The sequence below is a fragment of the Anser brachyrhynchus genome, assembly GCF_964034855.1.
Source record: "Anser brachyrhynchus genome assembly, chromosome: 2".
NCBI lineage: Eukaryota > Metazoa > Chordata > Aves > Anseriformes > Anatidae > Anser > Anser brachyrhynchus.
In genome coordinates, this window is record NC_137695.1 from 31,110,307 (window position 1) to 31,333,813 (window position 223,507).

Genomic DNA, 223,507 nt, shown 5'->3' on the forward strand with positions numbered 1-223,507 from the left:
AGCATCCAGTGAGAAAAAGTAAAAGTCAGCAACATCCAATACTGATTGCCACAGCACAGCAAAATCATTAACATTATTCTATTGATCAGATCTTCTCAAACATTTGGAATTCAGAGTTTTATATAGCTTATAGCTCCATCCGTAGCTCTGAAAAGCTGAGGAGGAAAAAGGTTGATGGGACATCCAATGCAAAGTTAAAAATATATATATATATTTTCTCCACACAAGCAAATTGCAGAAAGAATTAAATATATATATATATATATCTCAATTCTCTCTAATCAGAAGCTACTTTCTAGAGGAATAGAGTGCAAGAGGAACCCATGTAATATTATTATTTTGCACCTTTTTAACCTTTGTGTCTGCTGCATATGCAGTCAGTAATAACTTGCAGGTTATAACTGCAGTTACCCAGAAATACTAGAGAGTAGTCAAAAAAATATATGACTATGCCTCCTGGAAAACACAAAAATGTATTTACATATCCTATTCTGTGTGAATTCAGACATAAATCTCCACATTTTAGAGACCAAATATGTGTCTTCTAACCAGACATGCTCAAGGTCTCAGGCACTAATAATTCTGTTGCTCTGAAATCTCCCTAACAGGAAAATGGGTCTTATAGTTGAGTATTTTCCACAGAATATATTTAGACTACATAACTACATTTTCCATAAGTTCCAGAAAATCTTCCAGAAAAAACAAAAACATCCCAGAGCACATTTTTGGCAATTTTTACTGAGCTCAAACTGTGCAACTGAATTTGAAGTGTTGAGTTACTTTTACTAATATTAATAATACAGTGATCAATATTTTCTAGCTCTTATTAACAATACAATTGGTTATCAATGCTGTTTCCCCTTAAAATCTGACGGCAAGTCACCTCTGAATTTCTTCAACATACTGATAAAAATTAACAGTTACTTTTGGTTACGCTGCCTACAACTATACTATTTGTGGAACAGTATCTAGAGGAAATACTATTTTAACATTTTTTTCTTTCTGAAAAAAAAAGAGAAAAAAAAAAGATTGTTTTAAATACTCTACCTCTGCATGTATCAGCCAGAAGCAATTTCTGCTGATGATTTACAAGCCCTGTATACGAACCTGCACACACATTCTGTTAAATAGGAGAATTATGGTAGGCAATGTACTCATAAAGCACTTTAAATTGACATTGTTTATATCAGTTTCATTGGCCAGTGCTACATCTTGCGTAATCTCATTATCTTCCTTATAAGTGCAACAGAACCTGACAGGACCATGAAGACATGCATTGCAAATACATCACACATGCTCAAATCCACCAGCATACCATTTCATCTTGTTCATTAAATTTTTCATAGAAAAATCCCTGGTATGTATTAGAAGATCCATGTGCTTTATACTTACCTAAGGTATAGTGTAATGGAGAACTTGAACCAACTTCTTGAAACCGAGTGAAAGAAAATAAAAATAAAAAGTATAAATATAAATATAAATAATAAATCAATTGGGTGATTTCTTCAGACAGCCTCATGGTGATGAAAAAAAAGAATGATGGCATATGAAATGGCCAAAGGATTGCTTGCAGACCATCTTCTCTGGTGTACCTTTTCTTTCAAACTACTTTTGAATGAAAAAAAAAAAAAAAGATAAAAATGGCTTAGTGCTATTAATTTCTGTGCGTTATAGACTTGGAACTGCCAACCTTCTGCTACATTCCCTGCCACAGCTTGCTTGTCTTCTGCCCCAACGGGAGCCTGCTGTAACCTGTGTTTTTTACCTCACTCTGCTACTCTCAATGCCCAAGTCCACCTCAGCTTCCTCACCTGAAAACACTGAAGAAGGGAGACTGAACACCTTATCTTGCTTAGGCTGCTTGCTGTGGTTAAGAACCATCTCTATGAATGCTCAGATGCCTCCCAGCCACACTCAGAGATGAGTTATTTTTCATGTAACATTGTAAGAGTTTGTGATTCCTCAGGGAAAATATTACAGGCTTCCACAAAGAGCTGTGAAGAGGGAGCTATTACTAGTGTACAGGAAGTTTCCATAGTCCTATAATACTCAGGACTATGCTAACTAAATCCTAACACAGGGCTCCCTTGCATGAAGAAATCCTAGAATAAAAAATTAATTGAGCAATAATTCTACTTCCATTGCACAAACCATTGTTCTTTGCTCTTCATTAACAAAGGCCATTTACACACATACTGCAGTCTAACTCCCAGTATGTGCTTCACTGTCAGTAGCTTTCTCTCCTGTATGAATGCTCAAATGCAGGAAGGATTAAAAAAAAAAAAAAAAAAAAAAAAAGACTGATGCATCCTCCAAGCTGGACAGCTGATTTTCATGTTCTTGTTTTCCTTGGGTGGCATGAACCCAAGGATGAGGACTGTATGAAATCTCTCCATTGTTAAAACCATCAGAAAACTGCAGGTGGAAAGCATGGTCCTTCAGTTTTGGGCTGGCCATTTGAAGTTTGAATTTCACCTTGCTAAAGAAGGACATTAGGTAAAATCTGTCCTAGCAGGTTCTCTATATTTCTGAAATGATCTCTACTTCCTAAATGGTATGGTGGTATGTACGCTAGAAATAACATAGGCATGAAGGTCCTCTTAGATTTTTCTCATGAATAACAGAAATACTGCTGACAAGGAAAAAAACTAAAATATATATTTCATGATTATCTATGAAGATATGAATATATTACTCCTCTCTAATGCTGTATTTCAGGGGAAATTTCTTATATAAAAGAAAATAGGATCCTACTGGACAAAATGTCCACCATACAGCTAAATAAAAACATCATACGATGGGTGAGCAATTGGCTAACGGGCAGGGCCCAAAGGGTTATGGTAAATGGGGCTGCGTCAGGCTGGCGGGCGGTCACCCGTGGGGTCCCTCAAGGCTCCATTTTAGGGCCGGTACTTTTCAATATTTTTATAAACAATCTGGATGTAGGAATAGAAGGTATTTTGAGCAAGTTTGCTGATGACACCAAACTTGGAGGAGTTGTGGACTCGAATGAGGGTGGAAAGGCCTTGCAGAGGGATCTGGATAGGTTGGAGAGCTGGGCGATCGCCAACCGCATGAAGTTCAATAAGAGCAAGTGCCGGGTCCTGCACCTGGGACGGGGAAACCCTGGCTGCACGTACAGACTGGGCGATGAGACGCTAGAGAGCAGCCTAGAAGAGAGGGATCTGGGGATCGTGGTAGACAGCAAGTTGAATATGAGCCAGCAGTGTGCCCTGGCGGCCAGGAGGGCCAACCGTGTCCTGGGGTGCATCAAGCACGGCATCGCTAGTAGGTCAAGGGAGGTGATTGTCCCGCTCTACTCTGCGCTGGTGCGGCCTCACCTCGAGTACTGTGTGCAGTTCTGGGCACCACAGTATAAAAAGGACATGAAACTGTTGGAGAGTGTACAGAGGAGGGCTACGAAGATGGTGAAAGGCCTGGAGGGGAAGACGTACGAGGAACGGCTGAGGTCACTGTGCCTGTTCAGCCTGGAGAAGAGGAGGCTGAGGGGAGACCTCATCACAGTCTACAACTTCCTCGTAAGGGGGTGTCGAGAGGCAGGAGACCTTTTCTCCATTAACACCAGTGACAGGACCCGCGGGAACGGGGTTAAGCTGAGGCAGGGGAAATTTAGGCTCGACATCAGGAGGGGGTTCTTCACAGAGAGGGTGGTTGCACACTGGAACAGGCTCCCCAGGGAAGTGGTCACTGCACCGAGCCTGTCTGAATTTAAGAGATTGGACTGTGCACTTAGTCACATGGTCTGAACTTTTGGGTAGACCTGTGCGGTATCAAGAGTTGGACTTGATGATCCTTAAGGGTCCCTTCCAACTCAGGATATTCTATGATTCTATGATTCTATGAAAATCAAAGGTGATCTGACTTCCAATGGCAAATATTGCTGTTAGAATCTCAGAAACATCCCTTTCATTTCTTCCACCAGTCCCTGATCACCAGGCTTCCCTCTGTTAGACATCACTGTGAAATCCAGTTTGTGGCAATGGATAGGGAACTGGGAGTGTTTACAGTTTTCCAAAAGTAATCGTGTTGCTACCTACGCTGCTGCAATATTCACAGATTCACAGATTTCTCTAGGTTGGAAGAGACCTCAAGATCATCGAGTCCAACCTCCGACCTAACACTAAGTACTCCACTAAACCATATCCCTAAGCTCTACATCTAAACGTCTTTTAAAGACCTCCAGGGATGGTGACTCCACCACCTCCCTGGGCAGCCCGTTCCAATGCTTAATAACCCTTTCGGTAAAGAAGTACTTCCTAACATCCAACCTAAAACTCCCCTGTCGCAACTTTAGCCCATTCCCCCTCGTCCTGTCACTAGGCACGTGGGAGAATAGACCAACCCCCACCTCTCTACAGCCTCCTTTCAGGTAACTGTAGAGAGCGATGAGGTCGCCCCTGAGCCTCCTCTTCTCCAGGCTGAACAAGCCCAGCTCCCTCAGCTGCTCCTCGTAAGACTTGTTCTCCAGACCCCTCACCAGCTTGGTCGCCCTTCTCTGGACTCGCTCGAGCACGTCCATGTCCTTCCTGTAGCGAGGGGCCCAAAACTGAACACAGTACTCGAGGTGCGGCCTCACCAGAGCCGAGTACAGGGGCACAATCACTTCCCTCGACCTGCTGGCCAAAAGTAATCGTGTTGCTACCTACGCTGCTGCAATATGTAACACCTTACCCTTTTTCAAAGCATTTTCTTGCTCTGTGATTAAAAGAAAAATAAAATCAGTGTTTTCAAAATGATTAATGGTAATGACTCAGCCATGAGTCATGAGTGGAGAGAAGGCAAAGGACTGTTAGATCTGAAATCACAAAAGCTAGTACTTGAAGCAAAGAAGTTATACTATTATCTTCAAATATCAGGCTCGTGACCCCAATTCAGATAGACATCCAATAAAAGACATGATCACACAGTCAAGTTAATAGGTTATTCTTCAATCTAAAAAGTGTAGTTCAATTGTCTTCATACAGTTTTTTTCTTTCTTGGCAAATATTTCTATAATGGCAATTTATGTGCTGATAAAGTACTTCAAGGTTTATGGAAAAATTTAAGTAGCAGAATCATCGCAAGTTCCATAGTGTTTGAAATGTTCCATGATCTTCTTTATTCATTTAATCTCTTTTTAATCAAACATTATTGCTACTGGGCTGCCTTTTTCTGCTATAGTAAAATCAGCAGGCTAAAATATAGTGCATAAAAAACCACAGCAGCACATCCTAAGGCAGAGACAGCCAGTGACAGCTAAAGCACATCACCGAAGGGACAAAAAGTAGCTAGAAGGAATTAATACAAATAAAATAAAATAAAATAAAATAAAATAAAATAAAATAAAATAAAATAAAATAAAATAAATAAAATAAAAGGAGTAGAAACTGGGGAAAGGACAGTGCTGCTGCTGGAGTGGAAATAGGTAATGAACCATTCGAGGAAACTAGGCAGACACACATGAAATAAATTAATGTAACATTAACAATGTATGAGCAATGTATTTTGTGTCTTGCTAGAACATAGTGGTGATGGAAAAGAACAGTTATGAAACTAATCACCTTTAGATAACTATGTTTGGATCTCACCTGTGAGAAATATCACTTCTCTGTGGGTATGAAATGTACTTTTAGGTACCTCTAAATGTTAAAAAAAAAAATAAAAAGATAAAATAATAATAATAAAAAAGCAGGAGACTTTTCTTTTGCAATGATAAATAAACGAGAGAGAGAGGCAGAAAAACTGGAAGAACAAAGGAGGAAGCATTAAAAATATAGAAAGGGGAGGGAGGAGAGGGTTCATTTTGTATCATTTTTCTTTGCCAAACCATAAACACAAGGACGCTCAGCAGTTCATTCTTACTCAATGTTTCCACATTTTTCTGCTGTTTTCCATAGGTGGGGCAAAAACGACAAAGGACCAAGCCAAGTTTTCCATTGGCCCTGATATTAATATGGAAGTGCTGCTCCAATATGTGAGATATCTTATATTTGCTTTACCTTGCGGTTTGTATCTGAGTTTCAAACTCATTATTTTTTCTCGTTTCCTTTTTAGAAACACAAAACCCTGAAGTCCATAGTATGTCTCTTGTTTGCTTTGACCAGAACTGCTGAGAGGGAGAGGTAACACTATGACTTAGTTCTGCATGTGCAGAGAATTACTGAGGGTAGTTGGCCCTTCGAGTGCCTGTTCTGTCGCATAGCACTGGCTTTTGTGTTAATCCCAAACTAAACACAAGCCAAACAGGCCAAACACAAGCAGGGAATCAGGAAACCCAGGAAAACTCTGCCTCATGGTCATTATATATTCTTATACTAAGACCAGAGGATTTATGGAAAAAGGAGAGACCAATACTTTTTTCCCATGCAGCATTAGCTGTCCCAAGAGTTAAAAATCATTAGTCAATCCTCATGTAATTACTAGGGTGGTTTAAAAGAGAAAATATTTTAAAATATTACCTCTTAAAATCTTATTATTTGCATCTTAGATTTTGAAACTTCCATGGCTCTTGTTTTCAATGGTTAGAAACATTTGTTAATGAATGTAGGTAATTAACATAAAATAAAATAAAATAAAATAAATAAAATAAAATAAAATAAAATAAAATAAAATAAAATAAAATAAAATAAAATAAAAGCAACATTTATAAGATTCCAGGAGGCAGAGTTTTAAGAAACACTATGGGTAACATAGTTTGCATAACACAGCAAGATGCAGCAATGCTTTGAGTGTTCTCTGAAAGTTATTACTTTCCTTGATGAACTCCATGTCTGAGCCACAACTCTTTTTACCAGAAGTTAAAGAGCAAAGAAGAAAAGTCTGAACAACTCTTACCCTTCAGTGCCACTCAGCCTACTAGTGTCTAATCACATAACATTAAATCCTGAACGATCACAGAAATCTGTTTGCCTGTAAAGAGGAAACTTCAGAATAAGTGATCTGATCATCTCCTTTCTTTTAGATAATGGTTTAGGTAACAATGTCCATACTCCCACAGACTTGAGTGAAAACTAGAAACAGGAAAGACAAGAGAGAGGGATTCAAGTCCTGAGTATCTGGTATGTATAGCTTGCAGCTGTAACTTCCTCTGTCACTTTATCAATCAAAGGGCTCTGATTTTAACATAACACAAAGAACACCATCTTAGCAGTTTACAGGAACAAGTCATTGTGCAACTACACTGCTTTTAATTAATGCACTGTACCAAAGCTTGAGTTGCAGTGAATATTGCATCATTCTTGTTTCCATACAGGGAATGATCTGATCCTGAGGTCAGAAGCAAGATTTTTGGTGACTTGAATGGCACTGGGTCAGGACTCAAGTGAATACAGGATTCAGCTGTTTACTTCTGAATTTTCAGTGACTTGATATTGTTCTGTATATAGTTTGGGATGTGCATGCATATTCCATGCATAGGGATGTGACCTTACAACAGCTGGAAAGAGTAGGGGAAATCACTCTTGCTGAAAGGGAAAAAAAAAAAAAAAAGAAAAAGAAAAGAAAAAAGCATCTCTATTTATCTATGGTTCTCTCCAGAGATGTGTGCCACCAGGGAGTTTAATGACAAACAAAACCAAAAGGAAGTCTTGAGCAATACTGCAAATACTACAATTGTGATTGATGGGGTTTCTCACTTGGACATGGGGTTTATACTAGGGTTTTAGCCTGCAGGTTATTTGTGTTTCCAAAGAACAATGGCTCTCTAAAACAAAAAGTTACTTGCACAACACCTGTTAATTAAATATATATACATATTTCACTAATACATATATTCACTAATACCCTCACATAAGTCATTATAAGAAGGACATCAAGGCCCTGAAACGGGTCCAGAGAAGGGCTACGAAGCTGGTGAAGGGCCTGGAGCACAAGTCCTATGAGGAGCAGCTGAGGGAACTGGGGTTGTTTAGTCTGGAGAAGAGGAAGGCTCAGGGGAGACCTTATTGCTCTCTACAACTACCTGAAAGGAAGGTGTGGGGAGCTGGGGGTCGGCCTCTTCTTGCAGATAACTAGCAATAGGACTAGAGGGAATGTCTTCAAGTTGCACCAGGGGAAGTTTAGGTTGGAAATTAGGACACATTTCTTCTCAGAACAAGTAGTTGGGCATTGGAACGGGTTACCCAGGGAAGTGGTGGAGTCACCTCCCTGGGGGTGTTCAAGGAAAGGTTGGACCTGGTGCTTAGGGACATGGTTCAGTGGGTGACATTGGTAGTCGTACGATGGTTGGACCAGATGATCTCGAAGGTCTTTTCCAACCTTAATGATTCTATGATTTGACCCCATACAATTGTTCAAACTTCACAACATGGTCAAACACCAAATAAATAAGCAATGAAATCTTACAAATGTGAGGGGAGAAGTGTGGATTACCAAAATGCCACTAATATATTCCATTGATAAGCACTGTTTGTAGTTAGCATTTAATTCATTCAATTAACTGTATGTAATATATAATGATGTCTAATTTAATTCATTGTCCACCTAGCCTACAGAGCCTCCTGATTACTCAAAAACAGAGACCTTTAAAATGACTGTTTCAAACTATGTTGCGTCTATAAAGACAGTATAACTAGATCCAGTACTGGTATTAGGTGCCTAAAAAATTAAATAGTTTCTATTAAAAAATCATGATAAGCAACTTGACAGGCATATAGATACCTATCACGTCGTTAGTAGGAGAATGATGCAGTCAAGAGTGTTCCTATGAACCTCTCCATGAAACTTTCTCTTCTCTGGGAAAGGCAAACACCAGCTTCTATTCTGCAGCCAAAGATTTGCTTATACATACCTGGTAGATGTTACTATAAAATACAGGAGTCTGGGACACCCACTAGAGGACAAGGCTCTTTGAGTCTTCAGCCAGAGGAGTCACCCTCTCTGAGTCTTGTGTTGTCCAGTATGCAACGGGAAGAATATTGTTTCTTTTGTGCACCTTGCTTTCAAATAACATACACAATGGCAGCAGTCATTGGAAGTAGGAAAATGGCGTTTGAAATACCTTTAAAAGAGGAAATGTATTGGGCCTCTGTTTTAATGACTAAGTTGCCTTCACCACCAATTTTTTATAAGGTATGCAGTCCTGTTAGATATGTCAGATGTTCCCAGTGATAGATTCCCCCACAAAATTTGGACAAATTGGGGTGCCAAACAAACTGAAGAATGTTTCATTTCCAGATTCTCATCAAGCTGAGATATGAGACACTTTTAAGGTAGGAGAGTAAAGTTTCTGTAGAGCTCTGTCTCCCTAAGTAGGCTGTAGCAATGATACATTTAGATTATACTTCATGCCTGTATTTTATATATTTCATATGTTAGAATTGATCCCATAAAAGTGCAACTGTATTCTCTGGAATAATACATTAGTTAAACTAGTGTTCCTTTTGTATTTGTCACTAGCTTATCTATGTATTTTTATTTATTTATTTATTTGTAGGCAACTGATAGTAACTAGAGCAAGAAAACAGTGTTTTATGTAGTAGAATAGATCTATTAGAATAGGATCATTCTAAGGTCTAGGAAGAGAGTTTCAAAGATCATCTAGTCCAGCTGCCTGACCTCTTCAGGACTAATTAAGTATTAAAGCATATTAATGCATATTAATGCAGCCTCACCTCAAGTACTGTGTGCAGTTCTGGGCACTACATTACAAAAAGGACATCAAACTGTTGGAGAGTGTCCAGAGGAGGGCGACGAAGATGGTGAAGGATCTAGAGGGGAAGACATATGGGGAGCGGCTGAGGTCACTGGGCCTTTTCAGCCTGGAGAAGAGGAGGCTGAGGGGGGACCTCATCGCAGTCTACAACCTCCTCGCGAGGGGAAGTGGAGGGGCAGGGGACCTATTCTCTGTTATCACCAGTGATAGGACCCACGGGAACAGTGTTAAGCTGAGGCAGGGGAAGTTTAGGCTGGACATCAGGAAGAGGTTTGTCACCAAGAGGGTGGTTGCACACTGGAACAGGCTCCCCAGGGAAGTAGTCACTGCACCAAGCCTGTCTGAATTTAAGAAGCGATTGGACTGTGCACTTAGTCAGATGGTCTAAACTTTTGGGTAGACCTGTGCGGTGCCAGGAGTTGGACTTGATGATCCTTATAGGTCCCTTCCAACTCAGGATATTCTATGATTCTATTATTCTAATGAGGTCATTGTCCAAATACCTCCTGAACACTGACAGGCATACGATATTTACATCTTAATCTGAATTTACCTTTAAAATCACATTACTTTAATTACTTCATGTAAAAAAATGGCATTCATTGGGATATCTTTATAATTAATTTAATTCAGATCCTCATTATTATAATTTAAAGACCAGAATTTTAAATGCAGATTTTCTGTATATTCAATACATTTGGTAACACAGAATGTTGAAAGTCCACTGCAGGAAGTGATACAGAGACATATAGAGCTTTACTTTAGCTGACCAACTAACAGGCAGAAGATGCTAACTCATTATCCTGTTCCTGTCTCTTTGAAGAATTTATTGTGGTAAGAAAACTGACTTTCGGTATGATTCTTCATTATAGTACTCAGTCATGATATTAAATCGACCTCAAAATATTCCTGTGATGTTGCTATCATTATTACAAAATTTGAAAGCAGAGGTACACTAACTGATGGAGTAAATTAAACAGTTAGTTGATCATGTTGTGATGTTTGGAATCATATTCTGGAATTTTCTTAAATATCCTATAATAATTTTGTAAGGAAAAGATTCTAGATGTTGTACTTTGATTATGGTGAGAGACATGATCAGTATTGATATCACCCCCATTCCACAGATGGGGAAATTGAAGCAAAGAGATAGTAAGTTTTGTGGTGTGTTAATCAGAAGATTATACTTCCACTATTAGTCCCAGAGGTATATAATTGTATTTATCCACTGGAAGGCATTGGAAGCTTACCATGTTATGTGTAAATGGTTGAATTAAACTTTTGAACAAGTATTTAAAATCTGATTTCTTCTAGGGCTTTCAAGGGCTATTTTTTTTTTTTTCATCTTATTATATAAAGTGAAGATCTACAAGTAAATATTTATACATACTGTTGGTTTAGGAAGGTATGATCCTTACTTTGCAGGTATTAGTACTTCTAATAGAACAAACACTTGCTTTCTCAGTTAAATATTTCAAGTTCTTTGAGAAAAATGCAAAGCAGAAGTCACTTGATCTAAAAATGGAGTAACTTAAAACTTGGGTTTTAAAGTAAGAATTTATATAAAATTAGGCTGATATTATCACTAGACATTGGATCAATTTCATTTATACAACATCAATGCCTTTCTGATTATTTATTGGAAATATCCAATTATGTAGATAACGACATCTGTTACAGCTAAAGACTGAAAATATGGGTTAATTAAAAATAGGATGGCTACATCTGAGAACACTGTTAGCATGCCATTAATATTCTAAAGGAAAATGGAATGGGAAAAAAATAATTCAGGTATTATTACTAGTTTGAAGCATGCAAGACAGCCTACATTTTTTAGCTACTTGACTTTAAGCACTTCTAAAAGTCTTGGAGCCAAATAGAAGTTGGAACAGTGTGAGGAAAGAAAAACAACCCAGCTCCAGTATTTTTGCCAGTCCTGCTGTTTGGAGACTCCCTTTACCATTTATATTTAATTTTCCTATCTTAGTAGAAACCATCTTTCCAGCAGCTCCTGAAAGACGTGCATCTCCCCTGAGATCACCTCAGCAGGAAATTACCAGAAATTAAGGGCCCAGCCTTGCAAATATTTTGTCACGAGTAACATTTGTCAATGGGATACTCATGTGCAAGTGCTGGCTCAATCAGTGTCTAAAGTTGGCAACTGCAGGTGTAGTCCTTAAATAATTCAGTCTAAACTGAAAGTCTGCATTATACAATGCATATATCAGCCAATTTTTCTGAAGATGTTTCAATTCATACTACTCTGAGTTATTTTATCATGCTGTTTTTATTCATTTTCTTGCCCCGACTATCCCCATGTAGCCGCATGTTATGAACACTGAATTGGGCATGACACTGAGATTCTAGTCTACTCCAATCATTATGGAAAAACTGACATTCACATATTTTTATGTTTAGGCTCAACAGAGAGACAGTCAGTTGTTTTATATCAGGTTGCTAAAAACATGATTTTAGTTATTCCTATTGTGAAAAATACTTTTCATATATGATTTAATACTAATAAAATTACTGTAAAACGTCATTAGTTTCACATGGTTTCTAAGACTTTTTGATCCCTTGAATGAAAAAAATATGCTGTGAAAGAAAATTTTATTTAAATTGGGGGGTAAATTAAATATTTTTAAAACCCAGAAATAAATGCACTTTCCAATGAATCTTTCAAACCTTCATATAAAATCACAAACCTCTCTTATCATATGTGAAATGACTGCAATTCAGTAAGAGTCATAGCTGATTAATTCCAAGGAACTTAGAAGGTTATTCCAAAGTGCTGTATCCATAATTAAAGTGATGTTAGTTCTGTTCTTTCACGGATGTTTATCTTTGGAAGAAGTGATCCGTTTCATAACTTGGATTCCCCAGAATGCAGCGCAGAGGGAAAACAAGACCTATAATACAGAATTCAAAATGAGAAACATTGCATAACACTTTAAAAATATTTATCTGTAAACACAAATGGGTGAAAACACAGAAGTCTCAAGAGGAAAAATTACACAAGTTTTCTAGGCATACTTATAAATTCACTTCAGGAATATATGCTTTTTTTTATATTACCTTCTATTGTGTATATTCTTGTTTTAATTTGTTCTTTCTGAATGGTACTAAAATAAGATAACTTGCAAAGTCTGCATGACCTTTCCTATTTTGTAATTGGGTCTGGATTTGGAGTACTCAGAGTCACTTAAAATAAGACAGGGGAATAACACCAGCTGTGGTAGAAAGAGGTAGGTGCAAAAATTTTTTGTTTGTATATTTGTTCATTTGTTTTTTCAAGTCACGCCTGAAGATTGCTAACACTGCAAGTTGCATGGTAGTGTACAAATATCCAAAGTAATCTTAAATATTGTTATGGTTTTGGCTGGAATAGAGTTAATTTTCTTCATAGCGGCTCACACACTGCTGTGTTTTGGATTTTTGATGAAAACAGTTGTGATAATACACCAACGCTTTTAGTTGTTGCAGAGCAGTGCTTACATAGAAACAAGGACTTTCCTTGCGCTGCCTTGCCAGCGAGGCGGGTGGGAGTGCACAAGTTGCTGGGAGAGGACACAACCAGGACAGATGACATGGGCTGATCAAAGGAACATCCCACACCATATAGCATCATGCTCAGAAATAAAAGCTGTGGTGAAGAAAGAGGAAGGAGGGGGGAACATTCAGCAATAGCATTTGTGTTCCCAAGAAACCATTACACATGATGAGCCCTGCTTTCCTGGTAGTGGCTGAACACCTGCCTGCCAATGGGAAGCAGTGAATGAATTCCTTGGTTTGCTTTGCTTGCATGCATGGCTTTTGTTTTACCTAATAAACTGTCTTTATCTCAACCCATAAGTTCTTGCACTTTTACTTTTCTGATTCTCTCCCTCATCCCACCTGGGGACAGTGAGCAAACAGTTGCATGCTGCTTAGCTGCTAGGTTAAACCACAACAATATGGCAAATGAAGTGTTCTAGCTGCAGTACTGTAGACAGGCACTTATTACCCAACCTACTATTTATGTCAAGATACAAAGTAGATTTGAAATAACTTAAAGACTTAATACTGTTTTCCTTGTCCTCGGCTCCATGCATCTTTTTTGTTAGTCAATGAATTTTAATAAGAGATTTATTATTTATTATTATTATCATCATTATTAATTTGTTTGTCCCAAATTACTTTGGGATAAGTACAAATGTTTGCAGGGCTGAATCTAATTCAGGTAACAGTTTTGTCTAAAAAAAAAAATCTAAAAAAAATAAATAAATAACAGGATAAAAACTATTTGTGTGCATGTATGTATGTAAAATGTTTCACTTTAATGTTTTTCAATGAAACTTCTTAATTTCACATTTGGAATAAAGTTCTCACTCAGAAAATTGCAAAAGTATGACAACTGTGTTTTACCGAAGTAAATGTGAATTAAAAAAAACATTGCTCCCCTCCACTATGCCTTTGTGAGGCCCCACTTGGAGTACTGCATCTAGGTCTGGGGCCACCAGCACAAGAAGGACCCATTAGAGCGGGTCCAGAGAAGGGCCGTGAAAATGATCAGAGCACCTCGTCTATGAAGAATAGCTGAGAGAGCTGGAGATGTTCAGCCTGGAGACGGCTCTGGGGAGATCTCATTGCAGTTTTTCAATACTTAAAAGGGGCTTATAAAAAAAGATGGAAAGCAAAATTTTTCATGAGCAGATAATGGTAGGACAAGGGGGAATTGTATTAAAATGAAAGAGGGGAGATTTAGATTAGATGTTAGGAGGAACTTCTTCACTCAGAGGCACTGGAACAGGTTGCTCAGAGAAGGTGTGGATGCCCCCATCCCTGAAGGTGTTCAAGACCAGGTTGGATGAGACCCTGGGCAACCTGATCTACTGGGTGGCAGGGGGGTTGGAACTAGGTGATCTTTGAGGTCCCTTCCAACCCAAGCCATTCTATAATTCTATGATTCCATTTGTCCTGGAAGATATTTTTTGAAGTGATTTTTTTGTTTGTTTGTTTTGTTTGTTCGCTTCTTTGAAGGGACAGAGAAAATTTAAAATCAAAGGAATTTGGGGATCGAGTTATAATAATCCTTTTTTTCAGGTTTATCTGCAATCAAAAGGTATTGACTAGGACAGCTCCAATTTTAACATTAACATCATTTAACAGTCAACATTCAAAAATGCATGGCCCAAAAATCTACTACTGTGCTCATCCGCACTCATCAAAGTACATGAGATCTGAATGTCCAAAATAAATAATAGATGACCATAATATCTAAAAGGTACTAATTCTGCATTCATTGAAGGCAATGTGATGGGATGAGATCTGATCCCCCTCACAACCTATTTGGGACAGGTACAGCCTTCACATAATCTGTACAGTACATACTTAGTAGCACGAGATGGAAGTAACACAAAATAACAACTAATCACAATTCCATCAAATAAAATTAAATTCCCATTCAAACTTGATCAAGACAAATTCCCTTCAACTTCTCTAATTGAAGGTTTTAATTCTACTTGACCAAGGGTAGGCCAAGCAGTAAATGCTGTCTTTAAAACTTCTGATGACACTGTCAGTGCTCATTTGTGGTCTCATTTTTAAGAAAGGCTCACAGAACTCTCACCAAAAGACTTGTTTATAAGAGTTTCAGACCTTCAGATATGAAAGATTTAACATTTATTTTTCCATATATTATTGCAAGCACCTTGTAAAATTTGAGTAAAACACTGCGTGGTTCAATTTTTCATGTATGGAATGGAGAAACTTTTAAGTAGTGCTTCAGGCACATACTCTCCATGTTTTGTGAGATGCTTTATTTCTATACTGTGGTGCCCCTGTAGAGAAAAGCAATTACAAATAACTATCTGTATTTCTGATTTGTCTGTTATGTAACTAGGATCTGTGTGAATTTTCATCTAGATAAAATGACTTATATATAGCATATTCTGACTGTAGAAAAATTCTTTGTTGTGCTATCTCTAGAAGCAGATCTTATCTATTTGTCATAATTAGTACTTCTCTGAACCACTACTGAAGTCCTTTCATTCCTCACCTCAGAAAGATCACTCCTATCCCTGAAAGATGTATTAAATTTAGAAGTATTTCATTTTTCAGAAGAAGCACATTTAAGCACATTTAATGACTGAGGCACAGGGCATTTGTAGGGGATTAATGACTGCTGGGAGATGATGATCACCTGAAAAAGCACAGCCATGGGCCATTAAGCCCAAGGAAATATCCTCAGCTAAAGATGGTTATTGCTATTAAATACTGAAAATGAAACAAAATAATAATAATAATAATAAAACAACATCTTGGGTGAATTGTTGTTTTAAAGACAGAGTTAGGCAACTTCTTCTTCTTTAATTAAATTTCTCATTGAGAATTTCTTAAAGTATGCAATCAGTGCCTGTGGGGGCATATTTCAAACTGCAGTTGTTATATCCAGAATGAAAAACCACATACTGCACACTGGATCTGCAGAACTAGTTTGGCTTCATGATTCTATAAAAGTATTGATTCACTGCCTATCAATGTCAGGACTGCCAGTACTCGATGGAAAGTAATGTATTCATGAAACTATAATTCTGTAAGGTAGAGGGGGGTGGAGGAGCGGAACATCAGGGAAAAAAATTAAGGGGCCCCATCCTCCCTCACATGACAGCAGTTCTGGCCAGCTCTACTGCTATAATGCTGACCTGTAGTGAGCAGAGCCAGCTGTACGGAGCTACCAGGCAGAAACTTTCTGTGGAGGTTGGAGTTCAGTTTCTTCTGATTGCTGCTACATAATTTAGAGTTGCAAGGTTTGAACCACTTGAATAAATGGTGCAATCACATGACGTCAGTAATGGAAAGTCAAGCTAACACATGCCAGAATTTTGAGCAGACAGGAGTGTGGGCAGCAGGAAGCAGCAGAAGAGCATTCCACCAGACAACCTGAACTATTTGTGTATTATTTTTTTTTTAAATGCACTAGGCAAACCATAGATCCTGAACCCTATATGCAGGTATTTCGAATTTCCCAGTTCAACATTCTGGCATCCTAACTGCGGTCTTTGTTTGTTTTTCCTTTAGAGTTATCTAAATTATTGTCACAGAAATTCTCTTTCTTTCCCATACTGTCCAAATCCACTAGTATTTGCCTCTTGAAAAAAGTATTTATATATCAGTTTCCCAATTTAGACAGTTTTGAAACTAAAAAGATAGAATTAAATAGTATACAGTCTTCTGTTTTTACAATGAGAAAAGTTCCCCCACAAATATTATTCCATAACAGCAATAGTATATGGAACGATTAAGCTTGAATGCAGAATTTATCACAAGCGTATATCCAGGAAAGTTAAGCTCATAATGCAAGCTTTTTACCACCTTAATGCAAGCACTTATTGCCTTTACCTCTTCAAGTAACTACAAATTAATGATAGACTGTCCTTTAGGCTGCTGGAAGAGGGCAGTCCTCTTTAAAATATTTACATCACCTCCTTTCATACAGTTGTTCTGTTTCCGGACAGAAATAGAAATAATACTATTCACAAGAATAAAGATACCTTAGTTAATGGACTGACTGCAGGACTGAGTCTGCTGTTCACAGGAAATCCCCACTGGAATGATGTAAGTTTATTAAGCTGTAAACTACTTTAAAATAATTATCTAAATTCAGGCACTCACTTCCATGTGACTAGCTTTGCTGATAATCACTAATGCTATTTTCTGCCATTTTCTCTTTGGTAATGGCTTTTGCAGATGAGTTGCCTTGACAGTGTTTTTGTTTGTTTGTTTGTTTGTTTTTTATCTTGCAGATTTCATCTGGATAGAAGACTTCAGATATTAGTCAAGAAATACAGACAAGTGTCCAAAGATAACCTTGCATTAGGGAGGGGCTGAGGCTTTAACCACAAGACCTCAGAGATCCCTTCCAACCTAAATCATTCAATGTGTCTCTGACACTTCTCTGATTCTACCCAGACATGTTCACTTCAAATTTCACTGCAGAGACAGTTTGCACCTGTCTGCACCTGCCCAACAAGTTGACTGTATTGGGGGTACATGACTTGTGAACAGACATGTTAATGAAATTGAATTATCTGAACACCTCTGTGTTTGGTAAACTATTCCTAGCTCTGGAAAGGGGTCAGGAAAATCAGCACATCCACATCATTAGGTTGACTGATAGCATCAAAAAACGGACCTGGTACTGGCAAATGTGATAAATGATGAGCCCTATCAAGCTGATGCTGCCAACTGTTTAACTGACACTGAAAATTAAACAAGACTAAGGTTATTTTTATATTATTTACCTACAAATACAATCATGGCTTCTTCAAAGGCACTAGAAATAATTTTAATGAAAATTAAAAATTATTTTTAGGCTGAGACTGTTTCTGTGCTGAAATACACAAAGGAGATGGAAAATACGTGTCTCAGAAGTGGGGGAAGAGGTTCACTATTTCTAGATGTTTGGATTTGGGTGCGTACATCTTCATTCTCAGTGCCATGTTTTGAAATGAGCAATCTGACGCTAGTAGAGAAATGCTATGGTATTAGCAGCAGATCCAGAAATCACTTGTCTTGTAGAGTGCACAGATCAAGAACATGGCACTTACAAAAAAAGTTGTAATAACAATATTTGGAAAGGGAAAAAACTAAGAGCTGGGCTGCCTTTTTTTTTTTTTTTTTTTTTTTTTTTTTTTGTGAGGGAACTATGTATAGAAGGCATCTGCAGTAGCTTCACGGCATTCATTCAAGATTCCTGCAAAAGTAGCAGGATGTCAGGAAATTCTCCACAAGGGTTCATCATACACATTTAGATTGTTGGTGCAGCACACGTCTCAGATTCAACATGTCCCAGACATAGAACAGGGTGTGTATCAATAGATTGCTAGCAGACACATGATTAAGCCAAGTATCTCCAACCCCCACAAAAGCATATTGACAGTGGACTCATGGACTGGTTTCTTGCTAGTATGATATACCTCTTTAGTTTTACACTTCATTATTAGCAGATGATGAGAAAATAGTAGGAAAGCAATATATACATCTCATATCTATTCCGTTAAATGTTTTAATCATACTTCTTTTATTAAAATATGGTTTGAGACTCTAAAGCTAGATGATGCCTGAAAACGTAGGCTGCAAATCTCCCATACCTGAAAAGGATTATGTTATATACTCAGGAAAGACAAAGAAAGATATGAAGACAGGATATTCTTCAGTTGCTTTCACAGCTGAGCACATCCTCACAATGAAATGAAATACACTGCAGAGATGCCTGAGTTAGCAAGGACATTCTAACTGTTAAGTGTCTCTCAGCACAGCACCAGGTTGTCAGGCGCCAGGCTGACAGACTCTCCTGGCACTGCACCTGAGCTGGTAAATTGTATCCCTCAGCTAAACACATGGGGATTTTCACACAGGCAGAGCTATTGCAGTTCTATTTAGACCTGAGGCAGTTTATGTGCATCCAGCACGATATCTTGAATCCCACCACCACACTGCCTCTCAAAATATTTGTGTGTGTATCCTATTGAATTGCTACCTATTATATTCCTTCCCTGGGTCAAAGAATAATCCACAGTCTATGCACTAGGATTAAGAAGGTTTTATCTCATTCCTGAAGAGACAAAACCAATAGCAAAACAAAATCCCAAAACCAGGAAGCTCTGCTGTCAGTCGTGAATAGGAACTTCAAAGCGTGTTAATAATCATTAAACCCTCACCTTACATTGAGCTAATGCAAGCTAGAGATAGTATCAACATTATACTCATTAACATATATATAAACTCTCTGCATGCTCTTCAGTACAAAAGTTGCCAAAATGTTTTACTGAAATATCTGAGAATACTGCCCACACTAAGTTACCTAATTCCACCCATAAATTCCTACATCATTGTAAAACATTTAGACTTTCTGAGTTGTTCTCTAAAGAACTCTGATAAACAAAATAAATCTTTCTAGATGTTCAACAAATTTTTTAAAACAACTTCTGCACCAAGTGTGTTTCATTGTTTTTTAAAATGAATTCTAAGAAAATTTCCACAGTAATTATAAATTTTTGATCATCCTTTGAGCTTAAAAATCTCATAAAAGATGCGAACATATTATATCATTACACATTCCAGGTCATAGTATTATTTTATAATTTCTGTTTTGCATTCTTTTATATTGCTTTAGTTTCTAGGAAAAAAAAATAAAGAAAGGATAATCTTAGTTCACAGTTTTATTCCCATGGTTCCCAACTTTGCCACTAAACATTGAATCGTACCATCACATTGTTATTTCATATTTAACTTTTCAAATGATTAATTCTAGCAAACCACAACTTGCTCTCACTGTATTTGCTAGTCTTTATCATAAATTAATTCTCAGCTCTATCTACTTATTAATTCTATCTTTATGTCCAGATGCATGTCAGAACAGCTAGTGGCTTCATAATATTCCTAAAACCAAAACTGTCAAAATCACATGAAAAACATATCACCTAAAAACATATGTCTGAAAACTGCATTTTGTAATTCTTTGCTTTTGCTTTCTGATTTTACTTGTAGTGGTTAGATTTCTTGTTTTCAAGGTTTTTAAATTAAAAATTGTGTGCTGATATACGAATCTGTGAGCTTCAGTTTCAAAAACATGACAACTAACAGCCCTGCTCACCCTAGAAACTTCTACCAATAACTAAACTTTTGCTAGAGAGTCCAGACACTGTGCCATCACTGAGGGAACTCCAGTACATACTCTGAACCCCTCTTGGCTGCTGCCATGTCAGCATTCAGCTCCACATTTGTTCCTGATGAACAAGAGCGATGAGCATTAGCAGAATGGCTCAGTCTCTGGTGTTCTAATACTACCTAGATTTATCACACTAGACTAGGTTGAAGGGAGCACCGCTAGAAGGAAAATTAGTGAAATAATGCTTTTTATATTTTTAACAATACAGTACCAAAAAAACAAGTTCACAGATCAACAGTTTTAGAACTTAATTCAGACTTTCACCTTTTTCTATTTCTGTTTTTTCAGCTTTTTTTTTCCCTCAAATTTGAGAAACAACAGGTATAGAAATAATTTTGTTAATTACTGTATTTTAAATGAAGAAACTAAGCTTTCATAAAATTAAGAAGACAAATGTTAGAAATAACTCAATCCATAAATATACTGGTTTAATGTTTTGAAGGCCAATATGTCAAATGAGATTGAAATATTTATTAATAGCTGTTCATTGCAGAAGCAAAATATTTAAAATAGTCCCGTCTCAGTTTAGCAAAAGTTGTTGAGTTTATTTTTTTTAAAAAATTTAAACAGGAAGTACACCCATTGAGATGAAATATCTCATTTACTTTTATGCCTGTCAGCTGCTGTGGCATAATTACATACACCCCACTGCATCATTTATAGCTCAAACACAAGTTGGAGTGTAAAAGAGATATCTGCAAAGAACTATTTCCTTTTATAAAATGTTATCTAAATTATATGTAAGGAGCAGTTTTTCCTCCCTCACTGAAGAAACATGGATCTCATTCTCCTTTAATCAGCAGTTTACAGCAGATATCTTATATTTAATCAATTTTAAAGTGTTCTCTTTAGGCTTAAAAAAATGAATGCTTTTAAATTCAATACTCTATATAAGAAAGACTGGACATGTATATTGCTGTACATGATAAGAGTAAGGGTATTGTTTTTATACAGTCATAGGTTTAAGAAAAGTTAATATTAAAGTTAATAAAGGTAATAAAGTTAAAAGTTAATACTGCTTAATCCTTCAGTGGAATATTTTTTTTTCTTTACTTAAAACATGGGGCAAATTAATTTGAAAGAGCCTGTGCAGGATGGACCTGTCCTTTATGCCTGCATCCTCACTTGAAAATACGGGAAAATTACAGCTACAACACAAAATGATTGTAGTTTGGACATAGAAGAAAAATTGATAATCATAACATTTCAAAATTTGGATCACCTATTACCTAGCTGTGTAATATTTACCTAATAAGTACCTACAAGGATAACTAAATCCGTGCAAGCCCTTCATTTTTATGTCAGTTTAATACTCCTTGACCTTGCAGGAAGAAGATTGTGTCTAATCTCTCCATCATTAGCAGGCATAAAATATTCTATGTTTCTATACAGATGGTGTCATTTCAGAGTGTAGATATTGTGCATAAGTGCCTTGGTGTGGTGGTGAACAAGACCAAGAGCACTCTATCAAACTTTAGAGATCTGACAAAGGTGTCTGCAAAGTGGGAGAGTGGGAGATCTCTTAGTATACTAAATGTGTTCTTGAGAGAAAGTTGACTAGGTACAAGCTCGGAAGTGGGAATACATCCGCTGTGTGAAAAATGAAAAGAAAAAAAAAAAAAAGGAAAGAAATCTTTGCCCACAGACATTAGATCACTGACGGGAAAACTTTGCTGCAGATGTTGAAAAGAAGCGATGGGGAAGAGCTGGCTACTGTGACTAATGGCAAATATGAAAGAAAGGAGTAAGAATGTGCAGAGAGGGATAAAAAAATTGAGTGACAAGCAGAAGGGATTTCCAGTACAGTGGGAAAAAAAAAAAAAAAAAAAGTATTCAAGGAAGACTGAGAGAGATCAAGGCAAAAAGTCATTTGAGACAAAGACTGTTCTGAAAGCCAATACACTGTAAACAGAAAGTAATCCCTTCACTGAAACAATGGAGAGCATAGAAGGCTGTTCTCAGCATTTAAAAAGAAAAAAAAAGAAAAAAAAAAAACTTCTTTTGAGCAAAGGAAATATATTAATTGATACCCTAAAGGAAAAATCTCTTCACAGAAGATACATTTTCAAGTTAAAGATAGACAGAACACACCCATCTTGCTGGCCAACCGTCTTTTGAGGCCAAAAACAGTAAAATGTGACAGTTTTTAAGTTCCAAGGAAAAGATAAATGTTCTGAGGTCAGTCCAGCCCTCTGTCCATCACTGTACAAGGAAAACCAGATCTTCTGACTGTGTGTCACTTTCTTGCCATACTCTCAACACACTCTTTCTGTGTTCTGGCTTGTTGCTTCTATTTTTGTCTGGAAAATTTCCATTCCCAAATCTCACTATCTTTTTTGATAATGTAAAAGTTGCTGTTCTTGTTATTAACCACAACTATATTCAAATGGCCCAAGTCATTCACTTCAGTAATGCAGAGAGGATCTTCCTACTCATTATGTCAAGCCATTGCAGTTGTGTTATTTAATTAGTCTATTAATAATAATAATAAAATGAATTGAATTGATTATTGTGCAGGAAAATCCATATGACTTTCCACTAGGAAAACTAGGGGAATACAAGAAATGAAACTTCTACATAGAAGGTACAGAACTGACTGGAAGAAAAGATCTCCACGAAAGTAAGAATCAATTAATCAATTATTATATCACAAAATGAAAAGATTTAAGTTAAAAAATAGGCCCTTATATAACATTTCTAACATTAAAAAGCTATGGAAATATCCGTGTTTTTTTTTTCTATTTCTTTCTGAAGCAAATGTGTAATTTAATAGAAATGAAAGGTACTATAATTAAGAAGAAGAAACCAAATGCACAAATATGAATGACAAATAATGGATAGTCAAGAACAAATCAGAAAAAAAATAATAACGGAGATTTGGAGCAGCTCACAAACAAAACATCTCAACCATAAAGTGCTGATGCAAAAATATGCCAGTATCAGTGTGGAAGATACTAACAGGAGTGTTTCATGTTACACACAGTAATTGTTCCAGCCTACTCAAAGCTGATGAAGTCTTTAAGGAAAACCTAGATAAATTGGACATAGTCCTGAGGTAGAAGACAAAAATGATAAAACATTTAGAACAGTTGACCTGTAGGAAAGCTTGAAGAAATTCTACTGTGCATCTTTGAAATAAAATAAAACTCAGGAGAAGCCAAATCTTCTGAAATATACAAGAGTAATACAGAAAGAAAAGATAAGAAGCTACTGCTCAAGGTAATAAAAACAAACAAAAAAAATCTTTTTGAACTAAGGTTTTCATACATAATAGCTAAAGCCCTACTGCCTGGAAGGATGGTATAGCATTGGAATCAGCTATGTAAGGAACCTGTGAAAGGTATATAAATGACAAGATAGGCATATGTTTATGGTGTAGCTGTACTTGATCCTTCTTTCAGTGCAGACTCCCTGCCAGACCAGTATTTCTGTTTATTCACAGTGAATATAAAGGAACTCTTCATCTCAAACTAACATTTGCTAAGACTATCTACTTTGCCAACAGCAGTTGAGACTGCTTAGTGCACAGAGCAACCATTACTTAGTAAACATTTTTGCAATAATCAACCTTGTGCAAGACTTCACTGATTTAATTCTCAGATGTCATTGTTGCTTTAATAAGGGGATGAAAAGCAAAATCTGCTTTCTGATTTTGGATAGGTTTGAACCTGCCATATCAGAGGATCATAGGATTATTACATTTAGAAATCATTTTGCATTGGCTTTTCAAATATTAGCTGCAAAGACTGGTGGCAGAAGCATGAGTTTGCTCACTCCTATTTTATACACAGCATAGTCTCTGCACTAAAAATATGGGACTGCATAGTGAAAATCATCTGCTTCTAAGACTCTCAAAGAGTCCAGGTATTATAGTGAAAGCCTGGGATGCTGGGATATTCAGTTTGCATTCTTTGAAAACATGATCCAGACATGTTTAGACATCTTATAGCAAGACTCAGTCTTCACAGCTTCTTAGCTGCAAAACAGAGACAGTATTTCTATCTCCCTCCAAATAAGTACTTTCCAGTCCCTGTCCTACTAAAAACTAAGAGTTTCATGAGTGAACTAGAGTAATGCTGAGAGGATAAAGACATATCAAAAAGACATAGATTTGGCACTTCATGATTTTTTTTCTGTGACAAGCTTTATATAAATAATTCTGAATCTATAGTATTTTTTTTCCTCAACAATTATGTGCTTGAATAAACACAATGGACATCTTTAAAAATCAGATAATTGAGTGTATTTCTTATATGGCTCCAGCTATTGAGCAATCTTAGTTCCATAACTCATGGTGCTGACCACATGAAGAGCTAAAAATGGTGTGAGAAATTGTTTCCATCTCATGATTACGTTGTTTTAAAAAAGTCTCAAGTCACTGTATCATGAAGAATTGCACAATGTTGAAAAAATATCAATCCAGACTTCAGTTCTATAGAAATATATCATTTTCTTAATCTAAGGATTTGTTGTGTCCCCCCTCCCCCCAATGTTGAATCCTATATTAAGAAGGATGTTGTGCCCTAAATATGATTCTGTCTTGGAAAGGCTACTTGGTATTGTTTTATTTGTATGTCAAAGGGAGGACTGAAGTCTCAACAATTGTTAACCTCTCCCATGGTGTGCTAATAAAAGGTCAGAGGCTCACATGTGGCTTGCAGCCTGGGGGATTTCTCTCAATGTTCTGCCAGGGATGGGACCGCCCGAACAGATTCTCTCATAAGTTTTAAGCCATAAACTGCATCCTACTTGGCTCACTGTGCCAAAACTGGACCCAGGGGTATCCAAAGTCTTGGCTGATGGGAAAAAATGAGTGCTTCCTATGAAAGCCACAGCTGTTTTCCTGAGAGAGAGAGTGCACAGATGCTCAAGTATTTCTCTGCTTTTCGTTTCTGACTACCTGTTCTGGCAGCAGTTCCAAGAAAGGGGGAGGACAGAGGCAGGCATCCAGCTGCTTTCAGTAAGCCCTGGCAGCACAGGTACTGATTACCTAAACACTAAAAATGTTCAAAAAGCTTCTTTTTCTTTTTTTTTTTTTTTTTGTTTGTTTGTTTGGAGGGGAGGGGTGGGGAGGATTTCAAACTGTGAAATAGGTGAGAGCATGCACTAATGTTCCCAGCTTCCCCTCTTGAGCAGAAATTTAGTGATCAGGATAAAGACCTTAATTATTAAAGCAGAGACTATTTAAGGAAAAAAAAAAAGTGGTGATGTATTTTATTGAAAAGACATTACTTAGAAGTGGGTATTTTATATATATCTATAAATATATATATATACAAAGGGAAATTCAAAGGTACATAGAAAATACATGTATCCTATGTATTTTCTAGAAAGATTAGTGTCCTCAGACTGTAGGCTGAATGCCATAATATAGATTTTATCTTGAACTGTAGGGTGATATTTACCTTGAGTGTAACTCTCTGAAGTCAAAAAAAATACATATGCAAAGTTAGATTTTGAAATGATTTTGCCCAGGATTGTATATAACATCACCTACCTCATAAATTCAATTGAAATCACATTACATAGTGATGTACATATAGTAACTGTTTAGTAATTATCCTTATCTTTTTTTTTATATTTATTTTTTGTGCATACATATTGACGGTCAATGACTTTTTCTTATATATAGTAGGTCAAATGTCTATCCTTTTCTTCTGAACAGGTTGCAGATATGTTTTGTAGCCATTATAATGACTCCCTTCAACATTTTTCTCTAGTAGCACCTTTTGAAGTATTATATGTTTCTTAACTGGATAAATCTCCCAATTAAAGCACAGTTAATTAATTTACATCAAATGGAGTAGTATATAGTTTTAGCTGATACGTAAAGAGTAGAACAGCACATAAATGTGTTCCTGGATTTAATGATTAGCCACTGCTCAGTGAATCAACAGAATCACTACCAGTTAAGCTTACAGTTCACCAGATCATTTGCTTTTAAGGACAGCTTTGTCATTCTCATGCACGGCTGCATCTCTTTTCTACCTTCAGTGCTCAGTGAGTGCCTGCTCCTTCTGTCACAACGTCTATGAAATGAAGAAACATCTGTCTGTCAACAGTGGAAACTAGCAGATGATCAAGGTTTTCTGTAAAAAGATGAAAATTTCTCTGGGAAAGAGCAGCTCTATAAAAGTGGTAATTCTTATCAGACAATCAAAAAGACATTCTTCCATAAGTCATCTGAATGATGTTTGCTTAAAGATTCACAGCAGGCTACTTGAACAGGTATGGACCAATCTTCCTAAGGGCCTTCCCTCTCCTTCTCATTATTCATCAATACTTTTTCATTTACATTCAGTCCCAACATTTTTTTTTATGCTTTCGTTGACTTGATCACCACCCAGACAGCAGACACTTCAAGTCAGTCATCAAACCATGTTCTTGTACTAATGGCTAAACTGCTCTCTTAGCCAGTGCATTTCCCAGACACAGAAATAGCTTTGGTTTGACAATTTCCTCCAAAGTATTCTTTAAGTGATTTTCTGAGCTCTTACTTCAGACCAGAGGAGCTTTAAAGCTGATGAAGTCAAATCCAGCGTGGTAGATACACTATTTCTAAACCATAAGGATAAGAAGTTAGATCCACTCTGAGTGGTGATCTCACAGCTCAGCCATGCAGGCTGTTGCTCCCCCCTTAGAGGTGGAAACCACTTGGCGAGATGGATCATGTACGAATTCTAGGAACAGAATAAGACTAAGAAAGTGTTTTCACCTGACCGAACTATGAGAAGTCAGTGAGTCTGAGCTGGTTAGAAAGTCACAAATTCAGTAAAAAAGTTACTGTACTTGAGCCACACATTGCCCAAAATTGTTCACATGGGGAAAGAGCTATGGGAATTTTGCTGCGTGTATCACTAACTTGAGTCTGTCCTGTCTCTCTTTCTCCTTTGCAACTCATTTATTGCACTTCCAAATGGATCAGTGTCTTTTTGTTTTCTTGTCCAAGCCTTTATAACACAGCATCTGTGTTGTAAAGCACTTAAAAGAGAGCAATTACCCTTTTTTTTCTCCAAACTAAATGACGGAGGTCTTCAAAATGTCGGGTGGTTTCACACAATATAAAGTGTCCCTGTGTGACAATAAGAATCAATGCCCTGCTACCTATTTAAATAAGAATGTCATAATTTTCAGTTGTTTATTCAGGATCAAACAGGTTTTGTTGAAAACTAACTAACGTAGGCAATAATATATGCTTATCTCTAGTTTTAGTTTAGTTATTTGCAATATTTTTGCTGTGCTAGCTTTTTCAATTATTTTTCTATCCTTCACCTGACTAATAATGAATTGTTCCAATTTTTATTGAAAGTATCTTATTTTTTCTTTCAAGCACTGTCAGAATAAGTCTTTTGCAGTTATGCATTTATCAGTCAAATCATACTTTCAGCAGCACTATAAAAACACAACACTACTTTTCTTTTTTGTTGAAAGCCAGTATACTGAATTCCTGAATCATACAAAAAACATGGAAAATAAATGTGTTATCATAAAAATCATTAAAGCAGGAGAATGAAAGGGGACAGGGTTATAGAAGCATAGACATATTTCTAACAAATTCATACATATGTGACATATGATCTAATCTTGCAACCTTTATTCACAAAAGTAATCTTACTGAAGTCTATAGGAGTACTCACATAAAAAAAAATAAAAATACAGGATTAACCCTGAAATTCTGAAAGAAATCTACTTGTTTTTTTTTTTCTGCTGTAAGAACAAATATTGCATCATAAAACAAATGATGTCCAGATGAGTAAAATAGCTTAGCAACAGGATAATCTTATATAAGACTTACAGGCACATCCATAGTGATGACAGATAATAGAACCTGAAGAGAGACTATCAGAGACAATTTGGAGTGTAGCATCGGAGTCTCCTCCCAGTTGTTAAAGACAGTATTGTCAGATCCTTCAGGAAGATTAGTCTGTATCTAAAGGGATTTACTACTGATATTATAATATTACCATCAGAGAGAATTGATTTTTGGAATAAAGGAGAAAATAAAATCATTTAAAAAGTGACTTAAAAGCACCTCTAGCTGCCACTAGTAAGAGAAAATGAAATGAATGAGCTTATTACAGGCTGCTGTATTATGTAAATACATCCAGAAAAGAAGAACATGAAGAACCAAACATGTTTGGACACATTTTTGAATAAATAAACATGAGTTTTTCATTTGCTAAGCCCACACAATGATTTAATTTTAAACAGATAGGTTTGTTCTATCTGTAAGCTTTCCGTGGGACCATATTACAGGGCTGATTCTGATCTGGATCAACATGCTTAACTGTGCTCATCAGGCCATAAGCCATGGTGAAATAGTGGGCAAATGCAGCATAGGGTTGGCTCCCAGGGGATCTCTGCATCCACTCAGGGTGAGCTGGACCTGACATCTTCCACAGGCTGCTATTGAGGTGTGGCAAAGGCCACTTTGCAATGATATGCCTATGTACAGTTTTCCAAAACTATCCATGAAAGGCTTAATTGTAAAGTTCTTCTCCCTGACACATATATAACAAGGACCAGAAATAACTGCAAAATGGAAAATATATTTTTACTGTTTTTGTAATTTTGTCCAATGTTTTCTTAATCTTATGAATTCAAAGTCTGATGATTCCTCTGTGTATTTGTATTCAGTAGTGCAGTATGAGCAGCTGAAAAATATTAGATAAAGAAATAACTTTTATATATCTTTGACATAGATGATTATGTTTTATTTTTTTGTTTTGTTTTTACTCTAGAATTGGTGAGAAAACTATACAAACCATATCAGACCTATATTAATGATTTTATCTCCACAGTTCCACAATCCCTTTATGAAGCGTTCCACTGGGATATATTCATTTAAAGAACAAATCAAATATTCCAACCTGATGGTGTAAAAAACATAACCAGGGAGTTGGGCAGAAGGTGTGGTTGATTAAAAAGGAACCAAATGCGTAGTATGTCGAGTATCTGGAAGTGGGAAATAAGGATAAATGTAGAATTATCATTATTCTGTCAAAACATACTGAAGTTTACACATAGGATTGATCTGGCTGGAGCTTATTACGGACATGAGGAGCAGGGGACAATAATTTATTGATCCAAAAAATATAACTATGGATTAGAGTCTGTTTTCTTCTTTTTGCATTGAAAAAATGCATTTGAAGCTGTTTGTTATGTTTGCAATGAAAAGTTAGCTATGTTTCTGAGGTATGTTTAGATTCATTTTCAGAAGAAATAATTTATTCAACAAATTTCAGCTCTTCTGTTATACACAAATTTTATGGGACCAGAATGACCTCACAATAGATTTATTAATCAAAATTATTATTACCACCTTATTGTGGTGGTGTACTCCTCCTGCCCTGCTCCAACCTGACCTTTCACCCATACCCTTGCTTGGGGAATAACCATCGGTGGTAGCCGTGATAAATGCATATGGTTGTTATAGCAGAACCGGACTCAAGGTGGATTTGAGGAAGATAGATCCAAGGGCTAATGGTGCATGCACCAACCAAATATGGCTGATATACAAATATGACGTGATACTAATCAATCATCTTAGCCCATAAATAGGGGACAGCCCAGAGCCCACTGAGCTCTCCTGTACTGCAGCGGGCTTCATGACAGGATCTTCCCCTTGAGCATGGACCCCTCTCAAGGTTACTTCTTGAGATCAAGAGATTCCTTACCTGAGACAGATACTTGGTAAGTGACCAATAACTAGCTTGCTGAAACTTTGCAAGTAATTTGCTAAGCATGCTGAAACTTTGTAATCTTTGCTAAGTGATAAGATAAGGATTGATTTGATATAATCCTTTAGGCATAAACTGTTGAGTCTGGGATTGGGATAGGATCTGGTCACATCTAGACTCCTTGGAATTTGGATGGCAAAAGGGACTACTCCATTCTGAACCACATGACTCAATGTAAGGGGTCTTCCTGACACTTTCAATCTGAACCTGTCCTCTACTCAGTAAATAATTAAGTGACCTTGCCATCAAAAATCTTGTTAATGCTGCGTTTACCATAAGAACTTTCTAAAATATCTGTTTTATTCTTGATTAATCTTTGCTAAATCACTATTTTCTTCAATAAATATATTGCTGCTTCCCTTTTACAAGTGAAGTGCATAATTACTTTTGTGACACTTATGAATTCTTTTCCTACAGATCAGTCCTGGTTTATTACAAATAGTTGATGTGTCTGCACCATATTATTAACTCTTTTTTCTATTATATCTATGTTAAAAATATGTCTAACCTTGTATGAAGATATCCCGTTGTATTCTAGCCATCTACCATGTGCAAGTTTGAAAAAGTGCTTGAAAATTTTTGGAAAGGCAGTCTCCAAGTAACCTCAAGGACTGCCTCTCGTCTCGAGTCCAGTTGAGAATATGTGGTGCATCAAGTCTAATACAACAACTTTTATAGCCAGTGACAACTAGGTAAAAGCATGCAGAGCCTTAACGGTATCCAACCACCCTGATTCTCCAGCTGAAATAATCAGACATTTGCAGCTTTGTTGACTGGGAACAATCTTTGGCATAAAGATATAACAAGACTTGAATTCCTATTTCTGAAGACATTGTAAACAGGTAATCCACTCTACTCTTATTGCTCTTTCACATAAAGCCTAGATGGGAGCAGCATCCTAGCATTGTCTGCATCTATGAGTTTATGTTTGTAGATATCCCATGTTAAGCTTACAAAAGTAGGAACAAAAAAACAGGCTCTTGGGACACATCACAAATAAACATATAAAGCCCAGTGAACACTTGCCTCATAGCAACATAGCAGCAATAGAACTCTCATAACTTCATGTTTGCAGCTCTCCCAAAGAAAATGCTCCTTATTTTATAGCTCCAGGGTTTTTGTTTTGTTCTTGTTGGTTGTTTTTTTACCTTTTTTTTTTTTTCACTGTTGTATTCACCATCTTGCTACGACACCACCAATAAAAATAAACAGTAAAAAACTGCTGTTTTCAGCTCTCCCTTCTCCAATCATTTTATCTTGTCTCTCTCTCTTTAACCAGAGCAGCCTGCCTCAATCTCTGCTGATACTCATGTACCAATGTTTTGCCTGGCATCCCACCTGCAGTAGGAGCCACATGAATGGTTTTTTCATATAACAACCCATTCCCTCTCATGCACCCAATTCCCATCCTGGACAGCATCCCATAAATACATAGATGGTAATAGAATATCAGAATTAATCATAAGGCAAAAGGTCAGAATGGATTTTAGCCTATGGAAATAGTATTAAAATTTATATACTCATAATGATCAGAGCTGACAGCTGGACTTTTCTTAGAGTACAAGAGCTCTCTATCCCCATTTGTAAGAAAACAAGCAGGGAAGGCAGAAAGCATGGCTGAGTCTGCTGGTCAAACTGAGATGTAAGAAGGAAATGCACAAGCAGTGGAAGCAGGGACACGTGGCCTGGAAAGAGTACAGGGATGCTGTCTGGATGTGTGTGGATGGGATCAGGAAAGCCAAGGCACATATATAACTGAATTTGGCAAGGGATATGATGATTGACATGAAAAGATTCTGTTGGTACACTGGCCAGAAAAGAAAGGCCAAGGAGTGTGTACCCCTTCTGATAAAGAAGAAGAGAGGACTGGTAACAGCAGACATAGAGAAGGCTGAGAAACTCAACAACTGCTTTGCCTCAGTCTTCACTTCCAGTCAGGCTCCCCACAACTCTCATTTCCCTGAACATGTAGATGAAGGCTAGGGGAGCAAAGTTCCTCCCACTATAAGTGAAGAGCAGGTTTGAGGCCACTTGATGAAACTGAACAAATCTATGGGGCCTGATGACGTGCATCCCAGGGTCCTGAGGGAACTGGCTGATGTAGCTGTCAAGCCATTCTCCATCATATTTGAAAAACTCTGGCAGTCAAGTGAAGTCCCTGCTGACTGGAAAAAGTGAAACATCTTTTTTTTTTTTTTTTTTTTTTTTAATGTAGGAAGGAAGATCTGGGAACTACAGACCAGTGAGCATCACCTCTGTGCCTGGAAAGGTCATGGAACATATCCTCCTGGAAACAAAGTTAAGTCACATGCAAGACAGGGACATGACATGAGACAGCCAGCTTCACCAAGGGGAAATCATGTCTGACCAGCCTGGTGCCCTTCTATGATGGAGTGACTGCATCAGTTGTCAAGGGAAGACTGTCCAGTGTTATCTAACTGGACTTCTGCAAGGCCTTTGACGTGGTCCCACACAACATCCTTATCTCTAAATTAGAGATGGATTTAAAGGGTGGACCATCTACTGGATAAGGAATTGGCTGGATGGCCACATCCAGAGATTTGCAGTCAATGGCTCTATGTCCAGGTGGAGGCCAGTGATGAGTGGTGTCCCTTAGGGGATCCATCCTGGGACCAGAACTGATATCTCTATCAATGAGATAGACAGTGGGATTAAGCGCACCCTCAGCAAGCTTGCAGATGATGCCAAGCTGAGTGGTGCAGTAGATACAACAGAGGGAAGGGATGCCATCCTAAGGGACCTGGACATGCTTCAGAAGTGGTCTCATGTGAACTTAATGAGGTTCAATAAGTCCAAGTGCAAGGTGCTGCACCTGTGTCAGGGCAATCCCAGATGGGAGTACAGACTGGGTGGATAACTCATTGAGAGCAGCCCTGCAGAGAAGGGCTTGGGGGTTCTGGTGGATGAAAACCTTGAAAAGAGCCAGCAGTGCGTGCTTGTAGCCCAGAAGGCCAACTGCATCCTGGGCTGCATCAAGAGAAGAATGGCTAGTAGGTCAAGGGAGGGGATTGTGCCCATCTACTCTGCCCTTGTGAGGCCTCAATTAGAGTGCTGTGTCCAGGCCTGGGGACCCCAGCACAAGAAGGATGTGGATCTGTTAGAATGGGTCCAGAGGAGAACCACAAAAATGATCAGAGGGCTGGAGGGTCTTTCCTATGAAGACAGGTTGAGTGATCTGGGGTTGTTCAGCCTGAAGAAGAGAAGGCTCTGGGGAGACCTCATTGCAGCCTTTCAGTACTTAAAAGGGGCTTATAAAAAAGATGGAAAGTGGCTTTTTTACACTGACAGACGGGTAGAACGAGGGGAAATTGTTTTAAATTAAAAGAGGCAAGATTTAGTTCAGAAAAATTCTTCACTCAGATGTAGTGAGGCACTAGAACAGGTTGCCCAGTGAAGGTGTTGTCTCCCCATCCCTGGAGGTGTTCAAGGCCAGGCTGGATGAGGCCCAGGGCAACCTGATCTAGTGGGTGGCATGGGGGTTGGAACTAGGTGATCTTTAAGGTCGCTTCCAACCCAAGCCATTCTAAGAATATTACTAAACTTCTTCCTAAGTGGCGTGTTCTCTTTGAATATGGAAATTTCTTTGTATTGGTATGTCATTAAAGACCTGGAGAAAAAATGGCTAAACAGAACATTATAAATAAATATGCATACAATATAAATACATTACATACATCAATTCCACAATCTGAAACTCAAATTTACAGAAGTTACAGGGGATATGGGTATTAGAAACATATGGTTGGAAGAAGTTTCTGTATCGTCAATTTCAGTTCCCACAATGATAAGAAACCATATAAATAAATATTTTGTGCGGGCAAACGTATGGAACATAACACAAGCTAAAAATATTTCCCCAAATGCTTTGCTAAACTTTAATCTGTAATAAAATCACAAAATCTATAACCGTCATAGAACAAAAATATCAGGAAAGCCATTGTCACATGCTAAGAAGCACACAGAGTGGAACTACAGATCCTCAAATTCCTGGTTGTCAGAACCAGCTTTTACTCTTCACGCTCTGGCTAAAATCTAACAACACATTACAGAACAGAGATATATTTTCCACACCAGAGTGTCTTAAGTGACTAATGTAGCTTTGGAATTTTCTGGGAGGAACATGTTATAAATTACATAGCATTATAGTAATTCACATCATTAATTTTTATGTTTATTAATTCACATAAATTAATTAATTATCCCTCAGAGTATTTTTGTGGTTTCTGTAAATAATTGTGTGGCCTGCTAATCCATCACAAAAGATTTACTGTGTAGGTTTATTTGTGGAATGCTTAGCTGAAGCAGCACTCGATATCATAGTGACAAATGCAGAAAAAACAATACCCTTCAAAAAAAGCGTGTTAGAAACATTTCCTTTAAGTTTTCTGTACAGATAAAATAGTAATGCGTAACAGAACTACAAGTAAAATAAAATAATAGTAATTTGCATAAACAGGTACAACATTTCAACAAAAAATGCATATAATAAACTTCAGGTATTAATCCTAAATCTTTTATCTTATGAGAAAAAAAAAATTATGCTAGTCATCTGAATGGCCAATTTAAAATGAGAAATTTGTTCCTTTCACATAATAAACCGGTATTGTGGTTCAAACTGATGACGGATCAGGTTGAAAAAAAAATGTTTAGAAAATCAGATATCATTTCATGAAACTGCAGAGGACTTTCTTTTCTAAAAAAAAAAAGAAAAAAATGTTTATAGATGGCTTAAAATAGGTGCATCTGGTAATGAAGTCCTTTTGGGAAGGTTAAATTCCGTTTACAGTTCCTTTCCCTGACAAATCAATCTTGCCTGCTTGGCACTTTATAGAGTGGGTACTGTATTTTTTAAAGTACGTGAGAGTGGCATGCTGCAAAAGGTGATCACCTTTTCACATAATCACATAAACTAATCATTATGTAAGTCAGTTCCTGCAGGTTGGCACTTGAAGCTTGTTTTCATTTTGGGTTGCAGTTGAAACCTCTCTGTAACAAGTATAGAGAAAAATCTTATTTAAGTCTTTCCTGAATCTTAGGTTGGAAATCCTAGTATTCTACTCTTAAGAGTTTAGTTTTGGTTTAATGGTGAGCAACAGTTTATGAGTGAGAATATGGAAAATCTTGCCACTAGTCAGACTTTTTAGATACCTAACTAATCATTTGTGAAATGTAAGCACAGTGAAATTAATTGTCTGGAAATCTCATCTGAACATATTAGCTGCTTTTTATTTCCAGATGGTTAAAACTGTTAAATCATTTAGAATTTGCATCTTCATCTCATTTGTCTATATGTACATAAACATGTGTATCTTGTATGTAGATATTACTATACACATATCTTTAGCTTTGTAAAATCGGTACAAATTATGTAAAATCATAATAGCAATGTTTTGCATGAATTCCACAAGGGATAAATGGCAACAAATACACACAACTGTGGAGAATTAAGCACCAATAATGAAAAATAAACAGTGATTAATTTTAGTGGTTTCAGCTGTAATTATTTTATTTATTTGTTTTAAAATTAAAAATCTTCCTTCTAATCTTAGCTATGATCTAAATAATGATGTTAATGGGATTGCATAAATCAAATTTATCCCTCATTTTATTCCCAATTCTCATTTACATGAACTCGGAAGTCCTGCCAGAATGACGAACATTTTATATTAAACACAATCAAAATGACCACTTTGGTAATGTAAACTTTCAAATGTTCTCAGTTCTGTATTTTTAAACATGCTCTGACCTGTTAGTTTGTCTGCATTGCCACCTGGAGGACCTCATGGCAAAATCAGGTCGATTTCCTTGGGTGAGATTCTGTGTTAAGGCTCTGGGAGTTCAAGCAGTCTCATACTGCAGAAAGAGACCCTCTCTGGTTCCCTGCTGCCCCTGCCTGCGGGAGAACTGAAACACTCCAAAGAGAGCCTTGAACATGTCTACCTAGCCATGCAGGTTAGCGGTAAACCATGTAGACAGGAGATAACCTTCTCAATTCCCCTCCCCTCTGCACTGTCTCTTTTCTTGTACTTGTTGGATTACTAATTGTTATATTACTATACACATTAGTATTTATATTATGTTAGTTGTCTTAATTATATAGGTCTGATAGTAGCTTGCAATTAGCTACAATTTATGCATGTGAAAGCTGCTGAAAGTAAAAATGAGAAGTTAAGGTCTCCAGTCCAGCTGGAACTACCTAACATAATGAAAATTAACTAGAAAAATTCAGTCAAGAAATTGGTTCTCTGGAAAAAAAAATAATAAAAAATGAGAAAAACAAACAAACAAAAACCACAACACAACCTGAGGGAGGCTGACAAATGGTTGCCTTTTGAAACTGGTGCTTAGTGTGAGGCCTTAGACTTACATAACAACCTAGAACAAGTGAGCACACTATCCAAGAGCATCAGTGATTTGAAAAATTTTGCATCTCTAGGCAAAATGAAACTTCAAAAACAGACTGCAGAACACACTCAGGTAAGATGTCATATTTGAGAAGGAAAATAAGATTATGCTACTTTGAATGACTGTAAAGCCAAATCCTACATAAAGCTAAAGCAAAATGTTTACTCAAAAATAATGCAAATAGAAGGACTTCACAGAAAGTTAGAGATGTGATAACAAGAGACAAACTTTTTTCTTTTCTTTTTTTTTTTCTCACCAAAACTGCCATATTTGCAAAAAGCAAAGCATTTCAGAAAAGTCTTTTTCTATATGTCCCCTGAAAGAATGTAATACTCCAGACATATTTTGGTTGAACAAGCTTAGCTGGTCAAGATAGGTGTGAATCAGGGCAGATCAGTCACCCCACAGATCCAAGCCATGCTGTATTTGTGAAAGGAGTAGATGCTACCCAACACTCTGAGACAAGGCTGCTGCAATAGGGAAGAAAGTGTTTCAGGAGGAGGAGGAGGATCAGTACAAGTGAAAAATTCTCCATCAGAATTCTCCAGGAGATAACTACAACTAGTGGTGGAGTTGTAGTCACTGAAACCAGTTGCCCAGAGAGGCTGTGGAGTCTCCTTCTCTGAAGATATTCAAAACCTGCCTGGATGCCATCCTGCACAATGTGCTCTAGGTGATCCTGCTCGGCAGGGGAGTTGGACTAGATGATCTTCAGAGGTCCAACCTCCACAATTCTGTGATTTTGAGTATTACTGTGAATAAAGAAAACTCTTATTAACCTTAAGCTGGACACTTGTACATAGTGTGATACCAAACGTCTGGAAGGAAAAAATTAGTCTTATTGAACATGGATTTAGACCTCGTGCTATATACTGTGGGTGACTGTGAACTAGATGAAACAGAGAGCAAAATCTTGGAAAGTCAGAACAGAAGTCTTCAGCAGAAAACAGACAACCTGTTATAAGTAGGAAAACATGTCACACCCTAGGTAGCATTGAAAGTTTCAGAAGAATAATTGGGAGAAAGGAAGTGAGACAGGAGGTGAGACAGGAAAAATCATGAAGGTATTAAAATAACAAGAAAGCTTTATCTCCAAAATGTGGAGAGACAAAAGAAATTACTAACAGAGTGTTACTATGGAAGTTACCTCTTCTGCAAGAGGGCATTGTTTTGGCTGCCTTTCAAAGTGTCTGTGCATGAAGAACCTCCCTGTGGCCTGGTGAGAAGCCTGTAAGGACACTTTCTGTTGCTCTTAACCAGAGTGGAGTATCTTTGGTTCTTGATCCTACCTCTTTTCCAAAACTAACAGGGACAGATACTGATATGGCCAAAACCTGGTGCCTGCATTGGAGTGCATAGGTTACATCTACACCAGTTCTCTTGGGAGACAAACACTAGTTGGAAGTGAGTGCTGCCAAGCTCCTCATGTTTCCACTATGTTTAAGGAAGAGAGAATTAATTTGGACGTAAAAGTTTGTATCAAATACTTAGCTAATTAATTGCCAGTGTAAGCATACCATTTCTTTGTAGCAAAGACTCAGATTGACGGATGTGGAAGAAATTCTTGTCAAATATTCTATAGTCTTAAAGGACGATGGATACAATATAAAACATGAAGAATATAAAATAAGAAAACCTCCATGCTCTGACAGAAAGAAAAAAAAAAAAAAGAATTCAGACGATGGAGGTGAACAGGAGAGATGTAGCACAGAATAAAGATTACAGCCTCCATGAAACAGTAAGAGACAAACCTAGTTTAGCATTCTTTAGTTTCCTGTAACTACTAATCTGGTTTAGTATTATGCTGGATCCTCCTTATATTTCTTCTACAGATTTCTACACAGGAAATTAAAGTCTGTACTTACTGTATGTCTTTTTCTTAACCGTAACTGTCAGGATTCTGTTAAATTCTCTTTCTTTAGCAAAAGAGTGATAAAAAATAACAAATCAATAAGCTGTTTGAGACAGATGTGGTGAAGTATTGATTTGGAGGCCAGAGATTGTTACCTACTGACAGGAACAACCTTTTTTTTTTTTTTTTTTTAAAGTAGTGTACAGTAAGGGGACAGAGAAGCGGAGTTGGGAGGATCCCTGAGAAAAGCTTATACACTGGCTAGAGAGAGAGGAGACAATAATGGGGAAGGGGAAAAAAGGAAGAAAAGGAAAACAGAAAGCAGACAGAAGAGAGGCTACATGGGATGAACAACAAATAAAAAGACAAATAGATAAAAGGAAGGAAAATTAAGAAAAGAAGAAATAATAATGGAGAAATAAAATAGAAAATGGAAGATGATGAGAGAACTAAAAAAAAAAAGTAATGGTTCATTCTAAAGGTGTGCATCTATTGAACAATAAGTAGATTAAAATGGAAAAAAGAAAATAGAGATACTATCTTTATGTAGTGTGCATATATTTCTGCTGTTACCCTTCCAGAATAAGGGGTTTACTGGTGTTTAATAAGGCACAGGTGTACTATGTGGCTATGCGATCACCCAGCAGCAGATGTAGTCACTATTAGTGCTGTCCTGCTGCCTGCATATGGGTTACCGCAGGATGCTCTAACCTGTTTTGTTTGTTTGTTTGTTTTTGCAAAGGCAGCAGTTTGTCTGCCATTTCATAAAACAAATTTCATTTGCTAGAAAAAGGGTTAAATTTAATGCAGTTAGACAGCTGAGCAGCTGCTTTCATGATTTAAATAAAAACAAGCTGAAATCCTTGCTGTCAGCTCAGTGATATATGACTTGTAATGGGATGTTTCCAACCTTTTCTTCCATATGGTCGCCTACGTTAGGTAATACACACAGCCTACAGTGCAACCAGCTTTCCAGAAAACATCTGGGGCCCATTCCTGCTCTGTTAGCTTCAGTGTTGCCTCCCACAAACACAGATGATTCATAGGACAACATCCCTTTGGTTAAGGATCAAATTAGGACGTTTCATTGATAATTTTATCATGTGTCCCAACTGGAGTTATGGGAAAATGGAACTCATTCAAAAAAAGAGTTTCTCCACACATATCTTCACTCTCCTATCTGTAGTTGATAAAGTTAAGATTTCAGAAACAGATTTTAATCACTGTTTAGGAAGAGGGGAAGAAAAAAAAAAAAGGAAAAAAAAAAGGACTAGCCTATCTCCTGTGAGGAATGCATTTCCGTTTGATTTCATTTTCTCTCTTGCCTAATTTTAGAGCATTCTCCCCTCCCCCTTAAAAATGTGTTTGCTGACAGGAAAATCATAACATAATACTTTTTTTTCTGGAAGCTGAAATCAAAACCAATTTCTTCTATTGATAAGAGATTAGGATCTGCTGTAAGAAAATTATTTCATGTGTTAAAAAATATAATGGAATAAAGAGAAAATGGACAGCCTGCCCTGGAACTCATGCAGTGATACAGGTTTAATGCTAGAGGTCCTGTTAAGAAAAGACAAAATTGGTAAATACCAACCTACAACTTCTCTGGATTAAGTCCTCCAGACAGTCATTCAGTAAACTGTTTAATTATCTGTTTTTGAGAATTAATGCCTTGGTTGGTATCTATTAGTTCAGTTTTTGTGGTCATACTTTTGAACATAAATGACTGACAATGCTGGTATTTATGCAGTAATTCATTGATTTGCACAGCTGGTTGCCCACACCAATCAGTGGTCTTGTGTGAACATCTTTAAATCATATTTTCCAAAACAGTTCAAATTCAATATGAGTTGCTTTGGTGTGATGCATCACCCCGTTATTATGAATTACAACAACATTTAAAAAAAAAAAAAAAAAAAACAAGAAAAAACAATACATCTGAGGCATGACACTTTCTCTCTAATCAGATTTCAAAATGTTATTTTTCCTCAGAATTTTAGTGAGTGACATAATGCGCATAAGAAAGATAATTTAATTAGTTATTATTAAATATTAAGACAGCGGCTTGCAAATGCATAGCTAGCTTCATTTAATATTGAAGCTTAATACTATTGTTTCAGATAAGTCAAAATGATACAAAAATGACCAACAGAAATGAAGAACTTCTCAGAATGACTCTTTTTTTTTTTCTTTTCTTTAGCACATTTATATTCTGCCTGGGTACTAATATACCATTAAAATATTTAAAAGAAAGGATCAGATTTTTGTCCGCTCCTTATCCCAGAGATAAAATAACATAAAGCATAAAATGACAATATTTTCCCAGGGACAGAATCACACAAACGCAGTCCTACGTTGTGTTTCAAGAATCACACAGCTACTTTAGGATAGTACCGGGCCACTGACATATATATCAGGACAATCTGCTAGCACTGTGGAGATGCTGGGTCATGATCCTGCCCATAAGGAAACAAGAGACTGACTACTATAAGGCAGAGTGGATGTAACTAGAGACAGGCCTCCGTAACCCGAGCCTTTCAAGACTTTCTAAATCATGCTGGGACTGGCGATGCTGGTGCCGGTGCAGACCAGAGTCAGTGCTAAAAAAGACTTACAGCTGCCCATGTCCCAGCTGCCAGTTCCATGATGTGCTCAAAGGATATGCAGCACACATTCTCACCCAGTGTGTAACTAGGATTTACAGAAAGAAAAATCAAGGGCTGCCTTTGTTTCAGAAAGTCTGGTTGCATTTTTTTGTGCAAAGAGCTGCTGGTGCTTTTGTTTTACTGACACTTAGAAATTGCTGAACAGCTCAAATTGTGATTGGTTGTGCTATAGAATCTGCCATCTGACACCACGGGATGTTCTGGAGTGGTAAAAAAAAAAAAAAAAAACGTACATGAAAGAACAGATGGAAGGTTTGTTAGAAAGCTGTTACTTTTACTTGTAATTTACTTAAGTCATTTTTCCTCCCATTGGCTCACACAAACTCAATGCTTGACTCACTCTTCTGTGAACTCAAACAATGTTATGTTGACTTGTTGGCAAACAGAGAAACTCAGATTTACCAACTCATAATCAGCAGCTCAATAAATTGTCTCAAAGGATGTTGACTAATGATAGGTATTATAGGCAAGCTCTTTTCAGGTTTAAGAAAAAGTGTATCAGAATTTTTCATGTCATTTAGACTGCTGCAAGTAGTAGTATTCATGGCAGTCCTTTACCTTCCATCTCTGAAGATATTTCACTTTCTCTCTAATAAATCATTCACTATCGAGGACTAAATGTAATTTAAATCATTTAATCTTTTTCTGTATGCGATGTTAATTTTTAGCTCTTCATGGATGCACCTTTCATACTAATAAAACACAATATTATAGAAAAAAAGCGTAAAAATATAAAGTTTAAGTGTTTGTTATCAAATTCTAGCACTCATGCTACTGAGATAAGTATTATCTCCACCAGAAGTGATTTATCATATGGAATGTCAACATCTTATGATGCACAGAGAAATTCTTCCCAGTGAGTGTATCCTCCAGTGCATCAAATGTAAGGCTCCTGTATCTGGAGAACTAAAGTGGTAGAGATAGAAAGCAGAGTGACCATACCATTAGCAGTGGAAGTACTAAAAAGAAACTGATCAACTTTCACAGTATATGAGGAGACCTGAGTCAATGCTCATTCCTACATTGCTGATGCTTGGGAACAGAAAATCCCTTAAAATTCCACAGAAAGAAAGTGGTTGGACCAAGGCAAAGAGGTCTTGGGTGAAAAGAAAGTGTGATCTCAGAAAAGATAGGTCAAAAACCTCTTTCTTTTGTTCTTTGAGTCTCTGTCTCAAAAAGCATAGAGGACAAATAAGATACATGATAAATACTAATCTACCTGCTGAAAGTCAGATATGCTTACACTAAGCCCCAATATATTTGTGGCCATCATCTTCAGCTTGCTTTACAGCTGCCTCAGTGACTGAAAAGCTTTATGGTGAACATCATGCCATTTCATGTCACTTCTACTTTAAGAACCTGAGTAAAATAATATTAACCTAAAGTTTAGATAAAATCTAAATCTAAAATATTTCTCCTTTGCATCTTTTCACTTATTGTTATATTATTTCATTATTCCTAGGAATCAGCCATGACAGAAGGTCAGAAGAAATACAAAAATTAAATTAAAAGAGAGAAACAAACAGCAACAAAAAAACACCAGAATGATGAAATAATGAACAATGAAAGCACAGATACGAACTTTTCTAATGGTGCTTAATGGTAAAAAGCCAAGACAGTGGAACTGCATATAAAGCACAAAAACATGCATTCAGGTAACTGAATGTATACAAAGCAAAAAGCATAACAATAAGACCTACTTTATTTTCCACATAAGAGGATATGTAAAGTACCATATACACAGAACTTTTCTAAGTTTCTAAATTTCTAAGACAATTTAACCTATTTTACCAATGACATAGCTTGAATGAAGAAATACTCTCATGAGGCAGAAGGCTTTTCCATGAAGAAAAATATCTATCTGAAGGATATCTGAAAGACCATTTAACTCAAAGAGGAATGATAACCATGTCTTTCTCAGAAATATACATACATCTGCAATTCTTTAAGATTCAGCTACATGCACATAAGCACATGCAAAACTTGAAGCAGATGACAGATTTAGAATGTACGAAAGTAACCAGAAGGACCAGCAAACTAGAGAAAAATCCCTTTCTCTCTTGTGAAAATTAGTATGTTCCACCGGACTAAACCCTGAACTGACTCATGTCTGTAGTCCCACGCTCCTTACTGATACAATTCAAAGAGGTAACAGGGGACCAGGAACAGCAGCTTCTGAACACTCTTATTAATTTCTTGCTATTGTACACTGAGGTAAGCAACTGAAGTGAAGAAATGTAAAAATATTCTTCTCCTAGAATAACGAGTTCCAGCAACTTTTTTTCATCTGCTTAACAGAGACTATGGTGCAAGAAACTTTGGCAGGAAGAGAGTTACCTAATCTGAAACATTCTGTTCCTGACTGAAATGATTATCAGGATACTCACAGGCTATATTCCTTCATTTCTAATCCTTGAGATAATTATTTTCTTCATAAGAACAGATTTATTTTTTTTGAAGGCAAAGATCTATTTAGTGTGATTTGTCATATCACTAACAAAGCTCTCAGACTTTATATAGAATATAGATATTTTTCATAGTTTAAAGAATTTCAGAGATAACCATAACTCACTGCATTAACCTTTGGACTTCCCAGCCCTGAAGAGTAATTTATGAAACACCCAGGGCCACAGTAACTTCACTGTCCCATAAACTGCTCTCAAAAGGTATATGTACAGCCAGTTAAAAAGAATGTAGTTCAAGACATGCTGGCTACATTCCCTTCTCTTTGATCACCACATCTTCATTATCAGGGTTGAGGTTTTGAAGGTGACCTTGAGTCATTTGCATTAGTCTATGATTCAATACATTTTTTCACTGATGTTTTATTTGCGCTGGTGAAGTTTGAAAAAGTAGCAATTTTCAGTAAACATTCAAAAGTTAATTACTCTGTTGTACTTAAGTTCATTATAACAGCCTAATTATCAGATAGATTCTTTATTTTCCCCATCTTACTTTTTCCCTCCCAATATAGATATTTTCTTTCTGATGCCTTTCAACATATAATATTGCAACCAAAATCCAGAGTACATAATGGATTTTCCTTAGCGAGGTTAAGCATAATGATTCTTATTTCAAGGGAAAAAAAAAAAAGCAATAGAAAATATTACCATAAAAATGCTATTCACTAATAATATATATTAATATTGTTAAACTACCTGCCTGGTAACTAAGTAAATGACACACAGAGTACGTATCCTGAAGCCTGGGAGTTCATAGCACTGTTGGGTGGAGAGACCAGGATACTTATGGGAGGTAACAGAGTCAGGAGTGTAGGAGATAATTCATGTCTGGGGATGAGATGTACAGGATTTTTTATTTTTGGAAGATTTCTTGAGGATGGGAAAAGACTTCAGCAACAGGAAGGTCAGAAGGAAACAGCTGGCAGATAGGTATGGAATAATATTCTTGAAGAAGGCTTATGCAACAGATCCAGGATTGATCAAGTTAGAAGTTAAGGTCGTAGGCCTGCCAGAAATAATATGCTTTAGCGAGAGGAAATGAACAGAAGACATGGGCACTTTTCTCCGGTGCCTCAGAGAACCTTAACAATTACAACTGGGCATAAACAAACAAACAAAATCTTTTAAACATTTTTTGATTTTTTAAATAATAGAGTTCTGCCTTGCATGGACAACAATGGGAACTAGGAGCCAAACACCTGAAGCCATTTACACCCTCAGATACCCTGCCTGAGTTGTTCAGATTCCATAAGAAACACACGAATGTCTAAAAGTATCAAAGCAAAACAAACAAACAAACAAAAACAACATTCATTAGAACAGACAGAGGTGAGAGACACGTAAGCTGCTTGGTAGAGACTTCGTCTTTCTTCTTAAAGATATAAAAGCAAAGGAAAATCCTTCTTAATCTTAACACTTTCAACTCTGAACTCTCTTACGGATCTGAGTGCCTAAAAAAGGCTACTCACCTTAAACAAAGAGTTGGAGATTATTGTACCTTCTTTGTGTTGTATCTGAACGTGACTGGTATGCATTTAAAAGCTGAAATGTTGGTACATTAGCCACCTCCCCAGGTGGCCAACTCCTAAGCTTTATGGACAGCTGTCCTCACAACATTAAGCATGATCAAGGGCTGAGGGCAAGTGAAGAGTTTTGTTCTAATGCAGAAGCTGGATTTGGTTGCATGAAAAGTAGTCAGTTTCTTAAGTCTATTTGTAAAAATATTTCTGGTGATATTGTGTACATGAACATATTTAAATACATTTAGACATCTGATAAAAATATCTTGAAGTTAGCGTAATACCTTTCCACACATTATATTTCCTTAAATTGAAAAGAGAACTAGTCATTTAGAAAGCAGTGACACTTACGCAGATTACTCTAGCAACCAAAATTTACCACATATGCATGCTCATCTGTCTAGAAGTTAATTTGAAATCTTTTAAGTGCATTTTAGAGAAAAAAAAAATCAGGGAGTGATTTGGTGGGGTGGAGGGGGGTGAGAAAAAAAAAATCATAGGCTTAATTAAGCACAATAATTTGTTGAAAATAAAACAAATACAAGCAAACATCTTGTGTAAAGAAAAGATGTTAGTCAACTTTGAGTTGATTGAATTTTTGCAAACCAATTAAAAGTTTAATGTTTTTAAAAGCCTAAGACTGGAAGTAGATTTACTATTTCATTTTAAGCAGTGGTAATTTCTGTAGCTCAGGAGTAATGACGAGGTAGCTAGTGTAACTCAAATTTGAACGCAAAATGTATTGTAGAAGCTCTATTTTGCATTCAAGACACTAAAATAATATAAACTGTATGACTGTAACATGGTGGAATTTGGCTCAGAATTTAAAAAAGAAACTCTCTCCATAATATGCAGTAAAGGATATCATATTTAAATAAGTTTAAGATGTTTCCAGTCTATTCTATTTTACTCAAGAAAGCATTTTTTCTCCAACACAACAGAAAGAACTATATTTAAATAAGTTTAAGATGTCAGCCAGTCCATTCTGTTTTCCTTTAAAAAAAATATAATTCAACTGTCAATAAAGACAATTATAATGTTTCTCAAAGTTCCCATCAATGAGAATAATGAAAATACTGTTCCTACAAGACCTATCCAAACAGAGAGGAAAAAAACCTACATTCTAACATGATAGACAGACAAAATTGCCTGTAAGAGTAAAATTAAAGGAGGAAGCAATATGATAGCTTCACAGGTTTTACACCATAATTAAATGCCAAATCAAATACATCTCATACTTTTTCAACCTGCCATTTTCAGATACCTAGAATAATATGACTCAGCAGTGTCACCTTTAGCATTTAAAAAAAGTTAAAAAAAATCTATTAACTCCTCCACACTCTCTCCCACACAATATTTTTTCTGTACCTTCCTTGTTAGTAGCTAATCACGATTTGAAATCACAGTGCATTTTGTTACTCTGCCTGTCATGAGAATCTTATCATTCCCTGTATCATAGACTCTTGTAAGATTAAAACACCCCCTCCCCACAATAAAATAAAATAATTCTTCTAAGATATAGGATATTCTTATAACAACTTAATACCTCATAAGGCATCTTGCATTTTATATTCACATCCTACACTTCACATACCTTAAATTAATATCATGATACTTTTAGGCTACAGCCTAAAACTTTTAGATACTTTTAGGCTCTACCTTTTAGAGCACTGAGGTGCTTTCTAAGAAAAAAGGATATGTTCTAAAGGCACAAAATTAGTTCTAAAGAAAGCAGAATATCCGAACCTGGGGAGAACCCATCACAGCTGCTAATGTCAGCCACATGAACTCAACAGATCATCATCATCTCCCTCTCATTCACTGCCATCTCTTCTTTTAAAGCCTAGCCACAAACCACCCCTAATCTTTCATATGCACAATGAAATCAGCCTTTGACCTTCCTTTACTTGCTTGCAAGGTGTATGTCCTATGCAGTACTTTCACTTTGTGATATGCACACAATGCAACATCAGGTAACCTAAATATTCAATAGTCCTCTGGATTATTATTATTTTTTTTAATTTTTAGCTTTAGCAGAAACAGCATTTGCAACATTTCTTTCTCCTCAGGCCTCTGAGTACAAAAAGAGTTGTCATAATGCAGCAAGAAACCATGAGAGAGCAGTGGACTAAGATATGAGTCTCATAAAAAACAATCAAACAGAGTATTCTCAACAAGAAGAAGAAAAAAAAAAAAAAGAAAAGCAAGTTTTAGAGGAAAGGTTCTTTTTAGTGAAATGAATCTAAATCCTAAAGAACTGTTTTACTATCTCCATGCCTTGTGACTAAGTGCTTTTTACCTTGATTCTGGTGAGTGGGGAGGAAAAAAAAAGCAACTGATTACTAAATATTTTTTTTTATCTGTGAGACTGAGTGAATATAGACATACATTGTAAGAATTTATGGTGGTTGTGTGCTAACCTAAACAGCGTAGGCAATAATTTTTTCCTGACATGAAAGAAATTGATTTAGGTGCTCTGTCAATGCCACTGGACATGATAGTACTGTAAGTTGGTGATTAGCGACAATCCTGATGATTCTGAATAAATATTACTTCAGAACGGGCATGTACAGATGCTTTGAGACTTACACAGAAGAATATGTCTGAATTAAAATGCAGAAACCCTCCCTACAAAACAAACAAAACAAAACAAAAAAAAAAAAAAAAAGAAAGGAAATTCTGCAGGCAGTTAGGGTGTCTGCAGTTCATGGTTTAAGAAACTATATACACTTTTCTCATCTTCAGATTAAGGAATGCTTTATAGGCATCTTTATAAACCAGAATGAACAAGGAAATTCAAAGGATTATATTAAAAAAATCCACCATCCCAGAAGAGGTATGGGACCTTCTGCTGCACTGCTAGAACTCCGGTCATTTGGAAATAGTTTGATAGACTGAATGATGTATTAGAAAGAAACATGGATTTATTTCATGCTCCTGCAGTGCTGAAACAGAGAATGGTTTTGTTAAGTAGGTGATTTTTCTACTCTAAAAGCCCAGTTTCATACCAAAAAAGGACCCATTTATGAACTCAGTTATACAGTCACAGACTCATTTCCTGTCTTTATATTTCCAGTTTGCTTTCAAAGTTATTCCCTTCTGCAATTTGCCTTTTAAAGGAATAAACTGCTATTGAAATTGTGGGGGCAGAAAAAAAAAATCACATTTCCTCCAATGCACTTGTGAATTTCATTATATGTGAAAAGCAGTTTTTAGCTGCAGAAGCCAATATTGCTTAGAGGAAGTCGAGTAGAGGGGCAGCTGGAGGTGAAAGGCTAGTGTATACTTTCCGTGACCTGTCAAGCTGAAGCATACGCATGTGATGTAGGCCACTTGCAACGGAGTGAACCTAAAAAAGGTGGGAAGTTCTCCTGGTGTCAAGGGAAAAGCCTTAGAGAATGAGCTGAAAACATTTGCAACAAATTGGCAAAGTCATTTGAGTTCGATTTATGTCTTGTGTTTCAAAGTGGGTCAAGAATTCCCTACACCCCGTACATCTAATTTCCTTTCTCTTTAACTAAAAAAGGGCATTGATAGGAGTGTGAGGGAAGAGGAACTAAGTAGGAGGCAGTGAGTTTTTTGAAGGTAGAAAAGTGTATCCACTAGAAAAGAGAAAGCCTTCCCAAATACAGAATTTGTGGATGATAATTCAGACCACCAAAATTCAAACAAAAATAACATTCCCCCAAAAAGACTTTTTTACAGAATCCTAAAGTTCAAAAATATTAAATTTTCAAATTATTCCACTGGTACTAAATTCACTGCCAAAATATCAGGGATTAAATTTTATATCAGAAAGCAAAGAAACAGCATCCTAAATTTCCACAAAATCTTCAATTTTTTTTTTTTTTATTATTGCAAGAAGTATGTGGCAAATTATAATTAGCAGCATTGCCTTTTATTCTACTTCATTTGGAACAGGAGAATTAGGGTAACATATTTTATTTGTTTTATTCAGTGTGCTTTGATTGACCTTTTATTGATAGATTGATATTTCCCTAATGACTGCCACAGATTCTTAAAGGCAAATTGTCAAATTTTCTATTTTTTTTCTCTGCATGAGGAGTACATAAAATGCCTTAATGATCTTCAATTTGCAAAGGTGTGCATCTTATCCTGCAGATACAGTTTCTCGTCATGATATTTTCATTTCAGTTAATTTTAAAGAATAAGTTAAACACAAGTTAATTGAGAGTAAAAACAAGTCCTGTCTCCTCTTTATCATTATAACTCTATAGATAGCTCTACCTGAAATAAACAATACAGCTTCTTCTGTGTTTCAGCTGTGTGTATACTGATTTTCTTTGGTTTCCAAAATCATTTCTGAAACGCTTCATGCATACAACCTTAGGAAGAAATTCTCAAAAAATATATCGAAATAGGAACTCAAGTCTGCAAATTTCAAAGTTTAGATTTGTATTTGCACCATCTTGATTTTTTAATGCATATATTGTTTGCAGAGCAAGTATAGAAACCAGCAGATAAGAGACCTCCCTTAGCACATATGTTTTCACAATGAATCATACTTGATAGCTTCGACAAAGCTAGTTGTATTTTGACAAACTTCACCCACAGATACAGGTTCAGTGCATTTTATTTGTGACAAAATTGGACCATTTCTATTTGATTGATTATAACTATTATTAATGCTCAAATGTATGTCTGCAAATTATACGAACATTTTTTTCCACTCAGAAGCAATGTTCAGGTGCCCAGAAAACTGGTGGGGGTGAAACAAAGGCTACTCCTTGTAAACATCAGCATTTTGGAGAAGTTCAGGGTTGTTTTATTAATTAAGATGAAATACTCATAAGAGATGGGAATGTCCATAGTAGAGCCAGCTCAACCACTTGTTTATTGACATATCCCCAGAGACAGTGAAGTTGAGTTTGGGGAACTGCTTCATAATGCATTTAGCGATATGCAAAAGATGCTAAGCAAATATAGTATCAGATTCCAACCTTAGAGAAAAAGAAAATCTGAGTCCTATACACACAAGAAAATAAAAAAGAGCATAAAAATCTTGAAAATAGGGCCAAAAGTGTCAGGTAATAGAGCAGCAACATGCTTTCACAGATCTCTGACTACCATAGTCTTGGCCTAACTCCCAGCTTCAGAAGTTGGATCAAACTAACCGTCATTTTGCCAAAGCTGATGGAAGCTCTAAAAATGTAAATCTGAGCTGCAGTATAAAAGTGAAAGAATATTTCTTGCCGTATACAATTTTTTCAAAGCACATAAATCTTAAAATTAAATGCTGGTACTCTTTGCTCTGTTTGGGCTATGCAGCAGCCAAAATAGGTTACCAAAATTAATGGAAATAGGGCAGTAAGCTTTTTCAGGATTATAATGTGATGCAAGTGTTGGGTGGAGTGATGACAAGTCTACTGCTCCTCTAGATATCTATTTCATTTTTCTGCACTCAGAAGTTGCACATAGTTGTTCCATCTACAGAAACCAACAAATTCATGCATCTAGATTTTCATGAAACACAACAATTTGTCAATCTACTCCAGCACTAATTATCATTTACTAAATCCTCACAACCAATCTTGTTTATATATATATATATATAATGTTGTATATGCATTAAAATATTAGGAAGCATAGTTTATGAAGGTAAATATCTTCTAAATTAGAGGCTATTGGTAAGCATGTGCAACCCAAAACCCTGCAGATTTTTTTTAAAAGTTGGAAGGTTTAAAGTAGAAATGCAAAGTTGGTGGCTTACACTTACATGTGACAAAGGTGAGATACTAGGCTGAAAGAAAATTGCCCATTGCTGGGCAAATTTGACTTCTTTGTAACCTTCTGGGTCAAGTTATGGAAATACTAAGAAATGAAGGATGCCATACACAAGCGTTTTGACAAGAAGCATATAAGTGCATTAAGTGTGTTATATTATTGTGACATGAACATCGTAGTTAATTTATACAGAGTAAATCTAAGCTGTTTTGTACAGTAATAGCAGGTTTTACAAGAACAACTAATACTTAGTTTAATGACTGTCTGAGTTGGTAAACTGATCAAGACAACTTCAGCAAGACAGTTATAAGATGTATATACAAAGCTATATATATTTTTATATTATATATATATCAGATGTAATAAGACATTGTGTACACACACTGTACATGGAAAATATTTGCACGTAACCCAATATACTATATAGAAACCCTTTTTTATTTGGTTGTTTAAAACAAAAGAGAATTTAAGAATGTGTCCATGTGAATGTTTGTTTGCCTAGCATTATTCACTTCAACCCCAACACCTTGCCAATGAGTTATGATCTACTGCATCTTTTATAAAAATAAAATCCTAATCCATTTTAATTTGGTTTACAATTTTTCCCTCTTTCTTACACATTAAGTTCTGTCCTATCCCTGGACTGTGGAAAATAGATTCCTGTATTCTTCTGGCATGATGGGATGGTGCGTAATGTTATGGTGAGCCTTAACAGGCATCTAGGTTTTATTGTAACACAAACATTAACAACATAGGGTGGTGGTGTTAAATCAGTAAACTGACTTTAACTGTTCTTGTTATATGAATCAATATATCAAAGGCTTGGGCTCATTTATACTGAGTATGGTTTCCCAGAAGTAATGCCAGGCTCCCTTGATCCTTTTTTTTTTTTTTTTTTTTTTTTTTCCCCTCCTTTTCCACTTGTTTTCTCTGTGAATAGCTAGGTGAGGAATGAAATGCTGACCCAGTTAAAACCTAAACCAACACTCTCGGTCTGTTTGATAAGGTCTTCAAAATAGAATAGAAAACTCTGCTCCTCAGAGCCTGATTGCAATAAGGAACAAACTAACATGGAGGCGGAAGAATAGAGCATAATGTGACAAACTCAGTTGGATGTTTATAAGGGGGGAAAAGAAAAAAAATAAAATAAAGTGAACTCTGGTCTCAGTTGGTATCAATATAAACTTTTTCCTGTACTTAAGAGGATGCTAAGATGCTGTATTTTATCGTAAGTATACTCTAAAAAGCAAATCTCCTGATCATCCTCACTTGCTGAGCTTTGATTCACATTGCACCTCCAGAGTGTTAAAACTGGATTCCTCTGGGGTGAAACTCAACTGGAAGATGCCTTCTGGCAGGACACTCAATGCTCTCCAGCTTCTCTATTCCCAATAGGGAATTCAGTCTACCCACCAGTCTGCATTCAGGCTAAAGCAAAACATGCACAGTGCAAACTCAGATCCTCAGCACCAACCAGTTTGCTCTAGAGATTAGTTCCTATTGTGCTGCACTACTTTGTAGCGCAGACAGAGCTATATCACATAAGCACCCGCAAGAGAAACCCTAAGACCCATCAGTTGTAATGATGCCTCAAAACAAACAGTAAATCTTGCTTTCTGAAGCAAGTGAACAGTATAGTGAACACCTATTATTTTTTGGAGGAAAACTAACAAAAACTACACTCTTTAAAAACAGAAAAAAACATCGGACATGTAAGCAAATGCATTTCTTAGATGAAACTTCTCAAAAGCTTATTTTGTTTTCATCCTGGAAGCTTTGTATTCTAACTTTTGGGATCAAAATGGATAACTACGGAGTAAACAGAACAGAGAATGACATATCTTCTAGGAAATGTTTATAATATAAATTTACCTAGAAGTGTGATGTTGCTGACAAATGCTGGCAAAAAAAAATAAAATAATAATCAGTCATGAATTAGAAGATTAGTAACAGAACTTCTAGTGTGTTACCTCATTCATCCATGAAAGAGGAATACTCAGTGGTGAAAGCATAATTAATACCCTATTTCCTTTAGGGTCAATAAAACACAAGAATAATAAGAAATACTTGTAACATTGCCTTTCTACAGCTGAAAAAAAAAAAAAAAAAAAAAGATGAAATGGATTACTTTAAGATAGGAAAAATTATAACAAAGGATGCAAACATTTTTAACTCAGAATCATTCCATTTAAATGTTACTATTTTGAATAAACATTCCTTTTCTATTAAAAATGAAGAAATATTCATAATATTAGGTTAAATTATATTACTGTGGTATCATATGCAACCAAAAAACATGTATGCCTCTGAAATTCCAGAAACAAACACTTTGAGCATTTCATAAATATTAGTTATAAATATTGGATATCTCTTCAAATTTATCTTGAAAAATATGGAATTAAATTTTTGCATACAACACAAATACATTAAAACACATTCTGCAGTTACTTTAGTGTCTGAATATTGAACAGAATTAGTAGGATTGGTTAGGAGTGATTCATCCCTTGTTTTGGAAGCATACATGAAAGATGAAGGTATACAATCCAGAAGTTCTGAACAAGGAGTGTTGAACATCTGTGCTCTTTCCTCTCTAAGAAAAAAAAAAAAAAAAAAAAAAGTTCATATCCCACCCAGGGAGAAGAAATGAACCTGATAAAGAATGTAAGTGATCTTGTTTGACCTGTGACGCAAGACTAGTGCTGACCTCTACCGCCTAACCACAATACATGGTTTTTGTTATAAGATTGAGCAAGTGTGCATTGCTGAAAAGGAATGTAGGGAATATGAATGATGCTGAAAGTCAGGAGAATGAACTATTGATTGTGGAAGTGAAAGTGTGTTTGTTCAGGCAGGTAAGAACGGCAGAATGGATGATGAAGTAGAAGAAACATCAGGAAAAAATAAATAAAATAAATGTGCACATAACAAAACCATTTCTATTCTAGAAAGAAATCAGAGAACATGCCACTTCCTTGTTCCTTCCTCAGACTAATACTTCTCTTAATAAATTTTTAAAACTGATATTATAGCATTTAAAACAAAAACACAAATATTGTCCCATATAATTAAGAAAGTACCAAAATGTTAATCCTACTCTTTTAATTTGGTGATGTCAGCATCATCAGCATTCCATATTATTTATAAAACTCTTCAAATGATAAATTAAGTACTTCTTACCCAGCACATGCAGAGCATGATTAATCACTCTCATTCAGAAACCATCCATCCCATTCTTTTTTTTTTTCCTCTTTAAAATAAGCAAACACTCTTTATTTGCCAATAGCTGGATGCATATTTTTTTTTCTAATATCAGCATAGAATAAAAACCCAATGTTCCTGAAAAAAAAATCACATGAAAGATTTTAATTGTCAGCTTTCTCACATGGTAACGTTGAAGTAAAATAACATTCCACTGGCTGCATACTGACAATGCAACTTTCTACCTGCAGGAAGCAGAACACTTCATATCCAGTCCTTATAACATATTGTCTGTGTAGGTGTTTTGATAAATATGATTAATGCACCAAATGAAAAGCTGAAGTCAAATTTAATCCATGCAATCTCAAAGCACAAATGAATGCACTTTTTTCACATCCAAGAAGGATGATTTATTAAAGGAACTGTGGATGGAAAGGAATTTATTAAACGAACTCATGCCAGCTGAAAATTTGGCCTGCAATTTTACATGTGACTAATAGAAAAATTAGAGAATATGCCAATAAATATAATTATATTGCTTTTTTTTTTTTCAATAGAAACATTTTTCTTTAACCCTGAAATATAAGCACAGAGGACCAAGAACAAAAGAATAACACTGCCAGGTCTGATGTACAAATCCTGGTAATATGTGAAGCAATCAGACAAAGAGAGTCTAACCTGTCAGCAGTCAATATGCAGTACATTTTTAGTAACAGTAAGAATATGTTTGGTGGAGTTGGATGACACAAAAGACAGGAAATATAACATGAATCTTTACATCTTTGGGTCACAGGTTCAAATGCAACCCCAGGCTGGATCCACAGTGCAGTGCATAAAGTGCCTGCTTACAGATTTGAACCCAGATGCCATTTACTATACACAGGTCCTTAAGAAGTATGGATGTAGAGGTGAAAAAAAAGATATTCAAAAGAAGGTCCAAGGGAACTAGGACACCCAGCAGGGAACTGCAGCCACAGTTCCATAGAAAAATACCTTTTTTCTTCATAGAGTAAGCATTTCAATTCAAAGTGCAATTGCATACTTGTGTTCCTAACTGATGATCTCTAGTCTGGAGTCTATCTCCAGAGCCAGGTGTTCAAGGTGCCTGAAGTGAGGCGCCCAACAACTGGGTGCCTTGAAGTATTGAGCAAGATTAGCTTGTTCTAAAATGTAGTCAGAGAAGCATGTGGTGATGTCTGTAAAACCTTTTACAAAGTCTGCCTCCAAAAAATTTGATAAACTCAACAGATAAATGGTTTAGGAAAATTACTTCAATTTTGTCCCCAGCTTAGGGGAGTTCACACCCATATTCATTATTTTTAATGTTCCAACTGCCATACTAAAATCTATCCTGAGAAAAAGAAAATGTTTTCTCATTCCTCCTGTTGAATTTATATCTCTATACACGAATAGAATAAGAGAGCCAAGAAATGAGAGGAAACCTTTACCTGAAGAGGTGAACGTGACTCTATAGAGCACAAACTTGAGAAATCTCAATTCTAGTCCTAGCTCTTGTTGCTGTTTATGCAACTTCAGATTAAATTGACATTCACTAGGTAAAATACAGATAAAGTCTGCTGATTCAGGTACTTCTCTGGAAGTGTTATTTGTCTCTGCAGGCAGAAAAAAGAAAAAAGAAAAAAAAAGAAGGAATTGCACCTGGTTCTTTTTTTGCTTCCTGAACAACTTCTGTCATTCTTAACCTATTATAACCTATTATACCCAAGGGGAGAGAAGGAGAAGTACCAAGTGTGTGAGCTATAACAAAAAGGATGCTGCTGCATCTTGAAGGGATCTTGAACCCATCAGTGTCATGAGCACATTCTGTAAAAGTATACTGGAATTGGGGTCCCCATGGTATAGACAGGGAAAGTTGGTCTTGGTCTCCAACAGAGTTACACATGCTCAGACTGCAGCAGGCCTCAGCAAGCAAAGCAGTTGAAATCTGGGTACTCTCAGCATAAAGGAAGTTTTCAATGACAATTTTGTACTTAGCTGATTTGCATAGTCCCACTAGAGGTTGTAAAACCTTTAGCCATCAGCCTAGTCTAGCCTTCAGTTGCCAATGTCTGAAGTTGCTGCCAACTGACAGAACATCAACGATTCATGAGGTGAACATAACTGTATTTGCAAAAAAAATCCCTACCAGTTCACATCTCTTCTTCTAAAAGAGGTTCTAAGCTTTCATCTGGATGGAAATAAGGCACACTGGCCATCTTAGTGTATAATGTTTTTTAAGCCACATTTATTTCAGTATCTTCATTCAGTAGGTAGCCCAAGCATAAATATGCATGTGCTAAACAGAAAGTCTATAAATACCTGTGTGGTATTTGAGGAACAAACTTACTTGTTTTGGCCTTTAAGTGAATACTTAATAACTACTACGTTTATTCTGTATTATAATATCAAAGTATAAAAATTAATACCGCTTGTAACACATCAGAAATTCTAATAAATAGACTGGCTCTAGAACAAAATTTTCGGGTTAAGGTCACTTTTAGTTCTGATATTTTGCAAGTGCAAATAATTGAAGGATTAAAATTTCATCAGCAATTACATGTAAGCATCATTAAATTTATATGAATGTCTGATTTGTGAGCACACTGAAATTCTCAGAGGCCCAAGTGATTTTATTTGTTCCTTCACACTACATATTCCACTTTCTATTTCAACTATCCGCAAATCACTAAACAAATACAATACAGGAATAAATTTTCAGAAGTTAGCATCCTTCAAATTTTCCCTTATTTGAAGTTGGTCTTTAAAAGTAGACTAGAAAGTACACTGACATTGCATCACCAGAGAAGGTTCAAACAAACTTAAAAAGCATTGAATTTTTCTAATAAATATTGAAAGAAAAACAAAGTAAGTTATGTTGATATTATGTTTCCTATGAGTTTCATCTTATAGGAATCACAGCCTGTGAATATCATCCATTTCTCTTTCTGAACCTCTCTTAGAAGTATCCAAACTTCATATTAACCCTATCCTGTTATTTCTCCAGCAAAATCTTGCCAGTGGATTTCTTCCTTCAGTGAGTCTGGAAACATTTCTTACAGTTACTCCTTCATATCTCAATGTGTTTTCTTTGTAAGATATTTCCCATAGCCATTGTATCAATTTAGTTGAATAGTAAAATATATTAAAAAAAAAAAAAAAAAGGCTTCAAAAATACCATGGTATGCTACCTTTCCCACTAAACATGTACTTTCTATCTTACAGCAGACCCCCCTGCTCTTGAAATTAATTACAGTGTTCTTTGCTGCAAAAGAAGGTAGCAACACAACAGCAACACAAGGGACTTTAAGAGTTTTTTTCTGATTTTATCAAGTTCATCATCATTCAAATGTCAAAACAGCAATGTCTCTTTTTACACCATATTTTATATAATGTTAACTTCTTCTGCCCTAGGGACTTGCACAGACACCTCAGCCTGATCTCCAACAAATGCAATCAAAACTCTTGACATATCCTGAGGTTGAATCCATTAAAGTGTAAAGACTTTGACATTTTGGAGCATTTTCTTTATGTTACATTGACAAATGGAGGGGTTTTGTGTTTCATTGGTTAAGAGGGAGTCAGGTTTTAGTTATTTGAACCTGGGGTAGCTTCATTCATGGATCAAAAAAGACCTCTTGGGGCTTCCAAAGTCTTAATTATTTTAGAGCTACAAGGCATGATTTGGTAGAGATTTGGGTAATGGGAAACATATTCTTCTGGGATCACTTCACTTTGGGGAGCTTTCCAGCTGTGAAACAGGCTCTCAAACTTAAAAGCTCTCCAAAGCTCTACCTGGCCCCAGGCCCAAATTTCCCTGTAACAAAAGTTGACTCGTAGAAGAACTAATGTAATGTATGCAACCAAAAAACTGCAACATTAAAGAATTGCTAAGATTTATGATAACACTAAAAGTTGTTAAAGTGTTTTTAAAAGGTCAGCTTTTCACATTTAGAATCAGAAGACTGTCCATTTTTATATAATTGCCACATACCTAATTCCACATGCAAAAGTGACAGTTATTCTATTATACAAGGTATAGAAGGAGGTTTGCACATGACAGTATTAACTTATTAAAATAAAGTGAAAGTTCCAGTTGTTATCATTCAGAATGATAAATATCATGGCTCTTTCTACTTTAGAACTGTTTTGCTGAACTCAGCTAGTACTCTGGAAAACGACTTGAATGCAAACGGCTCATTTATTAGTTAATGTAAACAAATAAATAATAACTTCATTGAAATCTCTGGGTATCTGGCATTACTTCACATCATTTAAACAACACATTACTTTTGAGACAAACTTTTTACCAAAAAAATATGGAAGACAGACCACTATTGAGCACACTAATAGTAATTTTACACTGCAAGTACATGTAATGTTAAGAGATCTGCCCCATAAAACTTGGGATATGAACAAAGTGGAATTTTCATTCAGAATTGTTTAAATTGAAAACGTTTCTATTACTATCAGTATGAATTTTATAGGCTCAAATCTGTTTAGAAATGCACAGAAAACTTTAGGGGCCAGAACAGATGTTCAGTCTAAAGTTCAGTTTGTGCTTCAATGTAATACACACACACACACACACACACAAAGACTTAAAAGCAACTGATGGAATTATGATAAAATTATATATATATATATATATATATAAGCCATTAGGCTTGAGGAAATAGCACGTGTACTGAAATCAAACAAACAAATGATAAAATTCTGATGTTATGACCATCAGAAAAGCATGCCGCAGGAGAAATCCTTCTTCTAACCCTTCTTCTGTTGAAGTCTACGGAAAGACTGTTTCATGACTCCACTTGATGTCCGTAGCCTACAACTCTCTTGTATTTAAGAACTTCACATCAACAGTCTTTCAGTGTCTCTATGGTCTCTCCTCTAGTCCTCACCTAGAAAAGTCCTTCAAATCCCCTGTTCGACTCTGTAATGATGATTTTTGAAAAGATCCCTAGTACAATGACGATGGTTTAAATTCAGCACTATGAGTGACTTTGAAGAATATGAATAAGCAAGTATTCTCCTTTGATTCTGTCCTGGGCCTTCTTTTTCCTTAGTTACAATGTCTCCTCCTTATGTTAAAAAATCTTCACTTCTCTGGGAAAGCACACCAATCAGGTAACTGAACAGTAACAAAATCTAGCCACCTCACATTGTTTATATATACAGTGATGTTGGGGATCTGGAATACCATTCAGAAGAGAAAAATGCAGAGGACAAGCTTACCCCAGGTCTGTCCAAGTGAAACCTGCCTGTCATGAGAAAGAACAAATAAGAATTTGTTTTCCTTATCCTGCTTTAGACTGTGGTTCACTAAGATGAACATTTAGGTAGGAAAGAGATTTATTGGCTTAGGAACAAATTGGGTTGTAAGCTGTCTCCTTGTGAAAGAATAGAGCAACAGCACAAATGAAAAATGCTCCTGGAATTGGTAGTGCTATGAAGTGTGGCATGCAGCCATGGGAATGCCTTTTTTCTATGTTCCCCTGCTCTGCAGGATCAGGGACATGGGGAAGGGAGGTTTCAGATGGTCAGGTATGTAATTCACTGGGCAACCTATATCTAAATGAGTTTATTAGTTTAGGTTCCTTTCTGAGCAAAAGTGGCTAGCCTGCTCTTGACAAAAGCTTATTAGAAAAAAATATTTTTTCTCAGGACTGAGCCAGTAATCCAGGTTGCAGGCATCCTGTTCAGTGTCTCTATTTATGGTACAGTACATCTACAACCAAAATAAGCTGTCACAGAGAACTTAGAGCAGATTGTAAAAGCAAATATTGGTAATAAATCTAAAATCTCAAAACAGTACTATGTGGTTGTCTAGTACGGTTTTAAGAGGAATATTTAAATTATTTATTTAGTTTTAAACAAACATGTATAGACATTGAGAATAAGGAAATTCAGAATTTATTTTCAGAAAGGAGAAAAGTCTAGAATTGACTTGAGAGTCTTTTATAAGAAAAATATGGGACAGACCTTTGAAAGAAACAAAAGAACATGGCATCTCATATTCTTTGTGAGGCTGGAGGGGTGCTCCACATAGAAGCACTGACATGTATGTGTGTTAACTGAGTAAAATAGAACATAATGAACAAGCAATATATGTAAATTGATATAAAAATATTTGTAACATTGAAGTGAATTTATTCGACAACTGCCAGATTTCTTTTTTTTTGTTCTGCTCATTGCTTAAGATTAAGAACATTAAGAAGGAACGATTTCGTAAAGTCAAATGGTTTATCTAGCCCTGTATCCAATTTATAACAGTGGCCAAAAAATAGTGCCTACATAAGAATATTAGCACAGGACAAACATACAGTGATATCTTTCTGGAACATCCTCCCAGCCTCCAGTGATTTCCAATTCAGAAAGCAAGGGGAAGATTTATTTGGAAGATGATTATTGCATGACATCTATTGCTAGAGGCAATAGTTGATGTACTGAGACAGCTGCCTCATATACAGTCTAAATTCTAAAAATTATCTTCATTCAGTAAAAATTAGTACGTTAATGGAAATATTATTTCAGTGGCTGCAACTGCACTGCTCTGAGCATGCAGACACGGGAATGAAAGGTCTGTGCTGCATACACCACCCAACAGACATCCTTTATATCTTGACTTATGATCTCCTGGAACATTCACAGTCTACAGGGCAAGTATGTCTGACCAGGAGCTTCAGAGATGCGCACAGACAACACAAGATGCAGTCCCTGGGAACATTCACACCAGCTACCGAGAGTGGTGCTGAAGCTGCTCTTCACATAAGATGGACTTGCCTGTCACATGGACAAAGGTCCTGTTGAACTTGAGCCTCAACAAAACTTGCATGCCAAGTTCTATGAGTGAGACTGCACACGTTCAGGTTTTCTGCAGCCTGACACCAAGGAACCAGAGGACTGAGCAGTCACACAGCATGTCCCTATTCCTACAGTTACAACGACAGGTGCTGCTGGTCCCTAGTCCCACTAACATGGGGAGTTATCCTAAGCCCTAGGGGTACTTCTGTTCTATCTAGGCTTGCTTTAAAAGAAAGTAATTATCATCAGCAGCACCATTATCATGTTATTGGTCATAAAGTTGAACAATTTCAATAGAATTATCTTTAGATTTTGTTTCCCAGTATCTTGCGCAGACGTTTTAAAAACTCCCAAGGAATTAATCCAGAAAGACAATTCCACAAACCATAAATCAGACCCGTAAGTGCTGCTGAGAAGTCACTGTGTGTGTTGACCTGTCAGAGCTTGTGCAAGGTAAGAGCATTGTCCAGCAGTACCATGGGCAATACACCTGGCCCTCTAGCAACTGGTGAAGGATCTCCAAAACCAGTAAACCAATCCCAAAGAAAGAGCAAATGGACAGCTTTTTTTTTTTTTTTTTTTTTTTTTTGGTGTGAACAGTTAAAAACATGTTTCTACTACTATGCATATGTAGTTTCTGTGGCTACTGAGGGAGCACCTAGCAACTGCATAACCCAAACTATCACAAGCTGTGGAGGCCTAGACAGATTGTATCAATGTGTCCATGAATTTATTCCTTAAAAAGATACTAGAATTTAATACATGAATTGTAAGAAGGGGAGAAGACACCACTGAAAACAATGAAAGAAATAAACAAAAAGAGCTAAATCAACAATAAAAACACTCTTGAGATTAAAAAAGAAAATAAGTGAGAGAGGAAGAGAGTTTGATGCCCCATGCATCAATAATCAGTATTTTGCCAAAGTTGCCCTGCTTTGATGCAACGTTATAAAGGTACGTGTTTCAATGAATGAAAATCAGGCTTATTTCAGCATTGCTTATACAAGCTGGCAACAATGTTCTGCTAAATTGCAACAAGCCCTACCTAAACTGAAGTAAATATGCCCAAACCAAGTTTTAGAGCAATATGAATTCAGCTGCTGCAAATTCTGTGTGCAGAAAAGCCTGAATGCAATATGCAGAACTATGACCAAAACTTGATTACTATTTCTCTTTGCCCATGCACATCAGCTTCAAACCAGGCCAAGATTCATGTTCGCAATTTTATTCATGTTCACAAATATTATTAGAGAACAGTAGTCCCTCATCTTTAAAGGCTCTTGGTTCAAAACTTTCTCCTGGATTCTGTTTCAGGAGCTATAGGAAAGAGACTCAAGTGTCAGGTTGCATCTTCTGAAGGACTTCCTCACATCACAGGTAGCCACAGCAGGAGTCTTAGAGACAATTGCTCCCTGACACTCTGATGTCACTTTTTTTTTTTTTCCTACTTGAAAGAAGAGCAATAAAATCATTTAACCTGATCCACAGCACCTGTTGGACCACAGTTCTAGGTATGAAGTTTCCATAATTCAGGTATTTGAAATCAGCTTTTTACCAAGAACATATGGACAGCAAATTATACTATTCTGACAATAAATAAAAAAAAAAAAAAGTGTGTGTGTCTGTGTTATTCATCATTCTGTACAGCTCTATCTCAAACAAAGATAGAATTGTACAGCAAACCTGGACAGATCCATACACCCACAAGGGACCCTATCCTCCTTCAGTGGGTAAGAAAATTTTCATTTAAATCATGTTTGTAGATGTGCTTATACTGAATACTCACATATCTTGGGCATTTGAATGCGACCAATGTACATAGTCATCTGTACATTTTTTGTAGTCAAAACTGTAAATCATATTCCACAATGAAATAAATCATCACTCATTAGTTACATGTCCAATAAAATCTCTCTCTCTTCTCTCTCTGGGTAGTTCTTTCTAGAAGCAGCTGCAGCAGAGAGCAGCTATGTACCTGTACAACTTGGCTTATGTTTGGTGGATCAGGTTTAGTTTTCATTTAAATAATATTTCTTTACTCCAAATTTTATTTAAACAAACATTAAAAGCTTTCAAAAAGATTCAGTTGTAGTAATTGATCAAATCCATGGTTATTTGGGCTCCTTTTTAATGGGATGGTTACAACCACATTAGCAACAATTTTCTTTCTTTTTCCCTCCTCCCTCCTTCCTCACTTATAATTGGAGAGCACTGTCCTAGACATTGCTGTGTGAGTGACCTCTGCCCCAGTGGTCATAGTGGAACAGTCAGGTCCTTGCCCATTTTTCATTTCAGCTATTGTGATGTACTTTCTAAGGTCATGCTCCATGTACAATTTCCTTTTCCCTTTTCTCGTATCTGCTCCTGCATGATTTCTCTCTTCTCACATAGAACCAAGAACTCAAATCATAGAATCTCTTTTGATGATTTTATGAGACAACTGCAAGTCTGCTAATACAAATTATGAAATATTGGTTTAGGGGCTATTTTGGAATGTTGGCATGATGATTATAAAAAAGCATAAATCATGCACTTAGATATAACTATTCTGTGGCATTATGAATACAAATGCTTATAGGGATGTTATAACAAATTTACAAAAACTGTTGTTGTTTTAGACTTATTTTCTTACAGGAAGTTATTCCTATACCTTTTGATAAGCAAGCTGAGTCTTGCAGTCCAAAAAATGTTCAGCTAACAGTGACTTGAGGGACACTTGTAGGATCTGATTCTTCAGGAGTTACTCATGTACATAATGTTAATAACGTATGTAAACTTCTGCAGCAGCAAAACCTCGGTTTGTACATTATGCACATCACCTCATAAATTGTGTTGTACCAGCACCGTTTCCAGCATTTTCACATCTTTTTTTTTTTTTTCAGCCCATTAACATACATTTTTGTTGGTCTCTAATACAGACACCTTAAAAAAAAAGACAGACATTCACTTGCAATGTGAATGTATACATGTGAGGGCTCCTTGGGCTGCAATTTGCTTGGTTCAATATGGAAAATCTGGCCGGATTAAAAAAATCATTTGGCCTTCAGCCTGAGAAGGTTTGGCAAAACTCATGGTTTATAGAATTTCTGCTGCCTGCTGCTTGTGTTCCAGGCAGTCCAATGCTTCATAATCTTAAAGACTTCTGCTTTAGTAATTATTTTTACAGACTTCTTGATAATGCCAATTAGTTGATTCTCATATGATTTAGTCCTTACTGCTTATAAAATGACATTTAAAATTCAGTTCAGTATCAGATGGTGAGCTGCTCTGAATATTTTAGTTAGTTTACTCTATACGTTTAACCTATGGTTCAAGTAAAATAAATAAATAAATAAATATAAATAAATACCTGCACAGATTTGGAGCACATGGAAGTCTGCTGCCTTTGCTCAAGGAAACTAGAAAAATACTCAATGTGATACCAAATCTTCATAAAAGCCTGCATTTCTATATCAAGTCAGCTTTGCTTACAGGACCCTGACAAGACCAAGCTGTTATTATTGAAAACTATATCCAACATCTCTGCTGCTAAATAATTTATTTTATTCAGTATGAGGTTTACTATGAGCAACTGGCAAAATCCATACTCTGAGTCTTGTTTATAACGTAAGATTTAAACTATAGTGACATTTTGCGGGGAAAAGAAGATTGAGCATGATCTAGCTTGTCCATTAAACTTTTTTACTATTCCATGATTTATTGATAGACAAAGTGTTAAGGCAATAAGAAAGAATGATTCTCTTTATTTGTTTTTAGTGCTGGGGGCAACACAATTAAAATATGAAAATATAACTTGATGATTGGAATAAGAAGAAGGACTAATAAAGAAATAAAAAGTTTGTTTTCAAAAAACTTAGAAATTTAATAGTAAGATATCACGGAAAAATTGTCTAAGGGGGGAAGCAATTGAATGTTTTTTTGTGCTTTAAAAGAAACAATATTAAGAATGTTAGTTTAAAAACAAAAACAAACAAAACAAAAAAAAAAGCAGCTCATTATGGAAAAAGAATATTAAGGTTCTCTAAGTGACAAACTTTTCCTGATTCCAAACACATAATGGAATACAAAGGAAATATCGGAAACATACTATGACAAAAGGTCAAATAAACTATACATGTAGGTATATAAAACCTCAGAAATACTTACATAAAGTGTAACAAGCAGAATTGTTTGAAAAGCAAATTCAATCAAAGAATAACACAGGAAAGGACAAGAGAAAGAAAGAATTATTAAGCTTATATTTTTTTTAATTGTAAGAACAATTAAATATTGAAATACATTGCATGGGGAGTCACCACCACTGAAGGTCTTTGGATTGGATTAGAAATACATCAGGATGTCTCTCAGGAAGAGTTATTGACCTTGTCATGGGGATGGCAGAAGGACTGGGGTCTTTTTCAGTGGTTCATCCAGCCCCACAGTCCAGTGTCCATTCCATCATTTCTGCATGGTACTCTGTACCCTTCAAACCTCAACCCTTCATCTCACTTACCCTGTTTCTAAGAACCCGTAGCTGTCTGTCATGGTCTTTTCAGCATTACATGGAGGGTAGACCTGGTCCATCTCACTATATTGTATTGCTGTTGGTGAGGCAGGGAAAGAACTGGGCACGGGACATGAGGAGAACCTAATGAAACAACAGTCAAGGCCTAAATAGAATTGCAATTGGCAAGGAAACGAGGGAGCTGAGTTTCTGTGGTGAGTGTGTAGAAGGATAAACAGGGCATGAATGCACAGGAAATACATTAATTAACATAAAATCACTGCTCACACAAAAGTGCAGTGCATTATCTTCACTAAACAGTGTTTTCCTTTTTAAATATCTGTTCAAAGATTTTATTAAAAGTTGGACTGCTGCTGAAAGAACTATGTCACGTTGCTATAGAATATAGTTTTGTTTTTTTTTTTTTTAATTATTATTTTTCTGAAGGAATTGTTTGCAGTTTGCAAAAAGCCATCAATAAATAAACTATTTTTCCACAAGAGCAAAGGCCATCTGCTGCCTGAGGAAGCTCAAATCTGTTAGCATTGCCAACAAAGTAATATAGCAGTGACTACAACATGTTAATGTGATATTCCACCCAGATAATAAAACATGCATTACACTGTTTCACATAACTGTATTTTTCCTCATTTTTTAACCCTTTTCAGAAAAGAAAAAAACAATTACATTTGGTGCCAAACAGTGGAATTACAATGGAATTTTTGAACAGGTGTAATATTTAACTGAAGGTTCCTGGTCTATGGTGACTCATAAAAGGGCAAGTAATAGAAGGGGGGGGGGAGGGGGGAGGGGGAAGGTTTTGTTGTTGTTGTTGTGTACTATTTGAAATGCATTTTAAGTATCATTGAACCCCTAGGGGTGCAGTTGGCTAAAAGTGCTGCTCATTTCTTAATTAATGCAGAAAACAGTGTGAGGCTAGAGGGAAATCTCAAGGTTGTTTGTATATTCCTGATCCTTCCTCTCATCTGCTGCACACAGTGGTGCCTCTAATGCTTTTTGACCAAGGAAGACAGCCAAGGCTGCAACTGCCAGATTTCCCTATGACAAAGCTACTAAATACTAACTGCCTAAATTCTGTCTCGCTCTGAAGCAGCGGGACCCTGGATGCCAGCAGAGTTTCCTGCCTTGCCCTGTCCCTGGGATTTGCTTATTCTTAGCTCTCCAAGGGATGTGGAAAGTCTCACAAGGTGATCAGTGTCATAAAGATTTTGGACGGCAGTCATGGAATCACTCCTGTCACTATTTCTTAAACCACCTGCAACTTGACAACACTTCTGTAGTTATAACTGCCCTTAAGTAGGTGCAAACCTGCAGAAGTTACTTTTATATGGCTGTCTTTCTTGACTTTAGGAAAAGACTTCAATAACCTAATAATCTGAGGACCCTTCTAATAACAATGTCATAACTTCCAATTCCATATGAAAGCTTCTTACAAGTAACTTATATATTTGAAATCTGGCATGCATAAGATACTCATATTCACCTGTGTACCTACCATAAACTTTACTGTGAACAATGTAGTAAACAAAAGTTCACATTTTTGTCTGAAGTATGGACACATCCATCCATATTTGCCACTTGAGCTACATTACTGTACAAATTAGATAATCAGTTTCCTACAGAAATCAGTTTTACTTGTTTGTTTCCTGAATCAGATCGCAATTTCCTGTTTCTTTCTGTTTAATTGTGATCACTGATGGCTGATCTACATTGAATACCAGCACTTTTCACAAAACTTAAATTACTGTATTACCAGCAGATGTCTACTAGGAATTACCCACGCCATTCTTGACTGTAAACATGTAAAATCAGAAAGTCAAAGTTTTGTGGAAGACCAATATTTAGAGTTCAAATGAAAAAAAAGCCTACAGTCCTCTAAATCTACATTAGAACTCCTTCCGTCATAGCTGCGTTTTGGTAAAAATAACAATAACAATCAGATATTATGCACAAGAATTTGAATGAGCATCACACCCCTTAAATTGACAAGTCCTTTCCACTCAAGGAAGCCCTGAACCAGCTATGGACTCTGTACAAAAACCTTCCGTGTATTTTTCTTTCTAGTTCATTCTTGAACTTTTGTAATCTTATAGGCTTCTGTCCTGTGAGACCTCCTAACCACAGTCTTCAATACACAACCCACCACCTGTGTTGAAATTCAGTCTTTTTCAATTTTTTTCCTTTTTTTTTTTTTCTGCTTTGTATGTAGAAAATCACTGGATTTTTTTCTATTTTGTTATTTTTAGACTACAGCCATTCTTAGATCTTTAATTCATGTTTTTACAGCATCTTATGAGAAGTTCCAAGGCCAAAGACACATTTTGTCATTAACTACATCCTTTCACTTTTTTATTTTATTTATTTATTTTGTTCACCACATGACACATTAGCTTCAGTTGATGGTAAGCAGCCTAGAACTTCTTCATTTGTCTTTCCATGTAAGCAATGCGTTACAAGCTAAGGTCCATCACGAAACCTGATAATAATAGCATGTATAAACTACATGACCGGATATTTCTCATTGCCAAATGAGCTAACAATTGTGCCTCAGCTGTGGATTCCCTACAACTTGAGAGTTTTGTAAAGCAGCCCTTTTAAATTCAAAAGTTTGAGAATTTGATGGGGAAAAAATCACAAACAGAACCGATTTTTAAATAGTACTAATTACGATGTACCAAATATTACTTTAGGTATTATTATTAATTTATGATAATGCTTACATTTTGCATGTCTGAAAACTACAGAACATTCCAGAGTAGACAAAATTTGTAATTTTTAACAAAGGAATCAGTTTCTTTTGGAAGATCCTGTAATACTTAATTCTTACATATTTTTCAAGTATTTTATTTTCTTAATCATAATATGGCAAAGCAGTTGTGATTACAAACATGTTTACTTTGAACCTGCAGTGCTAACCAATATATCAAGAAACATCAATATCTCTGCAACTGCTAGTAATTTGTGACACCACATCTATTTCTGTATTTTTGATAGGCAAACCAAACTCGGAAGTCTAGAGTCAAGAGAAACGAAGACTGATAATCTTGTTCATCATTATGAAAACAAATACTAGTTCATTTTTTTATGAATTTTCTATGATGCTTACTGTACACTACATTCTTTGGTATATGCATGTATGCCAGTATACATGTTAAATATTTATCTATATTTTATCATATTCATCTTACACATACATACATATACAGAAACAGATATTAATTTCATTTGTAGGTTTATATCTTTGTTCTTTTTTGTTTTACCTATTCATCTCAAATGTGTATTTTTATTCATGATAGATGGGTATTCATTTCAGTACGGAGTAAATAAAATCATACCTTTGATTTTTAAAACATTTCTTCACTATTTAACAAATGGTTCACCACATTTCAACTGAAGTGGAAAATGTTAGTGGTTTGATAAATGTGTTTTACTATAACATTTAGCATTATGTATTCTCATGATTTATTTTATAATCCTATTGAATACGTACAATTGAGTTGCTAGAATTTATTGCAAAAAATAGCTAAATGTTTCTGTTTGAAATCCCTAAGATAAAATTTTATGAAAATACACATAGCATGTCCCCTGAAAAGTTTATCATATAGCAAACCTGAATAGAATTTTCTCCTAAAATTTGCTTCCTAATTTGTTCTTAGTCTTTGATGCAAGAAAGTCTCAGTTTGGTCACTGCATGAATGTTTAGAGTATACACTAGGTTGCAACATTTGAATAACTTCACAGAATCATTATCAACAACAAGAAAACTTATTGACAAAAAAAAAGCTTTCTATAAAGAACTGTCATTAAAGTATGTACTAAATTAAAAAATAAAATTCAGTTTATAATAATGATATAAGCCAATGGCTATAAAAGACATACTTTTGGAGAGTGGAAATCAGGGGCTTTGACTTGTGGAAGGACCTTCTAGTAGTTAGAGGCATTTCCTTTATATTAGATCTAAGCTTCATTTCATTTTTAATCCAAGTTTGGTTCCCACACCCTTTTATAACTAGCACGTGCTAATGGGACATTATAGGAAAACGCTTATATGTCTCTCGGGGACAGCTCCAGGAAAAGGCTGTAATGACTTAAATTAGATGCCACTACACCAAATCATAGTCAACAATCTACCACAGAGATGTCTATGCTTTTTTTTTTTCCCCTCACCTTTTTGAAATGAAACTACGTCTGCTATTCTGTCTTTTGTCATCAGCGCATTTGAAAATTCTCATCTTTCTATAAGCTAACTCAGGATTTTCGGGGGGGGGGGGAATATACAGGTCTTTCTGTGAAAGCGGTATATATGTATTTCACAGTATTGTCAAACCATTATTGTATGTAATGTACAAGTATGTAAAGTACAAGAAGGGGAAAAAAAAAAAAAAAAAAAGCCTGATGGAACACTATCCGATGCATTTCCCAGCAAAATAAGTCTTTACAAAGGTTCTTACTGCTCTCTTCATACCTCATTTCAGTCACTTCTGGCTGTGCAAGTTGAGCGCAGATACAAACATTAGTCACATCAGTGACATAGTGGTTACACGATTCACAAAAGGGTAACATCAGATACCATAACACCTATGCAGTAAGTTCAAAGAAGGTCCCACTTTCAAAAGTAAAATACCAGTATTTTTACTGCCATACTGGCAAAGTAAGATGGGCACATAGCTACACACATCAGTTTTGCCCTCACCCTTTTATATTCAGAAATACTCCTCCTTCACTACCCTTTGAATTCTGCTGCTTGCATAAAGAGAAGGTATTATCTTTGTTTGCCTTTTTGTGCTCTACACTTTCTCCTTTCAAATCATCTCACAAGTGCTATGATTTTATTGTTCATTTCCTGTTGACTATAAAAATTGTCTCTCTGGAATTTTTTCATACTTTTTTTTTCATTGTTTCCTTGCTAGCCTGTTCCACCTACCCCTGCCCTTTTGTACCTGCCTTGAGACTGTTGCTAGCTTGTAAATTATTTTTGAAAGGGCTACTCTTATCCCCTCCCATCCCATGCCCTGAATAACTACTTTCAACTGACTTCTCTTCTGTCCTTCTCAGCTAGGTTTACTATAGTTCAGCCAATACGTCCATTGCATTCAGTAGATTATTTCTTTTTAAATAGTAACATTGCAGAACTATTACCATGATGTCAGTTCTCAGATAAAAGGTTCAAGCAGAGGTAAATTCTTTACAACTTTTCTTTCACTTTTTTTTTTTCCCAGCATAAACAGCGTACTTTTTTTGACTACAGAAATATTTTCCTTATTCTCCCACATTAACACAGAAATATGTACTTTCAATATGTAAGACATACTAACCATTGCAGTTTCAAAACTATTGTTGTCAATTTAATATTTTCTTTGGTAAACTAATTTGTTAACTTGAAGTTCTGAAGTTTCCAACTACTAAACAAACCATGGCACAGCAATTTAGAGATAAAATAAGAGGGGGAAAATATCATTTGCTCTCCAAAAAATTTTATTTTCCATTTTGATCATGAAAGCAAGAGGCATAAGACCTTTGTCTCCGTGGCTTTACTGTAACTTTAGTTCAATGGGATTCCAAGGAATACAGGAAGATTCATTAATCCCCCTGGGCCTGTATTTTTTCCCTCTTCAGCCTCTTGTAGGTGGGGTTGTCCATTTTCTAAAATCCTCTTAGTAGCTGAGGCAGTGGAATCTTAGGCTTTAGACTTAATAAAGGAATTCTTTTCCCTTGGGTTTGCAGCACTGGGAAGAGGTGTAAGTTCAAAACCAGAACGAATGGAATCATTTCACATCTTTCTTTATTACTATCCACTTCAGGTGACTAGAGAACACTGACAGTTGAGTCAATAACATGGCATCAGTACAAAAACAAGCATATTTCAGATACTAAACTATATACTAGTTTACTAATGAGATTTTAATTTAAAATGACAATTTACTTCCATACTGCCACAGTGTATGGATTTGTTTATACACCTAATGAACCATAATTTAGACAGCTGTATACGAGTACATTACTCTGTGGAGCTCCTATGAGTTCTGCATCCCTATTTAAGTTTTACTGTACCAAGTGGTAATTAATTCTGGTCATTTACTTTGACAGCTTTGCATCAGGCAGCCAGGTGTAATGTATAGTATATACAGAAAAGCTAAAACATTGAGATTTATACCACTGTACATATAAAACATTAAAGTAGAAAATATTAAAAACATATCTGATTTATGGTTGAAAAGGCAACAATATGGAGTTTTGTTCCTCTGTAACTCCCCCATGGACTTATGCCTAGATTCAACTGATTTGGATAGATAAATGGCAGGGGGGTTACTACGGAGATCCAAGAAAATGCAATGCTTTAAAAGGACTTGATCCAGCTTCAAGTTCAGTGGCTATCGTTCTGTGCCTGAGGTTAGATGTACATGCAAAGCTGTAAGCACAGTTAATTACCAAGAGTAGCAAAATTCTTTTGTCTTATTTTGCCATCTGTTTAATGCTTAATCACTAGGCTATTAACTAGTAGATTTCCAATATAGAATTTCTTTTCCTTAATGTGTCTAGTAGTTATTCACACAGGGGTTAAGACACTTGTCTAGACATACCACAAGGCAGATTTGGTTCCTATCATTCTGTAATCAAACTGCTTACACCCTAATAGTTTTGGGTAGAGGAACTTGCAAAGAATATCAATAGTACTGTGACATTTCACTCTAAAGAAGACTCAGTAAATGTATACAGCTGCATTATTCCCTCTTCAGAAAATCTGTTCTTATTTATAAGATCATGGTACAACTCCCTGCTCAAAATTTCCATCAGATGTCTCCATTAGGGCAGGAAGCTTGAATTTGTCTCAGTGGTGATTTTTCAGCCTGGGAATGCTGACTTAACGCCTCTGCTTGAGGCCACTATTCTCCACTTGAAAGGCCTGTGCCCCCAAACTGTTATCTATGACTCTTCCATCCTCCCAACAGCTCCATCCTGCTAATTTCAATTTCTGTTCTCACAGAACAGAAATTCAGAGACTTCATTATAACAATAATCTGGCACTAAGGGACATGATTAGTGATGGGACTCGGTAGGTCAGGTTGATGCTTGAACATGATGATCTTGAAGGTCTTTTCCAACCTAAATGATTATATGAATACTACCTAATATTGTTTGAATGATTCCCTGAGGACTTCCAGGGCAACTTCTACTTTTTACCTGCTTTCAGTACTTCCTCTCAGCCACAGTAAAGCATCTGCATGATCTATGAGAGGGACTAGTGTTATGGAGGTCACAGATTACTCCTTACAGAATTTTAACGCATCTTTGGCTGAAAATCATCTACTTAGCAAGAACAATGACTATTAATATATTCATTTTGGGTAGACCTATCAGTTTACTATTTTGCCACAGTCAAGTTCTGCAGCAAAAATAAAGGTTTCAATAAGTATTATAAAAAGTCATACACTTTTTTTTTTTTTCCGCATGAGCTTACAACATATAATGACAAACAAATATACAGATTAGAGACAATTGCTGGCTTTGCTTTTAATATATGCCTTAGGCCAGCAACCATCTATAGGTTTCTTTTTGACTAGCCCTATCTATAGGTTTCTTTTTGGCTAGCCCTTTACACACTGCTTCTGGAAGAGGCAGATCCTGAGAAAGGATTTAAAGGAGGCATTAGTAAGTAATAATTTAAAAGATGAATTCAGTGAAAGAAAGGAGTGACTGGACAGAATGAACTCAAATGCAAACACTCAGGCATAGGGTCAAAATTGAACTCCCTTATGAAACAGGAGGTAATGGGATACTAACTCCATGCAGTGAGGCACACAGAATTTTAAGGGACCTGAATATTAAGGCAAGAAGTTTGAACTCTGCATGATTGGAGTTGGTGGAGGTTCAAGAAAAAAGTTGTATGATCTCAGTTATCTGGCAAATATTACTACATCATAGTTAGCTCCCCTCAGGGAAAAAAAAAAAATAAAAAAATTTAAATCAAAATATTTTCTTGAACTAGATTTGGTGATTCTGGTTTGTGGGAACACAAGTATGAAGGGCACATCGAGCTTATGAGTGGTTGTCTTCCTCTCATGCTCTTCCTACAATCTTTCGAAAAATAAATCTATCAACACCACAGTAAATTAGTACTAATTTATATACACTTCCCAGCTGAAACCATCTGCTGATTATACATGATTACAAACACCTTTGTTTTAATAATGAAAATTACCCCCATGAAAAAGACGTATGACACATCTCAATCCAGATTCACTAAAGTTATTTAGACAATGTGAACCTAAAGGTGGAGAAGATAAATCTGCTCCACAAGGCAAGGGAGATTGCTGTTAGAAATGAGTAAAGAAGCAATCATACGCATTTATACAATTCCTACACTTAGATCTAAATTATTTCCTTGGATATTTACACTCCACACCTCTGAAATCCTTGGGAGTTAACCAGCAACTGCCAGGGTCAAAATCCAGGTTCTGCTGATTTTAAGCACTGTGTTGTGTTAGTATGGTTAAATTTAGTTTACATCTGAATTTGGAAATAACAGAGTCTAGGGGAATTTAACATTCAGAGTTCTTGTCAGATTTGGCCCAGTTAATCCTTTAATTGGATGCTGAACTTCATAAGTATAAAAACAGAAACTGAACATATTTCTGATATAAGAACAAATGGGGAAAATAGTATGCGCATAAAACTGGTAAAAATCAGTGGATTTAGATTTAGAAAATACTTCTAAAGTATTGAAAAAAAAGGTTTTAAGGAGCTTTGTTCATTTTTGAATAGAAAATAGAAACCAGACACATTTAGCTACATTATTTTCTGTTAGTATGGATGATACAGCTGACAACATTTAATGAGTTTCCCCAAATTTATTTCAAAGTAGTGTTTTACAGCTTGAAATGAATACCAGTGCTGGCAGGTGTCAAGACTCAATAGCAATTTGCTTTCAGAGCAATGATGCAAATTACACACTTGAATTCTACAAAGAAAAGAACAGCAGTAAAATACAGAGTGACAGTACTATGAAGTTTGCAAGAAGTGTGACGGATCACTTCCTGATAGATCTGGTTTACCCAGCACAACAAAATCTTAGTGACTAGCACTGAATGCAAAGTGTACTTAAATTTTGCTGTGAAACTGAACATGGTAGGAGCTGAAAAACTTACTATGTTTCCTTCTATTTCTGGACTCTAATGATTTTTTTGTCCTGATTCAGCATTTTTTCTTGCATTCTTTTTACTAAACTGAATGCTGGAGAGCAACTTTTCCAACCCCTTCCTCACTCCCAAAATGATACAATAGAAATCGGTTAAATAGATAGTTCTTTTAGTTACGTTATAGCAATATTAAGATGAAGGTAAGGACTTACAAGTGAGAACTAGTATAAAAACTGTATAATATATATAAAAGTAGTGCAAGTTTGTACCATTCCTAATAGTTTTTTAATATTAATACTTATTTGGATTTTTTGTTTGAAAAATAATTCCATAAATACTTTCTCTGAAGAAGTAACAAGTCTGTAAGAGTTACTTGATACTTTTTTAAAATGTCTTATTAACCCTAAAAAAAAATAGAAACAACAGACATAATAAAGTTAAAAACACAGGGTGAGCAGGGGAGATAAGTAAGTGAATTCAAACATATAAAAGCTTCTCCATAGACAGAGACCATTTTCCGCATTTCAGATCAGTAAGGTAACTGCCTTGTGTAAGAGCTCAGGTTAGTGGAAAAGAAAATATAGACTACAATCCAGCAAAGATTCAAAACACATGCTTAACTTCATGCACCTAAATAGTCCCATTAATGTGAAGTTAAGCATGTGTGCATGTCTTTGTAGGATCATACTCAAGTGATATCCCTTTGATGAATGTTGCTTCCTGTGTTAGCAGGGAAGAGTGTTTGATCAGGCCAGCATGGGGTTAAGCGCCCTTTATCTTTCACCTCTACATTTAGAGGACCCTACTATGAAGGTGGGGGTGAGGATGAGGCTGAGAAGCAACATCCAGCCCTGAAGGTATATAGATAAAATTTTGGTTATTTTAAGAAAGAGAGCCTCTAACACCACAGCGATTGCAGGTTGAGTTGTCGGATTTGTATTCTGCAGATTCCTGAGCTGCCTTGGGTTTCAGAGAAAATTCTTAATAATTTTTTTTTCTTTTCAAATATTATACCTAATTATTAGTATGGAAGTAGCTCTGCTTTTTTTGTTGTTGTTGTTTTTGTTTTTATTTCTGTTTTTGTTTTGTTTTGTTCTCCAGATTAATCTTGTTGTGCTAGGAACATACCACTTATTTTATTTTCTCTTCCCCTCCAGCTATGATTAGAGGGCCATTTGTATTAATACCCACAACTCCTACCCTGCCCCCAGTTTGGATCTTTATTGCAACAGGAGTGACTGCAAAATAGCTGTGTAATGTATCACACTAGAAAACTGTTAGCCTAAACTGAGCTCCAATACATTCCTGGCTTGCAGTTTCTTCAGGAGTGTTCACTACAATAAGACTAACAAAGCTGTCTCTGTGACAGGTCAAATCTAGAGCTTTGTGTAGAATACAGAAGAGAAACAGGGAACTGTGTTTCTTCCTACCTTGTAACTTCCCATTGCTTAAGGCCATTCATAGTGTAATTGTAGAAGCTCTTTACAAATACAGTAATCATACCAAATAAATGCATTATAGCATGGGTATTCTTGGATGCACTTTCTATTCAGTTAAAATAAGAGAAAGAAAGATTCTATCATTTGCTTAGTCACTAATTTAGCAATAGGCTGGAATGGATCCTCTAAGTTCCTATTCTAGAAGTAGTTAAAGAGGTTGATTTTTTTCCCCACCATTTTTATTGAAAATATATTTTGTTACACTTCTTCCAAACAGAAGTTTATGACTGTATATAGCTACTGCATTATATTCTGTCTTAGAAAGATGCATAACTTGAGTATATGTGCCACAAGGCTAAAATTACACATGCTTCCTAAAATGAAAAAGTCAAAACATATGAAGTATATCAGGAGAGAATATGAAAGAAAAATTAACAAAAGAACAAAATGAATCCACCCTAGATCTTTTGGTGAAGAAAACCAACTCAGGTTTATTAATGGCTGCCAATACTCAGTGGCTAAGAAAAATGTTATTGAAAGTTAAACTGATCCAGAATAGAAACAGAATAGAATAGTAAGATGAGAAGTAGCATGAAAAAAACTTTTTTATTAATTTATATTTTAATATTCCATATTTCTTTCTAACATTTAATATTCCATTCTAACAACAGTGGATTTGGATGCATTTAAGTAAGGAATTGTTATTAAAACTAACAACTGACTCATTATATATCACTTAAATTGTAGCATCACTGAATTACAGCCTGTGATTGCTTTGCATATTCCTAACTTTACAGCTAACACCCCTTTCCAGTTTTTATTATCATCTCATTATTCCCATTCTTCCTTTATGATGTTATGGTGACTAAAAAATATGTGACCAGAAAATACCAGTCTTTCATACTTCAATCCCTGACTTCCCCTGGGGGAATGGATTACTGCATCATAATACTGGTATCTGTTAGTTAATGCTGTGGGCTTCTCTCAACTTCAAAGTCAAGATATTAAAGGCTCATTTTCCACTACAAGGCAGGTGTATTTTTATTAGCTCTTTTTCAAAATTGCTATGACTTCACTTGTGGATATCCCGCCAACAGCCATTATTGAAAGCTGGACTATAATTGCTAAGGAACATGCAATGTCTGAAGCACTAAACCAGTGTTACTGCAATCCTCCAACAACTGACTGAAACCAAGTGTTACATCATTAAAGCTGAATTACAACACACCCATGGCGTGTTTTCCATGTGTGCTATTTTAAACAATACTAGAGAAAAACCTGGCTATAAATTCACAGATCCCCAATTTGTTCAAAATTCATGAACAATGAGGGCTGTCTGACAGGCTCTGTTGGCTCTATTTTAGTCAGAAATGTCACGCACCATAATTAAATGTCTGTTTGGCTTTTATTGGAGATGGAAATGCTAGCTTTAGTTATAAATTTAAACAACCTGTCACAAGGGGAGACTCCACATTTGTATAGTTTAGGAAAGTTTAGCAATTGTAATTGCTCCAGGAAAGACAAATAAACTAATGGAAACTGTTCTATTTCTTAATTGGCTTTGCATAGGAAAAAAATAAGCTAATGTGGTTATGGTATAGCTTTCATCTGGTTTGGACCAACTTTGCTTTAGTAGAAAAAGTTAGTGCACCACTACTTTCCGTTGCTGTTGCTTAATTTTCACTGAGAAATTAACTGAAGAGTACAGTGATCACAACTTCTAGGTTAAGAGAAGATGCCATTGACAAGTGGCAACAAAATACCATCAGTCTTCCAGAAAAATGTTTAATTCAATTCAGCACAGTTCACCCTGGTGTTGTCCAAGTGGAAATATTTTGCCATCACACTGGTATGCAGAGGCTATTATAGTTTAAGCAAATCCTGCAATTTTTCTACTCAGCTTCAGAAATTTTACAGTGCCCAGATTCCAGTGGAAAATATTTGATCACTCAAATGCTTGGACAGAAATTTGTCACCTGGAATAGAAATCAGGGTAAACCTGCCAGCATCCTTATACAGACAGGCTCTGCAAATATATACTAGGCAAGATCTCTGCCAAATAACTTGTGTCTGGCCAATACCACCTTTCAAATAGTCTGTGAATACCAGTTGCCAATAAAGATTCATTATACCATGTATAGGTAAATATTATTTTAGCTTTTGCATCTACAGTTTTAAGCTTACACAGTAGCAATTCATTTGCTCTCCACATATTACCTGTCTGCTAGTTTTGGTGTAGCAGCCAATCACAATATTCACACTTCTCACTAGCAGCTAAACAATATTCCTCTTTTACTTAAAATAGATCACTGTCAGATGCAAATATTTCCAAGTTATGTTTTTCTCTAACAGACAAAGTCAGTACTATGGCTATTTAAAAATAGTAATATCACATGCAAGTTTTATTATCATGATCTAGAAGTCTTCCTGCTGCACTGCTTTTCATGAAGATAATCATTTCAGGTTCCAGAAATGAGGTTCCAGATAATCCAGAGGGACCTTGACAGGCTTAAGAGGTGGGCCTGTGCAAACCTCATGAGGTTCAACAAGGCCAAGTGCAAGCAAGGTTCTGCATCTAGGCTGGGACAATCCCAAACACAAATAATCTCTCTGTGTGGAGAATGGATTGAAAGTAGCCCTGAGGAGAAGGACCTAGGGGGTTGATGAGAAGCTCGACATGAGCCAGCAACACGCACTTGCAGCCCAGAAAGCCAACCATATCCTGGGCTGCATCAAAAGAAGCATGGCCAGCAGATTGAGGGATGTGATTCTCTCCCTCTCCTCTGCTCTCATGACGTCCCCACCTAGACTACTGCATTCAGCTCTGGGGCCCCTAGCACAAGAAGGACATGAAATGAGGCCAGAGCAGGGCCACAAAGATGATCAGAGGGCTGGAGCACCTCTTCTACGAACACATGCTGAGGGAGCTGGGATTGTTCAGCCTGGAGAACAGAAGGCTCCAGGGAGACCTCATTGCGGCCTTCCAGTACCTAAAGGGGGCCTGCAGGAAAGCTGGGGTGGGACTCTTTGTCAGGGAGTGTAGGCATAAGACAAGGGAGAATGGCTTTAAACTAAAAGAGGGTAGATTTAGATTAGATATTAGGAAGAAATTATTTACTGTGAGGGTGGTGAGGCACTAGAACAGGTTGCTGAGAGAAGGTGTAGAAGCCCCATCCCTAGAAGTGTTCAAGGCCAGGATGGATGTGGCTTTGGGCAACGTAGTCTAGTGGCAGGTGTCCCTACCCATGGGAGAGAGATTAGAACTAGATGATCTTTAAAGTCCCTTCCAACCCAAACCATTCTGTGATTTCAGCTGGGTTCTATGATCTTTTGAGATCTAAGTTATGGAATCTAATCTATGTATGATGTCTTCTACTTCTGAAAGCACATGCATATATTAAATTAATGCATACACATACACACTATCTCTACACTTGTTCACAGTGAAACTTTAGAACCATTCACCCAGGCATAGATCCTTGAGGGGGGAAAAATAAAATAAAATAAAATACAGTTTAGAAGTAGCGTGTAACATTTACTTTCACCATAAATGTTTGCCTATAATTCTTTTTACACTTTCATTCTCTCTCATTTAGAAGAAACACCAAATCAGATAAACTCCCTTCAGAATGCTCTTTTTAAAAACTACACCAAATTTGCTGTTAAGAAACTCCTTAAGCATTTTGTGTAGATTTAATTTTCACCAAAGATTTGCCAAATTTCTCCTATTAGAACAATGTGAGAACAATCCTGTGAATAGCTATTGATGTCTGACTTCTAAAAATGCCATAGCAATACAATTTAGCAATAGTTTTTCCCATAACATTTTCCCATTTACCTGACAAACCGTACTGCTTTCTCCTTTCCTTTCTTTTTATTACATCCTTTCACACAGCTTCATTTTCTCCCCTCCTCCCATAAGAGTCCCAGTTTCCTCATGTCTCACTAGCAATCCAGTTATTTTAAGCTCTCTCCTGAAACCTTTCTTTATTGTTCATATATTCTTTCATAGAGACAGTTTTTCCCCTCCTCTATGTATATGTATGTGTACAAGCATGTGTGTAGAGAGATAAGAAATTAAGTTTTGCCCAGACTATATATACTATATATTTGTATTCTATATATATGTCAGCATCTATATATTCTAGCGTATACCAGGCAGGACAGCTAATGGCAAAGATTTAACTCCTTTTTGGCACCCTGATCTCTAAATCTTCTGGCTATTAATTTGTCATCAGCATTGTTTACTGTATTCTCACCACTACTTCAATTTATTCTGGCTTTTCCAGAGACAGTGCTGGCTGAAGAATAATTATGCCACACATAAATCCTCAGCTGATTATTTCTGACAATAGCAATAGTTTGTAGTATTAGAGCAATCTATTGCAGCATGATCAGGGATCACATTTGGTCCCAGTTGCCAGGAAATTTCATTTTCACGTGCTCCAAAATAGGTAAGTAAATAAGTCACATTACAGCAAATTCAGCAAGAATAAATCTATTAATATCTATTGTATACCTGGACTTTTTCTTCAAATAAATTGTTTGTTTTTTCTTTTATTCAAAATATCTATTGTTTAGATCTTGTATAAATCTATAAAAGTCCATTTCATACCATTATGCTCAGTAGGTACACCGTTTTTTCTGCCATTATATGTGGCTTAGATACACCTTTTTTTTTTTTTTTTTTGTGCAAGCTATGTCCCTGTTTTGCTTTTGTAATCCTCTAGATAATATTACCTCCAACACAAACTCTATCATCTCCATGCATATTCTACTCTCTTTGCCAAGACTCTTCCCTTCTAAACCCTTCAAACTACATTGCAGCCTTCCTGATATTTGTGTCTGATAGTCAGATTAGGTTACATATAATTGAAATGATTTATATCCTCTGCTTTCAAATAAGTTTTCCCTCCTTCTTTCCCTATAAACCAGATATCATCACTGTTTGTCTGCCCATCTTGATTTCCATCCCTCCTGAGATCACCACATCCAGATGTGCAGATTCTTTCTAAACAATATACCTGAGATAATTACTCTTATTCATTCACACATACAGGATTCTCATCCAAACCCTTGTCTTCTCATATCTCCAGTATAAACATCTTAGCAAACAGAATTGCTATACCTCATTAATGCCTGCCCAGAATGCTCCTGAAAAAAATTGTCTTAGTCCCTTTGGCAAACACTGGTAGTATTGATGAAGTATAGCCACTTGCAGCCCAGTCTTTCATTAGTGCATTAAAATACTGATTTGCTGATGTAGAGTGAAGGGGCAGCAAGATCTTCAATTTATTGATGATTTGGATGAAGGAATTAAGTGCACCCTCAGTAAGTTTGCAGAAAACAAGTTGGGGGGAAGTGTCGAGCTGCTAGAGGGTAGGAAGGCCCTGCAGAGGGACCTGGACAGGTTGGATCGATGGGCACAGGCCAATGGGATTAGGTTCAACACAGCTAAGTGCCAGGTCCCGCACTTTGGCCACAACAGCCCTATGCAACGCTACAGGCTTGGGGGAGAGTGGCTGGAAAGATCTGCAGAGGAAAAGGATCTGGGGGTGCTGACTGATGCTCGTCTGAACATGAGCTGGCAGTGTGCCCAGGTGGCCAAGAAGGCCAACGGCATCCTGGCTTGTATCAGGAATAGTGTATCCAGCAGGACCAGGAAGGTGATCGTCCCCTTGTACTCTTGGCCTCTGGTGAGGCCGCACCTTGAGTACTGTGGTCAGTTTTGGGCCCCTCAGTACAAGAAGGAAATTGAGGCCCTGGAGCATGTCCAGAGAAGGGCTACGAAGCTGGTGAAGGGCCTGGAACACAAGTCCTGTGAGGAGCAGCTGAGGGAACTGGGGTTGTTTAGTCTGGAGAAGAGGAGGCTCAGGGGAGACCTTATTGCTCTCTGCAACTACCTGAAAGGAAGGTGTGGGGAGCTGGGAGCCAGCCTCTTCTCACAGATAACTAGTGATAGGACTAGAGGGAACAGCCAGGGGAGGCTTAGGTTGGAAATTAGGAGACATTTCTTCTCAGAAATAGTCAGGGATTGAGACAGGTTGCCCAGAGAAGTGGTGGAGTCATCGTCCTTGGGGGTGTTTAAGGAAAGGTTGGATGTGGTACTTAGGGACATGGTTTAGTGGGTGACATTGGTAGTAGGTTGACTGTTGGACCAGATGATCTTGGAGATCTTTTCCAACCCTAATGATTCTATGATTCTGTGTTTCAGGACCTCTTCAATACAGCAAGTGTCAAAAACATCCAAACAGTAAGAGTAATATCTCTAAAGCACTAAATTAACAGCAGAAAAGTGCTTTTCCCTCTCAATGGTTTGAAACAGAGAGAAAAAAAAATCATACCTGGAAAGCATTTATTTTTAAACCTGACTGGCAAGGAAAATATTTTAGAGATGTTTATCTTAGAATGTAATAACATTTGTAAGGAGAATATATTTGTTTGCATTAAAGGGGGGATTTATTTACATTGATGATGCTACATTTTTTCTCTGTTATCTTAACGGTAAGAGCAAACCGAAACAGGAAAGCAAGTCACTGAACTACCAAATTTCATCTAATAACAAAGCGATTTATTCTTCCACTCAGCAACTTACTTCAAAGTGCATATACAACCAGAATTTTTCAATTTTTAAGCTCCCATTAAAATAAAACAATGAAGTGTTTCATGTGTTTCATGTAATGCTAAGCATTATTTTTAAGCTAAGCGATATGAAAACGCTGTATGAGAATGAGCTCCAGAGAGCTGGCATTCCTTAAAAGGTACAGTACGTGAGCAGTTACCATGCATAATTGTATAATTACACTTGATGGCAGCAATAGCACATAGAGAAGACTATTAATAGCATGTACAATCTGCAGAAATTTCATGAAGATAAATATCTTCCAAAATATGAAAAAGTGGCATTTTTGGGCAGCATATTTTAGTCTTACATTTCAGCATGACAATTACCATGAAAGAAAGGATCAAAGCCAAATGGCACAGCTGGCAGCTTGAGAATAATTTAAGAGGTGTATGGCAATAGCTTTTTGGTTTCAGTAAGATGGACTGAATTAACTGTAATAGGGAAATGGTGAAGAAAAGTCATACAGCATTCTTACCTGGCATAAATACAACATTAGTCGAAACTGCAGTTTTGACTACTTCAAAAAATTTGAAGGGGGAAAACTTAAGATAATGAATAAGAACAAAAGCAACATTTCCTCTGTACTTTGGGACAAAACACCAACCCAAAACTACATTAAGGCTTAAATCAGCAATTCAGGAACTCATGAACACTGAGAAATAAAATAAGCACGTGCCTACAGTATATACAACCATGGTTCTTCAACCTTGTCTCCAAATTATAAAGAGATAATCTGTCTGCAAAGACATGACTATATACTTCAGAAATCAGGACTGCTGGGCTCGAAGGATGTAATACAAGCTATGCAGGTAAAGCTCTCTAAACCCAAGGCTCTTCTCTCATTTCCTGTAATATATTTATTTAATAATATAGCAGGAATGGAATCACAGAAGCAACTTCTTTGAACCAGCTGTGCCCTGAATGGGCTGGAGATGGTCTACCAAGTCTTCCCACTGTCATTTTCTTTCATCCTGCTGTTGACCTGGCTAATATTTGAATATGCATTTTATTTTATTTTTCTCTCCCCCAGCAGTAATAATGCTACATTTGACTGTATACTTTATGGCCACCAATTTCTAAGTCTCCTTTCAAAGAAGACTGCACCTTGGCCTGAAGGGAAAAGTGTGGCCTGTCTTAGCAGTTTTCCTTCAAACAGATGGACATTTGGCAGAAGATCCATCTTTGTATTAAACATAGCTTCAGTTCTTTGCAACTAAACTAACAGCACAGTTGCCTTTCTACTATAATTTTTCCAAGACTATTTGTATTCTAAAGACTGCCTAAACGAGGAGGCAAACATTTGTCTGTACATGAACACTTCTGCAAATCAGAATCTCCACTGCCAAATGAATTATGGGTTCTCTGAAATTACTGGCATATAGGCCCAAATACATGCAGTCTAACATATGCAAATTTTAGTTGCAATATGCTTTTGTGTGGTTTAACAGTATGTATTACTGCACATTACAAAGCAAAATAAAATCAAGAAGTCCACATAATTTCATCTATGCAAAGATCAAAATAAAACAGCAGAGGGGGTAAGGTAGTTAATAGGGGAGATATTATGTGGACTGTCCAGGAAAATGGAGAGTTTTGGTTGCATGCTGCTTTCACAGCTATTATTTTTGTTAGTTTTGCAATCCAATGCTATAGATTTTTATTTGATACTAATAAGTTCTGAAAGCCAGAGTTTACAAAGCCAAAAGAATAAACCTGGATCCACTAATGATCCTGTTTTCCCCGTTCTTAACTCTCCGCTAGCCAGAAGTTGAGCTGTCAGTGTTACTTCATTGGAAGGGGCAGATTTGATTCTTCCAGTGGATTGAGATTTTTCTAAGAACTTGGCAGAAATTAGCAAATTTATCACTTTAGAAGGCAATAGTCCAATTAGATACTTGAAAATGAAGTTAGGATGACATCAGTTTATATAAAAAGAGAAGGATAATGGAATAAAGACAGAAATAAAAGTTGAAAACCAGACCCCTTCATTTAGGAAAGTCTCAAATATTTTTTCAGTGTTTATATAGTTAGATAGTTAGATAGATTTAAAAGCATATGCCATTGTTATCATCCAACTGCACTTTCTAGACTTCTGTTCAGAGGTCATGGCAAATTATACCCAGTTGTCCCCTAATTTTTAGCATTTATGAAGCTGTTATCTCAGTTGCTGATAAGTTGGTAACACATTTTTCTGTCTCATTTACAAGTCTGTGACAGCTGAATTCCTGCTTTTGACACATGATATGGTCTGGAGATGTGTTTTAATGAGGCCTAAATAATCCCAGAAGCTAATTAACACTTTCAATAGTATTTTTGAGATATTTGGAATGGGCTTGTTTTAGACTGATACAGTCATGAAGAGCAAAGACAACTCAATAAGATATTAGAATTAGACTCATACTATGCTAAAAAGTACTCAGTTGAAGCCCACAGAGAATTGAATATATATATATATATACACACACACACTTAAAAAAAAAGGCAATATTAAAAAATAAAAACAAAAGATAATTTGACTTCATTTGAAAGTTAGGAATAAGAAATGATCAGGAACTCAACTGGGACGATGACAGCTCTGTTCACTACTAATATATAATTGGAGTAGGCCCTTTTACATACGCAGAAAGACAGGTATCTGCCCCAAGATTTTATAATTAACTAGACTGTTTGAAGACAAAGGAAAATTAAGATAGGAATGGGGATACATAGATATAAACCAATTCAGTTAACTGCCAGATTCCATTTCTTAACAGTCTGCTTAACCACCACTTTTTACCTAATATTTGACTGTTTTTTGTAGCCAACTTACATGAAGTCAACAAGAAGAGAAATAACTACATCTAGATTTGTAGTCACATGCAGATGTGCAATGAATTCAGGTAATAGCTAAGGACAAAATTTAGTAACCTTTTCTCCATAAAATCTAAAATGTTAAACCAAAACCAGCCATTTTCAACTGCGTATTAGCTTCTAATCAGAAAAATAAATGGTTTATTCTGGGTATTTCATGGGCTCCACATGAAGATAAACCAAATCAATTCTGTCAAGACAGATGTGATCACTGTTGGAGGGGAGATCTGTATTATTTTGCCTTAGTTTCAAGTAATAACTAGAACTTTGTATGTACTTTTATTTTTTTCCCCCATAACACCTATTTCCAACTTTTGAGTATACAAAATGTTTTGTATGTTCTGCATTTGGGAATCAGTTGTTAAACACACCAGTTGCTAATCTTCTTTCATCAGGCAATTTTTATTTAGCATTGACAAGAAAAGGAAATTTTAAGACATTCTCTTTGACTTGTGTAATATTGAAATATAAAAAGAAATATAGTATTTTTGCTTTCTCTAGATTCCCTGACTCTAAACATCACAGAAAAGAGAATTCATACAAAAGAATGATAAAACAAGACAGTAATAAAAAATAAATCACAGCACAGATAAAGTGAGCAATAGATCAATAAGTACTATCTAGCTAGAATTTAGCATGCAACAGCCCAAACATCACAAACCAGTTTTCAGTGGTTATTTCAGGTGTTACTAACAAAGAGAGTCTCAATTTGTGCTGTTTTTCCTGTGATCTTCATTGAAAACTACTGTCAAAAATGGACTATGCAAAAATGAATAAATAAATACAAATCCAATAATCAATTTTAATAAAATATACTATAGAATGTTTTAAGTTAATTTGTTCTTTCCTAAATACATGTGTTTATTTGGCTCTCCTGTAGCTTATATTACAGTCTGATTCTGTGGGTCCCACACAGCCATTATATTCCCCGAATGCCAAATATTCACAGCTGCCATGTTCCATTTACTCCTACAAAGTAAAATAGGACACTTACAGGAGGAATAAACTTGTACCTCCACCTCCCTTGCAAGACATATACATTTGGGTAGCCCTGCTTTGCCTGCCTTTTCTACAGTTAGGTTTTCTCTTTTTTTTACACTAATGTTGTTTTAAAATTTTAAAATTTAAAAATGCTTTTTACACTAGGCTTGTTCTTTGTGGCCACCTTGTATCTGTCAAACAGAGATTTATTCTGCATCAGAAATAGCTGGCTTAATTAAAGCTGTCATCTCCTAAAAGCTAATTGGATCCTTCTGCATGTTGTGTTGAGGATAAAATTCAAACTAAGTCATCTGCCTTCATGGTCTTGGTAATATATGCACAGCTCCTCTCTGTTCACAATTAGGACAGGTCCCACCTGCCAATTACAATGGTTTTGGTGGCAGGCTATCTGATTTTGGCAAGAAGTCTACTAAGAAGTTTTCCACATTAGGTAGTCCTACTAAACACACCAATACATGAGAGTTATATAGGTTAACAACAGCTATGCCACAGAGCCAATGTGCACACTGGCCATACATGGCGAGGCTTGGAGGCTCCTTTCTCCGGGGTGCTCTGTACAGTTGGGGGACACAGTCTGATGCATGCATTCAGGAGGCATCTCCTGCCTCTCCCCCAACATGTGCATGAGTGAGGAATCTCAGCAAGTAAGCCAGTGCCTCTCACTCCTCTTACCTTTGCCTTTGTCCCGTTATGTTATGCTATACCTTAAATCAACTTTGAACATAAAATAAGTAAGAAAGTACAAACTGATCACATTGGCTCTGTCAAACAACATGAACCTGCTCTGACTGCATTTGCATCATCCCTACAGAATCCAAAGCAGGCAAGGTCCACCCCTATGCCTGCCTCTCACTCTAGTTTATGTACTGCTAGAATAGTAATTCAGAGATGCCTCGGTGCATGCACAGATGACTATACCACGAACAAGGAATCCTCCAAGAGACCTCTCACTGAAAGCACTTTTTTTTAGGCTGATTTTTTATTTCTCTTTAAAGTGAGAAAGATAATAATTACAGTACGGCTTCCCCTAATAGTGCTACCTCCACAGGATAAATGCAGGTATGAAACCAATGTATTTGTGCGTTAATAACAAAATTGCTGTTCTACTGGAGTCATAATTGCACAGACACATATACCCATGTGGAGTAACTCAGTTGTCACCGGAGATTTATACGAATGAAGCAATTCACTGCTATGGAGAAGATTTCTATTATAATCCATGTGCTGTTATGATGTAGAAAAGAATGCAGTTTGATGGGGTTTGTGGCATTCCTAGCTTTTAGAAAAATTATTCTTTGACTTATGAGCCAAACCAGTCTACAATGCAAATAAGTGACAATGTGCATGAAATGGCACAATTTCATCTTTAGGACACTAAAATGTATAACTGAACATTAATAATTTCATTTGGCATGACTTATCTTTGAAATGTAAATGTTGCATACAGATACAAGACAATACCTAACTGCTTTGGACTCAGAATGGTCATAAAATAAACTTTAGAATTATCAATGTGAATGTTACCTTTCTATTTACTTATTTAGCAGTAGCTGAAAATGAAATGTAAAATTTTCAGACAGTATATGTCAATGTGTATATTTTTTGCACCTTTGCTTCATCTTTGACTACACACTTCTGATTTCTATTAAGTATGACTACCTTCTTGTCTTGTCAAGCAATTAAAGTGACAAAAGTAATAGCAGATGCCTCTTTCATAGTCAAAACTACAGCAAGCAGGCCATAGCTTGCATTTTATTACAACCAGTCTATACAACCTAATAATTGCAAGATAATTGAAAAGATCCTGATAATAAACAACCGGTTTACTTTTTTCAGACAAAATAAATATATAGCCAAATTTGGACTTCATTTTAACGACACATTAGATGGTTTCCAACTTGTCTTGATTTTTGTTTTATTTTATGATTGTAAATAAACCCTGGAAAATTCCTTCCCCGATTTTACCACCTGAAACTGCAGCTGTTGGCTGACACTATCAAAGCCTCGCAATTCCGAACTCACGTGCAAATCTCATCAAGTGCAGACACTTCTAATTGATTCCAGAAGTTTTTCTTTTGCTAAGATCAGCGGGCAGAAGAAGAATAATGAGCAGCTTTTAAGCAGAGGGGGAGGGTGTTGAGCTCAGGGAGTAGAGATTTTAAAAGCTCCAGCTTGGCTGCTCCGCCAGAAATGCAGAGCAATTTTACGGTCAATTGGCCAAAGCATCTGGAACTATACATCATAGTCTGTAGTTGATGGTGGTGAAGCCGTCTCTCAAACTGGCTAAATCTAAAATCAGTAACGACTCTGCTGTCACACCTAAGTGGAAACTAACTTAATCTACTGCCAGATTTTACTGTGACTTTTTCTAAGGGACATTATTCCCTTCAGGGTAGTTGTCAGGAATATTAAAAGTCCAGTCCACTGCGTGGCATAGCAGACTTTTCTGAATGAGTCTAACATAGAAAATACAGATTACAACTCGTGTTTATTTAATTCCATGTGTGTTGACAAGGCTTTTTATCATAAGGCAGTAGTTTCCTTCTATCCCCAGCTTCATTTCTAAAATACATTTCAAATACACCAGCCAATCTAGTTAGAGCACAGAGACTGCCTAAATGCTGAGGTCGTAAATCATAGCATAGGGCATGGAGCTTTCACCTTAATGGAAACCAAATATAGGATATGCTGCACTTTGAAATGTGGCACAGATGATCATAATGAGCGACCAAGGAAAAATGCTACAGAGCAGAAAACTATCGTTGATGTGGAAATAAGTTCTTATGAGTAAATGTTTGTTTTAAGTCAGTACTCATAAGTCAGTATTCTGATGCTGGTAAATTACACTAAGAAACAAGTGAGGTAACAGCAAGTCTTTGTATGATGAAAGGAGAAGTAAGTTGTGTGGCAATATATCACATTAAGAAGGACTGCTGTGGAATGCAGAGTACAGTGCAAATCAGTTCTTTAATAAAGAGATATTATGTATTTCATCCAGACAAATTAGCTGACATGCTTGTAAGAAATACAAGAATTGCACAGAAGACCAGAGAAGCAGTCCATTTGCTACAGAATACTGTCTCCAAAAATGTTTGGAACAGCTGCATCTACAGAGTTTAGATATTCTGGAGGAGTAAATAAATAATTTGACCACAAAGAAGTTCATTTCTGTTTTCATTAGTTAATGGTTGAATTATGCCCTGCAGCACAAGACTGTATATATCTTCCACAGTTGGTTATTTTTGTCATGCAACACATGCCCATGAGAAACGGAAAACAAGTACTTCATTTAAAATATCACACAGGTATACATCCTCCCTTTTTCTCTTTTTTCCCCAGTGAAAGTTGTCCCAGATCTTTATCCTTCCTACCTGTAAGTAAATACATGACTGCAGATGCTTTTATAGCCAGGCAGCCCAGGAGACTGCAGTGTAGAAGGGGTCTGGATGAACAGACTTACTCTCAGACTAAAAGACTTAGCCAAAACAAAGGTAAAAGATAAACAAGAACATCAAAATAGACATCTGTCTTGTCCTCCAGCTCCTAGATCCTAGTCCTTTAGCTTAAGAGTCTCAGTATTGACTTGCTACTACTATGTGAGTTGGTGAAAATATTCAAGACAAGAGTTCCAACAACATGTCAATGGCTCTCATTTCTACTCATTGCTCCTCATTAGTATTACTGTCAAATAACAGCCAGTGCTTGACCAAAATCAGCTCATGGAATATGCTGGCTGATGCCAAACCAGAGCAGTTGGATGGAAACTCTTTGAAGAGGTGTACCATCATTACAGATTTATTTTTAACATACATATTGTGCCTGCTGAACTGTCACATAACTGAATGCACAAGCAATGTTTTCTGCTACCTCCAGGTGGTTAGGAGATCCCAGGCTCAGTCTGACTAAAAAAGATTTGGCATTAGTAACACACATGATCCTCACATTACACAGGCATGAAATAATCAGCCTAAAGAAAACTTAACTAGTATAGGATGTTGCAGCACAGACTGTTGAACAGAAACACATTAGCCTCTCAGCTTGCTGTCTATATCCAGTCAAATAGAATATCTCTGTCCTTATCACCAAGGTATCCTGTGACCTCCACCCAAAAAAAGAATTCACACAAGATCTAAGTTCATCAAACTCATGTTCCTTAAACACCGCGTCTTTCAAAAACCAAAACAAACAAAAAATAACAACAACGCAAAAGAACAGAGAGCCTGCTCCTTTTGCATAACCATCAATATGAAATATATACAGCACAAGGAACTGAAAATACGTGCTGACAAATGTGCAGAGTTCCACCTCCCATAAGAAGAAACAATTACTTTTCTAACTCTAGTAACTTCTAATCATTGTCTTTGCAAAAATGGAAGAACACCAAGAGAGAACTCTCTTGGAAGGGCTTCAAATATAATAGTAATGAGAATTATATATTTAAACAATAGGAACAACTACATAATTTTAATATTGAACCAAGACTAGTAATCACATTATTTAATATATAATTTCAAAGCATGGAATATCATATTTATTAGTGCTCGAACACAGTAAACAATCATACAAAGATTACAGCTTTACCAAAAACAACAATACTTCTTCCTTATCCATCTTTAGCTGCATTTTACTTCCACCTTCCATTGGTCTTAGCATTACAAAACTTTCTTGATCCAAAGGAAGTTACATCAACTGACTTACATGAAGATAAACCTTTGGCTGCATTGGTCAGAGAAGCCTGGTGACCGAATTAGATGGGTAGTTTGGGTGAGGCTGGAGCAAGAGGGAGGAGCTGCTTCTCCTGATGGAATTGCAGGTGTTGGCTGCTTTTTTCACAGCCACCTGTGCTAATTTAAGGACAAAATGGGAAAGGCTACCTTCTTCTTTGCTCTGCTCTTCTCTCCTCTCTCTCCTAGTTTTCTCTCATTTCTGTATTTTCTTTTTCATTTTAACTTGGAAGGTCTTCCTCCTATGCTGTAGTTCTGATAATTGTTAGATGTGTTTATGAACTGCTCTAATTCACTAAAATGGCAGAAGGCTATTTGCAGGACTAGGAGCAAGGCAAGAATGGGTTAAGAATTAGCTGTTTGTATCATTGGATTTTGTGGAACTCTCCACTTAGATGACTACAAAATTGTACCTTCATCAAATCCCATAACAGGCAATCATTTGAAGTTTTAATCACTTTTTTTTTTTAATAGTTAAAAAATAGTTAAAAATAGTATTTGCTTCTGAAATCTTATCTAGTGGTTACAAAATATTAATGAGGAATGCAAGTTTATGAAGAAGAAGGTCACAAGAAAAACAATATGTACTAACAGGAGTCACATAATTTTTCACTAACAGTTCAACATAATGTATGGAAAAAAATTGTTCTTGCACTTTTCTGCTGTGATGTGCATGATTAACTTAAGAATGTTGGGACAGAATTATTTCTTAAATTCTAGACACGCTGAGTACTGCCATCATGCCTCTTGCAGTTTATTTTATTTTTCTTTATCCCTAAGTGCACTAAAATGCATTGTATATATATTAAAAAAAAAAGTCAACATAAATTCTTTTACATGGTGTCCTATATTCATGATTATTGTCCATGAATATTGGATTATGAATGAATTGTTTTTTGGTAACAAATAAAGATGATGAAGTAAGAAGAACATTATGTAAATATATTACTGACCATAAGTACTAAAAATGTAACATTAAGAAGATCAAAGTCAGTTAAATTTGAGTGTATATTAAAGATGGAATATGTATAGATGGAGGAAAAGAAAGATTAAATAAATGGTTTATTTCCTACCTCTCAAAAATTGCAATTGGATTTGAAAGAGAAGTAGAGCAAAGGAAGTTGAAAACCAAGCAGATAAAAATTACCAGGAAAAATGCAGCAAAAATTTTCTTATGAACCTCACAAGATGTTCAGAGTTATCTACACTATTATGTTTAATTATGAAGGGTAGATAACCTCTCTAAATGTTAAACAGAAACAATTTTTAGGACAAATTTTATATGTAATTTCCAGAAAAAAAAAATAATCATGTATTATGCTTTCTAGTATCTGCTGATTCAAAATGATCACCTCAATAATAATTGAAAATATTAATATTTCAATACTTTTCAACATTAATTGAAAAATTTATAGTAGTTTCCCTACTGTTACAAGAATCTTTTCTTTTAAATACCATTATACCAATACTGCTGCCCATAGCAACTTTCCTACCCTGAATCCAAAAATTGAATAATGTATTGACAGCACATGAGCAAAACCCATGACAGTAAATCAGTTATTTAAGATCGGAGACTTTTTAATGTCATCATAAACATCACTAAAGCTTATTAACATTACATTAAATGCAACTCTCTAGCACTAACATATTGGAATTCTTCAGAAGCATTATTTATTCTGGTTGCATTAAGAGCAAACAATTTGGAAGACACCTATTTATTAAGTATTTTCAAACAAAACAATGTGAGCATGTTTCTCCTGTTTCTCATTTTAAATGAACTACCTAGTCAGTGCCAAACAAGGCACTAAAAAGAGTTACAGAGAAGTACAAATATAAAGGAGAGAAAAAAAATACACAATAAATCAGAGATTTAAAAAGAAAAATAAAGAACAAATAAAGAACATAATAAGAAATATTTTATTTTCTTCAAGACAGAATAGGAAACTATCTAGCTTCCTCCAAACAATAGAAATAACAACCTGAAAATTTTGCTCCTACTCCTTTCATAGTAAGAGAGCTATTCATGCATATGCAACTCAGCAAGGCAAAAAATGCAACTCTTTTTTTTTTTTTTTTTTTTTTTTGTAATTTAGAGGGTATATTTAACATATAACTCTTCGCAAATTCAGTTAGAATACCTTAGTACCTAAAGTCAGAGCTACTACTATAGAATTAATTGCCAAATATTAGAAGTCTTTGCATCAAGTCTATCTGCTAGTCAGTAAATCCTAAAAGCATTTTCCAAAAGATATTTAAGAAAGTAAAATCTTTAAAATATCTGCTGAGTTCTGGCAGACTTTTATCAGAGGAATTCAAGAACTCTGATTTACACACCAAGTTTTGACAAAATAACAATATTGGGGAAAAAAATAATTCTTGATTAGTGGCATTTGTCTGGCTTTAAATATTGTCCAATAATTATTGTTTCCTGTCTGAAGAAAAAAGAAAAAAAAAAAAAAGACCTACATAAGTATAGTGTTTTTTTTTCCATTCTCCTATTGCCTGAACTCAGAGAAGAGCAGGAGAACCAGCACCACTATCAGAAATCTATTAGAAAAGTTATCAGCAGCTATTAATTTTGGAGCTGTTTCAAGTCAAAAGAATCCTTTTGAGTTCCACCAGTAATAGGTCTGATTCTTGATCCTTATTATTGATTTTATTTTTCTGGTTTTAATCCAAAGATTAACTTTCTGGTAACAGTTCTACTAGTCTAGCAAGGTTCATAAACTTGTTGACAACCAACTTTGCTGCTGACCAGCAGTAGGTAGCTTGGGAATGTCATTCAGATCAGAATCATAGTAATGATTCAGTGTTATCCAACTGAGATTATATTAAAAGAATTGTTTTAATATGAATTACCAATTTTGCTGGAAAAACAGAAACAAAACCAAAAACCTACCAACAGTGTAGATTAAAAAGCAAAAGTCACAAACAGGATAAAAATACGTCCTGTGAACACAAAAATAACCATACCTAATAAGATAAAAGGTCTGTTTAATCCAGTATCCTATCTTTATCAATGGCTAAAAGTCTGTTCCTGATGTACTATATAAGTACAGAGTGATATATTTGGTATTTTAAACTTTTCCAGCCTCCAAATTTCTTCAGATTTGTTCCAGTGAAATGTGAGTTAATCAATTCAACTTCAGGAACAGACTTCTGGTATTCTGGTCAACGCATATAGCAATAATACAGTATTTTTGCAAGGACATATAAAGAAACAGTTTTCTGACTTTTTTTCAATGTACTTGGGCTGTAGCAAAGAAAACAATAATTTTCTTAAAAGTAAATGGCAGAAAGGAATAAGGAAATAAGAAAAAAAAACTATTATATTCAAATAAGGTAATAGAAATAAAGAAACCAAATATAAATTTGTAATGTTATCTTTTTTTTTTTTTTTCCTAAAACAGAATGAATCATAGAATAGCTCAGATTAGAAGGGACCTTAAAGATCATCTAGTTCCAACCCCCCTGCCATAGGCAGGGATGCCATAAAAATAATAACAATAATAATATAGGATCATCAGTATAGATACTTAAAAGTAAATGTCTTACTTCATATGCACAGTCCAACAAAGAAAGCTGATTCCTTAAGTAGCCAAGTTTGTATACACCTAAGAAGACTGAGCAGCGGATGATTTCCAGAATTCCTGCTTTGGGCCTAGGAACAAGAAATAATTCATGTTAATGGTCTATCTTTTCTTCTTTGTTAATTTGAGTGAAATAGAGGATGTAAAAATAGTCTGTGATGTCCTGCACTTGCATCAAGTCACCTCTCTTAACCTTACATTTTTACAGCATATGGATTTTACTTTCAGCTAGAACACTAAATTTGCTGTGAGAATACATATATGCAAAGAATACATGTGAGCTCACACAAGTGTAAATGTGTCTTGAAAAATTACAACAGCAAAATTCTGAAAATTGCTACCTGAATAGCTCAGAATCTTTCCATTGGTCTATTTCTGTAAATTTCTACTAATTCACTTTACTAAGGCTGTTAATACAGATCTCTGGTATATTGACAGACTTTTACCCATCCTGAAATAAACTTTCAGTAGATACAAGCAAAAGGTATTCCTTTCTGAGAAAATAAAATAACATAAAATAGAAAAAATAGTAGGTGCAAAAGAAGGAGTGGCACAACAGTGAAGGTTCTATTACACATTTCTATTTTAGCAGGGCAAATAGTTTCTCTGTAGGAAATTGTAGTTGTTATTTACTTTTCTGTAAGGTCACAGTGCCTATATGGACTACTTCCATAGTGTACATCTCACTGAGCTGTTGTTTTTCTTAAGCTCCAATTTGATTTGAAACTATAATGACTAAATTTAGTCTAAAGTCAAAGATTTAGACTAAGGTCTATCCCTCACATGAGTTTGAGTCTAGTCTTAGCTATACCATGCACTTTTCATATACTGTCAGCCTATCTGCCATCCATGGCATGCTACATGGGACGGACAAAATATGTCTGAGCTTAAACGGCCTTGGGCCAGTCTTCAAGCCATTTTGGCATGCCAAAATCTCAAAACCAGAGATAATGACCCAACAAATGCTAGCAAATTTGAGCATATGAGCAACCAGTGCTGCAATATAAATATGGCCATTAATTGCTATTGGAGCACTCCTAGTTTTACTTATTGGTTATTTGTGTTATCTTCTAGTCAACAGATAGAAACATATATGCCAGAGTACATCTATAGTTCTTTATCAATATATTTTTTGACACACTTGAGATTTCCATATAATAACAAATAATGCTTAAAAACAGAAAAAAAAAAAAAAAACAGAAGAAAAAAAAAAAAAAAAACTTTTGTCTCTTGCCTGTTCTCCATAAGAAATCCAAAAGAGGTCAGGGACAGAATGATAAAGAAAATTCTCAGCAGAATAGTTCCCTGTGATAACACCTTAAGAAAAAAAAAAAAAAGTAGAAAAATATTAATTTAGACTAATTTGCTGAAGAGAAACTAAATTTAACAGAACAGCAGTTTCAGCTTCCTCACTCAGTGATGTTAATGTCCACTCGCTCACTTTTGATGTAATTTGTTGTTTTATTTTACAAAGATTTTCAGTAACCACCTTTACAGTTGCCACTATTTCCAAAATAATAATTAAGATATATCCTTCTGTACTATGTGTTTTCCTGAAGTTACTTAATTCCCTTATGCCTTTGTCCAAGAGGAAACAGTCATATCTCTAAGTTAAAACCACCTCAGCCCTGTTCTTTTTCTTCACCTTACGTTACTGTCTTTACAATTGCTACCTATGAATCCCAATGAATATAAAACAAACAAACATAAAAAAAAAATATTGGTGAGACTAAGAGTTCAAATGATGTGACAACATAACCATATTTTAACAAGAAACAACACTGATATTACAAGAAACAACATCAATTATTGTCCCTTCGTGACAACTCAACACTTGTTTCCCAGTTCAGCAAAACTCTTCAGTTCATACCATTGACTTTAATCAGACTTAAAACTTTTAAACTTTAACATGCATTTGGACAAATAGCAGCATGAGGATTTATGTCTTTAACATTTACATCTAAGTTATTTTGAAAAGCCTTTGTTTTTTTCACTGAAACAACAATACAGAACTAGTGGATTTTGCTGAGTTATAAGGAATCCTTTCTAGTTTGAATAGCAATAAGTTTTATGAACAGCATCTTGTACTTCAAGATTACAGGCATTGAAAAAATAAAAATCTGTGAATGTCTGCCTTAATTTCAATAAACTCCACTTTGTGACAAGCCCACTTTCCTTCAGTGGTGGCCCCTACCTCTCGAAGAGATCTAAGGTAAGTATCTGTGAGTGTGGGAGGCCACAGGAGAATAATCTCAAGTTTTACAGCTGTGTGAACTTACAGTGCCCATGTTTGCAAAACACATCAAACCATACACTCAGGCTGGGTAGGGTTCTGTTTTAAAGAAGAATCACAAGCACCTACTTGGATATCCTTAACAAATGGTAACTGAACAAAGAAAACAGCATCCCAGTAACATGCACGCTAAACAGCAGTCTCAATAGCTTACAAGCCAGAACACACTTCTCACAAATGACACCTGTCAAGTCACTCTGTTGCACAGATTTATACAAGGATAGATCAAATTCATTACTGGATTGCTCCACTTGCAGTCCATTCCATCCTTCATTATGATAAACTTACAAAATCTCAAACTGATGATTACTATTGTCATCTACTTAGATGAAGACTTGAAGAAAGGATACGCTACACTTTTCTTACACTCTTACCCTGGGCATCTGCTATTGGTCACCACGGAAGACAGGATATTGAACTACATATTGAACCATGAGGAGACTCAATATAGCACTTATGTTTTGAAATTCTTGCTTAAATCAAGAAAGCCAAAATGCTCTGATGGGTCTGTACTTTTATCAATGTTTTTATCACTTGGAATACAATTTCATATTCCAAATATAGGTTTTAAAATGTCAGTAAAAGATTAAATTAAAGATACTCTTTTTGAAAACTTCAGTTTCTAGAATCCAAAAATTCTACAGCTCTCCTAAGGTTAAAAGACTTTCTGTTGTTAACATGAAGCAATATGCGTTGAAGTGACAAAACTTTTGGACATAATTTTTTTCTTTTTTTTTCTTTTTTTCTTTTTCTTTTTTTTTTTTTTCTTCTTGTTATAAAAATACAGCACAGACTCTATTTAAGTTTAATAAAAATAGTAGTTCTTAAACTGATCATCTAGCCACAGTAAGTTCAACTCCTACTTCAGCTTCCTGTAAAAACTGGGTCATACAAAAATTCAAGAAGTAAAGCAAGCAAAGAAAAACATGATTTGGCACAGACATAAGGGAACTCACCCATAATTTTCTCAGAAATGCTTTGTTATGTTTTTCAATGACTGTTTCTTGTCAGATAAAGGAATTTGCCAGGGAACTGGGACTGGAATTCAAGATTTTTTCCTCTTTAGAGACTGTCCTCACTTTTCAGTTGTAGAATTGCACCCTTTTTTTAAAACCAGTCCTGGCCAGATGGGTCTGATTTTGTTTTGTGTTTCCAGTGCAATGCACTAGCTTCTACAGACTATCTTTAAAATGTCCCTAGACTGATTGGGCATTGTTCTGAGGAAAGGAACATAAGGCCTTAGGTAACAAGAGAACTGAATATCAAATACAAATTTTGAGGATGCCATGTAATTTTTAAAGAGTTCATGTAGTTGCTACTTTACAATATATGGTTAAAATCACACTTTACAGAAAAGGAATGATCTCTGCAATGGTTTTGAAAAAAAAATGTTAATGTTTGTCTTCAGGGAAGGACCCAACAGCACCTGTTGTGAATTAACATGAGTGTCTCCAAGTTCCAGTTTTAAAAAGCTGTGTATTTTCACAGTTTTCTGACCTTCCACTGTTTCTGAGTTGGCCAGCATTAGACAAACAGCTAAGTCCTAGGCATCTGGATTTCCTTGTTATTCCAATTTCAGAAAACTAAGGAGCTGATTAAGTCTACCTTTCTTTAAATAACTGGAGTGCCTAAAACCCTGTTATTAATTTAAGCTTTCTCTGTACTCAGTGGAGAGAGTGCATTTACTGAATGATTGTTTCTTGCCATTAGCTAGAAAGTAAGCATACAGGTGAAAGTAGGTATATCAGGCTAAACTTTCCTAGATTGAGCGTTGCATTTGAGTGGGTGATAGAAACACTTCCCCAAAATAGACACATTTTGGGCATATTTTTATTGGTGTTTTCTCTCAGAACTTTTTTTTTTTTCCTTCCCTAAAAGATATTTTAATTTCCATTTCTAAAAAAGAAAACAAACAAACAAACAAAAAAAAACCACAAAATAGACTCTCAGGGTTAAAATCTTTGCAGGAAACAATAATTTTTTTTATTATTCATTTTTGGTGGATTATTCATTTTTTATGGATTTTTATTCATTTTTGGTGGATCTTGATAAGCTTGATAATGTTGACACTGTAATATAGTAATTCAGATTGCAGCTTTCTCTCCACAATGAAATAAAGGAGTGAATTCAAGAATTTGGACCATGAACATGCAAACTTCACTTACTCAAACAGTCTCTCTAAGACGTGCAAAACTAGAGCTTGAAGTTATCATTTGACTCACCAAATTTATCTAACCACAGAAGAAAAAAAATACACAGATGAAAAAATGGAGACATAATGAAAAAATTGAAATTAAGTTTTAAACATGGATTAATTTCCATGATTAATTAATTTCTCAGTTTTCAGGAGGAAAAAAAAAAAAAAAGGAACAGAAATACATTTTAATGTATATCAATAGAAGCAGAAGAACAACTGAAATAATCTTATGATTTAGGAAAATAAAATTCAAATATAAACAACCTCTTATTTTTTAGGTTAAAATACTATGTGAGGTTCTTTGATTATTTTGAACTACCAGAGCCAGGTACGATCATATTTTATGGATTCTCTTTTTGAGGTCAATTTCTATTTATCTTCCTTTTCAGACACTCACTTCAGAACCACAAGATTTTGAATGGTAGCCATTTATAAAATTTCTTATGGTTCAATACCATCTGTGTCTCAGAATGTGAAAGACTGAAGGAATCTAAAGTGCAACCTGCAGTTATTTGCAATCTCATCAAACTCACACAAATGCATAACAATGTAAAATCTTGGTACTGTGATGCAGCCTTAAACTTCCTAAGTCCTTTGCCTTCTGAAGGCTGAGGGGTGAGGCATCAAGCTTTACTGGGAACTGTGAAGGTAGAAGGTGTAAGTTACTCTTCACTATAGATACATGTATCATATTCACATGGAAGAAAAAAAAAAAAAAAGCGTGAAATGTTTGTTCATTTGTGTCCTAGCCAAGGACTACCAAGAAACCTGTGGTGAAATCCACCACAATGCCATTTGGGAGTAGGAAGAGTAGGTATATTGTGGCAAATATAGAAAAGCTATCTGGAAACAACTACAGTTTTGTGAGTTGGGGTTGAGCTCAAAAATCTCCACGAATCTTCTCCCAGAATATCACTATCCATCTTTTTTGGCTAACAGGCAACATTCTTAAACTATTAACAACCAACTCATGTTTAAAATAACAAAATAAAATAATATAAATAAAATAAAATAGCTTTATAATGACACTTCTTCATACTCAAGAGTTTTGGAGATGTATTTGAATTTTGCTCTTCAGTTGGCTCTAAGCCAATGATGGCCCTGGAAAGCAGATCTGGCAGCATTTTCAGCAATAGATATCTTGCCATCTAGTCTGCAGATTTACTCATTGGAGAAAGAGAACTGCCATCAACTGAAGGAACTTTTAGGGAAACACAGACATTTGGTGCAAGTTTGCAAACAGCAAACCAATCATGTGGCATACATACCTATTTATTAGTTTGCTTTCCTAACTTGCTCTTTACAGTTCCAGTGGTATAGTTACATACCGTCTTGATTCTCGTATTTATTTTCAAATTTGTATCACCCTATGAACTGGATGCTGGCAGCTGTGACATCCATTTTCTAGGCATTACTCTACCAAAATCAACATTAGTCAGTAGATTATATCACTAAACTAAACATCTTATATTAAATCTACACACTGCAAGTTGCACTGTGAAAAGAATGTGCTTTTTACACCTTTGTTAGTACTAGCATTTTCAACCCACTTAAACATTATTTGAATGGATGTATATATAAAATAAATGAATATTTATATACTGGAGTATTTGCATAAACAGAGAAGCCTGTTGGACCACAGTTACAAGTCAGCCACAACTTTGCAATGTGGTTATTGGCTGTAATCAAACAGAAAAAAATATTTTTGTTGGATTTTGATTCCATTGAAAGCTCTAAAAAATGTTTTGGAGCCTTAAAAAAGAAGGAGGGTTACAGAATTTTGGGAAGAAGTTTACATTGCTTTTAACTGACAGATTTTCACAGCATGTATATAAATAGAGAGAAAAAAAAAATCTGTTTAACCAAGGAAATATGCCATTCCAAATGTGCATTTAGATGTAAATTGAAAGATTCCAAAATGACTTTTATATTTCAAAGGACTCAGAGTGTTTTATTCCTACTGAAGAATAAATAACATGAATGCATTTTCTCATCCTATTGTCTTCAGTGGTTCAACAGAAAAAGATGTCAGGACATTTCATAATTTATCAGGTGCCCTGCTGTCATATATCAGATACTTTCAACATTCAAATGATGCATGTTAATACAATGCTATGGAACTTGTGTTCTTAGGTGTCTTTGTATGTATTTTATTTTAACTGAGAATTCCTAAAAAAAAAAAAATTGAATTCTTAGCAATATTACTTACATGATACTTGTTGATGTCCTATTGATTGGATATACTAATTTTGTTCTCAACTTGCAAGAGGCCTATCTTATCACTTACTAGTTTTTGTCTAATTGAAACTGCTCTTATATTCATAGCTTTATAAACATCGTAAATGTTATAGTATCTATCAACAATAAAAAAAGACTCTGCAAAAAGTGTTTAAGGTATACTTCACTTTGATTTATGTGATACATACAGTTCTGGAGCTATGAGACTTTTGCTTTGAATGTACTGCAGTTTTACACTCCTAGCACTCTCTCTGGGACTGATCCAAATCCCATTATGTCAATTAGCTTTGGATCAGATCTAGATGTGCAGAACTCAGAAGTATTTTTTTATTCTCTGGATGTAGTACAGATTGCTATATAGAAAATAAACATTGTATATGCTCTGCTGTGGAAAATATATATTTGTTCTTTCTTGTTTTGCTCTTTTTCTATGTTAAAAATGCAGGTCATTCAGACTGAAGGTATACAGTTGCTCTTTGCATATAGAGAAACTTAACACTTCTACAGGGCATGAGACCAAACACTGAGCAACTGTAATCACTTGAGAAATGTAATAACTGTGTGCTGCATCTTATGGCTATTATGAAATGGAACTTATACCTAAAAATGAGGAAAACAGTTAGCTTTCTCCATTTATGGAGCTATGCCACAGTTATGACATAATTCATAGCCAGACAGAAAGTTCCAGTTGTATCCATAGACATTTCATAATTCAGTGTAGTGGAAAACTGATATTGAAGAATGTTTTTTGCCAAGTAAAGTTATTCATACACAAGCTTCCTTCTCATGACAGCTTCCTCACTGTACTGTAGAGCAATGCTGGAACTCTGTCTTGGGACCAGCACTTTCTACACCCACGCCAAAGGTTTATGTCCTGAGATGAGGTGCTTCCAGTCCCCTGTGCTCTCCTTATCCTTACTGCCTTATTACCCCACAGTTTTCTGCAGAGAATTTTCTAGTTGTTTTGCTACAATAAGTTTATACATGGTGGATGTATACTTTTCCTCTCTGTGATTGCAAGAATTTAATGATCATCTGGGCTTTGGGTGCATTTTTCAACTTCCCTTATTACTATTCTTAAAGAGCTGCAGTTATCAGCAGAGAAAATAATTTGGACCATCCATTTTTTCCTTCTCAGACCAGAAAAAAATACAAAAGGAGAAAAGAAAAATTATGAAAAAACTCATGAACAGACTCCTTAGTTCTTGCCATTAAAAGCAGTATTAACAAAGTAAAGAAAACAAACAAGCAAACAACAAAACACTTGATTTGATCCCTAGAAAAACATGACTTGCTGATCATATGCAGGACTCTAGAAGCATATCCTGAAAATCTTGCAAAGGCTTTTGACGATGCATGAACACTGGAATTAAGTGCATTGTACACCTTTTTTATTTGGGAGGTATTAATGCTCACCTTTGGATTAATTTCCTGTCTTCAGAAATTTCTCAGAATAGACTAAACTTCAGATGGTTTAGTAACCTCTAAATTCCTTGCAGTTGTGGTGTGACTTTTTTATAGAGATGAACATGATGTGTAGAATATTTTAACGTTAATCAGAAGAGAGTTCCTGAGCTAGCTTTTGTATTCTTTCGGAATGCTACATAAAATGCTTTTTAAACATTTATCAAAACCAGCATTGTTGTACTGGTTTGATGTGCAACTCAGAACATGTCTAACCTAAACAAAAAAAACAAATAAATAAATAAGTGGCCTGCTGCCATGTCTTCCATTATTGCACATAAAGACCCTTCTCACTGCCCTTCTTGCAATGGGATGTGAGAATTTCTGAGTCGAAACTTCAACATTCAGACAAGACTTCTGAAAACTTTGCAATACTTTGGAATCCTTTGAACATGTTTAGATACGCAAAATAGACTTATTTCCAGAAATCCGCCGCTTGGACAGATTCAGACATGTCATTCAAGGCATCAGGGCACAGCAAGAAGAGCTGCTCCCCACACAAGTGGCATAGTGGCCAGCAGCAGTCCAGTGGGCTGGGCCATGGAGCCAGGGAAAAGGTCACAGTCCAACAAGGTAGGTAGGGGACAGTAATTGCCATTGGCCAAGGGCCAGAGATTGCTGGGAAAGCATGCAGGAATGAGGCAGGTCCATGGTCCGGCAGAGGCTGACGACCCCAGGGGGCCCTCAATACCTTGAATGCAGGCCTGTGGCAATGTCTGTAACACAACAAAAAGACCGCTACTTAACCAAGTAGGAATGGGAAAGAATATAAGAAGGGCAAAGGACATTTTATTCAATGTATGGACTTTGTGGTGGTTTTGGTAGGCCTTTGTCTGATTTCAGGGATACTAGGTTTATGCATTCAAATTATGCTAGTTAACTAAAAGATTTTCCCTTTAGTAAAGTAGAAAGAGTTTTCAAGGAAGGAAGAATGAAGAGGTAGTTGGAAAGGTGTGTTAATATCTCACTTCTTGTAGGTGGAGAAGGCCTCATAGTGCACCTTCAGAGATCACACGTAGGGTAACCGTGTTGTGTTACTAGAGAGATCCTGTCAGCCCAAACCTGTGGTGGGAAATATGTCCCTCTCCCTGCACTTCTGTCAATGCTGTTGCACATTCAATACTGGAAGAGCAATTTGCCCCAAGGCAGTGGTCCGCTAACTCTGAACTCATGCTGAAGATTCCTACCTGCAAGCACCACAAGACCTTTGCAATCCTCCTTCTAAAGCTTGGACAATATTGGAATCCATAAATGTGACCAACCTTGATATCTTAAAACCTATATAGCTTTAAGTCTGAGATATATTCTTCCTTTCATGAGGTCCTAAAACCTGAAGCAGACATGTACCTTTTCTGCAGAACATCTATTATTTTTAATTGAATTGCTTAACTTAAGCACATGCATCTGTAAATGGTTAATAAAGTTATTAAATATTTTAATTAACATGTTAATGCATATATAATGTTATATTATTATATATTTAGCCATTTATTATTATACTTTTTACATAATTTATTTATGATTATAATAGTTAATATATGATACAGGCCTTAGAGTTTCTTTATTAGAGGACTTAGATTATGCTTTATTATTTAAATATGTCATGAGTCATATTACTGTCAGCATGAGATGTTATTACTCAAAGATATGAATTACTTACAGTCACAGTAGCAAGAAGGTCAATATACAGCTCCATTATCACTGCAAAATGCACTACTGCATAGCAATTAAGGTAAGCTGGTACTCTTGGGTTGAATGGAACTTCTTTTCCAGTGATCTGTATGAAGCAAAGCAGATAATAGCCTTCAACATTGACACAATCCAGCCTGATATTCCTTAGTATTCTTTGTAATTACAAACACAAAAGGGTTAAGGGACATAGATAATTGCCCACAGATAATCTGCCTTCAAATACATGTAATACCTAGTGTGAGACAGAGTTTAAATATGTGTGCGTGTATGTTCACAGCTGAAGGAAAAAGAGAAATGACCTTATTCTATAGAACTATTTTGGAAATATCTTTAGGAAATGAATAATGAAAAGATAAACTAGAAGACATATTTTTTCCTTAAAATAAAATAAAATAAAATAAAAAATAAAATAAAATAAAATAATAATAGTAATAATAAAAAGTAAAACATTCATTTCCTTCAGTTTCTTTTCCTATTTCATCTTCCCCTATGCTTTATGACTGATAATTTGCTAATTTAAAATAGCATGTGTAGAGTTTTTAACATTGATCCAGTAGCATTAAGAGGTCCAAGTAAATTACACAAAACTGAAAGACTCTGCATGTTATATTTACCACTGGGATTTCCTCAGGAAGGCCAAGTCTAGGTTTGCCTGGTCCCCAGCCTGGCCCTTTGAATAGGACAGAAAGCTTATTGCAAAATCCAGGTGTGGCCCAAAATGTGTTCCAAATATGAGCCAAGGGACGTAACTGAAAAAAAGAGCAAGTGATTTTTCAGTGTTAGTAAAATAAAATTTAGTAAAACATTATATTTTACTCATTCTTAGCTTTCAAATAAAAGGTTTTGAAAGTCTGTAAAGAGAATAAATTAAAAAGAGAAGTTCAGAAAACCTGACTGAAATAGGCAGGAGCTGTATCAGGCCCTTGGTTCATAGTGAGAATTATGATGACTTCTGCTCAGAGGAAATTTTCACTTTCTTGTAAGCAATCCATAGTATTTAATGGTATTTTGTATAGCTCTATTTATGGTGGTTTTAAACTAGAATTTTGTTACTGGGACCTTGACATGATATACTCTCAATTCCTAAATTCCTTAGCTTCTGTCTGGAACATATAAAATTGCACAGACTGTGGCCGTCCTTCCAGCTTCCAGCCCAGACACCCCTTTGGGTAGAATCTCATTCATTGAGATACCTCATGGGGTATGAAAAGTCCCCATGAAGAAAATGGGGACTTATTTACTCCTCAGTCTCTGAGGTTTTTAAGGAGAATTTTTATCCAGCTGAAGAGTAGCCTGGACCAAGAATTCCACCAAGAAACATCATACTAAGATTTTTTTCTTCATTTTTAAACTGCATTCAAACTGTGTTACAGCTTTTGTTGAAACCATGATATATAATGTTGACAACACAAATCATTCTGTAGTATCTTGAAGAGGAAATATTCAATACAGATAAAAATAGATAGTAAAGATATCACACCATGGGATTATTTATGAAATAGTAGTATTTAGAGAAGACATAAACAACAGTGTTTTGTTTTTTTTTCCATCTGTGCTTCTCTGCATATTGCTCTGTGAATGGCAAACTGGACATCATTCAGTGGGTAAATCACAGACCTGCTACTTCTCCACCATAATTAGTTAATAATTTTACTGTATTGTACTTTCATTATGGCTCTACATGCTCTACATATGTTCAATGCAGTGAGTGGAAATATTTTTTTTTTGTAATGAAATAATTGAGATTAATAAATGAAGATAGATTAACTGACTTGTGCAGCAATGCAGAGTTAACCTCAATTGTGCCTAAGAGAGGAGTTTTTCTGAACATCAGTGGCTGTTGAAAATACCAGTCAGTGATACAAACTGATACAAACTGCACCTGGAGCAGAATGGGTTCAAATGAATTTACTGGATGTGTTAAGCCGTATACAACTTTAGCATCTTCTGCTTCAAATGTTCCTGAAGGAAAAAAAAAAAAAAAAAAACAAAGAGCAACCAACAATCAAATTAAAAGTATACTTATTTTTGTTTGACAAACTAACTAAAGATAAGGAAGAACATTTTTGTTTGTTTGTTTTACCTACCAAATATCCTGTCCCAGATAATGAGTGTGCCACCATAATTTTTGTCAATGCAGTAAGGATTTCTGCCTGTAATGAAAATCATTGGCAAGTCATTCCATATATAAGAATATGTGTGACTTAAATATGAAGGGAAATCTTAGCATCAACTTCTAATCTAGTTTTAAGTTCTAGTAGGTTAGCTACCTTTTATGTGTCTATAAAGTGTCTGTTTTCTTATTAGGCATATAACTCTCTTTCTACTCAGATTCAAATATACAGATCAAATGTGTCATATCCCAAATTTCTGTGAAATAAAAAGATTTATTTGGAAAGTATATTTAGCTAAAATATATATTTAAAAAAGGAAAATTGAAGAGCAAACAAAAAAAATCACCTCACCAATTTATACCTAAGCAAATATATACCAGATATATTTATGCACAATCATCTCATTAATGGCTTTCGTCTGTCTATGTTCTATGTCACGTGTCTGATCCTGTCTTTATTATTAACTTCAAGATGATCCTTTTATCTATTTGCTAGGGAATGCATTTGTATATGAGCCATCCTATCAAAAGTATGAGAAAACCCTCATTTCTTACACTGCTTAATACCCCCAACTTTGTGGAGTTTGTTTGGAACAACTGTACAACACTTGATCAGCTCTGGAGTGATTCTGCTCAACTCTGATCGGGATCAGGCTCAGAGGATTAGTCTGGATTTACTGCAGAGCAAACAAGAGCAGAGTGTATCCCTCCAGGATTACCAGTACTTGTGCAAATTTTAAGGATTAGACACTTACAGCACCACAGTCTTTTTAAAAAGTCTACAGTGCCATAAACACTTTACACATGGAGGATATAATAAATATTAATAACATCCTCTGTACATATGACTGCATTTGAGTCTGTTTCAAATTATTTTGCTCTTCCATGCTGCTATTACATTTCTCCTTGTTATCTGTGCACGCTGAATGAGCTAATGGCATCTGTGAAACCCACTCTTATTCCACAGCTATGTTCATGGCATTTTTAATCATGCATTGGAGTTATTAATCAAATTTAGGTGTTCACTACTGTCTTTAATGGTTCTGAATATTGATGGAAAGTCATATCAGCCGTCATATACAAGTGTGAAGTGATATTTTTCAAAAACTCAGACAGTTGGAACTAAATTCCACTAAAACATTTAATAGCTCTACTTCAAAAAGAAAAACGTATTTTTGTATATTTAGTGTTTGAATTTGAATGCAAGAGCATCTGTTATTGATCGATAAGATGATCATGTTTTAGCAGTCAGGGAAGTTGAGATATTTTTCTATTATTCCTCATATTTGCAAGTGTTTAACTACTTTGTTCAAAATCTTCAAATTATCTCATGTTACCTAGGCTTAACTTCTGCTCAGTAATTTATCTCAAATGTAAAGATTTAAAAACTAAATTTAATTTCTAAAAACATTTTTTCTTTTAATACTGTGCAATTTCTAACATAACAAGGGCTATTTTTGAAGCAATGACCAAAATTAAAATTCTTGAATAAAACTAAAATAAAATTTTAAATCTTTTTTATTACAGTACAAAAACTGACCATGAGAAAAAACACTTACCATGATGTACTCTGTGATGACTGGGAGTGTTAAGAATCCACTCCAAAGGACCAATATTGGTGACAACCTGGAAAACAAGTAATGTTTATATAAGTTTGAAAATACTGTATAAAATCAACAGGAAAGAGGGAAAAGAAGAGGATGAAAGGCATATAGAAGATGTTTATCTTCAGGAGACTTGCCTTAAAAGATGAGAATGCAAATTTTTTGCCTCAACCTTTTCACTGTGTGAGCTACAATAATTTTCAACAACAAAAAAGTGAAATCTAGTTAAATGAAAGTTCAATATATATATATTTTTGATCAAGCATCATATTTTCTCTTTATCTTTTATTATTAGTTCATGATTCTATACAGATCATTTCACTGACAATATTTATCTGTATGCATTGGCACTGCTCAAGTTCCAGTGTAACTCTTTAAGAAGTGAACACTGCCTCACAAAATGGCTGGCACTGACCCAGAAACAACCACTTCTTCCTTCAGTACCTTCGACTGCTTGTCAATACCCTTCTTTTACCCAAGCAGAAGCAGCACAACAAACCTCATTAGGGAACTGATACTATTTTTTTTTCTTTTAAAATCAGTTTAACTGGATCAGTTCCTGAATCTGATCCAATATATGATCACAAATACTCACAGGAGTTAGAGGCGTAAGAAAGTAGCAGCAGCAACTTAGACCAGTATAAATTCATAGTGAACCTGCAAGCTAAGTCAACGATTCAACAGTACAAGAAATCCAGCCTTGATCCTTTTAGTAACAGACCAGAAAGTGTTGATTGCCAGAAACTCACTCTAATGATTCAAGTATTGTCAGAAAATGCTGATGAGTTAAGTTTGTATGAGCACGGTTTTGTGCTAAAGGAGGTATTTGCCTGTATTATGGAGCCAGATGAAAGCTAGCATTAACTTCAAATCTTTTGCTTTGGTTAGCTCAATAGAAGCATGAGGATACCCAGACATAGCAACTATTCCTTAATCCAAAACACAGAACTATCAGTCAAAAATAGATGCAATCACTGGATGAGTAAAAAGTGTTTGTGGTCAGAATATATCACAAAATGGTATCTATTTGCCATGTCTGGTTATGACCATAATGTCTTTCAATTAAAAGAGAAATAATAAAAAATAATAGAATAGAATAGAATAGAATAGAATAGAATAGAATAGAATAGAATAGAATAGAATAGAATAGAATAGAATAGAATAGAATAGAATAGAATAGAATAGAATAGAATAGAATAGAATAGAATAAGTATTCTTATACAAATACACACTTGTACCTTAGGAAACAAAACACAGAACCTACCACTTTAAAAAAATAATAATTATAATTTTAATACTCATCCTGTAGAAATGAGTGATCTGTAATATATAAATAGAGATAATATTGGCAGGTAACACACTAAGTAGATAGGCAGCCACTCATTACTCATGAGAGCAGGCCTGTTCTTTTAAATAACTAAACATACAAAGATTTTATTCTTATAAAATTTACTGATAAAAGTTCTAAAAGACACCAGTTCCATTTCTGTCTACTTTCAGTTCCACTTGTGCAAGTGAAAGTAGATCTGGACTCAAAAAGTAGACACAGGACATTTCATCACATGAATTTAAATCTTTGTGAATAAAGCAAATATAATAATTAAATGAATAAACAATTTTGTTTATATTTGTCTTTCATAACATAAAAATAACTTCTAATTATCAGGTTAAGCAGAACATTTCTGTAAAGAAAGGAGTATAGAAATGAGAAGATTCTTCAGACGGAGAGAACTGTAACATCTGGAGCATCTGTCTCAAAATCCTGCACACATTGGCTGGAAAAGCAGAACACTGGGACAAGTTTGTTTTGTTTTGTTTAAATCAGAAGCCAAGGACAACATAAATAGGGCCATTTGTATTTCTCAGTACTCCCTCAAAATAAGTTCAAGCTTTAAAAGACCACCTAAAGGTGAGAAACAATTCATCATCCATGCTAGCTTAATTTCCCTCCTCTCTCTCTCGCAGAAAATCCCACTGTTTTAAACAATGTGAGATGTAACCACTAAATTAATTTAATGAGATGAATGTCTTGGATTGAACTACAGTCCAACACCTAAGAGAACAAGGATTTATCTCTAAGACTACACCTAACTTTGACCTACTTGGTTTCAGTATATTTTTAGCTAAATATTTAAACAACTTTTTTTTTTTTTTTTTTTTTTGGTAAAAATAAACTAAATCTATGCCAGGAGTGCAGAGAATCACTAAGAGATAGCAGTCTTCACTTTTAGCCTACAGGTAAATTATAATAAAATGTCCTCAAAATGAATGCCTTGAAGTATTCAATATCCACCTGATTAATTTCATATTTTTAAATTAAAAGTCATTCTTTTGAAAGTTCATATAATACTTAGGTATGATGAAGTAAAACTACATTTTGAGCTTCCCTGAGGATCTCAGGAGTTTTAGTACAATTTTAAATGAATACTTCAGGCTAATCCTAGAGAAAGCATTTCCTTTGGAAAATGAAATGTGTCTCATCCACTTAAAAGTGAAGAGCCCACCATACAGTCTTTTCTGGGGGTGGTGACAATTATAAGTCTCCTGAAACATCTTGCCTTCAGCATCATGAGTGATTGATGCCTGGGCCCACTTTAATTCAGCAAGGTTACCTCCATTAAGTGACATATTAGCCACATGCTGATAGAAATATTATCTGAGATAACAATGATGACCACATGACTTTTAAGATCAGAGGTGGCACAGTACTCTGTACCTGACAAGAAAAGATCCAGCATGTTGAAATTAGCAACACATAAATCAATACTTTGGCTAAAACGCATCAAAAATACATTTCCACCAGATATTTAAAATGGCACAGGATGCTATTTCTAGAAATTTACTTTGCTATCAGTAAGTTTACTCCTATATATTTTGAACATTTCTAAAATAGAAGAAAAAAGCTGTTATAACTGAAAAACTTCTGGTTCCAAAGGGCCACAATTCATTCCAACAAGGAGAAATATATCCCCTCTGGAAAGGTGGATTTTGAAGCCTCCTACAGCACCACAATGTGAAGAACATTTTTGTTGATTTTTGTTGAATTTTTCTATCTTCTGCCATCTTACCACAGGTAAAACTCCTATGAGCAGATCCTTCATCAGAGTAAATTGTGAAGGGTAGGATAATAAGATAATTTTTGCCGGGGAAGATTCTGTGCTCTATGACCCTGTAATGTGAGGCTAAAAGGAGCCTACTAAAATCACAGTGAAAGGACTGGACTTTGTAGGGATTCACTCATAACAGGATTTAATGTGGTGTAACAACAGTCCATGTACAAACTTTTTTTCAGATCATTTTACTGGAAATTAGTTTCAAAATTAAAAAATGTATAGTGGAAATGTCATTGCCCAATATCTCTATTGACTTTACTGCAAATCCTTTTCATACTATTGAAAGGAAAAGGAGTCTACTTGTGAGTATAAAATATTCTTGTCTATATCAACATCCTGCAGTTATCTTGGGAAGACAGAAAAATAACTATTAGAAAAATATTTATTTTCTAGAAAATAGAAACCGAAAAATAACTATAACTACATTGAAATACCTCAACTGTTGTCCAAGTATGATTTTATCAGTATTTTGACCAATATGGCTGGGGGAGGTGGAGAGAGGGATTATGGTTGTGTTTGTCTCCTAGATACAGACACCTATGGTTCTAAATCAAGCCCTGCCTCCAATTTTTCCTCTCAATTAACACATCATGTGCACCTCAGCTCATATGCCAGTGACCCACAGATGAACTGCAGCAATCCTGCAAAACTATTTTCCTGTTTGCTTTGTTTATGTTTTAACATCCCATAGCCAAAAAAAATAAAAAATAAAAAAAATAAAAAATGACAAAACCTTACAAATGGATTTGATAAAATACCTGTGGATCTGATAAGTAGGTGTCTTATGTAAATCACTCATAAAAGCCTTATAAGATCTCTCCTGAAAACATATATTCCTCCTTTTTCTTTTTTTTCTTGAAAAAAAAAAACCAAAAACATATTCCTACATTATTGCACTGAGGTATTTCTAAACAATAAAGCAGAATTATGAGAACACTTGAAGCAATTCCAAGGGCAGTTTAAAAAACAAGACAGGATAAAATCTACAGGCTTAGAAATTTTTCCACATATAACTGAATGAGAAATAAATCTTTTTTCTATAGTAGTGGTTCTTATATAAAGATGTTTCCTTTGTGACAGCAATCTCTAACTTAAAGGAAAAGAACATTATGCGATTTCTCTTGCAGCATGTAAGCACCTCCGTTTGCGGTCTCAGAGTTTGTCAGCACCAAGGGAAATCTTTATTGCCTGGTACCTGCACCACTTCAATGTAGTTCTTGTTTAAATAATGAGAAAAAATCGTGACATGAAATCCAAGGGAAACTTTACATCTTGTGTAACAACTCCTCCTGTCACCACTACAACATGAATCTTTGCTTAACTCTCTTTCAACATGAATGTTAGGAAGGAATGTCGTCTGAGTAGAGTAGGCAATGTTACAGTAAAACCATTGGTAAATAAAAAGTTTAACTTTTTTTTTCAAGTATATGAAAAGCCATTTGTAGCAGCGCATGACTTTCAAGATTGTAGTGTAACTGATCTACAGGACAGGAGAAGGTAAATTCATCACTTGAGCATCACTAAGGAGCACTCTGAACTTAACTCTGGGCTTTTTGCTAGACTAGTTGGTAGTAAAACTGGTATTACAATTGATTTCCTCATCAAAATCCAGATAAGATTTTTATTCTCAGTACATAAATCTATATTTCAGACAGTCTGGTGGGGAAATTTAAAAATAAGACCCTAATAACATTCGTCAATAGAGCTGCTGTGTTAATTCAGGACAACACACCCATGTATTTATACAGATGGCCCTCGTGATCATATTTGCCATGTGAAATCTCTACAGGGAAGCTAGGGAAAGGCAGAACTCCTAGGATATGTGCTCATCTGCCCAGTTTCACACTTTGAAATCTTCGGCAAACCCTGATTTATACACCGCCAACTGTTTTCCTATCTGATTAGGCAGTTTTCTACTCCAGTAAGCATGTAAAATGGATGTGTCCAAATTTCCACACTGAGGAGCGAAAAAACAATATTTATAGTTTGGAAATAAAACAAGCTAAAGGAATCAGGCCTGTTGGGATCATAAAGAGTTTCATAGGGGGATGATTTTCTGATAAATTTGTATTTTAGGAATGGGAGGTAAAAGCCTAGTTTTAATGTATAGTCAAGTTTAGGGTATGTTTATATAATAAACACACTGACTTTAGAAATGTATTTATAATAAATTATCTTGAAGGCAGTTACTGTTGTCACTTTTCATTGGTTTATGCCTTAAACGGGTTAAGGTTTGAATCAAATTGACATCTGAGATGAATATTTCAGCTAACACTTTCAATAGGTGGATGCAACTTTTTTTTGTTTGTTTTTAAATATCTAATGAAGTCCTCTTGTAGGAAAGATGAGGATATATAAGATGTTTCAATCAGGTTGTCTACTAAAATGAAAGAAAACCATCACTAATGGATTGTTTTAATTGCAGCATTACAAATAGCAGAGCACAGAGAAAGCCACTCTTTCAGTCATATATCAAGTTAAGGATTTTAAAAAAAATCAAAGAGAAAAATTGCTATACAATTTCAGTATTTTTCATCAGCTTGACAAATACATGCTGGAAATTGGGGGGTCTTCGCCCTTCTCTTTAAAAAGACAAAAAAATATAGTCAGCATCCTACACCTTGTATACACCTTTAATAAATAAATGCCTTTCAAATTTTCTTTTACTTTTGAAGCCATAACTGATTAAAATAGATTCTCAATAAGGACAAGCTATGAGCAAAACCCAAGGTTAATATGTGCAAACAATGCTAAAGAGATGGAAAATTAGATATCTTTTGTTTGATTGCTTGTACAGGGCTTGATCTCTCTAACTTATGTCCAAATTATTGTGGTATTCTTTCATTATTTTATTAAATTTACTTGGTAAATTGGTTGTTTAAATTTTTCTGCAGTATTCAAAAAGTACTGAAATAAGCTGCATCTCTAAGTAGCTCATTTTACTTTCATCTTCATAATTCTCCACAGACACAATTGACATGAGTCATCTAAATAAAATTATTGAATATGATTTTTGGTTTTAGGGTTTCTGAAGAGAGATTAATAATAGTCAGACCCACTACTGCAACCCATAACTGTCTGTTGCAAGAAGAATCTTTGGTGCGAGGACCAGAAGCCAGTGCTCAAACTCAAGGACTTAATAATTAGGATGACAAGCCAAGTTCCTGCTTACATTCTTGTCCCATAAACTTTTCATTTCTTGCCTCACAAGTGGCCCATCTCCAGCAATGGAAGGGAATAGTTCCCCTGCACAGATTGCTCTTGAATGAAAATGATCACAGAATGGTGAACTGCTGAATGTATTAAGCAAGCTCATTTAAATGACTTTGATATTTTTAAGTCTCTCTTTATTCTGCAGTTTATTTAAAAGAGAAGCTAGATAAGAATTAAAAACTTACCATGTCAGGGCACTGCTAGGTAGACTCAGATATAAAAAACTTCTAAGGAGTACTTTTAAAACTTAGTTTAAATAGGGAGGTTCACCCTGGTGCTACTAAGTTGTAAAGTTGGCACTTCTTATCACCATTAAGGTCATAGGTGCTAAGGAAAGAACTCCAAGCCTCATGACTCTATATTTTTATATAAACAGTGATTAAATAGTGTTCAAGTACAGGCACAACACTTGCCAGGACAGGAGCACTGTGCTCTCTTGTGAATGTTTTATTTTCTCTCTCTTTGTTATTCTTCTCATTAAAAAAAAAAAAAAAAAAAAAAAAAGAAGATACTTTAAATGTCTAGAAAGATTTTTTTCCCTCTTAATGGGGGGTGTGAAGCAGGGAAAAGTGGAAGACATTTTGCACTTATTACTAGTATTTTCATTTAGCGATAGTGATGTTAGCTTTGTACTTTTCTGCTCTCTGAAAAGTGCAATGATGACAAGACTTTCATCCTCTAGGTTGGTCAGAAAATCTATTAAGTTATTTTGGCACACAGTCTGGACTGAAGTAGTAAGATCTGCTTCTTAGAATCATGGCAGAGTTTTATTGTCTGTATCGTGTACATATTCTATCTGGACCTACCAACGCCCTGTCTACCTTAAATAAAATATTTTTAACTCCCTAGTATTTATTGATTTATTTGCTTTCCTTCTCCCCACAGTAAATGCTTGACCTTCAGTTTGTAGCAGATGAACAATGATTTTCTGAATAATAATAATAATAATAATATAAAAACAAAGAAATAAACAAAAAATAACCATCATCTACCAGGAATGAGACCACAACTTTCTTTTGCAAAACATTTTTTCTTTTATGCAACTCAGTGATTGGCTCATTTCCAGTTCATTTTAGAATAATTTCACGTGTCTTTGTAACAGTGAGAAAATCCAACTCTTACAAGCCAATAGAACATCAGATGATGCGACCTGTTTCTAGCAATCCCAGAAGAATCATCTGGGTCACTCTGTTTTCAGATATAATCTTAAATATCAGACTAGGAGAGTGGCTGCATATCTCACCCCTAAATTAGGTCCATTTTTTTATGATTTTTTATGATTTTTTGCAAAACTCTTGTGAAAGGCTTGGGAGTTTATATTAATCCTTTGTAACCTGAATAGGACAGATGTGTGTGTTTATGATTTGAAGGTGCAAAGTGCAATGAGTGCACTGAATTAAGTGACTGAATTAAAGAAAATAAGATTGTTCTTTCACTAAATGAGCCCACATATTAGAATACAGAAAATGAAAGTGAAAGGTTTGGTTGAAATGTGCTATTTGAATTCAAAATGAATTTCTAGTGAAAAATTCAAGAGAGACTACAATTTCACAACTATACTCAATGCATTAGATTACTGATTTTACCTTTTACTGATGACTCTATCTATTTAAAAACAAAGCAACAACAACAAAAAAACAATCAAACAAACAAAAAAGCCAAATACGTTTATCTTGTCCAGCAAATTAAGTTAGTTAATCACATTTGGTTTCCATTGTGATCCATTTGATAGCACTTCTATACCTTTTTTTTTTTTTTTCAGAAAAGTTCTACACATTAAGTTGAACTCATTACTCACAGACCTTAGAGGAACTATTCACCGTACACTAAATTATGGACAAATATACACCTTTGCAAACTTAGGGCCTCGGGAATGTTTTTATTTTGTATTTTATTTTTTTTACTTGCCAGCAGTAATCCTCCTACTCCACAAAATAGCCACAAAAACAAAATCATTTTCCCATTGCAAAGACTTGTACACATTACAGTCAACTAAATTTTGTTAAAATGCTTTTTAAAATCACAATCTTATTTCTTGATCAAGAAAATACCTTTCAGTTTTAAGGAACAGATTACTAAATTCACTAACTGAATATAGAATCATAGAATAGTTTGGAAGGACCTTAAAGATCATCTAGTTCCAACCAGAGTTGGAACTAGACCAAGGTTCCAAACCTTCCACTGGATTAGGTTGCCCAAAAATCCCATCCAGCCTGGCCTTGGACACTTCCAAGTACAGGGCATCCACAACTTCTCTGGGCAACATGTTCCAGTGCATCACCACTCTCATTGTAAAGATTTTTTTCCTCATATGGAATGTAAACTCTATTTTAAAACTGTTACTTTTTGTCCACTTGAATATCTTATCTATTGTCTAATGCTGTCACTTATTTATCACATTGTCCTAAAGATATTAGATACTTTCAACTGCCACCCATTGGACTTTTGTCTTAAATAGTTTTTGCTTAAAGAGACATATGTCCTCTAGATTTTCAAGATATGTTTTTTCAAGATAAGCTTTTGATATGGATATGGTAATCACAGGTGTACTGCTTCTTAAAAGGAGTACATACATTTGTATGTATTTTTATTAATGTTACTTGTCTTTTTAATCTTCTTTTTTAATCTCCTTATTGACTACTTACATTTCAAAAAGCATAGAAGACTGTTTCTGTCTTCCTAGGTAAGAGCTGATGGAGGTAGGGACTTCCAGACTGGGCTAGAATAGCTCACCTGGTACTGACAGCCAATGGGCTGTGGATGGCTTGGTGCCAGAAACAGGATTCCTTTCCATGAAAGAGTGAAGCCTCCACAATTTCCTTTTTTTTTTTTTTTTTTTTTAAAGAAAACAGAGCAGAAGTCAAAGCTAAAGAAGCTTGGACCTGCACACAGCACAGGAGTGTCCTACTAAAATCATGCTTTCTTGTGATTTGGAAATAGGTCCCATGGTTTTGAATGGGGGGGAGATGGCAAATACTATATACTTACACAGCAAGCATCAGCTTTACTGAATCAGTGTTTTCTGATTAAAAAAAATAAAATAAAAAACTGGCCTTTGTAGTGATTTCAATTCTCTTTTGCCAGCCTCCATAAGGTGTCAAAATGTTTCCTACTCCTTTCTTGTCTGTTTTCACCCATGTTACTCCTGGTTTATAGTAGCACATTTTCTGCTTTGATGAGGAAGGAAGACAAACATGGGAAAAGAGATGCCTTAAGAAACCTGAGTTCTATGAGTATGGTAAAGAGCATAGATTGCAGTCTTTTCCTAAATGAGAAAATTAAACAAACTAATGCATGTCAAAGATCACACAGACAAGGAATAATCTACTGCCACAATTAATATGAACAGGGATTGATTCAGTTGATATTTCCCAAATACAATTTGACATCTCATAAAAATTACAGCTAAACCAACAGAAACTAATTTCTGTTTTTCACAGGTGTCTATCAGGTTATAAATGCACCTAACTTATTGGTTGTAATAAATGCGTAACGGAAGGATATAGTTTAATATGAGCCACAGACCTTCTGAATCACCTGTGAAAATAAACTGAAATAGAGTATTTCTGTCTGTCAGTAAAAGTCCTGAAACATTTTGTGGCTTTTGAAAAATTAGATTTTTAGTGTTTTTTGACCAAAGGTCTTTTTTTTTTTTTTTTTAAACTTCCCTCATGATGATGTCTAGATGAGAATGGCCTAGTCATAGAAACATTTCTCCCAGTCCATTTAAGGCAACATCATTCCATTGATGTGATAGGATTGGATCGAACCAAAAATTGTTTTCTCTTGATTTATTGGGATCCTATCTTTATCCATGATTTAAAAAAAAGTTTTCTTTTTTTTTTTTTTCCTTTCTTGCCTCCTTTCTCATTTAAATGAGCTATTATTATATTTATTTCAATACCTGAGTGTTATTCAGAGATTTAAAAAAAAAATCTTTGGAAAATTTGTGATATTATTTCAGATTGCCATATATACAGTGTGATAATGCAGAGAAGCAATGAAGAAAAAAAAGATGGACATCAGATAGCTGAAATTATTCTAATTGGTGAATACAGTTAAATGAAAGTACATAACTTATTTAAGTCACACAGCCATTTTCAGTCTAGGATACCCACCATTTATTTAATAATTATAGAAATGCTTTATCTGTATCAATAGCCCCTTCTGATTTTGGTGCTAAAGATCTTTTATTACTATTAAAATATGGTATAGTATAATCCTTGTTCATAGTGTTTAGAATCCTGTACTATTTTACAGAAAATCTCAACAGCTTACCGAGTATACAGGAACTAGGGAAGTCTGAGACAAAGAGTAGGTACTTTTGATATTTGTGATTTGGTATACTGTCTTTGAAGGAATATATGAGCTACTTGAGTTAAAATAAAATGGACCATGCCTGATATTCTGATAGGAAAGCAGAACAAAAATTGACATGACAAGTATTGAAGAAGGCCAAAGCTTTAATACAGGAAACTTCTCTGAACATTGTTTGAAACAACCAGTTAAAGTTTTGGAAAATATCAGAGATCATATTTTGGCTATGAATGTTCGCTTTTGGCTGAAACATGACATACAAAGGTTCAGAATAGCACAATCATTCTTTTTTAATTATTAAATTCAATTTGAGTTATTTCTTTAAACAACAACAGCAAAAACTCAAACCTAGACTAAAATAAAATATCTTCCCTCAGGAAGTTTCATACAATTTCATTCTTTCCTGTTATTTAAATATCATGTATCTTTTCTTTCATAAAACATTAAATTGTGCACAACCTATATTAAGACTTTCAGTGCTATGAAAAAAATAAATCTATTACTATAGAACAAGGCATTTTTACTGTATCTTACTAGATTTTATTTTTCTGAAGATTGAAGATGTGTAATCAAAAGTAGTGAAGTTATGGTTTCCAAACATTCTTGACTAGTCAATATGGGACCAAATTCTGCCTAAGGAACTATCAATACTGATAAGCAGTAATAGAAATCTGAGGATAAACTGATCATTTCTTAAATCCTCTTGCATTTTGGAAGAAAACTATTACATCTTGTAATGGCAGAATATGACTGATGAAAGGCTTCTCCACTGGACCCCCTAATGACACAAAGTGCCACACTGTATCAGCAGCCAACATGGGCTCCCAGAGGACGCCAGAGCTGCTGGGGATGATGAATCTCGTAGTGTTCAGAGCAAGGTTTAGCAGCAGTCACTGAACCAGGATCACATTTTCTATAATGTGGCAGGCCCGCAGCCCTAGGGAAACCTCATATGTTGAGGAGCTGATGGAACTGGGAATTACATAAAGGATTTTTGTTTTAGTAGAATGTAAGATACTGTTAAAAGTCAGTAAAATGACTATTAGAAAAAAATATTAGAGATGTCAAACCTCTAAAACAGTTAAATTGTAGCAGTTATCACAAACAAAAACAAAGTGTAATAAACATCAGTTTAACTTCATCAAAAATACTGGCTAATATAAACCTCCATGGCTACAATAGCTGCTACTATTTCCCTTTCTTTCCCTTCTTTTGTCTGTTAGGTCCCTGTCCTCGAGAGCAGGAAACATGTTAGTAAGTGGTGTAACCCTATTTCTATTTTGACATCAGTTTTGATCTTAAAGCCTAACTTCAACATATTTCAGCTGATTTCATTTGCACTACAAATTCAACAACATTAAGAATATCTCCTTTGTAAACACAGATCTATGATTAGACCAACTGGATCAGTATAAAAGATACATTGTTTTCCTTCTGATACAATAATTTAGTAGTAAAGAGTACTTTTTATTGTGACTGCAATTTATTCCTGTTTAGACTGTGGTCTAAACTTGGCACATACACTATGAAATTTTTCTCTAAACCCTGTGAAGGATTTAGCACTTTAGAGGGGTGTAGGTAATTCATAAGCCTCTGAAATTAACTCTATAAACTTTATACACACACTGTGACACCAGTGCCAGGATTCATTCAGTTACTGCTACACACCAAAGCATTAGAGGTATCTAAGGTGAGGTAAGAATGGCTTCAGACAGCAGAGAAGAGGTAAGCAAGGCACATATTTTGCTTGAAACACCATAAAAACAGTTTGGAGATCCTAAGATAGGGTCAAAGAAACTTTGCTACCATGAGACACAGAGTATTTATTTAATATAATTTCAAAGTGTTGAATCAAATTTCCTCCAAACATTTTGACAACATTAACTGTGTACTGCTTGAGTTTATGCCAGTTCTGGTGATGTTTGTTACATTTTATTGTAAACCTTTGCTATTCATTTAATGTTGCAGAATATGAGACACATGTTAATGGTTTTAGAAATTTGCCCAAAAGAACTGTAATGCCAACAATAGAAGTTTGTTATTGGGCCACTGTAAGTGCTTAGTAGTTGTAAGTACATCTTAGGGTTTTTTTGTTTGTTTGTTTTTCTTTTTTTATTCTTTTTCTTTTTTTTTTTGTTAAGCAAGCACACAGAAAAGAGAAAATAAAAACAGTAATTTAAGCAACACAGTCACGTAAAATAGCAAATATATATATATATATATTTCGAAAATAAATGTCCTATAGATGGCATAATGAAACTACAGAGGGAAAAAAGCATCTGAGTAGTGAGAGTAATCAAGGGAGTAAGAGTGTTGCAGAGGTAATTAGCCTGCAGCCCAGCAGGGGCTACCGACATACATGCTACTGCCATATAACATGCAAAACTTTTAAACACCTCTACTGTAGTGAGAGTGAAAGGCTGTCCAACTACCTGAGAAGTATGGAAAACTACTTACAAATTACAGTGGGTAATTAACTCTGTATGTATGTAAAATACATTTTGCCTATACACTTACAAACCAAATAAATAGGTGCAGTCATAAGCAAATAGCTATTAGATAACTAAATAACATTTTTCATCTGAGAACTACTTGCATTAAAAAGGAAACAATATCTTCAGTTTTAACTCTAAACGGTCTTTAAGAAGTACTGTTATTTGGATATTTTTCTCTAAAATATTTATCTTAGAAATAAAATCAGTTTCAGTATCTGCCAGAAATATTTAATAAGCTGCAAGATAGGAAAATATTGTATTAAAATATTAAAAAGTTTTGATTCCTTACAGTTATTATTTTTTTAATCTAATTGGGACCAACTGGCCTCATTGCTTCTTATAAACTTAGCAATATATATTCAGCAAAAGGAATAAAAATGAACAGATGTTTCTCCTTAAAGAAGTCAGACAAAGATTTTTCTTACACAATAAATCAGCTACTAGTAGATTTCCAGGACACTTCTCCAGGCTAACTGTTTAGGTATGGCTTAAAAACCTAGTTTACCTCTGTATGTATCCAAAACTGGTAAAGTAGATTAAACTGTAGATGAACAGCAAACACTGATGGCGGAATGAAAAGAGCCATTGGCAAGTTGAACATCTGAAAAATTAAAAAGAAAATATACATTATATTTATTACACTAAAGTTGTGGTGATATAATGAAGTACAATCTCAGGAGCTCAAAGCACTGCATAAGGTAATTTCATTTTCTAAAGCCTCTGTAGTGTGGACGTTATATAGAGTACATACTGTTTATTATGTTACTGCTAGAGATGGAAAAGCAAGCGGGACAAATTTCAGTGAAAGTGATTTACCAAAAGTTATAAAGCAAGCAAGTAGCAAAATCAAGAAAAGAACTCAAAAATCCTGAGATGAGATATTTATTCTTTGCACTATATGTAGCAGGCAGCAACGTATCCTTGACATGAAGGCTTTACTTAATGGGGAGAATTATCACAGAATAAGCAAGGCGGGAATTTATAGCATTATAGCCTTTCCATCTGAACTCCCTCCATGAGCATCATCAGGGTAAGGTAGTTTGCTCCACTTTCAAAATTAATTATAAATTCTCACCCTAACTTCCTCACAGCATCTCTCTTGATGCCCTGATACATTGCTGGGTTCTAAAGATGTGCTGGCATGAAAATAGTTTCAGCAAATTGCCTCCTTAGGAAACATGTTTTCTTACAGAGTGGAGTCCCAGTAATTTCACAATTAGTTGCTTAACTGGCTGAGCAATAGGATGAGACTTACAAGACATTCACATGTAAGAAGTCAGTCTGCTTTCATCAGAACAAAGTTGTGGTTTTTTTTTTCTACCTGACCTTGTGTTACACCAGCTGCACTGAGAAATTAATCCTTTCCTAAAGTACAGATTCAAATTCCTATTATCCTTCTCACAAAATCAAGTCTTTGAATATCAGAGAAAGCAATAAGATAACCATGACAGGCTTCCTGAGCCATAAATCCTTTTAGCATAGGTCTGCAAAAAAATGACACATATTATATAGTATTTAATTATGATATTCCCACGGTTTTTGTCAAGAGTTTTACCCAATAGGTAAGACATCAAGCTGGGGCTATGAAACAAATGCACCCCCATCCCCTTGATGTGACTGATGCTCTTGGGAAAGTCACCACAGTGGTTTCTCACTGTCATGAGTACTAAGGCCCTCCAATCCCAGCTTGGTCTGCAGGCTTCGACACTGGAACAAGACCAAAGTACTGGAAAGAAACCTTGTTTTAATCAGTCTGATTCTTGAAGATTGAAGCGCTTGTGAAATATTTATGAAACAAACAACAAAAAAAGAAAAATATATTCTTGTGAAATTTTCACATTCAATCCCTAAGAATCACTTGGTCTAAGTAAACTCACAACAGTTCATATGAACTCTTACTGAAGGTGGGAGCTAGTAAATGCCATCATGAAGGTGGGGCATTTAGGCATGAAATTTTGGAGTAGAGGTAGGTATGTGTTAAATACTTAATGCAGATCAGACTGCCTTATGCACAAGATTAACAAATAGAAGAACTGTTTTCAAACACATGATTCTCCATGATCTGAGACAGAAATGCAGTGTAAGTCTCCCACAATTTAGAAGAAATAACCTGAACACTGGCATAGAGTCAGTCTCTTGTCTGAGATCCTTTTGCTTCCTGCCACCAACCTGAGCCCTCTTAGTATTTAATTGTTAAAAGTGGGGGAAGCTCCAAAAAGAAAGGACTGGAAGATATTTGTCTCACAACATCTAGGGTGCTGGCATGGTTTTTCTCAAAGGTCATCTTACAATGAAGCCAATGAAGAAGTAGGACACGTGGCTGGTAATGCTAATGCAGTTTTCTCTTATTACTGATTGTACCTGTCTATTGACATGATAAGAGCGGGAAATTTTCAAAAGGAATGGAGAGGAAGTTGAAAATAAAATAAAATATAAAATAAAATAAAAAATAAAAAAATAAAATGAAATAAGATAAATAAAATAAAATAAAATAAAATAAATAAAATAAAAATTGTGTTCAGATTATGCATGGGATTGGTTGCTGGATTTAAAGTAGAGTTAAAGATGATATGCTTTTTCCCTAAAATTAACATAGGCAATTTGACAGTATTTACAGATGACTCAGGCAAAGGAAGGATCATATTCATATTTACTTTCTAACCTACTTTTCACAATAAGTACTAGAAGTACTCACCACCTGCTAAGTGGTGAGATGAGGAAAATTTTATATAAATGTATAGGTAAATTTCAGATTGATAAGGGAGAATGCTTTCCTAACTGCCTCATTTTTCCTTGCAATGTAAGCTAAATTTTGGACAGAAAGGATTTGAGAGGTCATTCACAAAATCAGAACCCATAGGGAGAAATGAAAACTTATCTTAAAAAAAATAAAAATAAAAAAATAAATTTCCTACTTATGGTTCCACTGCAACAAGATCAATGTCAGTTAAAAAAAAAAATCACTAAGTACTTTTTCACTGGAAATGCCAATTCACCAAATCAAAACATTTCATGGGAACATACCAGCTTTCACTAATCTGTAGGAGAAAATCATTCCTGGCTCAAAGATGGAACTTCTGGTCAAAACTCAAGAAAAAATGTTTGTCACACTCAGATCTTTTCCCACTTGTGGGTTCAGCAACAGAGATTGAGGCAGAGCCACAGTAACTGATAACCTGATGGGAAAGGCACTTATTGAGGGGGTGGAGAGGAATTCATATCTGGAGCTGCTGCATCACAACTATGCCTCAAGAATTAAGGCATCGGCCCTTTCGGAAGGATGCGTGTCCACCACATTATTTCATGCTCTCTGAATTGGTCATGCCCTACTTTTCTGTCTCTCTTATGTAAGCAAAAGCTTATGAATGCTTCCAGAAAGAAAGAAAGGGAAAAGTCTGAAGATCCTGAGGTTTAGCAGAAGGGCTTAGTTTCCTGCACAGATCCAGTGCTGAGCCCACTTCTCTCCAGGACACGTCTCTGTGGCTACCTGCTGATCTTTCAGGCTCACCATCAGCACAAAGCGAAGTGGTTGTGGGGCACAGTGAGGATCCACAGGAAAGCTGCCTCCATGGCAGCTCACATGGGGTGTACTTTTGTGATGATTCCTCAGGAAATAAAGGTAAATATAAAAAAAGCATCCTTTACAGATCCAAGACCTGTCAGACTCCTCAGTAGAAAAGAAGTCAACTTTGTGATTCTGTGCTGGAAAAAAGTGTTACCCATTACCCTTTTGAAATTTATATACAAACATTTCCATTGCATTAAAATCAACAAAGCATAATTAAAACCTTAGTACAGTTTAAAACTATCAAGTTATTATGGATCTAATATTTGCAATTAAATCTTACCCTTGGACGAAAGTTAAGAACTGGTATTTAAAGAATTAAGCCAAAACTTTTCAAGGTGTATATGCTACATTCTTCTTTCACAATTACACTTTAACTAGGTGCTTCATCAGTAGCAAAAAGGTATACAACCTTAGCATGCTGGTGTTCTCTTAAAAATGAATATACTTTCTTTCCATCTATTTCCTCCCCAAATGGACTTCAAAACCATCTCTCAGTTTAACACTAGGTCTGCATCATCTCTCCTCTACTGGACAAAGGGAAATGTTTTGTGTGCAAATGACATGAAGTAATAGACATTTGGTTCCAAGTTCAAGAGTACATTTCACACCACACTGATTGTAGTTAAAGCATGATTTTCTCTTTTTCATTTCAAATCTTTTCAGTCAGCACAAGCACAACCCACAGAGACTGATATTCTAATTTATTTATCTTATACTCCTTAACTTAAAACACATACATAGCTGGCAACAGAACAGTCTTAAAATCCCACATCATCCACCACAACATTCTCACAGTGTCCAAAAAACTTGATTTGAAACTGCATTCAACAGTACAGATTCAGTGACATAAATCATTCCCAGAGATTAACTAAAGATTTCACTGGGTTTCAGCTTTGAGGCATCTTTGAGGCACTGGACAAGTCTGGCAGTCCAAAAAAAAATAAAAATAAAAGTGCAAGAATTAGCAGGAATAGTGCTTGTGCACATTTAGGCTTTGAAAGGTGTAGTAGTTTTCTTTCTCCAAAAGTTCCAGGGAGATGAAAATCCCCATATTTATACTAACAAAATGTTTTGGTTAATATCAAATATTGGCAGAAAAAAAACTGCACACAAAAGTATTATAGATTCTATGTTGCTTTCCCTTTGTTCAAAGCAAATCAATTTTAAACGCACATATATTATTTGACAAGTGATACTAGTGTGGTCCTGAGGATGGTTTCTAGAACCTAAGATTGCCAGACACCTTGGCCTTCCTGAATATTTTGTACTCTCTGAGGTATCATCCTGAAAACCACTCAGGCAGACAATATACTCATAAACACACCCATATGTACACACACAGGCTTTTTGTCTTTTTTGAATTATTGTTTTTGTTAAGCATTTGTACATATGGTCCCAATGGGTAAAATGTTCAAAGTTAAATCTTTAACATGGCAGTATTTACACAGAAAGTGGGGCTGTGACAGAGATACTTTGACTATTGTTCCTTATGGCCATTTATATTTGCGGCACTGCTACGAACATCAGATGACTATTTTATGAATAAAAATAATAATTTACAGAGAATATTTTAAGAAGCAAAACTAAGAGAGAGTTTTCACAAGTTCTAGAAAAGCTCATAATTTTTTTGGAACCTACTGCTTAAATTTATCTAATGTTATGTGCTTGAAACAACTAAGAACAACAGACTAAACCCCTTCTCAGTTATGTGAACATAAATCCAAACTTCACTGAAGTTGATGGAGCTACACTGGATTTGGATTTTCGTGAGCACACGCCCTTCTGTTTGAGTCATTTGCTCATAGGTTAGTCATAGAGATTCACAGAGGACTGTAGGTTTATTCCACCATTAGCGTTATACCTCACTGCAGGACAGCTTTTATATATCTTCTAACTATAAAAATATGTTTAAAATTACTTCTGAAATCTAATACTGAGAGTTCAAATTTTGAAGTTTTTATACTTCAAAAACAAACAAACAACAATGAAAAAAAAACTAAGAAATCACAATATGAGTTTAAAAAAACAGTCATAAGAGAATATGAGAGAGCAGCTGTTGAAAAGCAGCAGTTGCCTTGTGCCCAAAAGTTAAGACTGGATAGTATGTTCAATTAAATCTGTAAATGAGTACTTATCTTAATTTCTATTTGATGCATACACAGATCATTATTTACAATACATTTCATCTGAAATAAAGCTAGATAAAAGTGGCGGCATATTTCTTTGACTTACTGGAGTGCTGACATATTACATGAGCAGATACAAAAATAAATCTGTTTGCATGTCTAAAGCAATCTTTTCTTATTTCTCTGCTCCTTTCAGCTACGTGGACATATTCTAGAGTAGGTATACTATATTCTGATCTTCTCTTGCACTGATGCATGAATAACTAAATTTTTTTTTTTAAAGTCACATTTTTCCTGGAAAGTTATGAATATATGAAAAAGAGTTAAAATTACCCTTCTTAAAATTAATTAGTGTATCACTTTTCAAGTTTGCTATAAAATCATTAATGAATGTATTTTTAAAGCTTATGACTTTCAGATTCTTCAGTTTCATCTGTGCTTTTCAGTGTTTAACATCTAAAATAATTTACATGTTTTTCTTTGAAGGGAAATAAACACTGTATTTTCACTTTTACTAGATCTTGGTGATATTAAGTTGTCAAATCTTGTGCAACTTACCCAGGAGGTGTATTTCTGCAGTACAGATTGTCTCAACGCTGTGAATAAGTTGTAATCTTCAGAACTATGATGTACCTGGTGTGCTGCCCACAGTATATTAACCTCTGCAAAACACATAATTTCTAATGAGGCACATACCAGAGAACAAAGCAACATTTGTTTCCTATGGCCTTATTTTTTCCTTCTTAAGCTAAAAGGAACTAAATCCCCAATTTACACTTTGCTATTATACCATAGTATAATATAGTATAACAAGAAATGAAAACTAATGTCCAGAGATGAGTTTGGTTAGACCGGGTTACATGTCAGCTGACTGTTTAAACAACTTAACTGATATCTGCTGTTATGCTTATGGTTTTCACATAAAATCACATAAATCTTCAAGTCCACTTGTATCCCAGACCATGAAACACAACTATTGCCTGCCCACTTCTTTTCCACAAATGGAAAAACAAATGGCTGTTTGCTCAAAACTGCTGGAAACTCTAGATTCAGCTAAAGGAGAGCAGTTACTCTATTGTGTTGTGGTTCCAAAAAGTTGCTGGAATAAGGGTAAAACCAATTCCAGTTGTGTTCTGAAGGCATGACACCTCTGATGTACTAAAATGAAGAAGAATACTTCAAAATCCTAATAGTATTTCAAGGCATTTTCTCTTTAAGTGCAAACCTGGGTGGCCTCATTGCAGTAAATATTTGTATCTGAACAGTCTTAAGTGGGAGGTTATCAAACAGAAATGAAAGCCAAGAATGCTCATGGCCATCAGATGCTACAAGCTATGAAGATGTTAATTATAGCAAAATGTGGAAGTGGGTGGCTAATGCAGACCAAATAATGCTTTTTTGGCGTTATATAGCAGTATACATATATATTTATATATATATATATGTAGCATGAAACTAAATTCAAGGTCACATATATTTCAAAGGATGAAATGTACACAGCCTCAGCTGATTACAGAAATTAAAAGTTATCTGGCTGACCATCAACTGCATGCTGCCATTGCCACTGACTTCTTACACCAGAGCAATTAGAGAAGTGCCCTTGGCAGATATTTGAATTTAATTCACAGAATGATCTTATAGTGTGTATTTAATCAAACAGTTTAGGTCTGGTGATTAACATGTTCTTGCAATGTGAAGCACTGCCAAAAAATCCCCTTAATGAATCTTAAAGTGTCTTCACCATTTCATGGGACTAAACAGTCTTGTAACAGGAGGTAAAAGCCTTACATGTTAGAAATTAAAATTTTAAAATATAATGAATTTTGATGGATTTTTGACAGACTACATGACATCATTTCTGAATGTCCTCTAAGTCCTTGAAAATCATTACCATTGCTGAATTAAAACTCTAACTTCATCTATCATAAGCCTCACTTAATATTCAGTCTGAGAATTCTTCCTTCTTTAAACGTATTTGTCCCTGAAACAGCAAATGTTCTCTGTATCAAGAATTAGTAATATCTCTCTCTAATAATAATAAATAAATAAACAATCTTAACTCATCTCTCTCTAATGAGCTCACTAGGAGATGAATTATTCAGGTGAGCTTCAGTACTCAATAATAATTTGTATTTGAAACGTTTCCCAAGACTTCGACAGAAGCTAAATGAGTGAACAAAGCATCTGAAAAGGTGGAGGTTAAAGACCTGTCTCCTTAGTTGTTTTAAAAGCATTTACTTCCTATCACAAACTGTGTGTAACACAAGCCTCCACTCAATGAAGTACAGCTGTACAAACAGGGTACAGTAACTGGATCTTGCTTCTTTCCCTCAGTCATTTTTCAGCATTGTGAAAAGTTCAAGGAAGGGAATCTATGATGATTTTTACAGTCTACTTTCAGTCTAGTTAAGGTCAAATGGTTTTCAAAATGAATTACTAAACAGGTACTTTATTAGCATTCATTTTTCAGTTAAACTGCCTCTTACACTAGCTAAATTACGGAACAAGGTAACTGAATATTGGTATAATGTTAATCTTTCAGATGTGCCAGTCAACTTAAATGATCTATCATTCTAAAATACACCACAGGAATATTAGAAACATAAACAAACAATTATGTCACAAGCAATTTAACTGCTAAAGCCATTTCTGACTTTTTCTGCTACAGTTAAATGAATTAAATCTTCCTCCTTAATCCTCTTTTTGCTGACATCAGTGGCACAGTCTATGTTAAATTCCTTGACTTAACAGAGTTGATGATCAGAAATAATTTTTGTCCTCAATATTAATGGGAAGAAACTGATTACTATAACTTTTATTTGAGCAGAAGAATAACATAATAAGTAAGTGTGAAATGGATCACCCCAAAACTCAGTCTGTAACCATTAGCACATTAAAAATAATTATAGCCATTACAGCTAAAAGACTTCCCACAAATGTAAGAAACAGACCAAGCACTCATCAAAGAATACAGCTGATTGCTCACTAACCATCAGAAACAGAAAAGTATGGGTCTATAAAAGGGTTGTGCTCTCACTTTTTCATTCATATGTAATGATGATTACTTGAAATAAAAAGAAAAAAGTTATTTGAATTAGAATGAAATTATAAAAGACTGTATTGTGCATTTTCTCATGTTTGTTACTATATAATGACCAAAAAGGAGAGCAAGAGTGAGATACAGATAATTTTGAAACTTTTTTTTTTTTTTAAAGAATCCACGTACAAACCAGGAAGTATTACAGTGTTTTATAGATCTCCCCAGTTTAAATTCATGAGTGAAGACACAGGAATAAAAGTAGGCAATGGAATTGCCATGTAGACAATGCTCTAATGAAATTTTGACTGTTTTCTAAGTTAATGTGATTAGTATACAAAATTTAAAAAAAAAAAGCAAATATGCACAAAACCATTTTTGATTCAGGAGAATTAACATCATAGAATCATAGGATAATTCGGGCTGTAAAGGAGCAGAACAGATATCTCGTCTAACCTCCTGCTCAGAACAAGAACAACTATGAGGTTTCTGAGGGTTAGCTGGGTCTTGGAAACCTCTGAAGACAGAAACCATACAAACTCTCTCCATAACCTGTTCCTGATTGTCCTAACTAAGGAAAAGTTTTTTTCTTACATGCAGCCAGAACCTGTTTTCTTCTCCATTGTCTCTTGCCTTCCCACCATGCACTTCTGCAAAAAGCCTGGCTCTATCTTCTTGACAAAAGATGCTTCATCTCTGCTCAAAGCTACTTTTAGGTCCCCTTAAGTCTCCTCCTCTCTGATCCAGTTCCCTCAGCCTCTCATTTTCTTTCTTTTATCAATAGAATTCATATATCAGACTAATGATAATAGTATCAAAGACAATTTTTTATTTTCCTTTAGGGTTATGATACAAATCTCTGAACTACTCTCAGCCCCCTGATTTTACTAATTGCATGTCTGAGTCTGTGTAGACCTGAAGAGCTAGAGAGAAAACTGAGGGCCAGATGATAACCCGTCCATCATCCAGAACATCCTATATAGCATCAATTTTCTTTCCTTCTTCACCTATCTAGATGTTACCATTCATTCTCTTATAAAATTACATGCTGATTATTTCAGGTTTTATATTGGTTGGCAAGTGAAAAAATTCACTGATTCTACACAGTGACAACAGCAATGTATTAAGCAATGATTAACTCCAGTAGCAAGATGTTGTTCTGTTCTTCGCTGTATCCAAATAGCACAACAGGTTTCCACCTATTAAAACAGAACACAAGAAAATCCTTCAAAATCCATCAAAAAATTTTCTCAGAACTACCTGAAACGAAAATGCCATCTTTATCTTCTATTAGACATAGGTCTTCATTATGCAGAAGGAGACTACTAAATTTCCTTCCCACTTTAATCTTTCTTCCTTTTGGAAAAGCCAAAGAGAAGATGTTATCATTTCCTCCACCCCCCCTTCTTCCCTCCCTCCTCATCATAAGTAATATATAAAAATTCAGTTTCACACACCATCACAACCATACCACAGTAGTATGAATGATTGCACCTAGCTTTATTTTTTTTTCTACTTCAGATTTTTTGTTTTGGCATTAATCAAGTCCCTTTCAATGAGACCAAAAGATAGATCCAACACCTGGGCCGTATTTCACTACTGAAGTATTTCCCTTGTGGTGACAGAAACTGGTCACCATACACATAAGATTTCTCTTTAAGAATACATGATGTGGGAAGTTCAAAATGAGCTTTTGTTGTCGTTCATTTCCGCAGCTTTCAGTGATTTCCACATCCCACTACATTTTGATTAACAACTGGAGAAAATATATTTGCTAAAATACCCTGTTGTAATTTCACAGCCATGTCATTGAAAACAGCCTTTTTTCACAATCCTCAAAATCATTGAAATGGTAAAGATCTGATGGTTGGTAATTTCTTTGTAACTTTATTACACCTGAATTTCTGGACATAAGATAAACTGGGAAGAAAAACAAACAAACAAAACACCTACCAACAAACAGATGGTTTAGGAACGTTTCCATATGATGAGTCTTGTATAGTCTCTGTTCTCTTTAAGTCAACACTGATTGTAGCTAAGCAAACAGGTAAAAGTTTCCCCTTAGCATCCAGTTAAAATTAAACAAAACATTCAGTTTGACTATGCTTGACACCTCTTACAAGATTCAGTGTTGAATTGAACTGGGTATAAACTAAGACAGGAACATTACTTGTCCTATGTCACAAGTTACCACTTTGTGATGAACTTCACAAAAACAAGCAAATGGCAAGAAACCCATCACCCAGTGTGGCCCCCTGCTAACCCCAGCATGACAACTGCTACTTCTTAGAGCAGCTGTGACCTGCTGATACTCAAATGCAGGTACTCAGTCTGGCATTCACCTACAAGCAATAGTTAAGGGATCATGTCATGAGTCTATTCTTCTTCAGAAAGTGAGGATATTGGCCTAGAAAGTGAAACTTCCAGTCCTTCTATATGCCTTTTACTCTTCCAACAAAGGTAAGATAGAGAGGAATGAATGCTACTTAATTTCTTCACTAAACTACTAGCTTCACTTACTTAAAAAACAACTGTGTGATTACTCATTACCTTCCTGCCCCGCTCTAATTGATTTGTTCCATTGATGCTTCTGAGATCTTTGAATGGATCTGTTCTCATAGAGGATTTTTTTTTGTTTGTTTGTTTGTTTTGTTTTGTTTTTTTCCCCAGAAAGGTTCACCTTCCCAGCTGGATTCTACATTTGCATTGGATGAAAAACCACTGAGACAGCCAGGGGTTTGTCACTGGGAAATACAATTACTGTTTGTTTGTTTTTTGTAAAAGTTGGCTAAAGAACTGTGCCTTGGGACACTGAGTGAATGCCTTTATTAAAATTGAGAAGTCACCCTCAAATTCATTCTATCAGACATGAAAACAGAAATCTTTATATAGTTATAGTTATATATATATATAGTTATATAGTTTATATGTAGACCCTCTTTTCTTACTCTTCTGATCCAAATTTGCTTTATGATTTTCATTTAAGTGTTCAATAAGTGTTGCAAGATAAGTTATTTGCCAAAAGCCTCTGCTTCCTTTGTAATACAAATTTAATTCTTATAGGAACAAATTCTTCCCTCAGTTATGTTAATGTAAGCAAAGAGCTGCATGGGTTTAAAGAAACCAGGATAAGATCCAAGGAAATATCTGGAAGACTATTACATGCCACACACAAAGAGTGCATACAGGGAAATATACACATCTTTCTTTCTTCTTTTTTAATAAGATCTTTTTCTTACATTGTGGCCTTGGCTACAGTAAATGTTGTAGTTTGCATTTTCGGGATAGTCACACATGTAAACCAAAAGACTACCTGTAAGGAGAATTGGGATTGAGTCATGAATTAGACACCATTCACAGTATAGCTTCAAACAATTTTCTGGACTTTCTCTTTCACATTCTTATTGGAAAGCACATTCTTATTGGAAAGCACCTACATGCATGTGTACCTGACACAGACCAGTTTTCAGCAATTAGAAAATAGGAGTTCCGCTGCTAGTTAGCATAAAAGGAAAAACAGACTACGTTAGCCTTTGCTACCAGAGTTTGTGTTTCAGGAGGATAAGTGGAACAAGTCAGAAGTACCTCTTCAGCCTCAGCACAATCTATTCATCTTTGGTCATTTTACAATGAAATATATTTTATTACACAGGTAATTCCAGCATAGATAATCATTTGGAATATCAAACAAGCAGTCTCAAACAGAAAATAATGCCACCGTGTGACACTCTACATAGTTGCAGTCCACCAACTTAATTAGGAATTTTCAAGAAAAATTCAGCATCTGATTCTTCTGTGATGTCAGATGTGTGGTGGTGTTTTGTTTTGTTTTGTTTTTTCTGTACTTTATTCAGTACTATCTCTGTTTTTCAGCCCTCTTCTTGAATTACTGTGTGCGGTCAGCAAACTATTTAGTGAGTGGGCTAACTTACAATCAAGTAATACATGGTATATGCTCCCATGGCTAAGAAGCCAAAAACTGGAGCAACCTTCTACAAAACCTGCCTCCAGAATCTGTGCACAAGCCAAAACCTCCTGCTTGATCTCCTGCCATACCAGTTGAAAACACAAAACTGCTCCCACACAAAAAATCCACAATAAAATCTGCAAAACTTAAGATGCAGAATGGTCTAGGGAAACGTGGGAAGACTCAAGACAAGCCAAAGTATTACAAATGCTACCCAGAACAAACAATGGACCAGATCATATACCCTCATAGCAATAATCTGAGAGGACTGTGAACTATACTCTCATACGCTTCTGAATTTGTAAAGGTACTACATGGTTAGAAAAGCAGAGCTTGGCTGGCTTAAAAATAATGGTCTTCTCAACCCATAGGTGCCCTGTGCTATTTCTTGGCATGCTCACAAGCATAGAATATCATTGAGAAGGCAAGAAAAAGCCACAGAGCTCCCCAGACTCACTGTCTCTTATAGTAGGAATAGTTCCATCAGAAGCTAAGCTGCGTGAATCACACTGCCTGCAAAGTTATTACATTAATGCAAACTAGAGTAAGAATATAAGTTAATTGCAATAGGTCACTCCTAACCTATGGCCTGTGAGAAGCTCTTCATATAGTTCCTAGGAACTGAACAGTCTCCCTCCATGCATTCCATGGTAAAACACAAGAGAATAAAGTTTATTAGGTAAGGATTCAGAAGTTAATTCACACTGACTCAATCTCTGACTCCACTCATAGTTTTAAAAGCAAATGAATGTGTATTCCTTCATGGGGAAAGATATGGAGAAGATAAATGACCCAAAGAAATTTTCTCATGCTAATGTTGGATTTGGACACTACCACAAAGACAAATAGAAATTTTTCAGAAAATTAAGAAATACAAAGAACGAATGAAGCCTTAGCAACATGTGCACATGTAATCTTTGAAAATAACTGAATATTTGGTAAGTGTTTTTTAGTATGCTGCTGTGTCTCACACACATTCTTCTATACCAACTTGCCTGAACAACCTGTTTCTCACACTTTTCTGGAGCCAATTGTTCAAATTCTCTAGTTGCTTACAGGAGCTCTGTGGCTAGTCAAAGTTTTGTTTGCCTGAGCTTTGGATGATCTCTGTTTCAAGATCTGTATATTTGGACCACAAGGAAACATGATGGCAGCAGCTGTTACACAATTGCTCATCTCTCACAGAATCACAGAATGGTTTGGGTTGGAAGGGACCTTAAAGATCATCCAGTTCCAAACCCCTGGCATGGGCAGGGGCACCTTCCACCAGACCAGGTTGCTCAAAGCACCATCCAACCTGGCCTTGAACACTTCCAGAGATGGGGCATCCACTGCTTCTTTGGGCAGCCTGTTCTTTTGGGCAGCCTTCTGAATAAATAACTTCTTCCTAATGTCTAATCTAAATCTACACTTTTTTAGTGTAAAGCCATTCTCCCTTGTCTTATCACTACACTTCCTGACAAAGAGTCCCTCTCCAGCTTTCCCATAGACCCCCTTTAGTTCTTGGAAAAATCACTATAGTGTCTCCCTGGAGCCTTTTCTTCAGGCTGAACAACACCAGCTCCCTCAGTTTGTCTTCATAGGAGAGATGCTCTAGCCCCTTGATCATCTTTGTGGCCCTCCTTTGGACTCATTCTAACACTGCCATGTCCTTCTTGTACTGGGGGCCTCAGAGCTGAACACACTAGTCCAATTGGGGTCTCATGAGAGCAGAGCAGAGGGGGAGAATCACCTCCCTCGACCTGTTGGCCACACTGCTTTTCATGCAGCCCAGGGTACAGTTGGCTTTCTGGGCTGCAAGTGCACATTGCTAGCTCAAGCTGAGCTTCTCATCAAGGATCCTCAGGTCCTTCTCCTCAGGGCTGCTTTCAACACATTCCTGGGTGTAAAAGGTTTGGGTATCCTGCTTTCTGGCTGTCACAGCTTTCATAACAGATTCTTTAGATGTAATAGTCTGAAAACAACTCCAATTTGTACCAAATTAGAAAAAAAATATATAAAATAATAAAAAATGGTGCCGTGGCAGCTTCAAGAATACCTAAATCATAGCGAAAAATCCTGTTTGTGAACACAGTCCCAAGTCATATGATGCATTTTCCAGCATAAGTCTACTATTTAGCCCAAATTCTTCAGTTATCTTTTTTTTTTTCAGTGAGGGTTCCTACTGGTTATAGCAAAGTTTATCCACCTGACACCCTTACAGCCTCCTGATTGACTGACATGGTGTATATTAACTTTTGCAGCTCATTGCTGAAGCAACTTTTTGCAGCACTTAGCTCTTTCCACACCTTTTTTACTACAAAGAGAAGCATATGGCTCATTAATTGCCCAGCTATAAATCATTCTGTTGGTGAAACTAGATTCATATATTAAAATAAAAACCTGCAACAAATTCCTGTGTAAAGGAGAAGATCCTCAGCAGCTGGTGCAAATTGACTTCATAGAGCTATGCCACTTCATACAAGCTGCAGACTTGACTCAATCTCCTCCAAATATGGCTGATTGCAGCACTGGCAATCTTTCCAGCCTGTAGAATATAACTTGGTGCTGCTGAATACTGATGTCAAACTGTAGTACAAATGTGTGAAACATATTAGCTGTGGCCAAATTAACACTCTACTCCTTAGCTTGATGATAAAGAGAACTAAATTAGACTAAATTATATAAAATCTAATTAGACTAAATTAAATAAAATCTGTAAATAATAAGTTACTTCAAAGAGCCTATCGATATATATAAATTTCCTTCTTTAAATCCTTCATAAATATATATATATTTTTTTTTCTCCTCAAAAGCCTCTGCCACTGAAATGTCAGCTTATGCAACTTGAAAACATATTCATCTTGAAGAATCTTAGAAGAAAACTTCTGGAATTAAATGGAGAAAACTGAAAAAAAAAGAAAACTGAAAAAAAAAGAAAACTAATTTTTTTTTTTTTGTAGGGTTTTTTTAAAGAGTTCTTATTCTTCTGTATTCTGGGCTGTCTCTACACAAGATTGATGTCTAGTGTCACTGTTAGGAAGTGCAAACTGTTCAGCTTCATTGCAATCTATGTCCTCATCCTCTTGCTCTGCAGGATACCACATACTTTGGCAGGCAATATTCAGATGGGAAGCACTTTAATGGCAAGAATGGATGCCAGTGAAACCTTTTCCCACAATTTTCAAAACTGAGCTTGCATACGGTAAAGAAACATAAAGCTGCAGAATATTAGGAAGAAAACAATAAATGATACTAACTCAGCAACATTAATCTTAGTTTTTGACCCTCAGAACAATACAATCAAAAATGCCAGGGAAATGTATAAAAATAGAAAGAAAGGAGAAAAAAAAAAAAAAAGGAAAGGAAAAAAGGGGGAGAAAGAAAAGAAGAACTGGAAGGAATTAAAGTCCTGAAGCTCAAAGGCACAAACAGAGTTTTCAAAAGAAATATCCATGAGCCCTTCGTGTAAGTTCCACTTTGTAGCTGGATTCCTGCATTTATTTATTTCGTTCTTCATTTTTCCAAGTCAGATACAGTAAGAATTAACACTGATAAATCAGTGGAGTTATTCTAGTGTAAAAGAGGAATTAGTTCTATGGAGTTTTCTCCTGCAGACTTTTAGATGATTTATTAACCAAGTTCCTGTACGATAGATATGTGGAAATGCAGATTAGATTTGCAAAGGATTCCACTGAAATTTTCTAAGACTATCAGGAAAGCCTGGGGAACATCCAGGACACACCACACCCCTTAAATCAACTTTTAAAATATACTAGGAAAAAAAAAATATATATGTTCAACTTTGGTCCCATCAGTTTGCAGATTTGTAAACCATAGAAAAAAAACAGACATACATTTTAGGCAATACTCATATGTTTTGTGCTCTCTATGGATCTGATCCAGAACTTACTGATTTTGGTTTAAAACTGTTCATTACCTTTAACAGATTTTGAAGCAAGTACCTTATATATTATACAATTCAAAACCAAAGACCATTTGAGACACTTCATACTCTATTTCAGGCATCTAGGCCACCCATACTTGTTTACACATTGTTTTACGAATGTCTCACATTCTTTCTCTTAGAAATAAAAAGAACTAACATAGTAACAGATACTGTGAGCTTATTTAACAGTGATAGATCCATTGCTTATTTACATTGTACGTGATACGTACAAAAATAAATTTGCATTTGCATCACCGTTGTCAATACTTACATTACACCCCAATTTCTAAAAGTGTGTCGCTAAACATAGATATCCTGTGTGCGTCAAGTAACTACTTATTGTTACCTGTCATACAACAGATTGGTTCTGAGCACTATTAAACATGCTGAAACTTCAATAAACTTTTCCATTTATCATTTGAACAAGAAGGATATGGAAGCCATGTAGACGGATTACATAAAGAGACCAGAACATAGGCAACTTAAAGCACACAGCCTTAGTTTAAGGGTGAAAAAGAAAGGGGGCATGCAAGCTTGACGCAGTATTCTACCAAGCCAGGTGACAGCTCATACTCTACATACCATCCCTAGATCCATCAGCTAGGACTATATAGAGGACACCTCCAACAACAGAGTGCAATCTTCAAGGTTCTCTCTCCCACCACTCCTTGCCCTGTCCGTTCAGCAGGGAACAAAATCATGCCTAGATTAGCTCTGCACAAATGCAGGCTTATCTTTATGTTGAAGCCATCCCTGGGGCTACAGCAACATGGTCAAACACATTTAGCAAAAAGGCATAAACTGGCCTTCAAGAAAGTCTTTTAATTGATGCTTTCTGATGCCGTCTTTTGGACTTCGACCATGAGTCAGAGGGATTTCTTTATATAAATATTTTGGGGAAAGAGGAAGTAGAATCTGCAAGAGAAGCTCCTCTGCGTGTGGTTTCACCAGACTTCATCTAGTAATTATTAATTCTATTTCAATGTTTGCTGTAAGCTTTGGTAGCAATGTTTGTGGGGCCAAACCTGCTTCAACACTGCCTGCAGACACAGATTCCAGGCCTAGGAGTTTAAGATGAGGGTTGGCTACAACAGCAGCTAACAGATGAAGCTGGAGGTGTGGGGGAGTAGGAATACCGACAGGCTCCTCTGATGCTAATTCAGACTGATTTGTCAAAGAACAGCTATAGCACTTGACCTGTAAAGGCACTCTTTCTACACGCTCACTGGTTTTTGCAGCCACATGTCTTCTGACTGATGTTGCGCTTTCTGACTTTAAAGACCTACAGCTAGTGTCTGGATAATTAGTAGCAGAGCTAACAAAAAGGAAGGGATTTCAGAGACAGAAAACACCAAGTATAGAAAAGAACGATTTTTAACTGATTAATTACAACATTTTAATATATCTCATTGTAAATTATTTTTTTTTATCATTTACCTGTTTGCTCTAAGCTATAAAACAAGCTGAGATTAAAAGTTCAACATAAGATGCATCTGCTGTTTGCTGTTCTTTATTCTTTCCAAACACACAAAAATAAGCATTATAGCTATGAAGTGCAAGACACAAGATTGCAGACTTACTTCAACCACTAAAATTGTATATAGGAAACAGACCTGCCTAAGAAAAATAGCCTCTTCTGTTTTATAAAGTGTCATTATTATCTGGCAAATGTAGGGTATTTTATTTTAAATATAAAAATAGAAGGTTCTTTGTGGCTTGGAGATCTCTGGTTAAAATCCATAGCTAGTCAAAAGAGCTGACCCAAAACAAGAGAGTGTTGTTGGCCTCTTTAGGCAGATTGTGCCAAACGTAACTCTAGTCTACCAAAAAACTTCTGTTATTCCACAGCCAATCTCCTCCTACAGTTAGCGGGGGAGGAAAGGGAAACAGAGAATCTTTCTCTTTATCTGCAATGTGTTGATTTTTTTATGGAAAACATACTTGTAAGTACAAATTTTTACAGTGTGTTAAGACACATCAAACAGCAAGTATTTATGTATAATTTCATAAGATATTTTTTATGTACGCCAGTACCCATTATCTCTATACCCAGCATGGGAGCTCTCAAAGCCTGTAAGTTAAATGATTACCCCATATTCATCCCAGCACTAACTTACACTCTGAAGTGGAAGGCCTCAGCAATGGATGAAGTCTTTCTTTCAGTTGCTCAGCCAAGAGGAACTCAGCAGCAGCTGAACAGTAACCAGTGGCCAGAGGGAGACACAGCACAATTGTGTCAGTCCAGGCTAAGAGTAGCCCTTGCGAAAACCCCAGAGGAATTGCTAGGAGTTTACACGAGAGAATTGAGACCCAGATAATCAGAGTATTACAAATTGGAGAACCTGGTGTAACATCTAAATTTCATTTAAATTTAGACTTTGTTGCTTAAACACATCAAGACAGTAGATACGCATGTGATCTAGGAGGATATGTAAGTAGGCATTATTTTTCAGAAACTAAACAAGTCATTGTTTAAAATGATTTTTTCAAATTATTTTGATCTCATTTAAATCATATTTCTAATTATTTAACCTCTGCCTTGGAGAAGTAACACATCCAGTAAAAAGACAAGAGAATTAAGAGACAGGGACAGACCAATAAATATCTGTGTAAATATTCTGTGATCTCTGTTCCTTAGTTTAGAGGATGAAAATATGAGGCTCAGCAGCTTCATGAGGCTGCTGTTAACTTCTCTGCTACTGCTAAAAAGACCTGAAGTTTAAGAGTCCTAAAAACTCTCTTTATTCCCAAGGAAAATTACAAGAAATGTTCTACTACCACAGAAAAAAGAACGGATAAAAGAAGAATAAATATCTTAGCAGGATATCAGTACAGATTATATATAGTATATGTGCCTGTTCAACCTAAAAGCAAAATAAACACCTGCATTTTGTAATTGGTCAAGGCAATCATATTGTCACATAAATGTTCACCTAATTTTATCACATCCCTCTTCTAATCATCCACATACGTTCTCTGAAAGTAGATTACAAACCCATGGATCAGGAACATTCATTTCTGCGTATTTGTTGAGCATCCAGGATATAAAAGTCCCAGTCTCTTCTGAGACTTTAGGACCTCCTGTGTAATAAGACCACATAAGGTCTGAATAATCAAAGTTATAAGGAAAGATTTATAAAGGTGTACAAAAGACAGATACATTTGTTTCTGGAATAGGATAGGACTGGTGAAGTAGAGCTCAGTGGAAAAGCAGGTGGTTGAGATTATAATCAGCCAATCAAGCCAACTCAGGCAAGCTGGACCAGATGGCCTTTTTTCTGTTACTAATATTACTTATGTTCCTATTCAGCTGTAAGAAGTTACAAATAGTTTACCTGTTCAGATTTTTCTGACTCAAATTACATAAGATCAATGCTCTCACTTCACCATCACATTAAAAGTTATCATGACAGTGTCTGTAGTTGTATTTAATAATTTACAATGCTGCCTGCCCAGAGGAGAAACTGGTAGGTATAAGAGAAGTCTTGTCTTTTACAACACTAATTATGTAGCAAACTATATAAAAATTAAATTAACCCCCCCACACACACACTCCCTCGAACAAACAAACAAAAACAAAGAACAACAACAGCAAAAACCTTAATCTAGGGAACTCAATTCTAGACTAAATCAAAGTCTAAAGTTGAAACATATTTTCTGCACAAAAAAAAAAAAAAGATGAAATTTTGAAGGAAAACTAATGTGCATGACTAACCTGTAGTCACACAGATTGCATGACACATTAATTGACAACTGCACCAACCATGTCTAAATCTTTCCTTCATCTAACATGGGTCACAGTTCAGAGTCTGTAAATTTAACTTCAGGAAGGCATTTCACAGGTGCGAGAATAAATTTAACATCTAAGCTCCCAGTTTGCATTAATTTATTTCAAAACTGTACAAGTAATTTCCAGATATAAAATAAAGCTTATTTTAAAACAAACTAAGGTGAGAATGGCTTTTGCATGACATTGTATCTAAATTACTCTTAAGAAAGCAAACATTGCTAGTTGTGAGGCATATTCTGATACTGTAAAAATTCTAATAATCCTCTGAAAATGTTTTAAAATAGCACAGGAGTGACAAGGTTTACATTACTATGACTGGATGCAAGAGCAATCCACACATATCTTTACTTTCCAAAATAGCTCTCTTCACTGTAATTTGATGTCATAATTCATAAAATTTAAAACAGAGTAAACTGTGCCTATCATATGCCTTATAAAACTTTATAAATTATTCTGCATTTATGTATATTTACATTTAAAATGTCATCTTTGTGGATTAGTCTGAGCTTTGATTCATCTCTGCAGACGTTCCAGGTGCAGAAGGAAGAGGCCACGTGTTAAACTGCTAAATTCTGATTTACATCTGTTGAGAGTCTTTGAGAAAACTATGAAAATGTATAAACTATCTATATTTATTCTTTGTTTATTAAAGCAGGTAGGCTAGCTTCCTTCAGCTAGCAATATCCATACTTATTGATTGCTGCTTGATTTTCTTGCAAATCTTCCAGAGGAATACCAGAGGAAAAGTTTGAAACTAGAAATACACTACAGCTCCCAGTGTAGATCATATTTCAGCAATAGCTTTAACAATGCACTTCACACATTTTCTTGATCCTGGTTCTGCAGGAGATGCAAGCATTTTCACTGACATCTGGTATAGATGGTGGGCTGGTTTCTCTGACATTTATCGTGACACTATATAGCACATTTTATTTAAACATAGCTGGCTAGGCAGTAGAGTGACAGGATAAATGAACATAGTCAAAGCCAAGCTTCTGAGATGATGGAAAGAAGGAGACCTTCCCATGGACACAGAAAAAAATTGCACAGGGATGTCACTATAAATTTGCTTGGGCTACACCACCCCACCCTGGTATGACACAGTGGGCAGGCTACATGGGTTTTCACATCTTTTTCCAAATTGCCTCTTTTCAATGTTTTTGAGTATCTGTATTCAGAGAGTTTTCTGGTTCTAGTTTATATATGTATCTGCTGTTCTGGTGAGGCATAACTTTGGAGATTGGAAGCCTTCCCTGTATTCTGCCATTCTCACATTTCAAGTAAAGTCAGATGGGCAGTTATATCTCAAGGGTCTTGTTAATTTGGGACCTGTTACATATGGAGATGTGATTATTTGTGCATTCAAGTGTTTTCTTCAATCAGGATCGTGGGGATTAATAAATATTTCTCTTATTTTACACATTGTACAGTCTCAGTAGAACTTGTATAAACCACTGAACAACTGAAACACGTTAATATTTATCCACGTATTACATCAATTAACCCAATCTCACTACTTCAGCATGACAAAATAAGTATTAAATGAAAGAAATTCAGTTGCAAGTGCTTATTATGCAGCAAAATATATGGAGAGGTAGTTTGGGTGAATTTTTCTTGAAAGCCACAGCCATAATCAGTATGTGATCATCTGACTAAATATTATGTTAGTGTAATGTATGTACAGATGTTCATTAATATAAATTTGATTCTGCCTTTGCACATTTTAAATAAGATATTTATTCTGGACTAACAAACCTCACCCCACTCCCACCCTGTTTTTATGCAGCAGAGCAAAATGTTCATCTAAAATCATTCTGAATTTTGAAAGGAAGAGACACTTGAAAAGTGAAAAGAATCAAAGGGGCACAAACAGTACTTTATCCATCAGCCACTCCAGTCTTTTCTATACCTCTTCTAACATATTTGCAAAGATATCAATATTCTACTTAACATTTAGATCAACAGATGAATATGCACAAAATGGGAAGTACACAGCAAGCACATTTCTCAGAATTCTCAAAAACTCTAAATGAATAACATGGCCACAACACTCTGTTCACAATTAATTCACCTCTTTTCTTCCAGTAGAGAAATCAAGTGAACAAATAAAATTGTATTCAGATCTCATGATTTTCCACTTCCTAACCAAGGGAAAAATCTGTTTAAACAAAATCTATGAGTGGGTTTGCTGTGAACATAGGAACATAGGCAAACTCTTTTTAACTCGTTAAAGATATTTGGTCTCTCATGAACAGTCTCTCTCCTTTTTTTTTTTTTTAATTGCTTTGCAGCCTTCATTTTAATCCATTTTAGAGAGAAAAAATCTATCTATAATTCTTGCTATTCTTTGTACAATTGTCAGCTCATTATAAAAATAAAAATATAAATGCTAATTCAGAAAAGTGATCTTTACATTATTATGTTATTTCTGCATTTTGCCTTATACACTTACACAGCTAAAGCATTCTTACCACTACCTGTTTTTATCAAACTAGAACAGACAAAAAGGACATACAAATTGAGCTCAGGAAAAAAAGTCCCTTTTGCAAGCAGCTTTTCAGATAAGGCTTAAGTCTGCCAAGTGGTGAGGCCTCAACTATGTATGTACAGTAGCCTGTCAGTCTTCTCTTGAGCTGCAGTGCCAGACTACAGCAATAGGAGATGATAAAGTCTGTGAAACAATGGGACTCTTTGGAAATCATTAATAAATTTTCTTGGACTTGAACTCTATAAGAATTTCACACTTTTTGTGTCTGATAGGTGTTGGGAGCTTACATATGAATTGCCAGCCTCATGCCCCAAGGTTTCTGACCTCATGCAGCAGGTCATCGGGGAAATTTACAGGTGGGGTGGTCTTCTTGCATTTTAAAGAGTGAACCATGAATGACAATAATCTGCACTATATTTTCAAATGAATCAAGATGATCATCAACCATAAAGATCCAGAAGATTTTTCCTAGTTTCTGCACTACAAAAGTCACCCTTAGAAGCATACTACATTATTTGTTTAGTTTATTTTCAGGTAGGAAAAAAAAAAAGTGCTGATAGTTCAGTGCTAAAAAAAAAAAAAAAAAAAAAAAAAAACTAACCTACTGAAAAATATCAGGTTATATCAGAAAAAATCAATGAAATCGTTACTGAGATACTGATATAGCTACTCTACCTTGAATTTTCCTTATTTTTTTCCTCAGTCATTTACAGACTATACAAGTTAATTTTTTGAATGTGAACCCTAATGTTTTATTCTTTGGACCTCAAACTAATCTCTAAAATGGACAAGCTACTGTTCCAGGACTGTAAGAGCAACCTGCCAGCTCCAGTTCAAACAGTGCTGCTGATTTTTCCGGATATGGCCTTGTCCTACCTCAACAACATCCTCAGGGGAAACTCTGGTCTAGAATTAGGCCATTTGCTATGACCCAAAGTGATGATTATGGTAGCCAAAGCATGGTCAAAAATATTATTTTATATCCTTGACCATCCTCTAATGATTAGTAACGATCTGGACAAAGCACAAGAACACTTCTCTGCCCTTTAACTATTCACTGTCATTTTGCTTGTCAAAATTAGATGTTTCTTTAACCTAGCAAGTCTGTACAAAACCACATAAAATATAAGAAACACAGGCTATGGACAATACACAAGAAGATAAAGTGTGAATTTGAAGCTCTTAACAGGATGGCTCTTTAGAAGAGAAAGTTTTACAGATATAAAACCAACAGAGCTGAGTAACACGTACATAAGACTTTGAGTCCGTATAAATGTTGTACTCTAAATGTCTATATAAGTATGTTGCTATGTGTTATCTAATGATAACCCTTCTGCAGTAGAGTCACACATTGGTAAACAGGTAAAGGTTACATTCCTTGATTTCTGACAGCCAATTTTAGTTGTAGTAGTGACTGGCTATGAACATGGATCCTACCCATAGCCTATTTTACTAGGCCAGTTTTCAGGACAACAAAACTTTAAAAGTTTGAAAATGCATATAGGGATTTGCCTGTGGTCACTATTTTGGATTAATGAATGAGCCCCAGAACACACTGCACATCTGATGAGATCTCCAGCTGCAACCCAGAATTACAATTTATCATGGATGAGATCTGCTGGGTTCTATTAGGAAATGGTTTTAGAAGTAGGGGAGTGAAGATGTCAAAGGTCATAGCCAAGGGACGGCTGAGAAAGCCCATTATGATTAAGGCAGCCTTACACAACTGTCATGAAAAATTTTCAGCTCAAAATACATCTGTGCAACCAACCCTACCATACCAACTGGGAGGACAATGACCAAAAACAAAAGAAGGAAATTATACCATGCTCTCTCATTAAAAGTACTTTCCACAAACAAGTAGAATTTTACAGGGCTTGACTGAATGAAATGATGAGGTCATAAGGGAGAAGTTGCAAGAGGAAAGCAGAAGGGATAGGTCAAATCCTTTATAAATATGCATCAAATATGTATTTGCTATGTGTGGCCTCAGTGCTGCTGAGGGAGCTATGAAGAAAATCCTCCAAGAAGAGACGCTAGGGGATGTAACTTAAGAACAAAGAAATCATTAATACTAAAATTCCAAGGAGACTTTAACAGTTGTAATATTAAGAACTTATATTTTATAACTCCATAAAGTATGCACTTTAACTATTTCCTTACTAAGTCCAAAATATCTTCATTTCTTTATAGCTGAAGGAAAGTACTAAATGACTTGGTTAAGTAGTTAGGGGATAGAATTAACTTAATGCTATAGACAAATTATCGTTTTTATGAAAAGTACCCTTAACTTCTAAAATAGATCATGATCAATTTGAATATGTCAATATTTTAAAAAATAAGTGCTAATTTAAAATAAGCACATTTCTTTCAGTGGAAATTTGAGTTAAAAACAGAAATTATAATAATAATGAATAAATAAATAAATAAACAGAAATTATAATAAGACCAACTGTCAACAGCACTAATGGTAATAATTAAGTACAAAGTATAAATTATCTTGCTAACATAAATCACTGCAGCCAGTCACACCAATGGGTAGCATTCTGCAGAACTGTGCAGACTTATACTAAAAGTTGTACTAAAGCATACTTAAAAAACATGATTTTAAACATGTTATGCGTATTTATAGAGATTAAATGATTCTTTATCACAAAATTAAATATTAGTGCTTCTTGAGTAAAAATGTAATTTTTCATAGATATGTTGTGAGTTTGTCCTACTTAGTAATTATCAGTAGAAATCTTGTTCTTCGCTCATTTCATATGAAAGACATTAAAAGGCACTGGATGTCAAAGTCGAGGTAAAAAATCTTTAACTTACTTCCTACAAAAGTTGTGAAAGTGGACATATATACTACTTTAACTAGATGAGGTGACTCAGAGGTGCTAACAAGGGTAACTATATTATCTGTAGTTTAAGAATACATTTCTTAGAGCTCTGAATCTGAAACCCATGAAAACAATAAATACGCCTGTTCTTGGAGTATGCTGGATTAGTAAATTGAATTCTCAAGAAAAAAGCTGATAAACACCAAGCTAACAAAGCAGTTAGGGATGGCAGAGGTGGCAGCTGGACTCAAAGGAAAATAAAATGTCAGGGAACAGTGTGAACAAAGGAGAATGATAGTGAGTCAGGACAACCACAAGGTTGTGGATTTGTATAATTTCCCAGCAACCTGCTTGGTGGTGGACACAGGATGATCTGGAGTGGGGGAATCAGTGCTGGTCCCTTCAGAAGCAGATCACAGTCAATGGGGCTTTAAGTGATTAGACAACTAAAGCAAAACTCAAGAGGCAGTTCTTGTCTTATGGCAACTAAATATGATCACCTGATTTCACAACATGCAAACATTTTTGGCATTGAAAGACAAATGGCAGCATCTAAGTTTGAAAAGGTAAGGCAGACAAAGAAATAAAAATTCTATGAAATGATGTTTCCCATACATACATACAAACAAACTTATTCTGTTAGCCTTACTTATTAATCTAAATATTGGGCTGATGTTTTTGTGCATCTGCACAGACATGACCATACTGCACATTGAGGCACATCCCCCATACATGTGATTTCCTCTGGAAAGTACATAGGGAAAGAAAGATCCATAGTGGGTTCAGAAGGATCTTTTAATGAGGCAGTTATCAAAGATGACAGCACATATAACAGCCGCTTATGTAAAGGTGATTCACTTTACAAGTGTTCCTCACATACAACAAAGATGGTTTCAATATTTACTTTTAAAATAATTCACTCTCCTCTTACCTGAATTTTACTTAACTTACTTTATTGAATATTTTTGTTAAGCTCTTTCCAAAGGTCTGTTCTTCAATCAGACTTAACATGTATAGAGGCATTATTTTTCTTATGCTGGAGATCCAACGGCTGCTTTTATTGCTGTTTTGAAAATTTCACCTTATCATATTCTACTGAATACAATTTCAGTTTTAGAGAAAAAAATGATTTCTAGATGCTAGTGATGTATTTAAAGATCCATGGAGAAAAACAATGGGATTTTGTTCTCTGCCTTCCACTTCAATTTCTTTGCCTGTGAGATTGACAACAATAAATTAGCACAGGTCCTCCTAACTGATAGACACTTCTCACAGCTTCCAAGAAAGTAGGCAATTTCATCAGTGTCATTCTCATAGCTAATTTCAATTCTTAATTTCAAAAAATACTCTAAAACATATATTTTCAGTGTAAAAAAAAAAATAGATTGGAATTCATTTGTAGAAAAACTGTCATTTAAAGTTGTTTAGCATTAAGTTTATTTCTTGCTAGGATTAGAAAGTTGAGGCTTTTTTCTGGATTTAAGGATAAGAAAAATTGGAAGGAAAGATTACTGTTTACAGTTAAAATTCTGAATTCACTTTTCCATAAGTCAATGACGTCAGCTAAATTAATAATAAAAGTAAATAACAAATAAAATGTATACCTTCAAATTTCAAATTTTCCTGTGCCCAAGAAATTCAATTTATTGTCAACCACATAAACAACTGTTGTAAGCCAGTAACGCCAACAACAAATTTGCTGATAACAAAAAGGACAATCTTTCTTTTGAGCTTCATGTTATTCTGACACATCATAAAATAAAACATAGCTATCTCAACTTGTTAATAATCCAAAACCCAGAGAAAATCATGGTATCACAGTTCTACTGATTTCATGAAGTTTAGTATTTATTGAAGCTTTGTACAAGCAAAATTTGCTGTAAAAAGTTAAAACCCTATGTTAAATATTTCCACACTCTTTCCTCAACACAGAAATTGGCCCAAAAGCTCTGAAATGTCCTCAGCATGACATTGCCATTTTGTATCTTGAACTCAAAACCAAGCTTAACCATAAATGAGGAAACACTGTTGTTGCTAAAATAATAACAATAATAATAATGACAATAATAATAATAAAACAATTTTTAATAATAGCAATAGATGATGAAAAGATGGCTATATTTCCAAGTAAAATCCAGTGGCAGATCTTGGACTGTGGTTTTAAATGTGTTTTTATAATTTTAATATCAGCCAAAACTGTCAGCATTGCAGAAAAAATGACCAGATATTTTTTGTTTGTTTGTTTCTTTTTTGATGTACATGGGACTCTTGACTGGGATTTTAGTTTCAAAAAACTCCCACAAAGGAATTACATTTAAGAGAGGCAAAGTTTTCCCTGCAAAATTTTAAATGTCTCTCTCTACATGATGAAAAATAATGACAATTTAGTTGCAGTAACTTGGAGTTACTTTATTAATTTTTAATTGTCACTATAAAAATAATTAAAAGACTAAAATAACAGTAAAATTAAAGAGAAAATGATTAATAATGAAAAAAATCAAATCGTTCAATATCTGATTTTTATCCATCACCTCTAGACATTTTAACCCATTCTTGGAGAACAGTCCCTAAGAAGTTAGGGAAGAACAATAAACATTATGTTAAATGAATAAGAGTAAAAAGCAACTACATTTTTTTTTCCCCTGATGATTTTAGAATGTGTATAATGAACCTGGGTCATATTTGCTAGATTTTTGCTTTTTTTTTCCAAAATCACAAGTCCAGAAATTTATTGTTTAAAGATATTTCTAATAAGACTGAAGATTTTTCTTTGGTAAAAAAGAAGGACTAAGAAGTAAGAATTAAGTAGTTGTACGTGTTAGCTGTCACTCCTATAAATGTGTATAGCACCTCTTTATGAATGGGACTGTGATCCCTGTGCATCCCTCAGGTTCAAATCAACAGTCTAAGTGCTGAAAAAGTAAATGTTATTTCCATCTACTTGTGAAACTGCTCACAAGCCAATGCTAGAACTTACAAGACATTTGATGGGAGGACAAATAGACACAATAAGTGAAGAGCCTAATATAATCAGTTTCTGGAAATTTGTTTTTCTACTTTGTCAAGCATAACATGAAAAATGAGCACAGAAAGCAAAAGTTCTCATTAATTTTGATATATTTTTTAAATTGTCTTTGTTTTTATGTGATAAAGTTTTATACTTGACAATAAATTTATATTCAAATATCACCATGTGTCATCTTTAACACTTTGTCCATGTCTACATATTTAGATATAGACAATTACTGATGTATTGTTAGTGTATTATCAGATCTAGATTTGTGAAATGGAAAACAATCTATAAATTCTAGTTATTTTTGTTTTGTAAGGCAAGTGATTTCTGGCATCAGGAAAAGGTTGTTAAATAAATAAAAAGTACCAAGTCTTTTAGGATTATTATTACTTATTTATTTTTTAACTTTCTGGTTATTTAGGTAAGCATAACCAATATTATTAATGGCATTCAATCTCTCTATGAGCACAAACCAGTGTTAGATTTCTAAGAAAATAGCCTGCCTGGAAGTACTGAAGAAGAAACCTGGTGAAAATGGAAATGTTTTCATTTCACTATCTTTCCTTCCATTACAACAAATTACTTTAGATGCCAAGTATCAAATTCAGTACGTGGAAATAAAATTACTTCAAACTTGCACCAAGCATATGTGCCTGCATTACTCTTAACCATTTACCATCCAGAGGAGCAATGACTTTCATTTTGGCCAAGTTTTTCATACAGCTAATACTGTCCTCATAAAATCATCTATCTCCCTCTGTGCCATTAAAATAGAAAATAATAATAACAAAAACAATATTAATAATAAAGATACCCTACATTAGGTATGAAAATCAGTGAATTTGCAAGATAAGAAAAAATTGGAAACTGAGCTATTGAAAGGAAGTGAAAGCCAGGTTAATGGAATATATCACATTTCTTTAGTGAATAGTTATTGAGCTGGAATTATTTTGAAAAAGACACAGTGTTTGTGAGTAAAGGCCGTTGTTTACTCTGATCATCTTTATCCTGAATACCCAATGTTTTCAGATTATGAGCATATGCTAATCTTATGTTCACCCTTATTTTACAGTGTTCTCTTACAGATCAGCAATGGGAGCAAATAGAAAGGATGGTTCAATCATTCCTCATACTGATCTGATCATTTTGGGAGTGGGAGGACTTAAGCTCTCAGGATAGCTTACTCCTGTCTGGGAGTCATTCCATGAATGATGCTTTCATTGCACACATCTGAAAGAAGTGTGCATAACACATGTTATAAGTCTGGCTGCAGTAGTCAGGAATCTTGCAATTTTTTTAACCCAATAACTCATGTAAATTCATCATCAGTTAACAGAAAGATTAGTCTGTAGCTGTAATAATTTATTCATCTTCTTGCATTAGGGAGGCCATAAAGCTTTAAAGATCTACCTCTCCTTTTCACTTTTCTTGATTATATTTCCTGATTATAAACACCATTGTTATAGTTATGGAATCAAACCTTTTCAGTTTATACCTCCTCAGTTGCTATTCATATTTGTTAGGGGATCATAGTGTTTTGGTTTTTTCTGCTTGACTTCTGTCAGCCTACATATCATCCATTTCTTTACTCATACAGGATGGAGTACACAGCAGGCTATACTTAAATTTGTACTTGACCGTAAGAGCCTTGAAAATAGAACCATAATCTTGCATAACTTGGTCATTATGACCTCTTGGAATATTTGTTTAATTTTTCCATCCATAACTTTGACTATGGAAATGGAAATTGTATCTTTTTTTTCTTTTTTTTTTTAAGTAAAGCTGTAAGACTGTTGAATTGTGCTCACCATCCAGTAATGAATGATTACAAACTCTGTCAGTTTAGCTATCACAGTAAGCTAAAGGAGATAAAAAGTTACTATGCAACTGTGGATTCACACCTTTTATACATCTTTGCAAAGCTTATGGGAATGCGAACTCATATTTAGACAACAGTCATGAACTGCATTTTTTTACTTTGCACAAAATCTATAGATAATCCGAATTTCAGAGACATCAGGTTTGCAAAAAATAAATACCATAATTCTTAATCATCCAACTAGAACTGATGAAAGAAGAAAATAATCTCTGAAGTACATTTACTGAGTTCAGTTGAATAATATCAAGGATAGATTAAACATTATTTAAACACTATTATGTAAGCTGCTGATTTCAGCATACTTTGAAATGTATAATCATTTTAGAGTTTAATGGCATTGAAAGGTGAAATATATTGTTTTGACTCTTTTTTTATGTGCAAGACAATGTGGAGTAGAGTGCCAGTTGTGTGAGCTTGCACTCTCGTCAACAGCATTTTAACTTCTGGGGATTAGGCTGAAAGTTAGCACTTGTATTCTTTTTATTTTCCTTTAAGAAAGAAAGACATAGCTTGATGTGAAGGGAAAAAAAAGAAAAAAAAAAAAAGGAAAGTAAAAGGCAGCCTTATCAGGGTCAGCCTTACTCCTACACTCAGCAAATGCAAACTTTTAAACTTGCTCAACCATAATTCTTGTAATGGTTGAATTTACAAGTTACACATTCCAGATGTGAGGCAATAGGAGAATAACAATATGGAGGCTGGATTGGGGATCTGCATATGGGCATGCAGTGTTTTTTCCCATTAGGAATTTTTTCCCGTATTTATAATAATGAAATTGTGAATAATGTAAAACAAACAACAACAACAAACTAAATACAAAGACCAATATTTTAAAATTATAAACAACAATAAAGTGTCCTTTATTATGATTCACACATTAATTTTGGAAGCTGGTAACTATAGGTCACACCATTTAGTTCAGAACTCAGAGGAAAAAGCTGGCAAATGACTTATTTTATTAGAATCATTTTGAATCTTTGGAAATGCAGCCAGCAGGAACTTAGGATGCAATGGAGTTCAAAGTTTGTGTGGGTGTATGTTGTAGTGAAGTAAAGAATGGTGATCCAGGCTGCTTTTACTTGCCAGATACAATTTCCTTTCCCAATATGTTTCTATGGGTTTGCTTTAAAAAAAAAATAATAATATTAATAATAAAAAAAATAGTTTATTTGCCAAATTGGCTTTAGCTGGAATCAATCAAGCAGTACTACCAGAATTTTAAGCTTCACGTAAGAGAAAAATAGCTACAATGGCTGATTGCTGTTTTTCTTATCTTATCCTGAAATAGCTAAATGCAAACCACACAAAATGTACATAGATAATGTGAACATGTATATATTGTGTGGCTACGTATATGAATTGTGCATACGTAACCTAAGGTCAAGCTCAAGATTTTCAGATGTGATCAGTCTCTAAATCCACGCATTGGCAAATAAAAACATCCTGTTCCTGCAAAGTAATGTGCTCCTGGGGCTTCTCTAGAAAGTATTTGGTGTGGCTGGAAACACCCTGGAAATAGGGTTGGGCACGCATTGTCCTCCCCAAAGACACAGATAATCCACTGCATGTTGAATGAAGCCTGAATCTTTTTTTTCTTCCTCCTGCTGCAGCCTTTCCGCTAATCAGGCAACAGGAAAAGAGTTTATACCTGGGGTCAAGTGGGGAGAAACTCTGGAAACACAGGTTCCTCCAAATGGATACTGTTGGCAATGGCAAGAGCAGGGAAGAGCTCCGATGCCTGGGCCTGCTGTTCCCAAGAGACCTGCCTTGTCCTCGCAGCCTGTTCCTCAAATGCCTTTCCAGAGTAGTTGGATTTCATTGTCAAGTCCTCCAACCCTTCTGCAAGGACACGTGCAATCATACAGACTCCCAAAAAAATGAAAGAACTGGATTTTTTTTTTAGCTCCCTGGCTCTGGAGTTGGCGAAGGCCAGCTCGGTTAACTTACATATGAAAACACAATGTCAGCTTCTTCTTAAATCTGGATAGCTCAAAAAGCTTTTTGCAATATTTTCTCTAGTCTGACCCCTAGTTATGTCTTCTAGGTCATCACAGGCTGGCTCCAAAATCCATCAGTCAGCACCAACAACATTCATTACTTTCTGACTTTAGAAGCAGAGAGTAAAGTGGTTTAAAAGAAGAGGCTTGAAATAGAATAACTTCCAATGTTTGCATATGGCTATACCAGACACTCTATATTCCTAGGAAGAAAGATACTCCTCAAGTCTTTGCTTTTGGACTACTCAGAAATAACAAATACCTAGTTGTAAAGGAAAGATTTTTATTATGTTTTGTATAAAGAGTATTTTATGATGTATCGTGTTTTGGAAGAGTTATTGAATACAAAATGGAAAGATAACTGCAAAAGAATCCGTGTGTCCTTCTAGGAAATCCGAATTTATTACAGACAGAAAAATCTTCACTTTCCTTTTCAACTTTAAATTAGAAACAAATAGATAAAATAAAATATTCATTTCCCTTCTGAGTGTCTTTATATTATTAATTTTTTCAAGCTGCCAGAAGATACATTGCTAACAAAAAGCAGATATATTTATTCTATCCCGCTGGGCCACTAGAAGTATATGTTATACGTTTATGAGGAGGCTTTTCTCATATGCTAAGGGAAGGAATGTAATAACAATACATATTGGAAATTTAAGGACAAACACTTCTTGTGTTTAACTGATCAGAGCTTTTTTGTTTGTTTGCTTGTTTGTTTTTAACCACAACCTGCTTGGAAAAAAAAAAATCTTGCTAAAAGCAAGATTAATTTCAGAGTTCCTTTAATTTTTAATGATATATTGGAAATGTGAAATAATTCCAGCTGCTTACACATCATTTGGGTCCTATTTGAGTTCATTTGCTGCATTCTGTTAATTTACATCAAATAGTCTAAATACAAATATCTAGCAAGCATAATAAACACATCTGTTACTTTGAAAGGTAAAGTAGAAAATAATCTTATAAAATGAAACAATAACAACGTATCTAGTTACCAGTATGTGCTAATGTTTTCTGGGCATGACCAGAGGCTATTCCTTCCACTTTTAAAATTCTAGTTTAGACTAAATGAAAAGTCAACAGTCAGGACAAGGGGGAATGGGCTAAAGTTGCACTAGGGGAGGTTTAGGTTGGATATTAGGAAGAACTTCTTTACCGAAAGGGTTGTTAGGCATTGGAATGGGCTGCCCAGGGAAGTGGTTGAGTCACCATCCCTGGAGGTCTTTAAAAGATGTTTAGATGTAGAGCTTAATGATATGGTTTAGTGGAGGACTTGTCAGTGTTAGGTCAGACGTTGGACTAGGTGATCTTGGAGGTCTCTTCCAACCTAGATGATTCTGTGATTCTGTGATTCAATCTGCCTCCTATAGAATTAAAATTATGTGTTTGTTATCTAGTGCAAATTGTTATCTCAGATATCATGCTCTGTTATTTTATTATAGATTCACATAAACTCCTAAAAAAGTAGTGGACTAGTCTAGCTCAGAGTAGTTTTAATTTAAAAGGGATTTTAAGACAGGTGATAAATTTGAGTTTATCACACTTTTATGTAGCTGATATATTAAAAATAACTTCATCCAAAAGTTTCACATGAAATTTCAATAGTCAAACATCATCAAACCTTTGTAGCAGCATACTGAGGATAAGAAAAAACAGCAACACACTATCAGAGTTGCCATTTATCAATGGAGCTGTTATTCCAGACTTCTCTCTGTTTCCCTCCGGTAGGATGCTAGGGAATTTAAGTCCCAGTGGCAAGTTTCTAATGGAACAACAGGACCATTACTGCATTTATTTTTTTTTCTGATGAAAAAGAAAACAAACAAACAAAAACTACCTGCTTTCTCACTCAAATAAATAAATAAACAATAAGAAAGCAAATATGACTGTGTGAAAAATGCTTAGTAATCACAGCAATCAGTGAAACTGCAACCTGAAAGGAGGCAGTGATGTGTCACCTCTTCTAGAGCTACCCAGCATCAGTACTTGACGTCACAGCTATGGAAAGCTGAGGGCTCTCTCTGCAGACTCAGTGATTTCCTTGGCAGTGCTGAATAACATACGTCTGCCACAATGGATGGAAGTATGGGGATTTACAGAGGGATGTGCAAATTGGCCAAATCCATCCCCTTCTTTTACCCTGGCTGCACCGGACTCATCCTGCTTCAGTTTTCACCTGGGGATATGAAGAGGAATTGCTCACTGTGGGAAGAGGAACAGAGCTGAAGGAAGAAGTCAGACTCCATGGCAAAGCCCATCTCGTTTGCTATAACCATTGTGGTGATCATGTGTCCCTTTTCAACTGGTCTTCCCCTTTTCCCTCCTGTATGTCTAGCCACCACTCACTACTGCTGCCTCTGGAACTCACCACAACTTTGTTTTGTAAATTACACTCAGCAGGATAACTCAATTCAATTAATTTCTGTTTGTCACTGTAAAACAAGAAGTGGGACTGTAATCCTTGGCTGTGTCAGCTGTTTAGTTTTCCTTTTAATCCCAGCTTTTCCCAGCATGGATATCATTTGTACCCAGTTTTACAAATGTAGTCAGAACCGCAGTGAGAAACACCTAAAAGTCAGACATGAAGTTCAGAGAGTGCTTCTATCCCTCATCGAGTGTATAGGGAAAGGTATGGATGTCCAAAATGGCAGGCACTGTTCTGAAATGGAGACAAGCAAAAGTAATCTTCAAACAAGCAATAGTCAAATTCTGCCTTTCTCATGCTTTAGCATTTCCCTGCAGTCCTAAATCTGTGCTTTATATGGGAAAGTACTATTCATCATCTGAAAGGCTGCTGCTTAAGGCACTTAAGTCATCCCATTGGATATGGATAACTGTTCTCTTTGATATGATGGCTAGGGATGTTGCAGTGCAAGCAGTAACAGCTGTGTAGGTGCAGGGACTTCTGCACTGTGAGTCCTATCCAGTCAGGGGTAGTACCATGAAGCCAGACTTCCTCCCAGAGCATACCAGGTTTTTAATTTCTTGTCATTGCAAAACTGCTCAAAACTTCAGCATTTTGCTTACACACACTTAAAGACCAACATAAAAATACTAGAACCACCTCTGAAGATCCAGTACAAAGAAGAAAGGAAGATAGATTGCACAATACATAATTTGACTGAAATATGTGAAAAAAATATTTTTAGGGACATGTAAATAAATGAATATTAAAGATACTCTCTGCTCTCTAGTATGTTTTGCTTTATTTTTAATTTTTAAATATTATTTATTTATTTATTTATTTATTTATTTTTAATTCCTTGTGTATATATTCATGCATGTGTCTGTGTTTTGGTGACAGCTCAGCTTATTTCTCATCTGCACAAAGTGTCAGACTATTATAAGGTAACCTACCCACATAAAATTCTGCACGCAGATACACACTTTTCCCCTTGAATACTACTATAGCTTGCTTATAGCCAAATACTCATTATGAAGAAATCAACTATGTAATGTTCTTACAAAATGCTCATATGTTAAGTCCATGGCAGAGGGAATAAAAAGAAATGTAGTTTTGTTTTTGTTGGGAGGGGGAGGTGAATGGGAGGAGTGGGTTAGCTCCCAGCCCTTCCCACCAAGTACACTAAATACATAAGGGAAAAAGCTTCTTCCGTTCCTGCATGGAAAAGCATGGTTTGAAAGACAGTTGTGCTGCTGATATACATATAGCATGAAAACATGCAGCATGAAACCAACATTTGGGCCTTCAACTGTGAGAAAAGTCTTGACATTTTTCACCTTTGCAAAGTCAGGTCATCTTCAAATGGCATTCATGAATCACTGTTTCCTGAGAAAACAACTTAGATATAATTCACACATATATGCCCCCTTTTGACAGCATCTTTTTACACATGTATGAAAATAAGGATCAGTATGATACAAGAAAAAGTCATCAGAGTTATATGGTTTAACATTTAAACCATTAAATATAGACCATTAAAATATTCTGTAATTTCTAATGGCATATTTGATAAGAAGGACAGAATAGATAAAGAAATTCCCTTAAAAATAAAAAAAAAAAAAATGAAATGTCTTTAAATATATACATTTAAAACATATATGTACATAGTTATAAATATATGCATATATATATATACTTCTACTCATGTTTGAAAAAGGTACTTTGAAAAGAACATATACTCTTGGAAGGGGATCGTTAATATCACTTGTGAGGCAATGAGATATTCTAGTTGTGAGGACCATACATTAGCATATGAACCACTGTACAACTCAGATAGAAATAGGCTTCACTAATGGGTGAACATTCAACTCTATTTCCCTGTATCCTTTTTACAGGTATGCACATAGAAGCTCTAGTACATGTAACTGGAAATTCTTTTCAAGAAACAAGTGTATTTGTTAGAGCACTTTTTTCAAATGCTGAAAAACAAAGAGGATGCCAACTTTTGTCAGTAAGAAAGAAATAGAAAATCTCTCATTTTATGGTGTAATCTGAACTACTAACTGAGATGCTTTTTTCACATTGCGATTGCAACCTTTTTGTAATAAATAAATAAATAAATGCAAGATGAGCTGCTGAAAACTCATTAAAATCAATGCAACTCAATAAACTGTCATGTGCTTCTACTTTTAAACACAGTGAAAACTGTAAAAAAGCAGCACAAAATCAGCTTTTATAGCTTTCTAAACTTGTTCTGGATCAGAAAGTGCAATGCTTACTGCAAAAAATAATGAAAGCAGCTAGTAAACCTTACAGAAAACAGTAGAGTCAAGCACATGCAAGCAATATGCTGAATAGCTGTTGATTTTCTGTCTGCTGACTGACTTGAGATCTTGTCACCAGCACAGTCAACGGGGGACAAAATCCTGTGGAATTTGCTGTGTGACGCTGGCCAAGCAAAACAACTACTGGATCCTAGGACACTGGACATGTCACGTGCTGTCATCACAGATCATAGTGCTGTTCTCACTCTGATACCAGCAAAGAAGTCTGCTTTTTATATTAAATGCAGGCTCCCTCAAATCAGTTTTCATAAAAAATTACTTGTGTGCAACAGTATTTAAATCTCCAGCAATTACTCTGATTAAGTCAAGATGGTCCCTTTCTTCATTCAACAGTTTATACAGACTACCTAACAGTTAGATAAAATATATATCACAAGCCACTTTATTTTGCATTTGTCGTGGTTCTTCCTTCCAATCTCATCACTTAAATCATAAACAAAGTATTGGGCATCTCCAAGAAACTTGTTGCCAAAGTGCAACTTGACATATCCGGTGTACTCTGAATATTTACTGAATGAATGTGGTTTTGAAAGCTGTCAGTGGGCCATGCTAATATTTTTGCAGGATTTACAGTATCAATGTATTTTACAGAACTACATATATAGTATATGCATTCATTTCCAATATCTACAGCCCACAATAAAAACTGGAGTGGCGTGTCCACTGAATCTCTTGTTAATAAAAATAAAAATAAAAAAAAGCAGAACTTTATGTAGATTTATGTAGGTTTATGTTTTCCTGCTAAATAAATCTGGATATTTGAGGCTCCATCTTAAAGCATATAAACCATTATGTCAAAAGCATCTTTGGCTACTTTTAAAGGACTATTGCAAACTATCATCTGAGTAGTTACCCATGAAGATTTCTTACAAATAATGTAGTTTGTTTATTTTGCACTATTTGCAATTCCTTAGTAAGGCCACAGACACTGAGCAAGACGGAATGTTTGGTAAATGGAGTTTTCTGTTCAATGTCTTGCTTTGTTTCCCTTTGGCAGAAGGAAGTGATTTTTTTGTTGTTGGTGGTGCATTTACCATGAACTGGAAGACAACTCTTCTTAACCTGGCTTTGAGAGCTGAACAGGTACAGTTTAGTATAATAAAATGTGGGGACCCTCTACCCTGATCTGGGCCCCTAAATACAGAAATATGATGTGATACATAGAACAGTTGTTACTAGCATACAATTTATTGATTGCACTCCCCATAATATAAAAGATCTTAGCTGGCTAAAACAAGGATCTCCTAGTATGGCAGCAATACACATTACAAATTGTAGCACCTTGATTTTCTCTTACTTGTTGTAAGCTGTTGTCTGCCTAGAGTGCATCAGGATCATATGTTTGGCAAATTTCAAATTTTGTAACAGTTGTGAAATACTTGCCAAAATACTTCAAACATATTAAAGGGTCACACCCACAAAAAGGAAATGATTAGTTGTCCCAGAACATGTTCCTAGTGAAACTATTAGATTTTATTTTCCACTTTAAAAAAAAAAAAATAATCCCTACTCAGGTTCAAAAGTTATGGTGAACTTTAGTTAACAAGAATACAGACATTGCTCATTTTGATCCTTACTGACCTATATAAATCCATACACTGGAAACAATGGATTTTTTTTATTATTTTTTTTTTATCATTTAGGTGAAGACTGGAAAGAATGGGAGTGTCAGGGCATCTACAGTGAGACTTATTGGGCCAAATTCTTTTCCTACCTACACTTTTGTGAAATTTGCTATAAAATAAGTGGTGCAGGCCACAGTAAGAAAATACTAACAGTTAGCATAAATAATTCAATCTTCACTTCTGAAATAATGAAATCCTTTTCCTGATATGCTATCTTTCATTTTAAAAACCACATTTCTCCCATCTCCTAAGCTTCAAATGATTGTGTAAAAGAATGATACTGGTTAAATCTTTAATACTTGTAATTTTTCCGTCAAATGAGCATTAACTCTTTTCAAATTCTTCCTATTCTATTTCTTTTCTTCCATTTAAAACCTGTTAGATTTCTTTTCAATTTCTTCCCTGGCAAGTAATTAAATTGTACTGCACTGCAGGACTTGTGTTCCTGATGATGGATACTGTGAATGATAATTTTGTCATACAGAGAATAACCTACTCTGATTTCATTTAATTATAACATGTTGCCTAAAAATTTCCAACATGTACAGTAAGAATTTCCTGAACTATTGAACAAAAAACCATGGGGTATAATATGAGGAAATATATAATATGATGAGATGTCAAGACAGATTTACCTGGAGGGACATTAAGACTGCCCATTATCCACTGTTAGTTTTGAGCTCATTCATTTCTAACTTGAATGATGAAGCAGCACCCACAAGGATGGTATGTTTCCCTGCCAACAAGATCAGCCTGTGTCTTCCACTGGATAACATTGTCCCAAGCTCACAGCTATACACCGACTATCGGTTATCACATTTTCTGGGTGTATACTGATGTACATGTATTAATTACATTTTGACTGCTCATTATGCTCTATTTCCTATTCCTTTCTCCTGGTCTTGATATAAACACACAAAATTAGCTCTTGCTGACAATTCTGGTTTCTGTAAGAGAATCCTAAGCAGAATTTTTACAGGATTTTAATTTCTTTTTGATTAAGCCTGTGTGAATTTGAACTCTTAATCACAGCTCTTGCCAACATTTCACGTAAATTGCAAAGCCAATCAAGTCTTGCTCATTTGTTTTCATTATGTTTCACCTCGTGTAAATTTTCCACTTGGGGAAATGATGGTATGCTGAAATGTTAAAATAGCAAATAAAGAAAGGAAAACTTCCCTAGAAATACTACAGCACATAAACTCTACCAACATACATCCTGTTCCTGTCCGAGCTCCGGGGGGGGGGGGGGGGGGGGGGAAGTCTCCCTACTCAATTCAGATGGCCTTAAAGCTGGTCCTGAATACTTGTCTAAACATTATACTTCCATTTCTTAGTCCTTCAATTTCTTCTTACACAATAAATATGGATTTCAGTGTAACAAAACTGATTTCCACCTGTTTATGCACAACTGCATGGAGCTATAAGAGGAAAGTTTCATGCACAACCCCAAATTAGGGATTATGTGATCTCTAATACTGCTGCAACACAAAACAAGATAAATTACACTGTAAGCCCAGTTAGCTCAACTAGATAAGTCTTGTGATTTTTGGAACTGAAAAGTGCCTATCCTATATGCAGTGTCACCAGTACACATCTGGCAAACACCAATGCTCGTGGCTTCAGCTCTGATGGAGTAAGACAGGCTATGTATATCCCACATACATATATATCATGTTTGAACAGGTGCAAACATTAACCACAAAGAAGGTTTCTCAGTTTCATTCTGGACCGCGAGACTGGCAGCATCCCATCTGTAAGGAGCCAGCTTCTTCAGCAAGCTTCTTCAGCCAGCTTTGAGAAGGTTCTGTACAGCAAAGTATCCAACTCAGACAATTACCAGATGATAACAACAGAAAATGGTCTCCTGTAGGTTGACCAATATTATATTATATTATATTACATTACATTATATTATATATCTTGTCATCACAGCACAGCAAATATGTGGAAAGTCAAAACAAAACAAACATTTATATTCTAGCCACTCTATATCTTTGTTTTCTATTCTAATCATCATCTTGAACTATATCACTAAGAGTTTTTTCAATAGTGTTTTCAATAGCATTTAATTAATTAATGTATTTATTTTTAGCAAATTGCTATGGCTTTAAGAATTTATGGAGAAGGCCATGAGGAATCTAAAATTAAAACTGTTATTAGAAGCAGTTGAAAGCAGGCAGTGAACTGAAGCTATGCCTTGCAATCTTGGCTATTGTTGTATTATTGCAGAGTCTCATAGGCAGCCCTCACATGTACAGTACAGAGACTTCACATCCTGGCTCTTTTGATTCTTTTGTCTGCCCTCCAACCTGCACGGCCAGGAACTTTCACTTAAGAAAGATTTATGAAGCTTCCACTAACAAGGTCAGCCCTGTTATATCACCAGACAGCTTCTTCTTAAAAATAATAACATCTATCCACAGCTCTGCAGGGCTGTCTCTCTTGGCACCCGCTCTCCCTGTTTGTCTTAACACAAAGCCCTGGGTTCTAGCGCAGGCAGCCAGCAGTTCCACTAGGCACAGTAGCCCTATATGCTGCTATCTGCCAGACTGGTGTTGGCTGAGATAGCCCACACCTCGAAGAATCTCTTTGAGTTTCTACAGGCTTGGTTTTTTGTAGCTAGAGGGGTTATATCCTTATATATTTGGAAAAGTTTGGAAATCCGTGAAATCTGTAATACGTAAGAGACCCTCTAGAGACTTTGAATATACTAAATTATTGTGGAAGACCCTTTATTTTTATGTGGCAGTCACTAATATTACTCTACTACTTAGGGCAGTCACCCTGACTGACAATCTCGTCATTTCAAATAATTCTTCTACATCATGTTAAGTTACTTTCAAGGCCCTTATGACCTTTACAGTGCAGGTGGTTTGTCTATTTATTCTACATACCTTTTGGAAGAGGGAGAAAAGTGACTTTTTCCCCCCACAGTTTTTAAATATTAAAAATAGGTAGGGAAAATTATTTTTACAGTCATTTTCCCCAAAGCAGTTCATGCTTAGAAACTTGGACAAATCCTCAGATAATCTGTCCTACTCTGTATATTTCTTAATAACATAAAAAGTTGAACTAGGTCCCATTCCTCCCCTCCTGTTTCAGAAAATGCTCTTAAATTTGTTTTATTTATTAAGATTACATAAAGTGTTTCTTTCACAGTAAGCATTCCTAACAAGCTTAGTCCCCTGTGCTGGGAGGAGAAAGACTCTTTTCATGGATACTCAGCCAAGGGTTCCTGAGAGTTAATACTCCCACTCTTCTTCTTTGAGTGTCAAGGGATTTTTAACATCCGCAAAACAGACAGGAACTTGGTTTTGTGCCTTAGGAAAAGAATGGATTTTTTTTTTCACCACATACTAATCTGCTGTACAATTACCAATAAAAAAGTAATATTCTCTGCTATAAAATGAACAATGTGCAAGAAGCATTTATTGGTAATGTACTGCAAAAGGCATAAGGAATTTAAATCAAGGTTTAAAGTGAATATGGAAAGCAACAACATTAAAAAAAAACATAAGCAATATCCAATGAAAATTATTTAAATGATAAATAGAAGCTTATAATATGAAGGTTATTGAGATATCGCATGCTAAATTGTTCACTTTTATAAAATACTGATGGCTAGTATAACAAGTAGATTTCTTTCACTGTATCAAATGCCATAAGCATAGTTATAGCATGTGCACATAAAAGCAGCATTAGTTACAATGAGCTCTGTGTGGGAGCATTTCCCTTCACAAATCCAGCTGGAAGACAGGGCCTTTATTAAACTAAAGACTACTGCTTCTAAAGTCTAATAAGACAGGTAGAGAGACTGACGGTTTTGTCACTGCCATATCCATTTACTTTATACAGGAGTGGAGGTTAACCTGTCTTAAATTAGAATTTTTGTCTTTTTTGCCTTTTTTTTTTTCCAGTGAGAGAGTAGATCAATGAAATAAACCATTAGCATCACAATTTTAAGAGTGATGAAATGAATTAAATGAACGTTGTTTCCACAAAAGCTATTATTTTGCTCAAAGAGAACAAGAAACATTAATGGCACTTGAATGTTTCATAATAAATCCATCTTGAACACTGAGTAACTGTAAAAATCTTTCATTCAAAAATATATACATACATTGCTGTTGAGTCAGAACCTGGCAGTAGTAAAATAACACTCATATTGTACAAAATAATATTTTTGTCTCTTTTGAGGCATTTCACATACAGAAAAAGGTTTTTATAAAAGTATTACCGTTTGAAACATGCTTACCTTTACAAAAAGATTATTAGCAATTATAGAATGGATAGACTAACTCCTGCTCAAAACAAAATGAAATAAAACCCACCAAGTGTGAAGACTTTCTTAAGTGTCTGGTTACTACAGGTTGGGTAGAATTACCTAAGCTATCTTGAAACTAGTTATTTGGGGTACTGCAAACTAAGGCAGAGAAAATTAATAAAAAGTGATTCTCGTTTGTCAGAAGGGTCTTAGAGTTGGCAATAAGTTCTGTGTTTCCACAGCTATCAGAAATAAACCAGCACGATTAAGTATGTTCCCTTGAGTAGCAGATAATTAATTCCACAAGAGCAATTACTACAGAACACAGATATTCTGGAAGAGATAATGTTCTTCATCCTCTCAGAGGAAAAAGTATTCCTTATGTTGTTCCATTCAGACATGAAAAATAATACACTGTCATCCCTTAAATCCAAACTTTTTAAAAACATATCAGAAAATGATGCTCAAGTCTATACATTTTCCTTTAATGTTTTATTCTCATATTGATTCAGCATCACAGCAAGGATATTGATTCAGGATCACACAACAAGTTGGAAAATTATATTGATTATTCTTTGGGTCAGTGCACTGATCTGCCTCCCTCATAGGTTATCATGCTAAAAAGTATGCAGTCTAGTGGTTCAGAAGTCCATGACTGTTTAAGATATGACCTGAGAATGTGACTAATAATTCTCTTTAGGCTGGCAAATAGAAATCTCTGATTCTGGTTCTAGAACTACTGACAACCCAATGTCTCCATGATGAGGGGATCATCAACATAATTTTAAAAAATGTTTTATATTTTGTAATTAAATACAATCAAAAATGTATTGAACATGACATAAAAATTGTAAGAATATTGTCTAATAAGATCCTCAGCCATACTTATTTTTATATGTACAACTTAATAGTTACAATTTAGTAGCAGTTGAAAAAGTTAATACCTACACCGAAAATCACAATGCTGTTCTGAAGTTTTCAATACAAACAAGACATTGACTATCAAAAGTTGTTTGCCATCCAATGGTTGTATGACTCAATTTTAAAGATGTATTTAGAAGAAGCAATATCTTTTGTTACCTGAGCAGCCTTACCCCTCATAGTTTCATTTGTCTCATGTAAATATTCTAAAATAGAAAATACTCCATATATTTATAATGTTATAAACATATAAAAATAGCTATCCATTAAATGTGCACAGGTTCAAAAACATTTTTTTCCTGCAAAGATGACTTTTCCATACTTCCTCCACTACGGCTGGATGTAAAGTACATTACAAGTCACAGTGCAGTAAGGGAAAGGCCCTCCCTTCTAAGCCATCAGGGAAGTGCTAGAGCCTCAACACGTCCCTAGTAATATTTCCGCTGACCTTTTCCACGCGTATGGGAGGCTCCAATGCAAATGACCCCCTAATTTCTCAAGCAACAGCAGCAACTATTCTCAGTCCTTACCTTGCAACTGTTCACAGTCTCTTGCCCAAAATAGTAAGTCAAATTGTAGAACCTTCTTCTTAAGATATTCAACTCATACATTACCATGCCTATTTCTTTCTCCACGACAACTGCAGATATGTTTGTACCTTTTCCTTAGGTCACCTAATCTTCTGAAGTGATGAGAACTCTGAATGATGGAAATTTTTTTCCCCTTTATCCCTAGTGCTATCAGGGAGCCTACTCCACTGTTGTACTAATGCCACAGGCTCTTCAGTAGACACTATTTTCAATCCTTTCTAACAAAGAAATATTTAAATATCTGCTTTGTGAAATTACCTCTCAAAATGATGGTGTTTCGATAGACTTACATACCTTGAAAATTAATTTTGGTACCTAAATTTTTAAGATCTAGGTTTAGGTACTTGCTGCTGTGTTGTTGTAAAGTGATTATGTATTTAGAATGAACATGGGATTAAACTTTATCTAAATTTTATATAAAAAAATGATTCTACATATTTTTTAAAGAATCAATCCCATCAAAATATTCAAGGCACTGCAAAATAACCATTTACTGTAGTAATTACTCCCTGTGCTGCACAGTAAAATTAATGCTTCCAGCAAACAAATGATATGTGAATTCTGAGATATTATTTTTATTTAAGATTCTTATTGTCACTTATATTCGATAACAAGTGTTAAATTAAGTCCTTATTCCTTCATTTCTTCTGCTTCTTGAAAATGAAAAATAATCTTATTTTCTGCATGCTGCATGTCATTTATATGGCTGAAATCATGATTATATCAAAACCTTAGCATGTTGCTTCAGTCAACTAGAACATTAAAGTTTCTGATTCACTCATTAAATGAAAACAATGCAAACACCTCTGCAAATAAATAAATAAAAATAAATATGAAAAATAAGCCAAAAGTAAATCTTCTAGTCTTAAAAACAATTAAACTTTCTTTTAAAATGTTTTGAATTGACAGGACTGTCTCATTTAATTGGAAGCCTCAAATTGTAAGAAAATTTAAGTTCCTTACCATATTTCCAGAATAAATGAGGAATAGATAACTCAAAGAAGACAGCTGTATATTTTGACCAGAATGTTTGTGATCTGAAAAAATTGACTTAAATCACAACAGTGTTTTAAAATATATATTTTTTTCAAATCATAAGAGCAAATATATTAACAAGTAATAAAACAGGAGAATTAAACATTGTTGCTAGTTTTGGTTTTGTACTTTCAACAGTAGAAGTTATTTTAAAATTATGTAAAAGAATACATAATAATAATTTATGTCTGTAAAAATAAAAATATTATAATAATAATGTAAAAAATATTTCATCTTCATCTTCTTCATCTGTCTAATGAATTGGCAAAAAATAAGTGCATAAACATTGGCATTTTAACTGAGAACACATTCATTTTTTGAAAAAAGATTGAAGAATTATTTGGGAAAAAGAAAAAAAAGAAAAAAAAAAGTATCGTTACTGAACAGAATGCCACAAGGACATGGAGGCTGAGCTTATTTTGCATCTAAAAATTTTACTCTTTCCTTGTCAACTCCAGCACTAGTCACAGTAGCAATCTTGTTCAGTGTGAAATTGCAACTCTCCTTCTACGCAGTATGCCTAATTTATGCCTACCTGGAAACTCCTTGTGGTGATTCAGTTTTTATATTAATTCTATATAGTAACATTCCAATTTTAAAAAGTTCTCTTCTTTTGTCTCCCTTTCATTAGGTTATGAGACATTCAGGTTGCGACAATATAATTATGGGTACCAAACTCTGGAAAGGCTCATGCTTCTGAGAACTCTTGTGACCTCGGTCCAATTTATTTTATTAAAAATGTATTTCATCTGGGTTATAACTTCATCACTTTTCACCTCATGTACAGGGAGTCACCCTGTTCAATCCTCAATAGTTCGGTAGCATTATACCTCACATACACACCAAATCAAACATAGCCAGGTCAGCTGTAGTACTATCAACATGATCTGCTTTGAAAATATGATCCTCAGATTACTATTGTTATGAAATTTTACTATCCGTGTCACACCACCAGATTTATTTGGCACTTGCAGTCATGACTTGTTCTTCCGGAGGAATTCCTCTATAATTGAGCATTAGTTATTGTACCATTAAAATACAGAGTTTCCGTAAATTTTAAACAGATAACAGCAATTTCTAGCAAGTGTTTCTTTAGATACAAGTTTATTACCTAGTTACAAGAGGGGAAGAAAAAAAAAAAAATTGGCTAGAAATTGCCTTCCTTTTCTAGTTAAAAAAAAATGAGGTTAACAGAAAACATCCTGCCATTGCTCCCAAAGGAATATTCCACAATTACAAAATGAGAGAAGGCCATTTCTGAGTGTAAATATTTTAAAACCTGATGTAATAATAAATAGTTATCCTACATATTTTTTTCTGATATGATCTTTGGTATATTTATACTATTGGCATTGATTTTTATAAGTCTTTTTATCTGTTTCTTTCATTTGTAGTTGCTGGTTTTAGGTTCAACATTATTAACAATGGCAACGGTCCAGCATCCTGGTAGAAATATGCAGTGGGCACAGATTGCTCTAGTTCGAGGCCTTACTCATATTTCAGATGAGGAGTGGGTCTGTGCAACTGTACTATTATTCTTCCACAAAAACACCAAGAGACTGCGATGAATAGGCTCCTTTCATTATTCTCTGACAGAGGAAGACTAAAAGGTTCATGGCGAATTGTGTCCTCACGTAAATGTCAGGACAAAGTAAGACTCCCTGCAAAAACATTTTCTTTACAGTCTTGGCAAGTCTTACCCTAAGAAATACCACAGAATTGTGTTCATGATGTCAGACATACTTTAGTGAGTACAAAGGATTAAGGTTTTCTATCTCTTCACTGATCCACTCCCTGCTATGGGAAGTCAAAAAGGCAGATGTTAACTTTCTGCTAGCTTTCCTTAAAGCAATGTGTGGAACTGTCACACTTCAGCTCTTGAGTGCAGGATGCTATTTGATCAAAAAGACTGGCAGTTAGACATCTAACATAAACAGCATTGCTTACGGAATCTTATTTCCATAGGAACACACATACCAAAAGCAGAACAAATCTCTCAAAATCAGTAAGTGGAGATATGATTTTTGTGATTTTACCCTGTAGACTCAGCCAATGCAGTAAAATTAGATGTGAAATTAACAATTTTAATTTGTATTAAGAATAATATTCCTGAAGTATCAGATTAAAATACTTTTTTTTATAATACCATACACTAAACTGTAATCAGTATCCCATTATGTGCTTTTTTATAAAGTGACATTTAATAGCCATCATATTATAAATGTAGTTAATCAACCTAGCAGATAACGGAGAATTTATGGACTTATTCACAATTATGGATAAAAGCCATGAAATTTAAAAGAAAGAAAAAAAAGTTAATTTTGACTTTAAAAAAAATAGTAGTCAGAAACTTAATTTTAAAATACTTAAAAGCATTGCAAGCACAAGTTCAAAAGTAAATAATAAATAAATAGAATAATCTAAGGTTAAACTCATGACTTGCCTAAAAATAACACCAGGCAGGTTTGCAATGAAGTTACTGTGTCTAGTGTATGGGAATCAGAAGTGTACATTAGGTCTACACTGTGGCTTATTTTTACCTTGTTGATATTTAGCATTCAAAGCAGTTGCCAATACAGCATTCACTTGTGTCAGACTTGTGGACTGCCATACTTTGTTTTTAACTAGCATTCCAAAATTTTCTTTAGAGCAAATCACAGATATGGTAAATTTCTTCCAGAACTAAATATCATTCCCTGCCTATGGATTTAAATTGACAATACTTAGTAGCTACTCCCATTTTCTATTTCTTCTGGCACAGTTTAATTCTGACTTTAACTCTAATGCATTACTTCTGAACCATATAGTAAACATTTTCAGCAATGATATAGGTTATAGAAACAATTTCTGCTAAAGTTAGCAGTGGTCTTGTAATACTTTGGAAGTTAGAGAAAGTGTCCATTTCACTGTTGAGGCAATATCTGTCATGCTGAGCTTTCCTGTGTCTGACATAACATAGAATATGCGCTTTTTTCCCCCTCTAGAACAAACTAGTTTAATTAAGTCATTTTCAATTTAACTTTACTTTGGATAAACTGTGATCAAATTAATCCTGAAAAACTAATAAAGATTGAGTCAATGTTTGCATGTGTCACCTTTAAGGAAATATAGCTTTCAAGAAGGAAATTTAACAGCTGCTTCTGGAGGAAGTATCTTTATCACTGAGTCAGAGAGGAACCAACTGTTTAGCATAATTTTAAAGGCAACTCCTCTGTCACAGGCATCATCATTCAGTTGATGTGTAAAAACCATTTATAAATATTAGCAATCATCTGGCATTTTTCAAAAGAACAGGAAAGTTAATCCTGTTTCCTGACTGAGTTGTGCCTTGCATAATTACATTCTGACTACCTAAGTTCCCCTGCAATTTCAGTTAATTACAGTATTATTCTTACTTCCTGTCCTAAAGTTATTTGTGTAGTAACTATATCCTTCTAGAGTGGAAGATGAAGTAAGCTCTGTGAATTATTTTGATTAATGTGTAAAATGTTGTGCTGTCACCTCACAGAAAATACGTTACATATTGGATATTATTCCCACCTAAAAAATGTGTGAAAGTTTTTAGCAATTATATTAACACTCAGTAGCGCACCTCTCAAGGGATGCTTCCATCACTTGACTAACAGATATAAATCTATATGTAACTAACAAATATTTATACACCTATTTGTTGAATGTAAGCAAATGAAAAAAATTAAATATCTCTAAAGAAATGTTCTTGTGAAAATTTTATATAAAAATGTGTTCCTCCACCACTTGCCACTGTCTTCTCTCTCATAACAGAGAGTAGAGGGCAATTTTACCCAACTCTTCTGATAAAAGCTACTATTTCCAGTTCTATGTATTGAAAAACCCTTATATTCTTTTGACAATCATAAGATTTTGAAGCATAAATTAGGAAGTGGCTAGAGTGCTTTCAGCACGAGAGGGCTGCCCAAACCATATTGCAAAATTTCATTTTAGCAGTATGCAAAAAAAAACAGGATTTCTGAGTTCCTGATATGAAAAGAGGACTTGCCTTCACTTTGGGTGCAAACTCTCACTTTGTAATTAACAGCAAAATTCCTGCAGGCTTTATGGGACAGGGCTTTATCCCTCCACTATGCCACGCAGTAGCCATTAATGAATCCATCATAAATTTTCTCATTTCACATTAACCTCAGACCATGCCTCCTCATTTTGTCCTGACTCCGCACACAATACTCCACACCACCCCAATACCTAGTGTTTTCTGTCACATTCCTCTGCTCCATCCATCCCTCTTCACGTTCTCCCCCACACCCAGCAGTGTTTCCATATCCCACTTGCACACTCAGATCAATAGCATTTTCCTATCTGAATATTTGCCTGCCCATTTGACTTCTCCCTTTAGTTATTCTTGTGATATGTGAAATTTCCATTAGTGCTTTACCTGTGAGCCTGTTCACTATGACAAAAATTACTTCAGTCCTCTTAGATGTAGGGAAAAAAAAAAAAAGTAAATGTGTCCTACAGGCACAGAAATCAAAGCCAAAGGAAAAATAATTTCAGAATGATTTCAAAACCTATAGTGCCAATAAAGTTGTTGAGACACAGTAACATTGCAACAGCTGGCAACAGACATGGATCAATAAGCCACCATGTGTTTGAGAAATAATTAGTTTAATGAGCAAATCTGAAATAGGTGTTTTTTCTCTCCATTGTCCCACCTCCCCACCAGCATGAAGAAACCACAGCTGCAAATGACAAGGGTCCAGCTTCCTGCCCACCGAGGAGATGCTATGCTGCCATGACCACAGCACCAGATGGGGACAACTTCCAAGTGCCACTGCATTCATTACTCAACCTGTAGCTGACGAGGTTATTCCCTGGCACTTTATTCTGTCTTGCTGGAGAAAAGAAGCTGCCCCAGGAGCAGGGCTGAGCTCCCAGGACCAGAATCCCCAGACCTTCATAGGAGCAGGATAATACCACTTCCACAATTAATTTTTCTTTGTGGTAACTATCCATCCCTCTTCCTTGTATTTTCTTCTCAACCATGCTTCTTTCTTCTCTATAGGTAAAGACTTGTGACACCAAGCTTTGTGTCTGGTGATACATCCAGATTGTTCTGTCTTTTAGCATCTTTCTTGACCTGAGTACACAACATTTCAAAGCAGCATCAGGAGGACTACACTGAAATTGAAACAGTCTATTTCTACTTGCTTGCAAAGGCCAACCTTCAGGTCACCCTCTAGAGCCTATTTGTTCTTATACACAACTGGGAAGAAATGAATAAGTTGGCAAAGAAGGAGTTGGACAGCCTTTGAGACAGGGATTTCTGCAAGTCTTTTGTTTCTTTCTAAAGAGAGACTGGACTTCTGTAATTATATGGTTTTTATGTTTTGTAATGTTTACACACTGACAGGATGAGAACACAAAGAAATCTACATAAACAGAATAAACAAACAAACAAACAAAAAACCTTAAAGGCTGTTTCCATTTAAAATTACAAGCTACACCAATTAAGGGAGTTTGCAGTGCTGAACCATTCTGCAACACTGCCTGTCCAGGAGAAGAATCACGGTTAAACAATTGTAAAAGTTTTCAGTTTAAAAAAAAAAAAAATTTACACTTTTGACATGGTTGTTTTGGAGCTCCTAAAGGAGGGGGGAGCTGGTACGATTTCATCCCTTCCCTTCCCATCCCATCCCATCCCTTCCCATGCACTGCAGCTTGCTACGCAGGCTCCAGCCTCACCCACTTCCCTGGAGTCCTGCGGGCCATGGGAGCTCTTTAGACCTAAGAAGGAAAGATGGCCAGTAACAACACTGACGTGCTAGAGGAAGGGGCCTCCACTGCTTTACTGCTGGTCCAGTGGCAAGACCCTCTTATCCCTCATCAGCAGAGGAAAATCCCTTCCACATTAAGTACAATTATAGGCGAAAATTGGCTGCCAATTTTTGAAAATCTGTCCCTTTAAGTTTTAAGGGAGCTGGTTTCCTTCTCAATTTTAAATATATCTCACCCATATGGGAATAATACACAATCAAATCCAATATTTTTCCTACTGCCTAGCAGCTAAGTTATTTACTTGACTTTAACAAGACTTTTCTTTCCTCTTCCCAAGTTTGAGAGCAAGCACAAGCTGAGATGAGCTGTGCTGCTGTATGAGCAGGCAACCGCTTCCAACAATTTATTTGAAAAGAAGCAGATCTGTACGTTAGGTGGGAAAGGGAGAGACTTAGCGTAGGCGGGGGAAAGAGGGGAAAAAGTCAAGGTTTAAATTTTTGTTGTCGTAAATAGGCAGCTTGAAACATGGGAACAGAAAATAGGAAACTTTCAAAGACTGGACACACCTATTTCCTACTGCTGGAAAATTAAGACAGTTCCATAAGCTGCATCTCCCCTAAATTAAAAACAATGCACAAAGGGTGTTAAGTTAGCCATGCAGACGTAATGACTTTTAAAAAAATTCCACTTGTATGCTATGTAAATTTGCATGTGCAACCTGCATCTGTTCTTAAGAAATTACATTGAAGGCAAAACACAAAAGTTTTAGTTTTAATCCCTTTTTTTCACAGATTGTAGAGACAATTTAGAATGTTTACTATTTACAACCTCTTTCTCAGAAGACACAGGTAGAGTATTCATGCCTTCCAAAATGTAATCTTATACATCTGGCCAGCAAACATCTGGATATTTATCTTCACTCATCATTTCCTTCGGTAAGTCCAAAAACTGTCAGTTATTTCAGCTGAGATTCAACCCAGGGGAGTACAAAAAAAAGTTACATCCTTCTTTTGTCCAGGTTTTATAAACTGCTTTTTACCTTTTTCCCTGGGATATCAGTAAGTATAAAAATAAGCAGTCTGGATTCTTTTGACTGTAGCTTTTATTCTGTGTATATGTGCTTCTATAGCCACAGGGAGCATACATATGCAATTGTATTTATTACATAGTCATATTTGCAATGTATGCAAAATCTCCTACATCTTAAAACAGACTTTAAAAGTGTTCTATGTTTTACAAAGAATGGAGAGAGTACAATCCAGAAGAAACTACTCAAGGGACAGGTAGGAATTGATTTGTGAATAAACTATATAGCAAATATTATTCCAATCAACCTTTCACATTTGGGATAGTTACAAAACAGGAAATGTGAGTATCAATTTTCTAAAAAAAGAGAAGCTGTTTTATGAAAATCGTCTTCCTGTGCCGTCCTTCTCCCATCCTACAGAGGTAGAATGAAAGTCATCTCCTTTGCAAAACACTGCAGTTTAACTACAAAAAAGTCACTGTAAGAGATTTAAATGCTATTACCAAACACACATATTTAACAAAACAAAATGTAGATCAATCATTTCAGAGGCTATCTTTCCTAAATAATTGTAGTTTTTCTTACTATTCAGTAATTTAAATCTATATCTGACTTCCAGTTTTTCATATCATAATCCTATTATCCAGACTGAAATTACTTTGCAAAATGTTTTGGACAAAAAGAATTCAGACTAGGCAATGAGTTTTCTGAAGTTTGTTCTTTATCTGAGGTTTCACTCACTTTTCCTTTGTTATTTCTTTGAACCAGCTTCTTGCTTTCCAATTTAACTCTGCTTAGTGAAATCGAAGTGCTTTTAAAATAGTGGTTAACTTAAAAAATGTATCAATTTTTATAGAAAAAAAAATTCTTAAAATTCTATCATTTCATATGAGTTTATTTAATGTATATTGCATGCATGTTGCACACTACCAATTGCCCCATAGGAATGTTGAAAATATTCCTGATTTAAATTTATTTTACCCATATGGCCAAGGGAAGCTGTTAATGACATAACAAGCTTACATACTTAACTGTGCATTCTCCTTAATACATTTAGATTCACTTTTCAACCTTAAATCAACAAACAAAATACATAATTAAGTAACAAAACAGAATTTATAACAATAATAAAAAAAATTAATTTCACTTCAGAATGAGTCGGTAAGACACCAGAAGATTTGAAAAGTGGGGAAGACTTGAGAGCCAGCTTTGACAGGTGTGCTTATTCTAGCCTCATATCACTCCTAGTTAATAAACAACTCATATATAAAAAAAAAAAAAAAAAAAAAAAAAAAAAAATAGGGCTATTTCCTATCAAAACCATATTAACCTAAAAGACAGTTCTGGGTAAAAAAACTCCCTTTATTTTTATTTTTGTAACACCATAGATCACATTACTGTCCAAAGTAGTGTAAAACAAACCAGCACCATAAGAAGGATGTATTTTGGATCTCAGCATCCATATGTGTTAATAGTGACTATAATTTAAAGGAAAATATAAAAGCATGTAAAATATAGGGTGCACATATAAAGCATATACTTTCCTCACACTACTGCTGTTAAAAAAAAAAAAAGTCACAATTTAATAGACTTATTTAGAGTTGAAGAAAAACACAAAAATGTCATTAATTTCTGAAATGATTCCTTATGAAAGCTTGTCACATGCAATAGTGTTATTACAACATGAGAATCTGTGCTTCACATTTTAGCAATAGCTTTGCCACTGCTGAATTTAGAACTATAAAATGGAGAGGTATGATCAGAATGACAGGGATGCTTGTGATATATATTCTCTTTATAGAAAGGAATTCTCCTTATTTTATTAAAGCTAAAAGTAACAAGGAAAAAATCTTATACATTTTTACAAGCTCTGGTGCCCTGGTTGCTCTGCATTGTTTCAAGCAAAGAATCCTCCCAGCCAGATTTACTGATAGTCTATATAGTGACTGCCACTGACATGTCCTTGTCAGTAAGGCTGAGCATGACAGTGCTATACCAGAAGAAAAGTTTCTTAAGAGTTTCTATGAAGTTAAAATAGCAATAGACCCAAGAGAGCAAGACCTCAGTCCACTTCTGGACCCTGCAAAACCTTACATTTCCTCACATGAACATAACAATACACTTTGATTATTCACAATTTTTGTTTGCCAGCAACAGTAAAGTAGAGGCCAACATCCAGTGTTAAAATCCAAGTGCTTTGCAAAATCCAACTATGAATATCATAACAGCTGAGTGACACTTATTTGGGGTATCTGTCTTTCATACAGTTTTTCATATGAGAACATTGTAGACATCCTTCTTGCAATGTGATGTTTGCATTCTATCTAGAGTATGGCTTGTTTTTGTTGTTGTTTTTATTATTATTATTATTTATTTTATTTTATTTTACCTTTATTTTAAGGTAAAACAAGTAATTTTACTTACAAAATATTTAGCCTTGATGAATTTATTTAGATTACCCAATCAATTAGATAACTTAATTGAGCAGTAGTATAGGTTGTTTAAATGTCTTTGGTTAGGAAACAAGTGATTAAAAAAAAAAGGATTTAATGATAATTTTAGCTATTAAAAATAGAAAAAAGCAAAATTATCTTTAGCCTTTTTTTTTCTGTTGTTGTTGAGTTATCCACCAGTATGCTATCAATTCAGATAATGTTTGATGTGGAAAAGATTGCTACCTCTGTACTCAAAAACCATTTTTGGAAGTTTAAATACTTTAATTAAGGCAATAAAGATACAATGAAGGAAACATACACCCAAAGAATATTGTCCAGATACACTAATGGTTTGTCTGCTCTAAACACACTTTAAATGTTAACTGCCAATCTTGAAATGTATAATAAAGTATTTTAAATGGTAAAGGCCTCACCAGATTTTTAGCAAGCAAGAACTATTACAGACATCAAGCTTCTAGAAATCTGAGTAATTGATGCTCCTGAAAAGAACATCTTACCATTTGGGGGTTAGGGTGGAATGCAGTTTTAGTCTGCTTAAAAAGTCATTTCAGAATTTTTACAGATAGTAAAATGAATAAGAAGAAAGAAAAAACAATAACACCCTTTACAAATAATCAAGCATTTATTCTTTGTAAGTAGTGTACATCAGTCAACAAACACTAAGGGTGTCAATTAGCAATAGAAAATCCAAAATCTTTTTTTTTTTGGTAGTTAATTTTGAAAAGATCTAGGACAGATTGCACATGCTTGGAAATATTTGTCAGTCACATCAGCCGAGACTATATATAATCAAAAACTTCTCTCTATATACAGGCATAAAATGTTTTCCAATGTGTATCTATTCATACTACTTAAGCTACAGAAAATTTTGCATAAAAAACATATGTTCTTGAAACAAATGGAAATACTAGTATTTCTGGTACATCCCTGGTCTTAATGCTGGCTGTTTTTAGCAATGCCCCACTAAGGAGCAGAAGGACATCCCCAAGCCCTCAGAGTGGCTCACTGCCCCAAGAGGAAAGCAGGGTCTGTTTCTGAGCTATGCCCGCCAACTACAGAATCATCGACACACCCCAGGGGCCACCTTACTTTCTCCCACAGGTAGATGGTGAAAAGTGACACAGGGATGCTCCAAAGCAAAGTTCTGCACAGTTTTAAAAGTGATTTTAAAGACATTTCAAAAGAGCCATTTGAAATTGCAAAGTACTACAGATCTTCACAGTGCCTTTTAGCTAAAATGCAGCTTCAGAATGGGGATGCTGAGAGTTAGTATTCTACGTGTTTCTTTCTCCATTCTGAAACTATACAGACTGACAAACATTTTTACTAGCACAGCAGGAGAAACAATTTTTATATTTTTTTTTTGTAACAGAAAAAACACAAGCATCAAAATGGGCCATCTGTTTTAACAATGCCTTTTATTTCTCTAGGATTATGCTTCTGCTTTAAATCTAACTGAAAAAAAAAAGTTACTATTGATGCTGTTTGATAATTACATGATGTGTACGTTTGCTCTAAACCTAATTCCTTACAATCACATTTTCATATAAGAAATTTTAAAAAATGTTTTTACATTTGATACCTCTTATTGCCGATCTGCTGATTTCAGCAGATTGATCAAACATAGAAGGGGCATAAAAATGAACCTTGCCCCTCCTAGACTATCCAGGACAAAGCCTTCTAGCAAGTATGCAAAGATACTGTATCAGAAATATACAGCTAGCATCTCCAAAGTCATTGCAACTGGTTTAGGGTAACAAGAAGGAAAAAAAAGTAAAAAAGAAAAAATAGGAAAAAAAAAGTGTTTGGATGAGCCTAGACAAAATGATTTGTGTGCAACTAATTTAGGAAGTACATACTTGTTTCTGTCTAGGTTAGTAAGAAGTCTTTAACTGAAATAAGTAACATGACTTAAAATTAGATCTAGGGAAACAAGAATATATTTTATCTTGTGCGTTTTCACTTACTCTAAATATATGTTTTTAATGTAAAATACATATTGAACATTTAAAGCAAGCAAAAATGTATGTTTGGAAGTTCGAGGAAAGCAGGTTCACTTATGTCTCTCTTCTGTTACAGTTTCTCTCCTCAGCTAATGAAGTTATCTGCCTGAATGTGGTTCTGTAACAACAGAGAGGTCAAATAGTACATAGAGAGCCATTCCAAACTTTTTTCCAGGTGAAACACCTTAAAAATAAAATCTACAAACTATTGCAGAAGTACTTTCTTCTTTCCCACAATCACTACTTGCAAAAAGGTTCGATTCAAAGCTTCGATAATTCACACTTGTATTTCTTAAGGTACTACAGAACCATAAAGTGTTATGCACCATTTCATTGGTTTTCAGCAGCACACTTGGAAAACTATGTCAAACGAGCTGTTTCTCCACACAGTGTTAGATACTTTCATCCTCATGTCTCCACTCTGAGACTACAAAGGGATTTTTTTCCCCTTTCAAAATGCACATGCATAGACTAGAGGGCAGCACTAGCCAAGTTTATGAATGTGTGAAGTCAGCTGTCTTTCTAAATGGTCGACCCATGCTAGTTTATAGTAAACTTTCTTCTCCCACTTCACCCTAAAATATACTGTTTTAAGGGATTCATGCTCAATGACACTTCTGTCTGGTTAGTTTAATAGTCAGGAGCATGACCACAATCGCAACAGCCATGTGTGCAACAAATCAGTTTCTTCATTACAACTGCTCTTTTAATCCACACATTGTACATAATTCCTTGAGGATCTCAGAAGACAGTCATTTGTGAAGTGACTTGGAATTCATTTCAAGCTTCAGAAACTTTAGGTTTTACCACCTTAAAGAAAAGTTTAGGTGAAAAAGAACAGAGACTTTCCCTGTGGTTTAAATATTTAAGGATATTTATTTTACATTTTCTAGTGTTTTATTGTAAAAGCATGTTACCAACTTGCTTTTGTGCAAGCAGATCCAGAGCTTTTTCACCAGTCTGTGCACTCAGGGACAACTCCAGGCTCAGAGTATAGGAAAAAAATGAGATTGCACCCTCCAGACACCCATAGGTACCTCTTGTTAATGCACGTCTATATAGAGAGCCTTGACAAGGCTGATGTATTATCTAAATCCCCAAAGCAGGATTTCAGTGATACTTAAGAGGAGCATTAACTTTGTGCTGGACCCTTTCCCAGCCATAAGAAAAGATGGCTAACAAGGAAAATGGAGGAATACGGTTTCTTTTTCATTTTGTACTGGGGAGCTTGCCAGATCTCTTGATGGTGGAAGTTTGAGAAAAGATAAACAATGCTGAGAGAAGCTGGAATTACCACCTGAATTTTTGCTATAAAAATTATGTCATAACAGAGTCAGCTCACACTTTCATGAATAAATATTTCATTATATTTAAGATTAAAAGATACATGGTCTCTGACATCATCAAAACAAAACAAAAAAGCCTGTTTTTATTTTCATATCAAGGCCTAATTCATAACAGCCATAGACATCCATTTCTCCCAGTATCCTGTGGCCAAAAAATTAAAAAAAGCAATTACCATGTATTTACAGAAAACATGCAAGAATCATGGCAAGTGCGTTGTAACTTTGCTCAATGATACCTTTCCATCATCCAAGAGCAAACAGCTTATGTCTTCTTGGGTTAGATGTTGAACCCAGATAAAAAAAATTAATGCCTCATCTATCGCAATGATCCATGTCCTACTCTTCACCCTGGAGCACAGCCAATATTCTAAAGAGCCAAAAATCAGCAGTCAATCACTTCTTCTGCAGTCCAACCTGTCAGTGGATTTGTTATTACCATCACTCTTAATAACCTCTGGCATATAGCATGCTTAGAAAATCTATTGACCTGTAAACTTCTTATGGATATTCAGAAATGAAAATTAAGCAAAAATAATCCAGTAGATTTCCTCTCATTCCCATCTTCTAAACTTCACAGAGATTATGGAAATTTTTCTCTTATTTTCTCAACTTTTAAAGTAGAACAGGAAGGAGCTTGTGATATCTGCATGTGCCGCAACAAATTTAACAGCCTAAATAAATCAACTTCACCCCAGATCAGGACATTACTCTTGCCAATATACAAGAAATCAGTCTTTCAGACAACAGGAACTTATTATGAACAATAACAACCTGAAAACAATACAAGCAGGCTCCTGTAATTTTTTTAGACCACTACATGACAGGAAGCTTGATTGCAGCTGAAGGTTTTTCAGGTGAACCTTTCTTAAACCAAAATATACACTTAATTGACAGAATAAGTGTCATCATTTGGTTTGATTGACTCTGTCTTTTAAAAACGTATTACTCACTCTGAAAATGTTAGGATACATGATAAAGGAGCACCTCTTATTTCGGAGAAGTAAAAGAAATGTAAAAGATTTGGTTGCAAAAATAAGCATATAGAAATAACAAATGATGTAGTTTATTTACAGTGGAGTAGGAAGGCAGCGGATGAATCATAATCACATGAACTCTCTATTTATTTTTAATTCATGTTATCCTGTCTGCAGGTATTTGACTAGCAACAATCAGAAGACAGAACAAAAAATATGAAAACCAGCTATTGCTTTTGCTATTTTTGTGAGGCTTGCAGAGTCAGCAATTTAATATCTTTCTCTCCCAAGCCTGTTTAAATCATAAGAAAAAACAGCTACCAAAATGGCAAAAAATGTTTTCTCTAAAATTCACAAGAAAAGAATACTTTTCTCTTAATCACTGGGTATCAATTCCCCTTGCAATCAACACAAGCTGTGACAAGAAAAAGAGCAGAGCTTCATTCAGTCACTTGACAGTTCCCCAAGGAGTTTTTTTTGTTGTTGTTGTGTTTTTTTTTGTTGTTTGTTTGTTTTTTGTTTTGTTTTTAATCTTTCATTGGGTGGAATTAAATTTGTTTCATTCTGGATAATCAATATAACTCTGAATTGCTAGTCAGGTAAAAAGTGGCATTTTGCCAGGACAAGCTTAAAAAAACCACTACCCTTGTCCCCCCTAATGAAGCCTTTGACATGTAAAAGAACATGCTCATTTATTGCATTTCTAGGGGAATACAGGTTTTTCTGAAAAAAGAAGAAAAAAAAAACTTGTTGTTTCTGACCATGTTCCCAGTAACAAAAGTCAGACATCATTTTACTGTAATGAATTTCCCATAAAACTAAAGTCCTTTAAATCCAAAATTATTTCAATATACTATCAATTCTTAATATAAAATCTACTTAACAAGTCCATTCTGATATACTGACTTCAGATAAGCACATTATAAAATGCAGATGGAAAGGAGCACTTCAAAGGCAGGAATGGGTCAGATAAATAAAGATAGTGTGATCATATGATTCCAATATACCCTCCAAAAAATGAGTGGTAAATGTAAATGCTGAAAAGATTTTAAGCCCTGCTGTCTTTTCCTTTAACAAGCTTGAAAGTTCAAACTCATCTTCTCATTTAATAGCAAACATACCATTGCACTAGTGTCCAATGTGCTAACATATTAGTATTATTGCTGAAGACTATGTGTATAACTAACTGAAAGAATAGGACTGGATTTTATTGTCACCTCTTCCCATCATTTTGACAGCATGAATCACGAACATTGCCTGCCCTTATTTATCCACAAATGGGTCACTCTGTTTCCTGATGAGATGAGGTACCTGTCTCTGCACTACTGACACAGAAAATCCTTCTCTGCTCTTCCCAAAGTCTCCAGTTACCCCAGAGATTCTGCACCAGCAAATCCAGCTTATGCTGTCTCTGCCCTTGACCACTGGGCAGTTCCTGCCCCATAGCTAAGTTGACCCCATGATGACTGAACCAAGTTGTTGGTTCTCATTGTTTAAAGGAGAAACCCAACATGACACCCCCCCCCCCCCTTTTTTTTTTAATGAACTATTTTTTCAGTGATTTTACTATATAGTCACCTCACGGAAAGTTTTTCAGAACTGGCTTGGTAGTGTAGGGAAGAACAGCCAGAAACTTCTGCAGGCAGCTCTACTGCTGAAAAAAAATTCTCTATGAGACTGTAAGTAAAGATGTCTACTGGGTGAAGAGGTAGAAGCTATATAAGTCATGTGTAAATAAAGCAAAGAGAAATCCACATTCTCATCTCCTACCTTGCTGAACTTTTGAAAGTTAAAGCTTCCAATTCTTGGAAATCTTAAAAAGAAATCCCTCTCAGCATCCTCAGTTGAGACATTTTGCTACAGATCCGAGGCACAGCCTTTTGAGGGGCAAAATCAAAATGAGTGTTTAGAGTTTCTCTGTCTGCCGACCCTTCAGAACCTGGTGTTGGCCAAATGGTCAGTCCTGTGGGTTGGAAGAAACTGAAGAGCTCAAAGACTGTTTCTCCAGAATATGCCCAATTTATTTCTCACCCACCATAAATAAACAGAGAAATATTAAGAGACAGGCCGTTAACTCAAAACTGTATGTAGCAGCTGGGGAATCCAGCTAGGATATACTTATCAGCTGAGGTCTATTTTACACGCTCCGCACATAACTCAAAGCATCAGCTGATATTGGCTCAGCCTGTTGCTGACAGGGACCCTGTCACGTATCCCTCACGGCGGCTGGAAGCCGCCAGCGGACAATGGGCGAGCACGGCTGACACAGGCCGCCTCAGGCCTGGCAGAACAATGCAGCTGCTGCTGAGGTTGGCCCAGCTGAAGGAAACTCACTTCTCCCAGGTTGTCTGAGGGGAGGGACACTGAAGCAATGGAAATTCCCCAGCAGTAAAGGAGAACAAAAGAAGAGGTGTTGGAATCTGCTGTTAAAAAGAGACAGGCTCTCTGAACCTGCTGGCTGCCAAACCCAGAGAACTTCTCCCGGGGCCTGAAAACAGAGAGAAGGGTCCCCAAACTGACCACAAAATCCACTGCTCAGCACCAGCGCATCCATTAGTGACAGCTCCCTTGTTTTTGCATGGATCTGGAAGTCTCTAGATTTCCTCCCCTGATTAAAAGGTGTGGCTGCTGAAGAAATTAGTTTACAGAGCCTCTAAATTCCTTACTGCCGCTGTCATATGTCTGCAACAGGAGTATCGGCAAAGCCAGAGCTCGGGAAGGGGTGTGCTCCACCACGGCTGGGGCTCTGCACTGCCCTGGGACCAGAGAATCCTGCTTTTTAGCAGGAATAACTCTGCAAGGACTCTGCACCTGGAAAGGAAGCTTGAGGAGTAATCCATATATGCTAGATTAAAATATCTGTTAAAAATCCCCTAAACCCACGCATATCCTCCTCGCCCCCCTCCCCCCAAAAAAAGAAAAGAAAAGAAAAAAAAAGAAAGAAAGGAAAAGAAAAAAGAAAAGAAAAGAAAAGAAAAGAAAAGAAAAGAAAAGAAAAGAAAAGAAAAGAAAAGAAGAGAAGAGAAGAGAAGAGAAGAGAAGAGAAGAGAAGAGAAGAGAAGAGAAGAGAAGAGAAGAGAAGAGAAGAGAAGAGAAGAGAAGAGAAGAGAAGAGAAGAGAAGAGAAGAGAAGAGAAGAGAAGAGAAGAGAAGAGAAGAGAAGAGAAGAGAAGAGAAGAGAAGAGAAGAGAAGAGAAGAGAAGAGAAGAGAAGAGAAAAGAAAAAAAGAAAAGAAAAGAAAAGAAAAGAAAAGAAAAGAAAAGAAAAGAAAAGAAAAGAAAAGAAAAGAAAAGAAAAGAAAAGAAAAGAAAAGAAAAGAAAAGAAAAGAAAAGAAAAGAAAAGAAAAGAAAAGAAAAGAAAAGAAAAGAAAAGAAAAGAAAAGAAAAGAAAAGAAAAGAAAAGAAAAGAAAAGAAAAGAAAAGAAAAGAAAAGAAAAGAAGAGAGAAAAGAAAAAACCTGTTATTTTACAGCTTACTTTCTTCAGTAGTATCACCACAAGCAGTGTTTTTTTAATTGAAACAAAGGGAAAAGTTATGGTGATATATAAATTCACTAAAACACCAAGAGAAAAAGCAGTGGCTAACTAAGCATTCCCATTGACTGCCATGGCTTTTGGTTCAGGCCCAGAAGAATGCTTGAATAAGTGGTGAAACATTTTATTTTCTAACTTTTTAGTGGCTACTGCAAACAATGGAAAATACAAGCACATACTTAGAATAACTCTATCTTTTAAAAAAATGAGATCACACCTAAAAATACTTCCTCTTGTTGCTGTATAACTTCAATTTATGATAATAGCTATTACACACATATAAGTGAAGAGGAAAAGATAGATTCCCAAGTACTGGGTAAAGGCTTGAAACTGTATATTAGGGTTTCTACTACAGTAGAAACAAGTACTACAGAAAGAAGGTTCTACTTTCAGCCTATTCTTTCAAATAGCAAAACAAACAGTCCACTTATTGGATGGACAACACAAAAATAAGATAGTAAGTAGACAGGAGTTTGTGTTATCAAATAATTGCTTAGAGATAGGAAAAGCTATACGATGATGATGCTTTGTAACAAAATTATTTTGAGTACTAATAAACAGCCTGAAAATGCATCTGAATTTAAGTTCTTCATTTTGAAACAATTAGTGTTATTATTTACATCCCCACACATAAGTCCACACAGCTTGAATTTCCTGGGATATACATATGCTATTAATTTCTAACTTAGCTCTGGGATCCAAGCCTGAATCACCAGGCCCTGTTATTTTCTCGTTCAAGGGTATGTTTGTCCACTTGTAGTAGAGATTGTTCCAGTGCCTCCACTTCTCAAATCGCAGAGGTATTTTCCAGTAAACTACATTTTGCATTTTAAAAGCATCTCCTACATTCAAATTCTCCTTTCCAACTTCTGAAGCAGTCGACTTTTGCAGCTGTGTTGCCCTGTTACAGATTTCATCGCTTGACCAGAAGTAAGGCTGTCGGTTAAGCTAAAACCTTCATTTTAAGCGATATTCTATAATGTTGCATCAGTTCCCTGCTGAGCAGCACATACCTGACAGCGAGAAACATTTCTGCAACCTCCAGAAGACTAAATTAACGTTTACAGAACAGCTCAGTGCTGACCTTCTTAAGACATGAACAACATTTTGTTATGCGGTTTCCACAACTTCACTACATACTGAGAGAATTGTTTTGGATTTTAATTCTAAAACGGCCAGAGTGATTCATTTCAAAGCGCACGGTCCCAATGTTCCTCTCAAAATATAGAAAAGCAGATGAGAGTGAATTCAGAATTGCTGTAGGAACAGAAAAACATGGAACTGCTTTAGAAAGCATGGAGCTGATCCTGCTCCTTTCTCTGGCAGTGGGAATTTTACCACTGAATCTGGTGAAAGTAGAGCCAGGCTACTGATTTTCTAACACTTTCAGATAATTATTTTTTTACTTAAAAATGCAGGAATATCCTCCCACCTTGGTCCAGTTCTCAGCCCGAAGTTGCAGCCTTGCCAGCACTGTTAATGTCATTGTTTTTGAAGCATATTCCCAGTGTCTCGCACGCCCACGCAGGGCTCCCAGCTCCTGGCTGCGATGTCCCCCCGGCACATTGTTCCAGCTCCCCCCAACTTCCTCACCTCCCACCATGTCCCCCCATGAGCCCCGTCCCCTCACACCATTGTTGTCCCCCTGCACCCACCCTGTATTGTTCTTCCCACCCGGGAGGGACCCTTCCTACCTCCCACTCCCCCCAGAAGCTCACGCTCATTTCTCACCCACTTCCACGTACTCCACTGACCTATTGGCATCAAAATGTTTTCCCTTTTCAAAAGTGCATTACATAAACTTTTGTTACTAGATTTTACAGCTTTTGTGGGCTGTGGGCACGCTGCCTTGAGAAGCCCCATCCAAAGTCTCTTAAAGAGATAGTTATTTCGTTGCTACAGACTTTAGATCAGATCCAAAATTAGGAGTGATACAAAGCATTGTTGCATCTGTGCACAGAATACAAATGGCTATAGCAAAAATGTGTTGTCAGTAAGAGGAATATATAATGGATAAACAGAGAGATCGATATTATTACATCTTCATAATATACATGAATAGAAGTAACTGGCATGATTTACATGGCCTCCACTGTTACACTAAATAACAGTTGAATCCCTTCTAAACTCTACATTTTCATATATACGAGCAAGTATGGTTAAAAACGTACTTCTTAAAAAAAAAAAAAAGACAATGATCACCTTTAATTCAAGTGTTAATTGCAGACAGAATTTCTAAAATACCTTATAAATATAAGTGCATATATATATATCTGTATAAAATGTATGTATGTGTATTTATACCTGTACATGTAAAGTGCAGAACCACTTTCATTCATTTGTCAGTTTAACAATGATTGAATGTTAAATATATATACACAGAAGCAGAGGAAGTTAGCCAGATGTCCTGTCATTATTTTGGCCACCTTGCTTTTTATTCCCCTCCATTTTGTATGAAGTTGTATTTTCCATACAGGCACAAAAGGATACTATGCCATACAAATTTCATTTATTTATCATTTTTTCTGTGATACATTTCTTTTTCTGTGGTGCTACTAGCCAAGAGATACTCCTTTTTTCTTTTTCTTTTTTTTTTTTCGCAAAACTATATCTATTGCATAAAAGTGTGATGTACAGACTGTTTTCCATACTTAAAGTACAAGTGAATCTCTGCTAAACTTTGGAAAGAGAGCACCTAAATTAGATTAAGTATAGAAATGAAAATAAATACGTCACTTTATTCATAAATAATTAACACATTTTGTATTTTAATACAGGAAAAACTCTAACTCTTACCATGACTTATGCGGTGAAACCAGTAGTATGCGAAGTCCACCCCCAGGAATGTCAAATACCACGTCCATGGTGAATCCCAGGGCAGTTCAAAGAGTCTGTAGTTATTCCATACATAGATATAACTAATTAAGTCAACACTTCTGAATAAAACACTGAAATGGAGAGACAGAGAATGTTATCAATAATTTTGTCAACTGCAATTACAGAACTGTTTTACTGTATATTTACTATTGGGAGTCTTTTTGTAAAGCATATAAACAGTGCCCAAGTTCCACAATCTTTGTCAAGTAATACCACTGTTAACTTCAGTAGCACCATTGCTTCAGGTCAGTGAAGTTTTTAAGATCAGCCACTCACCACCTGCATTTTGGTATTAGGTATGCCGAAGCCCTTAGGCAGTCTGTGCTGTGCAGTGTTCCTGTTCTCACAGGTCTGGAGAAAACCCATCCTTACTAACTTGCAAGTTAGAAGTGAAGTGTAGTGGCAATCATTCTCAAAAGCTAACTGTAATGTAGTGTAAAATAAGTAAGGTAAAATACTTTTACAATAATATTGTAAATATGATGAAGTTAGGTATGGGACTGAGGATGAGTAAGAGAAGTTATTTGTTACAGTTTAAGCTCAGTGTCACTTGAAGGGAGAGACTTCCTCCTCTCCAGTTCCCTAGGGATAGTTTCCTGTCTGGTTAGTCAGCTGAGTTCAGCATCCAGTAGGATTTAATACCAGGACTGTCACAAGGAAGGCATGGGAGCCCATATTCAGGATGCCATGTGTCTGTCCATGTCTGCTCATTTTTAATTCTGTGACGTTTCTCAGTGATGCTTCTTCCCAATTCTTGTTTCACCACCACGCCCCCCTGCCCCGCCCCCTTTTTCAGCTTGATTATTTTTGATACAGATGATTTCAGTGATTTAGTTTACAACACAGCCCCCAAAATACTTGAACCTGCAAGACTAAAGGAGGACATATTATACTCCTTCTCCTCCAAAACCTTGTTTCATACACATGAAAAAAATCAGATACACCTACTAGTAATGCAGAATTGTGAGAATTGTGTTGCGTGTCCCTGAAAATAGTCTGGCCATACACTGTCTTTTTTTGGCTAGCTGCACTGAAACATTAGGGAACCCCAGAAAATGTCACTGTTTCAGCTTATGAACCATCATCCCCCATGCTCTCACTGAACTTTTTGGTCACCTCACCTTCATATTTTTGCAGAAACATCCATACAGTACTTTTATGATTCCAGCATGAGCACTTTTTCCCATAATGGTATTTTGAATGATATTAGAAGGAAACATTTTGAGACTCTGTGATGATAGTTTCTCTATTAATGAGGAACAAAGTCAGTTGAAAATCCCAAGTTCCAAATAGTAGGCAACAAGCAGAACATTACCACACCCACCATATTATCCCAAAAAGCTGAAGCCTTACAAGGAGTTTTTGCTTGGAAAGACAACTAATGTTTTCCCCACAGCCAGCTGCCACATCTTACCTGCAACTAACTCATTCCTACATGTACTACAAACATCCCAGTTTATCTCAGACAACAAAAACAAAACACAGCAAAACCGACACAGTTTCATTTTGGTAGCTGGCAGATGAAGAATTTCTCTTGAGTTGCAAAGGCAGGTGTACCTGCCACTTCAAAAACAACTGAGCTATGCCCAGAAGTTGGGCCATACACACCTGGAACATGTTTAATTTTCATAAGAGCTGTGTTCTAGAAATATTTTTAAAGAAGATTATATGTGTCCAACCAGATTTTTGCAATTCACCTCATGAGGCATCTGTAAAGTTTAGTATAAATTCTCAAGCACTTTCACAACAGGTCAGAAGGGAGCTGATATTATTCAAACACAAAGAAATGGGCATTTCTTAACATCTTCTCAATGACCAGGAAATTTAAAACACCTTTTGCAACATATAGTATCAGTTATTATTAGGTACTGTTTTCTTACTTTATTCTTTTGCTTTTATTAACATATAATGCCTTTGCAGTACATCCAAAGATATGTGGACGGGTACATTTCCTCCATTTTTGATCAGCTTTTTGTATTTCACCCTAGAGTCTTTTCTCTTTTTTTTTTTTTTTCCACAAGTTAAGGCCAAGGTGTAAAACTTGAGCTAACCTCACAACACATTTTTTATATGTACAATTTGCTGTAGAAGTCAGAATTTGCTTATTTTTCCTTCACGCTTGAATCACAATTCTACAATACATAACGCTAGCTGATTACTGTAATTAATTTGGAGTAATCCATCATATCACTATGCAATGCTGGAGAAAGAAGAGTTGCTTAGCTAAGTATTTAAAAAAAAAAAAAATTTACAGTGTGATAGATAGCAAAGTCCAGAGCTTGCATTCAATTAGATTCTGAAAGTTCACTTGGAGTTTTAAAGGTTTATATTGCCCCTTTTTTCTCCCTCAAGCTACATTTTCACTTCTTGAAAACACTGAAGAGAACTTAAGAAAACTTTCTCCTCATTTAAAAGTAAGTTTTTAACCATAAATATGACAGAAGCAGATAGGTAGGACTTTTGTCATCGAGCCCAATCCTCTGCATAAGGAGTGATAAATTCTAGAACACACATACAGCATAGAAAGCCTTATTATATACATTACATAGATGTATCTTGGATTTTGAATATTTCTGCTGAAAAAAATCTTATTATGTGCAAAGAATGCACTTTTGCAACTGTTTTGACAGGGGGAGGGTTTTCATCTCTCTGTTTTTAAAAATCATACATATTTTACTTAAAGGTGTTTTTTTTTTTTTTTTTTTAAATAAACCATTTCCCCCTTCTCCTTCCACTGAGTCAGATTATCACTTCCTCTAATTAAAAAAGTCCAAGAAGGAAATTCTGGGAGATGAACTCTCCATGTGGACATGAAGATCTACTTACAGTAGATCCCAATGGAATAATGAAAGATGGAAAAGGTGAAGAAAACTCAACTAGATGAACACACAGCTGACCCCTTGCAAAGAATACCAGATCCTGTTTTGCTTCCTCCACCTCACAGATCAACCTTAGAAGCTGAAATTAGTTTTCAGGAAAACTCTTCCATGGTCCCCAGGACAGTCTCCAAAAGTGAAAAGGATCAGTGAACAATAGGTGTTGTCTCTCCTCTGAACATGGAGGAAGAGTTGTGTGTTCAAAGTGAAGACCCCAAGGAAACAACCCAGGCTCTCGCCACTGCTGCAGGCACCCCCTCGCATCACACTGAGACTCAGCCTGGGGCCCCTGAGCTAAAAACACAACTCTACAGCTGGACCTACAAAACGTCAGCTCTCAAGAGCTGTAACAGACTTGCATCCTTGGAGGTCAGACACAGGAGGAAACACATTAAGATACCCCGGTCACAAGGTTATATTATCATTAAAAATAGTGAGATATTACAAATACATTGTTTCCCAGGGTTAAACAAATTCAGTTGTCCCAGCCTGATTCATACTACATCAATGTAAAATTTCAAAATGTTGAACAAAGGCAGTTTCTACTCTGTAATTGGAAATTATTCAGGCCATATATGTAACAGCAGGATACATGAATAATTAAATGCTCTGTAAGCCTTTGTTTCAGACTGGAAAGTATAAGGATTTCCATTTCCAATGACACTCAGAAAGCTTTCTTTTCCAGATGAAAAACTAGCTCTAGTCACAATTGAAATAAACATTTTGATAACAAGAATTCAGTAAAGAGCAGAAGGGGGAAGGAGGTAGAGGAGCCTTGAGAAAACGTCCATTTGCAAAACAAAGCAAACCTTCCTGCAACTGAAATCCCCTTTTATTTCCTGTACAGGTGCCAGGTCTTGAACAGACACCCAATTTATTACTTTGTCAGCTGACTTATTAGGGTTGACACAAATCGAGCTGAAATACGCCTGACATACTGCAGTCAAGGCTTTTTTCACGCTTTAGCACAAAGCCAAACTTTCCACAAGGTGGAGGGAAGGGGAGAGAGAGCTGTGGGAGTTCTATTCCCTGTTTTCTATCATCAAGATGAATATGATCCTCTCCCATTCTTAATATGCAAAACCAGTCATGAAATAACCCAAGGCTAAAAAATAATTCACCAAAATGATACAGCTGGGAAATGATTATCAAGCTCTGGAAAGCCCTTGATTACAGGAAATAGCACCTACATTTTGAGAAAATATTCCCACCAGACACAAAAGCTGAATCAAAGCCTCTCCTCTTCCTCAGTATGGCTTTCTTCTCTGGCATTTTAGTCTAAATAATGCTGTTCCCACTTCTCCTCAAGAAGAAAAAAAAAAAAAACTATCAATGCAAAAAGAAATAAAATAGAGGTGAGTTTGGTATCCCTAGCTGTATTAGGTGCAGTATTACATAAGATTTCATCTGACAGAGCTGACCTTTTCTTCACCAGACCTGTTCCAGCAATCAATTAAAAATCTGATATTAAATCCTTAAATATTTTCATGAGAAGTTCCACTCACTTTAGTAATAAAACCCATGGTAATAATACCTCTTGCCCTAAGTTTATATGTACTCCTTTGTTAAATTTAATTACAAATTATCTTTAAAAGATTTCAAATACTAGTTTAAATCCTTCAGTACAGCTGAGTTTCTGTCATTGTAGCTTACTCTTCTACCTTTATAAGAATGGAAGTTTCATTTCTTTAGACCTATTTATACCTTCCCAGCACACTGAGCAGCAAATTGTGTTCTAGTAAATTCAGGATGTGCAATCTTGGGCGATTCTAGAACATTCTGTGAGGGAACAGACCTGACTTTTTAATTTGTTTAAATAACAACATACAAGTGTAATACAAATGCTTACTTAGTACATTTTTTCAATAAAGGATCTGATTTTGATCTGTCTTACAGAATAGTGACTGTTCCACTGAAATCAGCAAATTTGCATTAAGGTTTGAGTTAGATTAGTAGAAAGCTTATTATATTCTCAAAGGTCATGTATAAGCAGAAGTTATGAGGAGAGGGAAAGGGTTATTCAATTCAACCCTATTTTGTTCTAAAATTATCTAGAACAAAGGAAGTGATAACAGATGACTGTTCCAATAGTCTGTAAAAATATAGTGAAATAGCTTCAGTGACACATCATAGCACATTAAATGATGAAATCAGAAGAAATATTTGTGTGAGATATTCCAGTGATCAACTTTTGTAATACTTCTAAACTTCTATAGCCATAGTTTGCCTTTGTCCATGATACGTGCAGTGGTGCAAGTCTGTTATTTTCAGTTCTGTAACACTGATTTACAGAATCATAAAGAGAGATTTTTCCCTGATTTCCATAACTTCAAAGTGTTGTCCCAGCAAACTATATTGGCCAGCTTTAAAAAATGCTACCCCTGTGCTCCATCTAGTGGAATCCTGATTTAAACTTAATATATCTTTTAGCAGATAAGTACTTTAGTCAGAAGAGTACTCTAGACAGTTTAGAGTTAGAGGGCTTAAAAAAAAAAAATCATCAGTTTTCATGCATTTATGTTAGTGAAAAATACAGAAATACAGAATAAAATACATGCAACATTTAATGGGTTTGGGAAATTGGTATATTTTGTGAGCTTCTGATTATGGAACTTAATTAATAACATATTTTTAATAAGGGTAAACTCAGTTAACAGTCTGTACTTTCACATAAGAGCACAAATGTATCTGAGAACAAATGTTAACAGCTTGTTTCTGTTTCTAGAGACACAGCAGGTGTGAAACTGGGCTCTGAGAGATTCACAAATTCGCTGAGACATTTACTGGGTCCAGCGTCTAGAAAATAAGTAACGATGCAACACTGAAGATGTAGATAAATATGAATTCTGCAAACAGCTGTCTCAATGTAAGAACCTAAAAGAGTAATTGGCTTTCTGACAGGCTTGTGTGAAACATGGAAAGCTCTTGAACATTATAGTAGGGACTACCAGTTGTTTCAGACAATTAGTTTGAGGACATCCTGGCTCTCCCAAGTCTGTCTCCTAAATTCTTCTCTTTAATGTTTGGTAGCTTATACGTCATTTCATTAGAAACTCCAGAGTTCTAAATTCTGGCTCAGAGCTTTCTTTAGTCATCACCAAAAAGTAGCACAGTACACACGCCAGGCTGTCCACAGCTGCTAGTTGGTACTCCTGTGTTGTGCCAGCAACGCTGCTCACACAGGTGCTCTCCAGCATGTTTCAAACAAAATGAACCAAGTCTGCAAAGTTCTGCATTTTAAACCCTTGAAGGTAACGCTGCTGATATGGCCAGGGGAGGACTCACCACTGACAAGAGGTGAGAGATAGTAACAGCGGAGCGGGGAGGTGGCAATGAGCAGGCAGGAAGCTTTAACATATTTTATGGGCACAGCTAGATTTGACTTTGTCCAAAGCCACAGCGTAGCTTATACTAAATTTATAAAGCTGTGTTAAATTGATTCACCAAGATGATAGCATTAAGCAAGATGATAGGATTAATTAACCTAGCCTTTACTGATTTGGTCCCACTCAATTCACTGATGATGAAACAGCTTAACAAAAAAGGGAATTAGACCAAAGATCGTTCATGCAGACAGTCCCTGTCACAAGCTTGACTAAATTAAGTTAGAGAATTCCTTTCCAGAGTCAGGTTTGCCTGCTGAAAGCACTGCCAGCTCCAGTGCACAGCACTACCCGCTTTCTGAAGCTGTTTATCCTACTCTGACTGCTTTACCTACGGAGAATTAGTGACTTATTTCTAAACCTGTTCTTCTGACAGAGCTGTGAGGGCTGTGACCTTTGTCAAAATGTGGAAACAATTAGCAGAGTATATTGGACAGTGCAGTCAGGAGGATATTCTTATGAAATATATAACTACAAAACACTATTTGAAGAGTGGGAGGAATGGGGTGGTGAGTAGATTCTGTCTCTTCATGCTTGTTACCTATTAAAATACTATTTTATGGAAACATCTAATGACAGGTAGTGTCTAAATTGCCATAACTAGCTGCTACAGGCATGCTGGTGTCTGCAGTTTCAGTGGAGCCTAAGCCAGCCTAGCTGCTGGCAGCCAGTCTCATTTGCCTGCCTGTCTCTGCCTTACGCAAAATCCTTATTGCTCCTACATTGAACTGAAATAGCACCGTACTGAACTGAACCTTAGCACAGGATCAGATGAACACCTGAACCAGCACAAGATAAAGGAATGACTATGTAAATGAGCATAGGAAGGACAGAAGTGCAGTAGCTAGAAGTTCAGTTGGTGTAGGGGCACAGCAGCCTTACTTGCAATTTAACCAGGTTAAGTGATTACCTTTCCAGTTTGGCCCCATCTGCTCATCACTGCCCAAAGGCTGGTGGTTACCAGCCATCAGACCTGCCAGCATAATTGCATGCATAGCTGCTCCCTGACCCGGCTCTGTCAAAATGAATGCAGCTGAGCTTAAACACCTCTTTTATAGTTCTTGGGGGGCTTTTGTTTCTGCTTTTAGCTGGATCACTTTGTCAGGACCAGGTTAGGGAGCAATTAAATGTGCAGTTATGTTGGCAGATCTGAGGGGGCAGCTGGATCAGAAGCAACACATCTGACCATGCTCTAAGTAAACATCTGTCCAAAGCTTTAGTCAAGCAGATGTGGAGAGAAAAAATTAGTTAACAAGTCTTGAAGTGAAAATATAATTTACAAGACACTGCATGTATCAAATTTTCTTCTAAGAGATGCAGTCACTAATTTATGAGCTTATAATTTTCTGCATTCATAAGTGTACTGAAGTACTAGTAGGTACATCAGGAAGCCAGGGCATACTTTAAATGGATGCATCCATGAAGGTGAGTATTTTGTTTTGTCAAGGACAACGCTAGTTCCATGGGGTTGTGAACAGCTTGCACCAACTTGAAACAAATGCATTTTAATCAGTTCTGCACACTGCTACTATTAAGGACTGAAAGCTTCTGTTTTCAGACTGCGATTTTACATACATTTTATGTGGATAACTCAGTAATACTACAAAAAAAAAAAAACTGAGTACTTGTTATCCTGCACCCCTGACTGCTTTTTTTCCATGCTCATTTTTTGTTTTGGTACAAGATTTTGTGAACCATGGTAAGAGCTGATCCAGGTTAGTATGATGGGGGGAGGGAGGAGGGTGTGGTGGTGCTGGATGTGTTTCCTGGGCCACTTCACTACAGCGTAACGCAAATGCTGATGCCAGCAAAAGGGGAGAGAAAGATCAGAGGCAAGAATATGCAAACAGAAGTACAAATCAGGAAAGGGTCCTTCATTTGGCCGCAGTGTTGGCCTAATATGCACGTGAAACTGCTTCTTCAGTATTTCTTCTGCAGAAAAATTATTTAAAATCCAGATCACATACAGAATTGAACCGTACTGGTTTACAGGAGAAACAAACTCTATACTCCTTTGATTCAGTTATTGCTGATGAGCAATTTTGAGGTGCATAATAGCATGAACTATCGAAAACATTTTCTCATTCCTTTCTGATGCTCAACACCACTTTGGAGAACTTCAGCCTCCCGTGTTTCACAAAGCCAAACATTTAATATATAAAAATTTTAATGTTCACTTTAGAAATGGGAAAGTTCATTGCAGATTTGTTGACAAAACTGTTAGACATATATATACACTTTATAAACTCACACACACTGTGTGACTGTGTTGCAGAGCTGAACACTAAAAACTGGCAATTGAGCATGACCATAAAAAATGGAGACTTTCCCAACTAGTTTGAAAATGTACCTACCTCAGTTATCCCCCAAACACTTTTTGATTTGATTTATGTTCTGCTGCTTTGAAAGAAGAAATGGGCCAATATGAAATAATGCACATACTTGTATAGTGGATATTTATACCCAAAATAAACTTTCTCTTGGGAGAATATTTTTAAAGCAGCATTTCAAGTCTCCTGGCAATGGTTTGTTAGAGAAGTTTGTTATTTATTTAGAATAAAAGTTCTCAGAAATTTTTTAACCACCAACATTTAAGATGCAGGGAGTAAGGTTAGTAATTCAAATGTGTCCCTTTCCCCCGAACTACTTTTCATTGCATATAACATTTAGCATTCATACATGCAGAGGAATGTACAGTATGTGTTAAGGCAAAGAAAATTATATTTTAGAAACGTATGTGCTGTTTTATAAGAAGTAATATGTACACACAAAACAATTCTACTTTCTATATGCTGTTGAGTCTAATAAGCCTAAAAACAAACCACATTGCCTTTTCTGATTAGACTTTTCCTCTTGCACCTACATTTTTAATATCTGGCATAGGAATATCAACAATTTATGATTTGCATTTTCTCCAACAATGAAGTAAGAAACACTGAATAAATATTGTTTTCCCTCAAGAGATGCAGCACTTGTTATACAGACTGTGAAATGGAAAAACATACTCGGAGGCTGAATAATTTTTCCATACAATGTAAAGACCTCATTGCAATGATGCATCTGAAGCTTCATTCTAACTAATAGACTGAAGCCCGCCATTTTAGATTCAACCACAGATTTTTTAAGGAAGTGGCAAACCATTGCTGCTAGTTGAGAAAATGAAAATTAGTCCCTGGGAGAGGATACAATCAATGGTGTGTTAATCTAACCTTCAGCTGTTAATGATTTGCACTACTATTTCCCCTGATGCTGTGGGTTCTGCTGAAATATTGTTTTAGCAGTTTCTGTCAGCTTTCCTTACCCTTTTTTCTGCCTGAAAGGGAAAGACTGAAGTGAAAGTCTTAGCAATGGATTGTGTGTGCATTCTTTTTATTTTTTTTTTCTGACCCATTTCTTTCACACCATGGAAGCAGAAGACAGAAGGGTAAACTGTTTCTTTCTTTCACATTCAGTAAGAAATTTCAAAGCTTTGTAAAAGCTTTTTGTGTTGGTTTTATTTTTTTTTTTTTTTTTGGATAGAACTGCTGAGAAGGGTCTTGTGTTTCCAGCCAGGAGAGCAGTACAAGTGACCTGGTAGAGACTTCTTGTGCTGGTGTATCAATGAATAAGTGTACTGATGCTGCCGATTTGCCTGATCCTACCAAGTTTATGTCCTTAAGGATCATTTAGTTCACTCACTCAAGATAACTTTGCAAAATAATTCTTATCCAAAAGAAAACTGCCTAGCCTACAAGCCAAATTCTGCAGCAGAGTACTGAGTGCCAAAATAATAAAAGTACTCAGCACCTTGCTAAGCTGCGTTCCACACATGCAACATTAGTTTTCTTAACAAGCATTTGTTCCAGGAATGAGTGCCTCTGAAGCATTTTAGTATTCTTAAAATACAGCCAAAAGACCTCACAAAACCATTCAGACTTCCATCACACAAATCTCAGTCCCCCTAACTTCATTAGTCCTGAATATTTTAGATAAGAAAAATAAGCATTCAGCATGGTAAATCTGAAGTATGAGACTGTCTAGAAAAATTGTGTAATTTGAAGAAATTATATTTGAATGATTTCAGTTTTAGCTGCATGAAAACTAGAGTAAACTTTCTTTAGTGGTGTGTTTCAGTGCATACAAATCTAATACTTTATATAGTTTATTATGGCTTAAAATATAACACAAAATTGAATGTTTCTCCTTCAAGATCATGTTCACAGATCTTATTAAACGTGTACAAAATAGTTTGAGTATAGATTGCTCACTAGTTGCAAAAAGTAGCTTCATGCAACTCTCCATTTAGATATTACTTTGAATATTTCTCATGCTGAAAGTTCTTCTGTCTTATTTCAAGATATATAAGGAGTTTGGGAGAGTGTCTCTAAATGACATTATTTATCTACCAAACTCCCTAAATGACTTCATTCATGACAGTTACTAGTGAAAACTAAGATGATCGATCACAAGTTGTCTTTGTACCTAAATTAAAGGTATATAGATCTTATCAAAACTTTTCCTTTATTACAAAGTTTTTTTTAAATGTACAAATTCAAACATCAATAGACTACAAATTGGGTGATTTACATATTTCAGAATTTAAGTGTGAAGAAAATGGACGCTACTTGACAGTATAGATAATTTTTTGTTTCTGTGCTCTTTTAATGTATTTTAGCAATACCTTGGTTTGTAAAATTTGCAATGACAAAAACTAGGGATCTGTAAGTATCAAAGACATCATTGCACTGATTCAAAATATTCAGGATGATCAAATGCATTACCCATATATTTCTGTGTGGCCAAGTATAAGAACGTATTGCCTACGAATGAGGAATGCAAGCCACAATCTAAAAAATATATATATATTTTGGGATGAAAGATGGCTCAGAGGACTAACATGGACCTGTGATATATAAAGGGAGGAACAACAAGTAGAAATAGAGAACAAATGACTTCATTACTTGGCACTGATGTAGCAATTTCTGAAATATGGAGTGCACTTGAGACATCAACATTAAGAAGGCTGAAAAACTGTAGAGGATTCAGAAAAGAACTGTGGGAATAATTGAAAGACTTGAAAATATACTGTATAGTCAAATTCAAATAATTGAAACTTTTCTTCATGTAATGAATAGATTATATGCAACAATGATAATCTGTAAATTCATACATGGGGAATAGAAACTGAATCCCTTTCTAACAGAAAAGATGTAATAAAATCTATCATCTGGAAGCTCATATTATGAAAAGGCAGATCCAAGACACAATACTCCTTAGAAGCATTTAGAGCTTCTGAAAAGCACTTAGATCATTTTATATAAAGAATTTTCTGGATTCCCTACTATTAAATATTTATTAGTCCATAATGTATATTTCTTTAAAACACAACTCCATTCACCATGAAGTAATTCAGGTTAATCTTATGACCTCTGTGCAGGAGAGAAAGAACAGATGATCACGTTTGCAACATTTCTATCAAGCATTAAAACCTCTGAGAAATCCACTGAACTCAAACAAGATCATGACTGAATTCAAAGAGCTTTGAATCATGTGTTTATTCACATTTCTATCTGGTTATATGCATGCAATTTTACTTTAAAGGCTAATGAATATAAAGGACTTCTTTTTCTCTCCTTTCTGCAGGTTAATAAAAAACCTCCGATTTTAACATAATCTAACCTAAGACACAGTTAAGTTAACTGAAGTCCCAGAAACAGCTAAAGGTGACAGCCAAGATGAATGAATATGGATGAATATGGATGAATATAATTGGAACAGGAAAATATCCTGCAAGTATCATATTTAGTCTTACAGATTAGAAAGACATTCATGCTCTTTATGCAACTTCATTTTAGCAAAGTAAAATCTAGATGCTTTATTTAATCACTTTGGGTTAGCAATAACAATTTCAATATTTTAACAATATCAATACATAAAATTCTCTCTTCTTCCTTCTCAGTGACTAACAAACAACCTTAAGCTAATATAACACACAGACTTACTCTGGCAGTCGAGACAGGATACCTAAAGAAAGAGAACTTATGCCATCATTGATTCGACCTGACAGCTTACGCTTCTGAACCCAGCTGACAGCAAACTCCAACACAATAAAAGCAATGAAGAATGGAATACTCTGAAAAAGAAATGGGAGAAAAGCAGTCACAACACAAGTAGGATTAGATCTGCCTTTTCAGTTTCCTTTAGGAAGAAATTCTTTACTGTGAGGCTGGTGAGGCACTGAAACAGTTTGCCCAGAGATGTGGATTCCCCATCCCTGCAAGTGTTCAAGTCCAGGTTGGATGGGGCTTTGGGAAACCTGATTTAGTGATCTAGTGGAATGTGTCCCTGACCCTGGCAGGGAGATTGGACCTAGATAATCTTTAAGGTCCATCCAAACATATGATTCAAAGAGCAGCTTATGCAGCCAGATACTTCTCAGGTTGACTTGCATCTTTCTAGCTATTATTGCGCCCTGATAAATAAAGTAAAGCTCTTCATGGACCCTATAAACAAGAACAACCAAGGCTGCCAAGGAATAGATACCACCAGAATAAATCCAATGCACTAACTTCATCCCGTATTACTTTCTATCGTCTGCACATAAATTATTAAATGGCATCAAAACAAAACACAAAAGCCTTTCCAAACTCATTTCTTATATTCAAATAAATGAGTGAAAGCATCAACATTTGTGGACTCCTCTAACCCCAAGGTAAAATAGAATCTGCTTTCAATTTGATATGTAAACAGTACTTGAAAGTGTTCAGCCACTGAATTTGGCATCCAACAATATTATCTGAAAGATATATTAGAGTTACTTTCTGCTTAACATATCTGTTGCCATGCTTTTTGCTGCTGATAGCAACAGCTCTTCCATATGTATTTTAAGTAGAGAACCCATGAATTATGTGAAATAACTATGAAACAAAGTTCAATGTGGGCCATAACACCTATATTCTTTCCAGATCAAGTAGCAACGGTGCTCCTTTTTTTTTCTTTCGGGTTGTACTAGCTGTCAAATCATTTACTGCCTTTCTGAAGAAAACTATAATGCTGTGCAAGACAAACATTTTTCACTCACAACGCTGCTCCAGTCTAGGATTCAGCTCACACTGTATATCCTGAGTCCCAGATCAATGGACAAGTTGAAAATGCCCAAGAACAGCACCCATTAGAGAATGATATGGATGTGACCAGTGGGGTGGGACTGGCAAAAATTATTGTGAAAACACCATGTTTCATCAGATTGATTGCTACAGCTGTTCTCAAATTTTCATCAGCATCAGCAGGGGGGAAGGGAGGTAGGTGGGGAGGGTAAGATTGAACAGTAGTAGTTGGCAGAGCATTTATTTAATTATTTATTTATTGATGTTGGAGTCCTAATAGTCCCTGCAGTTCATGGGAGGAAAAACTGATGAGGCAGTGACAGCACATCAGACACCAAGACCACCACCAGAAGGCCTGCAGCAAGGAATATAGGAAGTAGCTATTTTATTTGCATCAGATCTTTGTGTACTTGAATGTTCCTTAAACCACCTCCCTTGGTCTGCAAAAAAAGTTAGGTGACCTTGGAGAAGTTCAGACAACTCATTTTTGCTGGTACTAAGGCATAATATTCACACTGCGTTTTTTAAGGGATAGAGAAGTGCAAGACCTCTGAGACTTTATCCACTCACCAATATGGGAGACATCACACTGCTAGACTGGTCCCTGTCCCCCTTAGTCTTTTTTCGCTGTCCCATTCAAGTCACTGCAAACATATAGATCCACATACTGATACCTTCCACACTGCACTATAGGAGAGAGGTTGCTTCTGCCTATACATTTTTTAATGGAAGAACCATGTTGCTTCTGCAAATGCCATTGCATTTTGGAGGGTGCTCATTTCTGTTGCCAAGTGAGATGTGATCCGGGAATTCCTACCAAGCTGGGACACCAAAGAGACTAAGATGGATATAGACCAGATTGCTCAGTCGAAGAAGAATGGGATGATTCAAACCATGCAAGCAGAGAGAGATTTATAACGTCTAGGAAATGTGAAAGTTCATAAACTGCAGCAGCTCAGGGTTAGGTTACAATAACAGATGAACAGAGATTAATATCAACATGGCACTTTTTAATTTAGATGCCTAGCTTGCACTTTAACAGTGCTTTAAGTATCTAAAGGCCTGTTTGGGATACACACTAGCTGATGATAGAAAACATTTCGAAAACAAAGCTTATGGATAAATCCTAAACAGTACCCAGCAAATCCAGTGTGGTAAATCTTTGTACATTTGAAATCAGTAAAAAAATACACTCTATTAGAGGTCATTGAAGCATCCTAGAAAAAATATAAATGTTCCTTGTTTTGCTGTAACTGCTTAATTTCTAAGATATTTTTTTTCTAGTTGATATAATTAAAAAAGATTCCTAAATTACTAAACAAGCCAGATGACCATGCCTGTACATCCATCAGAGATAAAAATGGTCTTACTGAGAACCACTAAGAAAGATTTTACCACAAAATTAGGAGCCAGCTTTAGCACAGACTATAGACAATTACAAAGTCATGCAATAGCAGAAGCTGCACTGGAAATTGAAAGGGCTCAGGGCAGAATAACTGGGATCTTTTATTCAAGAAATGAAAATAATGTACAGGAAATATACAATTCCTGTATACTGCATGGCAATTCACTTTACCTAGCAACTTCTGAAATAGTTAAAATACTTGGCTTTGTACTAATACAACTTCTTTCCCATTGACTTCATTAAATATTTTCTTCCCACTGTGAAGTTGTGAGACAGCCAAATATTTGACAACACTTTTTGACTCACAAATAGGGAGTGTCAGAGCAAGGAGGATAAAGAAACATTCAGACAGTCTTAACCTCCTGCCCATCAAGGAGTTTGAGAAAGGAAGGTTTTATAACATACCTCTTGGTACTTGGTATATTACTACCTCTCTTCCACACACCCACATTATGCTGTGTCCAAAGTAGATCAAAGAAATCAACTATATCAAAACTAGTATATGTTATTTCTGTGAGTATAATACCTAATAGTTATTGTCATAGATCAGGATACTATCAAGTTAGATGCCATAAAAACACTCCTTGTCCCTAACAGCTTATCATCTTGGGATGAAGTGTAAGACAGCAGAAGGATAAGAGAAATAATACAGGAAAAATGGAGGCAGTCAGTAAGGTAGACAAGTTTCAAGTAGCCTAATCATTAGGTTTTTGGTTGGTTAGTTGGTTGTTAGTCTTTTCTTTTTTTTTTTTTTTTTTTTTTGAGGTGGGGGGGACGAGAGTGCGGGGTAGTAGTTAAAATGACAATTAAGATGTTTAAGGAACATGAGGGGGATAGGTAGCTCCTACATATCCAGGAAAAGTTTTCAAGTATTGTCCCTGAAAACAAAGTGGCACAAAATTAAGCAACAGCCACTGTTGACCTCATGGGTCAGAGATGGAAGATGGCCCCTTTCCATATCTTCTGATCTACAAATGTTTTACTCTGTTACCAGCTGCTTCCTTTTCGCCCATCACCAGAAATGCCTAATGGGGATTTGCACTAGTTTTTGTGGTTTATGTGAATAACTGATCTGTAACTTGAAAGTCTTACTCTGAATGCTGAATAAGAGGATTTCCCTTACAAGTAACCAATTCTTACACAGTGCAAAGGACCATGTTAAATCAATTTCTACTTCATACAGTTGCAAAAAATAATACTAAGTTGAAAGTCAGCATAAATTCATGATTTTATTACAAGCCTTGAAACAGTTTGTTTTCTTAAAGTCCCAGGTCCTCATAACATAAGATTCTCAACTTTCACATAGAATTAAATAAGCAGGTTCTGTGCCTCATTATTTAGAAGCAAAGCCTAAAAACGTGGACTGAGTGTAAATGTGAACTTAATCTTTAGGCTCTAAAAAGCAGAGAGTAAACAGAAAAGAAAAACAGTAAGTATTAAGTTTAATGCTTCCATTTTGGGGCTTTCAGAGGAAGGAACAGTGCACTCTCTTCCTGGGACTGACTACAGTCAGTAGACTGAAAGTCTACTTTAGTCTACTAGTCTACTAAAGTAGACTGAAGTAGGCTAAAGTCTTTTCTGCACATAAATGATAATTCCAGAAGGTAACAAGAAGCAAAGTGAAATTACGTTCATGAAAACTGTACACACACACACACAAAAAAAAAAAAGAGAACGACTGCCTCTGCCCATCTGCAGAACATCAGAGAACTACAACCAGAGAATACACTGCACAAATTAGACTAAGCTATGAGCCTAAGCTAATAGTTTAAGCTACCAGACAGCAATTATAGCAAAGTATAACTATACTGAAAAACCTTTTTAGTGTAACTTTTGCTAGGTACATATTCCCTTACAAACTTATCACAAGAGAGTTGTACAACAGCAGAAGCCTGCAGACACTTCTATAATGCAAAGAAGTACCAGGAATCCTTCTGCAGACTTTCATAGCTGTCTGCCCTATATCAACAGTCACAGGTTAGGCCAAGGTCGGAGCTGAATATTGCCCAGGTCTGCACGGGAGAAGGAAGTTCAGGGATGTTAAGGAACAGCGCTGGCAAGAAAATGAATGCTACTCAGCTGAAAATGTGGGAACAGTAAAAGGGATTGAGATAAGTACTAGACAGAGCTGGAGGAAGCAATCAGTTGACTAGGCAAAACTGTCAAGCTCTAGACAGACTTGCCTGACCATTGTGCTGTAGCTTTGTTGCAAAATGCCTCTGAGAGCAGTCCATCGACCAGACTTTGTATACACAGGTTGGATTTGCAGCAGCTGTCTGCTTACCCTATCCAAAAGGGCAATGTTTGCTGATAACCGCCATCAGTGATGGGTTGCTGAACACTGACATTCCCAGAAAGCTGCTGACACTGCTGTACCACTCTGCACAATCCATGATACCCCCATAACAGCCCAACAGCAGCTACTGCACAGCAGTTTGAAATATGTGCCAAGATATGTGCAATAGGTAGGACAGAAGGGAGCAAAGGTATCTCCTGGAAAGCGGACAAGCCAGTAGGGCAGGAGGGGAGGGAGGGATATACTGATGCCAAGGGAGTTTTCACGCCTGACCTCTGTACTCTTGCCTTGAAACTTTAGGCGTCTGCACTGTCCCAACACAAATATTTGTTCTCATTCTCTTAAACAATCTTTGTGTATTTTTTTTTCTTTTAAATAGTGATTCTAAATATATGTGTATATATATATATAATTATCATTATTATTTTTGCTTGCTTGAAGATCTGCAAGGTAGAAGCCTAGCCTGAATAGCCCAACACAGTATCATGCTTTCTGGTTTACTCAGTTCAGTTTGCTGTCATTATATCACTCAGCTCTGCCAATGTGAGCAATGTTAGCACCAACCTTCAGATGTGGGGTGCTCCTCTGAAAGCTGGTGTTGGGAGAAAGCATCCAAGCCTTCACTTAAAATACATTAATAGAATACTTGGCTACACAGCCAGCAAGCCATTAATAGAATACTTGGCTACACAGCCAGCAAGCCCAGGAGTGAAAGCAGACGGAGAAAGACAACGTACTTAATGTTATTTTAGATGTTCTCCTGCAGTCATCGCTTCCCCAAGCCTTTGAAGAGAGGCAGGCAGTGGCTGCGCGCAGGGTGGGCGGAGGGGAGGGATGGATGCTGCGAGGGGAGAGGAGAGGAAGAGGCTCTCACCTTTTCCACGTAGTCGGGCACCTCCTCCAGCGTGCGGAAGGAGCTCTCTCCGGGCGGCACCACGTAGAAAAGAGCGCGGAGCTGCTGTCCCGGCGTGGTGGCCCGGGGGCCGCCCGCTGCGCTGCCCATGGCCCCGCTGCTCTGCGCCGCGCTGCGCCCGCCCCGGCCGCCCGCTGGGCTCTGCGCGGCCTCCGCAGGTGCGCTGGGAGCGGCGCCTGCAGCGCGGAGCCACCGCGGCCGCGCCTGCTCTGGCCCCCAGCCCTCCTTTCGCTTCCCCTTGGCGCTGGGGGTCTCGCAGCCTGCTTTCGGGAAAAGCCTCTCGTTTCTCCTTCAACCGTGGTGCTATGCAGATCTTTAAATTATCGCTATTATTTTTCATTGTCATCATTTTTTCAGTGGATGGCCAACTTCTCACACACTGATCTACTGCATTTTCTTTCTCACTCTCCAAAATCCCTAAACAGCAGAGCTCAAGATACCCCTTTTCAACTTTTCCACCAAAAAATATTGTTCAGTTTTTGAGCCCTGCATAAATGCAGTTTTATTTATTTATTTATTTATTTTAAATCAATATGTTAGTATTTTTGAGAAACAAGGCAAGGTGTGCTCATCAGCTCCTTTGTTCAGCTGCATGGGGCAGCCAAGCACTCATCCTGTTCAATGTTTTTATTTTTTAGCTTTAAGAAGTGTTTATTGTAGCTCAATTTTTATATAGCTCAGATTAATATAACTATGTTGAAGGCAGACTCTATCAGGATTTCTTTTAGAAAGGAGTAAAAAACAGGGAAATATAAAGAAACAGTGAAAACAAATGTGTGCTAGTGTCCTGTAGAAAATGACTTACAGAAACAGGAATAAGAAGAGGCTTTGTACATTCAGTCCATCAATCCAAAACTCAGGAGAATGCATTTCCCTGTCAAATGTTTGTCAATCACCCTTGATATTATTGGCATTAGTACAAATAATAAGCTTTGTGATAAAATAGATTGGCCAGAAATAAAATAACACGATGTCCCAATGACCCCTTCCTCTCAAATGTTCGGTTCCACTTAAAGCCTTTGCAGAAGAAATGGACTGTAAATCCTGCTGTAAAAGATTTTGCAACATTTAAAATCCTTCTAGTTATTAAACTAAGAAAAACTGTCTACCTTGAAACAACCCTTATTTTTGGAAAGGAACTATAACAGGTAATGTGAGCTGAAATTTTTGAGTAAGGAGAAGAAACATATGTAGAAATTGGCATTAAAATAATTAAAGTAAAGCACATTTGCTGTTTGTAATCATGTTGCAATTTGAACAACAGTTGAGGTTTAGATTTAAACAATATTCTGCAGTTTGAACAACGTAACAATACAATAGTATACAAAGGTCAAATTTACTGGAAATATTTTATGTTAAGCTGAACAGAACATGAGTATTTGAAAATGAAATATAAACTAGATTTTGGCATTCTCTTAATGTGCATTGTTTATGCTAGTACTGTAATACAGGTAAAATTGATTAACAAACTTATTAAAATTTTTAAAAGTATAGCTTAGTGTTCTCAACTCCAATGTTGATTAATGGCAATTTGTGGTTCTTATAGAACTCTGGCTATTAACATCTAAAACCTCAGTACATTGACATGAGAATTTTAAATTCACCCACCATCACACAGATCTACAGCATTCTAGTTAGATTTTCAGGGTGCTAAAAGTCCTCACAGGCAAACACACATGATAAAAAATGCTTGCCCTTTCATTTAGGTTAGCCTAGGTAATTTTACAACATTAATCTCACAGTCAGGCTGCTTGGCCTCCCCAGAACCAAGATGCTCATTTGCACCATCCCAGCAGCATGCTGAGCCACTCTTTGCTCCAGTGCTCATATTCATCTTGGTCCCCTGTCAGCTCACAGAGTTAAAGTGACCAAACCTGGTCTATTCCTCTCCCGCCGACACCCCCAAAAAAAAAAAAATGTTATCAGCATTATCTGTCTGGGGACTACTCTGAGATATGAGGAACAATTGCTAGGGCAGGGAGTCCAGGGCTACAAAAGGTGAGACATTTCAGGTAAGATGGAACCACTATTTCATATTATACCCTTCCAGGAAAGAAGATAATCCAACAGTTTTTTGGGACTCAGCACTTTCTTAAAAATTACTTTGGATCCCCATTTCAGTGTAAATTGTCACTCAGGTATCACCACACTGAAATTCGCATATTCAAAACTAAAATAAGCAATTTGGTTTGATTATACTTTACAGGGTAAGCAGATGGGTTGTGCTTTCCAGCTTCTGTGTCCAAGGAAAAATAGATGATAGCACTACAATAGCTACACCTCTAGTGAGAAGAAGAAAAATTTTAAATTCTATCTGGAACGCCTGAGTTTTAGACAGACGTCAGTAATCTGGCTGTACAAATGTAGCTGATGTTCTCTATTTAAGCTTTGAAATTTAGCATGCAGTTTCCAGTGCTCACTCTTCTCTTTATTAAGAAAGGAATGGAAAATTAAACATCCAGGAATGTTGCTTGAGTGGAAGTTCTAACCTTCTAAAAAACAATGTCTATTCAGTGACCTTGCATAATGTCTTTTTAGCAAAAGACGACTTTTTTCATTTAAATATTTCATTTAAATATATCTATATATATTTAACAGAAAAAAAATGGACGAAGCAAAAAAAGAGCATTTATTTCCCATCCTGTGCTGCCACCAGAAATGCAGAAATGATGTTCTCTCTGGAGACTAGGATTCTGCTGTTGACTAGTAGATCATTCCAGTAACTAAGGCAACAAAAGCCTCTGTTCTACTTAGAGGAAATTGGGGAGCTGGCCTAACATGATCTGTAGGTGGATCATATTTTGTTTTCTCTAAAGAACTCCATCCCACCCACTTCATGAACAGAGAACGCCCAGACACTTCCTGTTTGGGTCTCTCTGAGCACTAAGCCAGCACTAAATAATAAACTCATAAAGGGAATTAGGGCAGGTTGAAATTGGGATGGGCGATATAGTCTGCCTTGGCAATCATTCACAGCAACCTGAATCACATCCAGAACTGAGCTGGGCTTAGAGACTTCTATTTATGTAGTGATAGCTTTGAGTATAGAAACACTTTATGTAAGTATATTGTGTAGATTAAATAGGGTTTTTGTTTGTTTGTTTTCATGTATCTAAGTATTCAGAACCTTTATTCAAGCTTGGCAATGGATGTCATTAGGGGAGTGCTAGATGCAATAGTGTAATTATTATAAAACTGGTATTATGAAATATTTCAAATGTGTTTGCCAGTGATAAACCTTACATTGTATAACACCTGTTTTGATTGTTTGGGGTTCTTTATCAATTATTCAAGTTTTTGTTTCTTCACATTAAATAAACTATATATATTAATATGCAGCTCTTACTAGCAGCATAACTGATTCCAAAAGCCTGAAGACAGGGATGTGCTATATTAATCAACATCAAACCATGCAATTAACTACTCACTATGAACTTCAGAGTTGTTTCCATTTCTTCTGTACAGGACTGCTAACCATAGAGCAGTGTTCAGATGTGATAATTTTCAAGTATTTGTTCAATTCACTGTGATTTGTTAGCAAAATCAATTTATTCAAAGGTTGCCAGAGAAAGTAATAGACCCTTCAGGTGATCTGCCAGAGAAACTTTCTGTGATACTATTCTTAGAACTGCATCCTCTGTGTTTCTTTGTTATTAATACCTATTCTTGATCATATTGCAGGATTTTTTATTATTATTATTTATTTTATTTTATTTTAAACAGTGGTGTGCCTGATATCTTTTATCTTTCTCTTCTGGAAAAAATATTTTTGTTATCATTCTTAAAATTTCTTAAAATTTCTTATATTCCTTTCTCTGTTCCCTAGTATAATAATAACTGAAATAATTTGCACCTTAGACCGTGGTTCCCCACTGCCAGCTGCTGACTTTCTGTCAGAAAATGGACAGCACTGCCCTTTCCCTCCCTGCTTCTAACAGGACTCCTCAACTCCTTACCTTCCCCTGGCACCAAGACTGACAGGATTTCACATGAGTTGATTTACCTCACAAACTCACATTGCAAGAAATTAAGCCAGAAAAAAAAGTAGTTTTTATACTTTACTACTGCTCTAGTGAGCTAATTGGCTCATGAGAGAGTCTAGGGAATGCAGAAGTTGGCATGAAAGCCCAGAAGACAAAGGACAGGACCACACAGCTACAAACCAGAAATGGGAGGATGAGGTGGAAACAGGACTTCTTAATTTCAGCAGCAGCAAATTATTAGATCAGATGAACAGCTCATGGAGTCACTGCCTCCTGTGCATTTGCCAAAAATATGGCTTCAGCAGGCTATCATATGTCAGCATGCAACTACATCCAAACAGTTGACACTTCCTTTACATCACCACTTCAGTAACTGCCTTTTTCATAGATTTTTTTTTTTTTTTTGGAAAGCCAGTCTCTAGCAGGATGGAAGCTTTTTCTGTTATTTGCTTATTTGCATAACTATATATGTTATATGCTATGGTTTATGGATGGGTTTTGGCTGGATAGGAAAGAAAAATATTCCCTGTTACCCCATATTGTAGCTCTACATGTGAGTAGGGTAGGGAGCATCCATAGGGAAGGAGAGGAAGATGATCTCCATGGGATTGACAAGGGGCAGCCATGCTGCAAAGAAACTGGAAGTGTATAGTTCAAGAGGTATAGAAGATGGAAGATGAGAAAGTAGTGGTCTGATTAAGGCAGGAACACAACACTGCCCCAGAGTTGCAGGAGGAAGGCTCTCCTGGAGACCAGAGCTTTGCAGAACTTGTTGCAACGCAGAAAGCCAGCTGAGGCTGAAAGATGAGAAATACAGGATCTGAAGGTAGTGGCCCACCCTATTAGGACACAGTGAGCAGCAGGGGAATTGGCATTTGTGCTCTGAATTTCTATTAGTCTTCAATCAGAAAAGAAAAAACTCAGTTTTCAGTTTTTCAGAAATACAGAAGTATTTCAAAAGTTGTTTTGTTTTAGTTTCTATTCTAAAAAAAAAAAAAAAAAAGAAGAGAGAAAAAAACCTCTTTGGTGTGGTGGCTATTCTGACTGCAAGGAAGATGGGGAGGGAGGTTCATCCCAAAGTTCTGACTGATTTTTGGGAGCCAACCACAAGCAGAAAGCCCTCTAATATGTTTGCATGTTAGCCTTCTTGAACAGTGCTGTAATGGCAAGAAGTTCCCAAGAGAGCCTAAGCAGTGGTTTCAGCCCTCCCCCACTTCCAGCTGCACACTGTGCACTCTCACTGCTTTCCTTGTGTAAGCTGGGGTGGTCACTAGAACTGAACTGAGCCATTTTAACAAGCTCCATCAGCAGAAAAGTTAGCCCAACAAAACAAAAAGCTAAAAATGTCCTAAGTTGTTCTGGACTGAAGTCAAGAGACATTCACATGGAAAGGATGATCAGGAAAACATGGCAGTCAAGGCTTTACCCTGATTAGGAAAGCTTGGGAACTTCCGAGAATCAAGCTGATCTTGGTGTCTCGTCTAAATTCTGTAGAAAGATTTTTCAATAAACAGGCATGTGGCCTGACTAAATGATTGTTCATCCTGTCCACATGCCTCAGTTCCTGAGCTGTTGGGCTGCACATCTGTCCATGGGTGTGCTCCTAGGCTGCCCTGTCCATCAGGTGTTCAGCTACCAATTTGCATAACTGGTGAACTCTTAATTAGGTCAGTAATTGGCATTCCCCAAAACTGACTTCTTTGACTGCTTATCTCTGTGCAAACTAAAGTAGCTCCAACAAGTTGCTTTAAGCCATAATACTGCTTTTAAGTCCCACATCATCTGACTTGCCTATGCCCAGTTCTGATGCAGACACAGCTGCCTAGTGAGTCAGAAAGCAGTCATCAGGGTACTCAGTCTGAAAAACAAGGCAGGAGTTTATTTTAAAGGTTTTTATTTTATTTTTTCTCCCCTGGCATTTTCTTGTCTTGAAATACTTTAACCTTTTGTTCCCACTGAGGAGAAACGTGTTTTGTTTTTTTGGTGGGAGAGGGGATGGGATGGGAGTTACTGGAAAAATAAATTCCATCTTCAAGGCAGGCCTATCAAGTAACTTTAGAACAGCCTGCCCACCTGTTGTGGGTGTTTCCAAATTTTATTTGGCATGCTTTGCTGTGCAACTTCTTGCACTTTTATTACTGAAAATCTTATTCTAGTTTAGTTTATTAGGAACACCAACATTCAAGATGCTACACAGTACATCAGCTTATATAGAACACAAACTCAGATTCTGGGTAGATATCTTGAACATCAAGATCATTTGATCAGACATGTTGCAACTTATTTAGTAGGTCTTTACATTATGTGACCAGTGATTATAAATGATTATTTGTTATAACCAGAATAGTCTCTTTCATGTATTTAAATTAGGAGCGTATGGGTATCCACACCAGGCGGATCTGAAATTATGAAACATCTCAACACATGAGTTATAGCACACACTAACACTTTGCTGCTTGTGTGTGGGCAGAAATCATTTTGGTCATTCTCGAGTGGAAGCATGCGAAATGCCACCATTCAAACAAGACTAGCCAAAATACTGACATTTTTAGCATAAGGAACAGTCCTAGAGAATTACAAAGATTATGCACATATAATCTTTGAATTTCAGCAGAAGGATTATTGTCATAAATGACACTGGACAACTTTTCAAAGATACGTTATGGTACCAACAGAAGATGTACTTAATAGGAAAATCACGGTAAAATTCTGAAGTTTGAGATGTTCAAGTACCGTTTGGCCTTAAATCAACATTTTTTCTTTATTGTAAGAAACGGCATAATTTCATTTCCTGAGGATAATCACATAGTTTCTGTTCCTTTCTAGCCTGAAAATACCTAGTTCTGGAGGGAGAGATTCTTTTCTGTGGATGAATTCTTTAAATAAGCTACAGTGAGTTATAAATGCTGACTGCAGTTAAAGAGTTTCAACAAAGTAAATACTAAACTGCTTAGCTATCAAATGGACTAGAATACCTTTAGAAAGATGGAAATCCCTTTTTATTTTCTTCTAGTAAAGTTGCCTCTTGCAAGAAGCCTCCAGTGACAGCAAGCCTGGTGGGAGATGGGCACCCTAGTGCCCCCCACAGAAGGGAATGCGCAGCCACTGTCTCCTACCACTCTAGGACTAATGCTCAGCTCTGGCTTACCTTCCTTCATGCTCTCCCATGGCAGATTTTTCTCTTGCCTTGGCTTTGAGAAACTGCATAAATACAATAAATTTAGATCTGGTGGCAAAGAGGAGCCTCTCTCCTATTGCCCAAAACCACAAGCTTCCAGGCTCCATCCATGGAATCCACCACCCATCCAGCCACTCACTCACACTCCTTCCTTACATAGAGAACACAGCTGTTTCTCAAAACGCTCTGGGGTCCCTGTCCATCACCTCTTGTCATCTTTGATGCTACACAGTCATAATCTTCCTCCCACTGCTCCTTTACCCAGTGCTGAGGTGACTTTGCCAAAGATCACCTCTGAGGATGAGGCCACCCCCAGAATGAAGCACCAAATATTCCCCACAACCCAAACAAACGTGGACATTGTTTATCTGCTCCAATATTTACAATGCACTGCCAGTAATTTATCTGTCGTGCACTGGGGACCTAGCCCTACAATGCTGTGCAATACCTGGAACATTTCCAGTGTGATCTTCATAACCAAACTGACAGTAAAAGCTGAAATTTGGACTGATGAAGCATTAAAACTGGAACAATAAATAATAATAATTTAAAAAAAAAACTGCAAAAAAATGCAGAGCGAAAATAGTGCCACCAAAATACATAAATAAATAAGTAGATAAATAAATAAATCAACCAAGCAAGCAAAACTCTATAGAATCCCCACTTCTCTAGACAATTGGATATTTAAAGCAGAAATTTAGATAAAAGTCTCCAGACAAAATAGCATATGATAAGGTTAATTAAAGATTACCGTAACGGATAAGCACTGGAACTGTCTGTTAAAGTTTTTAATCTCTTAATGTTTTTTTCATTTTGCAAGCTTGAAGCTCATTTCATGCCCTAGAATTTTTAATATGTTATGAAATGCAACAATAATTCTAAAAGTCATTTGATAAAATATTGGAACATGATCAATCAAGTTACAAATAATATATTAATATACGACATTTTACCATAGGAAAGGAGCTTTTTTTTTTTTCTTTTTTGTCCTCTTTTTATATCATGAATACAAATGAAAATATAAATAGAAATTTAATTTATTCATACACTTTAGGGGAAAAAAAGACTATTCACTACAATATTCACTTATGAAATGCCTATTTTTTTCTCCTTCATACTAGTTCCAAAATTTAGGTCGCCATATATTCATGAATGTTTCTAATCTCTTTTTATGTTCAGGGAATGAAATAGGCTTCAAATTAGTATGTCATAAGTATGGAATGTATTCCCTGATATTTGGTTGTGGGGAATCCTTCCAGTGTTACAGAGTGACTTATACAGCAGCTGTGATCAAGATGTCTGTAAGTTTTTCTTTTCTGTGCTGTTTACCTGTTCAGAAACTCTTACTGGTTTAACATCTGAGCCAAAAAACAATCAAAATAGTAAGATTTGTATGTGTAGTGTTTGGGGGGGTGATGAGTGTCTTGTGGGGGTTTTGTGGCAATTTTTCAAGATTCTGGGAGACAAAATAGTGGAAAATTAAAAAAAAAAAAAAGATTTGCAAGAGTCCAGATGCAACTATCTGGGTCAGTTCTGTCTACTTAGGATAGGTTTGCAATGAATCAACACCATAATTTTGACATGAATCATCTCTCTAGTTTTTAAGAGACTGATGAGCTACCTCATCAGTGCTGCTCATTCTTAAAAGATTACAAAATGTAGCACAATCTGCATAAATCATCTGAATAAAGCAATATAAGTTATAAAATGCATTATTTTGTATTTATCAATTAAAAAAAAAAATTGCATTGAATTTACAGCTCTCTGTAGTGAGTTGTAAATTGGTGAAGTTGAACCATGGTTCAACCAGGTGAACCATGGTTCTCAATCAGTAAAGCTGCTGCTGACTTGTTTGAGCCATTTCTGTGACATTGCTAGTCCTTTGTTATGGACCACAGAGAGGCAAAACTTTGGATTTGGAAAACAGTGACAGGAAGAGATGGGATGGGAAGTGGGTAAACCAAGAATAAACACCAACTTTCCTCCACCAACTTTTCAGAATTCAAAGAATGTTAATACTAAAACCAGGATCTCTTTGAGACATTTCACTGAATATGGGTATACCTTTGGAGTCCAGGTGTTATCACAAAGCTGAAGGAATATGCAATGTGTCTCCAGTTCAGCTCTCAGTATTTTTTAAGCTTTTTTACCTTTCAACCTGAGGAAACACTGACTCATACCGTAATGTAGTGAGGAAGGAAAATTGTCAATGAAATGCTTCTTAGAGGATTCTTTTCCTTTTCTTTTTTTCTTTTTTTTTTTTTTTCCCTCTGCTAGAAACTAGATGTAGTGATCACATACAGATCTGTATTTACTTCAGTGCTACATTACTGTAACTGAAATTAGAATCTGGACTGAGATATTTGGTCTGTAGTTCTGAACTAGTAGGTATGCAAATAGGGTGTAAAATGTTGATATCTGTCATATCCAATAGTTCTGCTCCAGTGAAGCACATTCCTACATTAATTCCCTCCACAGACATCTTGTGTTGCTGACATTATCCTACTAAAAATGTCTTGGACCTTATGCCAACTGGCGTTACAGAAGCTAACATTTTGTTTGCCCAGATGAAGAGGGGAGCACTCACTACATTATTTTCCTTGGCTATTTTGGGCAACAATTCTCTTAATTGTTCCATTGCTCATGTAAGTAATTGACCTAGTTTTGTTTTTCTGAATCACACCTATGTGAGATACCAAAGCTACTGCAACAGAGTGAAAACAACACCAAATTTTATCAATTTCCTCATTTAAACGAGAAACAAAATGTGAAAGTGGCATCCTACTTTAAAACACTCCTAATATTTGTTCATAAGTTTCAATTTTGCTTTGTAAATGTTTTCTTCTGTTGATGATGAATTCGCTTTGCAACCTGATTTACAGTGAAAACTAATTTAAAATACCAAAACTGTCCACAGAACAAGAACAGTATTTTTCAAAAAGCTCAAAGATTGAGTACTCTATGATCGATCTTATGTATGTCATAGGTGAAACAGATATGAGCTATAAAGAGTTCTGGTGAATCCGGTTAATTAAATCCAGGGGAACAATTTCATTTATCTCAGATATATCACTAAGCCTTCACCTGATTTTTGTAATTCACAAACACACACAAAAAAATATTCTGTAATTTCCTTAAAAATAAGAATGCCTTATTGTCTTGAGCATCACAGCCTCACTTGTAAAATGAAATATCATGTTTTATGCCAGATTAGGACATGTTTGTACTTGAATTGGAGAAGATCAAGGTGGCAACTGAGGTGATTTTTTTTTCCATTGTCATCCTTTCTTTTCATTCAAGATAGATATAATACACAGGCATGATTTTATTGATGATACTCTGGGGAGTTTGCCATTGCTCTGTTGATATGTGAAACATAGCATTTAAAATATATCACATAATATTTATTGTTAACAAAAATTACACAAATATTTCATACAAGTAATTATTGCAATCATATTTGGCTTTCCCAAATATTTTGATTTTGAAAAAGAGGTCCACAACATAATTTTCCTTCCAGATAGGAGAAACTAATAAACTGGAGTGAAATCCAGGGTCCTGATTAAAATTCTGTTTCTTAATCGCAGTAATAAAAGTAGTAAGAAAATTACAGTTGTGCCTAGATTCATTATTATTCACATCCACTTCTTATGTTGTCATTCTCTGAATTGTTAAACAACTGTAAATGTTCACCTCAGAGAGAGCTGCACAGCAGTGATAGGGAAAAAGTAGAGATAATGTGTTTTCATGGTTTGTATAAAGCTGCTTATAACTTTCAGCATGATTATTTAGAAGCTGAATTAAATGTCTGGATGATACCATAACCTTTACACATCAAAATTTGTGAACAACCTACTCCCACCTTGGCCCTCAGAACTCTGTCAGACTCATCAAAACATTCCCAAAGGACTGTTCAGTGTACAAGATTTTTGTTATACTGGAATGATTTTCTGCTAATCTGAGTCAATGGAAGGTGCTTGTATGTGTTTGTTAGGAGATAATAGTCTCCAGATAGAATGGAAATAAATCTCAGTATAGGACTGAATGCTGTTTTCACAAAGTCATTCAAAAGGCCAGTGTAGGATGGACTCAGCCATAAACTCATAATAAACTCATGGCTTCATCCTCATTTAATCCATTAGGTGGACAGGTATTGAATGGATTTTAGCCATTAACATGTTACAATGGAGGAAAAATTTCAGTGTAGTTTTCAGCTTTGTTTTCCTTTTTTTTTTTTTTTTTTCCTAACCAAAATGTGTTCAGTTAAGCCTCTGTTCTGCAAATTTGGTGAAGAACTTACTCTAATGAGTAAAGGCTGGAATTCTGACGGCATTCAACGTGGGCCAAATAGGGGTTTAGTTAGTTAGTTAGTTTCCCCCTTCGGTTTGTTGTTTAAAGAAATGTCATTGGTATATTTCAATAAATGTATTTGTACAAGTCTGCTTTTAATTTCAGGAGATCCTAACTCCAGCTTCATCAGGCTTATCTTCGTGCTATTGCTGGATCTTTAATTCTTCTTTTGTTAGTCTCTTAAGAGTCTGTATAACTTTTAACAGGAATCTGGCTGAGCCAAAAAGGAAATCATCTCAATAATGCTGCATGCCAGTGCTTTGTGTACATCTCATTATCGCAATATGCTAAGTCAGTCAGAGGCTATGCATGATATTGAAAACACAAGAGGAAGTCCTTATGAAAGTAAAACTGTTCTTCGTAGTAGAAGACTGGTAGTTCAAAATCCTCCAGATGTCTGAGGGTTGATCAAAAATATAACAGCACTAGATATGCAGTTACTTACGGGACTGCTCTTTATCTCAATGTCATATTGATTTATTCTAAATATTTTGTCAAAGGTTCTGCATAAAATTGGGGGAAAAGTGGGATTGGGATTACTTTCGTCACTGTTAGAGCAAACAATTCAAAGCCTTACTGCCAAAAAGAGTAAATGTATTTGTGTTTTCCTCATCTTCATTTTTTAAACTGCTAACACCGTCATTCATTCTGAACACCCAGATTAGAAAGAGTAAAAATACCATTTATTCAAAAGACCTTCTGAAAACTTCATAGGAAAAGAGGAAGCCTTGCATTTATACTCGTAATCCCTTACCTCCTAACAACACTCATCTGCTGGAGAGAGAGAGTGTTGTAACATCTGGCTCAGCGTGGTAAGTTTTCATCTTCTGTTGGGAGGGCTGATGTCATGTAAGGAAGTCAGGGGAGCAGACTAACTATTGTAAATGAGAGGCAGCAGCGGTACTTATCCTGGGAGCTGGGACTCGTGGATAAGTTGAATGACTGCCTGCAGCCCCCATGTGTTGATTCTGGCCCATTAACCATCCTATTAATCTTCAAAAAGCTTTAAAGTGTGAGTGTTTGGGAGAGTGAATATAGGTGAGAATTTGCAGGTGTCATTCACATAGTACAGCCATCTTCCTCTCTCTTTTCAAAAAACAGTTCTAGTCTATTAAAGAACAAAAGGAAATTATTTCTACCACCATTTACCCTGTCTGAAATTTCTGAGAGTATCAGGATTTTTAATATTTTGCAAGACTGCAGTAAAGATGTAAAGGAACAGAAAGTAAGCTTATAAGAATCAGAAGAATATTTGTTTTGGAAAATTTATATGCTTCATTCAACCCACATCCTTTAACTTTCAGTTTTTGAGTGTCACCACAATATATACTGCTGCATGAGTCATCTCAGTCCTGTATCAACCAACATTTCAATTCTCTGTAATATTCTATTCTTTTGGGAAGGAACAAAGTATGAGAACTGGGCAATTTTAGGCAATTCAAAGGTTATACTATGCTTGACACCTGACTTCACTTTAGTAACACCTGCCTGAAGAATAATTAGCAGGCCACTTTTAAAGAAAGAACTTCCATACACCACAGATGGCATTTTTCATACCAGACAGGCAACGATGTATGTTGGAAGTAAGCCAAAATGTCTGCAAAAACTGTGAGAAATTCAAGACAGACATCTGAGTGAAAGGAAAGTTTTACCTTCCTCAACACCCCTACACACACACCCCCCCTCCAACATTCAGGAACATCTGTTCGAACCTACCTCTGTATAATGTGCTTTATTTTTCTTATCTACTAATGCTACAAATTATAGCAGAAGGAAAGCAGCATAGCAAGTTTCTTCTATATTGGTTATGAAACCTATGATTTAATTACATAATGTGATGACTTGCCAGCTATAGAAATCCAGTATTATATGACTCTTGTCAGAATCAAGAACAAAATTTTCTTAACTGGCTAGTAATATGGGGTCCTCAACTCACATTTCCATAAAGTGGTCCTAATTTCCAATGTGTACTCGAAACTTTGTTGAAATCAGGATACCGTGTGTCATAACAGAGGCACAAAGTCAACAGTCACTTTGGAAATTATTGGCTAATGTCTTAATCTTGGACTGCTCACTGATTTGTATGAACTTTTGTGTATACTTTGGGTTAAATCCAAATCCCTGTGAAATCCATCGTAATCTTTCCATTGCCATCCATAGGCTTTAGATGAGGTCCTTCGCTTCATTGGAAGAGGTTTTACTTCTTTCTTGCAAAAATATTCTATATAAAAAGAATCCTGAGAACTCTTCATAATATTCAGTCTTCAGAATCAAATACCTTATACATATATACTAGTTTTAGAAAGGTAACAAATCTATGTTGCATTTATTATCACTTATAAATTAAAATCTGTGAATTTTTCTGCAATTCCAAATAGGTATATGCATGAGAATTATAGAAATACATATTCAAAATTATTTACAATATGTCTTAATTACAATCTTTTTTTCCCCCCTGTTAGTTTTTACTCTCTTAAATGCATTTCTGTGGTGGTTGCATAAAAATTTTCTAAGGTCACTTTTCAAGACAAATTTTTAATTTGGGAAAATGCCCATTTCAGTATTTTTTCAGCTGTGCATGTGACTTTCTTGGCAAATAATGCAGTAAGCATTCAGAATAGGCATATTTCTAAAAAACCTTCAGTCCATAAGCAAAAATAAGTAGCATATACAATGTCTCTATATTAATATAGTGATACTAAAGATAAGAATATGTCTCTAAATACTAAATCACTTTCATTGTTATCTGCCATGTTCATTGCTTCGTATGGTTTTGCAGTTGAGATAGGTCAAACATGCACACTCTTACAATATGAAAGATATAATATTTTCATGTGATTATAAGACAAGAAAATTCTTAATGAAAACAGTTGTTGTGAAGTTTACTTGAAGGATGAGTGTATCTGAAACTTGTTGCTCATGAATTTAAAATAACTTTTTCCAAGGTTCATCATAATGGATGTTAAATTTTCAAAATCTATAAATACAATACAAACAGCAGAAAGTATTTATGGTCAAATTTTGTCTCTCTCTTGAGCGTAGACTAATAATTAGACATCACAACTTAATATTTAAATTCAAATACACAACCTTAATAGATTTAAACTTAGTAGGTAAAAAATGTATATAATAATGATATTTCTGCACCAAAAAAAAAAAAAAAAAAAAAAAAAGTATAGAAAGAACAGGGGTGTGGTAATATGCTTTATTCCAGGCAACAAGTCTTCTGAACAGAACTAATTCTGTCTCTATTATTAATTAATGTCCTGGATCTTTTTTTTTTTTCTATCTTATTTCAACTATATTTTTCATGTGTGGTTTGAAGAACTGTGTATTTACTCTTTTGTGTGAATCGTCTGTCAACAAAAGGATTCAGGGTCTCAGGAGTCATCACAGAAATCAGTCAAGGACCAAATAAGACAGGCAAAAAAAGAGAGAGAGAGACGGAGAGAGACAGAGAGAGAAGAATGATGAAGTTCTCAGAGCACAATTTGTAGGACACTGAAACTAATCCCAAAAGGCTTGCTGAGACATTGACATAAGGTGACCAGTACAAATTATTTGAGTCTCTTACAATTTGCCCAGTAAAAATATTTTGAAATTTACCCTTCTTCGAAGACTCTTTGGAGTCTATCTACAGAAAAGCACTGAAAACTAAAGGAACTATTATTACTTCCAACTATGACTATTATTTAATGAGCTCTTCATTTCCAACACTTCGCGGGGTCTTGTATAGTTGTTGATAATAACCAAGTTTAATGCCCAGATGATTGTTTCCAACTGAATGGAAGTAACGTTTCACCAAATTTCCACAGATAGGAGTAGTGACAGTTCAGATGCCAGGAAAAGGACAATGGCTAACAAACTTGCATGCAAAGCTTGGGCAGAAATAATAAATAACTGTGAATTCAGAAACTTCTAATACATTTGGAGTTTATACAGATGACTGCGATAATGTCTTATTATGCCATATGGAGGCCCTGTCTAACAGCCAGAGGCCTTAGATTACATTGAAATTGACTCCTATACTGCAGCTTTCAACTGTAACTTACATCAAAAACTATGGATCTTAAATGAAAATTGATAGAAATACATAAAAGCGAATGAGCTCTAGTAAATTCTTATTAATCTGAAGCAATCGTGTTCATCAGCCCTATGCCAGTTATTACAGCCTATCAGGTACATTACCTTTTTTGAGTTAATATAAATATCAGGTTGTGTACAGAATTCTTCCTTTCAATCCAAAAACATTGCATAATAATATTAAATTACAGTACATCATTGATTAAATATTACTCTTTAAAATTTCTCAAGTCTTGTAGCTGATCTTAAATACTGCATGTAAGCTATTAAATACAAGCTCACCCAAGAGACATAAACTGACTGAAGCCAGGAAATTCTAAACGAAGGCTGAAGCTGACTTTTTGTCCCTACCTTATATAACTATGTTTCCTCATAGCTACTAAGAGTGCATGTCCTAACCCTGTTTCTTTCTTTATTTGTACAAATAATATTATTGCAGCAGTCAGAGTCTTCATTTAAGAAAGCCAGATGCATAAACTACCTTGAAATGTGGTCCGTGGTGGAAGGACATAAGTATAGAATCACTCTTTAAGCTCTATTTTTGACTATTTTGGATCTGATGCAAATAAAAAGAAAAAAAAAAAGAAAAGAAAAGAAAAAAAAGGTTTAGGAAAGATAAGTATTTAATGAAAATCCCAAACTACTTCCATTGTGCTCACAATGGTGTTATTTTAACCATACCTCTTGAAGAGCTATTGCCAAAATAAACCTGAAAACAATGAAGCCATAGTAAACAAAAAGACAAAATGAAAAGTCAACAGACGTAAAGGAAGAGAAGGAAACCCTACAAATACTGTATAGACTTGTACCTCCAAGGCAGAAGAAAAAGAAAAAAAAAGAAAAAAAAAGAATTCCAATCATCTAACATGGCTGAAAATTAAACTGTTCAACATTACTCTTTTTTTCAGTCAGATTTTCTGTGTTTGTATATGGTCTGTCTCTGGCTTGGTGATATGCTGACAGTAAAGCATCAAAGAGCAGTGGGCTCTGGCAGACAAAGTAACAAAATTCATGAAGGCTAAGACACAAATGTGATTAGCCACTCTATATTATCAGGAACATGTATATTGTCGGGAATATATATATCTATATCTGTATTATCAGGAAAATATATAAATATATATCTACACCTATCTTATCAGGAAAAGATATAAAACAAATTAGGTTTCATACCACTTCATTCTGCCACCAAGTGCCTGCACAACCTTGGGGAAATCACAATCTTAGTGTATGAATGTGTCCATCTGTTAAATGGTATACTCTTAGCCATACTGTATGACTAGATTGGTAGAAGAACCCTCTGTTAGTCTGTAGACAGACAAAAAACATTAAATATAAAACAAAACTTCAAGTTTTGCCTTTATCCATAATTGTTCTCAGCAACAAAATTATGCTAATATTTTGATACAAAATCATAATATGTTGCAACAGCTGGTTGATCCCAGAGGCTTCCATAAGCTAGTTTTTGAGTAATTGGAGTGTTCAGAACAAGCCCGAACATATTCTGCACTGATGAGTCCTAAACAGACCTGCTACCCACAAACCAGTGTTAAAGAGCAGAGAGTTCACTGCTGCTCTGTGCGGCTTGAACATGAGCTAGCTGAAATCTGGAAGAAGCATGTCCGGACTTCTGTGAGGCTGTGCTTGTAAGTAAATTCCTTCAAACCCATGGTAGGAAGCTCACTGTGCTTAGACTTTATAGCTTCAACCTCTGCCAGTGTGCAATCTCTACACCATATTGCACTTTGCAAGGGTGTGCCCACAAAACAGTTGTTTAAAGCCACTGGAGGTCTTTAAATAGTCTACATCCAGTTAGCACCTTACAGCCACAAAGTCTTAACTGCTTTTAGAACATGGAAGATGATCAGTTTTTTTAGTCTCCTTTTCCCCCCACTCCCTCCACCCCTCCACCCCAAAATATAATGTTACATAATTTGGTGTTCTGTTTGAGGTTTATCTAAACAAAAACATCTAAGCAAAAATTCTCCTCGCACTTTAAATCCATTTGCATATTTCTTTCCCTTCTCTCAGCTCTTTAAATCCCAGCATATTCAGCTAAACTAAGGAAAAAAAAAAAAAAAAGAAAAAAAAAAAAGTCCATACTTCTCAAATGGAAAAACTTCTTCCTGGTAATGAGATTATTATAGCTCATGTTTGCCCTCATCACACATATTGGCTGCCTCCCCACTGCAAGTATCCTGATCAAATCACAGTGCCACTCACACAATAATATATCTCTCAAAATGCCTTAGGCTAGGAAGACATTTCAGGTAATGTAAATAAAGCACTTCCATTTGTTCTGTGAAGTGTCAGCTCAAACTTGCCTAAACACTTTTCAGGTTCAGTCTTAAACTGCATATGAAAGACAACTACAATTGATTCTGTAAGCCTGAAAAGGTACTTTTGGCAACTACAGTATAAGAAAGGTAATAATATTCTCTTACCTCTTTACTAGCTAAATGAGTCACATAAAATTTGACTAAGTCTCTGTTGTCAAAATGGGTGGTATTTCAAAATTCAAGATGATTTTTTTCAACTTTTTATTATATTTTTTTTTCATTTTGAAATTTAGCTACAGTTCACTTAGCAGGGAGAAAAACTAGTCAAGAATAAAAACTTTTAGTCTGGATCACCTTTTCTTCTTTTTTTTTTTCACTTTGATAATCACCAGCAGCATTCAAAAAAACTTTCCCATCCAGCCATCAAATGAAAAATACCAAATATTCACAAGCTTTGGCTTACTTCGCTATCCTGCTCACATTCTAAGCAATTTTGTATGGGAAAGGCAT

At 35.8% G+C, this 223,507-nt stretch overlaps 1 protein-coding gene and 2 long non-coding RNA genes across 10 annotated transcripts; 2 read left to right on the forward strand and 1 right to left on the reverse strand.

Annotated features, from left to right (window-relative positions):
• Nucleotides 1–10,262: 10,262 nt before the first annotated feature.
• Nucleotides 10,263–205,536, reverse strand: AGMO (alkylglycerol monooxygenase). Of its 4 annotated transcripts, none has more exons than XR_013946815.1 (14): nucleotides 205,086–205,535; nucleotides 199,407–199,537; nucleotides 187,086–187,237; nucleotides 127,639–127,742; nucleotides 121,892–121,987; nucleotides 108,204–108,270; nucleotides 106,619–106,684; nucleotides 106,414–106,493; nucleotides 105,146–105,280; nucleotides 104,500–104,616; nucleotides 95,882–95,964; nucleotides 94,613–94,718; nucleotides 65,269–65,403; nucleotides 10,263–12,561 (listed from the first exon to the last, which is right to left on the reverse strand). XR_013946815.1 is itself a non-coding variant. In XM_080580942.1 (14 exons), the coding sequence occupies exons 1-14, from the start codon at nucleotides 205,212–205,214 to the stop codon at nucleotides 12,481–12,483; spliced, it is 1,407 nt and encodes a 468-aa protein (XP_080437068.1). In that variant the 5' UTR covers nucleotides 205,215–205,324; the 3' UTR covers nucleotides 10,263–12,480. The 4 variants fall into 4 exon arrangements, 3 of the variants coding, with proteins under 3 accessions (XP_080437068.1, XP_080437070.1, XP_080437069.1); XM_080580942.1 differs by lacking the exon at nucleotides 65,269–65,403 and adding an exon at nucleotides 131,257–131,316 and having other exon boundaries at nucleotides 205,086–205,324; XM_080580944.1 differs by lacking the exon at nucleotides 65,269–65,403 and having other exon boundaries at nucleotides 205,086–205,531.
• Nucleotides 23,672–36,259, forward strand: LOC308190057. 5 transcript variants are annotated; one of them, XR_013946816.1, is made up of 4 exons: nucleotides 23,672–25,342; nucleotides 26,358–26,591; nucleotides 29,165–30,945; nucleotides 32,319–36,259. It is a non-coding gene; the product is annotated as an uncharacterized lncRNA (long non-coding RNA). The 5 variants fall into 5 exon arrangements; XR_013946817.1 differs by having other exon boundaries at nucleotides 23,674–25,342; nucleotides 29,165–30,056; nucleotides 30,172–36,259; XR_013946818.1 differs by having other exon boundaries at nucleotides 23,686–25,342; nucleotides 29,165–29,273; nucleotides 29,914–36,259.
• On the forward strand, nucleotides 167,392–177,799 carry LOC308190059. Its single transcript, XR_013946822.1, has 2 exons — nucleotides 167,392–172,039; nucleotides 172,239–177,799. It is a non-coding gene; the product is annotated as an uncharacterized lncRNA (long non-coding RNA).
• Nucleotides 205,537–223,507: the final 17,971 nt, after the last annotated feature.

Excerpts from the sequence above, each read along its gene's own strand:
- AGMO (XM_080580942.1), bottom strand. The coding sequence starts at position 205,214 with ATGGGCAGCGCAGCGGGCGGCCCCCGGGCCACCACGCCGGGACAGCAG. Across the intron at positions 121,988-127,638 it reads TGCAGAAATACACCTCCTGG|ATGTTCAACTTGCCAATGGC; the intron begins GTAAGTTGCACA and ends TTAATTTTTCAG. Across the intron at positions 94,719-95,881 it reads GGATTTCTTATGGAGAACAG|GCCCAAAGCAGGAATTCTGG; the intron begins GCAAGAGACAAA and ends TCTTGTTCCTAG.